Here is a 256,735-nt window from a genome sequence, read left to right on the forward strand (position 1 = left end):
TTTAACACAACAGCACCCACCAATATAAGCAGTGATCTAGAAAGCCGTATGAGGAAATTAGGCCATAACATGGAGAAGAAAATCAGCCTATGGTGGGATATTACTACCTTTGAACAATATCTCAAGGATAGTATTGTCCCAAGGAGACTCAGATGGGATATTATACCCAATGATGGTCTGACAGACCAAGAGTCGATTGATGATTGGTTTACATTTTTCAATGGCAAAAGGTTTGGAATTACTATAATTTTTACTGGAAAGAAAGAAGAAAAAAACAAAAAAATGTAGATGAGATTATAGCAGGAGTTAAAGAGGATTTGGATGCATATAAAGATACTACAGAGTATGCTGCTCTGACTACACAGCTTAATAAAGACCTGATAAAAAAACACAAGGAGGTACAACAGAGGAAGAGCAAGAAATATAACCGAGATATGAATGATTTTAAAAGGGATAGAGCTTTTAAATGGAAAAGCCAATTGGGCCACATGGATCCGATTTCTACATACTCTACCACTGAGAAAACAGTCAGACTTTAACGAGAATATAGGAATGTGGAACCTGATTACAATACACAATATAGACCACAAGAGGCATATGACAGAAATGCACAAGAGGCACCGAGGCATGAAGATAGACAAGGGAATTACACTCAACACACTCCCTACAGGAATGATAGGAGACCCAGCCCTCACCGAAATGACAGAAGAACCCAGCATCAAGAGCGGACACCACAAAACGGGTGGAAGAAACCATTTTGTAAGAATAATAAGAAAAACTACAGTCAAAATAATTGGCAGAAACCATATTATGATCAAAGGCATAATAAAACATATCAAAACCATCAAAGGGACAACAGAGGCACAACAAATGAAAATAGGGGCCGTCCATACGAAGCATATGGCTCAAGAGGAAGGAGCCCTGATAGGCAATATGAAAGAAGAGAGGGAGGCAATTATGGCTATCCCTCACAAGGCCCGAATAGACCTTATGAGAGGAGTCCCATCCCCACTTATAATTACTATGCACCCCTAGAGCATAGACCTGATGAAGATAGAACGGATAGACACCGTCAATCAGACATGGATTATGAGAGATCTTTTTTAGAGAGGGGCACAGAGAACAACCCACCCCAATGCAGAGGGGGTAAGAGATCACAAAAGAAAGAGTAAAAGGTGAAGGAATTTTTAATCTTAGTGAACAGCCACTGGTCTCATGAAAAAGTGGGGGTTCTTGATAAAGGATTGAAGTATGCACGAACTAGAACGCTTGATAAATTTCAAACTTATATAGGGATTCAAAAATATGTGAGGAAATTGAACATAAAGAAATATATCATCAGTATCCCTATAAACCAAAAATAACAAATTTGAATGATTCCATTATGCAAAGTAATCTAAGGAATAAATCCATCTTTAATCCCATGGTGAAGGACAACAAACACATTGAGGTATTCAAGACAGTTGTCTTAGACTAATTGAAAGAATTAAAAATTAAGAAATGTGAGGAACTCAGATACATTAAAGTGGAATTCGTAAGCTAACCAAGAGAAAAGATCTAGTTATATGTCCAGCAGATAAGGGAGGGGGCATAGTGGTCCTCTCCAAGGAGCAATATAACACAAGCACAAATTTGATGTTACAAGATACCGATACATACAATCGACTCCTAGGCAACCCTATGTTCAAAAAAGCACTTGAACAGATTGTTCATTTGGGTTTGAAAAAATACATTCTGAATAAGAAAGAAGCCAAATATTTGGTACCGGAATCATGCAGGACAGCTATCTTATATTCACTTCCTAAAATCCATAAAGACAAGGAAAATCCACCACCAAGACTGATCGTCAATGGACTAGACTCATTAACAGCACGTATAGGACAATTTATTGATTATTATTTACAATCGGCCATACAGAAGACACAAGCTTATCTGTGTGATACAAAACAAATCTTACAAATATTAGAAGATGTCCCAGTTAATGATAGGCCTTGGTGGTTAGCTACAGCTACAGCTACATTACATCACCAAGCATGTGAAGCTGTTAAGTGGGGCCTGAGGAAACATACTGACCTGTCATTTGCCCAAAGGAAAAATCTTATTAAAAGTCTTGACTTCTGCCAAAAAAACAGCTATTTTTGGTTCAACTGCAATTATCATCAAAAAACAGGAGTAGCTATGGGAGCAAAATTTGCTCCCAGTGTCGCAGGGCTCTTTATGGCACAATGTGAGGACGAGAGAGATTTCTCTAATACTCCAGAAGAGCTATACATCTACAGTATAAAAGATATATTGACGACATCGTCATCATATGGAAAGGGAAACAAACTAAGCTGGTAGCCTGTCTGGAGAACTTGAACATCAATGACAGGAATATTAAGATGTCATGGGAGCTTAGCCATAAGAAAATCGCTGTCCTAGACCTTGAAATTTTACAAGAAGATGGTAAACTCTCCTCTAGTTCACACTTTAAGAATGTGGATCACAATAGTTATCTGCCATTAGAGAGTTGCCACCACAAAAATTGGTTATACAACATATCAAAAGGTCAGCTAATGCGCCTTAGACGTAACTGCACACATATGAACTTGTTCTGCATTCAAGCCAATAATATGAAACGTAGATTTGTAGAGAAAGGCTACAATAAGGATTATATTGATGAAAAAATTGCTGAAGTAGCAGAAATGGACAGAGACTCTGATTAAAGACAAGCCTAAAGATGAAACCCCACAAGACCTGTCACCAATCATTTTAGATTACAACATACAATATAAACAGATTGAAAGAAATCATCAAACAGCATTGGAATATATTACTGGCAGATAAACATCTACAAGACATCCTTTCTTCCCGCCCTAAATTTGTATATAGAAGAGTCCCTACCATTAGAGACAAAGTTGTGGAAAAATATTCCGGACACTCCCAGTAGAGGATTGACGTTTTTTACCGGCAAAGGCTTCTATCCAGGTAAACGGTGCTATGCTTGCACTAAAACCAAACGCCTGAATGAAAGAAGTTCACTTCCACCAGTACTGGAAATACTTATGAAATCAAATAATTTTTTGCTGTAATACAGTAGGAGCAGTTTTTGCGTTGGAGTGCAGTTGTGGGCTCCAATATGTAGGCCGCACAAAGAGACCTCTAAGGACCCGTATTAAAGAACATGTTCAGAACATACTTAAAGGTTTCGACAAACATAATGTATCAAGACATTTTGCCAGCCACCATAATAAAGATCCAACACAACTGAAATTTTGGGGAATAGAACCCTACATAAAGCACTGGCGAGGGGGGCACAAAGTGAGAACCCCGAGTCGGCTTGAGTCCAAGTGGATTTTCACTTTGGATACTTTTTCGCCACGGGGCCTGAATATAGAATTGGATGTTAATTGCTTCATTATCGATTTCTAGTGTTGCATGACCCCTCTCTACCAATAGTCTCTGTCTGGAATCAAACTTCTGTATAGTGACCATTTCCTTGCCCCTTGGGTCACATTTGCCTCTTCCTTTCATACTGTCTCCATACTCACCTTGATCAGCCCTCTGAATAGCGACCCCCTTTTTTCTATTAAATTTTTCCGGCTGAGACTCTTCTCCTTTTTTCCTATATTTGTTCCCCTATTTTATTTTTCTGTAACCTATAGAGGTTTTCAGCTCGGTTATTTTTGAGAACATTGATAAGATGCAATACACATCTTTAAAATATCTTGAATTAATTTTTTTATTTTTTATTCTACTTTTTAAATTACTACATCAATGGATTCTCGATGCCAGTCTATTTATCATTATGGATACTGTATGTTATGTGCCTTACATTATGACCTCATTTCCGGTCTGTGGATTTATTTTGCAGGATTTTTATACATTCCTCCATGCTGATAAGATATAAGGGTGTCCCCTTACCTTACTGCTGTAAGCTAACAGCATATAAGTGTGACTTTTAGGGGTCCTTGGTGACCGTCTTAATGTAGGATGGTGGCCCCAGGCTCTTGTTGTTATGGATATCTTGCCTATAATCGGTGTGAGCGTTCCCCTTTAAATGGTGGTCTTTGGGAACTCCAGGATGGAAGGGTCTCACCAATAGGTCATATGCAGAGATTTAAGGACAAGAAGGATGCTCCATAGTGTAGAATATTAAACCAATGTTTATTCAGTAAAAAGTAACAAAAGACAGGTACTCACATAGGAATGTATAAGCAACAAGTATTGTAAAAACGAGCAGCGAGCTCGATGGTGTCACCTTTGGTATCAGTGCCCGACGCGTGTTCGTCACGGTCACGTGACTTCATCAGGGGTAAACTAATGGTATCGGAAGTGTCCTTTTATATCCAAATAGATTAGAGCGATTGGCGGCCATTTTCTTGAAGTCCCGATCGTTGGAAGTCAGCCGGCAGCCATTTTGGAATCCGAAAGGTCGCCGGAAGTAGCTCGGCGGCCATCTTATTGGTTATAAATTTGTGTAAACATCCGGTTTATGGCTGTCAGACTCTAGCTTGCAAAACAGAAGCTAAGCACCAGCATGTAATATAGAGACAAGCTGTAGAAGTACTGGGACTAACAGAAAAATTTGCAAAAAATGTGAAAATTAAGAAAAACACAAAAAGAAAAACCAGGGGGACCAATTCAAGGGAGAAATTTTATTATATGAAATATATATATATATATATATAAAAAAAATTAAAATATAAAAATGTATATATTTTTATATATATTTAATTTTTTTATATTTTTTTATATATATATTTCATATAATAAAATTTCCCTCTTGAATTGGTCCCCCTGGTTTTTCATTTAGTTTTTTAAATTTTTCTTAATTTTCGTATTTTTTGCACATTTTTATGTTAGTCCCAGCACTATTACAGCTTGTCTCTATATTACATGCCAGTGTTTAGCTTCCGTTTTGCAAGCTAGAGTCTGACAGCCATCAACCAGATGTTTACACTAGAGATGGCCTTGCGGTTCGGCCGGCGGCCGGTTCGCGGCAAATCTTTGCGTAGTCGCGATTCGCCAAACCAGCGGGCTTCTGGCGCTGTTCGCCCTGCGGACATATGCGTTTACATTGTGAAAGAACTTTGACCCATGATGACACATCCATCATGGGGTACAGGACAGCCAATTGAGACATTTCAGCACATGGACAATTGGACATTCCCCCTACCTTATAAATAGACCTGATCTGGCGGCCATTTTACATTCTGTCTTTTGTCAGTGTAGGGAAAGGTTGCTGTGTGGAGCAGGGACAGACTATAGTGACACAGATCACTAGCTATTGGTCCACAAAATTCCTTTTAAGGACTGGTATAGGTGTACAGTATATAGGGTTCTGGTGCACTGCTGTGCTGGTGATTGCTGAGTGCACTGCTGACTGATTCTGCAGCTGTCTTTTGTCAGTGTAGGGACAGGATGCTGTGTGGAGCAGGGAGAGTCAGTTTAATCACTAGCTATTACTATTAGGTCCACAAAGGTCCTTTTAAGGACTGGTATAGGTGTACAGTATATAGGGTGCTGGTGATTGCTGAGTGCACTGCTGCCCGATTCTGCAGCTGTCTTTTTTGAGTAGGGACTGAGGGACAGTCTGCAAATCACTAGCTACTAGGTCCACAAAGGTCCTTTTAAGGACTGGTATTGCTGTACAGAATATAGGGTTGTACACGTATAATCTACTTTCTTTCAAATATAGAAAGAATATTATACTTGACTGCTGCCCGATTCTGCAGCTGTCTTTTATCAGTGTAGGGACTGAGGGACAGTCTGCAAATCACTAGGTCCACAAAGGTCCGTTTAAGGACTGGTATAGGTGTACAATATATAGGGTTGTGGTGCACTGCTGCTGACTGCTGTGCTACTGATTGCTGCCCGATTCTGCAGCTGTCTTTTATCAGTGTAGGGACTGAGGGACAGTCTGAAAAATCACTAGCTACTAGGTCCACGAAGGTCCTTTTAAGGACTGGTATAGGTATACTATTTGGTGTGCAGTATATAGGTGTGTAATACACGTATAAAATACTTGAACATATAGAAAGCATAGTATAATGCATTTCCACTGTGCAGCATTGTGACTGCTGAGTGGTCCTGCAGCGATACTACAAAGAGTGACAAACGCAATAAAAAAAAAGTATTATAACTGGTGTGATAGACCAGTGGCCCCCAAAAACGACAGATTGAAGCGGGGTGTTATATACCTTCTTCCACATACATACTGCACTTCGAGAGACTTTTGTCACATGGTCATTTAAAAAATGACAGGCAGAGGAAGAGGCAGGCCCTTCCGCAGGTAGGGGTAGGGCAGGAGCAACAGACTTGAGCCAAAGTGGGAAGTTGCAGAAGGTGCGTGCGATTACTTTAAAGGACGCACCAGACTTGGTTGAGTGGCTCACTCAGCCTTACTCTTCTGCACCCTCCTCATCCTCTTGATCTGCACCCTCTTCACTCTCTGCTGTGTGCACACACAAAGACACTACCACCAACACCACCACCACCAGATACCTTCCACTTGAGTCACAGGAATTATTTTCCGATCCATCACAAGACATTGCCAATGCGCAGCCATTCTTGGCATTGGATCAGGAAGAGGAGGTAGCAACAACTGCCACTCAGCAGTCTGACAACAGTACCCAGATCATCCCAAGGAGGAGGTTGGTCCCTGCTGTTGCTGCCTACTCCGGGATCTCTAATTATAGCAGTGGGGAAGGTGACATCGATGATGACGTGTCTAGTGATGTCACGTGGGTGCCCACAAGAGAGGAAGAGGAGGGGAGTTCAGAGGGAGATATGGACCAGCAGATAGGGAGGAGAAGCAAGCGGAACTTAGATTGTACAGGAAGGACAAAGCAGACTGCTAATGTATCAGGAGCGAGGCATCAACCATGTACGGTCACATCTGGCGCTCCCAGGACGCCGGCACATGGCTCCGCAGTGTGGGCTTTTTTTAACGTTTCCGCTGCTGACATTAGTGTTGCCATCTGCAATCTTTGCAGTCAATGCATAAGTCGCGGTAAGCCCAACACTCACATAGGGACGACCACCTTAAGAAGGCACATGAGCAGCCATCACCGAGACCAGTGGGAGCAACGGAACCCACAAAGCTACAATCCAGGCTCTCACCGTCCAGCCTCATCTTCTACTTCTCCTTCTCCTCTCTCCTCACAATTGTCCTCCACTCCACCATCCATCATGCCATCCTCACGTTTTTCTGGAAAAAGGCAGGCTTCCGTGGGCCAAATGTTTGAGCGTAAAAAATGATGCCGGATAACCCTCTTGCCCAACGATTGACGGCTGGCTTGTCAGAACTGATAGCCTGCCAACTACTGCCACATAAACTGGTGGACTCGGAGGCCTTTCGAAAATTTGTGGCCATTGGAACACCACAATGGAAGGTCCCAGGAAGGAAGTATTTCTCACAGAAGGGCATCCCAGAGCTATATGGTCATGTTCAGCGGCAAGTGAATGTATCTCTGGCACATGGTGTCGGTGCCAAAATACATCTGACCACAGACACGTGGTCTAGCAAACACGGGCAGGGGAGGTATATCACTTTTACTGCCCACTGAGTGAACCTTCTAACGCCGTCAAGCATGTAACCCGTGGCACCCATGTAGATTTGGTTTTACCGCCACGGATTGCATGCAGGCCTGGCTCTTCTTCTCCTCCTCCTACTCCATCCTCCTCCCTCTCCTCCTTGGCTGACTCCTCCTTTTCCGCTGCTAGCATCTCTTCCGCTGCACCGCCCAAGCTCCCCAGAACCTAGTCGACATGTCAGGTTAGACATTGCCATGTTGTGCTGTGTCTGTTGTGCCTGGAAGCCAAGAGCCACACTGGCCCTGCACTCCTTTCAGCTTTGCGTTCACAGGCAGATCAGTGGCTAACACTGCTCAATTTGACAGTTGGTAAAGTGGTGTGTGACAATGGTGCCAATCTGCTTAGCGCATTGAAACAGGGCAAAATTACGCATGTGCCATGCATGGCACACGTCTTAAACTTGGTCGTGCAGCGATTTGTTGTCAAATACCCTGGGGTCCAGGACATCTTGCGGCAGGCAAGGGAAATCTTGGCCCATTTCAGAAGATCTTACACGGCCATGGCTCGCCTTGCTGACATTCAGTGGTGACACAATCTGCCAGTCAAACGTCTTATTTGCGATTGCCCGACGCAATGGAACTCAACCTTCTATATGCTTGATAGGCTGCTCCAGCAGAAACATGCAGTTAACGACTACCTGTAAGAACTCTGCGGCAGAACAGGTTCTGGGGAGCTTGGTTTTTTTCACCATGCCAGTGGCTGCTCATGCGCGAGGCATGCAGACTTCTGCGCTCATTTGATGAGATCACCAATCTGGTCAGTCGCAGCCATGGCACCATCAGTGACATGGTACCTTATGCCTTCTTTATGGAGCGTGCATTGCGTCGTGTCATTGATCAAGCCATGGAGGAGCAGGAGCAGGAGCAGGAAGTCGCAATGCTGGATGAATTTCCAGGGGGGGCTACTCTATCTGAGACAAGTCAACAACAGGTGTCTGAAGAGGAGTCAGAGGAGGATGGTGCCGGGGCGGATGAGGAGGAGCAAGAATGGCATGCTTTAAACCTTTCTGGGATCCCTGTTGTTGTGCTGGGGAGAGGAGAACGAGGAGGATGACATTATCCTGGATGATGAGCAGGAGCCAGGCCACCACATCGCTTCCAGTTTAGTGCAAATGGGGGCCTTCATGCTCCAGTGTTTTAACAGGGACCCCCGTATAAAAAGCATAGGGGTCAAGGACCAGTACTGGGTGGCAACTTACTTAGACCCCCGGTACAAACACGAAATGGCAGAAATGTTACCACCGTCACAGAGGGCTGTCAGAATGGAGCACTTACAGACCTTGCTGCGACAACTACTGCATTCTGCTTTTGCATGCGCTGGCAGAGGAGGAATTCCCACTCCCAGAGAAAGAGTTGCGGGTACCAATCCAACAGCGCCTGCAAGAAGAGGGCGGTTTGAAGATGTGTTGGTGACTTCTGATATGAGGTCATTCTTTCAGCCGACCCATCGACAGGTGTCATCTGGATCCAGCATCAGGGAACGCCTAGACCGACAGGTGTCCGACTACATCGGGTTAACAACCGATGTGGACGCTCTGAGGAGTGATGAACCCCTGGATTACTGGGTGGGCAGAGCTTGCCCAATTTGCAATGGAACTGTTGGCTTCCCCCTCGTCCAGTGTCCTGTCCGAAAGGACGTTCAACGCAGCAGGGGGGATCGTGACCGATAAGCGCACTCGCCTAGCTCACGACAGTGTTGACTACCTGACATTTATAAAAATGAATGAGGCATGGATCTCAGAGGAATTCCAAAATGGCCGCTGGCTGACTTACGGCGATCAGGACTTCAAGAAAATGGCCGCCAATCGCTCTAATCTATTTAGATATAAAAGGACACTTCCGATATCATTAGTTTACCCCTGATGAAGTCACGTGACCGTGACAAACACGCATCGGGCACTGTGATACCGGAACTGACGCGCATGTTTTTACAATGCCTGTTGCTTATACATCCCTATGCGAGTAGCTGTCTTTTTGTTACTTTTTACTGAATAAACATTGGTTTAATATACTACACTATGGGGCATCCTTCCTGTGCTTAAATCTTTGCATATGACCTATTGGTGAGACCCTTCCTTCCTTGAAGTTTGATTGCCAGCACTTTGCACTTTTCCTAAGAGTCACTATATGTTTACACTCCACATACGGTTTACAGGAAGATTTTATGGACATTGCTATTTACGTTTTTATGGAGTAATTTACCTATCATGCATTATTTTTAGTTTTTCGCTATCTGATATCTATTTTTTATTTATACGCACTTTAGTCCACTATTGTGTGTATTATATATATTGCAATATTTTATATATATTCATACTTTTTTGCATATTGCTTTTTGAATCACTAAGGCTGCTTTCACACTGGGGCGGTATTCAGGCGTTACAGCGCTAAAAATAGCGCCTGTGTAACGCCTGAAAAAAACCGGCCCCTTTAACTCCAGTGTAAAAGCCGGAGGGCTTTCACACTGGAGCGATGCGCTGGCAGGACGGTGAAAAAAGTCCTGCTAGCCGCATCTTTGCAGCGGTGAAGGAGCGGTGTATTCACCGCTCCTATACCGCTCGTACCCATTGAAATCAATGGGACACCGCGGCAATACCGCCGGCAAAGCGCCGCTGCAGCGGCGCTTTGCGGCGCTTTGCGGGCGGGTTTAACCCCTTTTCGGCCGCTAGCGGGGGTTAAAACCACCCCGCTAGCGCCCGCACACCGCCGCTAAAACGACGGTAAAGCGCCGCTAAAAATAGCGGCGCTTTACCGCCGACGCTGCTCCCGTCCCAGTGTGAAAGCAGCCTTAGTGCTGTTCTTTTTCCTTATGATTGTGAGTTTATTCACCGCCAACACCTGGTTTTGAGATACAGTTATTTAATTTTTTATATTTTTTTCACTATTATGATATTTGTCCACTGGAAGATAGAGTGACGGTGCTATTTGTTGGTTATCTTGTTGGTTATCTTAACCACTACTTTTTTATCTTTATTTTTTTTGTAAATTGCTGCTCTTTTTTTGTTTATAGTGCAAATACCGCAGGGGTGAACAAATACCACCAAAAGAAAGCTCTGTTTATTTGGAAAAAAGAACGTCAATTTTGTTTGGGAACCACGTCGCACGACTGCGCAATTGTCAGTTAAAGCGACACAGTGCCAAATCGCAAAAAGTGCTCTGGTCTTTGGTCAGCAAAATAATCTGGGGGGCTTAAGTGGTTACACATGACTAGGACAACTCTTACGTAAACCAATCTATATTCCACCAGTGTAGTCAGACCTGCAGACTGATTTCTATGAATCATCTGGCTTCCCGGAAAATTAAAGCGAAAGAAAGCAAAGGTCACGTCTCTTCTTGTCAGTCTGTTCATGTCATTTGCAAGCTAAATCTGTGCCTGCAAGCAACACAATCCAGTCTGCTAACATTCCCTTTATCAGCTAAAATGCCCACGGCATGTGGAGAATGAAGGCGTTTGAAAACGAAGCTCCTCGCAGAAACACAGAAAAAACTGTTTAATACAGTTGCATAGCTCCCAACTGTCCCTGATTTCGAGGGACTGTCCCTGATTTGGAGCAATGTCTCTCTGTCCCTCATCCTCATTTGTCCCTCATTTTGGTCTGATCCATATAGTTGTATGTAAAATTCACTTTTTAGCTTTCAAAAAAAGTGTTTTCCAGTGCTAAACCTTTCATCCCAATTCTAAATTTTAAAAAGGTAGCAGTAAATAATATTAATATATATATATATATATATATATATATATATATATATATATATATATATATATATATATTAGTAAAAAAAGTCCTTGTGGATTTAGTTAATCTTTATTTTGGGTTAACTCTTCTTTAAGGGGGTGTGGCAGGGGGCATGTCCTATGCTTACATATGTAGCATTGACCCCCGAAGGACCTGCTGGTTTAATTGGGCTTACCGTTACCTTCTTGACAGGGGTTCCTGTGGTAGATGGCCCAAAGAAATGTGGAAACTGACACTGAGTCTTTAGATAAAGGTAGAGGGTTAGGATTAAGCTCAGGTACTTTAGACTGCAAAAATGGAAAATCTGTTATAGGAAAAATCCAGAGAATAGCAACCGTTTCACAACTGGATTTCACAACCCCCATATAGACTTCACTAGGCCTAGCAGCCGTTGGGGTGTTAAGCAAAGTCTCTGCCACAGACTTGAGTGTAGGATATTTGAGAAAAGTCTCTGCCACAGACTTGAATGTAACTGAGGGACATAGACAAACTTAAAGAGCTATCATACGGTACCAGTATCTCTCAGCCGATCCGGCGATACCGTATGAGTGTAGATCCATGTAGCGTCCTTCAACTGAGCCTCCAGGCTCCTTCAGAGAAGCTAGCCTTGCGCACGGCCTTCTCCTGAAGAGTCCTCCCCTGGGGTTTCTCCAGCTGCTGGGCCTCTCCCTTGGACCACCTTTGGATCAATTGGCCTGAAATCCATTCAGGCCTATCCCTGCAATTGCGTTGCTTCGGGCTAGCCAGCCCCGAGACTTGAAATGCATGGTTCCGCACCCCAGGCCAGGAGGGCCATGGGGCTGGTCAGGAGGACCAGAACCAAACAGATAGAAAATATTCTCTCCAACAGAGCAGAACCGCAAAGCACATGATCTCCGTACCTTAAATACCACCTCCCAGCATGCACAGCAGGAGAACACTCCCATTGGGCTGCCTCCGAGAGAACAGTGGCATTCAACACACCTAGCCAGACTGCGTTCTTACTCTTGCCGGTGATGACAGCAACATCTGCGGTCAAGGAGAACCCAGTGCAACCCAGCTAGACTGGCACTGAAACCAGAAATTTAGAAAATTAGCCCCAAAACCCAACTGTGGTTTCAGGAAAGATAACTTTGAAAAAACCATAGCGCCTGCTCGTCAGGAGCCAGCGCTACACATACGTTTGTTAGTAGGTGTCCCTCATTCCCATCTCAAAATGTTGGGAGGGATGTAGTTGTATATAACTTCAGAAATAATTAAGTGTTATTTTACATACAACTAACATATGTACCTGAACCCGTCTTGATATCAGCTTCCTTTTATCTTGTGCTAAGCAGGACTCAGACTGATAGGGGGGAGGGCAGCAATGGGATCCAATCAGCCTCTGCTGCTTGCACATGTGGAGGGAGCTAAGCAATCTGAGTTGTTGACTTAAGTGATTGTAAGTGTCAATTTTTTTTTTTAACCACTTCAATACCGGGCGCTTAAACACCTTCCTGCCCAGACCAATTTTGAGCTTTCAGCGCTGTCGCACTTTGAATGACAATTGCACGGTCATGCTACACTGTACCCAAATGAAATTTTTATCATTGTTTTCCCCACAAATAGAGCTTTCTTTTGGTGGTATTTGATCACCTCTGCGGTTTTTATTTTTTGCTAAACAAATAAAAAAATACCGAAAATTTTGAAAAAAAAATGTTTTTTTTTTGTTTCAGTTTCAAAACTTTGCAAATAAGTAAGTTTTCTCCTTCACTGATGGGCACTGATGGGGTTACACTGATGGGCAATGATAAGGCGGCACTGATGGGCACCGATGAGGTTGCACCAATGAAGTGGCACTGATGAGGTGGCATTGATGGACACCGATATGTGGCACTGATAGGCGGCACTGATGGGCGACACGGATGGGCACTGATAGGTGGCACAAATTGACACAGATTGGCATGGATGGGCATGGATAGGTGGCACAGGTGGGCATGGATAGGTGGCACAGGTGGGCATGGGTTAGGCGGCACAGGTGGGCATGGGTTAGGCGGCACAGGTGGGCATGGGTAGGTGGCACAGGTGGGCATGGGTAGGCACTGATAGGCGGCACAGATGGGAACTGATAGGCGGCATTGTATTATAATATATTGTACTAATGGATGCCAATCAGTGCCAATCAATAATGCATGCCAATCAGTGATGCCCATTGTGGGCACTGATTGGCATCCATTATGGGCACTGATTGGCATTCATTGTGGCCCTGACTGGAATCCCTGGTGGTCTAGGGTGGCATACCTTGTGCTTGGCATCCCTGGTGGTCTGGTGGTGTCCCTGGTGGTCCAGTGTGGGCATCCTCGGGGGGGCTGTGCTGATAATCGATCAGCACAGACCCCCCCTGTCAGAGGAGCAGCCGATCGGCTCTCCTCTACTCGTGTCTGACAGACGCGAGTGAGGAAAAGCCGATCACTGGCTTTTCCTATTTACACTGTGATCAGCCGTGATTGGACACGGCTGATCACGTGGTAAAGAGTCTCCGTCGGAGACTCTTTACCGAGATCGTAGTTGCCGGGTGTCAGACTGACACCCCGCAAAAACAAACGCCGTGATGCGCGCCCCCGGGGGCGCGCAGCGGCTCATAATCCTGATCACGTCATATGACGTCCGGTCAGGATTATGAAACCACTTTGCCGCCGTCTATTTGCTATAGGGCGGGCGGCAAGTGGTTAAATAACAAACATATCATACTTACCTCCACTGTACAGCTCGCTTTGCCCAGAGTGGCCCCAAATCTCGTCTTCTGGGGTCCCCTGGCGGTTATCACGGCTCCTCCCCACATCTGATAACCCCCTCGGGGAAGAGCTTACCTTGCGGGCGCGCTCCCAAGTCCAACATTTGCGTCTATAGACACGAATGACGGACTCGGCCTTGCTCCCCGGCGCCCACGTCATTGGATTTGATTGACAGCAGCGGGAGCCAATGGCTGCGCTGCTATCAATCTATCCAATCAAGAGCTGAGACCCCGTGGAGAGGATGGTGCATTCGCGACGACGGAAATGTGGGGCTCAGGTAAATAAAATGGGGGGGGGGGGTCTGGGGGGCCGGTGACTGGCAGAAGTTTTTGCATTAAGGTGAAAAAACCTGGGGGGGTTACAACCCCTTTAAAGGTTCAAATCGAAAAAAATTGGTGAATTCGAAGAAAATTCAAAAATTCAACCAAATTTATCTAAACAAAATATCTAGATTAACGAATCAAAAGAAACAAAACTATTTTTTTGTCATTCACAGGTCTATTAGCAAATATATAACCAATGGTTAATTACTTGGTGATCAGTTTGAAAGAGAATAGTGGCCATGCATTTTTCAGTTTGTCTTCCAATTGTTTCCGCCCTATAGGAATAATCGATCTATAGTCAACAACCGAATTGATCAATACGCCACATGTGGGTAAGTGGATTTCGATCAATAGTTAAAAGTATTTTCAAACCCTCAAATTATAAAAACAACCCATTCAGTTTGAAATAGAAATGCAAGCAAATGCATGAAAATCTTTGTATAAAGTATATGCAAAAAAATTTGAAATACTTTATTTTTATATAATAGAGCACATGGCCTCTGTTCTCAGCTGCATAAGGGGTTTGGAGAGCTGGGGGTGGAGACTGTAAGGGGGGGGGGGGGGGTAGTATCAGCTGAAGGCAGAGAAACAGCAGTACACTGATCTTCCCAGTGAATGGCTATGTAGGAGGGGGACATGTCAGCTCAAGTCTTGGCTATTAGAGGACTAGCAGACTGTGCTCCCAACTCATCTAGAAAACTGACCAGCCTGGGATGGATGTTCTCTCACACCTAGTGTGGTTAGTTTTAAATAGGAAAGCAGGGGAACTGGCAGGATCAACAGGTATTTTACACAAAGGAAGCAATGCATATATAACAAGCTTCTTTTTATCACAACCACACGGTACAACATACACATATCAGGAATATGAAATGTTGTGGTAACACTTGAGGCCTGGTTCTAGGGTGCCCACGTGTCCCGGATTGCCCGGGACTGTCCCGCAATTGGCATGTGTGTCCTGGGTCCTGGGTATATATATATATATATATATATATATATATATATATATAAAAAACACAAGTATGGTAGGTGAGATGCACAAACGGTCAATCAGACAAATGTGCCAGCAATCAAGTTTGTCCTTCCCGGGGACTCAATATAAAAAAAAACAAAAAGGGATTGCTGCACAAACAAATGAAAATTTATTGATAAAAATTACATTACATCAGGTATAATTCTGAATTTTACCTGATGTAATGTAATTTTTATCAATAAATTTTCATTTATGGTATATATGTATATATATATATATATATATATATATATATATATATATATATATATATATATATATATATTTATCTATTTATTTTTTAATAACCCTTTTCCGCAAAACTCGTCTTTGGTACACCAACCTGTGCCAAAAAATCACTGCCTTTAGGAATATTTTTAACCAGAAAGGGTGATGATAACAAATTCATGGTAAATAACTGGTGCCCAAATTAGTCTCCATCTCTAAAGATAGTGACATCTAAAAAAGTATAATTCCCGGACCATATTGTTATAAAAGGGAAATATTTTTTTCATTCTTTTTCAGATCGCTTAAAAACACAGATCAATCTTCCTCTGTTCCTTTCCAGATCATAAGATATCATCAATAAACTTTTGTGAAGTAATAGCTCTGGCTTTTGTCCCTAAAAAAAAAAAAAAAATTCCTCCCACTCACGCACAGGCTTGGTGGAAATTTATCTCCCATTGCCACGCCTGTCAATTGAATATAAGAATTCCCTTCATGCCAAAAATAGTTCCTATCAGTTCCAAGGATTAGGAATGATCTAAGAAGAGAGTGTTCACCTGAGTCACAAGTGCTTTTTGCCTATCTTGGAAAAGAAAGGCATAAATGATGAAGACGTGATGGACTTTACCCACTTGCCACCAGCCATATAGTAAAATGACGGTGGAGCGGTGCGGATCTATTTCTGGGAAGCCATCATATAATGGCGCCTGGTTTAGCCGCGGTCGCGGGCACACCGTGTTCCTGTGACCTCGGTCTCAACAAAGAGCAGCAGCTGTGGGTCTTTGCCCATGTGATCGGCTGTGTCCAATCACAGCTGATCACATGTAAACAAGGAAGTGCCCTTTATCAGCTCCCCTCGCCTCACATTGACAGAGTGTGAGGTGAGGAGAGCCGATCAGTGGCATCTCCTCACAGGGAAGACATGTGAATGTAATCAGGGCACTGATCATCAGTGTCCTTGTAATGGATGTGATTAATAAATGTGATCATGGTGAAATGTCTCTTCCAATACATGCTTTATATATCTAAAATATATCAACCTTAACCAGTTGCCGACCGCCGCACGACGATGTACGTCGACAGAATGGCACGGGCAGGCATATGGGCGTACCTGTACGTCCCTGCCTTCCCGCGAGTGGGGGGACCATGGCGGTCGGAATCCGTTCAGGAGCGATCCGGGATGAGGGGGCGGCCATTCATTCATGGCCACCCCCTCGCGATCGCTCCTGACGAATGGAAGTGCAGCACTCCTGTAATGTAAACACAGGCAGAGGAAGTGATGTAATCTCTCCTCCGTGTCGGTATTTTTCGTTCCGGCACCGAGGAGAGAGGATCGGTGAGTTGCACCAACACTACACTACACAGTAGAACATGCCAGGCACACTCTCACCCCCCTTCACCCCCTGATCACCCCCCCAATCACCCCTGCACCCCCAGTCACAGTGACACCAATTGCATTTTTTTTTTTATTGCATTGGTGTCATTTGTGACTGTAATAACTGTTAGGGCAGTTAGGGTTAGCCCCCTTTAGTTCTAGGGTACCCCCCTAACCCCCCCAATAAAGGTTTAACCCCGTGATCACCCCCCGTCGCCAGTGTCACTAAGGCTGGGTTCACATTGCAGCGGTTTATGAGATCGGATGTGATTCGCACCGCACTGCAGTGCAAATCACATCCGATCTCTGTGCGATGCGAGTTCAGCCATACAGATAGTATGGCTGAATTCGCATCGCACCCGCCGCACCCGCCGCAAACTCGCACGGGACCCTTTTTTTGGTCCACAGCAGAATCGGATCGCATGGGTGTTCACACCATGCGATCCGATTCCTGTCCGAGTTTGCAGATCGCACTGCGATATGCAAACTGATCTGGGGGTGTCATTAACATTTCACTGACACTCCCAGCAGTTCGCATAGGGCAGTGTGATGCGGGAACCCGCCGCGGATTTGTGGCGTTCCCGCATCGCTCCAGTGTGAACCCAGCCTAATAAGCGATCGTTTTTCTGATTGCTGTATTAGTGTCACAGGTGACGCTAGTTAGGCAGGTAGGTATTTAGGTTCGCCGCAGCTTTTTATAGCGCCAGGGACCCCCATATACTACTGCATAAAGCCCCCTGATTGCCCCCTAGTTAACCCTTTCACCAGTGATCACCATATAACTGTTACAGGTGACGCTGGTTGGTTAGTTATTTTTTTATAGTTTCAGGGCACCCGCCATTTATTACCTAATAAAGGTTTAACCCCCTGATCACCCGGCGGGTGATATAAGTTTGAGGGTCAGATAGGGTCTGCGTCGCCCCAGGCAGCGTCAGGTTAGTGCCAGTACCGCTAACACCCACGCGCAAAGCATACACCTCCCTTAGTAATATAGTATCTGATCAGATCTATATTAGCGTCGCCAGCAGTTTAGGTTTCCCAAAACGCATTGTTAGCGGGATCAGCCCAGATACCTGCTAGCACCTGCATTTAGCACCTCCGCCAAGCCCAGCCCAGCCCACCCAAGTGCAGTATCGATCGATCACTGTCACTTACAAAACACAACACACATAACTGCAGCGTTCGCAGAGTCAGGCCTGATCCCTGCGATCGCTAACAGTTTTTTTGTAGCGTTTTGATACAGTCGCTGACAGCCTAGGTGCTTTTTTACCTGTGAGTCTCACTAGTGTACCCCTAAATTTAGGGGTGTCTACTTTCCAAAATGGGGTCATTTGGGGGGGGGGGGGTTCGTGCCATCTTGGCATTTTATGGCCTTCAAAACTGAGATAGGTAGTGAGGAGTGAATTCAAAAATTTACACCCTTAGAAACCCTGAAGGCGGTGCTTGGTTTTCGGGGCCCCGTACACGGCTAGGCTCCCAAAAATTCCCACACATGTGGTATCCCCATACTCAGGAGAAGCAGCAGAATTTATTTTGGGGTGTCATTTCACATATGCCCATGGCATGTGTGAGCAATATATCATTTAGTGACAACTTTGTGAAAAAAAAAAAAAGTTTGTAATATTCCCGCAACTTGTGGCAAAATATAAAATATTCCATGGACTCAACATGCCTCTCAGCAAATAGCTTGGGGTGTCTACTTTCTAAAATGGGGTCATTTGTGGGTGTTTTGTGCCATCTTGGCATTTTATGGCCTTCAAAACTGTGATAGGTAGTGAGGAGTGAAATTACAAATGTATGCCCTTAGAAATCCTGAAGGCGGTGCTTGGTTTTCGGGGCCCCGTATGCGGCTAGGCTTCCAAAAAGTCGACCACATGTGGTATCCCTGTACTCAGGAGAAGCAGCAGAATGTATTTTGGGGTACAATTCCACATATAACCATGGCATTATTTAGTGACAACTTTGTGTAAAAAAAAAAAAAAACTATTTTTTTTGTCATTATTCAATCGCTTGAGGCAAAAAAATAAAATATTCAATGGGCTCAACATGCCTCTTATCAATTTCCTTAGGGTGTCTACTTTCCAAAATGGGGTCATTTGGGGGGGTTTTCTACTGCCCTGCCATTTTAGCACCTCAAGAAATGAGATAGGCAGTCATAAACTAAAAGCTGCGTAAATTCCAGAAAACTTACCTTAGTTTGTAGATGTGACAACTTTTGCGCAAACCAATAAATATACAGTTATTGACTTTTTTTTTACCAAAGACATGTGGCTGAATACATTTTGGCCTAAATGTATGACTAAAATTGAGTTTATTGGATTTTTCTAATAACAAAAAGTAGAAAATATCATTTTTTTTCAAAATTTGCGGTCTTTTTACGTTTAGATCGCAAAAAATAAAAATCGCAGAGTCAGTCAAATACCTTTAAAAGAAAGCTCTATTTGTGGGAAAAAAAGGACGTAAATTTTGTTTGGGTACAACATTGCATGACCGCGCAATTACCAGTTAAAGCAGCGCAGTGCCAAATTGTAAAAAGACCTCTGGTCATTGACCAGCAAAATGGTCCGGTCTGAAAGTGGTTAAAAAAACATTTTTAGATATTTGCAAAGCTTAGCTTATCCCTTCCTTGCTGCTGTGGAACTGAAGCGTTAACAGAAGGACAGTTAACAGAAGAATCGCACCTCTTCTAAGAATACACTCAAAGTTAACACCATTTCAGAAGATGCAAGATCGCCACTGCAAGAACAAAGCTACTTACTCAAATGAGCACCAAGCTAAAACCAATGTTTTAGCACCATATGTATTTTTATATTCGTGCTTTGTATGCGCCAGTCTTGTTGACATATCTCTTAATCTTTAATGGAATTGTATAAAATCTTGAGAAGCGGAATTATTAAACACAAAGTATTTTACTCTGAACTGGTGTCAGCATATTATTTCACAGAGTGCATGCTTTATATTCAATCTCTTCAGGGGTAGATATAATAATATCAGACTTTTGTTCTGATCCAAAACATCCTGCCTACAATGCAGCCCCCACAGTGACAACAGTCTGTGCCCATCAGTGACACCAGTCTGTGCCTATCAGTGAGGCCAATCAGTGCTGCCTTTCAATGCCCATCAATGCCGCCCATCAGTTTCGTCCATCAGTGCCACATATCACTACCCATAAGTGCTGCCCATCAGTGCCCATCAGTGCACCCTAGGGATGAGCTTGCTGTTCGCACGTTTGGCGGATACCGAACGTTATGGGCCGTTCGCGCCAAATTCGCGTGGCACTCACGGCCCACAATGCACTGCACCATCGCAGTGCATTGCTGGCTCATGATTGGTCAAGCATGTACTGTGACCCCGTATGCTTGGCCAATCACAGCACCGGCAGCGAGGAGAGCCATAATTGGCCACAGGCAGGATGGGGGTTTAGTACAGGGGGTTTAGTACACGCCCCACACTATATGTGTAGTGTGTTCTGGCGTGCAGGGAAAGAGCAAGATAGGCAGGAACAGTGTGTTCTTTTCTGGTGAGCAGTGACAGTGCATGCATCAGTGACACCGTACCTCTTGTACACCTGTTGGAGCATACGCTGCGTGGAATGATTGGACAGGGCACTTGAGGCAGAACAGAGGTAGGAAGAACAGGACTTCCTTGCCTATGAAGGCCCCCTTTATCCAGACAGTGTTCCTGCTGTCCCACCCATCACACAGGAAGAGGATGAGGAGGAGGAGGAGGAGGCTTGTGTCTGCATGAAGGTGGAGTCTGGAACTCAGCATCAAAAGCAGCAGTCTTTTAGGGATGATTTACAGTCCCAAGAAACATGGGGACTTGTACATGGCTGGGAGGAAGTGGCTGCGGATCATGTTGTCCTTCGTGACCCAGAGGACTCCAGACTGAATGCCTCAGCTAACCTACGCTGCATGGCCTCCCTGATCCTGCAAAGCCTGCGAAGGATCCTCGCATTCTTCGGATCAAGGAGAGGGACCATTACTGGCTGGCCACTCTCCTTGATCCACGGTACAAGGGTAAGGTTGCGGACCTTATCTTGCCATTGCAGAGGGAGCAGAGGATGAGACATCTCCGGGAGGCCTTGCAGAAAGGTCTGTGCAACGCGTTCCCAGAGACTGGGAGGTTACAAACTCTTGGTCCTGGACAACGTGTTGCTGAGGCTTCGGTCAGTCACAGAAGGAGCGGTGAAGAAGGTGGCCTTCTGACCGATGCGTTCAGACAATTTTTTAGTCCGCAGCCCCAAGGTATGATCGGTTCCAGCAACAATCGCCAGCGTCTGATTTACATGGTGCAGGAATACCTAGGGACAAGGTCAGACTTGGACACCTTTCCCAACCGAAAATCCTCTGGCTTTCTGGGTCTTGAGGATGGATCACTGGCCAGAGTTTACACAGTATGCAATTGAGCTACTGGCCTGTCCTGCATCCAGCGTTCTTTCATAACGCACCTTCAGTGCTGCTGGAGGCTTTGTAACCGATCACAGGATGCGCCTCTCCACCGACTCGGTTGATCGACTGACCTTCATAAAGATGAATCAGTCTTGGATCACCACCAGCTACCAAGCCCCTGAAGCTGATGTAACCGAATAAATTTTTTTTTTTTAATGTCACATCCCTTCAAGACATGCTGATGCTGAGTGACTGTCCTGTTATGTTGACTGACTATCCTCTTCCTCCTCAATGATCCTGCTGATAGTTTGGAAGAACATTTTTGGTTCTGGGTGACGCCACCAGCCCAATTTTTCAGCCCCTGTTTAACAGGGGCATGTAATAAAATTTTTGATGCAATGCTTTGCAGCAAGACTCATTCCTGCACTCCAACTACAGTAAATGGGAGAGGTTGCAGTTTCGTGGCACCAGCACCAGTGCCTAAGGCCTAATTTTTCAGACCCTGTTTAACAGGGGCATGTAATTACAATTTTTGATGCAATGCTTTGTAGCAGGGCTCATTCCTGCACTCCAACTAGAGTGTCTGGAAGAGGTTGCAGTGTCATGGCACCAGCAAGCAGTGCCTAAGGCCCAATTTTTCAGCCCCTGTTTAACAATGGCATGTAATTACAATTCTTGATATAATCGTTCACAGCAGGGCGCTCCAGCGCCCACCAAGAGTCACTTTGAGGGCTTACAGTGTTGTGGCAACACCAACACCTTAGGCCCCCATTTCTGCAGAACATATAAGGCAGGCTTGCAAACAAAAGGAGACAACAGGAAGTAAGATGAAAAAAGACGGACGGACAAAAAAATTATACAGGGGTGATAACCCTTCCCCGTGTTTTCCAAAAAGCTTAAAAATAGATTTTTGGATTGAAGCTACACTTTAAAAATGTACCAGTTCAAAATTACGAGCAGATTCTACTTAAAGTGGAAGTAAACCCTTTTATCATTTTCAGTCAAAGAAGCTGCCATCTTGGCCTCTAATGATTCTTCAACTGCCATAATGCTGCACATGTGATCAGTTATGAAACCAGCCATTGGATGGTTTGAAAGTTTGGTTGAGAGCACAACCAATGTGAAAGTTAGCATTTCCGGCATGCCGGGAATGTGTTTTTTGAAACTGGGTTTACTACTGCTTATATCTCTTTAATTGTAATCTTATACATCCTTTAGAGACCACATTATGACAGTAAGGATTGGTGCTCAGTCTATATCGGTAGGGCGGGTCTCTGAGTGCCGAGATGACGGCCTCCTGCACGAGTGACTTTACCCTCCACTGATTTAATGAAGAGGTCCGAAGACCTTAGAAAAAGTCCTGCAAGCAGCATCTTTGGGGCGGTTTGCAAGCGGTGTTTACACAGCTCTTCCACCACCCCTGCCCACTGGAATGCATAGGCAGAGGAACTGGCTCGGTGAAAGCTAATTTAAGCAACTGGCCCTGATGGTATTCATCCTAGAAGCCCTTGTACACGCGGTCGGACATTCCGATGGACAATATCCGATAGGACCGTGTTGTCGGATAATCCGACAGTGTGTGGGCTCCATCGGACTGTTTCCGTCGGAGTATCCGACGGACCAAGTTTTCCAGCTGGGCTATAAAATTTTCCGACAACATGATCCGATCGGACTTTGTCCGATCATGTGTAGAGCATTCCGATTGGACAAAGTGCCACGCATGCTCAGATCAAATTCCTAGACCAAAGCTATTGGCTACTAGCCTGAACATAGTCCCGTCCTAACGAAATAACGTCATCACTTTACGAACGATCGGATTTTCTGACAACTTTGTCTGACTGTGTGTATGCAACAGTTTCGGACAAAATCCAACGGATTTGGTTGTCGGAATGTCCAACCGTGTGTACAAGGGCTAAGAGGAGAAGTTCCCCCATGACTGGTGGGCAGTTAATATTACACCTATCCACAAGAAGGGCAGCAAGGCAATTACGGGCCAGTGAGTTTAACATCGGTTGTAGTCAAGTTAATGCAATCACTACTGAAAAGAAGGATCATTGATCACTTAAAAATACACAACTTGCTGGACCCAAAGCAGCATGGCTTTACTGGGGGAAGATCATGTCAGACTAATCTGACTATATTACCAATGTTTTGAACCAGGGTGATGCTGGTATATCTTGATTTGCCTCAAGGCATTTGATACCGTTCCATATAATGATCTAATACAAAAGTTGTACAAGCTGGGACTTAACCCTTGGATGGTTCAGTGGATATGCAGTTGGCTAAAGGATAGATACCAGAGTGTGGTTGTAAATGGGGTTCATGTTCACTAAGAACAGAGAGCAGTCACCAGTGTGGTACCAGGTCCTGTTCTATTTAACCTCTATGTAAATGATATAACTAAAAGTTTTTTGGACAAGGTATGTCTTTTTGCTGATGATACAAAGGTGTGCAATAGGATTGATATCCCTGGAGGTGTCTGTAATATGGAACATGATTTGACATTGCTGGAAGATTGATCAAAGCAATGGAGACTGCAGTTCAATGTTTCTAAATGTAAAATAATGCACCTAGGGGAAAATAATCCCCTGAGAGAGTACAACATTGGGGGTACAGTGTTAACAAGCACTGCAGAAGAAAAAGATTTTGGGGTACATATTTCAGATGATTGTAACATGAGAAAACAGTGTGACCAGGCAAAGGGAAAAGCAAATAGAACTCTAGGATGCATCACTAGAGGGATCACCAGCAGGAGGAAGACGGTCCTGATTTCCTCTATATGGATATTTAGCGAGACCTCATTTAGGATACCATGTCCAGTTCTGGGGACCTCACTCACAGAAAGATATTGACAAGATAGAATAAGTCCAGAGATGGGTAACACAAATGGTGAAAGGTTTGGGGGATAAAACATATCGAGAACGAATTCATGAACTTAACTGATTCCCGACCACCGCACGCAGATATACTGCGGCAGAAGGGCACGTACAGGCAGATTAACGTACCTGTACGTTGCCCTTTGAGAGGTGGCTTGCACCCGCTTTGAGCTCCGTGACCACGATCACGGGTCCCACGGACATCACAAACATCTCACGGTGAAGAAGAACGGGGAGATGTTAATGTAAACAAGCATCTCCCCATTCTGCATAATGACACTGTCACTGATCACAGCACCCTGTAATCAGGAGCTATGATCAGTGATGTGTCACACACAGCCCCCACCCCCCTACCCCCACAGTTAGAATCACTCTCTAGGATACACTTAACCCCTACAGCGCCACCTAGTGGTTAACCGTGTCATTGTCAGTGACTTTTTTACAGTAATCAATGCCATTTTTTAGCATTGATCGCTGTACAGGCATACCCCACTTTTAAGTACACAATGGGATTTATTTACTAAAGCTGGAAAGTGCAAAATCAGGCTCCCTTCTGCATAGAAACTAATGAGCTTCTAACCCCAGCTTGTTCAGTTAAGTTTTGGTAATACAACATGGAAGCTCATTGGTTTCTATGCAGAAGTGAGCCTGATTTTGCACTTTCCAGCTTTTAGTAAATAAACCCCATTGTGTACTTAAAAGAGGGGTATGCCTGTATAAATGACAATGGTCCCAAAAATGTGTCAAAATGGTCCGATGTGTCCGCCATAATGTCGCAGTCACAATAAAAATCACTGATTGCCGCCACTACTAGTAAAAAAAAAAAATGATTAATAAAAATGCCATAGAACTATCCCCTATTTTGTAGACACTATAACTGTTGCGCAAACCAATCAATAATCGCTTATTGTGATTTTTTTTTACCAAAAATATGTAGAAGAATACATATCAACCTAAACTGAGGAAAAAAAAATGTTTTATATATTTTTTGGGGATATTTATTCTAGCAAAAAGTAAAAAATATAGCTTTTTTTTCCAAAATTGTCGCTCTTTTTTTGTTTATAGCTCAAAACATAAAAACCGCAGAGGTCATCAAATACCAACAAAAGAAAGCTCTATTTGTGGGAAAAAAAGGACGTCAATTTTGTTTGGGAGCCACGTAGCACGACCGCGCAATTGTCAGTTAAAGCTACGCAGTGCCGAATCGCAAAAAGTGCTCTGGTCTTTGGCCAGCCAAATGGCCCAGGGCTTAAGTGGTTAATATTTACAGTCTGCAGAAAAAAGGAAAAAAGGAGAGATGATTGAGACCTATAAATACATCAAGGGGGTGAATGAGATTAGGGAGGGCAGTATTTTCAATATGAAACCAAAATCCAGAACATAGGGACCCTGAAACAACATGGAGGGAAGTTCAAAACTGATCTTAGAAAGTATTATTTTACTGAAAGGGTAGTTGATGATTGGAATAAACTTCCAGCAGAGGTAGTGAGACAGTCAACAGTAAATGGCTTCAAACACAGATCTATACACATAAAAGTTAAAAGGAAAAAAAAATTAAGAGCAAAATGTGCTAGTATTGCATACTAGCATATTACGAAAGACTAAAATGAAGCCCTAACTGCTGACAGAGCTTTCATCTCCACCCGATCTTCCTTCTGGGTTTGTGGGCTCCGAGCTGTGATGACGTCACTCCTGTGTAGGCGAGTCATGGCCATGGCACAGTTCTCTCAATAGATGGCATGCTGCCAGTGACGTCACCGGCTGCCACTAAAGTAAATATGTACTGTACCTATAAGTATGACTTATTATAGGCTTACCTGTAGTTATAAATAAAAAAGGGGACTTTACTACCACTTTAAGCTGGCCATACACTACTGAAATCTGCTTAATAGATGGTCCTGTCATCGCCCTCCTGCCCAACATCCTTAGTTTGACAAATCAAACAGAAAATGTTTGGCTGAACAACAGCAGCATTTAATCACATGCAGCCATTGTTAGGGTATTCTGACCGAGCTATCCTGCTGATAGATGCCAGAATACAGTAGCCCAGCGGGGGGGGGTGGAATTACCCTTTGCACTGTATTGCATAGACAATGGAATCTATTAGATTGGATATTAGCCTAGTAGCCAATAGCTTCCATCTCGGGGGGGGGGGGGGGGTTGGGTTCTACCCTCTGCACTGTATTGCATAGACAATGGAATCTGTTAGATTGGATATTAGCCTAGTAGCCAATAGCTTCCATCTCGGGGGGGGGGGGGGTTGGGTTCTACCCTCTGCACTGTATTGCATAGACAATGGAATCTATTAGATTGGATATTAGCCTAGTAGCCAATAGCTTCCATCTCGGGGGGGGGGGGGGGGGGGGGGGGTTGGGTTCTACCCTCTGCACTGTATTTCATAGACAATGGAATCTATTAGATTGGATATTAGCCTAGTAGCCAATAGCTTCCATCTCGGGGGGTTGGGTTCTACCCTCTGCACTGTATTGCATAGACAATGGAATCTATTAGATTGGATATAAAAGTGTATGACCAGCTGATGGTCTATCTCCTGGTATGGAGCACATAGGGGTGGCTCCATAGAACCCCGCAGGGCAATGGAGCCACCCCAAAAGAGGACCTTTGAACCGGTTTAAAAAAGAAGAAAGGCAAGCTTTTAAAAAAGAAGACAAGATAAGTGTTCAGGTAAGCTGCTATAATGGCTATTAACATTTTAGGGTTTAATAACGATTTCATTGATTGTCTTCCTTCCAAACTGTAATCATTGGTAATAGAAAACGCACTGGCAGGTGCAAAATAAAAAAACAGTCAGACGCACACAGATGGCCCTCGTGGTGAATGTAGAAGTTTTCTGATATTTGTCATTACACAGCGGTGTACACATCCTCTAATTGGGACTAGTTGTTCTCATTCTACATATTCAAAGTGGACTAATGTGATCGGAATTCTCGTCGGAAAAAGCTCTGCTGGTTTTCCCGACGGAATTCCGCTCAAACTGTCTTTCCTACACACGGTCACACTCCGACCGCTAAGAATGCGGTGACCTACAACGCGTATGACGGGACTAGAAAAAGGAAGTTCAATACCTAGTAGCCGATAGCTTCCATCTCGTAGTTGAATCTGAACATGCATGAGTTTTTGCACGCCGGAATTGCATACACATGATCGGAATTTCCGATAGAAAGGTTTTCCGTCTGGAAAATTGAGAACATGCTATCAATTTTTTGCTGGCGGACATTCGGATAGCTAAATTCCGATGGAGCATACACACAGTCGCATTTTCCGATGAAAATCGGTCTTTTTCTGAATTCCGATCGTGTGTACCTGGCATTACACTATTTTTGTCACTTAATATTTTTTTTTGCACTTTATTAGTGTGTTTGCATCATGTTATGATTAGCGCTGCCAACTTTTGTTTATTCCTTTCAAACTGGCCCTGTTTTTTGGGACCGTGCCATGGTAAGTCAACTTTTCCTGTGTATCGTTCCGCACTGTTAGAACCCTTAGTATACTTACAACAGCTAGTCGAGGATGAAGGTTTTTTGGGAAATTCCAATTATTCTGACCTAGCAATGATAGGACTGTGCCAGGTTCCTCATTGATTCGGAAATCCCCCCCCCCCCCCCCCTTCCCCCTGCTACTTCTCATAATAGAAAGAGAAAGGAGCAGAGAGGGAGAAGTAGAAGAGTGGGCTGCAACAGCTGCTGACATAGAAAAGGAGGAGAGAGCAGCAGAGACCTGCAGACAGCTGTAATCTATTACATAGAACAGACCGGAGAGAGAAGCCATTAGGAACCAGAGAGAGGAGGGGGCACCTTTCACATGAGTTTAAATAAAAACCTCCTTTAAAACTCAAGCAGAACCTGAGAAGGGGAGGTCCAGCCTACAGGAAACAGAGTGGAAGTGCTCAGACTTTAAGATTTCAGAGTTTTGAAACAGAAGGGATTGGAGGGAAAACGATTGACTCTACTGGATCCTCTGCATTACGGTGTGGAGCAAAACATCTGGATCATACCTCACCATGGGACTCTATTGGATCCTGCTGGCTGTCCTCCACGTGACTATCCTTATACATTCAGGTAGGCTCTGATATAGTGTGTCTTTAAGATATGGATACCACCTTTCTTAGTACAAAATACCAACCTTATCTATTTCCAAGTGCCAACTTGCACTTTTACCATGCTGGTAGATGATAGGTACGTAGATACATTGTTTTTTTTTTTTAATTGGTTTGGACGTTAAGGTTTCATCGGAGTTTACAGAACATGTAGAACCCCCAACAGTGGACAGAACTCGTCGTATGGTAGATTTTCACATGAATGTTCGCCCAAAAAATCTCATTAGTACATTTGTTAATGCCAGCAGAGACTTGACGAATGTTGTTCGAAAGTACTTAAAAAATTTGAGTGCTTTTTACATTTGGAACGAATGGAATTTCCCAAATGTAAACACTCTTAGAAATTTGTTCATGCAAGAAAAATGTTTCTATCCTGCTCCTTTAGTGTTAAAAAAAGGTCGTGGTTTAGACCAGTGATTCTCAACCAGGGTTCCTCCAGAGGTTGCTAGGGGTTACTTCAGCATTGGGCAGTTTCTGCCTCTCGGATAAGTTCCCACTCCCATCATTGATCTTTTTAGCTATCTGTAAGGAGGTAATTCTTCCCAATGACCACAAGTGTAAGGATCATTCTTCCCACTGACCATCACACTAATGTATCATGAGTTGTTGATTTCTAATTTTTAGCAGGGGTTCCCCAAGACCGGAGAACTATTTCAAGGGTTCCTCCATGTTGAAAGGGTTGAGAAAGGCTGGTTTAGATCTTCACTAATGATTAGAAAATCAAAAGAACGTTCTGAAAATTAGAAATATTGAGCAATATTCTTCTAGCGTATGGCCAGATTGTTCTCGGTTTTGGGTAACTTTTCAGGCTGTGAAAGGAAATCGAAGCAAGTCCCAAACAAACACAAAGAGAACAGACACTTCCGTAAGGATTAGGTTAGATTTTAGAGGCAACTCTAGACGTAGCATTGCCACTATGTTATGCCACCCAGAGTTAGCATGCTGCCCAGCAGATTGTAACCTGAGGGTCCTAATGGACAAAGAAGATGTTGGTGGTGGGTAGGGGATTTCAACTATTTCACTAACTCTAGGTTCACACTTGAGGAGCATTTTGTGTGTTTGTTCACATGTATTCAGGCTTAAACCTTTATTTAACCAATGTACTAGTTACTAGGAGAAGGAGAGGCAATAAACCACATGAACAATATATTATGCAGTTCAGTTTTGGGCACCAGTTCTCAAAAAGGATATCGGAACTGGAGAAAGTGCAGAGAAGAACAACCAAACTGATAAGAGGCATGGAGGAGATCAGCTATAAGGAAAGATTAGAGGAACTGAATGTATTCCCTCTTGACAAGAGGAGATTAATGGGGAATATGATCAACGTGTACAAATATATAAGTGGTCCATATAGTGAACTTGGTGCTGAGTTATTCACTTTAAAGTCATCACAGAGGACAAGGGGGCACTCTTAAGTCTAGTCGAAAAAAGATTTCATCTCCAAATACGGAAAGGTTTCTTCACAGTAAGAGCTGTGAAAATGTGGAATAGACTCCCTCAAGAGCTGGTTATGGCCAGCTCAGCAGATTGTTTTATGAAAGGCCTGGGTTTTTTCCTAAATGTACATAGTATAACTGGGCACTGACATATATAGTTAAAGTGGTGTTGCCACCAAAAAATAAAAAAGTGTTTAAAATTCTTTAAAAAAAAAATAAGTAATTGGAAAAAAAATTTTTTTACTCACCTCTAAATACCTGTTGCTAGGGGGTCCCTCGTAGTCTGCCTTCTTCCTTGCCCGGGCTGGTGACATGACTTCCCCTCGTGCCGCACAGTTATCTGGGACTTGTCACGTGTCCCAGATGACTGTGCGGCGTATCATGGCGCCCTGCGCAACTAGCTCAAGCGCAGTGGGTGCCCGGCTGTGAAGCCACAGCCGGGTGCCCACAGTATGAATGACGGCGCTGCAAGCGGAGCGGGGAACGAGGGGGGGGCTTCGTTCTTCCGCATCGCTGGACCCTGGGACAGGTAAGTGTCCGATTATTAAAAGTCAGCAGCTGCAGCAATTGTAGCTGCTGACTTTTAATTTTTTTTTTTTTAGGGGTACCCCACTTTAAAGTTCATCCACGGACTATCCAATTGCTTCTCGGGGGATCAGGAAGGAATTTTTGCCCCTGCTGTAGCAAATTGGATCATGCTTTGCTGGGGTTATTCGCCTTCCTCTGGATGAACTGTGGGTGAAGGATTGTGTATATGTTATTGTTTTATTTTCTTTTTTTGGTTGAACTAGATGGACTTGTAACTATGTATCTATGTAAACCTTTCCATTCTCAAGCAGGTAAACAGTTAACCCATGAAAGCTGATCAGACTATGTTACTGATTTGCAAATGTTGACTTTTTGTAAGTAAATGACCAAATGACCTGTGGGGGGGGGGGGCCCGAGGGGCGGGGGATGAAATATCTTTGATGTGCGGGCTGTGATTGACCCTCCCCCTCCCCTATGCTGTGTGAAAGGCAAAATGGTGGCCCCCGGGGGGGGGGAGGAATAGTACGGTCTCTGGAGACACAATGGAGCAGAGTTTTTGTTTTTGCGGATTATGCATTAGTGAGTTGTTCATACACTACATAGGAAGCACTCGCAAATAAAAGGCTTGCTTTAACGAAAAATTAACAATGTATATGTAAAGCGCTGCGTAAATTGACGGCGCTATATAAGTACCTGCAATATATAAAATACATAGATAAACAAAAAGATGATGTAACGAATGCAGCTTTTAAAGTCTTAGATTGCTGTTCTGCTTTATAGTATTAAATCAGTTACAAAAGCTAAACACAATAATGGCCCTACCCAAAATGAACAAATCTAACCATAAGGTGCTTCTACTTTTACCTCTTCGCCATCCCAATCTGCTACTGAAGTCATGCTAAAATCCTCTCCATGCTAATTCATCCCATAGATGTTCTATTGGGTTGAGGTCAGGACTCTGTGCAGGCCAGTCAAGTTCCGCCTTCCCAGATGAAGCCGTCATTGCTGCAAAGGATGGGCCAACTTAATATTGAACCCTACGGACTAAGACTGGGATGCCATTAACCGCTTCAGCCCCAGAAGAATTTACCCCCTTCCTGACCAGAGCCCTTTTTGTGATTCGGCACTGCATCGCTTTAACTGACAATTGCACGGTTGTGCAACATTTTACCCAAACCAAATCGATGTCCTTTTTTCCCCACAAATAGAGCTTTCTTTTGGTGGTATTTGATCACCTCTGTGGTTTTTAATTTTGGCGCTATAAACAAAAAAGTGCGACAATTAAAAAAAAACGCAATATTTTTTACTTTTTGCTATAATAAATATCCCCCAAAAATATATAAAATAAAATATTTTTTTCTTCAGTTTAGGCCAATATGTATTCTTCTACATATTTTTGCGACATTATGGCGGATAGACCGGACACTTTTGACACTATTTTGGGACCATTGTCATTCATACAGCGATCAGTGCTATAAAAATGCATTGATTACTGTGTAAATGACACTGGCAGTGAAGGGGTTAACCACTAGGGGGCGGTGAAGGGATTAGGTGTGTCCTAGGGAGTGATTCTAACTGGGGGGGTGGGCTTCAACTCACATGACAGCGATCACTGCTCTCAATGACAGGGATTGGTGATCTCTGTCCTGTCACTAGGCAGAATGGAAAAATGCTTTGTATACAAAAGCATCGCCCTGTTCTACCTCTCCGTGACACGATTGCGGGCACCTGGCGGACATCGAGTCTGCGGGACTCATGGTCACGGAGACCGCGGTGGGCATGCTCGCCGCCAGCGGCCCGCATGCACCCGCACCATCGCTTCTTAAAGGGGACATACCTGTACGCCCTTTTGCCCACCAACGTCATTCTGCTGACATAAATCGGCGTGCGCTGGTCGGCAAGCGGTTAAAGTTCATGTGCGTGTAAAGGCAGGTGTCCCAATACTTTTGGCAATATAGTGTGTATATATACAATATCTCACAAAAGTGAGTACACCTCTTGTAAATATTTTATTATATCTTTTCATGTGACAACACTGAAGAGATGACACTTTGCTACAATGTAAAGTAGTGAGTGTACAGCTTGTATAACAGTGTACATTTGCTGTCCCATCAAAATAACTCAACACACAGCCATTAATGTCTAAACTGCTGGCAACAAAGTTGCTTGCATGTGCTCAGCGTCATATCCAGAGGTTGTCTTTGGGAAATAGACAAATGAGTGCTGCCAGCATTGCTACAGAGGTTGAAGAGGTGGGGGTCAGCCGGTCAGTGCTCAGACCATACGCTGCACACCGCATCAAATTGGTCTGCATGGCTGTCATCCCAGAAGGAAGCCTCTTCTAAAGATAATGCACAAGAAAGCCCACAAGAAGACAAGCCCCCTGAAGACAAGCAGACTAAGGACATGGATTACCGGAACCATGTCCTGTGGTCTGATGAGTCCAAGATAGACTTATTTGGTTCAGATGGTGTCAAGTGTGTGTGTCGGCAACCAGATGAGGAGTACAAAGACAAGCATGTCTTGCCTACAGTCAAGCATGGTGGTGGGAGTGTCATGGTCTGGGGCTGCATGGGTGCTGCCGGCACTGGGAAACTATAGTTCATTGATGGAACCATGAATGCCAGCCAACATGTACTGTGACATACTGAAGCAGAGCATGATCCCCTCCCTTGGCCGCAGAGCAGTATTCCATCATAACGACCCCAAACACACCTCCAAGATGACCACTGCCTTCCTAAAGAAGCTGAGGGTAAAGGTGATGGACTGGCCAAGCATGTCTCCAGACCTAAACCCTATTGATCCTCGGCGGGGCATCCTCAAGCAGAAGGTGGAGGAGCACAAGGTCTCTAACATCCACCAGCTCCGTGATGTCGTCATGGAGGAGTGGAAGAGGACTCCAGTAGCAACCTGTAAAGCTCTGGTGAACTCCGTGCCCAAGAGGGTTAAGACAGTGCTGGAAAATAATGGTGGCCACACAAAATCTTGACACGTTGGGCCCAATTTTCACTTAAGGGTGTACTCACTTTTGTTGCCAGCAGTTTAGACATTAATGGCTGTGTGTTGAGTTATTATCCGGGGACATAAAAACATATTTACAAAAATGTGAGGGGTGTACTCACTTTTGTGAGATACTTTGTGTATGTGTGTGCATATGTGTATATATATATATATATATATATATAATAAAAATAAACCATAAATACCTTTTTTCCCCCTTTTTTTATAAGGCTCTCTTCACACCTGAACCCAGCAATTTACTTGCGTTTTTTCGGGTGTTTTTGCAGCTTTTTACAATGGTTTTTAAAGCATTTCAGAAGCATATTACAAGCTTTACAGCTTCAAGCATGTTTATTTTTTAGCCAAAAGAAAGCACTAGGGAGAGAGGGAAAGGAAATTAAGATGATGAAAAGCTGCTGTTTGAGCAGAAAACAAGCGACAAGACATTGGTTAAAAGCTCAAGCCAGGCATTTCTATTGAAGTCTATGGGGCCAAAAACACTTATGATCTGCCAAAAAGAAGCTCATGTACTTTTTTGAGCGACAGGAGTTTTGCTTCAGACGACAGAACCCTCAGATGTGAACAGGGGCCATTGAAATGAAAAGGATTTGGTTTTGTTGAGCGTTTTAGAGCTACAAGCTTCAAGTAGAAAATCGCTCAGGTGTGAACGGAGCCTAAGTGATCACATCAGTTCTATTCTCAGCTGCATAAGAGCTAGGGTAGAAGAAACAGCAGCACACTGAGCTGAGTGAAAGGCTGTACAGGTAGGGGTGGTGGGCGTGTCAGCACAAGTCTGATCACTGGAGGAGAGAACACTGAGTTCCTAGAAAACACTGTGGCCTCATGCCTAGAGTGGTCAGTTTTTAACAGGAAAGCATAAGGACTGGCAGGAACACCAGGGATTTCGCACGAAGGAAGCAAGGATATATTTCATACAAGTACATGGTACAGCAGACACATATGAGGAGTATAAAATGTTGGGCTTACATATTCTTTAACCATTAAATGTTTGAAAAAGACCTTCAAGTGAAACAAATGTTTGTGCGTGCCTCCAAACACATCCTAAAATAGTATGTGTGCCTTCATTATCAAACAATAGGAGTGTTGTATGGCAGTTTTAATTCCATTTGTTGACTGGTAGTATAGGACAGGACCCCAGCGGTTAATGGTGTATACAGCACTGAACATAATGATCTGTTTATACATGGCACTGTGCATGAGAAAACAGGAACAATGTCAGTCTGTGTATAAGCCAGCCGCCTTCCAGATAATCTCTGCTGCTGGCACATGTACATGATTCAGACCTCGGGATATAAGCACTCTGCATTCTCTACATGCTTAGTAATGAGAGAGGCTGGACGCTTTCTACTTGTCCTCTGCACCATGGACATTGCGACTGAAGCTGCCCATATACCGGAGGAGCTTAAAAAAATAAGTAAATATTGTTTTTGGAAAGTTCGTTCGATTTTCAAATGATTATTGGGGTCAAAACAACATTTGTTTTTTTTTTTAACCACATTGACAAGAAAATGTGAAAATAGTAGTATCGAAAATATTTCTCGAGCGAATGAAATTTTATTTGCTATGTGGTTTTTGTTGGGGACAAAATGATTCATATTGAAACAAAAAAAGGATCAAACACACCTGGTATTCCATTCAAATAGCAAGTCTGGTGGAAGTTTTAGGGGCTTTCAAACAAAATGTGTTGACTCGATGATGACAAAAAAGTGAGGCCCGGAGCGAAAAAAAAAATAGCCTAGGGTAGATATGACGGTGTGAAGAAAGGAGACAAGTCAGGAAGGGGTTAACAGTCGGGTGTTTATTGCTCTGTAAAAGGGCTTATCTGATTGGGGGGTATCCTGTGGTTGGGTGGGGTCTAGTTCAGGTCAAGGAGAGGAGGATCAGTCCTGGCGTCCAGTGGCGTTTGATGGACCTGTTCTGTGGGCCTGAACCCTTCCATATCCTAACAAAAGTGAGAACACCCCTAAGAGTTTTGTAAATATTTTATTATATCTTTTCACGTGACAACACTGAAGAAATTACACTTTGCTACAATGTAAAGTAGTGAGTGTACAGTTTGTATAACAGTGTAAATTTGTTGCCCCCTCAAAATAACTCAACACACAGCCATTAATGTCTAAACCGAGGGCAACAAAAGTGAGTACACCCCTAAGTGAAAATGTCCAAATTGGCCATTTTTCCTCCCATGTGACTGGTTAGTGTTACAAGGTCTCAGGTGTGAATGGGGAGCAGGTGTGTTCAATTTCATGTTATCTCTCTTACACTGGTCACTGGAAGTCCAACATGGCACCTCATGGCAAAGAACTCTCTGAGGATCTGAAAAAAAGAATTGTTACTCTACATAAAGTTGGCCTAGGCCAGGGGTAGGGAGAGCCGAGGTTCCCTACCCCTGGCCTAGGCTATAAGAAGATTGCCAAGACCCTGAAACTGAGCTGTAGCACGGTGGCCAAGATCACACAGTGGTTTAACAGGACAGGTTCCACTCAGAACAGTCCTCACATTAGTCGAAAAAGTAGTTGGGTGCATGCACTCAGCATCATATCCAGGGGGTGTCAGCCTGTCAGTGCTCAGACCATGCGCCGCAAACTGTATCAAATTGGTCTGCATAGCTGTCATCTCTGAAGGAAGACTCTTCTAAAGATGATGCACAAGAAAGCCTGAAAACAGTTTGCTGAAGACAAGCAGACTAAGGCCGCGTACACACGGGCGGACTGTTCGCCCAACTTTGTCCGCTGAACAGTGTTTCAGCGGACAGTCCGCTCGTGTGTGGGCTTCAGTGGACAGTTTCAGCGGACAGTCTGACGAACAAAGTTTTTCGGAATTCCCGTTAGACATTCCGCTGAAACTTGGTTTGAGCGGACAGTCCGCTCGTGTGTAGGCTTGTTCGTCAAACTAAGTCTTGCGCATGCTCAGAAAGAATTTACACGCCGAAGGTTGCATTGCAGTGTATAGGACGTCGTTTTTCTAGTCCCGTCGTACGTGCCGTTCACGTCATCGCGCACGGTTTCAGCGGACTGTTCGTTCATCGTGTGTGGTCAAGTCCGCTCATGCAAATTTTGAGCGGACTGTTGGTCGTACTGTTTGACGAACAAGGTTGGGCGAATAGTCCGCGCGTGTGTACGCGGCCTAAGGATATGGATTACTGGAACCATGTCCTGTGGTCTGATGAGGCCAAGATAAACTTATTTGGTTCCGATTGTGTCAAGCGTATGTGGCAGCAACCAGGTGAGGAGTACAAAGACAAGTGTGTCTTTTCTACAGTCAAGCATGGTGGTGTGAGTGTCATTGTCTGGGGCTGCATGAGTGCTGCCGACACTGGGGAGCTACAGTTCATTGAGGGAAACCATGAATGCCAACATGTACTGTGACATGCTGAAGCAGAGCATGATCCCCTCCCTTTGGAGACAGGGCCACAGGGCAGTATTCCAACATGATAATGACCCCAAACACACCTCCAAGATGACCACTGCCTTGCTAAAGAAGCTGAAGGTAAAGGTGATGGACTGGCCAAGCATGTCTCCAGACCTAAACCCTATTGAGCATCTGTGGGGCATCCTCAAATGGAAGGTGGAGGAGTGCAAGGTCTCTAATGCCACATACACACGACCGGTTTTTCCATCAGAATAAACTGACAGTTTTTCCGACGGCGTTCCGACTGAGTTCCACTGAAACGGACTTGCCTACACATGATCACACTAAAGTCTGATCGTTTAGATGCAGTGATGTACAATACATACAACGGAACTAGAAAAAGGTAGTTCAATAGCCAGTAGCCAATAGCTGCCCTTGCGTTGTTTTTGGTCCGTCGGAACAGCATACAGACGAACGGTTTTCCTGATAGAAATTGATTCTGTTGGAAAGATTTAGAACATGTTCTATTTCTAGGTCCGTCAGAATTTTCAAAAAAAAAGTCAGCTGAAACCCACACATGATCGGAATATCCAATGAAATGATTCCGTCTGACTTTTTCTGCCAGAAAGCCCAACCGTGTGTACACGGCATAATATCCACCAGCCCTGTGATGTCGTCATGGAGGAGTGGAAGAGGACTCCAGTGGCAACCTGTGAAGCTCTGGTGAACTCCATGCCCAAGAGGGTTAAGGCAGTGCTGGAAAATAATGGTGGCCATACAAAATATTGATACTTTGACATAATAAAATATTTACAAAAATGTGAGGGGTGTACTCACTTCTGTGAGATACTGTATATACAGTATATATGTTTTAATTTTTTTTATTATTTAAGCATTTTACCTTAATTGTACAGCTATCACAAGGGGTCTGAGAACTCCCCATATGATGGCATATGTAGAGTGACAGGTATTCATAATGGAGATGTCAGGGCTCTCTAGGACCCTATTGCCTCCTTTGCGCCCCCAGTCAGATTGAGTATAGACTGTACTTGAGTTAAAAAAAGAAATTAGTTTGAATTTTTAAGTATTTTTTTTACCTTAATTGTAATGCTATTACATGGGGTACTCATTATGGAGATATCAAGGGTCTCCAGGACCCTAATGCCGCCTCTGCACCCCCAGCCAGATCAGATGCTGCATGGTTAGCAATCTGACAGTCCTGAACGTGGAAGTGCTCAGAGCTGATCGCTCCCAGGTTCACTGATCACAGGGAAGATTTAGAAATGGATGTTTTTTGTAGAATATGAGTTATATTTAAGAAAGGGACTAATGTGGATGTGTAAGCTCTACAGTAAATATATGTTAATAAACTGTATAAGCACAAAACACATATACAACATTTCCTATGCAGAAACAATGTCATGTTATCAGAACTTTCTCTGACCTGATATTTGAAAACTGAAACCTGATTTCTTATCTGTATATTACTGTTGCTCTGTTTGTACTGACCAGGCTTGATAATTCATCCTCACATGTCTCTCATGAGGCTGTGTGTATATAATTATCTAAATTGACAATCTCGACTCTTTTTCCTTCCTCTATCTCTCAGTGCAATGATTCACACCATTGCTCTCAATCACAGATCTAACAATCTAACAGTTAGTACTTTGAATCCGATAGTTTCCAATAGTGCAGTGACTTCAATATGATAATTTCCCAACATCACATCAAATCCAACATTGAGCTAAATTAGTCTAGTAATGAGTCCAGGGAGTGAAGTTCCTTGGTGTTCTTCACTCCCATTGTTAAATACCAGGCAATGTTACACCTTCTGCCCAGGCAAATTATCAGCTTTCAGCTTTGTCGCATTTTGAATGACAATTGCGCAGTCATGCAACACTGTACCCAACAAAATTGTTATCATTTCTTTTGGTGGTATTTAATCACCACAATTTTTTTGTTTTTTTTCTAAATAAACAAAACAAATTTTTGTTTTGAAAAAAAAAAACATGTTTTCCTTGTTTCTGTTATAACATTTTGCAAATTAATAATCTTTCTTCATGAATTTAGCCCAAAATTTATTCTGCTACATTTCTTTAGTGAAAATAACCAAAATCCATGTATTTTATTTAGTCTGTAGTGTAGTATTTTTTAGTCTGTCCTGACAAAATGTCAGGACAAAACAAATATCCCCCAAATGACCCCCTTTTTGGAAAGTAGACAGTCCAAGGTATTTAGTAATAGGCATGCCAAGTTTTATGAAGTTGTAATTTTTTGTAATAATTATTGGAAATAATGTTACTATAGTAACATTGTACTACTCTGGAGATGTGATCAGTATTTGTTTTTATTTTACACATTATGTTTGCTTATAGCAATGAATTACATTGCTATATGCAAGCACTTAAAGCTGCTTTCACACCAGTGTGAATTGGATGTGTATTTCCATACATCCAATTCGAATAGCAAGAGATTGTGACTCTCTATGGAGTCAGCTCACACATCTCCGCAGTGGCTCCGGCGTGGTCTTTTGATCCGCATTCAGCCCAAAATTCAGGCTGAAATCGGACCTGAAACTTTGAATGGAGACGCAATGAACTCCTGCTGTAAGCCCAGCCCTACTGAATGAAATCGATTCATTCAGTTTGTTTTGTTGTGATTAGCTGTCATTGGTCACAGCTGATCACATGGCACAGATAGATTGTGATTTGCCCATGTGATCACTGTAACAAATCACAGCTAGCAACCCAATTGTACACAATGGATGACTTGAAAGGAAGCCATCCATTGTTTACAACTGTCATGTGACCTGCAGTGATTGGTTCTGGCAGCGGGCTGGTACAGTGATTAGCCATCGCCTGTGCAGATCAGGCCAATGTGCGGCGCGATCCTTGGAGGACGTCATATTTATACTATGACAACATTGAACTACTCTAATGAAAGTATTTTAAAAAGTATTTAAAGAGGAGTTTCCCTTAAGATTAAAAACATTAAAAGTCAGCAGTTACAAATACTGCAGCTGCTGGCTTTTAGTAATCGGACACTTACCTGTCCCAGGGTCCAGCGATACGGGGGAATGAAGCCCCGCTCGTCACCCCCTCCGCTCGGAGGCACCGGTGTTCTGACACAAAGTGTCCGCCTATCGGATAGTGTACGGGCCATACTGTGCAGGCACATCGCTTGCGCACTACGGGGGGACAAGGAGAAGCTGGACATCTCTGAAGAAGAACGGCGCCTGCGCACTGAGTCCAGGTTGAAGCCGCACCATCCAGGTGGACATGGGGTTGCTCATAGTAACAGGGCCCCTCGCGGGCTCGCTACGCTTCAGGCATGGCCTTGCTTCGCTCGACTCTTTTATATTGTAGCTCTATGTCCATTTGGATGGTGGGGCTTGAACCTGGACACAGTGCTCAGGCGCCATTCTTCTTTGGAAATGTTCAGCTTCTCAGCGGACACTATGTGACGGGGGACAGTATCTGATAGGACACCGGCATTGCAACTGTGGGAACCCGGCTGTGGCTTCACAGCCGGGCACCCACTGCTCATGCGTGAGCGGCGCCGCATGCCATTATTGGCCGTGCAGTCATCTTGGACCTGTCACGTGTCCCCGATGACTGACAGGAGGGAGGGGGCAGAGCTGAGCCCTTCCTGTGCTGAGGGGAAGTGATGTCACCAGCCCAGGCACTGAAGGAGGCAGACTACGAGGGACCCCCTAGCAACAGGCATTTAGAGATGAGTTAAAAAAAATCATTTCCAAATTTATTTATTTATTTATTTTTTAGGAATTTTAATATATTTTTTCTTTTGTGTGTGGAACACCACTTTAAGTGTGTTCTCATTTTTATTTTTTTATTTTTTTTTAAATGTGTATTTTAGCACATGCAGAAAAAAGAAAACCCGAAAGGGTTAAAATGTGTATTCTTCAATTTGACAGAATGTTTTGCAATGATGGTATAGCTGTGCGTGGGGCAGTACTTACATCATTATAGGAGGCTCTATATAGTTACAGTATATACGAATGAAACTAGGGCACCAAATTTCTATAAATGTACATATTGCTAGATGAGTGCGCATGACCTACGCGCTTCCTCTTTATACCACAAATACGAATTACCACGCGACAATTTTGCTCATATGGTTTCCTCTTTGACTTTATTTGAAATGCTAACAGAGCAGAAATGCATCACATGGTTTATGTCAAGACTATGAATCACAACAGTCTGTATCATTATCTACAGATACGGTCCTAGTTATGGTGGTAACTGACCTGGGACTTGTATGAGGTATATGGGGCTGGAATCGGATGATCCCATCGGAGACTAAAGTGTTTTTTTAAAGAGCTTGTCATTTTGTATTAAGTCAGTTGGGGGCATTTCCTTTGTCTGCAAACTTTGGATGAAACTTGTCCCTCTTTCACATATTAGAAAGTTGGGAGGTGTGGCTAATGCTGCGTATGCACAACTGGACTTTCTGGCAGAAAAGGTCCGGCGGTCTTCCCGACGGAGATCTGATGGAGTTCCGATCGAACGGACTTGCCCACACACGATCACACCAAAGTCCGTTCGTTTTGAACGTGATGACGTACGACGGGACTAGAAAAGGAAGTTCAATAGCCAGTAGCTAATAGCTGCCCTTGCGTTATATTTGGTCCATCAGACTAGCATACAGACGAACGGTTTTCCCGATAGAAATTGAGTCCGTCGCACAGATTTGAAACATGTTCTATTTCTAGGTCCGTCTGAATTTTTGAAGAAAAAAGTCAGATGAAGCCCAAACATGATCGTAATATCCGACGGAATGATTCTGTCTGACCTTTTCTGCCGGAAAGTCCTGTCGTGTGTGTGCGCGGCATAAGAGAACTGAAATGGTTAAACTGAAAGTTGAGTTCATAGTATGAATTGTTGTAAAGTCACAGCACAAGCTTTATTCGACGTCCTGTGTCTCCCTCTGCTGAGCTGTATTAGCTTATGTTATAGAATAGGTGTGTGCAGCCTATTGCATTACAGTGTGCACCCCAAAGCTAAAACATGTGTGTGTGTGTGTGTATGTATGTGTGTGTATGTATATATGTATATATATATATATATATATATATATATATATATATATATATATATATATATATATATATATATATAGATATATATATAGATAATGTGTGTGTATGTGTGTGTGTGTATATATATATATATATATATATATATATATATATATATACACACAGTGTATATGCATACACACACACGCACACACACACACACGAGCCCTTCATTTATTTAAAAAAATGTAACATTTTGAATTACTTTTTTTTATTTGTTGCAATTTTTTTTACACGTTTTTTCCCATTTTTTTTTTTGGGGGGGGGGGGGTCTTTGGAGAAATATCAGGGGTCTCATTTTTAAGACAGTGTTATGGACCGAAGGAACAAATTCCCTAGTTCCTTTCTGCAGCCACAGCTGCACAGAAAGAATGAACAGGAACAGCACTGCACAGCCACCCAGATCATTTATAAACAGAAGCATAGTAAACCCAGCTTACTAGGCTTCAGCTATGAATGAACACAGTGAGTGATCAGTACTAATCGAGCACTGTGTTCATTCAAAAAAGGAAGGGGCTGGTAAATTACATATTTACTGCCCCCTTCCCCACTCTCCATCCTGAATATCTCCCTGTGTGTCTGCAGCAGCCAGTGGGAGGGGAGAGGATAGTGCAGAGGCAGGGGTGATTAGTGCAGCGGGGGGTGGGGCAATTACAAGAACCTATCTCCTGCATGGCTCTCCATGCAGCGCCTGAATGCTGTGATAGGAGAAACACAGGCAGGGGGGGAAAAAAGCAGAGGGTGACCCCCCCAGCGCTGCCAGGTTTCCACATCCCATCTCCTGCCGGCTGCTGCGGTGAATCTGTCAGGATGGAGAGCGGGGAAGGAGCCAGTAAATTTATCGGCTCCTTCCTTGTCCTAATGAATATAGTCAGTACCAATCACTGACTCGGTTTTTTTTTTCATTCGTAGCTGGGGCATAGTAAACTGCATTTACTATGTCTCAGTTTATGAATGAACAGAAAGCTCTGTGCAGAGCTATTCCTGTTCATTCATTCTGTGAAGCTAAGGCTGCAGAGAAAGGCATTGAGGAATCAGTCCTCAGTCCCTTTCTCTGTCTCAAAAATGAGACATCAGGGGTATGTTTAGACTCCTAATATTTCACCCTTTTTCATCCTAAAAATATGTACAAAAATTTTTTTTTCCTTTTCTTTTTTTTAATAAAATGGTAAAAAAACAACAAACACCAGTGGCGTAACTACCAGTTACACAAAGGTCCCACTTGAGACTGGGCTCAGGCGTTCCACTACTGTGGGGGGACCCCAAGATGGCAATAAGGTTGTACACTCCAGGACCCTAATAAAGGGTCACACGATGGGAGTAAAGGGCCCCGATCGGGAGCCAGGGGGGCCCTTCATGGTTTCTTGTACAAGGGTCCTGTAGATTCTAGTTACGCCTCTGGGTGCAGGTATGGAGGAGGAAGAAGAGGGGACAAATATAGAGGACAAAGAAGAGAGGGCAGATGTGGAGGAGGAAGAAGAGGGTGCAGGTGCGGAGGAGGAAGAAGAGGGTGCAGGTGTAAAGCAAGAAGAAGAGGGTGCAGGTGTAAAGCAGGAAGAAGAGGGTGCAGGTGTGGAGGAAGTAGGAAGAAGAGGGTGCAGGTGCAGAGGAGGAAGAAGAGGGTGCAGGTATGGAGGAAGTAGGAGGAAGAGGGTGCAGGTGCAGAGGAGGAAGAAGAGGGTGCAGGTGCGGAGGAGGAAGAAGAGGGTGTAGGTGTGGAGGAAGTAGGAGGAAGAGGGTGCAGGTGCAGAGGAGGAAGAAGAGGGTGCAGGTGTGGAGGAAGTAGGAGGAAGAAGGTACAGGTGCAGAGGAGGAAGAAGAGGGTGCAGGTGCGGAGGAGGAAGAAGAGGGTGCAGGTGTGGAGGAAGTAGGAGGAAGAGGGTGCAGGTGCAGAGGAGGAAGAAGAGGGTGCAGGTGCAGAGGAGGAAGAAGAGGGTGCAGGTGTGGAGGAAGTAGCAGGAAGAGGGTGCAGGTGCAGAGGAGGAAGAAGAGGGTGCAGGTGCAGAGGAGGAAGAAGAGGGTGCAGGTGCAGAGGAGGAAGAAGAGGGTGCAGGTGTGGAGGAAGTAGGAGGAAGAGGGTGCAGGTGCAGGGGAGGAAGAAGAGGGTGCAGGTGTGGAGGTGGAAGAAGAGGGTGCAGGTGCGGAGGTGGAAGAAGAGGGTGCAGGTGTGGAGGAAGTAGGAGGAAGAGGGTGCAGGTGCAGAGGAGGAAGAAGAGGGTGCAGGTGCAGAGGAGGAAGAAGAGGGTGCAGGTGCAGGGGAGGAAGAAGAGGGTGCAGGTGTGGAGGAAGTAGGGGGAAGAGGGTGCAGGTGCAGGGGAGGAAGAAGAGGGTGCAGGTGTGGAGGTGGAAGAAGAGGGTGCAGGTGCGGAGGTTGAAGAAGAGGGTGCAGGTGTGGAGGAAGTAGGAGGAAGAGGGTGCAGGTGCAGGGGAGGAAGAAGAGGGTGCAGGTGTGGAGGAAGTAGGAGGAAGAGGGTGCAGGTGCAGAGGAGGAAGAAGAGGGTGCAGGTGTGGAGGAAGTAGGAGGAAGAGGGTGCAGGTGCAGAGGAGGAAGAAGAGGGTGCAGGTGTGGAGGAGCAGGAGGAAGAGACAGGTGTGGAGAAGCAAGTTTTGTGTCTCACTTGTCGGGTGCCTCACTGAATTCCTTGAAGCTGAAATTTTGTTCTAGGTAGGTCTGGATGAAGAACAAGATGATTTTTGTTTACATCCTGATGAATGCTGTGTCTCACCCTGACATATAGCTGCATTAGCGGTCAAGGGACTAATGCAAGCCACACAGGCAGACATTTCGGGCTGTCTGGCCCAACACCTGGAACACTATCCTCCGCATCCTGTGAACTGCACCATGTAATCCATGTACAGAACACACTCTTCATGATTCAAAGATCGGCCAGCCTGTTATGCCTTACTGGTTGTGAACTACAGTATGGGTGGGCCAATGAAGAGGAAGTGTAGTTATGAAGAAATGTTGTGGAAGGTATACCTGGATCTTACACAAGGAAGGATGCTGGGCACTGATTAGGGAACTGTTTGTTATCGGTCTGCGAACTGCAGGGGCAGCAAGCAGCTCAGATCTGCGGGATGCTGGGATTTTGTTAAAACCCCGAGACAGTCCCGCAGAATCAAAGACTGTTGGGAAGCGTGCTTTCTGGTGCTATAGACAGCCTATTTCAATGGGTTGCCTTAATGCACTGCCTTAACGCACCGCATTGTAGTAAATGGCACTAAATATTTAATAATGGCATGGATTTCCCTCAAATAAAAATACTCCCCTTTTCTACATTCAGTAGACTTTCATGGCGTTGATGGGCCGGTGCCTGGGGCAGCTGGTTATAATGGAGGGCATCAAGCCACAAAGTTTGAAAATTGTTACAAGGTCATTTCTGCAGCTACCTCTCCATATACCATCAATTTATAAAACAAATTCTCTAGCTCAACTTCTAAAACAAATTCTCTTTTGGTTTTCATGTTGCATTAGTAAATTTCATTATCATGATCAGCCAGATGTTTAGATTTCCTGTGAAGTGGTGAGGTCAGCCCTGTAGCGTGTATGAACCTGGTATGTGGGATGACTTTTATGAGAAAGATAAAATGGCTTTTGTTGTAACTGGCATCTACCTGACTGTAGAATCTGTGAGAACCATGAAGGATGGGCACTTTGAAGTTTAACTCCAGGCAAATACCCATATATACCGTAAAAAAATTATTTAAATGCTGTTTTGCCTGTCAAATGATTTGTCTATCTGTCCAGCCCAAGATTTTCAAAGCCCTGCCAGACAGCACAGCCCACTTTCCACTACATTTAAGCAATATAGCCTGGTCACCTCCCTGCCCCTAGCCTGCGATCAAATGATGCGTAAGTTGACTGAAGAGCTCATCTGTCTGTTTTCTCCTCTTGTCAGCATGTTTCCTGTAGACAAAACTACATAGCAACAGTGCCTGATTGGCTCCTAAGGCTGTTCCTCCCTCTCTCCAAAATAGCATTTATCAATATCTTTGTATTCCACTCACTTCCCTGCAAGGTACACTCCTGATTTTGATGTGACCTGGTATGGTTCGCTGGGGAAAGAGGGTTGCAAGTTGACAATGACAGCTGCCATTGGCATACCTCCCAACTTTTTGAGATGGGAATGAGGGACACCTATCAGCAAAAGTACGCAGGCATAGGACACACCCTCAATTTTTTAATTGAGCCCCACCAAAAAACATGGTACTGCGGTACCAATGCGTTTAAGTGGTCACAAGCAAACATGCAATTGGTGGATGCGTTGGGGCGACGTTAAGAATTAATGGCACCTGTGCGCAGCTGCAAAAGGCAATGCATTTTTGTGTGGTGCGGGACAATACTTACCGCATTCCACCTGGTGTGAAAAAGCCCTAAAATGTAGTTTGTAAGGCAGTGTTAAGTGGTCAGTAGGTTCTAAATCCCCCCACCCCCTGCTAGCACAACAACACCCCCCTCCGCAAAAAAAAATCCCTGTCTAGCACAAATCACCCCCTCCAAAATGCCCCTTCCTGACACAAACACCCCCTCCTGCCATAAATCCCCTGCTAGCCGCATACCCCCATCCTAAATCCCCTCTCTTTATCCTTGCTGCGACAAAATGACACACAGCCCCGTACAGTCCAACCATGAGAGTGTTACCGTGTTAAGTTCTGTGTACAGAGAGGAGGGAGAACACATCCCACACCTCCTTGGCTCTCTCCTCCTCTATGCTGTTATCTGTACTTTTGCTGGCAAAACTGAAAACTGTGCCCAACCTGTCCTTAGCAACCAATGATGATGTCATTGGTTGGTAGGATGCAGGTGGGTAACGTCATAGAGGAGTGGAGAGCCTGGAGGAGGAACGGGATGTGTTCTCCCTCTTCTCTGTACACAGAACTTAAAGCGGGATTCCACCCTAAAGTGGAACCTCCGCTGATCGGATCCCTCCCCCCCTCCGGTTTCACAATTGACACCTTTCAGGGGGGAGGGGGGTGGAGATACCTGTCAAAGACAGATATTTACACCCACTTCCGGGCATAGACTCCCGTGGGAGTCTACGCCATTTCCTGCCCTGCCGCGCTGTCTGCTGGGACACACACGGGTCCCAGTGACAGCGCGGAGATTTCCTATTGCGCGGCGCGACTCGCGCATGCGCAGGAGGGAACCGGGAAGTGAAGCCGATTCGCTTCACTTCCTGATTCCCTCACCTAGAATGGTGGCGGCAGCAGCCGAGAGCCGAGTGATCGATCGGCCTCGGCTGCCGGCATTGCTGGAACCCGGGACAGGTGAGTGTCTATTTATTAAAAGTCAGCAGCTGTAGTATTTATAGCTGCTGGCTTTTAATATTTTTTTTTTTGGTGGAATCCCTCTTTAACACAGTGTCCCATTCAAAGTTGGACTGTACTGAACTTTGTGTCATTTTGCCGCGGAACCCCTATGGACTCCTTATGGCACCCCGGTTTAAAATCCCAGATCTAAATGGTAAATCTAGATCAAGGGTCTCCAAACTTTCTAAACAAAGGGCCAGTTCACTGTCCTTCAGATGTTAGGGAGGTGGATTATAGCCAGTAGAGTAAAAAATGCACCAACATGAGTGGGAGTAAACAATGCCTCAGGCTTGGTTGTCACTAGGAGATAAAAAAAAAAATCCCACAGCACTTATGGTTAGTAGGAGGAATAGTGTCCCATCACTGATGTTGGTTGTAGCAATAGTGTCCCATCATTGATGTTGGTTGCAGCAATAGTGTCCCATCATTGATGTTGGTTGTAGCAATAGTTCCCAATCATTGATGTTGCTTGTAGGAATACTGCCCCATCATTGACGTTGGTTGAAAGAAAAAGTGTCCCATCATTGAAGCTGGTTGTAGGATAAGTGCCCCATCATTAATGTTGGTTGTAGGAATAGTGTATCATCATTGGTGTCAGCTGTAGGAATTGTGCCCCATTATTGATGTTGGTTGTAGGAAAATTACCCCATCAATGATGTTGATTGTAGGAATAGTGCCCCATCATTAGTGTCAGTGGGTGTAATAGTGCCTAGTCATTGGTGTCAGTGGAAGGAGTGGGGCCCCAAAAGGGCCAGATGAATGCTAGCAAAGGGCCACATCACTGTGGACAGTAGTTTGGAGATGACTGATCTAGATGATATGTGGAAAGTGATACATGAAGAAGTGTTTATTTCTATGCAGTGCCTCCCCCACAGGAGTCACTGGTGAATGAAGCCAGGCACACAGAATTTTCCACCACATGCTGGAGACAAGAATCAGTCCTTGCAGCTTTTGTTTTTGTATTTTATTAGGGGTATTGAACATGGATAGGGTTGAGGGTATCTTCTAGATTGTAAGCTCTAATGAGTAGGGCCCTCTGATCCCTCCTGTATTGAATTGCATTGTACCTGTACTGTCTGCCCCAAACTGTTGGTGCTCTATAGATCCTGTAATAATAATAATAATAATAATAGTAATAATAATTATAGGATACCCACTTGATCAGCAAAATAATTCTTCACAGACAAAACTATATACAGTCCATTTATACACTTCTCCTTCTACCTCCAGCACAATCCTGCTTGTAGAACAACAACTCATTGTATGGATGGTCTGACAATAGGTGTCACAAAAGGTGAACTGCGAGCGCCATGCTGAGCGCTCATAGGTCACTCAGCTGTGTTAGAAAAGCGAATTAATATTCGCTTTCCTAACACTAAACTGCCTCTCCCCCAATCAGGTTCTCGGATCTGTTACCCTTCACCTGTTTGTCTGAAACAACAGGCACTGTGATTGGACGCCTATCAGGTGTCCAATCATAGCAGAGGACAGGAAGAGAGGACGGGAGAAGACATCGAGGAGCATCTAGGAGCTGTCTCACCGAGACAGGGTAAGTGCATTCGGTGGAGCGGGGGGCACACTGGCAGCATTTGATGGGGCTTTCTGGCAGCAATTGATGGGGCTTACTGGCAGCGTTTGATGGGGCTTACTGGCAGCGTTTGATGGGGGCATGGTGGCTGCATTTGATGGCCACAGTGGCTGCGTTTGATGGCCACAGTGGCTGCGTTTGATGGCCACAGTGGCTGCGTTTGATGGCCACAGTGGCTGCGTTTGATGGCCACAGTGGCTGCGTTTGATGGTACAGTGGTGACAATTGATGGTACAGTGGCGGCAATTGATGGGCACAGTGGCTGCATTTGATGGGCACAGTGGCAGCAATTGATGGATACAGTGGCTGCGTTTGATGACACAGTGGCTGCGTTTGATGGCACAGTAGTTGCGTTTGATGGCACAGTGGCTGCGTTTAATGGCACAGGGCTGCGTTTGATGGCACAGTGGCTGTGTTTGATGGCACAGGGCTGCGTTTGATGGCACAGTGGCTGTGTTTGATGGTACAGTGAGGCTGCAATTGATGTTTTTTTTCTGAATTGTTTTTGCGCCCCCCAAAAAATTTGGAGCACCAGCCGCCACCGCATTGTAGGATGATTTTACATGAAAAATGTTAAGGGTTACATACAATTTAATTCTATGTTAACAAGTCAGACCCCCCGGCAGTGATTACACTAAGGGCAGTGAGGGGTAGATGTATGTGGAAAGGAATTATGATAACTGAGGATGAGAAGTAGTAGTAAAGAGTTGGGTAGTCAGGTTATAATAACATTGTAGGATATTAAATTGTTCTGTTCTATTTCATCGTTTTCCATGTTTCTTTTCTTTTTCAGGGAACTCCTGTACAGTGCATATCGAAAAGGAGAATGATTTTGTACTATTTGGAGAAATAGCTGTTCTCAATTGCACCAGCAACTGTACAAACCTGTCTTGGGAAACCAGACTGGCTAAAGTAAGAGTCTCTAACGACAAGACAAGCAACTTCTCATGGGTTGAAGTCAGAGTTAGTGAGTGGGATGACTCACCTATACAATGTCTGGTAACCGATGACGAATATGACGTGGCTAGAGTGATACCTTATGGTATGTTTTTCTTACACTGTAGATGCTATCATGTAGTTTAACATGCTTCATTTCATATATAGGAAAAAAGTTCCACCGAACACACCAAAATTCAGATATCAATCTGCAAAAAAAAAATACATAAAGATAAAACCTTTATATATTCACAAAATAAAAAAAAATCTATTTTGTAAATATAAAAGAGGTGGGTAAGGTGGGCGAGGGTTAGAGCCTGATAGAAATGTAAACTCCATTCGTTCTGGTGCCAAAAAATATCTTCACTGGGTTAAAGTGGAAGTCCAGTCAAAAATGATTTCTATTAATAGTATATTAAATCTTGTTATCTTTAATATTATACATTTTCTGGCGAGTAAGCATGAGCTCCGGCGTGCTCGCACACCCCACGTGCCGAGCCTGCCAGGAAGTTGGCACTGCTCTGCGTTAATCACAATCAGTGAAACATTGCCCCGATGCGCGGCTGCAAAGATCAGGAAATGTCTCACTGCCTGTGATTAGCGCAGCGCAGTGCCGACTTCCTGGCGGGCTCTACACGTGGGGTGTGCGAACATGCCTAAGCTCATCCTTACTCATGCAAACTCCAGGCAGGTAGTGTCATGGTTGGGATAAGAACCATTTTTACTGCTAGGTAAGAGTGCTAACCACTACACCATTGTGCCACCCATACACGCACATAGAGGTGGCAAATATGCCCTGCACTGCTACAGGGACAGATGCTCTTCCTGTGTCTGTTCACCAACTTAGCCATGAAAAGGTGAAAAAACACCTTGCACTCTCCAGCCCCCCGAGCCCCCGTTTTACTTACCCGAGCCCCAAATCTCCATGGGCACGGTCCTGCATTGCTTTCCCCCAGCTCCTGTGGGCTCTTCATTGGATGATTGATAGCAGTGCAGCCATTGGTTCCCGCTACTGTCAATCAAATCAATGACACGGCGAGCTGGGGGGTGGGGCCGAGTGATATAATCGGCGGTCTGCGGCTATGGCCGCAGACTGTATCACACGGGAGCAAGCCCGCAAGCTAACCACCTTGGGATAGAGCTTTCCAGAGGGGGGTTTAGCTCTTGCGTGGAGGAGCCGAGACAGCCGCCGAGGGACCTCAGAAGAAGAGGATCGGGGGCCACTCTGTGCACAGTGGAGGTAAGTATGACATGTTTGTTATTTAAAAAAAAAAAACTATACAACCCCTAATGATGCAAGCTTTGATCCCTTTTCAGGCTTTATACAATTCCATACTACATATTAGCATATTACGCTTTCAATAATAATATCTTGCTGGATGGACACAGTGGAGTGACTTGAATTTTGTGTAATTACAGTTCTACCATCTAAATTGGACATAGACCTGAAGGAGGAACTGGAGGAGGACAAAGAACATGAAGTCACGTGCTTAGTGTATGAGGTGGCTCCTGTCAAATATGTCGTTTTATCAGTGACCAGAGGAGAAGAAACATTTTTCAGGAGAACATATGAAGAGGACACCAGAATAGGCCTGCAAAATCTGACAGAAACATTTAAGTTTAAAGCAACACGTAATGACAATCTGCAGGACTTTGCCTGCCAAGTCACATTAAATCTTACCAACGTCCCCAATACCACTGTGCATACATCTCCTGTCACTGTCAGGACATATGGTAAGTCAGATCATCTATATACTGTATTCTATAATAGTTTTCTGAAATCTCTTTGCTCTGCCTATAAATGGCTGCTTATTCAATCATGACATGTTTTTAAAAGCAACTCCTTAGACATTTTAAAAAGTACCTGTAAAAATGTATGCTGCAAATATGAATGGACAGATTCAAGGATGATGTCCAGTGGTATTTCCACTTTCCATACCAATTCACATTTTTGGCATTATCTTCCAACTTTTTTTTGTATACGGCCATTATCCACTTGACCCCCAGACCTTTTCCGGCACTTTTTTGTTTACTTTTTTGGAAAGAAAATTTGTTATAACCACCCCCCAACAGCAGAGGCTCTAGAGATATAAATTGGTGGGTTTTGCATTTTTTTATGTCACAGGGTATTTGTGCAGCGGTTTTTCAAATGCAGTTAAATAAATAAATAAATAAACTTTTTGGAATTTTAATGCAAAAAAACACAATGCAAAACCCAATTCTTTTGGTAAAATATAAAAGATGATGTTACGCAGAGTAAATAGATACCAAACATGTTACGCTTAACCTCCCTGGTGGTATTCCTGAAATGGATAAGAACTACAAACTAGTTCAAGGTTATCTGCTGCTATTTCTAATTAAAAAGTATAAATGTGCATGCACATTAGAAGTAAACACTCTCTGAGACATGTTCAGTTCGGTTACTTCTAACTTCTGATTTATTCGTGGGCGGTGTTGATATTTTATACAGAAAGATACGTCATTGCTATGTCAGTCTAATAGGTACATTTTATTGGTTAAAATACAAGAGAAATGGAGAAACTTGATGCTTGAAGTTTGGTTGAAGCTGGTTCTGTTATCTCAAATGCATTCTTCTAATGCGTGGGATGTAGGGGGTACCCGCCACCTTTAAGGCCGCGTACACACGGGCGGACTGTCTGCCGAAACTAAGTTCGTCAAACAGTCCGCTCAAACTTTTGAATGAACGAACTTGCCCACACACGGCACTTTTTGAGCGGACAAATATGGCAAACTAAGTTCGTCGTACTAAGTCCGCGCAACTTTACAAATGAACGGACTCGCCCACACACGAGGGAACAGTCCGCTCATTTCGAGCGCGTGTCAAGGTAGGCGGGGCCCGCGACGGAGACATCGCGGGCTCCGCCGCCTGGAATGGACTTAAAGGGGAATCCCAACGCCGAAAAAAATCGGCGTGGGGCTCCCCCCCAAGTCCACAACAGACCCTTGTCCGAGCACGCTACCCGGCCGGCCAGGAAAGGGGGGCGAGCGAGCGCGCCCCCCCCCCTTCTGAGCCGTACCAGGCCACGTGCCCTCAACATGGGGGGTGCCTTGGGGAAGGGGGGGCCGCGCGACCCCCCCACCCCAAAGCACCTTGTCCCCATGTTGATGAGGACAAGGGCCTCTTCCCGACAACCCTGGCCGTTGGTTGTCGGGGTCTGCGGGCGGGGGGCTTATCGGAATCCAGGAGCCCCCTTTAATAAGGGGGCCCCCGGATACCGGCCCCCCACCCTATGTGAATGAGTATGGGGTACAATGTACCCCTACCCATTCACCTGTAAAATAAAAGTACCCCAAAAAAAACACAACACACGAGATAAAATATTTTATTGCACAGCTCCGGGGGTCTTCCGTCTTCGGGGGTCTTCTCGCCGGACTCCTCCGCTATCTTCTTGTAGCTCTTTTGCTAGCGGAGGAGTCCGGCTTTCTTCCTCCCCGCCGCCGGCCTCTTCTCCCGACTTCGGGGGTCTTGTCCCCCTCTTCGGTTCTTCTGCCGGGCCACCGCGCCTTCTTATAGCTCTTTTAGAGGCGGTGGCCCGGTCTTCTGTCGCCGCTGTCGCCGCCGCCTTCCGTTCTTCTTCTTCTTCTTCTTCTTCTCCAGGAGATGTTGACACGTCGCTCTCTCCGGTGGAATGCCAGAGCCGCGCTGCGCGGCCACTTATATAGTGACAATGGGGCGGTGTCACATGGTATATGTCACATGGGTTGGTCATATGGTGACCCCGCACCCTTACGATGTCATAGTCCCCATGTGACATCAACCCATGTGACCAACCCATGTGACATATACCATGTGACACCGCCCCATTGTCACTATATAAGTGGCCGTGCAGCACGGCTCTGGCATTCCGGCTGGAGAGAGCGACGTGTCAACATCTCCTGGAGAAGAAGAAGAAGAAGAAGAAGAAGAAGAACGGAAGGCGGCGGCGACAGCGGCGACAGAAGACCGGGCCACCGCCTCTAAAAGAGCTATAAGAAGGCGCGGTGGCCCGGCAGAAGAACCGAAGAGGGGGACAAGACCCCCGAAGTCGGGAGAAGAGGCCGGTGGTGGGGAGGAAGAAAGCCGGACTCCTCCGCTAGCAAAAGAGCTACAAGAAGATAGCGGAGGAGTCCGGCGAGAAGACCCCCGAAGACGGAAGACCCCCGGAGCTGTGCAATAAAATATTTTATCTCGTTTGTTGTGTTTTTTTTGGGGTACTTTTATTTTACAGGTGAATGGGTAGGGGTACATTGTACCCCATACTCATTCACATAGGGTGGGGGGCCGGTATCCGGGGGCCCCCTTATTAAAGGGGGCTCCTGGATTCCGATAAGCCCCCCGCCCGCAGACCCCGACAACCAACGGCCAGGGTTGTCGGGAAGAGGCCCTTGTCCTCATCAACATGGGGACAAGGTGCTTTGGGGTGGGGGGGTCGCGCGGCCCCCCCTTCCCCAAGGCACCCCCCATGTTGAGGGCACGTGGCCTGGTACGGCTCAGAAGGGGGGGGGGCGCGCTCGCTCGCCCCCCTTTCCTGGCCGGCCGGGTAGCGTGCTCGGACAAGGGTCTGTTGTGGACTTGGGGGGACCCCACGCCGTTTTTTTGGGGTTCCCCTTTAAGTTCATTCCAGGCGGCGGAGCCCGCGACGTCTCCGTCGCGGGCCCCACCTACCTGGAGACGCGCTCGAAATGAGCAGACTTTTCTCCGGGTGGGAACAGTCCGCTCATTTCGAAAGTACAGCGGACTGGCCCACACACGGGCGGACTGTCCGCTCAAACCAAGTTTCAGCGGACAGTTTTTCGGGATTTCCGAAAAACTTTGTTCGTCAAACTGTCCGCTGAAACTGTCCGCTGAAGCCCACACACGAGCGGACTGTCCGCTGAAACACTGTTCAGCGGACAAAGTTGAGCGAACAGTCCCCGCGTGTGTACGCGGCCTAAGAGTCAATTTGTATACTACATAATAAGTAAGGAGTTACATAGAAACATGTATACACATAAGCAAATAGACATTTTCTGATTATCATTATGTACATTAGATTCCTACACACATTCCCGAGTCTGGCTCGGGGTGAGATTTCAGTACCAAAAGTGTTAACCCCGAGTCAGACTCCGGGTCACATCACAGGATCCTTGTAGAGGTTACTTACCTTGTCCCCTGGATCCTGCGATGTCTCCTCGCTGTAATCTGTGAGCCACCGTGTCTCGCTCGATCTGTCACAGTGCCGGACTCCGTTCCCTGCGAACGTTGTGCAGTGCACTTGTAGTGCAAAGTGAATTTGCCTTAAAGCGGGGTTCCACCCTAAAGTGGAATAAAAACTTGTATTTCTGTTCAATAAACAGTCATTCTTTGGAGTTTACCTCAATATTTTGTCAGTGTACGATGCTTGGTGTAACAGGGCTGGTATTAGCTCTCGGTCTTCTGGAACGGTTTAGAGGGCAGGAGGCACTGTTTGGAGGAAGAACCTAAGCGAGGTGCCAAGCGGTTCCGTCCCAGGCTCCTACTTTTACTCCTTCCTTTCCCAGCCTGAGATCCTCTGTACAGATGATAGTTAAAGCAAAAGGCTCACACCAGTCAAATTTAGATACTTAAAGCGGGGTTCCACCCTAAAGTGGAATTTCCGCTCATCTGAACCCTCCGGTGTCACAGTTGGCACCTTTCTGGGGGGGGTGCAGATACCTGTCTAAGACAGGTATTTGCACCCACTTCCGGGCATAGACTCCCACGGGAGTCTATGCTCTTTCCTGTCCCGCCGCGCTGTCTGCTGGGACACAGACAGCGCGGACCATTCCCATTGCGCTGCGTGACTCGAGCATGCGCAGTAGGGAACCGTGAAGCCGCAACGCTTAACTTCCTGATTCCCTCACTGGCAATGGCGACGGCAGCAGCCGAGAGCCAAGCAATCGATCGGCCTCGGCTGCCGACATCGCTGGACTCTGGGACAGGTGAGTGTCCATTTATTAAAAGTCAGCAGCTGCAATATTTATAGCTGCTGGCTTTTAATATTTTTGTTTCCAGTGGAATCCCTCTTTAAGTAAGTCAACCCCATGGTCTTCTACTTCAAAAGACAAAGGAAACAAATCCTTTGTACTGCAATTAGCTGAAGTAAAGTTGTATTGGATTCAGCTTCAGCGTCTTATTGAAGAGTTAAGAGAAGTATGGCTTTTTTTTTTTTATCATTTTTATCTACGTGGATGTAGCATCGATCTGAGGCTGGATTCACACCTATGCATTGTTAGTGCTTTTTGCATTTTGCAGATTTACACTACAGTCCATTTAGCATAGTTTCGCATGGAACACGTTCTGTAGTGCAAATCTGCAAAATGCAAAAAGCACTAAAAATGCATAGGTGTGAATCCAGCCAGATGCTGTATCTGTCCACCTCCAGATCTAAGACTGAGAACTGAGCGATCAAACACCACTGATCACTCAGTTTCCGCTAGTGGCTGAAAAGCACAGCTAAAATTACGGTAAAGAGCCTAGCGGCGCTTTAACGCTGACACATCCCTGCCCCAGTGTGAAATTAGCCTTAAAGAGGAAGTAAACCCTGATGGGTTTACTTCCTCTTTGATTCCCTGCAAAGGTAAAGCATAATGGACTACTATGCATCGCATAGTAGTCCATTATGTGTCACTTACCTGATACAGGAGCCAGCGAAGTCACCGCTGTCCCCTTGTGTATGGAGCCTCCATCTTCTCGGTGGGTCTCGCTGCTCCGGCGCTGTCATTCGACGAAGCCTCGATGACGTCACTCCCATGCATGCGCACGGGAGCCGCCACTCACAGCATATTGACAGCGGCGCGCTCAGTGCGCCTGCTCGCCGCTGTCTACGGCGCATGCGCCGTAGACAGCGGTGCCTGTGTTTTGGCAAATAACTCCTAAACCATGTAGGTTTAGGAGATATTTCTTGGACCTACAGGTAAGCCTTAATCTAGGCTTTCTTGTAGGTCAAAGTGGTTTGTAAAGGTTTATAACCACTTTAACTAACTAGAGCTAAAGAAGAGGGAATGACAGGGGGAGATACCAAACAAGTTGCAGTGTCTCTAAATCCCCACTAGATGTCAGCAAACTATAGAACAATTATAACCTGATCCAGTCCAACACAACACAAAAAAATACATATAAGTGGGACAGAACAGTATGAGAGATTGTCCTGCTATGCCCTGCTTATAGGTATTGTCATTCATAATGATGTTATGAGCTGGTGGATACAGGTGGGTAGTTTGTGAGGCTTTAAGTATTGAGTTTGAACTGTTAGCTGCTGTTGGATTGTGTACAAAGGAGCTTATTATAATCATTAATATGAATGATATGAATGAGTGTTGATTGGTTACTGTGGATTGCTGCTCTTTGCACACTCTCATTCATCTTTTCTTTACATTACTCAATAAGCCCTTTTATGTTGCAATTCATAGTGGCTTTTATAAACATGCATTTGTTTTTAGTGATGTATGACGGTTATTGGTCACCACCGACATACACCAAACACTACGGCAATAGCACTACATTTCATTTGAGAATATAGGATAGCGCTGCATTTTTTTTTAGTTTGGTTAAACGCATTCATGTGACAGGCATCAGTAATATATTTCTGTGTTATTTCTGATGACAGCTCTGCCGGAGGATCCCCGCATTACAGCCGAGACGTGGGTGGAAAAAGGGACAAAGACTACAATCAGCTGTGAGGTGCCCCGGGCATTTCCTCCAGATAATACCATTACAGTCTTGTCTGTTGAGGGTTATCCTAATATCAGTGTCACTGGGAACGTGTTCGTTTCAATCAATCTGGATACCAATGAACTACCGGCGGCTCAGCATAATTTGGCTTGTGGATCACAAGTCTTCAGTGCCTCCAAGCAGAGCAATAAGCACATATATATTTATAGTAAGTACATGTTCCTCACTATAGTATACACATCGTCCACTCTTTTTTTTTTTTTTTTTTTTTAAACTAAATTATTTTTTTTTTTTTATTGTGAACGTGTTCTACTTCCATCATGTTACTCGAAGCCTTACTCTGGGTAGCAGAAAAAAAATGATACCCCCCCCCCCCCCTACACACATACCCACCCATACCAACCCACTCCCACCCACACACCACAAGCAATGAATCCTTGTTTAGTCTTTCGGGGCGGTGACATTTTTTTCTGCATCAGAAATGCATGGGCCATAGATCATATGGGTTCCAGTGGCATAGTTCACACCAGTGCAGCCAGTTCCAGTGCAGAAAAAAAAAAAGTTGAACAGTATGCATTTTTTCCTGCACAGAACTGTACTGGAATGTGGCAAAACGCACTGGAGCGCATTCTTTTAAAAAATTAACCCAGGAAACCTTGGAAAGAAAAGAAAAAAAAACAAGGGGAAAATGTGCATGCAGAAACGCATCTGGAGTGAGTTTTTGTCATGTGACCTATAAGCAAAAAGGCATCCGGAATGCGTTTTTGTGATGTCAACTGTCCCTTAGTCTACGGCAGGAGGTCTCAAACTGTCAGCCCTCCAGCTGTTGCAGAACTACAAGTCCCATGAGGCATTGCAAGGCTGACAGTTACAAGTTTGACTCCCACAGGGGCATGATGGGACTTGTAGTTCCGCAACAGCTGAAGGGCTGCCAGTTTGAGACTCCTGGTCTAGGGGATAGGAGTAAGTATTACTTCATTCCAATGTTTTGCAGGCTTCTCTATAGCTACAAATCCACCCCCTCCTTCTCCCCAATAGCTGGTTGCCTATGCCACTCCTCGGGTCACAGGCTTTCCCAGCATCATTACATACAACTTAGCTCCCAACACAATCCCATTGACAAAACAAACGTTTAACCCTTACAAAGGGGGGGGGGGTGGCAAAGGTAATTTTTACACTATCCCGGAGTTTCGTTTTAATCCCCCTCTATGTCCATCATGGCACCCTACCTTCCAGCCCCTCAGTGTGCTTACAAAGCATTGTATAGGACTGAGACCTGGCCCCCTGATAAGTATTACAGGTACAGAGGAAAGTGCAGGACAACCTACCCTTCTAGTCTTCTATCCGCACCCATTACACAATCATGGGGCCATTTTGTATTTTTTTGGGCTACTGTGAAATATTTTATATGAATATGATGTATTTTAATTTTTGGTCAGCAGATGGAGCTCTTGACCCTTTTTACATATGTTTTCCTTACCTCTAATCTGGGTTCTCTGTAAAAAATCTGTTGCTTATGAATACCAATAGTTTTACAAATAAATATGTCAGAGCAGGACAGCTGCTTGACACCTCCATCAGCCTTTTCAATCTGGCAAAGACAGCCTGAAAGCAGGGAGCTTTTGCTATGCTACTTCTGTATACAGTGGAACCTCGGATTGCGAGTAACGCGGTTTACGAGCATTTCGCAATACAAGCTATTTTTTTTTTTTAAACCTGACTTGGTTTGCGAGCATTGTGTCGCAAGACAAGCAGGATTCAGGGCTATGGGGTGTGCAGTACCTCATGTGACCAGAGGTGCGGGGGCACCAGTGATGCTCAGAGACACTCGGAATCACTCCATTTCCAAGCATCTCCGGCACCCCTGCACCTCTAGCCACATGCAGTACTGCATACACCAGCAGTGACTAGGGAACGCATTATCTGAGTTTCCATTGATTCTAATGGGGAAACTTACTTTGATATAGGAGTGCTTTGGATTACAAGCATTCCTCTGGAACTAATTATGCTCTTTATCCACGGTACTACTGAACTTAAAGCGGTAGTAAACCCACAGATTTTATTATTATTTTTTTTAAAACCTGTAAGGCAAAAGGCATAATGAACTAGTATGCACCGCATACTAGCTCATTATGAAATACTTACCTTAGAATGAGGTGTGGGCAGGTGATCTCAGTCCATGCATGCAGGAGACCTCTTTCCGGCAAGGTCCGGCGTCTGCCTGGCCTTTCAGCCGGGAAATTCAGAACGCATGCAGCACTGAAATCAGCAGCTGCATGCAAGGGGAATTTCTCCTAAACAGTACAAGTTTAGGAGATATTCTTTTTACCTACAGGTGAGCCTTATTATAGGCTTACCTGTAGGTCAAAGTAAAAAAAAACGGGTATACAACTGCTTTAAAATTTTAAGTGGAGCCCAGCTGTAGCCACTCTTATATTTGTGCTTCAGCCTAGCATGTGCTGCATTATTATGGCACTAGGGATGAGTCCATTATGTGATGTCTACAGAGCGTGCTCTGCAGTCTCGGACAGGGCGCGCATGCGCTGTTTTTTATCCTATGTACTCCTGATGTGCATGGGCCTGGGAGAGATGTGCTGTGCATTCACTAAGGACGAGTGACCATGTACTGGTCATGTGACCATTATGTGATGCCTGCAGTGCTTGCTCTCCGCTTTTCCCAACTAGAAGTTTGGCCAATAGAAGTGAGTAGCTGATATGACAACAAAGTGTAAGGGCGTGTTCACACTGTGTCATTGGGTAAAGCACAGCAATGCACATTAAGTGCATTGGTGAAATGTGGTGCTATTCACTCATGCTGAATGGCACCCCAATGTACCTTAGGATAGATAGATGTATATTGCACTGTATTGTGCATGTGCATTGTGGTGCTCTGCCAAAACAAAATGCACAACACATCTACATGAATGGGCCCTTAAAGGAACACACTGCAACAACTCAATATCAATGACCGCACTTTCCCTTTAAGTAAAAACACATTCATAATATTATCTATACCAAGTTAATCTGTTTTACATGTAGAACTTTTTTATTCCTTTTTCGTTTTTTTTTTTAACCAAAAAATGTGGCCATGGTTTAGCCTAAATGTTTGTAATCTGGGTGGAATTAGCAAAGATAAAAAAAAAATGAGACTTAAAATGTTAACATCTTAAAAGTGATATTTTAGCTCCTATGTACCCAGTACTGCCCTCGCCCACCCCTTCATTGATTGTGTTTTTTTTTTTTTTTTTTTGCAGAACCTCCTATGGTGAACCTCACAGTGTCCAGTAAGGTTGCAAACCTGGGTGACACGGTGACCGCTGACTGTAATTTAATTAAGGGTAATGCAGAGTACTTTGATCTGTCCATAAGTGTGGATGGAGAAGAAGTGAAGAGGGAGCAATCCCCGGACCTGGCTGAAAATATCCCCATAACAAGAAGAAAACCAAATCTTACTGTTACCTGTAAAATTTTCATTCGGGACAATAATAAAGAGCTACTTACAAAAGAAGAGACCCTCACCGTGCAATGTAAGTGTCTTGTGACATAATCAGGTTTTGCAAACTACCGATATTCATCAATGTTTCTTAAGATTAATTCCTGAAAAAGTAAAGTCCTAAAAGGACATCCGCTCTATAGGATTTTATGTTGTTTTAATAATATTATTTATTATTATTGCAATTATTATTTTCTATTATTTTCATTTTTCATACCTATTGGAAACCCAAGAAAAAAAAATATATTTATAGAGACTCCCATTTCTGACCTCCCTCAGATATTCCTAGTTGCCTGGCTGTCTCACACTTTAAAGTGGATCTTCAACCCGAATTACATGTTCTCTCGCATCCGCCTCTCCTCCTCTCCGTTGTACAAATCAGGCTTTTTTTTTTTTTTTCAATGAAAGGTCCCCCTCCCCATGCACATCATTCACCTAGGCGAGTGACTTGAACTTTGCCCATTCTGCCTTCTGGGATGTGTATGTCACCACATATTCCAGGAGGCTTAGATTTTAGTTGAGAAAAGAGGAGGGGGCGGGGCCTAGCGGCATGTCATCAGAGAGGTGCTGGCTGAACCCAGAAGAGCCAGCCTTCCTGTTGACTTCACCAAAGAAGATGGCAGCGTGGGACTGATCGAGAGCAGAAGAGAAGTCGATCCATTCATGTCTAAACCGCTGGTAAAAAAAAGTGAGTACAAATCCTAAGTGAAAATGTCCAAATTGTGTCAAAAGTGTCAATATTTGTGTGGCCACCATTCTTTTCACTCTTGGCCATGGAGTTCACCAGAGCTTCACAGGTTGCCACTGGAGTCCTCTTCCACTCCTTCATGACAACATCATGGAGCTGGTGGATGTAAGAGACCTCCAACCTCCAACTGGCCAAAAGAAGCTGAGGGTAAAGGTTATGGACTTGCCAAGCATGTCTCCAGACCTAAACCCTATTGAGCATCTGTGGGGCATCCTCCACCTTACATTTGAGGATGCCTCACAGATGCTCAATAGGGTTTAGGTCTGGAGACATGCTTGGCAAGTCCATAACCTTTACCCTCAGCTTCTTTTGCCCAGTCCAACACCTTTACCCTCAACTTCTTTAGCAAGGCAGTGGTCGTCTTGGAGGTGTGTTTGGGGTCATTATTATGTTGGAATCCCACCCTGCGGCCCAGTCTCCGAAGGGAGGGGATTATGCTCGGCTTCAGTATGTCACAGTACATTGGCATTCATGGTTCCTTATTGAACTGTAGTTCCCCAGTGCCCGCAGCACTCAAGCAGCTCCAGACCATGACACTCCTACCACCATGCTTGACTGTAGGCAAGACACACTTGTCTTTGTACTCCTCACCTGGTTGCCGCGACACATGCTTGACACCATCTGAACCAAATACTGTAAGTTTATCTTGGTCTCATCAGACCACAGGGCATGGTTCCAGTAATCCATGTCCTTAGTCTGCTTGTCTTCAGCAAACTGTTTGTGGGCTTTCTTGTGCATCATCTTTAGATGAGGTTTCCTTCTGGGAGGACAGCCAAGCAGACCAGTTTGATGCAGTGTGCGACGTATATGGTCTGAGCATTGACAGGCTGACCCCCCCCCCCACCCCTTCCACCTCTGCAGCAATGCTGGCAGCACTAATGTGAAACCTGGACTGTTAAACCACTGTATGGTATTGGCCACCATGCTGCAGCACAGTTTCAGGATCTTGGCAATCTTCTTAAAACCTAAGCCATCTTTATGTAGAGCAACAATTATTTTTTTTTCCCATCCTCAGAGAGTTCTTTGCCATGAGGTGCCATGTTGAACTTCCAGTGACCAGTATGAGAGAGAGAGAGAGACAAAACCAAATTTAACACACCTGCTCCCCATTCACACCTGAGACCTTGTAACACTAACGAGTCACATGACCCCGGGTGGCTAATGGCTAATTGGGCCCAATTTGGACATTTTCACTTAGGGGTGTACTCACTTTTTTTGCCAGCAGTTTAGACATTAGTGGCTGTGTGTTGAGTTATTTTGAGGGGACAGCAAATTTACACTGTTATACAAGATGTACACTCAATATTTACAACATGTGAGGGGTGTAAGTAATCCACTATTGGAGTTCTCTATTTGTATGGTCTACCTTCTGGTTCCAGTTGGTTTGGATATCCCACTGTGAGTTTGACCAGACTGGAGGACCTATTCTACCACCAGAGCATCCCAGAGGCTTCCTGGTTTACTATACCTTGCAGAGGTTGTTCTGCCGGCCTGTCTGGCCATTCTAGCAATAGGTGGTCCCTATCATCTGGAAGTGTCCCTGATCACAGGGTGTGGGGTGCCACAGAAAGCTCTGCAAGATTTTTTGGTGGTGGAATCCCTATCTAATAAGTTTTGCTTTGGATTTCTACATATTTACCACGAGGATTCCTTTCTTGCACAATTTTTGAATGGTCTTCTTTTTTCTCATCACTTGAAAAATACAAAGACATTATTTATGCACAGAGCATGACACATTAAGGAGTTTAAGTTTATTTCTTTTTTTCATTTTTGAGATTAGCACGACTTTTTGTTTAATGTAAGTTTTGCTATGTTTATATTATATTATCTGGTTAGTCGCTGCAGTCCCTCGTATGTACATATTCACTAAGCTACTTTAGCGTGGTATACCATTTTATATTTATATATATATATATATATATATATATATATATATATATATATATATATATATATATATATATATATATATATATATATAATATATATAAATAATTTTTTTTTTTTTTTTTTACATGAATCCAACCTGGACCAGTCCCATCATTCAGCGTATCTGACCCTAGTGACAGGGCACTCCTCTAGACTAGGGGTTTCCAAACTTTCTAAACAAAGGTCAAGTTTCCTGTCCTTTAGACTTTAGGGGGGCCGGACTGTGGCTATTGGGGGTCATAATTGATCTGGTGTCAGTGGGAGTAAATAATGCATCATTGGTGTTCGTGGGGAGATATACTGCCCCATGACTGGTATTAGTGAAAAAGAATAGTGCCCCATATTTGGTATCAGTGAGAGGAATAGTGCCCATCATTGGTATCAGTGAGAGAAATAAAGCCCCATCATTGGTGCAAGTGAGAGGAATAGTGATCCATCAATGGTATCAGTGAAAAGAATAGTGATCCATCAATGGTATCAGTGAGAGGAATAGTGATCCATCATTGGTATTAGTGAGAGGAATAGTGATCCATCAATGGTATCACTGAAAATAATAGTGATCCATCAATGGTATCACTGAAAATAATAGTGATCCATCAATGGTATCAGTGAGAGGAATAGTGATCCATCAATGGTATTAATGAGAGGAATAGTGATCCATCATTGGTATCAGTAAGAGGAATAGTGATCCATCAATGGTAACAGTGCAAGGAATAATGCCCCATCATTGGTGACAATGGGAGCAATAGTGCCCCATCATTGGTGTCAGTGAGAGAAATAGTGATCCATCAATGGTATTAGTGCTAGGAATAATGCCCCATCATTGGTGTCAGTGGGAGGAAATAGTGACCCATCATAGGTATCAGAGGGAAGAATAGTATCCCATCATTGGTGTCAGTGGAAGGAATAGTGCTTCATCATTGGTGTCAGTGGAAGGAATAGTGCTTCATCATTGGTGTCAGAGGGTGGAGTAGTGCCCCATAGTTGGTGTCAATAGGAGAGATAATGCCCCGTTGTTGTCAGTAACAGGAATTATGCCCCATTGTTGGTGTCAGGGGGAGGAATAGCGTCTTGTATCATTGGGAAGAAAAATACTCAGAGGGCCAGATAAACGGGAGCAAAGGGCTGCATACGGGCAGTTTAAAGAGCACTGCACTCATTGAAGTGCATAATCTCAAGCATTTCTATGCTCCATTCATTCTGCTGGCAGAAGCTTCTGCACAGAACAAGGGACCTTGAGCAAGCAGACTCCTGAGTAAGTATTGCAAATTCATGAAAGCTTCCTATCACAGCCACCTTGCACCACACCACAAAGCGCATGTTTTAGTGCATAGAGGCATCCTGCTGCAACGCTGCGTTGGGGAGCCCATGTAAGTTGAATGGACTAAAATACATCTCAATACATGAAAAAATTCAAAGCATCGCAATGCAGATCACATGTTGTGGTGGACTGTGGTGCCTTGCAACGTAGGTGTAATGTGGAGGTGTATTGAGGGGCCATTCAAAATGAACAGGGGGTCTTGTCCTTGTCATGTTGTCTCAGAGTCTGTAATGTCATAAGTATAAATCATGGCTGAGTATAAAATTAAAACATGATATTGTATGGAATTATGCAATAGAAACTATTGGATCTTGAGATTAAACTTTATCATATGCTATATGGCCAAAAGTTTGTGGACACCTAACCATCACACCAACTTCATGGCCCAAACCATGTGGACAAATTTATGGGTTCGGGTGTTTCCAGCGAGAGGTACTGTTAACACCATTTTAGACACGTAGGCACTTTTCTGCTGCTGCATGATTGTGCCCTGTGCACAAAGCCAGTTCCATAAAAACATGGTTTAATGGGTTTAGTGTGGAAAAACTTGAATGGCCTTCACAGAGCCTTGACTTCAACTGTGTTGAACACCTATAAAATGAATCAGAAAGCTTGTGAGCCAGGTCTTTTTGTCCAACGTCAATACCTAATCTCACAGTTTATGTCCATTCTGGCAAAAATTCCCAGCGGAACACTCCAAAATCTTATAGAAAGTCTCCCAGAAGAGTGTTGGCTGTTGTAGTTGGAAAGAAAATAAAGGAGTGGAGGTCAGGTGTGCACATTCTTTTGGCCATACTGTGTAGTGTTCTACGTATATGGACATGCTGAAATATAATGGGTCTTCTTTGTTTTCTCTTGTCACAGATCCACCAGAGTTCAGTGAGAGTTCCTGTCCGGACTCTATCATTTGGGTAGAGGGAAAGGAAAGGATGTTTGGCTGTAGGTCTGAAGGGAACCCAACTCCTGAAGAAGCGTGCACCTTGTATCTTACAAACTTGTCTCTGCCAACCACAACAACCTTCTCTGCAGAAAGAAATATGTCTGGAATCTATACATGCCAAGCATCAAATTTTATAGGAACCGTGAATAAATCTGTGGAAGTTACAGTGCAATGTATGTATATACTATGAAACAATTCATTTAAGATTATATTCTTTAAGTTACTGTGGTCATACCTGAAGTTACATTATAAGTATAATGATTTAATTACTGATTTCAAATTGGCAGCCATTTGAATGTTTTCCTTATTTATTAATTTTTTTTAAGGCCAATTGCTGCCATAGTCTCCAAGACACCCAGGGCTAGCAATGGCGGCCAAGTCTGCACTCGGGATGAGCTCAGGCTTGTTCACACCCTAGACCAAATCTAACTAAGCTATGCCGCTAAGAAGCTGTCAATGTACTTAGCCAAACATAGGTGGGCAGGTATTTCCCGCCCTGCAGCCGCATGTATACACACTCATTTTGATTATTTATGATTATGATTGGCCAAGTACATTTACAGCTTTCTGGTGGGATAGCTCAGGCTGGGTATACGGGTGACATGAGTATGAACCAGTGGCAAATCATCCATGGGTACAGGCTGTTTACTGCACACAGACCCAGAGGTGAGGAGGGCCCACTTTGACCCACACTGCGCTCATGGATAATCCTTCCCTGGTTGACAGTGGGGTATGATCGGTGTGGCGGTGGGGGCAGTTACAAGCACCAATCTTCCTGTATGGCTTCCAATGAAGCAGCTGACAGCTGCTTCTCCTCCCCTCCTTCCAGTGTCTTTCAGCTGCTTCATTGAAAGCTAAACAGGGAGATCAGTGCTTGTAACTGCCCCCACCGCAACACCGATCATCTTCCACTGTCCCCTGTGTGCTCCTCAGGCCCTCCTGTGTCCACCTCATGCCCTCCTGTGTCCTCCTCCAGCCCCCCCTGTGTCCTCCTTTGACCCTCCCGTGTCCTCCTCCACCCCCCCCTTTGTTCTCCTTTGGCCCTCCTGTGTCCTCCTCTCCTGCTGCTGTGGGGAATCTGTCAGGATGTCATTTACTGGCCCCTTCCTTTTCTGAATGAGCAGAGTCACTGATCACTGGCTCTGTCTATTCGTGTCCATTCATAACTGAGCATCGTAAACTGTGTTTAATCTGCATCAGTTTATGAATGGAGAGGAGCCTCTGTCCTGTTCATTCATCTTCAGTGCAGCTGTGGCTACGGGAAAGGGATTGGGGAATCCCTGTCCTCAGTTCATTTCTTTGTCTCAAACGGGAGATGTCATCTCACCAAAGCCCCCTAAACGGGGCTGATAAAAAAGAATTGCAATAAATATTACAAAATTAAATTGTAAAAAAAAAAAAAAAATTCAATTGCAAGAAAAATTATATAAGTAAAAAAAAAAAGACCCTAATCAAAAAAAAAAAGCGTGTGCAAAAAAATGATTACTTTTTTTTTTAAATAAATAAACCACTGATACTGTGCACTGCCCTACCAACAAAACCCATTGCCCCAACCCCTCCCCCCCCAAAGAAGCATTGTGAAAAAAAAGAAAAGAAATGTAATTGTACATTTTTTTTTTTTTTTTTTTATGAATTTGTAAAATAAATAAATAAATTTTTTGCACTCTCCAGTTTTAGTAAATCAAGTGTCACTTTTGTCGGCTGCCTAGTGTCATTTCAGCTCTCCACCCCCTTTTTTCTGAACTCTCAGACAAGCTTTATATTTCAGCACTTTGAATGGATGTAGAGAAGAGAAGACCGCAGATAAACAGATACAACTTATTATGTAGGAGAATTTGTTTCAGCTATGTGTATCCCGAGATTAGTTCCTCCACTGGGTATATGTAAGGGTTTACAACCACTTTAAAATAATTTAAAGTCTCAGGGTACCCTTGCTAAAACCAGTATGTTGGTTCAGTGGGAATAATTACCATTACATTGGTGGGAAGAATGTGCCCCTTACAGTGGTTGTCGGAACGTTACTCTTATGCCACGTACACACGATCGGAATTCTAGTTGGAAAAGGCTATGATGGTTTTCCCGTCGAAATTCCGACGGAATTTCACTCAAACTGTCTTGCCTACACGTGGTCATACCAAATTCCGACGGTCAATAACACCGCGACATACAACACGCTCGACGGCACTATAAAAGGGAAGTTTAATGTTTCTGAGCATGTGTCGGATTGTTTCCAAGCATGTGTCGGAATTTTGTGTGTTGGAATTGCATACACAATCGAAAAATCCAATAGGAAGGTTTTCCGTCTGAAAAATTAAGAACAGGCTTTCAATCTAAAGACTGTCGGAAATGCTGAAAGAAAAAGACCGATGGGCATACACACGTTCGGAAAATCTGATAAAAAGCTCCCATTGGACTGTTTCCATGGGAAATTCTGGTCGTGTGTATGCCCATCGGTCTTTTTCTGTTGGCATTTACGACGGTCTTTAGATTCAGAGCCTGTTCTTAATTTTGTGCATTACAGATAGCTAAAAAGATCATTGGTGTGTCATGCTGCTGCCTCTGCCAATTTGTGTTGGCCTGGAACTATATGGGCACCATCAGATGGATGGTCAATCGGAACCCTGGTTGAGAATGGCTGTAATATGGTGTCATGTACTGTTGATATAAAATACTGTACAGCACTTTTCCTTATGTAAGGACCTCTAAAATGTTACATTGTATAACTTTGTACATAACGTGAAAACCCAATAAACATAGATTATACATAAATATCTTTTGTTTTTCAGACCCACCAGAGCTCCCAACAGTGAACATCTCAACACAATCAGCAATTAGTGTAGGAGGGTCTGTCAATTTGACTTGTCATTCAGATGCTCTGCCTCCTCCTACATACAGCTGGAAAATCCCACCTCAGGCTCAGGTGGACTACCCCCAAAAAGACAGATCCACCATCACCATCAAAGAAGCATCATCTTACCATAACGGAGCCTACACCTGTATAGCCAAGAACGAACATGGTGATACATCCATACAACGGGATTTAAAAGTTGAAAGCAGTAAGTAATGCCAGGAGACATTAAAAGGAATTTCATTTAAAAAAAGGAAATCTACTATTTGCTTGTGTAGTAACCCAAGATCCTTCCTAACCAACCCCCGTGATTTTCAAAAAACGACGTCCTGTGGTTACATGTTTGACACGCAGGACCTTCCTTTGGTGAACTGTATTGCAGACACACTGATGCCATAATTCTTTATGGGGATTATGGTACCTATCATATCCATCTGTATCAAATACTGGGGCCGTTTTTACAAATACGTTTTACAGTAGAAATAACACAATATACAGTAAGTGAGGCTACTGCAGCTCTTTTCACATTTCCAGAGCCAACGGTAGCCCTTTTAATTTCTAGACAGAAATGTTAAATATTCCTTCTGGTACAGGCATACCACACCTGTACTTCCCCTTCAATTGGCGGGCGGGGCTAGCGGGCGCGCTCGCCCGCTGCATACAACGTGACCGTGCCCGTGGGACTCCATGTCCGCTGGTCTACTAGTGATCATGTCACAGAGCGGCAGAACGGGGAGACAAGGCATTTCTCCATTTTGCCTAGTGACATGACAGAGATCACTGCTCCCGATGACAGGGAGTAGTACCCCCCCCCCCCACGGTAAACACACAAATCCCGGTTTGGACAGGGGAGGAGAGACAGATCGTAGGAACAACAATCTGGTTCCTCTTCTAGTCAGTCCTGTCCTCTCACAGTTAGAAACACCTCACTGGGACCCCTTGATCGCCCCCTATTGTTTAACCCCTTCCCTGCCAGTGTCATTTACACAGTAATCAGTGTATTTTTATAGCACTGATCGCTGTATAAATGACAATAGTCCCAAAATAGTGTCAAAAGTGTCCGATATGTCCGCAGTTACAATAAAAATCTAAGATCGCCGACATTACTAATAAAAATAATTGATAATAAAAATGCCATAAAACTATCCCATATTTTGTAGACGCTATAACTTTTGTGCAAAACAATCAATCAATATATACACTTATAGCATTTTTTTTTTACCAAAAATATGTAGAAGAATATCTCGGTCTAAACTGAGGGAAACATTTATTTTTATAGATTTTTTGGGGATATTTATTATAGCAAAAAGTAGAGCTGCACGATTCTGGCTAAAATGAGAACCACATTTTTTTTGCTTATAAGATAGATCACGATTCTCACGGCGTAACATCATCTTTCACATAAAAAAAAATAATTGAGCTAACTTTACTGGTTTGTTTTTTTGTTTTTTGTTTTTTTTATTCATTGAACTGTATTTTTCCCAAAAAATTGCGTTTGAAAGACCACTGTGCAAATACAGTGTGACATAAAAAATATTGCAACAACCGCCATTTTATTCCCTAGGGCCTCTGCTAAAAATATATATATAATGTTTGGTGTTTGGGGGTTCCAAGTAATTTTCTAGCAAAAAAAATCAGATTTTAACCATACAGTAAGAAACAAGTGTCATAAAAGGGTTTAGACTTTAACCACTTGCCTACTGGGCACTTAAATCCTCCTCCTGCCCAAACCAATTTTCAGCTTTCGGTGCTCTCACACTTTCAATGACAATTACTCATTTTACTAATTTTTTTGTCCTTTTTTTCATACAAATAGAGCTTTCTTTTGGTGGTATTTGATCACCTCTGGGTTTTTCATTTTTTGCGCTATAAATGAAAAAAGACCGAAATGTAAAAAAAAAAAAAAAATTTTTTCTTTGTTTCTGTGATAAAATTTTGCAAATTATAAATTTTTCTTCATGAATTTTGCCCACGATTTATACTGCTACATATCTTTGGTAAAAAATAACCCAAATTAGTGGATATTATTTGGTCTTTGTGAAAGTTAGAGAGTCTACAAGGTGTGGTGCAAATCATAAAAAAAATTGATCACACCTGATATAAACATTCCAATGTATTTAGTAAGAGGCATGGTGAGGTTTTTGATGTTGTCATTTTTTCCCACAATTCTTTGCAAAGTGAAGATTTTTTTTTCCCCCACAAAATTGTCATTGCAATAGGTTATTTCTCTCACGTGGCATGTGTATACCACAAATAACGCCCCAAAATACATTCTGCTACTCCTCCTGAGTATTACGATACCACATGTGTGGGACTTTTCCACAGCCTGGCCACTAAGAGAGGCCCAACATGCAGGGAGCACCATCAGGTGTTCTAGGAGCATAAATTACACATCTAACTTGTTGACTACCTATTACACTTTTGAAGACCCTGGAGCACCAAGACAATGACACATGACAGTGACGTGGCACTGATGACAGATGGCACTGATACGTGGCACTGATGGCACATGACACTGATGTGACACTGATGACAGATGGCACTAATACGTGGCACTGATGACACGTGACACTGATGACAGATGGCACTAATATGTGGCACTGATGACACGTGACACTGATGTGGCACTGATGACATGTAACACTGATGTGACAGATGGCACTAATACGTGGCACTGACAGATGGAACTAATACATGGGACTGATGACAGATGGCACTAATACGTGGCACTGATGACACGTGACACTGAAAACAGATGGCACGTGACACTGACAGGTAGCACTGGGGACAGGTAGCACTGGAGACAGGTGGCACTGGGAACAGATGGCGGAGACGGGTGGCACTTGGGACAGATGGCGGAGATGGGTGGCACTGGGGACAGATGGCGGAGACGGGTGGCACTGGGGACAGATGTCACTGACAGGTGGCACTGGGGACAGATGGCACTGACAGGTGGCACTAAGGACAGATGGCACTGAGGTCAGATGGCACAGATAGGTGGCACTGGGGACAGGTGGGCATGTGTGTTGTGTGTCTCACTGTTTTAGTGTTCACTCACGTTTCACTGACGCTGCAGCGGCAGCATGGAAGCTCTCTCTCCTCACACGCTGTCTCTGTGTGAGGAGGGGAGCCGAAGATGAGAGATGATCTCATATGTTTACATATGAGATCAACTCTCATTGGACACGCCGATCAAGTGCTAAATGGCCGCTGTGATTGGTCATTTAGCATGATCTGTGATTGGCTGTGTCCAAGATCGCAGTCTTTTAACGATTAATTGTGCAGCTATAGCAAAAAGTAAAACATTGCTTTTTTTTCAAAATTGTCGCTCTTTTTTTGTTTATAGCGCAAAAAATAAAAACTGCGGAGGTGATCAAATACCAACAAAAGAAAGCTCTATTTGTGGGAAAAAAAGGACAGCAATTTTGTTTGGGTGTAACGTCGCAATTGTTAGTTAAAGCAACGCAGTGCCGAATCGCAAAAAGTGCTCTGGTCAGGAAGGGGGTAAAATCTTCCGGGGCTGAAGCGGTTAAAGAATAATAACTTTATTGAGCACCTATAACCTACAACATACAATATCTACAACATAATCTTCCGGGGCTGAAGCGGTTAAAGAATAATAACTTTATTGAGCACCTATAACCTACAACATACCACTATCTAATAAAATCATAATTGGCCAATTATTAAAAATTAAGAATGTCACAGCCTTGTGGGCGGGACGCATGTTTTTCAAATAGTGACAGCTGGTGCAGGGAGAAGATCTCTGGCCTGCTGTCACTGGGGTGGGGGGAGGGGGGTGACATTACGGACTCCTTCAGACTGTCAGTGTAAGCGGTCTGCTCGTAGCTCATTCCGGCAGGCAGTTAGGTCCCATTCACACCTGAGCATTTTGTAGCTTGAAGCCTGAAGCTACAAAACGCTGGAGGAGAAAAAATCTATTATTCTCAATGGAGATGGTTCACATCTCCACTCCAAGTCGCCTGAAGCCGAACGCCTGAAGCTCAGACAAGTTCTGGACCCTTTTTTGTTGCTCGAATCGAGCAGATTTGGGCATTTTCCTTCTTTTTACATTGGTGACCTTTTGCCCTGGACAAAATTGCGGCAAAACACGCCACAAAATCGTGGTAAAAAATGCCACAAAGTCACTGTAAAAACGCACGATTTTCTGCCTGAAAACGCTATGCCCAGGTGTGAATGGGGCCTTACACAATGACAGGAAGAAACCATGAACTACGTAGAGAACTCAACAGCACCCTGGCAGTTCACTTAGAATTACAAGCTGTCAGCCACAAAGGCTGTAAGTACTTGTAGTTCTCCCATTCACAGAACTCTGGGGGTGGGGGGAACGGGGAGAGCCCCGCCTGCCAGTGATTTTTTCTTAATCTGTGACGGCAAGTTTGGGGAGAAGATCCCTGGCTCACTGTCACTAGAGGTGGGAGGTCCGGTAGAGGCTGCAGTTGTGGGAACATGTTGCATGTTCTACCCTAAAAACAGGTGAAACATGTAACAGGTTCCCAAAGGTAAGCTTTTTCTTTAATTCCTATCATCCTCAGCGTTCTGCATTAGAATCTATAGACTTTTCTGGCTATAGTCCCCCCTAGTCCAACAACATTCAGCATAACAGCAGAAAGTGAGCGCAAACTGAGTGTAAAGAGGAAACATCTCCTTCTGTAGTCCAGCACCTGGCTTCACATGTAATTCCCTTAAAAATTATAATGAGATTATGGTAACAAACTTTCATTAGAAACTTAACAATGAAAATGAAAAAAATACGTTCAGGTGAGTTTATACATTTATGTAAGAAGTGTGAAACTAATTAGCTTTTTCTTTTTTTTTCTACAGGTAACATTATACTTGTGGCAGCTCTTGCCACTGTAGGAGTGGTTGCACTAGTAGCCGTAGTAAGCCTCCTGAGCTACTATTTTCTTCAAAATGGAAAGAAAGGATTTTATGACCTTATGAAACGAACACCAAAAAAGCCTAACGCCTCAGAAGTTCCACTGCAGGACAAAAGTGCGGTCTAGGCTTGTTAGTTACCCATTTTAAGTTGTACTGTCAGCATAGACATTTTGAATGTATAGCCTGGCCAAAAACCGATGTCCGACGCAGATCCTTCTGCATACTTACGAACACAGTTATCATTTCTAAAAAAAAGGACCAGGCCTAGTCAAAAACACATGCATGGAACACGACCATGTAGGAACAATCTGGGTGTGAAGCTCGTATATATGAGGGGCTCCCGCGTCCTCTTCATTTCAATTGAATGTTGCCATATGGATATTATTATACCTGGACGATACATTTTATCAGATCGTATTCTTTATATTTTGTACAGATTTCTGTGTGTTTGTTTGGTTTGGTGTTACACTTATAGCTACAGTACTTTACTGTCCTGAGGATTTAATATTGTTAAATTGCCAATGCTACTATGGTTTGGGAATAATGCATTATTTTTATTAGAGCTAGAAACTATGGAAAAAACACTAAAATGCGCAATATTGCGGGGCAGATTGGCAAAGTAGGTATAGATCTACAGCACATAGTAAATATGATCAATGCGAAAAAAAATGTGTAAACTTTAGGATAAAACCAGAGATAGGCATTAATGATAAAGATGTTGTATACAAGACAGAAACACTGATACACGGGACAGGTGGACAGTTGGCCAGAATGGATAGATTGTCCCCAAAAGTGTTTTGCTCTTTTAAAACATTTTGTTGCACATCTAAAAATAATAAGGAATGAACTGGAAAGGAGTCAGAAAGATTAAGAAAGGAGACAGAGCAGGTAATGAGGGAATTAGTAAAAGTAGGTAGTGAATTAGGAGAGATGGGATAGAATAAAAACGCAAAGTATGGGATGGCTAGAAAGGGACAACATAAATGAACATCTATGGGAAAGGGTGGCAATGACCCTTAACAAGGTAGAATCAACAAGACTGGATGGATATGAGAACCAAACGGTTACCATGGGCATAGTGGCATACATTATCACTGAAAATTAGGATGGAATGGAAATAGAAATTTTAATATAATGGAATGATAATGGACCCAATAAGCTATATAGAGGCCACAATAGACCAGAAACTCGGAGAAGCAAATTAGGATCGCATAGGAATAGAAGAGGGATGGTTTTGGAGTAGAATAGGGTGGGCAAAATGAAAAAGGGAAGGGAGAAACCGGAAAGGACAGAATTGGGAGGTACAAAGAAGAATGGAAATGGGAATAGATGGTACAGAACTGGAAAGGAGATGCAACATATGGCAAGGAATTGGGAGAGAGACAGAAAAGAAAAGGAATGAGGGATTGATGGAATAGGAAAGAAATGGGGTTAGACAGAACAGGACAGTAAAAGGGATAGAATACAGATCCAAAATATAATGTGGTAAGAAATTACATTTTTGACAGTGATAGCTACAAATAAACTCCCCACAGTGTCCCCCTGTGTCCTCCACCACCCACGCTGTCCCTCTGTGTCTTCCACCCCACTCCCCAACAGTATATATATATATATATATATATATATATATATATATATATATATACTGTTTTTGTGCTTGTTTGCAAAATTAAAGTGGCCCGGTCTGGATGAAGTCCAGGGCCAAATTTTTGTCCCAGTCCAGCCCTGAACGCTGATGGAGACTCTAATGGGGACCCTGATATAAGTGGGGAACTAATGGAGATTTTTTTCAAGCCCAGGAATATATGTAAAATATGTAATATTATATGTATATGTAAAATATAAAATGTAATCCTCAAACTGAAAAGTTTGGAGACCCTTGCTATACACCAAAGCCTAACATCCAGCAGCAAACAATGCCAGTACCAGGATTCTGGTATCAGAATATTTCATTTTGTCTTAGGCTCGGTTCACATATGAGCCACATGCGGCTCCCAGCAGGGGTCCGGTACACTGTTTCAGGTCCGATTTGAGCCCGAATTTTTCTGCAAAATGCACCAGACCCGTTGAGGAGATATGTGAACCGGCTCCATAGAGAGCCGTCAAAATCTCCTGCTAGTGCAAATTGGATGCAGGGATCTCGCATCCCATTCACAATAGTGTGAACCTAGCCTTAATTGTATCCTTTTGGCAATATAATTGAAGTTCAAAAAATGTGCATATCTCAGAACATTATTTGATTTTATATCTAGTAAAAATGTTTGTTGTGCATAGATGTATTTTTTTTTTTACATTAAATTGTAATGTTTATATGTTTAATAAGCTAGATTATATTTTTTAGTTTGATTATGTATTATATCTTTCGGAGCTGTGCAAATCTCAGGAACCAGATAACCAAAGTGGTTGAAAGAATGCAGCCTCTTTCTACTTTTTATCTTTATATGTCTAGAGAAGCTCACATGCCAAGGCTTCTTAAAGCAGAACTCAAGACAAAGATCAAAAGGACACTCAGTCCAGTTATGTGGGCATTAAAAAAATGATTTGAATTACTGTTCGTATAATAATAAGCGGGTCTAACTGTAAATAATAGTGTTGCCCTCTGTGCAGGGTGGCAGCGGTGTGGGGATCACATGACTGAAAATAATTACAAAGTATTTGTGAACTTATCGCTTGCCTGTAGTTCTGCTTTAAAAATAAGCGTTGGCTTTTAGATGAAATGAACTGCCCCCATGAGGGGTTAGTCCATATCCCTCATTCGAGATGCTTTATTGCAAAACTACCTAATAGTCCTTTTATTCATCTTGGGGAATCCTGATATCTACACTTGAGTTTCCTGCTACCTACTGTGAACGCCAATGGTTCTCACTCCCCCTTTTACATGTTCTATTTATTTTGTGTTGTATTTTATTTAAAAGGATGAGTAGAAGCATATAGGGTGGGCAGGACAACTCATAAGTCCAAGGTTGGTGGGATCAGATCAAAAACTCCTTCAAGACTATCATTTTTAGGTGAGGTGACACTTTACTTGCTTCAAGACCAGCTAAAGATGACCCAACCCTATATCTGTAGTATATTTTCACACCAGAACGTAGACATTTGTGGGCTGTTTTGCACTGCACTTTAATCTGCGGGATTGTGTTCTGCATGTTCATGTCTACTGTATACTAAGATGGCCTCAGTTAAATTCTTCTCCAAAAACTGCCTCTGGTCTTGAAGGGACTAAAATGCCCCAGTCATGAAGGGGTTGTACCCTAATGGCTTTGTCCACCATTTTTATAAAAGTGAATATTGCCAACCATTCAAGTGTTGGCTTGAACTGGTAAAAGAAGAATGGTAGTGTGATGGTCCCAGGTAACTCGATCCCCATAGTTGTGTCTTGTTCCTCATAGCTCTTGTCTCTTAGTGGTCTTCGCGTTCCAAGAATACTTTAGAATTTATGTCACAATAAAAGGGGCTTAAAGGGACTTTTCGTCCTCAGTAAGAAAGTGGGTGAGCATCGTTGATCTTGTTGTTCAACAGTTATGCCAGCTTTCTGGGTAATGGGAGTGTTCAGTTGCATTCAGGTTCAAGAGATAAACAAAATAGCTCTTGAGCATTGGCCCAATGAGCCTTACAGACTTATAAGGCTAGCCATATGTATATAGGTCAGTGATGGCGAACCTTGGCACCCCAGCTGTTTTGGAACTACATTTCCCATGATGCTCATGCACTCTGCAGTGTAGTTGAGCATCATGGGAAATGTTGTTCCAAAACATCTGGGGTGCCAAGGTTCACCGTCACTGATATAGGTTTCTGTTGGTCAGCCCAGGAGCTGAACAAGAAAAATTAAACAAGTGCCTCCATACACACTAAACAGCATGGATGCAGGCATCTGCCCTGCTGGCTATTCTGACAGCCAACATGCATGGCTGTCCAAATGCCTGAACAGTGACTGCATCTGATTGGATGCAGACGCTGCTCAGCCAACAACTTTGGCCACCCATCTCCTTAAAAAATTGACTTTTTTTTAGAGCTAGATGGTGGCCAAAGAGCCACCAATGGCTCAAATTTTGGCAATTTGTACGTTATACAGAACTCCATGATCAAATTGTCTTGGGTAGCAAGGGGAAGGTTTGTGGAGATTTAAGCCTTTTCAAAATGTCTTTTAAAAGCAAAAAAAATAAATAAATGATCCAGTCTGTCAGTAACATTAGCACAGCAGTTACTCCTGTACCATGTTTTGTTACCTGTTGATCCTGCCAGTAATCATGTTATATTTACAGTTCCTTGAACAGGGTGACGCTGCTGTTTGTTCAGCTAAGATATCACACAGCAGTGTTGTCACTCTGTGGACAGGATTGTTTTAGATGCATTTAGTTTAAAATGGACTTTAAAAGAGAAGTATGGGTATTTTTTTTTTTTTAACCATATCTACCAAGGTGGATACAGCACCGGTCTAATGCTGTACCTGTCCCTCGTTGGCTCTAAGGCTGAGAACCGAGTGCTCAAACACTACTGATCGCTCGGTTCTCAGTGGTCCCTGAGCAGAGAGCTGATGACTGCAGCCCCACCCCCTCCCCCATGCTCCCCGGAGCACTGGGCTGTGAAGGGGGCGGGAGCAGCTGGCTCAGCCTCTCAGTGGTTTGCTGAGAGGCTGAGCCATGTGCCAGGATCCCAGCCATATGGTTGCTATCTTTCCCCAGAATTTCCGTCAATTTTGTTTCGGAGCCACATGGCACGACGCGCAATTGTTAGTTAAACCGATGCAGTGCCGAATCGCAAAACGTGCTCTGGTCTTTGGCCAGCCAAATGCTCCGGGGCTGAAGTGGTTAAGCAAGAGAAAAAACATATTATAGCCTTACATTAGCTGACAGTTACAGCAACTGTTTTCCTTTTTCTTTTGAAAAAATTTAAAAATATATATAAATTAAAGCTGCTGAGCATCTTGGCCAATGGAAAATGCCAAAATAACTGCTCTATTGCCAGGATCAATCAGTAATACATCTATGTTTAATAGGGGCTTAAAAAAAAAAACTGCTGCATTAATGCTAGTGATAGATTGCATCATATGTATTTTTTATTTTGACCATAGTTCCACTTCAGGATATTTGTAATACATGTGTGTAAATTTTGTTTTAACGTGTTTTATTTAAAAGCTTTTGCAATAAAAATGTTTCCTAAGAAAAAAGTGTCTTTGTGATAATGAATGTACAGTGGCCTATAGATTGCACTAAAATGTCTTAAAGTGATTGAAAAGGTTATTTTTTTAACAAAAAACAAACATGTTCGTGCTTACCTGTCCTGTGTAATGTTTTTTCTCTGAGCAGCCCTGATCCCCCTCTTCTGGGTCCCCTGCCAGCCAAATAGAATTGCACTCCTGTGATCCATCATGGGAGAAGTCCAGCCAAACGAGCTTTGGCTGGACTTTTACTTTAAATGTTATTAAAAATTGCCTTTCCTTTTCAATCTGCAGTGCTTTCACTTTCTGTAGTATGCAATGCAATATGGCTACCTGGAGGCATTCTGTACACAGATGGTGTAAAGAACACCCCCAAAAATGTATTTTCCTGCTTGTGTGATTGGCTTATTGAGTTTCCCAGAAGTCTGCACTAAGATACATGTGAGATTTTGGGCATACCCTTTAACGAAAATGTCATTTTTGGTGAGATACTCCCTAAAGGAAATCACATCTAAAGGGATGATGACCCTGCCACTTTCCCTCATTAGAGTCCTGCAAGTGCAGCAGCTGATTCTTAATTATAAAGTTACTCCTATTCACATTCATTTTGCACATGGACACATGTGAGTAGGTGCGGTGGCAGTAAACACTCAAGAATCTGGTTGCAGAAAATAACCCAAAATAAACAACCACTGACACCAATGGAGTAGAGCAGGCTAAAATAACTAAAAGACCCTGAGAAACTGGTAGTTGTCATTATTTAAAATTTGGTTTAACCACTTCAGCCCAGGCCATTTTTTGTGTTAAGGCACTGTGCCGCTTTAACTGACAATTGCGTGGTCGTGCGACGTTGTACCCAAACAAAATTGACGTCCTTTCTTTTGGTGGTATTTGCTTACCTCTGCGGTTTAAATTTTTTGCGCTATAAACAGCAAAAGAGCGCCAAATTTTGAAAAAAAAAAAACTATATTTTTTACTTTTTTTCTATAATAAATATCCCCAAAAAATGTTCTTCATCAGTTTAGGCCAATATGTATTCTTCTACATATTTTGTTAAAAAAAAAATCACAATAAGAGTATATTTCCTGGTTTGCACAAAAGTTAGAGTCTACAAAATAGGGGATATATTTATGGACTTTTTATTATTATTTTTTACTACTAATGGCGGCGATCAGCGATTTTTGGCGCGACTGCGGACAGATCGGACACTTCTGACACTTTTTTTGGACCAATGACATTTATACAGCGATCAGAGCTAAAAAATAGCTACTAATTACTGTATAAATGTCACTGGCAGGGAAGGGGTTAACACTAGGGGGGTGATCAAAGTGTTATGTGTTCCCTAGGAAGTGTTTCTAACTGTAGGGGGGATGGAACAGCAGATCTCTCTCTACTTCCCTGACAGTAGGGGGATCCATCTGTTTACATTGACAAATCCTCCATCTGTCTCTGTAAGGAGCGATCGCGGGTCGCCGGCGGGAACATTGCGGCCACCGGCCACGTGCATCCACTCTGGCATTGCACTGTGGGCATACGCACCCCCCCTATTCCTCTTAAAGTGGCCGACATACACCTACGGCGGTTTGCGCAGCCGTGCCAACCTGCCACGGCTGGTCGTTAAGAGGTTAATAAAAAAATGGGCTGCTCAGTCTAAAATGCCCAGGCTTATTTTTTGTCCCAGTCCGGGCTTGCTTTCCACTGCCGCTGATGTTCCACACACACTGTGCCAACGTTTCGCATACTGCTGCACACTTGGATGATGTTAGCTGGAGAAATTTAGCAGTTTCATGTTTTGTTGTTTTATTATTTTTTACTGTTTTTAAAAATGTTGATGTTTTATTTTTTTTGTGGGGGGGGGGGGGGGGGGGAAGAAGCGATGGTGCAAGTAGCTAGTCTTGCCTAGGGTGCAAAATCGTCTTGCATAAGCCCTGGTGGAAGCTATCAATACAGCTTTGTACATTTACCAAGTTACAAAGTATTACAAAGTACATTCTGGGGAAGGTCATTGGCATTTTGAAGGTGAGGAAGTGCCATCCTACGCTCCCACTGATTACACCCATTCTCCATAGGAAATGTTACTTTCTGTATTGTGTTTCTTTTTCCTATTTTAATTAATTGTATTTTTTACCAGCTCTTATCTGTATTGAAATGAAAAGACAATAAGAATGTGAACGGAGAGGAGGGGGCCCTTCAAATGTGCTTACGAATACACTTCCGTTAGGCAAAACCCCGTTGAAGGGGAGGTCCAGAATTACAGGAAACAGAGTGAGGTTCATATATTTCATTTCATATACCACAAGATATCAGCATCCTGAGCCACACGGGATTAGAGAGAGAAAGCAACTGACTTGCATCTTTGGGGTCTTCAACATTAAAGCTCATTGCTTATTCTCTGCATCAAAGCTCACCATGGAAATCTATTGGGTCCTTCTGGTTGTGTTCCATGTGGCTGTCCTCGTTTATACAGGTATGCTCTAAGTGTGTGGTGTATGGATGTTAAATGTTACTTGAATAGTTAAACATTAATATGTCATTGGGTTTTGTGTAGCATATAGAACCCTTTATGTCAGGTTACTGCACCAGTAGAGCTTACAGTCTAATTTCCATAGTGCAGTCATACAGCAGGCTCATAATTTTGGTTAGTATTTTGGCTGTGAGAGGGAAGTAAAGAATATGAACAAAAGTTGCATATGAACACGTGGAAAACGGACAACTCCACGCAGATAAGGTCCTTTTCATAGACGACTTAATATGTCCAGAGTAGCATGACCAAGCAGGCCATACACCAAGCCAATTTTATCTGGTTCTCAATGAACTGGGCGAAATTTGATCAGCGAGTGGCCACTTTTAGCAAAGCAAAGAAGCCAGGCAGAAAATTATCAGTCAAACCTCTCATGCATCCAATCCAATGGCGGCTGGTGCTCAAAATTTGGAGGACGCAAACAAACTGAAAAATTCGGAAAATCTCCATCAATTTGTGGCCTCACTGTGCCCATCAATTTCCGGCACTGTGCCATCAAACGCAGCCACTGAGCAAATGCTGCCAGTGTGCCCCCCCCCCCCGCCAGCCCGCCATCTGCACTTACCCTGTCTCGATGGGACAGCCCCTCGATGTCTTCTCCCGTCCTCAGCATTTGAATATTTTACAAGCCTGTATATACCTGATAAAACAAATCAAGAAATAAATAGTTTATTATTTTAATAGTATCCGTTTAAAAGTCATTCAATTACTGGTACCAACACAAGAGTATTATAAAGTGCATGGTCCGACATCACTACCCGTCACCGCAATCCCCCAAATTCTATGCATGTACTATGTTTTGTAATTAGCCTATCACTGGACATGACCTCTAAGCTCCCCTCCACACACAGCAAAACTCTTATGCCGCGTACACACGATCGGAATTCCGGCCAGAAAAAGACAGATGAGAGCTTTTCATCGGAAAATGTGACCGTGTGTATGCTCCATCGGAATTTAGCTGTCCGAATTTCCGCCAGCCAAAAATTGAGAGCATGTTCTCAATTTTCCCGACGGAAAAACGTTCTATCGGTAATTCCGATCGTGTGTGTGCAATTCCGACATGCCAAAAATCACGCATGCTCAGATTCAACTGCGAGACAGAAGCTATTGGCTATTGAACTTCCTTTTTCTAGTCCTGTTGTATGTCACCGTGTTATAAATGATCGGAATTTGATGTGACCGTGTGCAGGCAAGACAGCTTGAGCCAAATTCTGTCGGAATTCCGTCGGGAAAACCATCAGAGCTTTTTCCGACGAGAATTCCGATTATGACCATAAGGCTTAAAGTATAACTAAAGGCAAAACCTTTTTTTTTTGTATTGGATAGAATGGAGAGGGACTAGAACCCCTGTCAGTTTTCATTGCTGTCTGTGCTCCCATTAAAGAGGAAGTAAACCCTGATGGGTTTTACTTCCTATTTGTTCCTCTGCAAAGTAAAAGCATAATGGGCTAGTGGCACTTACCTGCAAGCGAAGCCTGCGCTGTTCCTGCTGGTGGCCGCATCCATCTTCGCCCCTCTCCCTTCCTGGGCCGCGAACTCCAGCTCTGTGACTGGCTGGAGCCGCGTGACATCACTGACGGGAGCCAGAAGTCGCGGCAATTGCGAGTGAAAAAACATCACGGAGGGCTTCGGGTGACCCGATCCTGCCATTAACAATGTGTTGCCAGACAATGGCTTTCTATAGAGGCTGGTGTGAATAATTGAACCATCGCCACAAAGATGAACATCCAATATTCATTCGCTTTTCTAACACAGTGACCTGCGAGCGCCCAGCATGGCACTTGCAAGACCTTTTTTTGGCACCTATTATAGAGCCTATGGCTCTAATCAGGTGCTCTTCAAAAACACCCCCCTGCCACCGTAATTCAGGCGCCCTGTGCCCGAAAAGGGGCCTGGTGCCTGAATAGGGAGTGGCAGCGGCGGCCATAGATAGATTCATGCAATGCATGAATCTATCTATTGGTACTAGAGGGGGTGGCAGGAGATAGGGGGCGGCTGATCCAATGACATATCTCCCAACATTTTGAGATAGGAATGAGGGACACCTACTAGCAAATGTATGTAGGCATAGGACATGCCCCCTGCCACACCCCCTTAAAGGAGAATTAACCCCCAAAAAAGGTTAATTAAATCCACAAGTGCTTTTTTTACCACTACTATCCCTTTTTATTGTCTTTTAAAATGTACAAATGCAGCAATTTAGAAATTGGATGAAAGGTTTAGCACTGGTAAACACTTTTTAAAAGATAAAAAGTGCATACAGGCATACCCCACTTTTAAGTATGCAATGAGGTTTATTTACTAAAGCTGGAAAGTGCAAACTCAGGCTCATTTCTGCATAGAAACCAATGAGCTTCCAGGTTTTATTACCAAAGTTTTATTGAACAAGCTGGGGTTAGAAGCTCATTGGTTTCTATGCAGAAGTGAGCCTGATTTTGCACTTTCAGGCTTTAGTAAATAAACCCCATTGTGTACTTAAAAGTGGGGTATGCCTGTATTATATACAACTATACAGATCAGACCAAAATGAGGGACAAAGGAGGAGGAAATAGGGACAGAGGGACTTTGCTCCAACTCAGGGACAGTTGGGAGCTATGCAGTGGCACCGGCTATCAGGATACAATGGTGACAACAGAAGATTTATCCATCCACCTTTTTTAGTGTGAATGGAGGAATCTATTAGGCTGGGTTCACATATGTGCCGCCACGGGTTCCAGCCTGGGGTCCGGTGCATTTCTATTGACCGGTTCAGGTGCAATTCAGGTCGGAATTTTTCGTTTGAATTCACACCTGAACCGGACCCAAAAATGCACAGGAATTCGGAATTGGAATTTGCACTACAGCCGCCCCAGACCTGTATGAACCAACTCCTTTGAAAGCCAGTCACACTTGTATGTCATGCGAATTGGAAGAAGAGAAAACCGCATAAAATTTGCATATATGTGAACCCAACCTTACATTTTTTCATTAAGACCGTAAACTGAATAAAAGAAATGTATGGGTATATGGTCAGCTCTAGTATGCTGCCCGGGAAACATGAATAATTGTTACAAGAATCCCAAAATTGAAAATAAATTTACTGGGGGGTTTAACTTTGTATTCCACTAAGTATACAGTATATATACTATAGGCAATGTATATCCAGTTCTCACATTGCCCTGGTCAGAAGAATACTCTGCTCATTTTTGTAATTAGTTCCCTGACACGTTTTCCTGCTGAGCTGATCTGTCTATATGGTTACATCATCAATACCTTTTTACACTTTTTTTGGGCTAAGCTGAAAGTCTGGGGTGGGGTAGGATAATGATCAAATTTGTAAATAGCTTCCATTAGCTGTTCTGTACCATGATGCTCATAGAAGTTCATGAAGGTTTTCTGCCACGTGGGAACTGTAGAAACAAAGTAATGACTCATCTGTAAGAGGTGTGGCCCTGCGCCAAAAATATACTAACGGAATAAACTAGAAGTGACAAAAAAAGAAACAAAGCAAAAAGAAAAAAAAAGAAATAAATAAATAAAATTTGCATTCTTTCTGAGCTGCTGCGGATATCCTAATGTGCTATACCAAAACACAGTGAACAAATATACTAATACTCTTTTATCTTATACTATTACTCTTTTTTTTACAATAAAAAAGGACATATTAACTAAAGCAAAATGTGATAAATACATAATCCTTGGAAAAAAAAAAATAGATCTAAAGTCCCATAACTCTGTGTGATAATTTGATTTTTTGGTGTACTTGTGCTTTAGGCTGGGTTCACACTGGAGCGGCTACGAGAACCGGATGTGATTTCGCACCACACTGCAGTGCAAATCACATCCGATCTCTGTGCGATGCGAGTTCAACCATACAGATAGTATGGCTGAATTCGCATCGCACCCGCCCCAAACTCGCACAGGACCCTTTTTTTGGTCCGCAGCAGAATCGGATCGCATGGGTGTTCACACCATGCGATCCGATTCCTGTCCGAGTTTGCAGATCGCACTGCGATATGCGAACTGATATGGGGGTGTCATTAACGTTTCACTGACACTCCCAGCAGTCCGCATAGGGCAGTGTGAACTGCCGGAGGGAGGCATGCGAAGCGGGAAAACTCCGCGGATTTGCGGCGTTCCTGCATCGCTCCAGTGTGAACCCAGCCTTAACCACTTGACCACTGGGCACTTAAACACCCTTAACCACTTCAATACCGGGCACTTAAACACCTTCCTGCCCAGACCAATTTTGAGCTTTCAGCACTGTCGCATTTTGAATGACAATTGCGCGGTCATGCTACACTGGACCCAAATTCAATTTCTATCATTTTTTTCCCCACAAATAGAGCTTTCTTTTGGTGGTATTTGATCACCTCTATGGTTTTTATTTTTTGTTAAACAAATAAAAAAATACCGAAAATTTTGAAGAAAAATATGTTTTTTTTTGTTTCAGTTTCAAAAAATGTGTAAATAAGTACGTTTTCTCCTTCACTGATGGGGCTACACTGATGGGCACTGATGGGCAACGATGAGGTGGCACCAATGAAGTGGCACTGATGAGGTGGCATTGATGGACACTGATATGTGGCGCTGATAGGTGGCACTTATGGGCACTGATAGGCAGCACTGATGGGCGACACGGATGGGCACTGATAGGTGGCACAAATTGGCACTAATAGCTGGCACGGATTGGCATGGATGGGCATGGATAGGCGGTACAGATGGGCATGGATAGGCAGCACAGATGGGCATGGATAGGTGGCACAGATGGGCATGGATGGTCACTGATAGGTGGCACGGATGGGCACTGATAAGCGGCACAGATGGGCACTGATAGGTGGCATTGTATTATACTGTACTGATCGATGCCAATCAGTGCCAAACAATAATGCATGCCAATCAGTGATGCCCATTGGGGGTGTGCGTCCCTGGTGGGCCAGTGTGGGCATCCTCGGGTGTGTGCATCCCTGGTGGTCCAGTGTGGGCATCCTCTGTCAGAGGAGCAGCCGATCGGCTCTCCTCTACTCGCATCTGACAGACACGAGTGAGGAAAAGCCGATCACTGGCTCTTCCTATTTACACTGTGATCAGCCGTGATTGGACACGACTGGTCATGTGGTAAAGAGCCTCAGACGGAGACTCTTTACCGAGATCGTAGTTGTGGGGTGTCAGACTGACATCCCGCAACAACGATCACCGCGATGCATGCCCCCCGGTCATATGATGTCTGGTCAGGATTTTGAAACTACTTTGCCGCTGTGTTTCTGTTATAGGGTGGGCGGCAAGTGGTTAATAACCAGACCAATTTTCAGCTTTCAGTGCTCTCACAGTTTGAATGACAATTACTCAGTCATGCAACACTTTACCCGTATAAAATTTTTGTCCCTTTTTTCACACAAATAGAGCTTTCTTTTGGTGGTATTTAATCACCGCTCGGTTTTTTATTTTTTGTGCTATAAAAGAAAAAAGACCGAAAATTCTGTAAAAAAATTAATTTTTCTTCGTTTCTGTTATAAAATTTTGCAGATTAGTAATTTTTCTTCATAAATTTTGTCCAAAATTTATACTACTACATATCTTTGATAAAAATATTGGTGTATATTATTTGGTCTTTGTGAAAGTTATAGAGTCCACAAGCTATGGTGCCAATATCTGAAAATTGATCACACCTGAAGTACTGACGGCCTATCTCATTTCGTGAGACCCTAACATGCCAGAAAAGTACAAATACCCCCCAAATGACCCCTTTTTGGAAAGAAGACATTCCAAGGTATTTAGTAAGAGGCATGATGAGTTTTTTGAAGTTGTCATTTTTTCCCACAATTCTTTGCAAAATCAAGATTTTTTTTCCGTTTTTTTTTCCATAAAATTGCCATATTATCAGGTAATTTCTCACACACAGCATATGCATACCACAAATTACACCCCAAAACACATTTTGCTATTACTCCTGAGTATGACGATACCACATGTGTGGGAGTTTTACACAGCGTGGCCACATACAGAGGCCCAACATGCAGGGAGCGCCATCAGGTGTTCTGGAGCATACAGGCCAATTCTGACATTTCTCTCCTACATGTAAAAATCATCATTTATTTGCTAGAAAATTACATAGAACCCCAAAACATTATATATATTTTTTTAGTAAAGACCCTAGAGAATACAATGGTGGTTGTTGCAACTTTTTATCTCGCACGGTATTTGCGCATCAATTTTTTAAACGTGTTTTTTTTTTAAAAAAACTGTTTTGTGCTTTAAAAAAAAACAGTAAAGTTAGCCCAATGTTTTTGCATAATGTGAAAGATGAAGTTACACCAGGTAAATAAATACCTAACATGTCACCCTTCAAAATTGCACACGCTCGTGGAATGGCGCCAAACGTCGCTACTTAAAAATCCCCATAGGCGACGCTTTAATTTTTTTTACTGGTTACATGTTTTGAGTTACCTCGCTCTAACGTTTGCAGCGATAACTCACATGTGTGGTTTGAACACCGTTTTCATATGTGGGCGGGACTCACATCTGCATTTTTTATTCATTTTACTTTATTTATTTTAGTTTGAAATTTTTTTCCCCAAAAATAAATTTTTTGATCACTTTTATTCCTATTACAAGGAATGTAAACATCCCTTGTAATAGGAATCTGGCATGCCAGGTCCTCTTTACAGTGAGATATGGGGTCAATAAGACCCCACATCTCACCTCTAGGCTGGGAAGCCTGAAATAAAAAACAAAACAAAAAAAACGATTCTGGCTTTGATCGTATTGGCGAGTCGGTAGAAGCACCGGAGGGTGGCGGGAGGGGGGGGGGCATCATCTCTCGCCTCCTGTAAGAACGATCAAGCAGTAGAACAGCTGCTATGATCATTCTTATGGTATAGGGAATCGCTGGCTGAAAAAGCTGATATCTGAATGATGCTTGTAGCTACAGGCATCATTCAGATATCCCCGCACAACGTCAAGGACGTCATATGACGGCCGGCGGCGGGAAGTGGTTAAAATGCTTTTTTTTTTTCTAACACAAAGTTGTCCATTTATACAGTATGTCTAACACATAGCATGTACATACCAAAAATGACACCCCAAAATAGATTTTCCTACTCCTCCTGACTACGGCGATACCACATGTGTGAGACTTCCACAGTCTGGTAACATACAGAAGCTGAGTACAGCCGAGCATGGCCGAGCATGGCTGGGTATCACTGAGTATTGCAGGGTATCATCGAGTATGGCTGAGCATGGCCGAGCATGGCTGGGTATCACTGAGTATTGCAAGGTATCACCGAGTATCACTGAGTATGGCTGGGTATTGCAGGGTATCAGAGTATGGCTGAGCATGGCCGAGTATGGCTGGGTATTGCAGGGTATCACAGAGTATGGCTGAACATGGCAGAATATGGCTGGGTATTGCAAAGTATCACTGGGTATGGCTGGGTATTGAAGAATATCACCGGGTATGGCTGGGTATTGCAGAATATCACAGACTATGGCTGGTTATTGCTGGGTATCACCGAGTATTAGACATGTGCATTCGTTTTCGTCCGAATGCATTTTCCTCCGAATTTCAGCTATTTTCGTTTTCGTTTTGACAAACGATAACGAAAGCACAAAATCCGAAAAACGAAAGATCCGACATAAATAAATGCTTTATTTTCGTTTTCATTGTTACAACAGTTCGATATAGAATAGGAGATTCGACATGACTCTGACAACAATCTGTGTCTATAGAACCTGTGGTCGAATGTGCTTAACCTTACCTCTATTAGTCCAAGATTATATAGAGAAAATATTCGACAGAGAAAAAAGATTTGACAGAGAGAAAAGATTCTGCAAGTTACTGTCCTAAAAAGTGTTTGGGGACCTGGGTCCTGCCCCAGGGGACATGTATCAATGCAAAAAAAAGTTTTAAAAACGGCAGTTTTTTCGGGAGCAGTGATTTTAATAATGATTAAAGTGAAACAATAAAAGTGTAATATTCCTTTAAATTTCGTAGGGGGGGGGGGGTTGTCTATAGTATGCCTGTGAAGGGGTGCATGTTTCCCGTGCTTAGAATTGTCCCTGCACAAAGTGTCATTTATGCAGGAAAAAAAGTCCTAAAATCACTCGCAGCTATTATGAATTGTCGGCTCCGTAATACAGAGAACACTCATTGAAAGTCATTGATAAAAAAATAAATAAATAAATAAATAAAAAAGCGTGGGGGTCCCCCAAATTCAATTACCAGGCCCTTCAGGTCTGGTATGGATATTAAGGGGAACCCTGCCTCAAATTTAAGAAAAAATTTGACGTGGGGTTCCCCCTAAATATCCATAACCAAACCCTTCAGGTCTGGTATGGATATTAAGGGGAACCCCGCGTCAAATTTAAAAAAATAGACATGGGGTTCCCCCTAAAAATCCATACCAGACCCTTTATCCGAGCACGCAACCTGGCAGGCCGCAGGAAAAGAGGGGGGGACGAGAGAGAGGCCGCCCCTCCCTCCTGAACCGTACCAGGACACATACCCTCAACATTGGGAGGATGCTTTGGGGGTCTGTGACCCCTCAAAGCACCCTGTCCCCATGTTGATGAGGACAAGGGCCTCATCCCCACAACCCTGGCCGGTGGTTGTGGAGGTCTGCGGGTGGGGGGCTTATCAGAATCTGGAAGCCCCCTTTAACAAGGGGACCCCCAGATCCTGGCCCCCCCCTGTTTGAAATGGTAAGGGGGTACAAAAGTACCCCTACCATTTCACAAAGAAAGTGTAAAAAATGGTTAAATAAAACAAACACACTTTTGAAAAATTCCTTTATTAAAAATAAAAAAATTAAAAAAAGATTCCAGCGGCGGTAATCCACTCTTGCTATCCAGCGACGGACGGTCATCTCTCCAGCGATGTCTCATGTCATCCAGCGCAGCGAATACATCCTTCTTCTGTCTCCTCCACGGAGACACTGCAGGCATTCCGGCGGCTGACGTTTCTTATATACGGAGGGCGGGGCCACCCGTCACCTGACCCCGCCCCCCTCTGACGCAAGGGGAAACCCGGGGTTCCCTGTGACGTAGGGTTGACCCGCACCCCTCTGATGTAACACAGGCAGGTTTCCGTTACATCAGAGGGGGGCGGGGTCACCCATACGTCACGGGGAACCCCGGGTTTCCCCTTGCGTCAGAGGGGGGCGGGGTCAGGTGATGGGTGGCCCCGCCCTCCGTATATAAGAAACGTCAGCCGCCGGAATGCCTGCAGTGTCTCCGTGGAGGAGACAGAAGAAGGATGTATTCGCTGCGCTGGATGACATGAGACATCGCTGGAGAGATGACCGTCCGTCGCTGGATAGCAAGAGTGGATTACCGCCGCTGGAATCTTTTTTTAATTTTTTTATTTTTAATAAAGGAATTTTTCAAAAGTGTGTTTGTTTTATTTAACAATTTTTTACACTTTCTTTGTGAAATGGTAGGGGTACTTTTGTACCCCCTTACCATTTCAAACAGGGGGGGGCCAGGATCTGGGGGTCCCCTTGTTAAAGGGGGCTTCCAGATTCTGATAAGCCCCCCGCCCGCAGACCTCCACAACCACCGGCCAGGGTTGTGGGGATGAGGCCCTTGTCCTCATCAACATGGGGACAAGGTGCTTTGAGGGGTCACGGACCCCCAAAGCATCCTCCCAATGTTGAGGGCATGTGGCCTGGTACGGTTCAGGAGGGAGGGGGGGCCGCTCTCTCGTCCCCCCCCTCTTTTCCTGCGGCCTGCCAGGTTGCGTGCTCGGATAAAGGGTCTGGTATGGATTTTTAGGGGGAACCCCACGTCAATTTTTTTTTAAATTTGACGCGGGGTTCCCCTTAATATCCATACCAGACCTGAAGGGTCTGGTTATGGATATTTAGGGGGAACCCCACGTCAAATTTTTTCTTAAATTTGAGGCAGGGTTCCCCTTAATATCCATACCAGACCTGAAGGGCCTGGTAATTGAATTTGGGGGACCCCCACGCTTTTTTATTTATTTATTTATTTATTTTTTTATCAATGACTTTCAATGAGTGTTCTCTGTATTACGGAGCCGACAATTCATAATAGCTGCGAGTGATTTTAAAGGACTTTTTTTCCTGCATAAATGACACTTTGTGCTGGGACAGTTCTAAGCACGGGAAACATGCGCCCCTTCACAGGCACACTATAGACAACCCCCCCCCCCCTTAAAGGAATATTACACTTTTATTGTTTCACTTTAATCATTATTAAAATAACTGCTCCCGAAAAAATGGCCGTTTTTAAAACTTTTTTTTGCATTGATACATGTCCCCTGGGGCAGGACCCAGGTCCCCAAACACTTTTTAGGACAGTAACTTGCAAATTAGCCTTTAAAATTAGCACTTTCGATTTTGAACGTTGGAGTCCCATAGACTTTAATAGGGTTCTAAAGTATGCTATATAGTTAGCTCCGTCGAATCTTCTTTATACATTCGACAGACACCATAAGCCTTCCAAGACAGATTCGACCGTAATTCATGTGGATTTTCGGACGAATGCAATTTTTGAACGAAAAACGAAATAAATAAAAACGAATTTCGGGAGTAACTAAATAAATTAAGTTTTCGGACGAAAACGAAATTCCGAAACGAAATATTTAACTCTGCACATGTCTACCGAGTATGGCTGGGTATTGGGATTTTATGTGATAGACCAACACAAAGTGGAACATAATTGTGAAGTGAAAGGAAAATCATAAATTTCAAAATTCTTACAAATAAATATTTGAAAACTGTGGCGTGCATTTGTATTCAGCCCGCCTGAGTCAATACTTTGTAGAACCTCCTTTCACTGCAATTACAGCTGCAGGTCTTTTTGGGGATGTCTCTACCATCTTTGCACATCTAGAGAGTGACATTGTTGTCCATTCTTCTTTGAAAAATAGCTCAAGCTCTGTCAGATTGGATGGAGAGCGTCTGTAAATAGCAATTTACAGGTCTCGCTATAAATTCTCAATTGGATTTAGGTCTGGACTTTGATTGGACCATTCTAACACATGCATATTCTTTGATCTAAACCATTCCATTGTACCTCTATTTAATAATTAAGTTAGGTGACCTCTGAAGGCAATTGGTTCCACTAGATTTTATTTAGGGGTATCAGAGTAAAGGGAGCTGATATCTATTTGTAGAAAATTTTGAAAACCATTTATAAATTTTCCTTCCACTTCACAAATATGTGCCACTGTCTATTACATAAAATCCCAATAAAATACATTTAAGTTTTTGGTTGTAACACGACAAAATGTGGAAAATGTCAAGGGGTATGAATACTTTTTCAAGGCACTATATGCACAAGCACTTTATATTATCACACAGAGATATGGGACTTCGGATCTATTTTTTTTTTCAGGGATTATGTATATATCACATTTTGCATAGTTGATGTGTCCTTTTTTTTATTGTAAAAAAGAGCAGCACAGTTTCTGTATTAGTATAAATATAATATCTCAAGCTGTAGACTGAGCCTCATAGCATCAAACAGCATTTGAATATTTTACAAGCCTGTACATACCTGATAAAACAAATCAAGAAATAAATAGTTTATTATTTTAATAGTATCAGTTTAAAAGTGATTCAAGTACTGGCACCAACACAAGGGTATTATAACGTGCATGGTCTGACATCACTACCACGTCCCCGCAATCCCCCAAATTCTATGCATGTACTATGTTTTGTTATTTGCTTATGACTGGACATGACCTCTAAGCTCCCCTCCACACACAACAAAACTCTGAGGCTTAAAGTATAACTAATGGCAAAACTTTTTTTTTGCATTGGATAGAGTAGAGAGGGATTCAAACCCCTGTCAGTTTTCATTGCTGTCTGTGCTCCTGTTAAAGAGGAAGTAAACCGTGATGATCCTGCAAAGTAAAAGCATAATGGGCTAGTATGCACTGCATACTAGCCTATTATGTGGCACTTACCTGCAAACGAAGCCTGCGCTGTTCCTGCTGGTGGCCGCATCTATCTTCATCCCTTCATGCAGGGCCGCGGGTAACCTGATCCTGCCATCAACAGAATGTTGCCAGACAATGGCTTTCTATAGAGGCTGGTGTGAATAATCAAACCATTGCCACAAAGATGAACATCCAAGAAACTTATCCTGCTTCTATCACACTGTCCTGTAAAATGTACATTTTTTATCATTATTATTGAGGTGAAAATGTTCAAGAGCACCTTAGCAAATATCAGCAATGAATATCAGGTCATCTATATAGCAGCAGTACATTCTAATGTGGGATCTAAAGGGGTTGCCCACTCCAGATATGTGATGGAGCGCCCACCATCCCATATAAAAATTTTGCAAGCGAGGGAGAAAATTTTGCCCCCATCGCTGCTCCACATTTTTGCAGGAACCGCTCTCCATTAAAAACAAAAAAGTTATGTGTCAGTAAATGTTGGAGATAATCCAGGACAAACAATTGCTGCTCCAGAATTAAATTGGCATTGTGTTCCAAATAGAAACTAATTGTCTCGATAGCGAAATCATGGGGATACTCGAGTAAAGTCTTAAAACATCGCAGGTGATCCACATGGAATCTCTGTCCCATCTTGTGTCATTGTCATTGTTTCAACTTGACCCTCCCTTCTAGATTGTAAGCTCTAATGAGCAGGGCCCTCTGATCCCTCCTGTATTGATTTGTATTGTAAGTGTACTGTCTGCCCTCATTTTGTAAAGCGCTGCGCAAACTGTTGGCGCTATATAAATCCTGAATAATAATAATAATAATAATTGGCAATGTTAAGGAGGTGATTGGTGTCATTGAGAAAACTGGGAAGTTTACCAATCAAGGGCTGTAAAACATTGTCCAGCCATTGGCCCAGACTCGCATTCAAAGAATTGATACCTGGTCTCCCATATAAAGGATCTAATCATTTATAGGTCTTGGGGAGATAGTGGAAAATGCGGGCTATGGGGTATTCTGGATCTAAGCTTGTAGCAAATTTATTATCAAAAACATCCAGGCTAACCCCTTTATTTACCAGACAAGTTAACAACATTTTGTATTTTTTTACTAATGTCATCCGACATTTTAATCAATACCATGATGGGGACACTTCTGTGGTGGAGGTACAAGTTATTGAAAAGATTGTTATACCCAAGAGAGGGGGAGATGTCTTTAGGCTTCTTTGTAAAAGGGAAGTTTTTTTGATTTTTCAATTCAAAACACGTATACCTTATGGGTTAAATTTTTAACACACTTTTATGAGTAGATGCTTTCCAATTTTATTAGCATTATGTATTCATCTACTTTGGTCCCCTTTGTAATATGAACTGCTTCTCTCATCACGAGATACAATGACAGCTCTATATATTTTGTAATTTGCCCTTTGCCACTAGGTGGCCTCTTTACCCTTTTTTGATCAATTTGATTGAATTTTTTTTTAATCTCATTTGAAGATTTTTTGATTTTGACTTTAAAGAGCGACTTGTGGGGCTATACTCTTCCCAAGATACGAGTTCTGTCTGCCAGTGTTTGGACACAACACTTACCATTTACATCTAATGTTCCCTCTCTCTAGTTGTGTTCTTGCATCCTCTCTGTTACACTAACAATTTAGTTGGCAACATCGTATTTCTTGCCATCATTGTGCAGGCTTTTGCTACTTTTTTTTATTTTTATCTTATGATGAGGTCATTTATATTTATGTAGCAAAATACATGTATTTGCACAATGCCATATATACTAAGTTGCAATGTGATGTGATGAGAGAGATATTTTTTGCCTCTCTCTTAAACATAGGTTCTTTTTACAATATTATTATTATTATTATTATACAGGATTTATATAGCGCCAACAGTATACGCAGAGCTTTACAACATTAGGGCAGACATTACAATACAATACAATTCAAGACAGGGGGTAATCAGAGAGCCCTGCTCGTTAGAGCTTACAATCTAGGAGGAAGGGTCAAATTATACAGAAGGGTAATAGCAGTGCAGTTGTTAGATGGAGGCAGGATAGGCTTCTCTGAAGAGGAAAGTTTTCAGGGAGTGCCTAAAAGTGGATAAATTTGGAGACAGTCTGACAGATTGGGGTATTGAATTCCAGAGGATGAGCGAGGCTCGGGAGAAATCCTGGAGGCGGGTATGGGAAGAGGTGATGAGGGAGCCAGAGAGCAGGAGGTCTTGGGAGGAACGAAGAGGGCGATTAGGTTGGCATTTTGAGACTAAGCTAGTGATGTAGTTGGGGGCAAAATTGTGGATGGCTTTGTAAGTAAGTGTTAGTATTTTGAATTTAATTTTTTGGGCAAGTGGCAGCCAATGGAGGGATTGGCAGAGAGGGGTAGCAGACACTGTGCAGTTTGTAAGGTGGATGAGTCTGGCAGCAGCATTCATGATGGACTGAAGGGGGGATAGTGTATTTAAAGGTAAGCCAATGAGGAGGGAGTTGCAGTAGTCAAGGCGAGAGATAACCAGGGAGTGAATCAGGAGCTTTGTGGTTTAATTGGTTAGAAAGGGATGTAATTTAGAGATGTTTCGGAGGTTGAGGTGGCAAGCTTTGGAAAGTGATTGGTTGTGGGGCCGAAAGGAGAGTTCAGAGTCCAGGATAAAACCTAGCACCCTGACATGTGGGGATGGGTGTATGGTTGTGCCATTGCTCTTGACAGAGAAGTCAGGGGAAGAGGCACCTGGCGAAGGAAATATTATAAATTTGGTTTTGGACAAGTTGAGTGGAAGTGGTGTGACATCCATACAGATATGTCTGTTAGTAAGTTAGTGATGCGTGAGGAGACTGATGGAGTGAGTTGAGGGGTGGGGAGATTTGTGTATCGTCAGCGTAGAAATAATATTGAAAGCCTTGAGTGGCTATCAGCTGACCCAGGGAAGAGGTGTAGACTGAAAATAAAAGAGGTCCAAGAAAAGAACCTCGGGGTACTCTGACAGAGAAGGGAAGAGGAGTGGAGGAAGTAGAATTTTAAGTGACACTGAAGGTGCGTTGGGATAGGTAGGATGAGAGCCACTGAAGAGCACAGTCACGGAGACCAAGGAAGTAAAGTTTTTCGAGGAGGAGAGGATGGTCAACCGTGTCAAAGGCACCTGAAAGGTCCAGAAGTAGGAGTACAGAATAGTGTCCGTTGGTTTTTGCAGTTAGTAGGTCATTTGCGTGTAGGTTGTTAAGATCGGTAGGGTCCAAGGACAGCTTTTTAAGTATGGGGGTGACCAGTGCATGTTTTAGAGCATTGGGGAAAATGCCAGAGGTGAGGGAGAGATTGAAGATGTGAGTTAGAGAGTGTAGGATAGAGTCAGATGGCGACCATAGTGTTTGAGAGGGAATAGGATCCAGGGGGCAGGTGGTGAGGTGGGTGTTAGAAAGGAGTTTTGCAACTTCGTCTGTAGTAGCAGTTTTGAATAAGGGGAGTGTTAAGAGTACCTGTTGTAATGGGGTCTTAACTGGGGGAGATACCTGTAGAGTGGAGATTTCATCACGGATTGTATCAATCTTGTTTTTGAAGTGATTAGCAATCTCCTGGGTAATAAGTGAGTCAGTGGGTGGAGGCGGTGGAGGATGAAGTAGAGAGTTGAAGGTAGAGAAAAGTTTACGGGGACTGGATGAGAAGGTGTTAATAAGAGTTGTAAAATAGGTCTGCTTGGCAGTGTGGAGGAAAGAGTAGTATTTTTGGAGGGCAGGTTTGTATTGGTTGAAGGCTTTGAAAAAACTTGGTCTTGTGCCACAGACGCTCAAGAGCACGACTACATTTTTTGAGAATTCTAGTGTCATCTGTTTGCCAGGGCTGTAGGGGTCGAGGCCTGATTCTGCGTGTAGTGAGGAGAGCGAGCTTGTCCAGGGTAGAGGACAGGGATTTATTGTAGATGGAAGTGGCTTGGTTGGGGCAGGACAGGGGAGAGATTTTGTCATGGAGGTGGTCAGCAGCAGAATAGAGGAGAGAAGAGTTTAAGTTGCGAAAGTTTCTACGGGTGATGGTTAGGCGATTGGAGGGAAAGGTGTTGGAAGACAGGGAGAGAGAGAAATTAATAAGGTGATGGTCAGAGAGAGGAAAAGGATTATTTGAGAAGTTGCATGGAGTGCAAAGGTAGGAGAATACAAGGTCAAGGGTGTTGCCATCAGAATGAGTAGAAGTCTGTACCCATTGCTTCAGGTCAAATGAAGAGGTTAGACTAAGAACTTTAGAAGTAACAGGAGTGTTTGCATTAGCAGGGATGTTGAAGCCACCAAGAAGGATTGTGGGAATTTCTGAAGAGAGAAAGTAGGGTAGCCAGGCAGAAAACGCATCAAGGAAAGTCAATAATGGTCCAGGGGGGCGGTAGATCACAGCAATTCTTAGGGAAGTAGGAGAGAATAGACATATACAGTGAGCTCCAAATGATGAGAGGGAAAGAGAGGGAGGAGAGTGAATAACATGGAAGGTGCTTTGGGGGGATAAGAGGAATCCCACTCCACCTCCCTTGCTTCCATTAGGCCTAGGGGAGTGAGTCCAGTGAAGGCCACCCTGGGAGAGGGAAGCAGGAGAAGGGGTATCAGATTCGTGGAGCCAGGTTTCGGTGAGAGCAAGTAGATTAAATGAATTAGTGACAAAGAGGTCATGAACAGCCGTGAGTTTGTTGCAGACAGAGCGAGGGTTCCAGAGGGCACAGGAGAGGGGGAAGCTGGTGTTGGGAAGAAGAGGAATGGAGACTAAATTGCGTATATTGCGACTACTGCCAGAGGGTGTAGGGCGATGGTGATGGGTGTGTTGGGTACAGTTAAATAAAGGAGGCCCAGGGTTTGGGGAAATATCTCCAGCGGTTAGGAGAAGCAGAAAAGTAAGGGAGGTAATATGAGAATACGATTTGTATGTGGGGACATGCTTCAGTACCCTGGGGGGTTTGTTAGCAAGTGGGCTTAGCGTTAGGAAGAGGTGATGAGTGCAGAAGTAGGGAGAGGGAAGAAGTGAGGGTGATGTACAGATTGTGGGGTGGAGCAGGGGGGTGAAGAAAAGTGAGTTTGAGGAGAGAGGGTGCAATTGTGAAAAGGAGGAGGTAAAGAGTGCATGTTTCAGAGAGGAAGGTGGGATAATTTGGAAATGAGGTCACCTGCAGTCTGCTGTGGTTAGCTTTGTGCTAATTGCTGAAGTGCAAGAGCAGAAGTGCCACTTATTTAACCACTTCAGCCCCGGACCAATTGTCAGCCTAAGGACCAGAGGTCTTTTTACAATTTCGCACTGCACTGTTTTAACTGGTAATTGCGCGGTCATGCAATGTTGTACCCAAACTAAATTTGCGTCCTTTTCTTCCCACAAATAGAGCTTTCTTTTGATGGTATTTGATTGCCTCTGCTATTTTTATTTTTTGCGATATAAATGGAAAAAGACCGAAAATTTTGAGAAAAAAATATATTTTCTACTTTTTGTTATAAGAATAAACTACATTTTAGTCATACATTTAGGGCAAAATTTATTCAGCCACATGTCTTTAGTAAAAAAAAATGTCAATAAGCGTATATTTATTGGTTTGCGCAAAAGTTATAGCATCTACAAACTAGAGTAAATTTTCTGGAATTTACACAGCTTTTAATTTATGACTGCCTATCTCATTTCTTGAGGTGCTAAAATGGCAGGGCAGTACAAACCCCCCCCCCCCCCCAAATGACCCCATTTTGGAAAGTAGACACCCCAAGGAAATTGCTGAGGGGCATATTGAGCCCATTGAATATTTTATTTTTGTCCCAAGTGATTGAATAATGACACAAAAAAAAAAGTTTACAAAAAGTTGTCACTAAATGATATATTGCTCACACATGCCATAGTTATATGTGGAATTGCACCCCAAAATATATTCTGCTACTTCTCCTGAGTATGGGGATACCACATATGTGGGACTTTTTGGGAGTCTAGCCGCGTACGGCACGCCGAAAATCAATCACTGCCTTCAGGATTTCTAAGGGTGCAAATTTTTGATTTCACTCCTCACTACCTATCACAGTTTCGAAGGCCATAAAATGCCAAAATAACACAAAACCCCCCCCAAATGACCCCATTTTGGAAAGTAGACACCCCAAGCTATTTACTGAGAGGCATGTTGAGTCCATGAAATTTTTTATATTTTGCCACAAGTTGCAGGAATATAAATTTTTTTTTTTTTTTTGCACAAAGTTGTCACTAAATGATATATTGCTCACACATGCTATGGGCATAAGTGAAATTACACCCCAAAATAAATTTTGCTGCTTCTCCCGAGTACAGGGATACCACATGTGAGGGACTTTTTGGAGCCTAGCCACGTACAGGACCCCGAAAACCAAGCACTGCCTTCCGGGTTTTAAATATAAAACGCTACCAAAAAAAACTGTTAGCGATCGCAGGGATCAGGCCTGACTCTGCGAACGCTGCAGTTATGTGTTTAGTGCTTTGTAAGTGACAGTGATCGATCGATACTGCACTTGGGTGGGCTGGGCGGAGGGGCAAAACGCCGGTGCCAGCAGGTATCTGGGCTGATCCCGCTAACAATAAGTTTTTTTTGGAACCCTTAACTGCTGGGGACGCTACTATAGATCTGATCAGATCAGATATTGATCTGTTCAGATTCTATACCACTACGGGAGGTTTATGCTTTGCACGTGGGTGTTAGCGGTACTGGCACTAACCTAGCGCTGCCTGGGGCGACGCAGACCCTGACCCTAAAACCTAATGGATATCACCCGCCGGGTGATCAGGGGGTTAAACCTTTATTGGGTAATAAATGGTGGGTGCCCTGATGCTATAAAAAGCAAACTAACTAACCAGAGTCACCCATAACACTTATACGGTGATCACTGGGGAAAGGGTTAACTAGGGGCAATCAGGGGGTTAAAATCTTTATTAGGTAGTATATGGCGGTCCCTGGCGCTATATAAAAACCTGACGGGGAACCTAAATAACTAACTGGCTAACCAGCGTCACCTATACTGTGATCGCTGGTGAAAGGGTTAACTAGGGGCAATCAGGGGGTTAAAACCATTATTGGGTAGTATATGGGGGTACCTAGCGCTATAAAAACCTGGCGGTGAACCTAAAAAAATAACTAGCTACCTAGCGGCACCAGTGACACTAATGCAGCGATCAGAAAAACGATTGCTTAGTGACACTGGCAAAAGGGGGTGAAAGGGTTAACTAGGGGCAATCAGGGGGTTAAAACCATTATTGGGTAGTATATTGGGGTACCTAGCGCTATAAAAACCTGGCGGTTAACCTAAAAAAATAACTAGCTATTTAGCGGCACCAGTGACACTAATGCAGCGATTAGAAAAACAATCGCTTAGTGACACTGGCAAATGGGGGTGAAAGGGTTAACTCTAGGGGCAATCAGGGGGTTAAACCTTTATTGGGGGGGTAGGGGGCTACCCTGGACCTAACACTAACTGCCCTGACAGTTTTTACAGTCACAACTGACACTAAATGCAGTGATCAGTAAATAAATTCTCACTGCAATCAGTGACACTGTGACTGGGAGGGGGGCGAAGAAACCAACGGCCATCCCCTCATCCCGGATCGCTCCTGCAGCGAAATGGACTGGCGCATCCAGCGGGAGGGGGTTCGATCGGACCCCCCACCCGCTGGAAGGCGAGCACGTACATGTACGTGCTTGTGCCTGTCGGTGCCATTGCGCCGACGTACATCGCCATGCGGCAGTCCTTAAGTGGTTAAAGAACCCCACTTCTTTGGAAGAACCCCTGTATCTGCAGCCCTGTATGTGTTCCCCCGTAACGAAGGCCTTGTTTTTATACTGTGTTGGGTGTGGGTTGAATCTGGCAATTAATCAATCAGGAGGTAATATTAGTCACACAGCTAGCAGAGCAAATCTTTTCACATCACATTCAAATTGCAAGAGGACCAAAAGGCCAAAATTGTAAAGATAAGGGAACCCATAATTTAGGTAAGACTTAATAGCTAAATAAACATCGAAATAATGTGAGCATGGCTACAGATTGAGTTGAAACAGCAGTGGCAAACAGATGTACCAAATATGCATGTGAGCAGTCAGTCAATGTTCATTTTGAAGTAGATGGGGGTATAAACGCAGATTTATATGAAAATAGATATGAAAATATGTCAATTTTCATATATATTTTTGTTTATTTGGATATATGTATTTATACTGTATATGTATATATGTCATGTCCATATAGCTTCCATATTCCATTGGTCTCTGTCATCATTGTTTTTATCCGTTTATCTGTGTTTTTCACTGATAATTTTTTTTTTATCTCATAGATATAGGTGACACAGCTGATGTTTCTTCCTTTTTTCAAATTTTTTTCTTTTTCCTTTTACTTTTATCATTTATTTTTTCTGTCTCTTTTTCTAATGGGGTTCTTTTAAGTTTATTTTCCTAGTTACTAGACTATGGAATGCTTTTTGCATGTGATTGTTCATGTATGTATTAGTTGTATGTACCGTATTTATCTGCATATAATACGCGCCTGCGTATAACACGCACCCCAAGTTTAGGAGGGAATTTTAAGGAACATAAACTTTTAGGAGGGAAGTTTAAGGAAAAAAAACTTACATTTAAATGCCCATCAATGCAGCCTTGTCAGTGTCATTTGCAACCTTGCATTGCAGCCTTGTCAGTCAGTTGCAGCCTTGTCAGTCAGTTGCAGCCTTGTCAGTCATTTGCAGCCTTGTCAGTCATTTGCAGCCTTGCATTGCAGCCTTGTATTGCAGCCTTGTCAATGTCGTTGCAGTCTTGCTGTTTAAAAATTCCGCCGCCGAGATACAGAGCAGATGTCCTGTGTATCTCAGCGGCACTCGGTAGCTCTCGGCCGTTCTCTGCGACTTTCGGCTATTTTTGGTGGCTTTCGGCCATTCTCGTCGACTTTTGGCTATTTTTGGTGCCTTTCAGCTGCTCTCGGTGGCTTTTGGAAAGCCACAGAGAATGGCCGAAAGCCACAGAGAATAGGCAAAAGCCGCCGAGAGCCACCGAGAATGGCTGAAAAGCTCACAATCGGGGGATTGGCGCACCCACGATTTTCCCCTGATTTTAAGAGGAAAAAGGTGCGTGTTATATGCCGATAAATATTGTAATTGTTTGTGTATATCTGCTGCCTCTTCTACATGGGTTGTTTTGGGTGTGCTTTGATTTGGGTGCACACTATAAGTAACTGAAGTTGAAGCTATACCAATGTTGTGAACAAGTATGGTATATCCATGTAAAATGTTAACCTTGGTCCTGTATTTGTCTGGCATGATTTCTGTCGAGCAAACTTCTTGTTTGTCCAGTATGCGGCCACTTTCTTTCTTCTACAGGCCTCTTCATCAGTGCCCAGTAGTGCAGCTTATCAGTGCTCATCAGTGCCGCCTCATCAGTGCCGCCTCATCAGTGCACATCAGTACCACCTCATCAGTGCCCATCATTGCAGCCTCATCAGTGCCCATAGGTGCAGCCTCATTAGTGCCCACCAGTGCCCATCAGTGCAGCCTCATTAGTGCCCATCAGTACCCATCATTGCAGCCTCATTAGTGCCCATCAGTACCCATCATTGCAGCCTCATTAGTGCCCATCAGTACCCATCATTGCAGCCTCATCAGTGCCCATCAGTGCATCCTATCAGTGCCCATGAGTGCCACCTCATCAGTGCACATCAGTGAAGAAGAAAACTACTTATTTGCAAAATTTTATAACAGAAACTAAGAAAAACTTTTGGGGGTTTTTTCAAAAAAAAATTTGATTGTGTAGCAAAAAATAGAGAACCCAGTGGTGAATAAATACCACCAATAAAAGCTCCATCTGTCTCAAAAAATGATACATTTTTCATTTGAGTACAGTGTTGCATGACCACGCAATTGTGATTCAAAGTGTGACAGCTGTAAATTGGCCCGGGCTCTTCCAGCTTTATTTTGCACGGTACCATCTATTGCAGTTAGTACAAGCACCCACTTACTACCAGGGGCGGACTGACAACTCATGGGGCCCCCGGGCAATAAGAGATTATGGGGCCCCCGGGCAATAAGAGATTATGGGGCCCCCGGGCAATAAGAGATTATGGGGCCCCCAGGCAATCAGAGATTATGGGGCCACACAGTATACACACTCATAATATACACAGACATGTTTCTATTGGCTAAGAAGGTACTGGAGAGGTGGGGCAGCTATAATCTCTGGATTTTTAGACCAAAAGGATGTTGGTAAGGGACATTTCATAGACAGATGTAAAAAAAAAAAAAGAAAAAGATTTTTACATACTGTCCCTGGTTTTACTGAGGCTGGCAACCCTGATGGGGCCCCCTAGTGGCCCGGGACCCTCGGGCAGTGCCCGAGTTGGCGAATGGTCAGTCCGCCCCTGCTTACTACACAGGTCAAACATTGTTTCATTATCCACCTACAGACCTATGAACATTACACCTACCACAAGGTACCTGACAGTAACGATTGCTGGGAATACTGTACTCCTGAAACATGGATGTGCGCTTTCAGGAGTGCTTGAGTTTGCTGTAATTTCAGGTCTAGCTTGTTTCTCTTCCCTATCATCCCTGAACTTATTGTGGTTCTTTATCAGCCAAAGGACATTACACCTGAGTCCCATTCAGTTTCAGGAGCACCTGCAGTGACTGCTGTGGGAATGAATACTGAAAAGTTTTTGTCAGGCTTTATTCATTAAAACATTGTAACATTTTTGGTATAATGTATTTTTATTATATTTAATGTATGGCTCAAAATAGTTTTCTTAACATAAAGACCCTTTCTAATTTTCAGCAGCTGTGAAAGGATTTAACCCTTTTGCTGCCATTAATACTGTATATGTATACCCTCCACTACAGTCAGCTGCAGCACTCTGTCTTTCCCTTCGGTGCTCCTTCAGCGCAGAGTTGTAACTAGAACCTTCAGGGCCCCAGTGCAAGAAACCATGAAGAGCCCTCTTACCCCTAGCCGGGGCCCTTGGCAGAACACCAGAGCCTGGTCACAAGTGCGACCTTTGCGACCCTGGTAGTTCTGCCACTGGTGTCAGTAGTTTCTTTTTTACTTTATTTTTTATTTTTTTACCATTTTTTTTATTTTTTATTTTTTAAACAATTTTATTCTTTATCATCCTTTACAGTTTTTTAGGAGCCCCACTGGGGGGCTTTGGTGAAATATCAGGGCTTTAAGCAGACCTCTGACATTTCACCTGTGCAGCCTCAGCTGCACAGAATGAATAGACAAGAACTCTGTACAGAGCTTCCTGTTCATTCATCAACTAAAGCATAGTAAACAGTTTACTATGCCTCGGTTATGAATGAACAGAGTCAGTGATCAGTACAAATCATGGATTCTGTACATTAAGACTAGGAAAGGGACAGTAAATTACACATTTAGCAGCCCCTTCCCTGCTCTCCATCCTGACACATCCCTAACAGCAGTTGGCGGTAGAGGGGAGGAGGAAGCTAGCAGAGCTGCAGGGAGGAAGAGAGGGGCCAGAAGAGCACACAACGGGACAGGAGAGCAGGACAGCAGGGCAAGAAAGCATAGGGGAGCACACAGAGAGGCAGGACAGAACAGGAGAGCACACAGAGGGGCAGGAGGAGAGAACAGGAGAGCACACAGGGAGCAGGAAAGCACAGGAGCACACAGCGGGGCAGAAAAGAATAGGAGAGCACACAGAGGGGCAGGAAAGAACAGGAGAGCATACCGAGGGGCAGGAAAGAATAGGAGAGTGCATAGTGGGGCAGGAAAGCACACAGAAGGGCAGGGGAGCACAGGAGAGCACACAGTGGGGCAGGAAAGCACATGAGAGCACACATCAGGGCAGAAAAGCACAGGAGAGCATACAGAGGGGCAGGAGAGCATACAGAGGGGCAGGAGAGCACACATAGGGGCAGGAAAGCACAGGAGAGCACACAGAGGGGCAGGAAAGCACAGGAGAGCACACATAGGGGCAGGAAAGCACAGGAGAGCACACAGAGGGGCAGGAAAGCACAGGAGAGCACACAGAGGGGCAGGAAAGCACAGGAGAGCACACAGAGGGGCAGAAAAGCACATGAGTGCACACAGAGGGGCAGAAAAGCACATGAGTGCACACAGAGGGGCAGAAAAGCACATGAGTGCACACAGAGGGGCAGAAAAGCACAGGAGTGCACACAGAGGGGCAGAAAAGCACAGGAGTGCACACAGAGGGGCAGAAAAGCACAGGAGTGCACACAGAGGGGCAGAAAAGCACAGGAGTGCACACAGAGGGGCAGAAAAGCACAGGAGTGCACACAGAGGGGCAGAAAAGCACAGGAGTGCACATAGAGGGGCAGCAGGACCTGGATAGGAGGGAGTCAGGGGTGGCATGTAGAGCATGCTTTCAGCAATTGCAGGAGGAGATTGGTTTCTCTACATGCTGCCCTCGCCACTCATCCTATCCAGGTGTATAGGAGTGCTGCACAGGGTTGCAACCTCTGCGACCCCTCTGGTTACCCTCCCAGTTCAGCATTATTACAAATAATGCATGTTGCAATGCAATGTTAATCCTGCATTGTACATACTGGAGGCCCGGCCCTGCTCAGAGGAGGCTGTGAACTGGAAAGACTCAAGGAATATGGTAGTCCAGCATCCCTAGTCTGAAGGAGCAGTTAACACTTGCAATGTGGGGGGGCCTCATCTAAATCTAATTCCTAGAGGAGGTTTTTTGTAGTTGACCGGGAGCAGCACAGTGGTGCAGTGGATAGCACCATCACCTAGCAGTAAGAAGGGTCGCTGGTTCAAATCCCAACCACGACACTACATGCCTGGAGTTTGCATGTTATCCCTGTGCCTGCCTGTGTGGGTTTCCTCCCACACTTCAAAGACATGCAGGTGGTTAATTGGCTTCTGTCCAAAATTGACCCTAGTATATGAATGGGGACCTTGGATTGTGAGCACCTTGAGGGTAGGGACCTATGTGAGTGTGCAATGTACAGGGATAGGGACGATTGTAGACACTCACTCAGGTTGAACTGGATGGACTGGTGTCTTTATTCAACCTTGCTAACTATGTAATAAGAAGGGGCGACAGCACAGCCTGGGATTTCAGCAGAGGCAGAGTTATCTGTCAATTGTTCCTGCCTTTGGTTCCATTTGTATGAGTAATCACACACTGCACCTTCCAGTGATTGGAAGCATCTGGAATTGACAGATGCGGGTGAATAGTTGTGGCTGCTGAACCCATATACTGTATCCAGCCACAGCTGGCTGTGCAAACAGTCATAAATAGCTGTGGCCAGCCTGTCATTGCATCGGTGGCTGCAGCTATCTGCAAACATCTAATGCCACGTACACACGATCGGATTATCCGGTGGACTTGTGTGGACCCACCCCTTATGATGTCACAGTCCCAGCCTCCTCCAGGACTGTGACATCATAAGTGTGTGGGCAAGTCTGGTGCCTTGTCCACTGGACCTAGTCCGCAAAAAAAGTACGGTCGTGGGTGGGCAGGTCCGCTCATTCTGAAAATATGGCGGACCGCCGCTGCAAAGTCCGGAGGGTTGTCTGCCGGATAGTCTGAACGTGTGTATGAACAGTTTCAGCTGCATTAATTCAGATTCCTGCTGCTAGAAGGTTCATCTTGTTTAATTTCATGCAATTGGAACCTTAAAGCAGTGTAAACCCAAAAGCAAACATTTATTATATTTCAGATTACCAATCCTTAGATGTGATGTCTGCATTAGTTCTCCTTTTTTTTAGGCTTTCTTTCTTCTATTTTCATCTAGTGATAAAGCCAGTAGTTTGAAACTTTTTCACAAGGTCAAACTCTCCAGCAGAATGTATCAGTTTACATGGATGAGACAAACCATTTAACAATGGCATGGTTAATTAAAATGATCAGCTTTTATTTATACATGCAAAAGCTTTATCCCAACAGGAAAAAAAAGACTGTTTGCTGCAACTGATTAAAAAGTGTGAGCTGGAGTTTGGCTTTAATTTGTTAGTCCATCTAAATCTGCTAATACATTTAACACTCCCCTCCCCACCAGGTTGACAATTCTGCTGCCTGCTGTGCCTCCTCTTGTCATTCCTCCAGGGCTGTGTCTCACTAATACTGGAGGTGGGTTACTGGCCAGATTACTAGGTGAAAACAGAGGGGTAAAGCCAAAGAAAAGGAAACAAATGCAGCCACCACATCTAATGATTGGTAAGCGGTTTTGGGTTGAATGCCGCTTTAATAGGCTTACTCTAGAGTGGTTTTGAATGAGTTCAGGAATAGACAGAGTGGGAAGGTAATTGATAAAGTCATAAATTTAGCCACATAGAGGATGTGACTGTCCCTCCCTCACACCCACACACCCAACTTAACTGCTTTCATTAGTATGAGAAACTTGCTGCATGATTTTACTGACTGTGCATTATGTTTCCGGGCAATCGGGCAATACGCTGCATGTTTTTCTGTGCCCGCTCACATATTCAGAGTCATTTTATGTATATGTAAACCTAATCGCTATGTAGCCATGGGGTTGCAGCTAGTAACAAACAATCCGCCAAATCACCCCACTGCCAGACTTCATACATCACATCCAGAGACAATGAGCAGTCTTTTGCAAGCTTTGTTATTGTTGTTTTATTGGGGGGTACAACTTGGATAGGGATAGGAATATGAGCTGCCCATAGGATAAGTCTTTGCCATCATATTTAAAGCGGAGTTCCACACAAAAATGGAACTTCCACTTTTTGGAACCCATCCCCCCCCCCCCCCCCGTGTCACATTTGGCAACTTTCAGGGCAGAGGGGGGTGCACCCACTTCCGTGCATAGACTTCCACGGGGAGGTCTACGCCACTTCCTGTCACCCCCCCCCCCCCCCCCCCCCCGCTGTCTGTTGGGAGACATACAGGTCCCAGAGACAGCAGGGACCATTCGGATTGCGCAGCCCGATTCGAGCATGCGCAGTAGGGAACCAGGAAGTGAAGCCGCAAGGCTTTGTATAAAAAGTGAAGTAGCGCTACTTAAACCAATCTAGTAAACAGGTGGATAAATATCTGCCCATTTATCAACAAGGGATATAGGTATCCATAAACAGTGATAAGTAAGTGCAAAGAAATATTACAGTGGAGTTCCACCCTAAAGTGGGACTTCCGCTCTTCGGAACCCCCCCCCCCCCCCTCCGGTGTCACAGTTGGTACCTTTCAGGGGGGAGGGGGTGCAGATACCTGTCTAAGACAGGTATTTGCACCCACTTCCGGGCATAGATTTCCATGGGAGTCTATGCCTCTTCCTGTCCCGCCGCGCTGTCTGTTGGGACACACACAGTAGGGAACCGGGAAGTGAAGCCGCAACGCTTCACTTTCTGATTCCCTCACCGAGAATGGCGACGGCAGCAGCCAAGAGCCGAAACGATCGATGGGCCTCGGCTGCCGACATCGCTGGACCCCGGGAAATGTAAGTGTCCATTTATTAAAAGTCAGCAGCTGTAGTATTTGTAGCTGCTGGCTTTTAATAATTTTTTTTCGGATGGACTCCCTCTTTAATAATAATCCCACAACACGTGATCTAATTCAAATTAAAAATGCAAATAAAGCTGATGTGAGAGAGAAAAAAAAGGGAATCGTATAGTTCAAGAAAAAAAGGGCTCAAGAGCTGCGCCACAGACACTATTGACTAACCAAATTAATAATATATAATCATAAATAAATTATATATATAAAATTAATTTAAATAATATATAAATGACTGTGAATCATCAACTTATTCACATTAATAAATAAATTACTTAGGAATGACTTTAAAGCAACAGTTCATCAACACAGAAGAGAAAAAACAAGGCTTGTAGAATTAAATCCTTTGTAAGGGCTCTTATCAGGACACTATGGTGAATCTACACAAAACAGCAAGCAAGTGGATGCACTTACCAGATAGCAACACAAATAGATCCTTATTAGTAGACCATCTGTGTCATTATTCATACACCAAAAGCTCATGGATCAGCCTTCCCCGTATGCAGCGGCGTCACTTGAAACTCCCAAGATCAGCAATCCCAAATCGATAATAGCACTTCATATTTTTTGCACATTTGGAACAGCTCACTGAGATACAGCATGTATCCTGGCTAGGCAAAAAATATTAAGTGCTATTATCGATTTGGGATTGCTGATCTTGGGAGTTTCAAGTGGCGCCGCTGTATACGGGGAAGGCTGATCCATGAGCTTTTGGTGTATGAATAATGACACAGATGGTCTACTAATAAGGCTCTATTTGTGTTGCAATCTGGTAAGTGCATCCACTTCTCGGTGATGGGCACTTGCTTGCTGTTTTCTGTGGACTCACCGTAGTGTCCTGATAAGATCGCAGGGACTGGGCAGAGCAGAGATACACATAACATAGAGTGTACTCAGCTCTTCTCAGCTCCGCTCACAGTCCCAATGGCAGGACTGGGCATGACTGTGAGCGGAGCCGAGAAGAGCCGAGTATACTTGGCTATGTGTATCTTGGCCGCGATCGCTCCACTCCGCTCACAGTCAGCGGAGATCGGCAGGTAATCGGTGGGGATCGGCGTATAACACGCACCCACGATTTTCCCCTGATTTTAAGGGGAAAATGTGTGGGTTATACGCCGATAAATACGGTATATGATTCCCTTTGTTGGACTTCCACACCAGCTCTTTTCCCCCTCACTCCCATTTGTCTTTATAGAAAAAGAGTGATATTGTTGCAAGACTATTTGGAGTCAGTACTCTGGTTTCTATTTATTTTTTCTATTTGACTTTTATGATCCTCGTTTTTGGATGATATGCCAATATTTGCACAAGGCACTGCACTTGTGAATTTTTAGAGCGTTGGTTCACTATTTGTTGCTCCTTTATTGGACTATTCATATCATATATATATATATTATTATTATTTTTTTTTCCTTGGATTGCTCATGTTCTGTGGACTATATTTTTTCCAATATTGCACTTTATATTTCATCAATATTGCACTTTATTCAAATTGAAAATTATTATTTTTTTTCTCTGACAACAGGATTTTTTGCATTTTTATTTTGATTTAGATCACGTGTTTTGGGAATATTATTAATATTTCTTTGAACTTATCACTGTTTATCGATATGTATATCCCTTGTTGATAATTGGTCAGTTATTTATTCACCTGTTTACTAGATTGGTTTAACTATATATAGTTTTTATGGGTGTTGGTAACACTTTAGAAGTTCAGCTGCTTTTTAATTCCATTTAGCTCTTTATCTATTTATTTGTATATATATCTCATAGTCAGCACAGATTGCTTTGTTAGTGCATTAGTACACACCTTTTGATAAGCCGCAAGGCTTCACTTCCTGATTCCCTTATCAAAGATGGCGGTGGCAGCACTGAGGGGCGGTTTGGCCTCGGGTGCCGACATTGCGGGCGCCCTGGACAGGTAAGGGTCCTTATTTTAAAAGTGCAGTATTTGTAGCTGCTGACTTTTAAAAAATAATAATTTCGGCTGACCTCTTTAAGGATTTAGTACACTTTGGTAGAATTAGAGCCAGAAGCTAAAATGTGCATAGTAAATTAGATATGAATCTCCTCCTGCGTCTCCATGCAGACTGTTGCTCCTTCTGCAGCTTAACCCCGGCAGACTATTCCATCTAAGAGTTCTTTAACCATCCGACCGTGTGGTGTCAGAGACATCACTAATGACCGTGTAAATGTTCTTAGATCTCTTTCACCTCCTGCCCATAACGTGTTTCCTCCTGTAACTTGGTTCCTCCAGTACAAACTGGAACATCCTCTTATATGGAATAGTAGGGGCGCACTCTGAATAAGCTTCCCTACTGTGGCTCTGGTTACTCGCTGCCAGTAGGCTTGAGGCCTGCAGAACCTCTCCCTGGAGGCCTGGGTAAAAAGCATATCTTCTAGGAAATATGGACTACTTTTCCCAGCCAGCCCAACTTGCAAATCATGAGCCCGCATGCAGCTTCATCTTGACACAAGATCCCCACAGTCTCTTTTCTGATTCAGGACTTCCCATCATCCACCGTGTGTTTGATGAAGACTCCACTAGTGACCGTGTACTAGCAGAGTTTCCTTCACAGATTCCTTGGCACCTCCAGCCCCACTGTGGTAACACTCACCGACCTTCCAACAGCTCTTCCATGAGTCCTTGATGAGGAAGTTTAACTGGACCATGCATACCGACAGTTTCTCCTGCCCCTATGCTCCAGAATTTCCCTGCCATCCGACCGTGTGGTGGCAGAGACATTGCCAATGACTGGGTAGAGGCAATGTTCCCTCACAGCTCTCATGTTCTCATCCTTCTCCTGTGATTGGCGCACCCACCCTCAGATGGGGATGGCCTCCTGCTACTGTCTAACATGCCATTCCTTACTTCACCCAGCCGACTCTGTCCCCAGTGGCATATCACCTCAGCTTATATATGAGGCCTGCCCCCGGCCAATCTCGATTGGGGATTGGTCAGGGCTCACACACAAGCTGCCTGCCACTCCAGTTCCAGGCCCAGCCCCTTATCTAGAACATTCTCCTCAGAACTGAAGTGCAGGTGGTCACACCCACTGCTACTCTGACCACTCCCAGCCCCCAGATCAAAACAGACAGGCCTAGCGCCCAGCATAAGCCTGCATAAATGTACCTGTGCTGGATAACCTAGTAAAAATACCTTACTAGCACCTACCTACTGGTAGAGGGTGCTTCAGCTAAAATCTCCTTTGAAGCTTTAACCTGCTAATGTGAGTTCAAAAGTCAGCTCAAAGCACACACCAGAAAAAAGAACACCACATTTCCCTATAGCTCCCTCCCTCCCCTCTAGCACATGTAAGGGATTTCTTTTTGGGCTTAAGTCCACTGTCTGGATCCCTCACTGCTTCTGCGTCCTACTACGGGGACTGCTACTTATCCCTCACCATCCAAACCCCTAACTTCCCCTCACAATGATGTCATTCCTCTTCTGGATTCTGAGAGGACCCCATCACTAGCCAATAGGAAGTGTCCACGTGTGGACACCCAAGGAAGGACCCTGCCAGAAAAAAACTAAAGAGAAGTGAAGGATCAGGACCTAAAAATCATATAATTGCGGGTAAGTAGAAAGGATATTTAGAATTTTTTTTTGGATGGTCATTGGGGTTGATGTATTAAAACTGGAGAGTGCAAAATCTGGTGCAGTTCTGCATAGAAACCAATCAGCTTCCAGGTTTTATTGTCAAACCCTAATTGAATGAACTGAAATTTGAAGCTGATTGGCTAGCAATAACATGCAGAACTGCACAAGATTTTGCACTCTTCAATTTTTGTAATTAGTAAGTAAACATTGCTCAACATTTATTCAACGGTTATCCTGGTTCACACTTTTCTGGTATGATAACACACATCAACAAGCACTGTGTTAAAGCGGAGGTCCACCCTAAAGTGGACCTCCGCTCATCGGAACCCTCCCCCCCTCCGGCGCCACAATTGGCACCTTTCAGGGGGGAGGGGGGTGCAGATACCTGTACAGTACAGGTATTCTGCACCCACTTCCGGGATAGCTCTCTCCGATTACGCCCCCTGAGATAGCTCTCTCAGATTACGCCCCTTTCCGCAAGTGCCCGCCCCTTTCCGCAAGTGCCCCGCTGCCTGCTGGGAAACACACAGATCCCAGAGGCAGCGGGGACCGTCCTTATTGCGCAGCGCGATTCGCGCATGCGCAGTAGGGAACCGGGAAATGAAGCCGAAAGGCTCCATTTCCTGATTCCCATACCCAAGATGGCGGCGGCAGCACCCAACAGACGATCTAGAGATCGGCTTCGGGTGCCGACATCGCGGGCGCGCTGGACAGGTGAGTGTCACTATTTTAAAAGTCAGCAGCTGCAGTATTTGTAGCTGCTGGCTTTTAAAAAAAAAAAAAAAAAAACGCGGAGTCCCGGCGGACTCCCGCTTTAAGGCAGCCTGTTTAGTTTTTAATTGGCTGCCAATGCATCCCATTACAGAACAAACTGTACATAATGTGCTGCCATGTGCACCAGTGTTTTACCTTATGCCCTGTACACGCGGTCGGACTTTCCGATGACAAAATCCGTTGGATTTTTTCTGATGACAAAATCCGTCAGATTTTTTCTGATGGATTTTGGACGAAACTTGTCTTGTATACACACGGTCGCACAAAGTTGATGGAAAATCTGATTGTTCAGAACACGGTGACGTAGAACACATACAACCGGACTATAAAGAGGCCAGTAGCCAATAGCTTTTGTCTCGTAATTTATTCTGAGCATGTGTGGCACTTTGTCCGTCAGAATTGTCTACACACTATCGGAATTTAAATGTTTGCATTCTGTTGTCGGAAAATTTGAGATCCAGCTCTCAAACTTTGTGTGTTGGAACTTTGTGTGATGGAAAAAGTCTGATGGAGCCCACACACGATCGGATTTTCTGACAACACGATCCGATCGCACATTTCCATCGGAAAGTCCAACCGTGTGTACAGGGCATTAGTGTGTTGGGGTGCAATCATGACATTATCAGCCCTTCTCTACACCTCATCCAATTGGAGAATACATTGTATTCATTAAAAAAAACATATTTGAATAGCGGTGGTGGTGAGAGAGTGAATCCCTTTGATTAGTGTGCAGCGGGGTAGCCGATCGGCATAGGACATGGAAGACAGCGGTCACTCCAGTATCTCCGACTACTACAGTCATTATCAACTTCCACAGTGGTCCTTCAGGTATGAAATGATAAAGAATAATGTGCTCCAAGGCACCAAAAGTATTGACCTCCATCCCAAATTTTAGACAAAGAGAAAGAAAAGTGCCCAGCGGGACTTTAAATGAGGTCAATCACTGTATAAAGTAAACACGTAGGATATAAAACAGTGTTGCTTTTATGGGTTCCAACAAAAAAAGGGGGAATTTGAGTGAGAGATGTATACCAAGAAGCAGTCTTGACAAAACATTTTATTATACCATGTAAAATCGTGTATAACATATTGAATACGGCAAAAAAGCATTTACAGAATCGCATACACGCAGAGTATGCTGAAAATTGCATATAAATATTGACAGCATGGTAATAAGCATAATAAAGTAAAAACAAGTCCTGCACAACGTGGGCCACTGGAAGGGCTGAATGATGTTAAAAAGTCTAGAGTAAAACAAAGCAAGAGGCTTAAAATCATCTGTATGTACATCATGCATCTGTGTAAGCCCGACGCGTTTTGTTGGGGTATATCAATTCTTCAGGGGCGGATGCAATGATGATCTATAAAGAAACATAACTATATGGTATAATATTGTAACTGAGTAATAGGAATAGATCATGTGTAAGGGACAGGATTCACAACAAAGTGCACTTTGTTCTTCTTTCTTCAGTTCCTTCACTATTTCACTCAGCATATCATTTTCTTCTTCTTTTCTACATCTTTCTTTCCCTTTTTTTTTTTCTCTTTCTTTTTCTTGTGCAATAAATAATCTTCACAGATCCACATCCAACTTGAAGAAATATGAAGCAATCCCATCATTAATGAAAAAACACATAGCATTCTCCACCTTCAGTGTTAGAAACCACCATCGGGACTCACTAAATCACTCACCAGAGATAATGGCTGATGTTATATCAGCAAATGCGCCTTTGTATAAATATTTAGCTGTCACAATGGCACAGGAGATCTTTTCTCGAATACTCCTCCAACCCAGAAACCACCATCATATTCTGAAATGGGTTATTAAAAAGGAAGATGGGAACTCATAGTGTGAAACCATTAAAAGCATGTTCATTTAGTACAGCAACTTCACCCACTTACACATTTCCGACTTGTAAAACGCTACAGTAAACCTTTTTCCAGCCCGACCCAGGCCACATGCACTGAACACGAGCTCAGACACGGTTTGCATGGTAACGTCACATCAAACCTCGCCCTACGCATTTCATCGGCTTATGTCCTCCAGGGATGGATTCCCCCCCCCCCCCCCGAGGAAGTCAGTCCTTTGTTAAAAAAACAAAACTGCATTTTTGCCTGCACATGATTAGATGAAGGAAATCAGCAGAGCTTAACCACATTTACTAAGCTCTGGAGAAAATGAATGCAACTAGACTTGCAGAGTAGACAGGGGTTTATTTACTAAAGGTACATCCACTTTGCAATCCAAGTTCACTTGGAAGTGCAGTCACTGTAGATCTGAGGAGAAGATGTGAAATGAGGGGAAGCTCTGCTGATTTTATCATCCAATCATGTACAAGGAAAAATGCAGTTTTTTTTCCTTGCATGTCCCCCTCAGATCCACAGCGATGACACTTCCAAGTGCGTTTCCAAGTGCACTTGCATTGAAAAGTGGATTTGCCTTTAGTAAATAACCTCTATGTTGTTACAATGTATTCAGACTATTTTTTTATGTGCAATATATTCAATTGTCTTTGCTCTGCAGGTAAAGTTTAGAATTTTTACGAATGAGGATAAAAGGTTTCTGTTTCAATAAAAATTGTTTCTATTTAGTCCTATATTTACTCTAATTTAACCACAATCAGCCATATTTAGAATGTATGTTAATCTTGAAAATTCTAAAATGTTATAATTATAAAATTATAAAAACATGTTATATCTGTTCAATTAGTGCAAAAAAAAAATGTGTGCCTTGTCCCCCCCCCCCCCCCCCGTTATGTCATCTAGGGACAGGAAAGCTGCAACCTATAAACCCTTCTACACACGGTCGGACATTCCGGCAGGTGCAGTCTGTTTTCTCCCCAGTGGGTGGTGCTTACCTCTGTTGGAGAGGAAGTCAGGAGCAACAAGGTTCCTCTGTTTTTTTGGGTCACTGGGGGAGCTATCCTATTGGATGCTGCCCCCTCATGTCACTCAAGCAGCCATCTTTGGTCAGGCAGAGGCTACATAAGGCCCTGACTCCTGGGCTTGGCATATTTGATGGGACACTTTCTGGACCTGGAAAAGGGGTCCTTCTGCTAATTCTAAGGGCTAAAAAATGGCTGCAGGGACAGAAGCCAGCCAGCACAATAGAGATAGTGCTGCAGTTGCAAATTTGAAAATGTGGTAGACTGCGCCCTTAAAGAGGAAGTAAACCCTGATGGGTTTACTTCCTCTTTCATTCCCTGCAAAGGTAAAGCATAATGGACTACTATGCATCGCATCCATCTTCTATGGCGCATCCATCTTCTCGGTGGGTCATACTGCTCCGCCACTGTCATTTGGAGAAGCCACGATGACGTCACTCGCGCGCATGCACACGGGAGCCGCCACGCGCGCCATATCGCCGTTGACGGGTGCCGCGCTCAGTGCGCCTGCGCACCGCTGTCTACGGCGCATGCGCTGTAGACAGCGGTGCCTGTCTTTCGGCAAATATCTCCTAAACCGTGTAGGTTTAGGAGATATTTCTTGGACCTATAGGTAAGCCTTAATCTAGGCTTACCTGTAGGTCAAAGTGTGTTGTAAGGGTTTACAACCACTTTAAGACCAAGGGCACTCACCAACAAAAAGGGGCCCCAAGTGCCTGGCTTAAGCAGCATCCATGATCTTTGGCTTCAATAATTTGTAAGTTATTGACCTGAAACAAGCATGCTAAAGTCCTTGTCTTTATCCTGCTTGGGTTAGTTGCTCCAGAGGTTTGAACCCAGACAACTAGCATTGGCAGAATGTCAAGGCAGCCTTTTTGTTTCCCTTTTGGGGCCTCTCACCCCAGCGCAGCAATGTACAGTAATGCACATTGTGTTGGTGCACCATGGTACCATTTGTGAATGCAAACCAACACTCCCTAGAAGTGTAAATCCTGTGCATTGTGCTGCAGAAAAATGCAGCCTGCACCATTTTTACATGCTTTGTGTTGCATTTCAGGCTATTCATTATAAATAGACTGTTTATTGCAATGCAACACATGACAAGACAACATGTGTGTTGCAGCATAAAGTATTGTGTTGTTAATTAGTCCTTAAATTAAGCATCTAATAGGCTGCCATTGCTGATCTCCTACTTAAAATGCCTTGTTCATTCTGACCTAAGACCCCTTTCACACTGGGGCATTTTTCAGGCGTTTTTCAAGCGCTTTAGCGTTAAAAAAAGCGCTTGTAAAGTGCTTGAAAGAAGCCTCATCTGCAATCCCAATGTGAAAGCCCAAGTGCTTTAAGAGCCCTTTCACAATGTCAGCGCCCGAAAAACGCTCGTAAGGTGCAGCTTAAACTAGCAGTAATCTACCAGTGTTTTTCGAGCGCTATTGGGGAGCTTTTAACCCCTGCTAGTGGCCAAATAAAGGGTTAAAAGCGCCCACAAAACGCTGCTGCCAAAAGCGTTTTTTAGGTGCTTCCCATTGATTTCAATGGGAAGGGGTGCTTTAGGAGCGCTGTATTCACCGCTCCAAAAGCGCTGCAAAGAAGCTGCTTGCAGGCCTTTTTTTGACGCCCCGCCAGCGCAGTGGCTCCGTGTGAAAGCACTTGGGCTTTTACATTGGGATTGCAGTTGCGCTTTTTTTAACGTAAAGTGTCTGAAAAACGCCCCAGTGTGAAAGGGATCTCAATGTGAAAGCACTTGGGCTTTCACATTGGGATTGCAGTTGCGGCTTCTTTCAAGCGCTTTACAGGTGCTTTTTTTAACGCTAAAGCGCCTGAAAAACGCCTGAAAAACGCCCCAGTGTGAAAGGGGTCTAATGGATTAAATTAAATGAAATTAAATGAATACTGACCTTGAAGGGACAAGTAAATTAAAAAAGTTAAGTCAGAACCCCTGATCTGCATACTTGTTTGTGGTCTGTTCCTCAAAAATCACTAAAATTACTTAAAGGGTAACTCCATGTATACCATTACAACACAAGTCGTACTGTAATTGAATGTTATTAAAAATGACCTTTTCTTTTCAGTCTGCAACTCTGTAGTTTTCTGTAAAATGCAATACAATATGGCTACCTGGAGGTGTTCTGTACACAGATGGTATATAGAACACCCCCTAGAAACATCATTTCCTGCTTGTTTGGTTGGCTTTCTGATTTTCTGCCCTAAGATACAAGTCAAATTTGGAGCATCCCCTGCAACAAAAATGTAATTTTGGGTGTGATACTCTTGAAAGGGAAATCAGACCTTGCAGCTTTCCTCATTAGAGCCCTGCAGGTGCAGCAGCTGATTTACAATATACTGAAAATAGATTTAGGGGGTACATACTCTTTAATGCTAAGTAAACCATTCAGACTTCCCGGCAGTGATTACACTAAGGGCAGTGAGGGGTAGATGTATGTGGAAAGGAATTATGATAACTGAGGATGAGAAGTAGTAGTAAAGAGTTGGGTAGTCAGGTTATGATAACATTGTAGGATATTACATTGTTCTGTTCTATTTCATCCTTTTCCATGTTTCTTTTCTTTTTCAGGGAACTCCTGTACAGTGCAGATCGAAAAGGAGAATGATTTTGTACCATTTGGAGAAATAGCTCTTCTGAATTGCACCAGTAACTGTACAAACCTGTCTTGGGAAACCAGACTGGCTAAAGTAAGATTTTCTAAGGACAAGACAATCAACTTCTCATGGGTTGAAGTCAGAGTTAGTGAGTGGGAAGACTCACCTATACAATGTCTGGCAACCGATGACGACAATGACGTGGCCAGAGTGATACCTTATGGTATGTTCTTCTTATAGATGTTATCATGTAATCAACATGCTACTTCAGTTCAAATATAGGAAAAAAAGTTCCAACGCGTAAGTCAAAATTCAGTTTGCAAAAAAAAAAACAAAAAGGTTTATTCATTCACATGTAAACATTGGTTAAAAAAGAAAATCGAATTCTCTCAATTCCTTTTTGAAAATCATTTTAAACCCCACAGTATTTCAGATAGTCATAACATCCAAAATGTGTTATTTCTTGAAGGGTTAGACCTGGGTCTATCATGTATTCATATAGAAATATATAGTCAATATAGTCATATAGCCAAAAATGTAAGTGCTAACATGAGATATACATATATATATATATACACATACACAGTATCTCACAAAAGTGAATACACCCCTCACATTTTTTGGAAATATTTTATTCTATCTTTTCATGTGACAACACTGAAGAAATTACACTTTGCTACTCAAAATAACTCAACACACACACATTAATGTCTAAACCGCTGACACCAAAAGTGAGTACACCCCTAAGTGAAAATGTCCAAATTGGGCCCAATCAGCCATTTTCCCTCCCTGGTGTCATGTGACTCATTAGTGTTACAAGGTCTCAGGTGTGAATGGGGAGCAGGTGTGTTAAATTTGGTGTTATCGCTCTCACTCTCTCTCATACTGGTCACTGGAAGTTCAACGTGGAGGATCTGAAAAAAATCCTTGTTGCGCTACATGAAGATGGCCTAGACCTTGAAACTGAGTTGCAGCGTGGTAGCCAAGACCATACAGCGGTTTAATAGGACAGGTTCTACTCAGAACAAGCCTCGCCATGGTCGACCAAAGAAGTTACGTGCAAGTGTTCAGCATCATATCCAAAGGTTGTCTTTGGGAAATAGACGTATGAGTGCTGCCAGCATTGCTGCAGAGGTTGAAGGGGTGGGGGGGGGGTCAGCCTGTCAATGCTCAGACCATACGCCACACACTGAATCAAATTGGTCTGCATGGTTGTTGTCCCAGAAGGAAGCCTCTTCTAAAGATAATGCACCAGAAAGCCCGCAAACAGTTTGCTGAAGACAAGCAGACTAAGACATGGATTATTGGAACCATGTCCTGTGGTGTAATGAGACCAAGATAAAATTATTTGGTTCAGATGGTGTCAAGCATGTGTGGCGGCAACCAGGTGAGGAGTACAAAGACAAGTGTGTCTTGCCTAATGTCAAGCATGGTGGTGGGAGTGTCATGGTCTGGGGCTGCATGAGTGCTGCCGGCACTGGGGAGCTACAGTTCATTGAGGGAACCATGAATGACAACATGTACTGTGACATGCCGAAGCAGAGCATAATCCTCTCTGTTGGGCCACAGGGCAGTATTCCTACATTATAAGGACCTCAAACACACCTACAAGGTAACCACTGCCTTGCTTAAGAAGCTGAGGGTAAAGGTGATGGACTGGCCAAGCATGTCTCCAGACCAAAACCCTATTGAGCATCTGTGGGGCATCCTCAAATGGAAGGTGGAGTAACGCAAGATCTCTAACATCCACCAGCTCCATGATGTCGTCATGGAGGAGTGGAAGAGGAATCTAGTGGCAACCTGTGAAGCTCTGGTGAACTCCATGCCCAAGACAGTTAAAGGGGAGGGCCACCCTGAAAAACAAAAAAATGTTAAAAATTACAAAAAATCTAAAAAAAAAAAAATGAAAAAAAAATTTTTTTTTTACTTACCAGAAATGCCTGTTGCTAGGCACTTTCTCCTAATCTTCCTCTTCCTCCTCCGCGGAGATCTTCTGTCTTCTGTCTTCGTCGCGGCGTCTTCTGGGTAATGAGTCGCGCTGTGTTCTGGGAACTGTGTGTTCCAGAACACAGCGCGTCCCATTCAGAAAGCGCTGCGGGACTCGCGCATGCGCAGTAGGAAACGGGCAGTGAAGCCATAAGGCTCCGCTGCCTGTTTCCCTTACAAGGGATGGCGGCGCCGGGACCCGAGAGCCGAGGGACGAGTCGGCCTCGGGCGGCCGACATCGCGGGCGCCCTGGACAGGTGAGTGTGTTTATTAAGTCAGCAGCTGCAGTGTTTGCAGCTGCTGACTTTTTTTTTTTTTTTTTTTTTTTATAACCGGCCCTCCACTTTAAGGCAGTGCTCGAAAATAATGGTTGCCACACAAAATATTGCCATTTTGGGCCCAATTTGGACATTTTCACTTAGGAGTCTACTCACTTTTGTTGCCAGCGGTTTAGACATTAATGGCTGTGTGTTGATTTATTTTGAGGGGACTGAAAATTTGCACGGTTATACAAGCTGTACACTTACCAATTTACACTGTAGCAAAGTGTAATTTCTTCAGTGTTGTCACATGATTGTCCACAAGGTTCAGGAGTCCGTCTATGGGAATGTTGGACCATTCTTCCAGAAGCGCATTTGTGAGGTCAGGAATTGATGTTGGGCAAGAAGGCCTGGCTCGGTTTGAGGTCAGGATTGTACAGGCCAGTCAAGTTCCTCTACCCCAAACTCCCTCATTCGTGTCTTTATGGACCTTGCTTTGTGCACTGGTCCAAATCATTTGGTGGTTTTTCAGGGGTTGGCGTCCCAATACTTTTGTCAATACAGTGTGTATATATATATATATATATATATATATATATATATATATATATATATATATATATATATAGCGATACCCTCACTTAAGAGGGCCGCAAGTTTGGTTTGGGTCCTGAGCACAGCTCCGCCAACCCCCCGGCAATCTGCTCTACCCACTTTGGCACAGTTAGTAACTAGCAATACACATTAAATCACTTATACTCTAAGTATGTGTGTGTGCGTGGGTGGATAACTCAAGCTCATAGACAATCTTTGAAAGTATATAACTGACTTTACTTGGTGTTTTTTATAAAAGGAATAACATGAATCAAACATTTGGATTGCAACACATAAGCAGGTCCCTGCAGTAACCAGTAATCAAAATGAACAGAGTAATCAGCATAATAAAGTATTGCTATGCAACTCTAACGCTGCCCTTTTTCAGCTACTTCCCCGCATGGGTAAACTAACATCCAGCACTATCTACCTATGCAGTCAGGCCTGACTGATCTAAATGGAAGTCCAGTAAAACAATATTCGCTAGCAATCTTTCGGTGGTGCACTTGAAGAACAACTTTGTAATCCAAACGAATAATAAAGATAAAGCATCTGTCTTTAAACAGCTCTCACCACTCGGACAAGTCCAAGTCCGGTTTCTCTGCCTTTTCGTCTAGGAACAGGAATCCACGACCTCCCAGTCTTCAATCCTTCTGGTGTACTGCAGCAAAGATGAGAAAATGTCTCTCAGGTGCAACTAAGCTGGCAGAGAGCTCTTTGGAAAAGAGCACAAGGCCCAGGCTTCAGGCCTTGTGCTTTCAGCAGTTCAGCACAGACCTCCTCTTGCTAGGAGAGAGGGGGGTGTCCAAAAAGAGCGAACTAGGCCTCTCCCCCTCCTTATATTTCCTCCCCCATAAGTCTCTGGGGCATAACTCAAAGCATCCTGGGAACCAGCGGGGTTCTGGGAACAGTAGTTTTATAGTTCTTAAAGAGACCCCGCTACACACTCCCCCCACTTAAACTCTTTGGTCCCCAAAGATAAACTTTTAACACATATCCTGTACCAATTTTGAAAGTGCTGAGTATGATGTTGGTACAGGGAATTTCCACCAGAACTCAGAGGTGGGATTCCCTGTCCCACAGGTCACACTGACATGAGTGGCCTGCCTAACTGTGCCAGAGAGTGAGCTGGGGTTGCCCTCCACCAAATGGTCAGTGGAAGGATTAGAGCGTTCAGCACTTCTTCTAGCAGTCACAACAGAGTCCTCAGAGCTCTCTCCCATTTGAGAGTAGGTTAGCTTCTTGGGGGGTCTCACAACTCGGCGAGCTCTCTGTTCTCTTGGGACTTCAGGCTCTGGTGCCACAGGCTCTACTTCAGGAACACATTCTGACAGCATCACTGGTTCTGGAACATCAGTTCCTTTCTCTTCTGAGTAAATGCTAGGGATATCTTCCCAGCCTTCAGGCACACCACTAGATGGAATGAACTCTGTAGCTTCTGGGTTCAGTGTCCCATCCTGTGTATCCTCAGTAGGTGGGAGATCTATGGCAGAATTTCCTGGAGTTGATGAAGGCCACAGCCACTCAAGCTCTCCTCTTCCACCTTCACCTTGTTGGGAATCTTGTCCATCTCTAACCCGGGAGGTCTGAGACCGAGTGCTAGGTCCTGGGGTATCCAGAATGGAAACAGATTCAGGTGGATCTCTCACTGGAGGTATTCTGACTGCTTCAGTAAGCGGGAGCAAATGATTCCTGTGCCAAGTTTTCAAGGGCCCCACTTTCCCCTCTGGTTTTAGCTTATACACAGGCAATCCAGGTAGCTTTCTGCAAATGACATAGGGCTCCGATCTCCATCTATCAGCAAGCTTGTGCTTCCCAGGGATCCCCAGATTGCGTAGCAGTACATGGTCCCCAGGCTGCAGGTCTTGCACTCGAACCTTCAGATCGAAGTTCCTCTTGTTGCGGGCTCCCCTTTGGTCCGAGGCCGCCTGAGCTCGTTCATGGGCCACTTTCAAATTGTGTCTAAGTCGGTCCACATATCCCTTGTGGGAGGTAGCAGAGGCATGGTCTAGGGAAATGCCAAAGGCCAGATCCACCGGCAATCTTCCTTCTCTCCCAAACATGAGCCGGTAGGGGGAGTAACCCGTCACATCACTTGTGGTGCAGTTGTAAGCGTGCACCAGAGCTGATATGTGTTGGCTCCAGTGTTGCTTCTTCTCTGTCTCTAGAGTTCCAAGCATGTTTAGTAAGGTCCAATTAAACCTCTCAGGTTGGGCATCTCCTTGTGAATGATAAGGTGTAGTCCTGGTCTTCTCTACTCCCAATGAGTCCAGTAGGTTCCGGATCAGACGACTCTCAAAGTCCCTTCCTTGGTCTGAGTGGATTCTCTGTGGTAATCCATAGTGGACAAAGTATTTTTCCATGAGCACCTTGGCCACAGTGGAGGCCTTTTGGTCTTTGGTGGGGAAAGCCTGGGCATAACGGGTGAAATGATCGGTTACCACCAGAACATTTCCCAATCCACTCAAATCGGGTTCGAGGCAGAGAAAGTCAATGCACACCAGATCCATTGGACCCTGACTCTGTAGGTGGCCCATTGGGGCAGCTTGATGGGGTAGAGTCTTCCTCTGGATGCATCGTGCACAAGAACGGCAATATTCCTCCACTTCTGCCCTCATACAGGGCCAATAGAACCGGCTTCTGACAAGCTGGAAAGTTCTCTCCGCCCCTAGATGGCCATGCTGGTCATGTAAGGCAATTAGTACCGTCTCTCGGTGCTTCTCTGGGAGAAACAACTGCCACTTATCTTCTGAGTTATCAGAGGGGCCCCTTCGGTAGACCACTCCCTCATGTACTTGTAGCTTATCCAACTCTTTCCTCAGCAGGCGAGCCTCCTTGGAAGGGTGATGTCGAAAGTCCCTCTGGATTCTCGTTCTCCAAAGCTTCAAGGACCAATCTCCCCATGGGGTCTTCCAATTGGTCATAGCTCAGCTCCTTTCTGGACAGCTTTGGCAGGAGTTCCTCTGCTAGTTGAATTACCCCACAGTAGGGTTGAGAGACTCCCACTGCGGTGACTCCTATCTCCTCTGCTCTGGAGCCCCCTCTTGCTTGAAACTCAGCACCCTGACAGAGTGCTCGCACTCCTTCCGGTGCTACCTGAGTCCAGTCTTCCCAGTCATCGACCATGACATGAGATCTTCGGGACAGGGCATCTGCATCCCTATTTCCAGCCCCTGGTCTGTATTTTAGACTGAAGTTGAATCCGGATAATGCAGCCAACCATCTGTGTCCGGTTGCATCTAACTTTGCAGTAGTGAAGAGGTAGGTCAGAGGATTGTTATCTGTCTTTACGGTAAACTCCGCCCCATAGAGATAGTCCTTCAGTTTGTCTACTACTGCCCATTTGAGGGCCAAGAACTCCAATTTATGAGTGGGGTAGTTCTTCTCCGAGGGAGTCAGGCTCCGGCTCACATAGGCCACTGGTCGCAGCTGCTCTTCATACTCTTGATAGAGCACTCCGCCTAGGTCCTCATGACTGGCATCGACATGTAGCTCATATGGTCTGGTGGGGTCGGCATAGGCCAGGACTGGGGCCGTGGTAAGGCTCCTCTTCAAGGTTCGGAAAGCCTCTTCACACCTTGGGTTCCACTGATCTTGAACCGACTCACCGGCCCTCCTAGGTCCCAAGCCATCCTCTTCCCCTTCAGTCTTGAGCAATTCGTTCAGTGGCTTGGCAATCCGGGCAAACCCATTCACAAATCTTCTATAATAGGAGCAGAACCCCAGGAAAGATCTGAGCCCTGTGACTGTTGTCGGTCTTGGCCAAGAGGTAACTGCCTCCAACTTCTCAGGGTCTGTAGCCACTCCCTTTTCAGACACTATGTGTCCCAGATAGTTCACAGAGGATTGGTAAAACCGGCACTTCTCGGGAGAAAGCTTGAGTCCCTCTTCGCTGAGTCTTCTCAACACCTTCTCCAACCTGGCCTCATGTTCTTCCAAAGTCTTCCCGAAGACAATGACATCGTCCAAGTACACAAGGACTTCTATGAGGTTCATGTCTCCAACGGTCTTCTCCATGAGGCGTTGAAAGGTAGCAGGGGCTCCAGACAGGCCCTGAGGCATTCTGTTGAATTCAAAGAATCCCACTGGGGTTATGAAAGCTGTCTTCTCTCGGTCTTCCTGGTGCATGGGGATTTGGTAGTACCCACTCTTTAGGTCCATTACACTGAACCACTTGGCACCAGCCAAACTCTGTAGGGCATCCTCTATTCTCGGTGTGGTATACTGGTCAGGGATGGTCCTCCTGTTGAGAGTCCTGTAGTCGATACAAAGCCTCAACGACCCATTCTTCTTTCTGACCACCACTATGGGGGAGGCATAGGGACTTCTAGACTCCCGAATCACACCAGTCTTCTTCAACTCCGCAAGCTGCTCCCTCAGATCCTCCAGGTCAGCTAGAGGGACCCGCCTAACCCTTTCCCTGAAGGGTTTGTCTTCTTGGAGGCGGATTCGGTGGGTGGCACTCCTGGCACATCCCACATCAAACTCATCCTTTGAGAAAATCCTCTCCCATCTAGTCAGCTGGGCCTTGGCTCTCTCCTTCCAGGCTCCAGGTAGGTCCGGGTTCTCCATGGAAAGTTTTTCCCAAACATCTCCTCCTGCACCCGTTCCTTTTACTTCTGACCAGCTGACTGGGGCCGCAGGACTCACCTGCCCCAACAGCATTCTGGCAGGGATCTCTATGGGTCTCTCCGTAGGGTTTCTCACACTCACTGGGACTCTTCCTCGAGCCTTCTTCAGGGCCTTGATTGAAATCACTTCCGGTATCACTTCCAGGCCGGAGTGATCCTCCCTTGGATCGGATTCCAGCATGACAAAGGGGCCAGGCTGCTCCCAGGTAAGCTTCACCGTGGCCCTGAGGCAGGCTACCTCTCCGGGCTGCAGCACCACTCCCTCTCTCCCAAGTCTCCACACCTTCCCTATCCCCTCTCCTGGGGTCTTCTGCTCTAGGACCAACCGTTGGTAGGCTGTCTTCAGCATGGGATGGATATTGGGATCTTGATGGTTACTCGTCTCCACTAGAGGGGTCAGAAGTCTTCGCACCAGATCCGTATTGGTCCCTATGATGAGGGACATCTTGCTGGCCCCGGGCGGTCTAGGACACACAACTGCCAGGGTGTCAAACACCTCTGTTTTCCCCGCCACAGATGGATCGAAGGTCAGCTTTATGGGCAGGTAACCATCGTAGGGGAAACTCTGAGTTCCCAGGCCCCATATCTCCAGCTCTTCTATCTTCTGTATAGGCAAATGGCTCAAGTGCCTATCATAGAAGTCTCTGTACAACAAAGTCACTTGAGCTCCAGTGTCCAGGAGGGCCTTCGTGTAGACTCCTTCCACCTGGATGGAGACAGTGGGGGACGGGCCGACCAATTCTTCTGGGAAGGGCCAGGTTGAGGCCACACTCTTCTGGGGACCCGTCTTCATCCAGTTGGTTTTTGACTTTACTCTTTTTCGAGCCTGGTATGCATTGACCCTCCCCACAGTAATGGGAGTACGAACCCGCTGAGGGATGTTATTGTCTCTTATTTGTAGACATTCCTTCTGAGGGGTCTGGTTTCCTCTCTCTCTCTTCCTTCTATTAAGTTTGGAGTTCACTGAAAGGCATGGGCACCCGGTTGACTCCCTCACCGGGGCCCTCTGAAGTTTCCCGCCGGCTGGCGGTTATCTATCTTCTTCTTCTTGGGACTGGAACATCTACTGGCGAAGTGGCCACTGCCCCCGGAGTTGTAGCATAGCATCTCTTCTCGGTCTCGAGTGGGGCTTGGTGTTGGTGTATCTGGAAACAACTCCCTCCTAGGACTTGGTTTCTCGGCTCCCCCTTGACCTTTCGCCATCATAGCAGTCAACATCTCCATCACCTGGGACATCTGTAACTTCAAAGTGTCCAGCTCCTTATCTCTAGCGGGAGTCATGGCCGGTGTAACTATTGCTACCGGTTGGTTGACGGGCTCGGTGAGATCTTCTTCCCTTTTCTCTTTCAGTAGGGCCTCTTCCTCTCTGATCATTCGGATGAGGTCAGTGTACTCCAGACTCTTCCCATCCTGTCGGGCACGTAGTGTCCATGCAATAGGATCCATGGGTTGAGCTCCCCTCAGTACCTGTTGGGCACGGGCTTCATCTATTTCCCCTGGGCTGATCCCCTTCTTTAGGATCATCCTATGCTGGATTTTATCTAAACGTCCCATGTAGTCTGATAGTTTTTCACCTTTCTTCTGGTAGCAATGCTCTAACTGATAAGCAAGCTCAGAGATTTTCTCTGTCCCACCAAACACAGTCTGTAGTACATCTAGGTACTCCTGCGCATTACAGTCTGTCCTGCTCATCTTCAGGTTGCGTACGGCCTCTAGAGCAGGCCCCTTTAGACTTTCCACAATCCTCTGCTTCTTTCTGCGCTCTGGAACTTCCCATTCCTCTAGTGCCTGAGTTGCGCTATCTAACCACTCTTCAAATCCCTCTTCATCCGAAGGTACAGGTTTCCTCCCTGAAAACATCCAGAGTTTTCTGTACCCTGACATCGGGTAATCTGTGGGATCCTTCTTGCACTGGGCCACAATCTCCCCCAGGACAGCACACAGTTCTGCGCTAAGGGTGGCCGGTGCTGATCTGAGACTCTCGGGTGAGGTACGGGCCCCAGCCTGCGGTGATCCCGTTGGCGATGGCTCCTCCCCTGGGAGGCTAATGACCACTGACTGACTTGGGTCGGCCTTAGCCGCTTCACACCACGCTCTGACTCCCTGTGGGTCCATGCCGGTACCTCTGGAGTGTTCACCGCTGTCTCAGAAATCCCGGATTTACGAGCCCCCACGTATAGCGATACCCTCACTTAAGAGGGCCGCAAGTTTGGTTTGGGTCCTGAGCACAGCTCCGCCAACCCCCCGGCAATCTGCTCTACCCACTTTGGCACAGTTAGTAACTAGCAATACTCATTAAATATACTCTAAGTATGTGTGTGTGCGTGGATAACTCAAGCTCATAGACAATCTTTGAAAGTATATAACTGACTTTACTTGGTGTTTTTTATAAAAGGAATAACATGAATCAAACATTTGGATTGCAACACATAAGCAGGTCCCTGCAGTAACCAGTAATCAAAATGAACAGAGTAATCAGCATAATAAAGTATTGCTATGCAACTCTAACGCTGCCCTTTTTCAGCTACTTCCCCGCATGGGTAAACTAACATCCAGCACTATCTACCTATGCAGTCAGGCCTGACTGATCTAAATGGAAGTCCAGTAAAACAATATTCGCTAGCAATCTTTCGGTGGTGCACTTGAAGAACAACTTTGTAATCCAAACGAATAATAAAGATAAAGCATCTGTCTTTAAACAGCTCTCACCACTCGGACAAGTCCAAGTCCGGTTTCTCTGCCTTTTCGTCTAGGAACAGGAATCCACGACCTCCCAGTCTTCAATCCTTCTGGTGTACTGCAGCAAAGATGAGAAAATGTCTCTCAGGTGCAACTAAGCTGGCAGAGAGCTCTTTGGAAAAGAGCACAAGGCCCAGGCTTCAGGCCTTGTGCTTTCAGCAGTTCAGCACAGACCTCCTCTTGCTAGGAGAGAGGGGGGTGTCCAAAAAGAGCGAACTAGGCCTCTCCCCCTCCTTATATTTCCTCCCCCATAAGTCTCTGGGGCATAACTCAAAGCATCCTGGGAACCAGCGGGGTTCTGGGAACAGTAGTTTTATAGTTCTTAAAGAGACCCGCTACACATATATATATATATACAGTGGTGTGAAAAAGTGTTTGCCCTCTTCCTCATTTCCTGTTCCTTTGCATGTTTGTCACACTTAAGTGTTTCAGAACATCAAACCAATTTTAACAATAGTCAAGGACAACACAAGTAAACACAAAATGCAATTTGTAAATGAAGGTGTTTATTATTAAAGGTGAAAAAAAATCCAAACCATCATGGCCCTGTGTGAAAAAGTGATTGCCCCCTAAACCTAATAATTGGTTGGGCCACCCTTAGCAGCAACAACTGCAACCAAGCGTTTGCGATAACGTGCAATGAGGCTTTTACAGCGTCCTGGAGGAATTTTGGCCCACTCATCTTTGCAGAATTGTCCTAATTCAGTTACATTAGAGGGTTTTCGAGCATGAACGGCCTTTTTAAGGTCATACCACAACATCTCAATAGGATTCAGGTCAGGACTTTGGCTAGGCCACTCCAAAGTCTTCATTTTGTTTTTCTTCAGCCATTCGGTGGTGGACTTGCTGGTGTGTTTAGGATCATTGTCCTGCTGCAGAACCCAAGTTCGTTTCAACTTGAGTACACGAACAGATGGTCGGACATTCTCCTTCAGGATCTCTTGGTAGACAGCAGAATTCATAGTTCCTTTTATCACGGCAAGTCTTCCAGGTCCTGAAGCAGCAAAACAGCCCCAGACCATCACACTACCACCACCATATTTTACTGTTGGTATAATGTTCTTTTTATGAAATGCAGTGTTCCTTCTACGCCAGATATACTTGGACACACACCTTCCAAAGAGTTCCACTTTTGTCTCATCGGTCCACAGAATGTTGTCCCAAAAGTCTTGGGGATCATCAAGATGTGTTGTGGAGAAATTGAGACGAGCTTTGATGTTCTTTTTGCTCAGCAGTGGTTTTCTCCTTGGAACTCTGCCATGCAGGCCATTTTTGCCCAGTCTTTTCCTGATGGTGGAGGCATGAACGCTGACCTTAACTGAGGCAAGTGAGGCCTGCAGTTCCTTGGACGTTGTTGTGGGGTCTTTTGTGACCTCTTGGATGAGTCGTCGCTGCGCTCTTGGGGTAATTTTGGGCGGCCGGCCACTCCTGGGAAGGTTCACCACTGTTCCATGTCTTCGCCATTTGTGGATAATGGCTCTCACTGTGGTTCGCTGGATTCCCAAAGCTTTGGAAATGGCTTTATAACCCTTTCCAGACTGATAGATCTCAATTACTTTCTTTCTCAATTGTTCCTGAATTTCTTTGGGTCTCGGCATGATGTGTAGCTTTTAAGGATCTTCTGGTGGACCTTACTGTGTCAAGCAGCTCCTATTTAAGTGATGCCTTGATTGTGAACAGGTGTGGCAATAATCAGGCCTGGGTGTGGCTAGAGAAATTGAACTCAGGTGTGGACAACCACAGTTATAGTATGTTTTAACAAGGGGGGCAATCACTTTTTCACACAGGGCCATGATGGTTTGGATTTTTTTTCACCTTTAATAATAAACACCTTCATTTACAAATTGCATTTTGTGTTTACTTGTGTTGTCCTTGACTATTGTTTAAATTGGTTTGATGTTCCGAAACACTTAAGTGTGACAAACATGCAAAGGAACAGGAAATGAGGAAGGGGGCAAACACTTTTTCACACCACTGTATATATATATATTGTAAGGGATCTTCCCGGGGTAGGGTGAGTTTGGACACAGTTCACAGCAGACTTGGAATTTATAAAGCAGACCTTGGCGTTTATTCGTGGTACAAACAGTCCAACAAACAAAATATACAGCAACACCGTGCTTCTTGTGTATAACAGGAACAAAATAATAACAAAAAAAAACAACCTAGCCCGGCTGGGCGCTTACTAACAGGTTCTTCTCACCTATCTGACACTTATAAACACAGCGTCTTTCGCCTGGATATCGCAGGGTGGGTTTTAGCTCCAGCAGTGGCTGTGCTTGCAGCTTCCTCCAACACACAGACTGTTCATTTCCCTGGCTGAGAGCAAACACCTGCAGGCCCGCAGAGCCTTTACCTTCCCAGGCTAATTAGGATCAAAGCTCACCTGATCCAAAACCCAGAACTGGATCGAGGGATGGGGGGTTTGGAATGACAGGTCCCTCTACCAAACCTACCTGCCATTCCATATAAACCCAGGCCCGGCAAGATTAAATAACAAATGCTGCTGAGAAACTGATCCATCCTGGACTTACCATCTCACACTGTGTAGCAACCTAGGTGAGATGTACACCCCCTCAACCACTTCTCCAGTGACATGTCTACATATCCCCCCCCTCTTTTTCAGACCGGAGGGCTGAGCCTTTTGTCCCCACAGACAACTCACCCTCGACAATGCGTCAGCATTTGCCTGTAATTTCCCTGGCCTGTGTTCCACAGTGAAATTAAAGTTTTGTAAGGACAGAAACCATCTAGTCACTCTTGCATTTCTCTCCTTGTTTAACTTCATCCATGTTAGGGGGGCATGGTCTGTCACCAACTTGAATTTCCTGCCTAGCAAGTAATACTTTAAAGATTCTAGGGCCCACTTCACTGCCAAACATTCTCGCTACACAATGGCATAATTTTTCTCGGCCGGGGTTAGTTTTCTACTCAAGTACGTCACCGGATGCTCCTCACCATTCACTACTTGTGAGAGTACTGCACCTAAGCCTGTGTTAGAGGCATCTGTCTGGACCAGAAATTCTCGCCTGAAATTGGGGGTAACTAACACAGGTGATTGGCACAAGGCAGACTTAAGGCTTTGGAAAGCCTTCTCGGCCTCTGGGGTCCACGTGACCATTGCTGTCTTTCCGCCCTTTGTCAAGTCAGTTAGTGGAGCAGCAACTGAGGCAAAGTTCGGCACAAATCTACGGTAATAACCCGTAATACCCAGGAAAGCTCTAACCTGTTTCCTTGTCAGGGGTCTAGGCCAATTCTGTATTGCCTCAATTTTATTTAGCTGTGGCTTAATCAATCCTCTCCCAACAATGTAGCCCAGATATTTGGCCTCTTCTAGGGCTAGAGCACACTTCTCGGCATTTATGGTCAACCCTGCATCACTTATGGTATCCAACACGGCCTGTACCTTACAGAGGTGACTTTCCCAATCAGGGCTAAAAATGACCACATCATCGAGGTAGGCGGCTGAGTAATCCCGATGTGGTCGCAGAATCAAGTCCATCAACCTCTGGAAAGTTGCAGGCGCTCCATGTAACCCGAATGGCATCACTACATACTGGAATAGCCCATCAGGGGTGGAGAATGCAGTTTTCTCTTTAGCCTCGCCAGAAAGTGGAATCTGCCAGTAGCCCTTTGTGAGATCGAGGGTGGTTATGTACCTGGCGTTACCTAACTTCTCAATCAACTCATCTACCCTGGGCATAGGATAAGCATCGAACTTGGAGATCTCATTCAACTTTCTGAAATCGTTACAGAACCTCCAAGTTCCATTGGGCTTTGGGATTAGCACAATCGGGCTGGACCATTCACTCTGTGACACCTCAATTACCCCCAGATCAAGCATACGTTTTACCTCGGCAGATACGGCTTTCCTACGTGCCTCCGGTATCCTATAGGGCTTTAGGTTTACTCTGCTTCTAGGCTCAGTTTCAATGTGATGATGGATGAGGTGGGTACGCCCTGGGAGGTCAGAGAACTTGTTTTTGTTTTTCTGTAAAAATTCCAGAGCCTCCTGTTTCTGTGACACTGATAGAGCATCACCTACCTTGACTGGAGGGATTGGTGGTGACAAATTATTAACAGTATTTGTCGCCACCAAGGATTCCCTGTCTTTCCAGGGCTTGATCAAGTTTATGTGATAAACTTGGAAAGGCTTCCTTCTACCTGGTTGGTGCACCTTGTAGTTCACCTCACTGATCTTTTCAACAATTTCATAAGGACCTTGCCACTTCGCTAAGAATTTACTCTCAACAGTGGGGACTAGTATAAGGACCCTATCGCCTGGGTTGAATGTCCTGATTCTTGCGGACCGGTTGTAAATTCTACTTTGGGCCTCTTGAGCTCTCTGGAGGTGTTCCCTTACCAGGGGCATTACAGTGGCTATACGGTCCTGCATTTGTGCTACATGCTCAATAACACTCTTGTATGGGGTGGACTCACTCTCCCATGTCTCTTTTGCAATGTCCAGTAGACCCCTAGGGTGACGACCATAGACCAACTCGAATGGTGAGAACCCTGTGGACGCTTGGGGCACTTCCCTAATAGCAAACATGAGGTAGGGTAATAAATGATCCCAGTCACGACCATCTTTTCCCACCACTTTCTTCAACATATGTTTCAAAGTTTTATTAAATCTCTCCACCAATCCGTCCGTCTGGGGGTGGTATACAGAGGTACGGATGTGTGAGACTTTAAATAGTTTGCATAATTCCTTCATCAGTTTTGACATAAATGGCGTACCTTGGTCAGTTAGGATTTCTTTGGGGATCCCAGTCCTAGAGAACATATAAAACAACTCGCGTGCAATTGTTTTAGATGCAGTGTTTCTTAAGGGTACAGCCTCAGGATAGCGGGTCGCATAATCTATGACTACCAAAATATACTGGTGTCCTCTAGCTGACTTTACAACGGGACCCACTAAATCCATGGCAATACGCTCAAAAGGCACCTCTATAATAGGGAGCGAAACCAAAGGACTGCGAAAATGTGACACTGGGGCACTAACCTGACATGTGGGGCACGACTCGCAGTATTTTTTAATGTCATCATATATCGCCGGCCAAAAAAACCTCTGGAGAACCCTCTCTCGCGTTTTGTCAGTCCCCAAGTGTCCCCCAAGAACATGGTTATGTGCCATGTCAAGCACCTGACGCCGGTACAGCTTAGGTACCAGAAGCTGTTCCACAATCTCATCCTTAATCTTATTGACTCTATAGAAAAGATCATTAGTCACCGAAAAATGTGGAAATCTTTTTTCAGCCTCTGGTTCCTGAGGTACCCCATTCATAACAGCAACCTGCTCTCTCGCATTTTTGAGAGTGGGGTCCTGTAATTGTGCAGCGCCAAAATTATCCCTAGACACCTCTAAGTCTAGTATATTTTGCTCAGTGGGAGGAGCCTCCTCCTCCCCAGCCAGGACCTGCAAAGGAGAACAATCATTTTCATCCTGCACACTTCTATCATTCACAGGGGACAAAGCAACCCCCTTAGAGGTATCCCCACTCCTTTTGGGGATTTTCCTTTTTTCCCAGAGAGCCCAGAATAATGGAAAATCGCGCCCCAATATTACATTATGCATGAGGTTTTTCACCACACCCACTTCATATTGTACGGTGCCTTGTTCAGTCCCGACTTTAGCCAGCACTATAGGGTACACTTTTGTATCACCATGTATGCACACAACACTCATATGCTTTTTAGACTCTAAGTCCCCAGCCACCAGGCTAGCATGCACCAAGGTTACGAGGCTTCCCGAGTCCATTAACGCCTCAACGGGAAGGTCATTGATGGTAATATTGCAGATTTGCGGTTCAGTCTCTAGTCCAGGAACTGCAGCACAAGATGGTTCCGCAAACAGCGACTGACGCCGGCTAGCGTCACACTCCATGGGTTCAGTGGTAAGAGGGCAATGGGCAGACACGTGTCCCGCCTCATGGCATCTCCAACACTGGATAGGGCCTGGTCTCTTTGGCAAGGAGTCCTTTTCAGAGCCCCTTAGCCACCCGGGACCATCACCAGTCTTTTGTCCCTGAGACACCACTTGAGCCCTTTTCCCTCCATCAGCACCCCTCCACACTCCCCCAATAGATGGAAGTCTCTTACCAGCTGACGGCACAGATCTGGCGCTCCGGGGAGGTGAAGATGCTGCAGGAACATCACGGAGGTAGTCCTCAGTCGCCTGGAACCTCTCCACAAGGTTGACAAGTTCGTTTGCATTCTTAGGATCACCTTGTCCCACCCAGCGTTGCAGGTCAGTAGGAAGCGCTCGGAGGTAGCGATCCATCACGACCTTCTCTAGGATTTGTGCAGGAGTAGAAGTGTCTGGCTCCAACCACTTTCTTGCCAAATGGATTAGGTCATACATCTGGGACCTCGCTGATTTGTCCAGACTGTAGCTCCAGTTGCGTACCCTCCGGGCACGGACTGCAGTAGTAACTCCTAGTCGGGCAAGTACCTCCTCTTTTAGCCGAGTATAGTCCTTAACCTCTTGCTCACTGAGGTCATAGTAGGCCTTTTGAGGTTCACCTGTTAAATAGGGCGCAATTACCTCTGCCCACTCAGCGGCTGGTAACTTCTCTCGCTCAGCCACGCGCTCAAATACTGTTAGATAGGCCTCAACATCGTCCTCAGCAGTCATCTTTTGCAGCGCTTTCTGCACAGTCCTTCTCCCAAAAAAAATCTCTGGAGCGGCTCCCATCACTGTGGGTGGATTAGCAACCACAGGCGCCTCTCGATTTACTATCAGGTGCTCGATAAGTTGTTGTTGGCTTTGGCGCAAAGCTTGCAACTCTTCCTTATGCATCTGCTGTTGTGCAGCCATGGACTGTTCATGTCGTCTATTGGCCTCTGTCTGAGCCTGCTGTTGTTGCAAACTCACTTGCATAAACTGCTTCAGCATCTCCTCCATGTTGCTGGACTGTTCTTGGAGTGTAGTTGCAGCTTTCACCCAGGACATAAGCAGCTGTAGCCAAGTCTGTCCACACCGTTGCCCCTAGCAACCGTGTTGCCCGCATTCTCCACCAATTGTAAGGGATCTTCCCGGGGTAGGGTGAGTTTGGACACAGTTCACAGCAGACTTGGAATTTATAAAGCAGACCTTGGCGTTTATTCGTGGTACAAACAGTCCAACAAACAAAATATACAGCAACACCGTGCTTCTTGTGTATAACAGGAACAAAATAATAACAAAAAAAAACAACCTAGCCCGGCTGGGCGCTTACTAACAGGTTCTTCTCACCTATCTGACACTTATAAACACAGCGTCTTTCGCCTGGATATCGCAGGGTGGGTTTTAGCTCCAGCAGTGGCTGTGCTTGCAGCTTCCTCCAACACACAGACTGTTCATTTCCCTGGCTGAGAGCGAACACCTGCAGGCCCCGCAGAGCCTTTACCTTCCCAGGCTAATTAGGATCAAAGCTCACCTGATCCAAACCCAGAACTGGATCGAGGGATGGGGGGTGTGGAATGACAGGTCCCTCTACCAAACCTACCTGCCATTCCATATAAACCCAGGCCCGGCAAGATTAAATAACAACTCAGCAGCATATTGCTGCTGAGAAACTGATCCATCCTGGACTTACCATCTCACACTGTGTAGCAACCTAGGTGAGATGTACACCCCCTCAACCACTTCTCCAGTGACATGTCTACAATATATATATATATATACACATACACACATACAGTATATATACACTGAGCAAAATTATAAATGCAACACTTTTATGTTTGACCCTATTTAGCGTGATCTGAACTTAAACATCTATGACTTTTTCTATGTACACAAAAGGCCTACACATAAACTGAGTTACTTAACGCAGTTACTTTAGAGGGTAACAAGTAATCTAACTGATTACTCTTCCCCTCGTGGTAACGCCGTTAACATTACTTGGGTGGCGTTACCGCAATTACATCTACAGCCCAGGACCAGGTAGATGGGACTAGCTAATGAAGTGAATACCACTGCCTCCATCAGTGAGATTGACACCTCGCGAGCCCCATCGCCTGGTATGGATTTAAAGGGGAACCCCTACGCCGAAATAACGGTCAGAAAAGGAGGTGGGGACGAGCGAGCACCCCCCCCTCCTGAACTGTACCAGGCTGCGTGCCCTCAACATGGGGGGTGCTTTGGGGAAGGGGGGCCCTGCGCTCCCCCACCCCAAAGCACCTTGTCCCCATGTTGATGAGGACAAGGGCCCCTTCCCAACAACCCTGGCCATTGGTTGTCGGGGTCTGCAGGCGGGGGGCTTATCAGAATCCGGGAGCCCCCTTTAATAAGGGGGCCCCCAGATTCAGGCCCCCTACCCTATGTGAATGAGTATGGGGTACATCATACCCCTACCCATTCACCTGGGGAAAAAAGTGCTAGTAAAAAAACACAACACAGGTTTTTAAAGTACTTTATTAGACAGCTCCGGGGGTCCTCTTCCGACTTTGGGGGTCTTTTCGCCAGGTTCCTTTGCTATCATCTGCTCTTTTACCGCTAGCTCTTTTACTAGCGGAGGAGCCCGGCTTTCTCCTTTGTCGCCACCAGGGTCTTCTTCCGACTTCGGGGGTCGTCTTCTGACTTCGGGGGTCTTGTCCCGCTCTTCGCTTCTTCTGCCGGGCCTCCGCTATCTTCTTACAGCTCTTTTACTAGCGTTAGCCCGGTCTTGTTGCTTGTCGCTGCCTTCTTCTTGTTCTTCTTGTTCTCCTTCCTTCCGATGTTGACACAACGCTCCCTCCAGCCGTAATGGCAGAGACGCGTTGTGCAGTGACTTATATAGGCATAAGAGGCAGGGTCATCGGGTGATGTCACATGGTGACCCCCGTCCCTTATGATGTCACAGTCCCGGGGGAAAGAACCCCCCCCCCATTTTGAGGGCACGCGGCCTGGTACGGTTCAGGAGGGGGGGTGCTCGCTCGTCCCCACCCCCTTTCCTGAGCGGCTGCGTGCTCGGATAAGGGTCTGCTAAGAACTTTGGGGGGAACCCCACGCCGTTTTTTCGACGTAGGGGTTCCCCTTTAAATCCATACCAGGCGATCTCAATCTCACCGATGGAGGTGGCGACATTCACTTCCTTCGCTAGTCCCGTCTATAGAATATTAAAAAAAAGTCAGTTACTTTGCTGAGTAACTAATTACTTTTCCAATGTAGTAACCGAGTTACTACTGCAATTACTTTTTGGGGGAAGTAATTTGTAACTTAACGAATTACTTTTTTAAAGTAAGATGACCAACACTGCCTATCAGTGCCCACCATTGCCCACTTGTGCCCCCATGAGTGCCCACCAGTGCGGTTTATCAATGCCCATCAGTGCTGCATATCAGTGCCACCCATCAGTGCTGCCTACCAGTGCCCATCAGTGCCCATCGTCGGTGCCCGTCGCGCCCACTCATTGGTGTCACCTCATCAGTGCCGCCGTATCAGTGCCCATCAGTGAAAGAGAAAACGTACTTATTTACAAAATTTTATAACAGAAACAAAAGCTAAATTTTCGGTCTTTTTTATTTATTTAGAAAAAAATAAACACAGAGGTGATCAAATACCACCAAAAGAAAGCTTGGGTACAGTGTAGCATGACCGCGCAATTGTCATTCAAAGCACGACAGCACTGAAAGCTCACAATTGTCCTGGATAGGAAGGTGTATAAGTGCCCTGTACTGAAAGGGTTAAATTTTGTGTAATTACAGTTCTACCATCTAAATTGGACATAGACCTGAAGGAGGAACTGGAGGAGGACAAAGAACATGAAGTCACGTGCTCAGTGTATGATGTGGCTCCTGTCCAATATGTCGTTTTATCAGTGACCAGGGGAGAAGAAACAATTTTCAGGAGAACATATGAAGAGGACTCCGGAAGAGGCCCAAAAAACCTGACGGAAACATTTAAGTTTAACGCAACACGTAGTAACAACCTGCAGGACTTTGCCTGCCAAGTCACGTTAAATCTTCCAAACGTCACCAATACCACTGTGCATACATCTCCTGTCACTGTCAGGACATATGGTAAGTCAGATCCTCTATATACTCTACACATTCTATAATAGTTTTCTGAAATCTCTTTGCTCTGCCTATAAATGCCTGCTTATTTAATCATGACAATGTTATTAAAGCACAATTATAAAAAAAAACTAAAAAAGTACCCGTATTTTTGGAGAAAAATACATTCTATGTAATGGATACAGGCAACGTGGACAGGTTTTTGAGTATTTTTGTGGAGTGATGTTAAACTAATCATATCCCCACTTATCACACCAATTTACCTTTTCAGCATTATCTTTCAACCAGGGGCGGACTGACCATTTGGCCACTCGGGCACTGCCCGAGGGCCCCAGGCCACTAGGAGGCACCATCAGGGTTACCAGCCTCAGTAAAACCAGGGACAGTATGTAAAAATCTGGGTTTTATTTACTTCTATCTCTGAAATGTCCCGACATCCTTTTGGTCTAAAAATCCAGAGATTATAGCTGCCCCACCTCTCCAGTACCTTCTCAGCCAATAGAAACATGTCTGTGTATACATGTATGTGTATACTGTGTGATAGTACACTGTGTGTGTGTTTGTGTATACTGTGTGGCCCCATAATCTCTGATTGCCTGGGGTCCCCATAATCTCCTATTGCCCGGGGGCTCCATGAGTTGTCAGTCTGCCCCTGCTTTCAACTTTTTTGTATGTTTCCAATGTGCATCATTTAGCCTGCAAATAGGCTGTGGCTGAGATGATAAAGAACACGTGGATCAGTGATACCAAAGATAGGGAAGTCCATGTCTAAAAAAGTTGGTAAAAATTTGCTTGCTCATTGATATGCCTTCCCAAGCCAGGCTATGGTTAGCTAGGTGCTGAATGAGGGAAATGTAATAGATTCCTTCATCTACGCTAGCGCCATCCTGACATCTATTGTATTATGATAACTGGCACCCACGGCTGTCTGAATATCTGAACAGTGACTGCATCTGATTAGATGCAGTCACTGTTCATCCAACACAATACAGAGAACTGGGGTCGAGTTCAGAGTACTGGGGTACTGTACTGATAAGCACTGTCCTGTCCTGTTTTGTCACACGGTATTTGCGCAGCAAATCCCCGATCACACCGATGAGCCCGGAGGAGCTCTTGAGGAGCGTCGGAGGGTGCTGGGGGGGATTTCCTCTCCCACTGCCTCTAAAAGCAACCTAGCGATTAAACAGCCACTATGATGACTTTTACATTGCAGGGAAATCACCTGCTGAAAATAAAGATATCTGGATGATCCTTGAAGCTGCAGGCATCATTCAGACATTGTAATGGAAAGATTTCTGCGCTGGACTGAGAATTCACCTACTATGGAAGCAACACCACGTGAGATATACACCATTAACCATAAAATTCCAAAAAGGTTGCGCTTATACGAAATAATAAAAATAATTCAAATTAACCCAAATAAATAAATCTTAAATCCCATGAAAGAAATTATAAATAACAGTACATAAAGATATAAATAATAAGTGAATCTCCTAAAAAATTTATTTACGTGAATAATCGTGAACTTCATATAGATATGTTAGATATAAATGTCTCAAAAAACTCCAAAAGCAAAAAATTCCTATGAGAAAATTCTTATAGAAAACACGAATTCAGATACGGAAAAGAAAACGTATATGGAAATCTGTCCACAGTCCATAAAAAGTTTTGAATGACGACTGGGATATTTTCCTCAATAAAGTGACTTGTGCTGAAGAAATTTTCACAATAAGGTGATTTGTATTGAAAAAATCCCACCACCAGATGCAATGCACGCTTACCAGCTGTGAGAATTTCAAGCGCATGTGGCCTTAACACGGCCGGGGCCTTTCTCCTTGAAGGGGTCTCCACACACAGTCCAATCGTCTGGACGATCCGATCGGTGAGATCCTCTGGCAAGGTCACCTGGCTCCGCTTAATCAGCTCTCAACTGATACCATGTGGTATGGCGAGGGGTAAATCGTCGTTTGCTCAAAAGAAGGGAAGGTGGAGCAAACATAGGTAAAACCCGTAGGGCACTTTTATTAAAAAAACGTAACAACAAAATAACAATCGTATAAATATAAAAAGAACAGAATTGTGGCCGGCTACAGAACACGCGCCCGTGCTTAGATACGAAGATGTAGCGCGCAGTGACGTCAGCACGTCGCTCTGCCCGGCGAATTTTGTCACAGATTTGACGTCGTCATGGGGCTCCGATATTATGTTAACCCGGGGAAGTGGTTAAATAGCTCACTGGATCAGGTTAGGCTGCTCGCAACAGACAAGGCTACTCTCCAATGGATACTCCAGCATGTTGCCAGAAAAAACATGCATACATGGAAAGCAGGGGCGTTGCTAGGTCTACAAAAGATCTGGGGCTAGAGCCTATAGCAGCGTAGAAAAGAAAGTCATACGCTTGGGCGGGCATACACATGTATAGGCCCTTGCACTACATGGTTTTGGTAAATCTGAAGACAAAAATCCACAGAAAATCTGATAGTGTGCATGGGGCTTGCCAACCGCCTCCTGTACATATACGTCGGCACTTTGAAGAGGGATATCTCGGTAACGGCAGCAGCTGCTGCCACATCCGAGATATCCGTCTTTTTAGAAGCTGGTCGTGTTTACGATAATGGTGATCTCTGCGGCAGATTCGCTGCAAGATCACCGTTATCGGAGGCGGGAGAGGTGCCACCACCCTCCCGCCTCTCACCCACGCCCTCCGCCACTTACCGGAGCCGTCAGCAGTGGCAGAGGCGATCGGGTCCTCTTGGTGTCTGGGTATGGAGACGAGTGAGGCTAAGATGGCCCCCACCCGTCTCCATACCATAGCAGGGTAGAAGCAATGTCAAAACGTCACTTCCACCCATACCTCTTAAAGGCACATTTTTTCAATGTCATTTTTTTCAAATAACAATTATTTTTTTTATTGCATTTTAGTCCAAATATGAGATCTGAGGACTTTTGACCCCCACATCTCATATTTAAGAGGACCTGCCAGGCTTTTTTCTATTAAAAGGGATGTTTAGATTCCTTGTAATAGGAATAAAAGTGATCCAGATTTTTTTTTTTTTTTCTAAACAGTGAAAAAATTAATAAAATTAAGTAAAATAAATAAGAATTTTTTTAAAGCGATCTGTCCCGATGAGCTCACGCGCAGAAGTGAACGCATACGTGAGTAGAGCCCGCATATGAAAACGGTGGTCAAACCACACATGTGAGGTATCGCTGCGATCGGTAGAAACGAGCACAATAATTTTAGCCCTAGACCTCCTCTGGAACGCAAAACATGCAACCTGTAGAATTTTTAAAACGTCGCCTATAAATATTTTTGAAGGTAAAAGTTTGACGCCATTCCACGAGTGGGCACAATTTTGAAGTGTGACATGTTGGGTATCAATTTACTTAGCGTAACATTATCTTTCACAATATAAAAAAATTGAGCTAACTTTACTGTTGTCTTATTTTTTTATTCAAAAAAGTAATTTTTTTCCAAAAAAAAGGGCGCTTGTAAGACCGCTGCGCAAATACGGTGTGAAAAAAAGTATTTCAATGACCGCCATTTTATTCTCTATGGTGTTAGAAAAAAAATGTTTTTGGGGTCTAAGTAATTTTCTAGCAAAAGAACCTGTTTTAAAAATGTAAACCCCTAAATTCCAAAACGAGGCTAGTCCTTAAGTGGTTAAAGATGAGTCAATGTTGAAATGTTATTTTTTTATTGAACCAATAAAGAACATGACACAATAAAATGATAAATGCAGCAATAAATGAACTTGTCAATCACATATTACAGACCATGTGTATATAAGAACATTAACCATGTGCTATGGGACAATAATCCTAGATGGAATAAAAACACTTAAAAATACACAATAAAGTGGTGATTGATGGTCACCTACTGACTTGGCACCATCCACAGGCAGTTTGACTCTTCAACAAGTCACAGAGGTTGAATTCAACATAATTTTGCTTCAGTTAATTGCAGTATGGAGGATGTTTTTCCGGTCTTTTGAAGTGTAGTTTGGGGGGGGGGGGGGGGTTAGGCTCTTTGCACGCTTTCTTTCCTCTTTTCTGTTCATTATTGAATAAGCCCATTCATGTGACAATATATTTCTGTGTTATTTCTGATGACAGCTCTGCCGGAGGATCCCCGCATTACAGCCGAGACATGGGTGGAAAAAGGGACAAAGACTACAATCAGCTGTGAGGTGCCCCGGGCATTCCCTCCAGATGATATCATTACAGTGTTGTCTGTTGAGGGTTATCCTAATATCAGTGTCACTGGGAACGTGTTCGGTTCAATCGATCTGGATAGCAATGAACTACCAGCAGCTCAGCATAATTTGGTCTGTGTATCTCAAGTGTTCAATGCCTCCAAGCAGAGCAATAAGCACATATATATTTATGGTAAGTACATGTTCCTCACTATAGTATACACATTGTCATCCTTTTCCACTTCCTTAAAAAAAACAAAAACACAATTTTAAATTTGTATTAATTCCGCCATGGGGGAAAAAAATTAATACTGTAGCTGCTGTCTTTTAATAAATGGACACTTACCTGTCCAGGGAGCCCACAATGTCGCCACCCCAGACAATTTTCGGATTGGCATTCGACATTCATCATAAGGGAAATCGGCAGTGAAGCCTTTTGGCTTCACAGCTGGTTCTTTACTGCTCATGCATGAAGCGTGCTGCACTTTCTAACTGGAACGGCGGCAGAGGAAGGAGGAGGGGGGCCGAACTTCAGAGGGACAGCATAGTCTCCCGGAAGTGGGGAAGGGTACCTCTCAAAAACAGGTGCCAATTCCCCCTCCCCCCTGAAAAGTACCAAATGTGGCACTGGAGGGGGGGAGGAAGCAGATAAGTGGAAGTTCCACTTTTAGGTGGAACGCTGCTTTAACCACTTACCAACCGCCCGCCGGCAGAATGGCTCCTCGGCGCAAATCGCTGTAGCTTTAAAGGCAGCCGGTTTAAGGGGTATAAAGGGCACACAAACATGCCGACTGTGTCACTGAGGACTCAATGCCTCTACCCGGCGGCCGCAATATCTGCCGGGCATCCATGATCACTCCTGACAGGGCCAGAACGCGGATGTATGTATAGTCCTGAGCGGTGCTCAGGGATTTGTTGTGAGACACAAAAGATATATATATATATCCAAATTACCAGTGGTGCCGTATTAAAATGGAACCCGGGCCGCAATTGACCCATGGCTGGACTTTGAACATGCCTGCCCTAGAGAATAAAATAGTGGTAGTTCCAATTTTATGTCACACATATTATTACTGTAAAGGTCTAGGAAACACAAAATGTAAGTAAAAAACATGCTAAAGTGCATTTTAGGAAAACCAAATGCAACAAACTTCCTAAATTTTGGGGAAAATACTGTATCTATTGGTGTATAACATGGACTGGCATATAACACACACCTTTTAAGAAGGAAGTTTCAGGGGAAAAACATACATTTTAAATAAAGAACTTTGAAGCAAAATAAGGGTCAGTGCCCATCAATGCAGCCTCACCATTGCCCATCAATGCAGCCTCACCATTGCCCATCAATGCAGCCTCACCATTGCCCATCAATGCAGCCTCACCATTGCCCATCAATGCAGCCTGATCAGTGCCCATCAATGCAGCCTCGCCATTGCCCATCAATGCAGCCTGATTAGTGCCCATGGTGCCCACTGATCAGGCTGCAATGATGGGTAATGGCGAGGCTTCAGATGGGCACTGATCAGGCTGCATTAATGGGCTTTGCCCATTAATGCAGCCTGATCAGTACCCATCTGCAGCCTCAGCAGTGCCCATTAATGCAGCCTGATCAGTGGTCATCTGCAGCCGCAGCAATGCCCATTAATGCAACCTGATCAGTGCCCATCTGCACCCTTGCCATTGCCCAACATTGCAGCCTGATCAGTGCCAGATTACATAGAGGGATCTCCTGTGTACTCTGTGCTCGCACTCACACACAGTCCTGGATTGGCTCCTATGATAGACAGAACACTGGTCCAATTCCAGGACGTGTGACTTCTATCCTATAAGCCAGTCCAGGATGCGGGACTGTGTGTGACTGTGAGCGTTGAGTAAATAGAATATCCCAGCTTTGTGTAATCTGGTGGCACAGTTAAGTTTTTGGTTTTTTTTTTCAGGGCAGTAGGAGGAATCTGTGCTGCACAGGGTGATTAGGGAACACCTAGCACACCTTGTACGCACGCCTATGGAGACATCCAGGGTCTAAAAAAACCCTGAATGCCTCCTCTGAGCTCCACTGAATGTTTTGTAATGCAGATCACATTGTGAAACATTACTTCCTGTTTTAGCTAGCCAGGACAGACAGACCCAGAAGTGACGTCATAGGCGTCACTTTCCAGGTCACAACAGAGCAAACTGTCCTGCAGATATTGCAATTCAAATGATTGGAACAAGCCATTTACCATTGACAGGGGTGTGAATGAATGAATGAATAAAATACTTGTATAGCGCACAATGCGAACTGAATCGCCTCTGGTGTATGCAATGATCAGCTTTTATTTATGTGAAACCCCTCAAAAAAGCTGTTGCTGTAACTGTTTAACCACTTCCCACCCGGCCAATGCACATATATACGGCCGGGTGGGAGCCATCTACTTCTGATAGGACGTTCAGGAACGTCCATCAGAAGGAGCGGGATTGCGCGCGCGCGTGCCCGCGCAGCGGCGCGATCCCGATGTGCCTGTGTCACCCGGACACGGCGCATCTCAGATTGGCAGGAGGGCTCTGTGATTGGCCCTCCTGATCACATGACGGCCGTGTCCAATCACGGCCGTCATGTGATGTAAACAAACAGCCGGTTGCTAGGCAATCGGCTCCTCCTCTCCTCACACAGAAGTCATCGCTGAGGAGAGGAGAGCAGATCGCTGCAGCCGGCTGATGATCAGTGAGTATGAGCTGTTTTTACAGCTTTTTACTCACTGATCATCAGTCTAATGTAAACACACAACACACTACACAGTGTAAACACACCACACAGTATAAACACAATGTCCCCACACATGTCCCCAAAACATACATGTCCCCAAATAATAAAAACACATGTCCCTAATAATAAAAACATGTCCCCCACATATGTCCCACTAAAATCACATGTCCCAATGATTATCTGCACACATATGTACATGATCATTTGCGTACATATGTCCGTGATCACACAAACCAATTATTATACACTTAACGGATTTTTTTTTACCAAAAACATGTAGCAGAATACATTTTGGCTTAAATTTATGACAAAATTAGATTTTATTGGATTTCTTTTAAAATAGAAAAAAGAAAATATAGTTTTTTTTCCAAATTTCCACTTTTTTTGCGCTTATATCGCAAAAATTAAAAAACTGAGTCGTGAATAAATACCACCAAAATAAAGCTCTATTTGTGCGAACAAAATGATAAAAATGTAATTTGGGTACAGTGTAGCATGACTGCACAATTGTCACTGAAAGCGCTAGAGTGATGAAAGCTGAAAATTGGGCTGGGAAGGAAGGGGGCGAAAGTGCCCTGTATTGAAGTGGTTAAAATATGCGAACAGGCTAAGGGCCCGTTCACACTGTGTATTCGGTTGAAGCATAGCAAAGCACATTAACCACTTCAATACCGCCACTTTTACCCCATTCCTGCCCAGGCCAATTTCCAGCTTTCAGCACTGTTGCATTTTGAATGAAAATTGCGCATGCAATGCTGTACCCAAACAAAATTTGTATCATTGTTTTGAGGCTGATAGCGCTTTCTTTTGGTGGTATTTAAAGAGGAGGGCCGTTTAAAAAAAAAAAAAGTCAGCAGCTTCAAACACTGCAGCTGCTGACTTAATAAACACACTTACCTGTCCAGGGTGCCCGCGATGTCGGCCGCCCGAGGCCGACCCGTCCCTCGGCTCTCGGGTCCCGGCGCCGCCATTCCCTCTAAGGGAAACAGGCAGTGGAGCCTTATGGCTTCACTGCCCGTTTCCTACTGCGCATGCGCGAGTCCCGCAGCACTTTCTGAATGGGACGCGCTGTGTTCTGGAACACACAGTTCCCAGAACACAGCGCGACCCATTGCCCAGAAGACGCCGCGACGAGGAGAGAAGACAGAAGAACTCCGCAGAGGAGGAAGAGGAAGATTAGGATTATGTGCCTAGCAACAGGCATTTCTGGTAAGTAAAAAAAAAAAAAAATTTCATTTTTTTTTTTTAGACTTTTTTGTAATTTTTAATATTTTTTTGTTTTCAGGGTGGCCCTCCACTTTAATCACCACTGGGGTTTTATTTTTATTTTTTGCTAAACAATTGAAAAAAGACCAAATAAAAAAAAAATTATGTTTTTTTCATTGTTTCTGTTATAAAATTTTGTAAATAAGTAGTTTTTCTCCTTCACTGATGTGCGCTGATGAGGAGGCACTAATATGCAGCACTAATGTCCACTGATAGGTGGCACTGATACGCAGCGCTAATGGCAACTGATAGGCAGCACTAATGGGCTCTGATAGGTGGCACTGATGGGCAGCCTTTATGAGCACTGAGAAGCATCAATGATGGGCACTGATAGGCAGCACTGATATGCAGCACTAATGGGCACTGATAGGCAGCATTGATGGACACTGATAGGCAGAATGTGGTTAAGTGTGTTGGTATGATTTTATGTTATTCATTCATTTTAAACGGAACCCCAATGTACCTTAGGATGGATGTGCACTGCACTGTAATGCGTTACTGTGTGCTGCCAAAAAATATTGCAAGCACAACTCTGGTCCCTTATGGGAACACACTGAATAAATAATTTCATAAATGACCTTACTTTCACTTTAACAACTTGACCGCTGGAAGATTTTACCCCCTACTTTAACTGGCAATTGCACGGTCATGCAACATTGTACACAAATTACATTTATATAATTCCTTTCACACAAATAGAGATTTCTTTTGGTTGTATTTGATCACCACTGGGGTTTTTTATTTTTGCGATATAAATTTAAAAAAAAAAGAAAATTTTGAAAGAAACAATATTTTATATTTTCTGCTATAAAACATATTCAATAAAAAAAAATCAAATTTCTTAATGAATTTAGACCAAGATATATTCTGCTACATGTCTGGTTAAAAAAAAAAAAAAACCCAATTAGTGTGTATTAATTGGTCTGCATGAATGTTATAGGGTCTAGTATAAATACTTTATTTTTTATTTTTTTATATACTAGTGATGGCGATGATCAGCGACTTATAGTGGGACTGTGATAGTGTGGCCGTCCATCTAACACTAACTGACACTGGCTGGGGGATACACTGACTGACATCAATAGTGGCAGTAATAGTGATCACTGGCAATACTATACACTGTCATTGTACTAATGACACTGGCTGGGAAGGTGTTAACATCTAGGGGCAATCAAGGGGTTAAATATGTGCCTAACTATGTGTAATGTGTGTTAGGTGGTGCTTTTACTAAGCGATCTTGCTGTTTTTTTGCCTGCTTTGTAGGGAATAAAGAAAACAGCAAGATCGCCTGTCACTATTTGGAGCTTTGTGTTGTTTACAACACAGAGCTCCCTTTCCATAAATAACAGAGCCAAAACAGCGGGTGCCAGCGATCAATCCTTGGCAGGCACTCCGACTGACTTGTGCTGTGACTAATCACAGCACAGTCGGGGTGGTAGGCACGCCCCCTAGCCAGAAGTGCTTGATCATGAATGCAATACTTGATCACTTTGCCTCAATACTTCTAAGTGAGGCAGTTGGCAAGCGGTTAATAGATTAGGATAAGAATAATCTAAAAATAATAATATTATCTACATCAAGTTGATCTGTTTTACATGCATTACTTAAAAGATTTAACATTCCTTTTAGGTTTTTGAAAATAAATGTGGACATGGTTTTGTAAAATTGTGTGTAATCTGGGTGGAATTTGCAAAGATAAAAAAAATAAGACTTTTTTTTTTTTTTTTTTTTTTTTTTTTGCAGAACCTCCTATGGTGAACCTCACAGTGTCCAGTAAGGTTGCAAACCTGGGTGACATGGTGACCGCTGACTGTAATTTAATTCAGGGTAATTCAGATAACTTTGATCTGTCCATAAGTGTGGATGGAAAAGTAGTCAAGAGGGAGGAATCCCCGGACCTGGCTGAAAATATCACCATAACAAGAAGAAAACCAAATCTTACTGTTACCTGTAAAATATTCATTCGGGACAATAATAAAGAGCTACTTACAAAAGAAGAGACCCTCACCGTGCAATGTAAGTGTCTTGTGACATAATCAGGTTTTTTAATGCAGAAAACACTACCGATATTCATCAATGTTTCTTAAAGAATTTGTTACTTCAACATTTCGTTTTTTTTTTGCTATGTGTATGCTGTACCATGTATTTTGTGTTCTGTTCCTTTTGTACACCTTTCTTGATCCTGCCATTCTCCTTTAATCAAAGGAGCACAAAGGAACCCTTTCTTCTCATATGGCCCTTCAGCAGCAGCCATAAGTGCAGATCTACTACTGGGCTTTCTTATTAGCTTGCCCAGCATGCAGACATATAGGAGCACCCTATTTTATTTGTAAAGCGTGGGTTTCCTCCGGGTACTCCGGTTTCCTTCCACACTCCAAAGACATGCTGGTAGGTTAATTGGCTTCTGTTCAAAATTGGCCCTAGTATATGAATAGGGACCTTGGATTGTGGTAGGGCTGAAACGATTAATCGATATTATCGATAATAATCGATAATGAAAATCGTTGTCAACGATTTTCATTATCGATTAGTTGGTCCGCACCTTCTTCCCTGCCGGTCCATAAGAATCCTGTGTATCCTCCTGTGTCCTACGCATGTCCTACGCATGCGCCACGTCCGCGAGCATGCAGCTATGCCTGCTTGTATTCTGCACCCAGCTGACGTCCCGCCAGCAATGCGCCTGCACTGCTTTCAGCTCCTCCTCCCCCCTCTACCCAGCAGCCTTCCGATAGACCCGCCGCAGAGCGCAGGCACGGCAAGCCCTCGCCAGACCGCTTTCCAGCGCTGCCGTGACTGGAGGGTGTGCTCTGCACATGCATCCATCTCCCGGCTTTGTGTATCCTCCTGTGTCCTACGCATGCGCCACGTCCGCGAGCATGCAGCTATGTCTGCTTGTATTCTGCACCCAGCTGACGTCCCGCCAGCAATGCGTCTGCACTGCTTTCAGCTCCTCCTCCCCCCTCTACCCAGCAGCCTTCCGATAGACCCGCCGCAGAGCGCAGGCACGGCAAGCCCTCGCCAGACCGCTTTCCAGCGCTGCCGTGACTGGAGGGTGTGCTCTGCACATGCATCCATCTCCCGGCTTTGGGGTGCCCTTCGCGCCATTCAGAGGAGTCGGACGAGTCACGTGTGGCGGGTCTGGACTGAGACTCTGCCCCACACCAGGGGTGAGAGAACTCCAGACACCGGAGGGGCGGGAGGGAAGCACTGAGAGGAGGTGGGCCAGTGACACCATGTGAGACGGGAAGAATGTGTCATCTATACTGGGGGGGGGACCTGTGTGTGTGTATATTGTCCCCCTTTTTCATTTTTTTTTTTTTTTACCTTTACACATATATTCTATATATAAACAATATTTATAATTCTTCTTTTTTTATATATATATATTGTCCTCAATGTATACTTTCTATGGAATAAAGGAGGGGGGGGGGGGTATTTTATATGTCTATTATTATTCTCTTTATATATACACATACTTGTATGAATAAAGCAGGGAATCTGACATTCGCCATACTTTCTTTGCGGGTAATTCTCCCTGCCCCATGTGTGTCGCATGGAGGAATAGTACCGCATCATTGGTGTTTTATTCTGCAGTTTGAGTGTAACACTCAGTTTTTTCATTATTACTTTTAAATAAATGGAAAAATGGCATATTACATTTTTTTTTTTTATGATTTTATCCTATTAATCGATTAATTGAAAAAATAATCGGCCGATTAATCGATTATGAAAATAATCGTTAGTTGCAGCCCAAGACTGTGGGCTCCTTGAGGGTAGGGACGGATGTGAGTGTGCAATGTACAGGGACAGGGACAATTGTAGACACTCACTCAGGTTGAACCGGATGGACTGGTGTCTTCAACCTTACTTAAGCCTCATACACACGATCGGACTTTGTACAAACTTTCCCATGGATTTTTGTACAAAGGGGCATCAGCCATGAACTTGTATTGCATACACACAGCAGGACTTTTTCAGCCAACTTTCACCAAATCATGTGGTTGTTCTGCTCTTTACCGCCACCTTTGGTCAACTTCTGTATTGTCTGATCTTTTGCATTGGTTCTGAGCATGCGTGTTTGTACTTTGTACAAAGGTCCTATGGTTTTCTGTACACACGATCGGACTTTGCTCCATCGCATTTTTGTTGCTGGAAAGTTTATCCGTTCGCACAGCCAACAAAAGTCCGACGAAAACCAAAAAAGTTTGTCTGATGGAGCGTACACACGGTCGGATGTTGCCTTAAAACAGCTCATTTGCATGTTTGTTGTCAAAAAGTCAGATTGTGTATATGGGCCTTAACTATGTAACTGATTTAAGCAAATGTAAAATTGGCCAAAAAACTACTAAAGTTTATATTTAAGTCACTATCTTTGGAGCTGTTGATCACCAACCAGATTAATGCTACTTGTGTAGTATATCCTCTTTGTCCACATGATGTGGGTGGTGACAATTGCACTTTAAGAGAAATAATGGTTCCAAATAAACATTTGATGTCTCTCCAGTATGCTACATTTAGAATTGGGAAATTTTACTTTATCATACAGGATTTATATAGCACCGACAGTTTACACAGCACCTTACAACTTGACGGTAGACCGTACAAATACAATACACTTTAATACAGTAGGAATCAAAGGGCTCTGCTCCTTAGAGCTTACAATCTAAGAGGGAAGGTCAAGATATGCAAGAGGTAATAACTGTTGGGGATGTGCTGATGGAGAAAGTAAATGTACAGTTGTTAGGTTTGGGCCGGATAGTCTTCTCTGAAGAGATGAGATTTCAGGGAATGTCTGAAAGTGGACAAAGTAGTAGAAAGTTAGACAGATTGGGGTAGAGCATTCCAGAGGATAGGAGAGGCTCTGGAGAAGTACTGAAGGCAAGCATGGGAATAGGTGACAAGGAAGTTAGAGAGCAGGAGGTCTTGGGAGGAGTGAAGAGAACGATTAGGTTGGTATTTTGAGAGTAGGTTAGTGATGTAGCTGGGAGCCAGGTTGTGGATGGCTTTGTAAGTTATTGTTAGTATCTTCAATTTAATTCATTGGCTGAGTGGCAGCCAATGGATGGATTGGCAGAGGGGTATAGCAGACACTGAGCATTTTGTGAGGTGAATGAGCCTAGCAGCAGCATTCATAATGGACTGAAATGGGGTTTGCCTATTTAGTGGTAAGCCAATAAGGAGGGAATTGCAGTAGTCGAGGCGAGAGATGACCAGGGAGTGGATTAGAAGCTTTGTGGTGAAATTGGTTAGGAAGGGGCGTATCTTTGAGATGTTGTGGAGGTTGAGGCGGTAATTTTAAGTAGTGTAAAGGTGTAAAGGTTAGTTCGGAGTCCAGGATTACACCTAGGACCTTGGCGTGGGGGGACAAGTTGATAGATGGGGGAGGAAATATCATGAGCTTGGTTTTGGATAGGTTGAGTTTGATGAAGTGATGTGACATCCAGGCTGATATGTCTGCTAGTAAGTTGGTAATGTGTGAGGAGACAGATGGAGAGAGCTGGGGGGTGGAAAGATAGATTTGGGTGTCATCAGCGTAGAGATGATATTGAAAGCCATGGGAGGCAATCAACTGACCTAGGGAGTTGGTGTAGATTGAGAAAAGGAGAGGTCCAAGAACAGAACCTTGTGGGACCCCGACGGAGAAAGGAAGAGGAGAGGAGGAAGTAGAGTTGTAAGTTACACTGAAGGAGCGGTGGGATAGGTAGGATGAGAACCAGCGAAGAGTACAGTCACGGAGACCAAAGGAGTGGAGTTTTTTGAGGAGGGGGGGGGGGTGGTCCACTGTGTCAAAGGCAGCAGAGAGGTCCAGGAGAAGCAGTACAGAATAGTGTCCGTTGGTTTTAGCCATTAGTAGGTCATTTGTGAGTTTAAGGAGAGCAGTTGCCCTGGAGTGTTGAGGGGGCGAAATCCAGAGTGAAGGGGATCAAGAAGTTTGTTCATGGTCAGATGGTTGTAGACCAGAAATATGTAAAGATACCTGATCTCCAGCTCATCTTGCCCCAGTGCTAGGGCACTGCTCTGGACCCTTGAAGTGCGCAATTCTAAAGTTTAATTATTCAGCTTACAGGAGCTTCTGCACAGAACATGAAACTTTGGGCAGACGTCTGTGCACTGCAGATCACTGAAAGCATTCTTTCACAGCCACATTGCACTACACCAGTGGTTCTCATTCTCTGTCCTCGGGTACCCCCAACAGGCCATGTTTGCAGGTTTTCCTTTATCTTGCACAGGTGCTTTAAATCAGAGTCAATGGTGTGGTATTTTGGACAGCTATTTTAGAGAAATTCCCAAAATATGGCCTGTTGGGGGTACACCACAATGCACATTTGATACATTGAGGTGTACTGCAGCAACACTGTGTTAGCCAGTCCATTTAAAATGAATGGTCTACAACCTTATTATCTTATTGCATGAAAAATATGCAAAGTGCCCCAATGCACACAATGCGCTGTGGTGCCACCATCACAGGTGCTTTGTAGCGGTGCATTGGTACCAATCAAAATGAACCGAGAGATGGGTCCTGGCCCAGCAATCTCAGAGTCTGTAATGCCATAAATTTTAATCAGACAAGTATAGCTCAGTATAGAACTATAACATGATATTGCATGTAACTATGTAGCATAAACTAATTTGGACCTTTAGAAATTAAAGTTTATCATATATATCGTCAATAGTTTGTAAATACCTGACCATCACACCAACTTCATGGCCAAAAGTTTGTGGACACCTGACCATTACACCAACTTCATTACCAAAAGCATGTTCGCGAATTATTGGGTTCGGGTGTTTCCAGTAAATGATACTGTTAACGTTACAGCACATTTTGGACAATTTTACACTTCAAACCTTATGGCAGATGGTTTGATAAGTTTAGTGTGGAAGAATATAAATGACCTGCACAAATCCTTGCCCTCAACTGTGTTGAACATCTATAGGATTTATCAGGGCCCTCTTTAATATTGATTGGACCGCCCCCCCCCCCCCCCCCCCCCCATGCAATTTCGCTCTCCACCTTCTCTGAGACATACAATAAATAGCAGCAAGACTTAAAATCAGTTTACTGTATCAGATCAGGCAGCGATTGCTTGCCAGAGGTTACAGCATATCATTACTGCTTACTGACTGGTTGCTAGAGGTTACAGCACTCCTTAAGGCTCACTGATTAGTTGCTAGAGGTTACAGCACATTTCTGCTTGTTGATTGGCTGCTAAAGATTGCTGTACAGTAATACTGCTCACTGGTTGCAATAGGTTACAGCACATCTTCTCCTCACTGCAGGGGGGCATGATATACCAATGAATGCTGCCTTTATTTACATATCAATGCCGCTGGCCTCATCTATTTACATATGAATGTGACTGCTATTTACATATGAATGCCAGTATTTATATGTAAACACAGGTCTGCAGGTGAGTCATCTGTACACAACAATAGGGCAGAGATGGGCAGCATTAGTAGCAGCACAGGACTAAAACGTCAAGGGAATGTAAACTGGGATAGTTGGCAAATATGAGGCAGCTGATTTGGGCCCCACAACAATGACAGGGCCCAGGGCAGCTGCCCCTTTTACCCTGCCTTAAAGACGGCCCTGGGATTTATTGGAAAGCTTGTGAGCCAAGTCATTTTGTCTGAAATCAATACCTATTCTCACAGTCTTTTGACTGAATGGGCATAAGTTCCTACAAAGCCTTTTCTGAAAAGGGGGGGGGGGGGGGGTGATATTAATGACTTTAATATTAATCATATATCAATGACTATGTTTTTTTTGGAATGAGATGTTTAATACAATAGTTGTGATGGTCAGGTGTCAATATAGTGTAAATTCTGCGTAATCCAACATGGGTCTTGCTAAATTTAATGAGAATGTTAAAATATAATGGGTCTTCTTTGTTTTCTTATGTCACAGATCCACCAGAGTTCAGTGAGAGTTCCTGTCCGGACTCTATCGTTTGGGTAGAGGGAAAGGAAAGGATGTTTGGCTGTAGGTCTGAAGGGAACCCAACTCCTGAAGAAGCGTGCACCTTGTATCTTACAAACTTGTCTCTGCCAACCACAACAACCTTCTCTGCAGAAAGAAATATGTCTGGAATCTATACATGCCAAGCATCAAATCTTAAAGGAACCGTGAATAAATCTGTGGGAGTTACAGTGCAATGTATGTATATACTATCAAACAATGCATTTAGGATTGTATTCTTTAAGTAACTGTGGTCATACCTGAAGTTTCCTTATAAGTATAATGATTTAATGACAGGTTTCAAATTGGCATTCGTTTGACTGTTTTCCTTATTTTTAATTTATCTTTAAGGCCGATTGCTGCCATAGTCTCCAAGACACCCAGGGCTAGCAATGGCTGCCAAGCCTGCACTCGGGATGAGCTCAGGCTTGTTCACACCCTAGTCCAAACCTAACTAAGCTATGCCGCTAAGTAGCTGTCAATGTACTTAGCCAAACATAGGTGGGCAGGCACTGTATTCCCCACCCTGCAGCCGCATGTATACACACTACTTTTGATTATTTATGATTATGATTGGTCAAGTACATTGCCCCCTTTCTTAAACAGCCAGATGATTGGCTGGTGTTTGATAGCTGCTCAGTCCTGCACCCACCCCCGACATCACCGCAAAATTGTGACAGCTAATCTCTCTCCCCAATGCAGTTACAATAGCTGACAGTTTCATACACTGAGGGGCTCTGGCAAGCCTTATGATCTACTCAATGTGAAATTCTGCCTCTCCTCTGTCAGTGTCCATCAGTGCTGATGCCTATCAGTGCCAATCAGTGCCACCAATCAGTACTGCCTATCAATGCCAATCAGTCCCACCTATCAGTGCTTCCTATCAAAGCCAATCAGTGCCACCTGTCAGTGCCAACTATCAGTGCAAATCAGTGTTGCCAATCAGTGCTGCATAAGGGTGCCCAACAGTGCTGCCTATTAGTGCCAATCAGCGCCATCTATCAGTGCTGCCTATCAGTGCCCATCACCATTGCCCATTAATGCCAATCAGTGCCACCTATTAGTGCCCATCAGTGCCAATCAGTGCTGCCTATCAATGCCCATCAGTGCTGCCTATCAATGCCAATCAGTGCTGCCAATCAGTATCAGTGCTACCTATCAATGCCATTCATTGCCCATAAGTGCTACCAATCAGTGCCTATCAGTGCTGCCAATCAGTGCCCATCAGTGCTCCCTATCAGTGCCAATCGATGCTGCCAGTCAGTGGCACCTATCAGTGCCAACCAGTGTTACCTATTAGTGCCACCTATCAGTGCCCAACAATGCTGCCAATCAGTGTAGCCTATCAATGCCAACCAGTGCCCATTAGTGCCGCCTATCAGTGCTGCCAATCAGTGCCACCTGTCAGTGCCAATCAGGGCCCATCAGTGCTGCCCATCAGTGCCAATTAATGCTGCCAAATAGTGCCAACCATTGCTGCCTAACTGTGCCACCAATCAGTGCCTATCAGTGTCCATCAGTGCTGCTGATCAGTGCCCATCAGTGCTGCCAATCAGTGCCAATCAATGCTAACCACCTGTGCTACCTATCAGTGCCCATCAGTGCTAGCAATCAGCGCCAATCAATGCTAACAATCTGTGCTATGCCGATTAGTGCTGCAAATCAGTGCCCATCGGTGCTGCCAATCGGTGCCACCTAGCAGTGTCAACACCTATTAGTGCTGCCAATCAGTGTCCATCAATGCCCATCAGTGCTGCAAATCAGTGCCGCCAATCAGTGTCCATCAGTGCAGTGAGTAAAGGGATGGGATGATGAACTCTGCAGCCAGGCACATCGTCCATGGTGGGGCACAACTAAAATCCATTGATGTTTAATAATGCCACATGCTGATCTTTAGTATAATAGGTAATAATCACACTATTATTTACAATAAAATAAAATAAAATAAAGTGTCAGTAAAATGCCTGCCACTAAGCACTTACATGTTCCCACACCACATAAAAAATAAAAAAATAAAAGAAAAGTGTCGCCCTAACTTACTAATCAATAACTTAACAATAATGGTGAAACCTTCTAATGTATGGAAATCTCAATAAACTTCAATATTACCACAATACCGGTCTCTGTGATATGCAACTTCACATCCAACTCAAACTGAGAACAAGACATAACAAACTTAGCAGGGATGGTGGAAACCCCTCTACAGATAATTGCAATACAAATTAACTTCACATGCAACAATATTTTAGTTGGGAGGTTTACACCATTATAGCACTTTGGAATTTCATATTTTTTAGATTTTTACACTTAATTGTATATGTTTTAGTCACTATTATAATGTGAATTATTGCACTTGAAGTTAATTTTCCACCACCCCTGCTAAGTCCATGTCTTTATGGACCTTGCTTTGTGCACTGGTGCACAGTCATGTTGGAACAGGAAGGGGCCATCTGCAAACTGTAACCTCAAAGTTGGGAGCATGAAATTGTCCAAAATGTCTTGATATGCTGACGCCTTAAGAGTTCCCTTCACTGGAACTTATGCCGCGTACACACGACCGGACTTTTTGACAGGAAAGGTCCGACGGAATGAATCCATTAGAAAATTTGATCGTGTGTGGGCTCCATCGGACCTTTCCTGTCCAAAAATCTGATGGACTTTAGAAATAGAGCATGTTTCAAATTTTTTCGCCGGAACTCCACCGGACCCAGTTCCTATCGAGAAATCCGCTCGTGTGCATGCTAGTCCGATGGACAAAAACTGACGCTAGGGCAGCTATTGGCTACTGGCTATGAACTTCCTTATTCTAGTCCGGTCGTACGTCATCACGTTCGAATCCATAGGACTTTGGTGTGATTGTGTGTGGCCAAGTCCGTTCATTTAGAAAGTCCGTTGGGAAGACCATCGGACCTAGTCCATCAAAAAGTCCGGTCGTGTGTACGTGGCATAAGAGGCCAAGCCCGACCCAGAAGTGTTGAAGCTGTTGTAGCGGCAAAGAGTGAGCCAGCTCAATATTGAACCCTACGGACTAAGACTGGGATGCCATTAAAGTTCATGTGTGTGTAAACGAAGGTGTCCCAATACCTTTGACAATATAATGTGTGTGTGTGTGTGTATATATATATATATATATATATATGTATATGTATATATATATATATATATATATATATATATATATATATACACATGCATGTGTGTTTTAGCTTTGAGGTGCACACCCTAATGCAATAGGCTGCGCACGCCAATGACCCTGTCCATTTTGCCACCAGTGAGTTCCCCATAGCAGCATTGTCTGCAGGAGTCTGAATCAAAACTGTAAGTACAAACACACATCACAAGTTGTATGAGACATGAGAGCCTGATAGGAACTTGCCTTGCCCAGCCCTGATTAACCGCTTCAGCCCCAAGAGGATTTTCCCCCTAATGACCAGGCCATTTTTTTTTTTGCGATATGGCACTGCGTCGCTTTAACTGACAATTGCGCGGTCACTGTTGATGTTGTTTTGTGCTATAAACAAAAAAAGGCTTGGATTTGAACATATTGGTTTGTGATATAATTTTGCCTATTGACAAGGTCCTGTTGCATGTAAAGCAGATTTTCTGATATACTTAATTTTAGTTTTAATTATCATGATATAAAATAATGAATGTGGGGGCTTTTTGGTGGGCGTGATTTTTTTTGGGGGGGCAGCATTTCATTCTTGGGCCCAGGCAGCACAATGTCTTGGGCCAGCACTGGTCTCTAGGTTAACTTCATAGCCATAGTTATCTTAGGCCGCGTACACACGGGCGGATTGTCTGGCCAACTAAGTTCGTCAGACAATCCGACAGACAGTCCGTCCTACTTTTGAATGAACGGACTTGACCACACACGACGAACAGACAGTCCGCTGAAAGCTTGCGCGATGACGTGTACGGCACGTACGACGGGACTAGAAATTCGACGTCCAATACACTGCAATGCAACCTTCGGCCGTGTAAATCCTTTCTGAGCATGCGCCATACTTAGTCGGAAATTTTACGGAAATTCCGAAAGACTTAGTCCGCCAGACTGTCCGCTGAAAAAGTCCGCTGAAGCCCACACACGAGCGGATTGTCCGCTGAAACACGTTTCAGCGGACTAAGTTGGACGGACAATCCTCTCGTGTGTACGCGGCCTTATGGATACTTCACATATACAGAAAAGGTTGCATCCATTAAGACCGGGAGGTAAGTTGTTCATGTGTCCAGGTTCCCCATGATCTGGCCAATTCTATAAATATTTGCAAACTTTTTTAAAATCTAAATTTGTTCTTAAATATTTTTTGAATCATCTTTTGTTTTTCAGACCCACCGGAAATACCAACAGTGGACATTTCGACAACATCAGCAATTAGTGTAGGAGGGTTTGTCAATTTAAGTTGTCATTCAGATGCTCTGCCTCCTCCTACATACAGCTGGGAAATTCCACCTCAGGCTCAGGTGGACTTCTTCCAAGACAACAGATCCATCACCATTAGAGAAGCATCATTGTACCACAACGGAACGTACACCTGTCATGTCAAGAACAAACATGGCCATTCATCCACACCACAGGAGTTAGAAGTTAAACGTGGTGACAATGGTAGGCATTAAAAGGGATCTCATTAATAGCCTACAAAGTTTACATGCAGCACCACCTCATGGTAAAATTGGATACTGCATTGTAACTAACCTAACTAACCTCATTGTGTCTGACTGGTCAGACTTCTGTAGGTGGGGGTCACTAAACCCAAGGGTTCCATGGAGGAAAAGTTCTATTTAACCCCTTCTCAATGTGTAATGAGTGAGGGAGACTCTACAAACCTATTTAAAATATAACTCCCCCTACCAGACCATGTTTCACGTTACGCCCATATTTAGTGTAGAATGAAAATGGTCAGTCCGCACAGCCCCCAAAATTCCTTTCCGTATTGCAGGATCACAGGGTTCTTCTTCCCACTGCATCCTATCAATTTTTAAATTGTCTCTCTGTCTATGCAATAGTGTTTTTCATTTAAAGGAAGTTGTGAATGAAAATGTGACAAGTCCCATCTGCCACCACAGCGGAGGCACTGTAGTTTTCAATGGAGAATAAGTGCGGAGATGTCACCGCATTTGTAGCTCATTGATACTTCCTCCAACTCTGTAACTGAAGGTTGCTGGAGGAAGCTGAAAGAAGAGTTGCAGGAGCCAGAGTATCACACTGACGATCCACTCATCATGGGTACAGTGCTTTGTAGGCTCAAGTACAAAAAATAATGTACTAATAATAATATAATAGTAGTGCACATTTTTGTTTTTAACATTGTATTAATGACATTGGCTGGGAAGGGGTTAATAACTGGGGCAATCAATGGGTGACTAACATGTGTAATATGCGCTGCTTTTACTTACTGATCTGGCTGTTTTTTTCTCTCTGCTTTTCAGGGAGAAGAAACAGCTAGACTGCTGTTCACTGTACACAGAGTTCTTTGTTTATGTAAACACAGAACTCTGTGTGTGATTGGACACAGCTGATCAGCAGGTTTCAGCCAAAATCATTGCCTAAAATCTGCTTCAAAACAAGTGCTGTGTACACTCTCACCACGGGTTAGCAGGGGGAGCACATTTGCGTGCCCCAAACCCAGAAGAAGGCTGGAAACTTGCATGTACATTGCCCTGTACTTGCCACTGGCTCACAGTATATTTACTGTGAGTGGTTGGTAGTTGGTTAAAGTAATACTCCAAGCAAACAGTTAAAGTATATATGAACCCTAAACATGTTTGTTTCCTTTGTTCTGTTAAAGCCCCCAAAACTGCCCCCTTGTATCAATTCCCATATCGCCTGTATGCAGGCAGCCATGGCTGTCACATGCTGGACATCAAATATGTACACTTGCCAACAGTCCCGATTTTCCCGGGACAATCCCTATTTTTGGACCCTCGTCCCAATTGGAGCCCGTCGATGAAAATCCTGGGATTTCGCTTTTGTCCCAGAAATCGACACTCTTTTTGGAAAAAAACGCAGCAGGCTACAAAAAGATGGTTGCCGCAGCGAGATCTCTTTCCAGCTTTCCCGGTGTGTTCAGTGGAGAGGGGTGGGGCCTCTGTGCAGCCAATTGGCTTCTCTCTTCAGTGTACAAGTAGACAATTCTCTTGTACACTCAAGCCGACTGGTGCAGAGTGAAGAGTCCCTCCTTACATCAGGTGCCCCCAGCAGAGTCCCTCCTTACATCAGGTGCCCCCAGCAGAGTCCCTCCTTACATCAGGTGCCCCCAGCAGAGTCCCTCCTTACATCAGGTGCCCCCAGCAGAGTCCCTCCTTACATCAGGTGCCCCCAGCAGAGTCCCTCCTTACATCAGGTGCCCCCAGCAGAGTCCCTCCTTACATCAGGTGCCCCCAGCAGAGTCCCTCCTTACATCAGGTGCCCCCAGCAGAGTCCCTCCTTACATCAGGTGCCCCCAGCAGAGTCCCTCCTTACATCAGGTGCCCCCAGCAGAGTCCCTCCTTACATCAGGTGCCCCCAGCAGAGTCCCTCCTTACATCAGGTGCCCCCAGCAGAGTCCCTCCTTACATCAGGTGCCCCCAGCAGAGTCCCTCCTTACATCAGGTGCCCCCAGCAGAGTCCCTCCTTACATCAGGTGCCCCCAGCAGAGTCCCTCCTTACATCAGGTGCCCCCAGCAGAGTCCCTCCTTACATCAGGTGCCCCCAGCAGAGTCCCTCCTTACATCAGGTGCCCCCAGCAGAGTCCCTCCTTACATCAGGTGCCCCCAGCAGAGTCCCTCCTTACATCAGGTGCCCCCAGCAGAGTCCCTCCTTACATCAGGTGCCCCCAGCAGAGTCCCTCCTTACATCAGGTGCCCCCAGCAGAGTCCCTCCTTACATCAGGTGCCCCCAGCAGAGTCCCTCCTTACATCAGGTGCCCCCAGCAGAGCCCCTCCTTACATCAGGTGCACCCCGCAGAGCCCCTCCTTACATCAGGTGCACCCCGCAGAGCTCCTCCTTATACAAGGTGCCCCCCGCAGAGTCCCTCTTTACATCAGGTGCCCCAGCTAATTCTCGCCTTACTTCAGGTGCCCCCAGGGATGCCCCTCCTTACATCTGGTGTCCCCAGCAGAGCCCTTCCTTACAGCAGAGCCCCTCCTTACATCTGGTGTCCCCAGTCTACTTGTACACTGAAGAGAGAAGCCGATTGGCTGCACGGATCAGAGGCCACCCCCTCCACTGAACACACCAGGAAAGATAGAAAATGGAGCTGCCGCCAACCCTCACCCCGTGTGTCCCAAGAGAGGGGACAGTGATGTAAGGAGGGGCTCCACTGGGGACACAAATGTAAGGAGGGGCTCCGTTGGGGACACCAAATGTAAGGAGGCACTCCGCTGAGGACACTGATGTAAGGATGGACTTCGCTGGGGACACTGATGTAAGGAGGGGCTCTGCTGGGAACACTCATGTAAGGAGGGTCTCAGCTGGGGAACCAGATGTAAGGAGGGGCTCCACTAGAGACACCCGATGTAAGGAGGGGCTCTGCTGGTGACACCAGATGTAAGGAGGGGCTCTGCTGGGGACACCAAATGTAAGGAGGGGCTCCACTAGAAACACCAGTTGTAAGGAGGGGCTCTGCTGGGGACACCAGATGTAAGGAGGGGGTCCGCTGGGGGCAACTGTTGTAAGGAGAGAATTCACTGGGGGCAACTGATGTAAGGAGGGACTCTGCTGGGGGGCACCTTGTGTAAGGAGGGACTCTGCTGGGGGCACCTGATGTAAGGAGGGACTATGCTGGGTGCACCTGATGTAAGGAGGGACTCTGCTGGGGGCACCTGATGTAAGGAGGGACTCTGCTGGGGCACCTGATGTAAGGAAGGACTCTGCTGGGGGCACCTGATGTAAGGAGGGACTCTGCTGGGGGCACCTGATGTAAGGAGGGACTCTGCTGGGGGCACCTGATGTAAGGAAGGACTCTACGAGAAATGCCTGGTGTAAGGAGGGACTCTGCTGGGAATGCCTGGTGTAAGGAGGGACTCTGCTGGGAATGCCTGGTGTAAGGAGGGACTCTTCTGGGAATGCCTGGTGTAAAGAGGGATTCTACTGGGGACACCTGGTGGTATTTGGTGGCAGGTGATGTGGCAAGTGACACGCTCAGGGCTCACACTGATTCTGCATTATGGTGAGTTGAACTATTTAATTTCATATTACAATGTAATAATAGAAATAATGCACTTCAATCATCCTGACACCAAAACAACCATGGTGCCATGATGACTGAAGCATCAACACCAAGCGTTTGGGGTATCTTTATCTGCTGATTGTTAAACTTTCTGGAATACACATATTTCTATTGTGGTGTAGGGTTTGGGCCTGCTGTCCCTCCATCCCTCTTTCTTTTCTTCTTTCTCTCTATTTCCCTCCCTATTTTTTGCCTTCTTTCTTTCGTTCTTTCTCTTTCCCTTACTTTCTCGTCCATCCCTCGTTCATCTCAAACTATAACCACAAACACTTTTAGTCACTCCCCTTTAAGCCACATTCAATTTCCAATTTAAACCATGCCCATTTTTCGTTGCCAACTATGAACATGTCTGAATGTGTTTATCTCCATTGCGTGGGGGTGGGAAGATTTGTGCATTACATTTATGGCAAGACCAACAAATGTTTTCTGTACTTGCTGAAAATGTTCTGACCCTGAAAAATAAGTTGCAATATATTAATATTTTTGTTCTCAGGTTTAGGTACACTCTAAATACACTGTTAAAATACATATAGTACCGTATATACTCGAGTATAGGCCGACCCGAATATAAGCCGAGGCCCCCAATTTACCCCCAAAAAAACTGGCAAACTTATTGACTCGTGTATAAGCCGAGGGTGAGACATGCCTGTCCATCCCTGTGTGTGTGTCCGTCCATCCCTGTGTGTCCGTCCATCCCTGTGTGTCCGTCCATCCCTGTGTGTCCGTCCATCCCTGTGTGTCCGTCCATCCATCCCTGTGTGTGTGTGTGTCCATCCATCCATCCATCCCTGTGTGTGTGTGTCTCCATCCATCCATCCATCCATCCCTGTGTGTGTGTGTCTCCATCCATCCATCCATCCCTGTGTGTGTGTGTCTCCATCCATCCATCCATCCATCCCTGTGTGTGTCTCCATGTGTGTGTGTGTGTGTGTGTGTGTGTGTGTGTGTGTGTGTGTGTGTGTGTGTGTGTGTCCAGCCTACCTTTGTCCCGAGCCTCCGTCCCGTGCCTTGCCTCCTTGCCTCCGTCCCGTGCCGTGCCTTGCCTCCTTGCATCCGTCCCGTGTCGTGCCTTGCCTTGCCCCCGTCCCGTCCCGTCCCGTGCCGTGCCGTCCCGTGCCCTCTTCGTCGGCGGCCATTGTAAAGTTCAAAAGCTGCGCCGCCGCCTTCGCCTGTGATAGGCGGAACACTGAATTTCCCAGCAGCCTGTGTTCCGCCTATCACAGACGTCGTATCATCCTCGTCCGTAGTACGAGGATGATACGATGTCCGTGATAGGCGGAACACAGGCTGCTGGGAAATTCAGTGTTCCGCCTATCACAGGCGAAGGCGGAGCCGGAGGCGCGGCTTTTGAATAGAATGGCCGCTGTCTGTCTGCTCGACACGCTGATCGAGCGGGCAGACAGCGATGACTCGAGTATAAGCCGAGGGGGGCACTTTCAGCCTCAAAAAAGAGGCTGAAAATCTCGGCTTATACTCGAGTATATACGGTATATGTATTTGCTGTTTTTCCTACCTAAAGATTTATAATTCTTTGCAGCCTATACAGGCATTAACTTGAGGACAAAGTGCTTGGCCAAGTGGGCATGTGGGCAGTATGGATTAGGTGAGGGGGTCCAATGCTTGTCTGTCTCCTCTTTCCTGGGCTGCCAGCCTGCATGCTCAGATAAGGGTCTGGTATAGAATTTGGGGGTGTCTCGTACCATTGTTTTTGTGTGGGCTCTCTCCATTAACATCTACATAAGATCCCCATCTAGGATTAGGGTCTGGTATGGATGAATGGAATTCTCGGCCGCTTTGTTACAAACAGGAGGTGTCATTTTGTCAGCAATTTAACCACTTCCTAGCCATTACCTGTATGTCCTTGGGTTGAAGTGGTTATAACAGGACCATGGCTATAGCTGCAGTCATAAACTCGGTATTAACCACTTCAGCCCTGGAAGGTTTTATCACCTTAATGACCAGGCCATTTTTTGCGATACGGCACTTTGCCACTTTAACTGACAATTGCACGGTCACGCGACGCTGTACCAAAATAAAATTGATCTCCTTTTTTTCCCTAGAGACAAAAAAAAGCGACAATTTTGAAAAAAAAAAAAAAAATATATATATATATATATATATATATATATATATATATATATATATATTCTTTTTTTACTTTCTGCTATAAAACATATCCAATAAAAAAATGTAAAAGATCAAATTTCTTCCTCAGTTTAGGCCAATAAGTAATCTGCTACATATTTTTGGTAACAAAATTCCAACAAGTATATATTTATTGGTTTGCACAAAAGTTATATTACAAACTAAAGGATAGATATATGGCATTTTTCTTTTCTTTTTTTACTAGTAATGGCGGTGATCAGGGATTTTTAGCAGGACTGCGACATTGCGGCGGACAGATCGGACACCAGAAACTTTTGACACTTTTTTTGGGAATCAGGGACATTACTACAGTAATCAGTGCTAAAAATATGCACTGTTATGCACACACACGATCAAAATTCTTGTCAGAAAAGCCTTGGGTGGTTTTTCTGATGGAATTCCACTCAAGCATGTGTTGCCTACGCATGGTCACACCAAATTCTGACCCTCAAGAATGCGGCGACATACAACACTACGTCGAGCCGTGAAAATTAAGTTCAATGCTTCCAAGCATGCGTTGAATTGTTTCCGAGCATGTGTCAGAATTTTGTGCATCGGAATTGCCACAGACGATCAGAATTTCCGATAGAAACCTTTTCTATCTGAAAAAATTGAGAACATGCCCTCAATCTTTTGCTGGCCGAAATTCCACCAGCAAAAGTCCGATGGAGAATACACATGGTCGAATTTTCTGATGAAAAGCTCTCATCGGTCTTTTGCTGGCTGAATTTCCGATCGTGTGTATGCGGCATTACTGTACTAATGACACTGGTGGGGTACAGGTTAACTCCAGGTGCGATCAAAGGGTTAAGTGTGTGTCTAGTTGGTGCTTGCTTACTGTGTGGAGGGTGGACTCCATGTTCCTGCTTAGCAGGAGCACAAGATTACAATGTTCAGTCCTGTCAGAACATCAGTCTGCCTTGTTTACATCGGCAGACTGTTGTTCTATTTCTGTGGGTCGCCAGACCTGCTGATTGGCTCCCCCTGTGGCCAATTGGCACTCGTGCCTCTGGCAGCTATTGCACGAAATGATGTACAGGTACGTCACTTTGCGCAATAGAGCCGTCTGGCAAAACAGTATATTTACTGCGGCTGGTCGGCAAGTGGTTAATGTTTTCAACTGGTGATGTTATATAATGTAAAAGCAATCCCAGCAGCTGTAGAGCTTTTAGATGGAGCAGAGGGATCTCTATTTCCGCCTGTTTTTCGCTCCACCAAGGAGCCTGGGACTACCATAGAGATGAAGAAGGAACAGAAGTTCTCCAATCAACTCTATGGTCTATGAAACCAGAAGCAATGAGTATTTTGTCACTTCTGGTTGCAGTTTGCTGTTTACAAGCCATTGCTGACTTGTAACAGCATCCGATAAAACTGATCTCTGTTTGATCGGATTCTCTCAAGGTCAGAGGAGACGAGCTCTGGGATCTAATGGACCCCAAATGACCCACTAAAGAGTACCTGTTTCGTCTCATGCTATCACAAGGAATGTAATTCATCCCTTGTGATAGCTATAAAAATTATCAAAAAAATGTAAAGAGACAGCCTTTAATTTTTTTTTCAAAATAAAATAAATTATAAAATAAATAAAATTAAAGTGCCCCTGCCTTCTCTGCTCTCACATTGAAATACGAATGCATACGTAGTTTGCGCATGCATATGTAAGCGCTGTTAATAAAAACTGCAGAGATGATCAAATACCATCAAAAGAAAGCTCTATTTATAGGAAAAAAAAGGACATCAATTTTGTTTGAGTGCAACGTCGCATGACCGCGCAATTGTCAGTTAAAGCGACGCAGTGCCGAATCGCCAAAAATGGCCTGGTCATTGAGCAGCCAAATCTTCCGGGGCTGAAGTGGTTAAACACACTTTTTATTTGTAAATGTCAATGTTGCTGTAGTAGATTATACAGTATACTTTGAACAGATGTGTCATTTCACAGCAGGTCAAGACATCCCCCAAGTTGATATTTAATGTTTTACTTTAATACTCAATACTAAAATCCCTTCTTTCTGTCAAACTGAATTATTATTATTATTATTATTATTATTATTTTGGTGTATGTTCCCCAGGCCAGCAACCTGGCCATTGTTTGACAATCTCGTGCATATTAGCATAGAAAATGTAAATTACCGGTACTGTTTTTTTTTTTACATTCAGTTTCCATTAACTTCAATGGAGTTTCACTTAGCACCTAGTAATGTGCGCCAAACCAGGTATATTCGGCTCATCACTACGGACTACGAAAGTTGTGTCATAAGAAAGTTTAGTAAACCGTACATTTGTATTTCAAGCGTGTACTTAGCTGTTTGCCTAGACCTTAGCTTTAATCATTAGCCAAGTATGGCAATATATAAAACATTACATATCAATCATTCAAAATTTTAAATATACTATGGTTTTCCATTCGGAATTTGGGTGCATTTTATACTTTTATGTAAATATATGAAACTTATTTTTATTACATATTTGTTACTGTTCTCTTTACAGATAACACTACACTTAGGATCGGTCTTGGGTGCGTTGGAGCAATTTTGGTACTTATCATAATAGGAGTCATCTGCTACTTTTATCATCAAAGAGACAAAAAAGGGTTTTATCCTGTGGAACAAAATTGTAACAGTGGGGATATTCCTATGCCAGAAATAAACACAGACTAGGTGTTGCGGGCCTTTATTTTACTTTGACTTTAGGAATGTGTAGTCAGGCTGAACTCTGATGCCCAACATAGAACCTTATACATACCATCAAAGAAAAATTGTCATGTATGAAAAGCTTCAGGCCTTGTCAAAAAAGCTTGTGACATGTCCATGTTTGAACACTCTGGGTGTCTATTGAGGGTCCTGTATCCTATACCTTTCAGTTGTATGCTGTCGTCTTCTTCCTTTTAGGACATCATATGGACTTTAAAAATTTTGATCCTTGAAAATGATTTTGTACAGATTTTTAACAGCGTCTGTTTTGCGTAACCCTTCCCTGTACCCATTCTAATGCACAAGGTCACATTTCAAAAAAGTCTCCCTTTGAGGGCTCCCAAAATCTGGATGTGTAACTTGTGTATAGGGGGTCCTGCATCCTATACCTTTCAGTTGTATGCTGCCATCTTCTTCCTATTAGGACATCACATGGACTTTAAAAATCCTAGAAGGCGTCAACAGTTCTTTTTGTACAGTTTTTGTTTTGATAGTGTTTGTTTTGTATAAACCATTGCTGCACCCATTGTATAGAGTCACATTTCGAATAAGCTGCCCCCCTCTTTAAGGGCTCCTAAAATCTGGGAATGGATCGTGTGTATAGAGGATCATGTATCCAATAGTTTTCAGTTGTATGCTGTGATTGTCTTCCTAGTAGGACATGTTATGGATTTTAACAAATTCGGATAGCTACAAAAATAACTTTTTGATAGGTTTTGATTACTTTTAAATAGTCAAATAAGGCACATGCCTATATGCGCCCCTCCTGGGGGACTCCCCAAATTTTCCATCTACTAGTGAGGGCTGCATTAAAGAGGTACCAGTGGTGGCTGGTGCTCACTATTTTTGGGGGGCGGCGGTCAAACATTACCCCCCCCACGCGAGAGATACGGACGACTATTGGCCAGGGTGTCCTGAGACTTTCGGCTTCCAGACTGGCCGGGGGGGGGGGGTTTGAGGAAGAATAGCAAGTTCTTTTGCTATAAGCACACAACTGGGTGGGATCAGGGCGCAGTCCTCTGTACCCCAAGCCCACCCTTTTTTGAAGCCTATTAGAGCCTCTGGCTCTAATCACGTGCTTAAACCCCTCCCCATTGGAATCCATACATCTGGCACCCTGCATGTAGATGAGGAGGCCGGATGCATTGATGGGGTTGCGGCACCCCTGCGCTCCTTATAGAGCAGCCGCCACTGTTGTATACCCTTTGTACCTATAGGTAAGCCTAGAATAAGGCTTGCCTATAGGTACTATAAATATCTTCTAAACGTGCGCCGTTTAGGAGATATGCACTCTGAAGGAGCGTGTTGTTTCTTCAGGAGCATGTGCCATGACCTGTGGTTCCTGCATGTATGCATGTGAGTGACATCACGCGGCTCCAGCCAGTCACACAGCTGGAGTCTGCGGCCCTGGAAGGAAGATGGGCGAAGAGCGATGCGGCCTGCACCGGGTGCAAAGCGGGCTTTCTTTGAAGGTAAGTATCACATAATATGCTAGTATGCATTTTTACCCTTCTCTGCATAATTTGCAGAGAAGGGTAAAAAAATAAAAATAAAAAATAAAAGTTTACTTCTTCTTTAACCACTACAGATCCGCGCTATTGCCAAATGACGGCATTAGCGCGGACCTACATTTCCGGGACTACGTCTATTGACGTGGTCCCGGTTACGAGCGGCCTGCGCGCCCCCTGAGGGGCGCGCGCGGCGCGCTCTGTGATCGGCGAGTCCGTGAGACTCGCCTGATCACCGATCCGTGTAAGGGGTCGATCCCGACCCCTTATCACGTGATCAGCTGTCAGCCAATGACAGCTGATCATGTGATAGAACGGAGTCGGTAATCGGCTATTATTCCTCCTCGCGCTGACAGCGCGAGGAGAGAAAAAAAAAGCCGATCGCCGGCGGCCGTGATCGGGACATCAGTCCCGATCACGGCCATCAATACAAGGGACCACCTGCCACCTGCCTGTGCCCACCTGCCTCCCGCAGTGCCATCCTGAAATAAAATAAAAGCAAAAGTAAGTGCCCCCCGTCAGTGCCCCCCGTCAGTGCCCATAGTGCCCACAGTGCCGCCCACAGTGCCACCCACAGTGCCACCCACAGTGCCACCCCACAGTGCCACCCACAGTGCCACCCACAGTGCCACCCAATCTGCCTCAAAGGTGCTGCACCCCAGTGCCGCCCATCAGTGCCCAGCAGTGCCGCCCATCTGTGCCCAGCAGTGCCGCCCATCAGTGCCCAGCAGTGCCACCTATCAGAGCCACCTATCAGTGCCACCTATCAGTGCCCATCAGTCCCATCTATCTGTGGTACCTATCAGTGCCCATCCGTGCCACCCATCCGTGCCACTTATCCGTGCCACCCATCCGTGCCATCTTATCTGTGCCCATCTTTGCCCATCAGTGCCGCCTTATCTGTGCCCATCGGTGCCGCCTTATCTGTGCCTATTAGTGCCGCCTTAACTATGCCTATCAGTGCCCACCGGTGCAGCCTATCAGTGCCCACCAATGCAGCCCATCAGTGCCCACCAATGCAGCCCATCAGTGCCCACCAATGCAGCCAACAGTGCCGCCTAATCAGCGCACTTCAATGAAGGAGAAAAATGACCCGTTTGCAAAATTTTATAACAAACTATTAAAACATGATTTTTTTTTTTTTTTTTTGCATCTTTTTTTGTTTGTTTAGCAAAAAATAAAACTCCGAGCTGTAACTAAATACCACCAAAAGAAAGCTCTATTTGTGGGAAAAAAATGATAAAAATTTCATTTGGGTACAGTGTTGTATGACCGCGTAATTGTCACTCAAAGTGCATCAGCGCTGAAAGCTGAAAATTGGTCTGGGACTGAGGGGGGTTTAAGTGCCCAGTAAGCAAGTGGTTAACTGACATCATATACAGATCAAAGGTCATCCCTTTGATCTGCACAAGAATTAAATATAGTAAATGCAATGTAACAATAATGTTGTTACATTGTACTTCTTGCTGAAGCTTGCGAACTATGTTGAGACACTTCTCAGCTTGCACAGGAATGGCTGCAACTGCTTCTGAACTATGGAGTAAGATTTGCCATACATTTCAGCTGAGGAGCAGTGGCTGGTATTAGAAGCACCTTGGATAATATTCTTCCCTCAGGCGGATTATATACTGTAGATTTCTGGACACAGGAAATACCACTATCTCTCATTTTGTATGGGAATAAACATTATCCACTAGGATTGGGTAGGATTTTTGACAACGTCTACCTATGATATTCCAACAATCAGTATCATTATGCGCTTCTTTAGAGGTCCTTATGGTCTCATCATTTAACTTGTGGATTTCCCCCGGATGCTAAGGCAACAATTGACATGATTTTAATATGGCTAAGATTATGGTCCGGTAATCTTTTCTAAAAAAAAAACAAGAAAAAAAAAACCCATCCTCTCCAGCTCCTGAAGAAGTATTTACGAAATGCATCAATGTCAACCCCACTATTAAGCAACAACACTAATCTTATAGATGATGTAACAATTTAAGCCATGGTGCTTGAAGGATGGAGGGTTGCTGTCAATAGAATGTCTTTGTAGAATTTTGTCAGCCTTCTATAATGCTTTTTATGATATAAAGGTTTCAATTGGTCTTTAATAAAAAAATAAAAAAATAAAAAAGATAGTGATTTGATGGATAATAAGTCTACTATCTATTAGTAGCTGTTTTCTAGGTAAGTAGCTCTACACAATTATCTCAGCGACTCCTGTGGAGAACTTTCTATGCTTGAATTTTCTGCCTCCCTAAATTACCACAGCTGTTGTGACAGGACTCCATTTTAACTTTAGATTTAGATTTTTGTTTCAATTCTGAATTCAACACAAATGAAAAATATGACTGGACTATTTCTGATCTAAAAACCACCAAGTATAATGCCATCACTTATCTCTACTGCATTTTTGCATAGATGGTGTACATCCTGCAGTGCCCGTGTGGCTTGCAATATGTTGGTAGAAGCCTGTGAGCACTGCTGGTTAGGGTTAAAAAACATATATGGGATATTAAAGGGGTTGTAAACTCAGAAGGTCTTTTTCTCATAATGCATTCTATACATTAAGATAAAAAGCCTTCTGTGTGCGGCAGCCCCCCTCAACCCCCCTAATACTTACTGGAGCCCCATCGCTGTCCAGTGATGTCCACGAGTTACTGTTATCTGGGACTCTCCCTACAGATTGGCTGAGACACAGTAGCAGCACAGTAGCAGCGCCATTGGCTCCCACTGCTGTCAAAGTCAGTTAGCCAATCAGGAGAGAGTGGGGGCAGGGTCAAACTGCAGCTCTGTGTATGAATGGACACAAGGAGCTGCCACTTGGCTTGAGTGCCCCCACAGCAAGCTGCTTGCTGTGGGGGCACTCAACAGGAAGGAGGGGCCAGGAGCATTGAAGAGGGACCCAAGAAAAGGAGTATCTGGGCTGCTCTGTGCAAAACCACTGCACAGAGCAGGTAAGTATTACATGTTTGTTATTTTTATATATAAAAAAAAAAGAATTTACAATCACTTTAACCCCTTCCCGACCAGCCGCCACAGTTGTGCTGTGGCAGGTTGGCTCCCCTGGGCAAAACGACGTTAGCTTACGTTGCTTCGCCTTTTGGCCACTAGGGGGTGCATGTGCGCGCCCGCAGGTCGCTGCCAGAGCCCATGCGAGTGCCCAGTTCTCTCAAGAGAGAGGAGACAGATCGTGTGTTCATATTATGTATGAACACAGATCTCTTTATCCTCCTAGTCAGTCCCATTAAGGTAAGGGTTAGATATTTTTGTGTTTTTTTCCTCTTTAGGTTGATGCTGTCATGGGAGGACAGGCATCTGTCTATGGACTGATTATATTCAAATATTGTAATTTATTTCTAAATAATGTTTCGAACATCACATAGCTAGCTCCTGATGAACACTTATTAGCAAAAAATATTTAGTTTGGAGCAAGCACTGGTGACATTAGATGCTATTAGCGCATTGTGTATGAGCTGGACTTTTGGATGTTCTTTGTGACTTTTACATTGTTTATAAAGCCTATCGCTGGCCATTCATGGATCATGGGGGACCAAATGAATTCCTCCATGCAATCAAGCGAGGTGGATGGAGGAATCCTTCCCCCCCTGCAGGGACTCCTCCACTGCCAGAATACACTGATCACTGCGACATCAGAACAGTCATCTTACAACAGTCCAGTTCGAGAGAAGTCGATCATTAGATCACTATGCCTAATGCATTCACACAGGCATCACAAATAATAATTGTGTCTAATAGATTTATTTCCTATGATTGTCCATCTAGTGATCATAATGTGATATTTTCATGCAATACCTCAATCAGGAAAATGCTGCATTATGACCACTAGGTGGAGCTGGCAATCATAGGAATAAATCAGATATTGCAGTGAATATTTATGATGGCTGTGAGAATGCATGCGGCGCTACAGTATATGTACAGCATTTTATTTTTTTTATTAATTAGACCCCTTAATGTTGTCCAACATGATTGAACATCTGATTTGGTGTGCCTTGGGGGATTGCAGGGGACTCTGATGTCAGAGCAACAGCAGATTGAGCCTCACAGGCTTATAAAAAGAAATGCAAATTTTATTGTACACTTTAGAGGAATTTATCACACTGATCAAATCACACTGTCTTAGGCAATCGTGGGAGAATTTTATGATAATTGGCATATGTACAGTAGTAATTGGTACAACGATCCCTGGGAGAAAATCGTATAACCATGGAAGGAATGTTAGACAACTTTTATCTACTGATTTATGCCTGTTTAACAATTGTTTTGTTATTAATATAGATGAAATACATGTTTGTAAATGGTAATATGTTTCTATTTAGCAGCTTTTGCTAGTAAAGATTTTTTTCTTAAATTCGTTTTTTTGCAGATTAATGCACATTTGCCCTTTTAAAAATCCAGCAGACAGCCATTTTATTCAGAAAACATTTTTTCTTTTTGCACTTAAACTAATATCAAAATTGTAAATGTTAGCAATGAATTCCTTGGGTTTGCTAACGTACTGCTGAGTGACATGGAACGCACAGCACAGCGTTGCGCCCGCTTCTCACTTTTTTGGACGCATATAAGCCCCCATACATACGGTCGGACATTCCGACCACAAAATCCGGATTTTGTCCTAAACCGGTGTTGCATACACACGGTCGGACAAAGTTGTCGGAAAATCCAATCGTTCGGAACGTGATGACGTTTGTTCGTTATGACGCGACTACGTTGAGGCTAATAGCCAATAGCTTTGGTCTCGTAATTTGATCTGAGCATGCGTGGCCCTTTGTCCAATTGGAATTCTCTACAAATGATAGGAAAAAGTCTAATCGGATTTTTTTGTCGGATAATTTGAGATCCTGCTCTCAAATTTTTTCCGTTGGAATTTCCGACGGAAAAAGTCCGATTTTCTGGGCAATATAATCCGATCTGACCTTTTCCGTCAGAATTTCTGACTGTGTGTACGGGGGCTTAGAACCTACAGATCTAATCAGGTGCTTCCAAAAAACACCCCCACCACTGTAATTCAGGTGCCCAGTGACCGTAAAGGGGCCAGGCACCTGAATAGGGAGTGTCAGCAGCGACCATAGATAGAGTCATGCAATGCATGACTCTATGTATGGTGATTAGAGAGTGACAGGAGAGAGGGGGTGGCGCTCCTGCGCCCTTTATGGACGCACCGCCACTGCTGTGGACTCTGATGTAAAGGGGGACTCTTGTAATTAACTTCATATGATTAGAAATGTTATTTAGTAGAAATATATATATATATATATATATATTTATATTAGTAGACACCCTAGAGAATAAAATGGTGGTTGTTGCAATATTTTATGACACACTGTATTTGCGCAGTGGTCTTTCAAATGTAATTTTTTTGGAAAAATGTACTTTAATGAATTTAAAAAAAAGGCAGTAAAGTTAGCCCTTTTTTTTTTGTTTAATGTGAAAGATTTTGTGTTGTGAGAATCGTGAGAGAATCGTGATCTTTTTATTCTAAGCAAAAAAATTGTGGTTCTCATTTTGACCAGAGTCGTGCAGCTCTAGGGGGTGCTAAGAACTTGTGGCTTAACTATGTATTTTTTTAGGCCTGATTCACACCTATGCATTTTTTGTGCATTTTCAGTTTTGTAGAAACACACTACAATCCATTTAACATGGTTTCCTATGGATGAAGTTCACATCTGTGCATGACATTTGTATTGTCTGACACTTCCATCCCCCCCCCACCTTTTGCCATATACCCCCCATCACCCCCCCTTTCCTCCAAACCCCCTCACCCCATTAAACCAGACCAGACTGCGTTTGGAGTAAAGGGCCAAAGGCCTTGATTTATTAACCAAAATATATAAATATAAAATATAAACTTTTAATAAATAACTTGTAAACTTTTCTTTTAACACTGGAACATGGGTCATTAGCATATCCAAGACCCTACTGGTCACTGCACCATCTATTTGACCTCTTGACCTCCAGACGGCATCCCCTGTCTCGGAGGCTAAACCCAAACCAATGCAGTGACCTACCCCTTTTCTCCTCCGGTTACCCCCTTGTAATCAGGAAGTACATCAACAACCATCCCCATCCCCATGGATGGGTACAACCTAATTACCACCTGCACCACTTACCCTTCTAAACTGACCCCCCAAACAACCAGCACACCCTGCCAACACCCCCTCACAACAAAATCCTACCAACCCCAGGGGAGGGTGGGTGGGAATCTCTTCCTCCTCCGCTCTCCAAGTGGCCTGGCTTCCGCTCGGCTTCCCGGCCGAACGTGTTAGCTCCGCCCCCTGGCTCCGCCTACCCGGCTTCTTAAAGCGGCCCACATGTAATGTTATTAAAGCGGCGACAGTGCATGCAAACAATTGTCATGCTGTCCCTGCGCTTAGTAGCCTTTGGCTGCTGCTCCGTGGCCTCTCTTTTTATGGAGAGGGCCATGAACTTTTTTCTGGTTTTTGGTTCCATAGACTTCAATGGATCAAAACCATGTATTGAAAAACGCAAAATGCACCTGCAATATGCAAACTGCAACCTGCATAGGAGTGAATTAGGCCTAAGGCTGGATTCACACTGATGCATTTTTATTGCTTTTTGCATTTTGCAGATTTGCACTACAGCCCATTTACCATGGTTTCCTATGGAACATGTTCTGTAGTGCAAATCTGCAAAATGCAAAAAGCACTAAAAATGCATCAGTGTGAATCCAGCCTAAGGGCCGGTCCACACTGCTGCCTGGTGCGAGATTGCCTGTAAATCACACCACACTGCAGTGCAAATCACATGTGATGTCCGTGCAATGCAAATTCAGCCATACAGATAGTATAGCTGAATCCAGATCACATTCGGACCAAACTTGCACAGGACCCTTTTTTTGGTCCGTAGCAAAATCGGATTGCATGGGTGTTCACCCTCATTCGATCCGATTTCTGTGCAGATCTGGGAACATTTCGTCTTTCCTGACACTGTGTTTAACGGAAACATTGTGTCTGGTGTCCGAAAGAGATCAGTCTGTTTAATTCTTAGTGAAAGGACTTTGCTCGGATTAATCTTCTCACTTTGCTACTTCAAAGTCCAATCCATCATTTACTTGTGCAAGGACTTGGCTCATGGTTCTAAAGGAGAGAGTTCAGTGTCCTCAATTTGTTACTAAAGCCGTGTACACATGATCAGATCAGAAATGTTCGATGTAAGGCTGTTGGCGGAAAATCTGACCGTGTGTACGCTCCATCAGACAATTGTTGTCGGACTTTCCGCCAACAAATGTTGGCTAGCATGTTTTCAAATTGTGTTGTCGTAGTTTCCGAGCGTGTGTACACAAGTCCATCAGACAAACGTCCAAAGTAAAAAACATGATGCTCGGAAGCAAGGACGAGCCAGAAGCGGTCGCTCTTGTAAACTAGCGCTCGTAATGGAGAATTAACATTCGTGATGCGGCAAATTATGAAATCTCCAAATGCAGCGCACAATTCTTTTCTTCTTTATTGGGATAATAATGAAGCTGCTTTGCTGGTGATACTGATGGAGTTTTTGCAAACTAATTATCAAAGGCTTTTTTTCTCTAGTGAGATCAAAAATAATATTATTATGTTTTTATTTTTTTTTGTGCAAGTTGCCACAACACCATTATCCCGTAGTTTATAAGATCAAAGATACAACTATGTTGGTGTCCCTTGATTATTTTACATTGTATTTTTTTTAAATGTAACTGCCTACTCCCAAACTGTCATTTGAACACATAGCCAAGTATTATTCTACACTATTTTTTTTATTGTGCATTAAAAAAAATCTGCCAATAAAACTTAACCAAAAAGTGCATTCTATGCATCCAAAAATATAGAAGATATAATAAATCAAATCATTATTATTCAACCAAAAAATAATGTCAAAGCAATTACTCCAAGGCCAATAATAAATAACATGTTATCTCCTCCGATTCCACAACTTGTCTGGTTGACGAACAGCCTTTAAAAACGAACTGAAAAGTGCCAAATGAAAAATGCAAGAAGAAAAACGTAAATCAGCACTCACCAAACTTCTACTAACATTAAGTTAGCAAAAGGAGCCCAAAGGGTGGTGGTAAAGAGTTGGAAAACCACGTAGTATGTCACTACGTTTGGAATTGTTGGCCAACATTTGTGTGACTGTGTGTATGGAAGACAAGTTTGAGCAAACAACCTTCTGACAAAATTTGACGGTTTTGTTGGCGGAAAGTCCGATCGTGTGTATGAGGCATAAGGGTTATTAGAGTATCCAACAATTACCCACTACCTATCCAAGTTCAAATATTCATCAAAGGATCCAGAAAAAGGATTCCCCTAGATTGGGTAATGAGTCTGAAGAGTGACCGAAATTGTGTGCTTGGCTGCAGGGCAATTACTGGGAACAAGAATTCTGGGCATTTATTTAGCAGCTAGTATGGGGGAAGCACTACATCAGTTTTGGATAGAGTGGAGAGGGATTAGAACACCTGTCAGGTGTTTATTGCTGGCTGTGCCCCCTTTAGGCCCCTTTCACACGGGATGGATCCGTGATGATCCGCCCCATGAACATCCGCTTGCTCGGTGGGGATCTCTCCGTTGATCCCCGCTGAGCCGGCGGATGAGAGGGTGGTCCCGGCACACTGTGCAAGGACTGCCCTGTCAGATCTCCGTTCTCCTCTATGGGGGATTGGATGAACACGGACCGTTTGTCCGTGTTCATCCGATCCGCTCTGCAGACGGAGAGAAAAATAGGATTTTCCTCCATCTGCAGAATCGGACCATAGCGGGGACAGATGATATCGGGTGTCAGCAGATCTTCATCTGCTGACACCCGATATCCCATAGGAATGCATGTATGTCCGTATTTCATCCAAAAATAGATGGATGAAATACGGACATACGGTCCACACGTGTGAAAGGGGCCTTAGGGAGAAATCCTCTCTAACTGTCCTGTTTACTGTTACCGCTGAAAATGAAAGAAAACTCTTACATTTTGGGTTGTCACCAGAACAGGATTAAAGAAATCGTCCAATGGGGACACTAGTTCTGGTGACCCAGATGAAAACCAGGGATTTCTTCACTTTGAAGGGATTTTCTTTTACTTTCTTTTTGAGCATGGGACAGGAAGCAAAGGAAAATATCCCCACTGGGACACAGGTGATTCTAATCTGACATGTAAATAGTGGGTGGGCATCAACTCTTTCATGTTATAAATGAGAACATGGGTTTCAATACTTAGGGGTCTATTTATAGAGAAAATTTGCTATATGCGTGTCTCAAGCAACACACAATTAATCACAGTATTATTTGTTAAAGCTGTTTATTTCCTATGATCATCAGCTCTTATTTTAGTGGCTATAATGTCATTTTCTTCTGTAATACCTCAATCAGTTAAACTTAGCATTATGGCCACTAGGTGGAGCTGATGATCATAGGAATAAATCCATTCCATTACAGCAATTATTCTTGATAGCTGTGAGAATGCATTAGGTATTCAATCAGCATTTTTTATTATTATATATAGAGCCCTTAGAGTTGTCCAACATGACTGATTGTCTGATTTGGTGTGTCTTGGAGGATTGTGGGACACTCAGGTGTCATGGTAATGGCAGAAATAAAAAATGTTTTTTTTTATTGTACTTACAGGAACCTACTATGATCAAATTGTACTGTCTTAGGTAACTACGGGAGGATTTTACAATAATTTGCATATGTATTGATTGGTACTGTAAAAATCCCTGGGAGAAAAAAAATATATAACCATGGGAAGGTTTAAAGACAACTTTTGTCTTCTGATTCATGCCCATTCAGCTACTGTTTTATTGTCTATAAGATGGTTGAATTACATGTCTGTATGTTAATGTGTGTTTATGGGATGGCTTTTGCTATTAAAGATTTAGTGTTTTTCTTAAAAGTGTCTGACTTTTTTTTCCTAATTAATGCACACGTGCCCTTTAAAAACCCAGCAGACAGCCATTTATTGAAATTATTATTTTATTTTTTTCTACTGACAGTGATATTAAAATTTCAGGATGTACTATTTATATTCACCAGTAGGTGGAGCCATTGCTTTGGTTATATGGGAAGACTTTCCAGGCATTGCCTGTGGTAGAAAAGGGAAAAAAACGATACAAGTGCTGATAATAACAAATACAGGGGGAACCTCATAACACTGAGGGCTGGTTTACACCACAAAAACGCTCTCCAGATTCGTTCTGGACGCTTTCCTGCATGCACGTTTTTGGTGCATTCCAGTGCATTTTATATGCATTTATAAATGCTTTTTTACTTCTTTTTTCCTGTTTTTTTTTTTTTCCGTCGGACAATTCGATCGTGTGGGGGCTCCATCGGACCTTTGCTTGCCAAAAATCCGGCGGACTTTAGAAATAGAACATGTTTTAAATTTTTCCACCGGAACTCCGCCGGACCGAGAAATCTGTTTGTGTGTATGCTAGTCCAACGGACAAAAACCGACGCTAGGGCAGCTATTGACTACTGGCTATGAACTTCCTTATTCTAGTCCGGTCGTACGTCATCACATTCAAATCCGTTGGACTTTGGTGTGATTGTGTGTGGCCAAGTCCACTCATTCGGAAAGTCCGTTGGAACTCCGCCGAAAGTCCGTCGGAAAGACCGTCGGACCTAGTCCCTTGAAAAGTCAGTTCGTGTGTACGCGGCGTTAGAGAGATTCCCAAAACATGGCCTGTTTTGGGTACTTAATGACAGGGTTGAGAACCACTGCTCTAGGTCCTCTTGCCCTCATCTCTCACTCTCGTCTTTCCTCCTTTTTTTCTAGATAGCTATTGAAATCCTAATAAGCTCTTTGGGACGTTTTGATTTTATTTTCCAGCACTAGGTTACAGAACTGGCCTAAAGTGTGACAGGGACTGCCTGAGCTACCCACAACATTTGTGTTTTATATTTCAGTAGCCAGAGAATGCTTATTGAGGATCTCAATGGTTAATGTGGGAAACACACATGACATCACCTGCTAAGGTCTGCAGGGATTTTGGGCGTTTTATAGACTTAACAAAGTTCATCCAACATGGCTTCCTGATGTCAGTGTGACCTTTGTACATGAATTGACTGAGGATGTGTTTATTATGTAGTACACACTTTTCTACCCTTTCCAGAAAAGAAGGTGAAACAAAACTTCCTTTGACTGATTTTTAATTCCCAATTCATGCAAAGAAGGTTGTGATAAAAACAACAATCTCTAACTTTCTCTCTGGGCCTAAATGATCAAGGTGACATAGTGAGCAAACCAATATCATCATATATGGAGGGATAAAGCTATAAAGGGGGTACATTTCTGGAGTTATTTAAGCTCAACTATGGTAAAAAGATTCTTTCAGATTGGGGAATCATGCATATTATTTTTTTTCATTGCTTTCTGTAAACACATTGCAGGGTTTCCCTCTTACTGCCTGTCCCGGTGACACCAGGACCAGAAACGAGAGGAACAGATTTAATTGGGAAATTATAATAAAGACAACAATATTAACCTAATATGGTATATAAAAGCATGAGGGTACCACAGGCTTATTGTATATCAAGTTCAGAAAAAGTTAAATTATCTTGATTCTTGACGGATCTGAGGATGAGGACAATACATTTCAGTGTCTCACAACTTCCCCTCCACCAGCGCTTGTGTGCTGCCAGTTATTTGAGTATACTAGACCATAGCGCCCAACTGTCCCTGATTTGGAGCAATGTCCCTCTGTCCCTCTTTCCTCCTCATTTGTCCCTCATTTCGGTCTGATCTATATAGTTGTATGTAAAATGCACTTTGTATCTTTTAAAAAGTTTTTCCCAGAGCTAAACCTTTCATCCAATTTCTAAATTGCTGCATTTATACATTTTAAAAGCCAATATAAAGGAATAGTAGTGGTAAATAAAAGTCCTTGTGGATTTAATTCATCTTTTTTTTTTGGTTAATGCTCCTTTAAGGGGGTGTGGCAGGGGGCGTGTCCTATGTCTACATACGTTTTGTTAGTAGGTGTCCCTCATTCTTATCTCAAAATGTTGGGAGGTGTGCTAGACATCAAGAATATAAAATGAAGATTAGAGAGAACACAGACTGGCAACCTTTTATACTTATTTTATACTTCTTGTTCTCCAATATACCGAAATAACTGGAAGCCCTGACGAAGGAGGAGTTGTGAGATCCTGAAATGCATTGGCTATATCCTAAGACCTGTTCTCACCCTACTTTTCCTCATCTGAGTTTTACAAGAGGCTGATGCTGAGTTAAATTCAGGCACTTGCATATTGATATTAAAAGAAAAAACATTTAATTTATATCTAATAATACATACCCGCATACAGTATATTGTTTTTGCAGGAGATCAGATCACCCAATCCAACAGTGCCAACCTAGATCTGGTGCCAGGTGTTAGGAAGAGTGTTCTCTTCAGAGCACCTGACACCAGGATATAGTTTGCACCCATGATCCCCCAGATTACCGTATGTTTAAATCTGATGGCAATCCTGCAAGACCTGGGGTATCTGGAGGTTATACAGGAGGGACATATGACAAGTGGAGAATAGATTACTTCCTACCATGATCCAAGTCTGCTAGACCATCCCCCCTGACCCAACTATACAAAAAAAAAACTCAACAAGGTGTGGAGTCAAAATGGTCATCACAGCCTTTTAGTAACAAATAAATTAATTCAAGTGAAATAACAACATTTCTTTAAACAGAAACAGAGAAATTAAGCTTGGTGGTCTTTGTGGGCAACAAAACACAACCTATATTCACTGCTGAAACCCTTTTCTTAAACGTAGGTCCCCAGCCGCAACACACCAGCTCGGAGACAATCCTCATTATCCGCAGTGACCTCCGTTTACATATTCCGAGTTAACCCCATCATCACAGGAATCTAATCGAGAACCCCATACCAATGATGGGTTCTGAACCATTTTATAATCTATCATTTTTTCCTCCTCCAAAGACCAATCACCGCCATTACAACCACATAGCAACACAGCATAGATGGGGAGGTTGGTTGGGAAGTTTCCTCTCTTCTCCAATGTCTCTGACTGGACTCTTGTGACTCACCACTATCACCTTAACTTCCTGGGACCCTACAGACCCTTACTAATCCAATGAGACCTAATCTCTTATTTAAACACTACTAACTTTTTTAACACCTTCCTGTGTTGTGCCTCACTATTCACCCTGTCACATCTGTCCCTACGTTTATTTTTTTTAATGACATTTTTTTGCTTCAGGGCGACCTGGAGATTTGTTATTGCTCATCAGCACACAGGGTTTATACTTCAGTTAATGCAAGAGGGTAAGCAGCCTTTAAATCATTTGCAGGAAACAACCCTATGAAGAATTCCAGCAGTGAAACCAGATGAGACAAATGTACCAAGTCAGCATTTATCAAGATGAAGATATGTTACTATGCTCTGCTGCTTTGCTTCACAGTGTTTTGATGAGTGCATCCAACTGTTAGCCCATTGCTGCCTTCCTGAACTTCATGTGATCTAGAACAGGGGTTGGGAGGCATGTTCAAGTAGTCCTGCTGCACCAATATCTGGCAGTGGGACAAACGGTTGGCATTGTGGGATCATCCTGGGCTCCATGGAACCCAAGAACTACTGTATAGCAAATCAGTGAGGCAGCCCAATGGAATGAGGATCTCTACTGGGCCACCAATATGAAGAGGTAAGAATATGTTTTTCCACAATGGGGATGAGGGAAAAACTACAATAAAGGGATTTTAAATGTGCCATTACAAGGAATGTAACAACATTATCAAATAAAGAAGAATACTTTATTATAAATGTAAAACCATGTAAAAACAGTATCAAGGCACATAAATGCCAACTTTTTTCAAATATAGCGGCACATATATTATAAGATGATATGACAGAGTAATGCCCCGTACACACAATTGGATTTTACGACAACAAATGTTGGATGTAAGCTTGTTGGCGGAAAGTCCGACCGTGTGTATGCCCCATTGAACATTTGTTGGCTAGCAGGTTCTCAAATATTGCGCCAATAAATGTTTGTTGTCGGACTTTCCGTTTCCTGTGTACACAAGTCCGTCAGAAAAAAGCATGCTCGGAATCAAGTATGAGCCAGAGATATAACTAGCTTTCGTAATGGAGATATCACATACGTCTTGTATGTTGCTCCGTAATTGTTGGCCAACATTTGTGTGACCGTGTGTATGCAAGACAAGTTGGAGCCAACAACCTTCGAACAAAAATCCATGGTTTTGTTGTTGGAAAGTCCGATTGTGTGTACAGGGCATTAGTATTGCATGATTGAAAAGAACTGGCATGATGAATCTACATATTTTGCCAAAATTATACCTCCTCAGGATCCACGCCATTCAATGATGAATGATGTAATCTCACTTAGGTGAAGTGGATGACCAGTGTCACCATATGCACACGCTGTTACCAGTCCTAATGGTCAATATTGTGAATGATTTCCCAAGAGATAACTCTCCATTGACAGCTGTCCCAAAGTTGAAGTGATATTAAAGGCTTGATTTTTAGAAAAAAAAAACAAAACAATAAACATGTCATATGGTGGTTTTGCACAGAGCAGCCCAGATCCTCCTCTTCTCAGGTCCCCTGCTGATACCCCTGGCCCCTCCCTCCTGCTGAGTGCCCCCAGAGAAGGTCCAATCACACACACACAGAGCAGTGGCTCTGCCCCTCTCTCTCCTTATTGGCTCACTGGCTGTGATTGAGAGCAGCGGGTGCCAATTGGCTGCCTCAGCCAATGAGGAGTTAGAGTCCTTGAGGAACTGAGGCTGTTATGTACATCACTGGATCGAGAGGGAGTCAGGTACATATTAGAGGGGGGCTGAGAAGCTGCTCAGAGAAGGTTTTTATCTTCATGCATAAAATGCATGAAGGTAAAAACCCTTGAGCCTTTACAACCACTTTAACTTCCAGCCAAACTTGACAGGTAACCAATCCCTCTTCGAGGATCACTGTCTCATAAAACTACATTCACATTCAAACATCATAAGCAGTATTGAGGATAGACCATAATGCACTATAACACGACTTTAGTGTCTCTGCTGTGAATTTTAAGAATGAATTGCTCCACAGTGCCTGCAGTTACTAAGGTAAGTCATTTCTTATAAATTTTGAAAACGACATGTTAAGACTGCTCAAGTATTTATGTCAATAGACAACTATAAGTTGATTTTAAATCCCAAACACAAATATTGTTGGTCAATCTTGGTGTTGTATACTGGGCTATGAAGGTGATAAATCCTATCATGATGATACTAGTGGCTAAAATACTACAATGTTGAACATTTCATGGTTTCAAATTTTTGGTGTCTTTTTACCATGTGCAATATCTGTTTGAATCCATTCATTGGAAACTAGTGTCAGTTAACAAACTGGAAACTATAAAAAGGTTGTTCAGTGAACAGTTTAAAATCAGAATTTCTGTTTTTGGATCAATAGAGTAGTGACAGACATGACAGATGAGGGAGTAAACCAGACCATGCAGGAAATGAGAGGGGAGGGACAAAGCCTTGGAAAATGGCAGTAGAGGTTAGGTCAATATCACCATATAATTCAGGTTCACTTTATAACTTCCCCCGTCATCCACTCCCTTCATCCAACATCCATGAGACTGGCAATATTACTCTCCAGAGAGTTGCCTGCAAAGTCTCCTCCTAATCACCCATTGTCAGGCTGGGATCGAAGAGTTCTGCAGGAGGGCTGTGTAAGCAGGAAGCAGGTTGGGCCTTTCCTTCGTTACAAGATGGGAGTAGCTGATTAAATGTCCGGTGGATCTTCTTGTTTCACATACAGTTCTGGCTGAGATAAGGCAGTCATAATGGTTTATACAATAAAACTGAGAAAACAGCAAAGATCTGCAAAGTGCATCTTATTAGGTGTCACTTGTGGACTTGTATACACTCATATACAGTAGAGGACATTTGCGGTCTATGGTACTGCCTTCATTTTTGTTTCATATGTCTGTTTATAGGTTACACCCCAGTCACACCGATCGCGACATTGAAATTTTAAAGTAGCATTTCAGTGCTACTTGAGGTGTGGCTTGGAAGACATCTGTGCTACTTCATGCACAGATGTCTATGCAAATCGCACTTAAACTTGGAAAAAGTAGTGCGGAGTCGGAGTTGCACCGATTTGAGCTCTTCCAATGCAGAGAATAGAGAGCGACTTGTCATGCGATTTGAAACTGTCAAATCGCATGACAACTTGCTCCGGTGTGACTGGGGGTTAAAAAACATTTCAAATGTATTTGATACTTTAGTGAAAACAGCAACATTAACATTTTCAAAGAAACCTATACTTATGAAGTTTGAACGTTACCATTGCTGACCTTTACATCTAAAACGAGTTACCTAGCTAATATTCGAATGCACTGGTTTTAGTACTTGCTATTAGGGATGGGCCGAACACCCCCCGGTTCAGTTCACACCAGAACATCTCGAACAGGCAAAAAGTTCTGAAAAAATCAAATCTTAATTTTAAAGTCTTAAATGCAAGTTATTGCCATAAAAAGTATATGGAGACCTGGGTATTGCCCCAAAGGACAAATAGCAATATATAAATAGCAAAGGAGAAGTGATTTTAATGATGCTAAACCACTTAAGCCCCGGACCAATTTGCAGCCAAAGGAGCAAGCCCATTTTTGCGATTCGGCACTGCGTCGATTTAACTGACAATTGCGCGGTCATGCGACATGGCTCCCAAACAAAATTGGCGTCCTTTTTTCCCCACAAATAGAGCTTTCTTTTGGTGGTATTTGATCACCTCTGCGGTTTTTATTTTTTGCGCTATAAACAAAAATAGAGCGACAATTTTGAAAAAATTCTATATTTTTTACTTTTTGCTATAATAAATATCCCCAAAAAATATATAAAAAAAATGTTTTTTTCCTCAGTTTAGGCTGATGCGTATTCTTCTACATATTTTTGGTAAAAAAAACGCAATTAGCGATTATTGATTGGTTTGCGCAAAAGTTATAGCGTTTACAAAATAGGGGATAGTTTTATAGCATTTTTGTTAATTTTTTTTTTTTTTACTAGTAATGGCGGGGATCAGCGATTTTTATTGTGACTGCGACATTATGGCGGACACATCGGACATTTTTGACACATTTTTGGGACCATTATCATTTATACAGTAATCAATGCTATTTAAATGCATTGATTCCTGTGTAAATGACACTGGCAGTGAAGGAGTTAACCATTAGGGGGCAGTGTAGTGTTATGTATGACGTTATATGTTTTTTTCTATTGTAGGGGGTGTGGCCTGGCATGTGACATCACTGATTGGCCTTCCCTATAAAAGGGAAGAGACGATCGTGACAGCCACACAGGGAAGCACGGGGAGAGGTTTGTTTACACAGACCTCTCCTCGTTCTTAAGCTCTGTGACCCGATCGCGGGACACCAGCGGCGATCGGGTCCACTGGTCCCATGGCCACGGTCACGGAGCACAGGACCGGGTCGGGAGTGGCGGCGCGCTCCCGACCCACGGATGGGCACTTAAAGAATCACGTACAGCTACGTGATTGTGCCCAGCCATGCCATTCTGCCGACGTACATCGGCGTGAGGCGGTCCTTAACCACTTTCAGACCGGACCAATTTGCTGGTCAAAGACCAGACCACTTTTTGCGATTCGGCACTGCGTCGCTTTAACTGACAATTGCGCGATCGTGCGACGTGGCTCCCAAACAAAATTGACGTCCTTTTTTTCCCACAAATAGAGCTTTCTTTTGGTGGTATTTGATCACCCCTACGGTTTTTATTTTTTGTGCTATAAACAAAAATAGAGCGACAATTTTGAAAAAAACGCATTATTTTTTACTTTTTGTTATAATAAATATCCCCCAAAAATTTATAAAAAAACATTTTTTTCCCTCAGTTTAGGCCGATACGTATTCTTCTACATATTTTTGGTAAAAAAAATCGCAATAAGCGATTATTGATTGGTTTGCGCAAAAGTTATAGCGTTTACAAAATAGGGATAGTTTTATAGCATTTTTATTAATAATTTTTTATTATTATTTTTTTTACTAGTAATGGCGGCGATCAGCGATTTTTATTGTGACTGCGACATTGTCGGGGACCCATCGGACATTTTTGACACATTTTTGGGACCATTGTCATTTATACAGTAATCACTGCTATATAAATGCAGTGATTCCTGTGTAAATGACACTGGCAGTGAAAGGGTTAACCAGTGGGTGGCAGTGTAGGGGTTAAGTGTTCCTAGGGGTGTGTTACTAACTGTGGGGGGGTTGGGCTTTCATTTAGTGTACACAGATCTCTGCTCCAATCACATGGAGCAGAGATCAGCGTCACTAGTTGCTAGGCAGAATAAACAAATGTTGTTTACACAGCATTTGCTCTATTCGGCCGCTCCGTGAGACGATCGCGGGTTGCCCGCGGCGATCGAGTCCGCGGGTCCCGCGACCGGACTCACGGGGGTCCCGACCAGCGCGGGAGCGCGCCGCCGGCGGCGCGCTCCCGATGGCAGGGCGGCATCGAATATTGGACGTACCTGTACGCCAATATGCCTGCCCGTGCCATTCTGTCGACGTACATCGTCGTGCGCTGGTCGGGAAGTGGTTAAGTGGTTAAAGTGATTTTAAAGTCTTGTTTTTTTTTTAAATAACAAACATGTTATACTTACCTGCTCTGTGAAGTGGTTTTGAACGGAGCAGCCTGCATCCTCCTCTTCTCGGGTGCCTCTTTGCTGCTCTTGGCCCCTCCCTCCTATTGAGTGCCCCCATAGCCAGCAGCTTCCTATGGGGTCACCCAAGCTGAGTCACAGCTCTGTGTGTCCATTCAAACACAGAGCCCGAGTCCGGCCCCACCCCTTCTCTCCCCCGATTGGCTGACTGACTTTGATGGACAGCCAATGGCACTGCTGCTGTGTTTCAGCCAATCAGGAGGAGTGTCCTAGTCTGCCTGTAAAGTGGTGTGGCATCTGTGCGATGAGTAGAAAAAGCCGCAGCAATAATGAAATTTCTAAAGGAAAAAATGTAATTTCAAATTGCTCACGACTGTAATGTATTGCTGGCTGCCGGCAACACAAATAAAAATAAAAAAATTAAGAAAAACCTGCCTAGGACCCCCCCCCCCCCGATGGACAAATAGCAAATATGGAAAATGCTCCGCCTCCATGGGAAGCCTCCCGCCGACTGCGCTGTCTTTGATTTGACAGCTCTCATATAGGATAGGGTGGGGCCACCCGGTGGCATATCCGGGTGACCCCACCCCCTTCTGACGTCATTACTATTTTTCGGGTTCATAGGGTGGCGTGATTAGAATTGGATTTACATAGTGGGACACTTTTTCAAATATTTTCTCTTTTAATAAAGGATTTGTCAAAAACTGTCTCTTGTGGTTTTTACTTTTTGACACTTTTTTGGTGAATGGGTACCTGATTCTCATTCACATGGAGGGGGGGAATCTGGGGGCTCCCTTGTTAAAGGGGGCTTCTAGATTCCGATAAGCCCCCCCACCCACAGACCCAGGAAACTACAGCCCAGGGTTGTCGGGAAGAGGCCCTTGTCCCCATTAACATGGGGATAAGGTGCTTTGAGGCACTCTACATTGCACTGTATTATATATACTCTTTACTACACAGTATTATATATTCTCTACACTATACTATATTATATATACTCTTTACTACACTGTATTATATATTCTACATTATACTGTATGATATATGCCACACTGACTGCACGCACAATACACGAAATACCCTGCCTAATCTCCATTCATATACACTATATACGGCCACTGTGTAAGCAGCCTTATATAGTGTGTGGCGTGGACTTAGCCCCTGAGCCATGATTGGCCAAAGGCACCCTACCACAGGTTGGAAAGAAAATAGCTTGATTCCCCCATCAGCACAGTCAGTGTTGATGGAAGAATCGCTCCTGCAGCGCCATACAATGATCGGTGTTGCCAGCTATAGCTTCCGGCAATAACCCAACAGAAGGATCAAAATGTGTCAGGTCCCCCCTGAAGCAGCCAAATTTCAATCCGTCTATGGCCAGGATTAGGAAAGTAATGAAACCAAAGACAACCAGACAGCTAATATTTTCCGAAGGGGGTCAGCCAAAGGAGCTCACATCACCCATTACAGACACATTTTCTTTGAATTATCTGTATTAAAATAATCTTTGATTGCCTGTTATGGACTGCTACACATTGTACAGCCTTGCTTTTATTTCTGTTGGCTTACTGAATAGTCCAATCTTTTTGACTTAATCTGTCACAAACAAATTTTGATTTACAAACCCCAGAGGTGAAGCTTAGGGTGTTGCTACCATAGTATATCTATCCTTTCTATAGATCTGCTTTTGGTTGGATGACACTGAAGTGTCCTTTTGGGGGCCTTCAAAGCATGATCAAAAGTCTCTCTGCATCTTAGGTAACACACAGTAACTAATAGTGATCAGAAAAACACCTGAACCTGGAACCTCATTCAGGGGCAAGGTTCCAGAACTCTCCTCGTCTTCTGCGTCCTGGAACCTCTTCCATTAAAAAACAGCGCCCTATATGCTGGTACAACTTGGTGCAGTGTTCAGCCCTATCCAGCTATAATCTACATAGGCTTTAATAGGCTGCCTGCAAGACTGGACGCTGCACCTGTCCCTGCCAGCTGCACTAAAACACCAGGAGGCATGCAAGGGGCCACAAAGAGTACATAACTCCCAACTTTTTGAGATCGGAACAAGGGACACCTATTAGCAAAAGTATGTAGGCATAGGACACACCCTGCATTGCCCCCTTAAAGGAGAGTTGTACATTAAAAAAAAAAAGATTAGTTAACCCACAAGTGCTTTTTTTTTTTTACGACTTTTATGCCTTTATACTGGTTTTTAAATTTACAAATGTAGCAATTAACAAATTGGAGGAAAGGTTTAGCACAGGAGAAACACTTTTTGAAAGATAAAAAGTGCATTTTATATACAATTATATAGATCAGACCAAAATTAGGCACAAATAAGGAGGAAAGAGGGACAGGGGGACACTGTTGAAAATCAGAGACAGTCCCTTCAAATCAGGGACAATTGGGAACTATGAGAGTGTGTTAGTGGTCCCCCCACTAAATGCACTCTTCTATTGGCCCATGCTTAGATGAATGGAGGTCACTTAGGAGGAACCTGCACAATTCTAAAGAATTGGAGATGTTGACCTGTGCTCCAAAACAGAATATGGAACATGCAACTGGTATGAACTTCAGAATATTAATTCTGAAAAAGTTAATAATTACTGGCAAAAAAATAACCTGTGAAGTGGACACTGGTTTGGTTTCTCCCAATCACCAACTGCTGAAATCCAAGGGGATTCCCTCAAGTTAGGACTTCCCAAAGAATGGACTTTAATGGTAAAGAAAGTTAGGAATTCCTGTTATATATACACAATATTTTGTTTGCCGTGCTAATAGTTATTACAATCAAACAGTGACAAACTGGAAATAATCTGATATATTGAGTCCAGAAAACAAGTCCAATGTGATGAAGCAGTGAAAAAAAGTCTAAAAGTTCTAACTTCATTCAAGCAAAATATGCGTATTCGATGTGAAGGTGAGAATTCCAATCCAAAATGTGAATCACCCAAGTGTACCTCCACCTTAAGGTAAAAATGGATTCTTACCAGAACACGTGTAAAAAAAGAGTCAAATGCCCTGTGTCAGTAAATGTATAATCTGTAATGGAAACCTATTGCTCCTCTCCTTCATCAGTGGTTACTGACAAATATGTCATTTACTGGCCCCTTTCTTGAATGAATGAACACAGTGAGCGGTCGGTACCAATCACTCCGTGTCCACTTCATACATCACTGAAGCACAGTAAACTGTGTTTACTGTGCTTCAGTTTGTGAATGAGCAGGAAGCCTCAACGCATTTCTTATTCATTCATCTGTGCTGCTGAGGCTGCAGAGAAAGGGACTGATAAATCTATGTCCTCAGTCACTCTCAGCTGAGGAGTTCCTGTCAGGTAGGCTGTATGGGGCCCCGTGATTGCTAACAGCAGCCCTGGTTACTGTAGTCTCCCAAGCAACAGTATGGATTGCTCCATCATTTTGTTAAAAAAACATTTTTACCTTAACGTGGTGGTACACTGGGGTGATTCACATTATGGATATGAACTCTCCAGATTGGATACACTTATTTTGCTTGAATGAGATAGGAACTTTTACACGTTTTTCACTCTGTTTGATCACATTGGATTGGTTTTCTGGACTCAATATACACTATATTACCAAAAGTATTGGGACGCCTGCCTTTATACGCACATGAACTTTAATGCCATCCCAATCTTAGTCCATAGGGTTCAATATTGAGTTGGCCCACCCTTTGCAGCTATAACAGCTTCAACTCTTCTGGGAAGGCTGTCCACAATGTTTAGGAGTGTGTCTATTAGAATGTTTGACCATTTTTCCAGAAGCGCATTTGTGAGGTCAGGCACTGATGTAGACGAGAATGCCTGACTCGCAGTCTGCTAATTCATCCCAAAGGTGTTCTATCGGGTTGACTTACCTTGAGACAAAGCCCTCCAGCGGCATACTGTCACTGCTGCAAAGGCTTCCATCTTCACCTTGGATCATGGGTTGCCGCTGCTTGATGGCTGAGCCATGATGACGTCACTCCAGTGCATGCACGTGGGAGTCACGGCTGTGTCACAGAGCTCTGAAGAAACAGCACGGGTATGTCGTTTCTTCAGATCGCATGCGGCGGTGATGTCACTAGCTGCTGCTCACTAGAATATTTCCTGCACGATGCATGTTTAGGAGATATTAATTTTACCTGCAGGTAAGCTTTATTATAAGCTTACCTGTAGGTAAAAACAAACTTTGACAGTTTACTACCAGTTTAAGACATTTAATTTTTTGCAGTATTGGTGAAGGAACTTGAAAATGTAGTCTTTTCCGAAAGGACGTCATCGCTCACATCTGTCTGCAAGAGAATGAACTCTAAACACATCTCTGCTTGTATTTTTGCCATACTAATGATACATTAGGCTTGATGTAGAGAGAGAAATACAGCGAGAATATTTATATCCCACTATGATGAGTCATTGTGAAAGCCAGTTTCCTAGTGACGCTCAGCATCTGGTGAGATTCCAAGCTAAATACTGGGAAACAGAGCACAATGTCCTGAAAAAGACACATTTTGGCTTGATCGGGTTTGTATGAAATGCAATGGACGAGGTCCAAAACTTCATATTTTAACCTCCAACATTCCAGCATCAGTCATCAGATCCATGAACCAGCATCAAACGACCGACGTTCCCTAAAGACCCCAATGTCTGGCTCACTTCAGTGATAGTATGTAATGTGCTTGCTTTAAATATCGCTAGGCAATATTTGTCATCTGAAAATAAGTGTTTCTGTTTCCCATAGCAAGTAGAAATCTGCAGTCATTACTATGTTTGGTAGAGTTAAGAGAACTCCAGTAGTATGGTTGACAGTCCAGCTCAAATAATAGCCAATGCATTTCATGGATTTTACTGATCCCCTTCATCAGGGCTGAAAATATCATGTAAAATCTTTATCAGAACTGAGAATAATGTAAAGTAAATACATTATATACATGTAGCGACCTCCTGGACCTTTAGAGGCCTGATGGTGTCCTCCAGAGTCATGGAGAGCTGACATCCATCTTCGTAGAGTGGGTTACCAAGCATGGTGGGTGTAATGCAAGATGAAATGATGGGCGCCAGCAGGGGCGGACTGACAACTCATGGGGACCCCGGGCAATAGGAGATTATAGGGCCCCCAGGCAATTGAATATTATGGGGCCTGCGGGCAATAGGAGATTATGGGGCCACACAGTACACACACACACACACACACACACACACACACACACACACACACACACTTCTGTATTGGCAGAACCGCTGTCTCCTATGTCAACTAAGCTTTTAACAGTTTCCAAAGATTTTAACACCCGGGTGCAAGTATGAAAGATGAAATAGCCCTAACTAGACACTGTAATAAGATGAAAGCGATAGACAGGAAAACCATTTTGATATCGTGTGCAAATGAGGTCTTATTAAAATTGAGAGACAGGAAGGCTTTTGTTTTAGTACGCAATTCCTGTTGTAACAGTGTCAAACATAAACATAGATTAAAATTTTGTAATATAAAAAGTACATACAAGGCTGGCTGGGAAAGACTTTATGTAAGAGAATATCCCGTGAACATCAGAACAGAATCATGGTATACGATTAAACCTGTGCTGGTGTAGCTGTCTAGCCAATAATCATCAATAGCCATCAACCTTTTCCATCAATCATTTTTAATTCCAGGGGTATCACGTGGACTAGAAGAAACAAGCATCAATAAAAACCCGACAGCAGATTTGGCTCTTCCTCAACTTGGTTAAAAATACCGTTTTTTTTTTTGTTTTTTTTTGCAGTTGGTTTCCTTGCTGAGGAGATTTCTGCTCACTTTCTGTATTGATGACAGCTGTCACTGAAGCAGGAACTGGAGAATAATCTTCATATGGGGGCTGTGACAACTTGGGGGTTTTGTAGCTCATTTGTAGTGCAAAAGAGTGAGTAGACTCCATCCTAGAAGTGTCTTTTCAGGGCTTTTCTGACCACTTTTATTTAAAACAGCAAAGAAAAGTTCACAAACAGAATTCCAGATGCCCACACAGGGGTTTCCACCATCAAACAAGCAAAAGAGTATTCAGCCTCCTGGCCCTCTTTGCATTTTTGCTGCTCAGACTTAGTACCTTTGCCTCTTGGCCTTCAAACACATCCCAGTGCTCGTGCGCCAACCACTATACCTCTTGCATCTGGTCACCGTTATGGGCCGCACACACGATAGGATTTTCTGACAACAAATGTTGGATGTGAGCTTGTTGTCGGAAAGTCTGATCATGTGTATGCTCCATAGAACGTTTGTTGTCGTAATTTCCAGCAACGAATGCTCGAGATCAGGTTCTCAAATTTTCCAGACGACACAACTTTTTGTCTGAAATTCCGATCGTGTGTACACAATTCCGATGCACAAAACTCCATGCATGCTTGGAATCAAGCAGAAGAGCTGCACTGGCCATTGAACTTAATTTTTCTCGGCTCGTCGTACGTGTTGTACGTCACCACGTTCTTGACATTCGGAATTTCCGACAACATTTGTGTGATCGTGTGTATGCAAGACAAGTTTGAGCCAATATCCTTCGGAAAAAAATCCACTGTTTTGTTGTCAGAAAATCCTATCGTGTGTACATACCTTTAGACAGGATAATTTGGTTGTAGGTTGGTTGGTGAGTTGAGCTAGGAAATTTCTTTGGTTTTGTTTGACATGCGTCACCCTTCTATGTGCTCCTTGCTGCGAAGGCCAGTTATAGGTGAGGGCAGTGGGCATTTATGTGTACTGTTGGAATAGTGGTGAGAGGACGCACTGGACACCTTTGCTCCCATTGTGTTATGTGCAGGGTGTCTAGTGCGCCCCTGTGTCTTTAAGGAGGGGTAGGCTCCCTCCAGGCATACCTGCCCTCTATCTTTCCATTATTATGCATGCATTTTCACTATGCAGGCTCTCAAAAATGTATAGAGCCAGGACTGCAGATAATACTGCATGCAAGAGAAGCACCGCTCCTACTGTGAAGCCTGTGGTGAGATAATAGAAGACCAACACACCTACTCCAGGTGCTCAGGCTTGGGATGTCCTCATCCATCCAATAAGATACTTGAGAATAGAAAACAAAATGCCGGCAACTTTGGAAATTCTTCTCTAATCTTTTCTTATAACATGACCATTAAAATGTGATAGCTGACACGTTTCGGCACTTAGCCTTGTTCACAGGGCTGTGAACAAGGCTAAGTGCCAAAATGTGTCAGCTGTCACATTTTAATGGTCATTTTATAATAAAAGATTAGAGAAGAATTTCCAGAGTTGCCGGAATTTCATTTTCTATTCTTGCAGATAATACTGGTGTGTCGTGAAGTGGCTCTGCAGCTTATGTATGCATTTGCAAATGTGTGTAAACTAAACCCCTGTTTTTAGCGCAAACTGTTAGACAGGATAATTTGGTTGTTTGCAGGCTGGTTGGTGAGTTGAGCTGGGATTTTCTTTGTTTTTCATTGACTCTTATCTTGTAGCTCCTTGCTGCTATGTCCTTCACAGGCTAAGGCATTTGTCTGTCCTGTCCTGGGCAGCACGGTGCAGAAGTGTACTTCTTTCTGCTCCCAAAACACACCGACCCCCTCAGGCAGATGGGGCACTGACCTCTAATCCTGTCTCTCCTAAGAAGCCAGAACAAGCCTGCACCATTAGTGCCACAGAGCATATGCAGTACTCCAATAATACCTAACCATGTTTCCAGTCCCTTCCCCCCAAACTTTTGGCTGAGTTTTATTTGTTTAAAGCCAAGTTGAAATATCAAATTTAATCAGATTAATACATTGATTTCAGGCACATCAAAACAAAACGTGTTCAAAGTCCAACAGTTTGTTTTCTTTAGAAAGAAGCTGCAGTCTGAATAGAAAAGCTTTTTCCCCTGCTAGCATGGTGCAGAGATGGACCCTTGTTCTTGGCGGTTAAACAGTAGTCTTTATGCAGAGGTCCAGCACACTCCTTGCCGAGTTAAACCTATAGCTCATGATTCCTATTGACTGGACAGCTAGGAGTCTGACCCAGCATGGGGCATCTCAAAAATCTGCCGGGAAAATTGTATGCAGGTTGTGGCTGTTCTTTAAAGAAAAAGGTCTGTAAGGCTTTGCATACCTTTGTTTTAATGCACCTTGAATATAATTAGCTGATGATGTAAGAGTCCTCTTCTATACTATTTTAACTAGCTTAAATAGCAAAATTATGGGTACAACTTACAGAAATTCCAAAGTCAAAACATGAACTTGACTAGGCAGCCTAATGTGTGGCTAATAGGTAAAGTGAGAAGGGTGTAGGCCGATGCAGTCCACTTTTTCCTCTGCAGGTGGCTCTCAACTGCAGCAGCATTGCAGAGGTAGAGGAAGTCAAGAGGAACATGGTTCCTCTATGGTTTTCTGGGTCACTTGGGAAACAATCTTAGGTGAGTCTATTTAGGACCCTGGCTCTTGGGTTTGCATTCTAGCATGTGGCTATTGTAAGGAAAGGTCACCAGTCTGTCAGGGACAGTGATAGTGGCAAGAAAAAGTAAGATAAGTTTACACAGCATAGGGATTCGCCACTCTCCCTGGAAACCTCCCTGCTCGGCTGGCCACGCTGCATTCCACTCCTCAAGACAGATCAGGCGGATCCTGGAGGGGCAACGGGGCAATTGCCTCCCCCCCGAGAATGCGGGTAAGTGAGTGGGTGAGCGGCTCCGTGGGCGGTGTACGGTTGGGAGGCTCAGTGGGCGGGTAAGAGAGCAGGCTAGCAGCTAGGCAGCTCAGTGGGTGAGCGGGCGGCTAGCCAATCAGGTTGCTGGCGGGTGGGGGAGCAGAGAGATGACATCATCTCTCACTGCCCGGCGCCCACCCTGTATCCCTACAGTTCCGCCCTCACTGTGCAGGCAGCAGAGAGATTATATCATCTCTTTGCTGCCTGACTGGTAATCTGCTGCCTGACTCTGGGACACAGCAAGAGACCATCTTAGCAGGAAAGTGACAATCCGCAACGACAGGCAACATGGCAAGTAACAATCCGCAATGTGTGACAGGGGATGTGGCAAGTGACAATCCGCAACGTGTGGCAGGCGAGGTGGCAAGTGACACTCTCAGGGCTCCCACTGATTCTGCATTATGGTGAGTTGAACAATTACACAATGTAATAATAGAAATAATGCGCTTCAATCATCCTGACACCATAACAACCATGGTTCCGGGATGATTGAAGCGCCAACACCAGCCATTTGCCCGATAAATTGCCCCCAAAAAAACGTATTTTCTGCCAGTGCCCCTCCCGAGACTAGACTCTGAATCCACCCCTGAGAACTGCTCTGCTACAAGCTGCTGTTCACCCGTGAGTGTTCCTGGTTGGGCTGACTTTCTCTGGGCTTGTTGTGAACTGTTTTACTTTGACTTCAATTCATGTTCTTTTAATTGCATCTGGACTGAGTGTGTGTTACTGGTGCCACACCATGCTGCACCCATCCACAAGGGCAGCAAACAGAGGGAGGCAGATTGCCGATGGTAACAGCTTGGAAAGTTGAGGGAGGATCCAGAGGAATGTGGATGGGTGGTGGGAGGTGAGATGGGAGATGAGAGCGGTACAGGGGGAACAAGAGATCAGGGTCTTCAGAGAGTGCAAAGACTACCAGGAAAAGTCACCCTAATTATAAGTCTTAAAGCGGGAGTCCACCGTTTTTTTTTTTTTTAAGCGAGCAGCTACAAATACACTTACCCGCCCAGCGCGCCCGCGATGTCAGCACCCGAAGCCGATCTCTCGGTCGTCTCTCGAGTGCTGCCGCCGCCATCTTGGCTATGGGAATCAGGAAGTGGAGCCTTGCGGCTTCATTTCCCGGTTCCCTACTGCGCATGTGCGAGTCGCGCTGTGCAATAAGGATGGTCCCCGCTGTCTCTGGGATCCGTGTGTTTCCCAGCAGGCAGCAGGGGACCTTCGGAAAGGGGCGTAGATATCTGCGGAAAGTGGCGTATATTCTGCAGATATCTATGTCGGAAGTGGGTGCAGATACCTGTACTGTACAGGTACCTGCACCCCCCTCCCCCCTGAAAGGTGCCAATTGTGGTGCCGGAGGGGGGGAGGGTTCCAATGAGCGGAAGCTCCACTTTAGGGTGGACCTCCGCTTTAAGAGGATCACTGGGTGACCCTAGGACAGACCCAAGTAGGTGTTCCCAGAACATCTAATGAATGGAATCAAGGCTTTTTTGAATCCAGGGTGTCCCAGTGCACTACATCTATGCCTGTATGAGAAAATTACCAGTGTTAGCTGTATGCATTTCTAGCACTGGCTAAAAGCTGTATAAGCTCATTTTGGATATCTTTTCCAAGGTAGTGAACCATTTCTTTAACCCTTCGCAAATGTTCATTAATATTTGTAAGAAATATAGCTTCAGCTTCCCATCAGCTTCCCCAGTTGATGGATTTTCCTTTACTTATCTATTTTACATGACAGGAAATGAAAGAAAATCTTCCCACTTCCTGTCTATCTGACAAGTGTCAAGCAGAATAGGAAGTGAAACACCCCAACAGGGGTACTGGCTAGGGTTGTCCCCTCATCCCTTTAAACCTGAACACCTTTGAATGACAATGGTTCTGAGCCAAATTAAATGCAGATAAGGCACCACCTTAATCAGCTACAGAACCTGTGTAATTAATGTGTTCGGGTTTAAAGGGATGAGATGGCAACCATAGTACTGGCAGCTACAAAGGGTTAGAACCTCTGTCAGGATTCTATTACTGCCTGTGACCATGTAGCTTCCTCTTTATTTCCTTTTCTGGAGGCAGATGATAGACAGGAAGAACAGGAAGTGAAGACAAATCTCGTGTATGGAACACAGACGGCATTTAAAACTTGACAGAAAAGTATTTTCAACAGAGAGACAGGGAATGTCACCTGACAGAAGTCCTAACCCCTTTCTGTGCTAAAAAAAAAGGCTATATTAATCTCAGTTGAAAATCCTAGGTGTGGCTGGAATGAATTTGGCCTCTTAGTTGTCATGGCTGATGGAACACTGGAAAGTGTGACTGGTGAGTATTGTATAAGCAGGAAGCAGATTGTAAGATGTCTACCAACACTCAGGAAAAAAGAATGGAAAGTTTGAGGGAATTTTTTTCCCAAGTCTTAAAAAGCTGAATCATAAAAAGAAATACAGTACATAACAGACTAATCCATTTTTTATGAAAACGAAACTTATGTCAAAACATTTCTTTTAATGTTGATTAGATCCTACAAAGGATCACAGTTGACTTTGCTTTTGGAACACTGCATTACAACCTAGGGGGAGCCCTTGAGTATAGGATACATGTATGTATATATATATATATATATATATATATATATATATATATATATATATATATATATATATATATATATATATATATATATATATATATATATATATATATTGTAAGGTACCATTGCATGTTCATAACCTTTGCTGTGGTTTTGGTGTGTGCATTGAGATTTCAGGGGAAAGGTGTTCAGTAACAGTTTCTAGTAATATTGAGCACTTGTCCCATTGCGCACCTGTCTGCATATACTCCTTTATATCTGAATTGTCACAGTGTGTGTGTGTGTCTCACATTGATAACCTGAGGTGTCAGAGGACCTGCAGAGTGGGGGTAACCAGTGGGGTTTAGAGTCAATCAGCAGCCCCTACAGGGGTACTGCTACACATATATTTATATATAAATATATATATATATATTTAAATAACAAGTGTCAGAAAAAGGCCGGGTCAGCAAGTAGAATTATAGAAGCCCATCAAGCAGTGTTGCTTTCACTATGTGTGGAAGGTGTCAAACTGGTGGCCTCCAGCTGTTTCAGAACTACAAGTACCACAAGGCATTGCAAGACTGACAGTTACAATCATGACTCCCACAGGCAGAGGCATGATGGGACTTGTAGTTCTGCAACAGCTGGAGGGCCGCCAATTCGACACCCTGGGAACTGGTGAACAGAACAGCCACAGGTCAGGTCAGGGTTTAGAAACAGTCCACTGGCAGGTCTATACGGGTAGAAGGAATAACCATTAAACCATCAATAATCTGGTGTTATGTTCTGTAAAATTAGATTAATATTTCAGGACTCCAAAAGACCAAGTAATTGTTCATAGCGACTCAGGGTATAACAACCTAGAGAGATGGGTAGAAGTCATAGCCAAAATATATCCAAAGGCTTTTGAGAATTGGGACTTACTGCACTTGGCTTATGCCGTGTACACACGACCGGACTTTCCGGCAGAAAAGGTCAGACGGAATCATTTCATCGGATATTCCGATCGTGTGTGGGCTTCATCTGACTTTTGTTTTTGTTTTTTTAAAATTTCTGATGGACCTAGAAATAGAACATGTTTTAAATCTTTCCGAAGGAATCAATATCTATCGGGAAAACCGTTCGTCTGTATGCTGTTCTGATGGACCAAAAACGACACAAGGGCAGCTATTGGCTACTGGCTATTGAACTTCCTTTTCTAGTCCCGTCGTACGTCATCACGTTCCAAACGAACGGACTTTGGTGTGATCGTGTGTAGGCAAGTCTGTTTCAGCGGAACTCCGGAAAGACCATCAGAGTTTATTCTGAAGGGAAAACCGGTCGTGTGTACGCGGCATTAGTGTTTCAATTCTCCCATGAGATTGTCCTCCATAAAAAAATAATTACATTGTATTAAATTAAAGCTGCCTTGGAGATGTATAAGAACAAGACGTTTTTATTGGTAACAGCCGGAAGGCCAGAAATTTGGCTTTCAGTGCATGCAGACAAAATCCACTTGCTGGTCACAAGGCCAATGGTAAGCAATGTACTTGTTGATCATAATATGCCTAATATAGTGCATGGAGCCTTGAATTGACATATTCCCCAGTGACAGGGGGTCTGCATGTACTGAAAGCCAAATTTCTGGCCTTATGGCTGTTATCAATAAAAACGTTTTGTTCTTATACATTTCCAAGCAGGTTTAATTTAATGCAATGTAATTATTTTTTTAGGGAGGTTGGATAATCTCATGTGATAAACACTAAGCCAAGTGCAGTAAGTCCCAATTGCTTTTGGATATAATTTGGCGCTATGAAGAGGCTTGCCACCTACCTGCTCCTAGACTCCTGGCCACCTGGGCTCACCATCCTCGGCTCTCGATGCCCACCAGCTGCCGCTCCCACTCAGATTTCAGCTCCTACCCCACGGCCTCCCTAGTCCCAAGCACGCAAGCTGCAAGGGGTGGGGTCAGAGCATCAGTGGAGCTCCCGGCCCCGCCTGCCTCCTGGAGAATATGGGTACAGCAAAGCACCGCTGTTTGCCTTCCGTGTACCCGGTTCCGGTCGCCGATGCTCCATGATGGGGCCCCCAATTGGTGGGCAGCGTGGGCTCAAGGGGCAGCTACTTTGGGCCCTACTACAATGATTGGGCCCTGGGCATCTGCCTCCTGCGTTAAAGATGGCCCTGACTCAACCATCCATCTTTGTCTCCATTCTTTATTTTCGGTGTGGATTTGAATTAAATCAAGTTGATATAAATCATGATTTAAATCACTAGTAAAAAAGACTTGATTTAAATCAACTCGATTTAAATCATAATTTTTAAAGGGCAACTGTCATCTCTGTTCCGCAGTGGCTTCTCCTCTGACGCGCTGTTGACTCACCAACAGTCCCAGTCACTTTAATGGGAAGGCTGGGGATGCGGCAGTGACACAACAAGGTGAGGGATGTGGCGGCAGCAGGTGAGTGTGCAGCAGAATCTCTGACCTTTTCCAGCCTAGTGAGAACCTTCAAGGCCAAAGATAGCTGACATCCTTCAATATGTGGTGGGTTGTGAGGCCTAGTGGGTGCAAAGGTGGTAAAAGTCATTGGGCGCCAGACACTTCTTGGATATAAAAGAGATTTTATTTCTTTGACAGTCCTTTTTATCTTTTGCAAGGGAAAGAATGTTGAGGCCAGGACACCCTTAAGTAGTTGCAATTTCAAATGGCAGATTTAGAGACTTCAACAAGAGGCCAGCCGTACAGGGAAAGGCCCCAGCAAAGTGCCACTTCTGCCCGTGCAGGATTGCTTTCTCTTATGGTAACAGTTCTCTCAGCTGTACTACAACTTCTCCTTGTAGTTCTTCAGCCCCTTGAGCTCCCGGTCTCTCACTAGACCCTCTGATTCACTGACTCTGAATCCTGTGAGCTTCTCAAGGCCTTTGCGGTGGCATCTCCCTCAAGCGTCAGCCACGCTTCCCTGCTGGCTTGGCACATTGGATAACTTCAAGCTTCACCCCTGCTGACCGGCTCGGTCCCTGGCTTGACACACAAGGCTGCTCTGCAAGTGTCACCTCTGCTGGTTGGATCCCTGTCTTGACCACCGCCTGAAGCTTCCTGATTCTCCACCGTGCCCATTCAGTGAGAATACTGCCCGGTACTTGCTTCAGTTACTCACTGTGGTCCCTGGTAATAAGGCGATTGGTCCCTTAGTGGTGAGAGCTTCCCTTCTACCTCCGATCACTGACAGGTTCTCCAGCCAGCAGAACCCTCACTTTTGGTGCGACTGCCAACCCTGCACTGCCCTCTTACTCCGGATAGGCCCTCACACAGCCTGGCATACTGATGACCCCTGGATAGGCCCAATCTCTGGCCTAACAACCCAGGGCAGATGACACTCATCCACTCGGTCGGTGGTCTGGGTGGCACACAAGAATCTGGATCACCTGACCTTTACCGAAATATATAGGCTCTCCCAGCAGGCCAAGGGATTCAACAAAATCCCTGCCCATTGGCTTAGATACCCTATATACCCATAACCTGACCTTGAAGTGTCCTTCTCAATCTAAGTGCCCAGCTACAGTGGTGTGAAAAAGTGTTTGCCCCCTTCCTCATTTCCTGTTCCTTTGCATGTTTGTCACACTTAAGTGTTTCGGAACATCAAACCAATTTAAACAATAGTCAAGGACAACACAAGTAAACACAAAATGCAATTTGTAAATGAAGGTGTTTATTATTAAAGGTGAAAAAAAATCCAAACCATCATGGCCCTGTGTGAAAAAGTGATTGCCCCCCTTGTTAAAACATACTATAACTGTGGTTGTCCACACCTGAGTTTCAATTTCTCTAGCCACACCCAGGCCTGATTATTGCCACACCTGTTCACAATCAAGGCATCACTTAAATAGGAGCTGCTTGACACAGTAAGGTCCACCAGAAGATCCTTAAAAGCTACACATCATGCCGAGACCCAAAGAAATTCAGGAACAATTGAGAAAGAAAGTAATTGAGATCTATCAGTCTGGAAAGGGTTATAAAGCCATTTCCAAAGCTTTGGGAATCCAGCGAACCACAGTGAGAGCCATTATCCACAAATGGCGAAGACATGGAACAGTGGTGAACCTTCCCAGGAGTGGCCGGCCGCCCAAAATTACCCCAAGAGCGCAGCGACGACTCATCCAAGAGGTCACAAAAGACCCCACAACAACGTCCAAGGAACTGCAGGCCTCACTTGCCTCAGTTAAGGTCAGCGTTCATGCCTCCACCATCAGGAAAAGACTGGGCAAAAATGGCCTGCATGGCAGAGTTCCAAGGAGAAAACCACTGCTGAGCAAAAAGAACATCAAAGCTCGTCTCAATTTCTCCACAACACATCTTGATGATCCCCAAGACTTTTGGGACAACATTCTGTGGACCGATGAGACAAAAGTGGAACTCTTTGGAAGGTGTGTGTCCAAGTATATCTGGCGTAGAAGGAACACTGCATTTCATAAAAAGAACATTATACCAACAGTAAAATATGGTGGTGGTAGTGTGATGGTCTGGGGCTGTTTTGCTGCTTCAGGACCTGGAAGACTTGCCGTGATAAAAGGAACTATGAATTCTGCTGTCTACCAAGAGATCCTGAAGGAGAATGTCCGACCATCTGTTCGTGTACTCAAGCTGAAACGAACTTGGGTTCTGCAGCAGGACAATGATCCTAAACACACCAGCAAGTCCACCACCGAATGGCTGAAGAAAAACAAAATGAAGACTTTGGAGTGGCCTAGCCAAAGTCCTGACCTGAATCCTATTGAGATGTTGTGGTATGACCTTAAAAAGGCCGTTCATGCTCGAAAACCCTCTAATGTAACTGAATTAGGACAATTCTGCAAAGATGAGTGGGCCAAAATTCCTCCAGGACGCTGTAAAAGCCTCATTGCACGTTATCACAAACGCTTGGTTGCAGTTGTTGCTGCTAAGGGTGGCCCAACCAGTTATTAGGTTTAGGGGGCAATCACTTTTTCACACAGGGCCATGATGGTTTGGATTTTTTTCACCTTTAATAATAAACACCTTCATTTACAAATTGCATTTTGTGTTTACTTGTGTTGTCCTTGACTATTGTTTAAATTGGTTTGATGTTCCGAAACACTTAAGTGTGACAAACATGCAAAGGAACAGGAAATGAGGAAGGGGCAAACACTTTTTCACACCACTGTACCTGGTGGTAGAACAGGAAAGTACAACCAGGCCAAAATTAGGGAGAAGTCAATGGATCCATAATAATTATCTACAGTAGCTACTCCTGACAAGGAATTTGTCGAGGAGCTTGGATGCCCACTAACAGGCACTGCCATGATGGATCTGAAATGACAGGTGCTCTTTAAATGTAAGGACTTCTTCTTGCTGGTAGTTAGAATCTTTAATATTTGCAAACAAAATAAAGGTTTCCTATTTAGAATAATAAGCTGTCAGGTTAGCAAAACAGCGATATCAGAACCGATTCAATCATACAGTTTGTAGTGTACATAGATTTGCAAAACAATGGGATAAAGAAATATTCCTGAACTTTGTTTTATCTAATGGGTACTATGAAGTTGTGCGAAAGTATCAATGCAGTGCATGTTATCTCTACTTGCAGAGCTTGGATTCATTGAATGAGTTTACCAAAAATGTAAATATCGCAGAATATACAGCCTCATAACTAAGCTCCATTTCATGCTGAATAAACTAAATTAATAATGTACAGTATCTTAAATAGAAAACTACCTTTAGATAGATTTGTACTCCAAAAGTATTTTATAAAAATAAATTTGATAAAAATAAAAAAAAATCTGATTTAAATTAAAAAAAATGATTTAAATAAAAAAAAATCAGATTTTAGTTTTTTTTTTATTTGATTTTTATCCACCCTGCATATTTTGTTGAGAAATCACTTTAAACCCCCTGCAGCATTTATATTTATGGCCATCTTAAAATAAAGGCAGATGATTCATATAGCCCTTACTTCCTGGAATTCATCCCTTTGCGGATAGGAGGGTGTGCTTATCTGAGAAAACCCCTCTTCCTCTAGTCTATCTGAGATTAAAAAAAATGCCCATGAAGACTCCTGGGACATGTGACATAATTTTGGCCAGAAACCAGGAGGCAACTAAAGAAATGCAAAAAAAATTAAAAAAATTAAAATAAAAAAAGGCACATTTTTCCATATATCTAAATCTATCCATAGTCATGGGAAATACTACAAAGTTCAATTTCAATCTCCAGTGTTGCAGAAAATAAATACAAATTACAATGCGCTGCCTTTTATTATTTGTTTTACAAAACAAAGCTAAATGTTCCTGCCTGTGCCTGTTTCCCTTTTATTACCATTTTTTAGGACCCTTCTTCCCGATCAGAACATCAGCCTTGTTCCTCTCTTCTCAGATACCAGGATCATAACAGCCAAGCCACCTTCTGCTTACAGGGTACGAAAGGGTTAACATCAGCTACTTAAAGCCAATCAAGCTATTTTAATTCTGCGAGATTCAGCATTAGTGGAGGACTGAATCCTGACCTTTCTAAGAACGTCGGTTTATTTTTATTTTTTTTCATTTTGGCATACTGCTTCCTGTAATTAGCACTTTATAAAAAAGACTTTTTTTTTTTTTTAAATAGCAGAAAAGTATTTCTTAGATCTGCTGATCTCCCACAGCCTCTTAGCAGCCACTTCCTGTCTAAATGTAGTCCAGAAATGGCTGCATGGTTAGCTAACCGTTTGTGATTTAGTGACAGAGATGTAACCTTGTAGAAAATCTGTCTCAAAATCTACGTTTCACTGCTTAGCCTTGCCTTCCATCACTGTTCTGTTTCAGTATGTGCAATGACATATCTATTAGACTGAGTGTGTGCTGACAGTATGGCCACTTGCTGATTGGTACAATCCATGGGCAGCTTAACTCTTTTGATAAGACACAGAAGTTGAATGCAATGCATTTTTCTTTCAGATAGGTGCAGTGCAGGAGGGGTTTTCCAGTCTTTTTAGGTGCACAAAGACAGTGACTGTCCTAAGCCATGTCTCTGCTTGGAAAGTGAAACTAAACTGAACATTAAAGTAAGAGGCAGAGGTTGTCTAGCTAAGGACTGTACTAACTAGCACCAAAGAGGAGGGTGAAAATGGGAACATACCCAGGGTACGACAATAAATAAATGGATGACCAAATGACTAGCTTTAGAAAAGGGCAGTCTTATTGCCCTGAAACAAGTAGCCACACCCCCTTAATGTCTTGAGGTCATGGCCAGCTGAGGGAAGCCATTGGAGCCATTGGAGCCATTGGAGCCAGAATTTTAACTGCCTCTACAGCCTTCACCATCTACAACCACCCTGAAGCTGCCTAGTTGTTTGCTGTTCACTAGGGATGAGCCGAACACCCCCCAGTTCCGTTCGCACCAGAACTTTCGAACGGACCCCAAATTCGAACGAAGAATTTAGAACCCCATTGAAGTCTATGGGACTCGAACGTTCGAAAGTAACCACTTGAGATCCGCGCTATAGTCAATTGACGGCTACAGCGCGGATCTCCTTTTTTCCGGGACTACGTCGTCCCGTGCACGAGCGGCCTGCACGCCCCCTGAGGGCGCGGCGCGCTCTGTGATCGGCGAGTCTACGAGACTCGCCTGATCACCGATCCGTGCAAGGGGTCGATCCCAATGACAGCTGATCATGTGATATAACGAAGCCGGTAATCGGCTATTATTCCTCCTCGCGCTGTCAGCGCGAGGAGAAAAAAAAAAGGCGATCACCGGCGGCCGTGATCGGGACATCAGTCCCGATCATGGCCAGCACTGCTAGTGCCCACCTGCAACCCTGTCAGTGCCCACCTGCCCCCTGCCAGTGCAACAATAAAAAAAGTAAGTGCCCCCCCGTCAGTGCCACCCAGCAGTGCCCATAGTGCCACCCAGCAGTGCCCACAGTGCCACCCAGCAGTGCCACCCAGCAGTGCCCACAGTGCCACCCAGCAGTGCCCACAATCTGCCTTAACAAAGGTGCTGCACCCGTGCCACATATCCGTGCCCATCAGTGTCATCTCACCAGTGCCCAGCAGTGCCGCCCATCAGTACCCAGCAGTGCCACCTATCAGAGCCACCTATCAGTGCCCATCAGTCTCATCTATCAGTGGTACCTATCAGTGCCCATCCGTGCCACCCATCCGTGCCACCCATCTGTGCCACCCATCCGTGCCATCTTATGTGCCCATCTTTGCCCATCAGTGCTGCCTTATCTGTGCCCATCGGTGCTGCCTTATCTGTGCCTATTTGTACCGCCTTAACTATGCCTATCAGTGCAGCCTATCAGTGCCCACCAATGCAGCTTATCAGTGCCCACCAATGCAGCCCATCAGTGCCCACCAGTGCAGCCTATCAGTGCCGCCTCATCAGCGCACTTCAATGAAGGAGAAAAATGACCCGTTTGCAAAATTTTATAACAAACTTTTAAACATGATTTTTTTTGCATCTTTTTTTGTTTGTTTAGCAAAAAATAAAACTCCGAGCTGTAATTAAATACCACCAAAAGAAAGCTCTATTTGTGGGAAAAAAATGATAAAAATTTTATTTGGGTACAGTGTTGTATGACCGCGCAATTGTCATTCAAAGTGCATCAGCGCTGAAAGCTGAAAATTGCTCTGGGACTGAGGGGGGTTTAAGTGCCCAGTAAGCAAGTGGTTAAAAGTGCTAATTTTAACGGCTAATATGCAAGATACTGTCCTAAAAAGGGTTTGGGGACCTGGCTCCTGCCCCAGGGGACATGGGTCAATGCCTAAAATGTTTTTAAAAATGGCCGTTTTGGCGGGAGCACTGATTTTAATGACGATTAAAGTGAAAAAAAATGTGAAATATTCCTTTAAATATGGTGCCTGGGGGGTGTCTGTAGTATGCCTGTGAAGTGCCACGTGTTTCCCGTGTTTAGAACAGTCCCTGCACAAAATGACATTAAACGGAAATAACACCATTTAAAACTGCTTGCGGTTTTAAAGCGGAGGTCCACCCTAAAATGGACCTCCGCTCATCGGAATCCCCCCCCCTCCGGCGCCACAATCGGCACCTTTCAGGGGGGAGGGGGGTGCAGTTACCTGGATAATCCAGGTAACTGCACCCACTAGCTCTCTGCGGAAAGGGGCGTACGTTACGCCCCTTTCCGCAAGCGCCCGCCCCCTTCAGCAAGTGCCCCGCTGCCTGCTGGGAAACACACAGCTCCCAGAGGCAGCGGGGACCGTCCGGATTGCGCCGCGCGGCTCGCGCATGCGCAGTAGGGAACCGGGAAATGAAGCCGAAAGGCTCCATTTCCTGATTCCCATACCCAAGATGGCGGCGGCACGAGCGAGCGATCGGCTTCGGGTGCCGACATCGCGGGCGCGCTGGACAGGTAAGTGTCACTATTTAAAAGTCAGCAGCTGCAGTATTTGTAGCTGCTGGCTTTTAAAAAAAAAAAACGCGGAGTCCCGGTGGACTCCCGCTTTAATGTTATATCTGGTTCCTGCAATATGGTTGAAAATCATTGAGAAAAATGGCATGGGTAGCCCTCCCTGCCCATTACCAGCCTATTTGGGTCTTGTACGCATATTATGGGGAACCCCGTACCCATATTAAAAAAAGGAAATGCGTGTGGCCCCCAGGCCCTATATACTCAGAACAGCAGTATACAGGCAGTGCACACAAGACAGGGACTGTGTAGGTTTGTTGTGTTAAGTTGAATCTGTTTGTCATTTTCAACTGGTACATTTTTAAAGTGTAGCTCCAGTCAAAAAACTATTTTTAAGCTTTTTGGAAAACATAGGGAAGGGTTATCACCCCTGTATAATTTGTTTTGTCGTCCATCTTTTTTCATCTCACTTGCTGTTGTCTCCTTCCGTTTGCAAGTAGGAGATGTTTGTAAATTGGATGTTTGAAAGTAGGGGCCTGCCCTATATGCTCTGCAGAAATGGCGGAACAAGGTGTTGGTTTTGCCACAACATTGTAAGCCCTCAAAGTGACTCTTGGTGGGCGCTGGAGCGCCCTGCTGTGAACGATTATATCAAGAATTGTAATTACATGCCATTGTTGAACAGTGGTAGAAAAATTTACCTTTGGTGGTTGTGGTGATGGTGCCACAACACTATAAGTCCTCACCGTTACTCTGGGTGGGCACAGGAAGGGGCCCTCCTGTGAAATATTATATCAAGAATTGTAATTACATGTCCCTGTTAAACAGGGGCAGAAAAATTTGGCCTTAGGCACTGGTGCTGGTGCCACCACACTGCAACCTCTGCCATATACTCTAGTTTTATTGCAGGAATTAGCCCTGCTGCAAAGCATTGCATCAAAAATTGTAATTAAACGCCCCTGTTAAACAGGGGCAGAAAAATTGGGCCTTAGGCACTGGTGCTGGTGCCACCACACTGCAACCTCTCCCATATACTCTTGTTTGATTGCAGGAATTAGCCCTGCTGCAAAGCATTGCATCAAAAATTGTACTTAAACGCCCCTGTTAAACAGGGGCAGAAAAATTGGGCTGATGGCATCAACCAGAACCAGAAATGTTCTTCCAACATATCAGCGGAGGAGGAAGAGGATAGACAATCAACATAACAGGACAGTCACTCAGCATCAGCATAGGCAGTCTTGAAGGGATGTGATATTTCAAAAAAAATTATTCTGTTACATCAGCTTCAGGTGCTTGGTAGCTGTGGGTGATCCAAGACTGATTCATCTTAATGAAGGTCAGTCGATCAACTGATTCGGTGGACAGGCGCACCCTGTGATCGGTAACAAAGCCACCAGCAGCACTGAAGGTGCGTTCCGAAAGAACGCTGGATGCAGGACAGGCCAGTAGCTCAATTGCATACTGTGCAAGCTCTGGCCAGTGATGCATCCTCAAGACCCAGTAAGCCAGAGGATTTTCGGTGGGAAAGGTGTCCAAGTCTGACCTTGCCCCTAGGTATTCCTGCACCATGTAAATCAGACGCTGGCGATGGGTGCTGGAACCGATCATACCTTGGGGCTGCGGACTAAAAAATTGTCTGAAAGCATCAGTCAGACGGCCACCTTCTCCACCGCTCCTTCTGACCGATGCCTCAGCAACACGTTGTCCAGGACCAGGAATTTGTAACCTCCCAGTCTCTGGGAACGCGTTGCACAGACCTTTCTGTAAGGCCTCCCAGAGATGTCTCATCCTCTGCTCCCTCTGCGATGGCAAGATAAGGTCGCCAACCTTACCCTTGTACCGTGGATCAAGGAGAGTGGCCAGCCAGTAATGGTCCCTCTCCTTGATCCGAAGAATACGAGGATCCTTCCGCAGGCTTTGCAGGATCAGGGAGGCCATGCAGCGTAGGTTAGCTGAGGCATTCGGTCCGGAGTCCTCTGGGTCACTAAGGACAACATGATCCGCAGCTACCTCCTCCCAGCCACGTACAAGTCCACGTGTTTCTTGGGACTGTAAATCATCCCTATAAGACTGCTGCTGCTGCTGCTCAGTGCCAGCCTCCACCTCCATGCTGACACAATCATCCTCCTCCTCCTCTTCCTCCTCCTCATCCTCTTCCTGTGTGATGGGTGGCACAGCAGGGACACTGTCTGGATAAAGGGGGCCTTGAGATGCAAGGAAGTCCTCCTCTTCCTGCCTCTGTTCTGCCTCAAGTGCCCTGTCCATTATTCCACGCAGCGTATGCTCCAAGAGGTACAGTGTCACTGATGCATGCACTGTCACTGCTCACCATCCTTGTGGCCTCCTCAAACGGTGACAGGACAGTGCATGCATCCCTGATCATGCCCCACTGGCGTGGTGAGAAAAAACCGAGCTCCCCTGACCCTGTCCTGGTGCCGTAGTCGCACAGGTACTCATTGATGGCCCTCTGCTGCATGTGCAGCCGCTGCAGCATGGCCAACGTTGAGTTCCATCTGGTGGGCATGTCACATATAAGGCGGTTCTTGGGCAGGTTCAACTCCTTTTGGAGCTCAGCCAGCCGAGCACAGGCATTAAATGATCGGCAGAAATGCACACAGACTTTCCTGGCCTGCCTCAGGACATCCTGTGAGCCCGGGTACCTGCCCAAGAACCGCTGCACCACCAGGTTAAGGACGTGAGCTACACAGGGCACATGGGTCAGTTGTCCCTGTCGGAGGGCGGAGAGGAGGTTGGTGCCATTGTCGCAAACCACCATTCCTGGCTTAAGCTGGCGTGGCGTCAACCACCTCTCGGCCTGCCCCTGCAGAGCTGACAAAACATCCGCCCCAGTGTGGCTCCTGTCCCCCAAACAAACCAGCGCAAGCACGGCATGGCATAGTTTTGCCTGCGTACTTGCGTAGCCCCTGGAACGCCTACGAAGCACCGCTGGTTCTGAGGACAGAGCACTGGAAGAGGCCATGGAGGAAGAAGAAGAGGAGGGGGTGGAGGAGAGAGGTGTGTCACAACCAATAGTAGCATTTTGGAGGCGTGGTGGCGGAACAACCTCCAACACTACTGCACCTTGTCCTGCATCCTTCCCAGCTGCCAGAAGAGTGACCCAAAGAAAGACAGGTAACGTCCCTGTCCATGCCTGCTGGACCATGAGTCAGCGGTAATATGCACCTTACCGCTGACCGCCCTGTCCAGTGAGGCAAGGACATTGCCTTCCACATGCCGGTAGAGAGCCGGAATCGCCTTCCGTGAGAAAAAGTGGCGTTTGGGGACCTGCCACTGAGGAACCGCACATTGTACAAACTCACGGAAGGGGGCCGAGTCTACCAACTGAAAAGGCAGCAGTTGAAGTGCTAGCAATTTAGCCAAGCTAGCATTCAACCGCTGGGCATGTGGATGGCTGGGAGTGAACTTCTTTCGCCGGTCCAGCAGCTGGGGCAGGGACATTTGCCTGCTATAATCGGACGTGGGTGTACCGCTAGCAGAGTTCCCGGAAGCACTTGGCTGTGACACACCTAATTCTACACCTTCATTCCTCTCAGAGCAGGTTTCAGAGAGGACTGAAGGTCTAGTGGGGTTGGAGATGCCAGCTGATGAGGAGCAAGGAGAGGTCCGCTTTGTTCTTTGGTGTGGGTCTTTGAGGTACGCTTGCCAACGATCTGCATGGCAGGTCAACATATGTCTGGTCAAGCATGTGGTGCCCAAGCGGCTGATGTTTTGGCCACGCGAGATACGCTTGAGACATATGTTGCAAATAGCAGCGGTGCGATCTGATGCACTCGTCTCAAAAAAGGCCCACACCAAAGAACTTTTAGAATAACGCGCAGAGGCAGCGCCCTGCACAGGCGGAGCTCTGCGGTGTGACTCAGTCGGTGTGCTGCCCCTAAGCTGGCCCCCGGAGGGCATCCTGCCTCGTTGGACATGTGCCTCCTCCTCCTTCTCCTCCTCTCTCCTTCCAGGCACCCACGTGGAGTCAGTGCCCTCATCATCCCCTCCCTCTTCATCGCTGTAGCAAACCTGGCAGTATGCTGCAGCTTGTGGAACATGACTGCCAGATTGCTGTCCTTCTTGAGCATCCCCTCTCTCTGCACTCACGCTACTGCCTTCCTCTAGCTGAGTGTCATCATCAGAGCCCACAAAACACCGGCATCCTCCTGGAGCATGTACCCAACACTGTGCTCAAAGAGTTCAGGAGACTCCTCAGGAGGACATGGTGGGTCTAGGGAAGGAGTCACTGATGATGACATTGAGAGGAGGGAAGACGATGCGTTGGCAGCTGCTTTGCTAGTACCCTGAGACTGGGTGAGAGAGGATGAGGAGGATGAAGAGGGCTTGGTCATCCACTCTACCAAGTCGTTGGCATGTTGCGGCTCAACATGTTCAGCTGCCGAAAAGAGGGACAAGCGTGTCCCATGGCCACGTGCTGATGACAATGCACCGCGTCCACAACCAGTACTGTTGTCTCTAGACACAGAGCCTGCTTGCCCTCTTTTATCGGCTCGCGCCTGTCTGCCTCTCCTTGCTGGCCTTCCAGACATGGTAATGGCCTGAAGGGAGTTGGATAAAAAAGCAGTTGGGTAGTGTATATTGTGCTAGAGGCACACAACACCCACTAACTCCTGCAGATGCCTTTATTATAGAACACCAGAGATAAAGGGGTATATACAGATGTATACTGTGCTGTGCTGGAGGCACACACAACTTCCAATAACTCCTGCAGATGGCAAGTGGTCTCAAATAGAGAAGAGCTATGTAGGTGGATATAGCGGTATGTACTGGGTACAGAGCACACAGACAGCACGCACAAGCTCCTAACACTACTGACTGCAAGCTCTATTATAAAAGATAGATCACTAGCTATATAGGTGAGGTGAATATAGCGGTGTATACTGCGGTCAGGGCACACAGACAACAACCACTACACAACAGCAAGATCGAAAATCGTCCGAAAACGATCGGTGTGTACTGTGTTGAAGGTACACAGAACACCCACTGCTTCAGACGCCAACACACTACACAAGGCCGCCGCGCTGGCGGCCTTATATAGTGTGGGGCGTGCACTACATAGCCTGAGCTATGATTGGCCACAGGCATCCTGCCTGTGGCCAATCATGGCTCTCATCGCTGCTGGCGCTGCGATTGGCAAAGCATGCGGGGTCACAGTGCATGCTTGGCCAATCATGAGCCAGCAATGCACTGCGCCATCGCAGTGCATTGTGGGCCGTGAGCGCCACACTATTTGGCGCGAACGGACCAAAATGTTCGGACTTCGCCGAACGGACGAACAGCCGATGTTCGAGTCGAACGTATGTTCGACTTGAACACGAAGCTCATCCCTACTGTTCACAATGAAAGCTCTGTAATGGCTTTCCCCACACTGCCAGCTTCCCTGCCTAACTGCAATGCCCAGCCTCTTCCCTGCCTAACTCTGCAATGTCCAGCCGCTTCCCTTTCTAACTCTGCAATGTCCAGCTGTTTCCCTGTCTGACTCTGCAATGTCCAGCCACTTCCCTGCCTGAATCTGCAATGTCCAGCCTCTTCCCTGCCTAACACTGCAATTTCCAGCCTCTTCCCTGCCTAACACTGTTCTCTTTGTATTGCTTCCTTTGTGTAAAGTCCCTGGTGTTCCTACCAGTCCCTCTGATTTCCTATTAAAACTAACCACACTAAGCATGAGAGCACACTGTGGTCAGTTCTCTAGCTATGCTAGGAAGTCAGCCTGCTCTCCTCCAATGACCAGACTTGTCCGGACACACCCCCGCTGCACAGCCATTTACTGGGAAGCGCGGTGTTCTGCTGCTTCTCCTCCCCCCAGCTCTTATACAGCTGAGAACAGAGGGAATGTGATCACTTATAAAAAAGGGAAAAAGGGTATTTATAATTTTTTTTGTAAAGCAATACAAAAATGTTTTGCCTTTCATTTCTATTTTAAACTGAACGGTTGTTTTACATGGTGATTGTTTACAACCACTTTAAGCTGTCATGGTTTGCATTCACAAATAGGCGGCAGTGGCAGTGCAATCAAAGAGCCTTGTAGATTATTATATTCTTGTTAGCTACAGGGCTCTTTTATGCATTCTAGTGCGCACAAGCGTGTACACATTTGTGATCATTTAAGACTAAATATTCAAATTCTTGCAAAAGCCAAGTTCCCTTTAAGACAACACTGGGTCACAAAGAATTCACTCAGTAGTTGTTCTAGCAGAGATCAGAAGTTTTGAGCCAAGGTTACAGTATGTTCCCACTGGGTATAAAGCTGAAGATTTAACCTTCAGGGTACATGCACACTGTGGCGCTTGTAAACCCTTTTCTCCTTGGCAGGAGCAAAGTAGCTTCTAAAACTTGTCAAACAAGCCCTGCACAGGAACTCTCTGAAAGGAAGAGGAGAAGAGGATGAAAAGTCACTGCCCGATTTTTCCAGTAGAATGTGTAAACCAGGGTTGCGCAACTCGTGGCCCTCAGAGAGCTCTGATGTGGCCCTCGGCCTGAAACTAAATGTAGGAGTTTTGGTGCGCTTTCAGAAAGTCTATTGCAAAGTGCAGCTAACTCACAGGAAAACCGCAGGTGCAGTGCAGGTAAACCGCAGGGTATCAGTGTAAAAGCAGCTTTATAGGGAACTCAGGACAGTAAGGGCTCATTTACATTTGCAGTTTAGGGAGGAGGTAAAGCTCCATAGTTGGGACAGGTTTTTACTACACCTTCCAACCACTAGCGTGGTGTTAGTGGTCGCAATGGCAACCCATGCTCCAGGGGGTCTGTGTGGCCTCCATGTCACATTCTGTTTTACACTTGGACAGGCGGGGCAGCGGGGGTGGAATATATTGAGGGGAAAAGGTATTTGATCCCCTGCTGGTTTCGTACATTTGTCCACTGTCCAATGATCAGTCTATAATTTTAATGGTAGGTTTATTTTAACAGGGAGAGATTCTTCAGCTCCCTCCACATATTTTCTATGGGATTAGGGTCTGTAGACTTGCTAGGCCACTCCAGGATCTTAATGTGCCTGTTCTTGAGCCACTCCTTTGTTGCCTTGGTTGTGTATTTTAGGTCACTGTCATGCTGGAATACCCATCCACAACCAATTTTCAATACCCTGGCTTAGGGAAAGAGGTGCTCAGTGCGGGACAAGGGGTGGGCCCCTGGCGCAATGGTTTATTGCAGGGGTAGGGGCCCCCTGACCCTAACCCTAAGGGAAAGGGGGGCGCAGTTTGGCATCTTTGCCCTGGGCGCTGGATGACCTTGTCCCAGCACTGGAGGTGCTCACACAGGATTTGATAGTACATGACCCCGTCCATCGTCCCTTTGATGCAGTTCAGTTGTCCTGTCCCCTTATCAGAAAAACACCCCAAAGCAAAATGTTTCCTCCTCCATATTTGATTGTGGGGTTCTTGGGGTCATAGGGAGCACATTCCTCCTCCTCCAAACATGGTGAATTGAGTTGGTGCCAAAGAGCTTGATTTTGGTCTCATCTGACCACAACACTTTCACCCAGTTCTCCTCAGAATCATTCAGATGTTCATTAAAAAAATTCAGACCGGCCTGTACATGTGCTTTCTTGAGCAGGGGGATCTTGCGGGCGCTGGAAGATTTCAGTCCTTCACGGCGTAATGTGTTACCAATTGTTTTCTTGGTGACTATGGTCCCAGCTGCATTGAGATCATTGACAAGATTGTCCTGTGCAGTTCTGGGCTGATTCCTCACCGTTCTCATAATCATTGAAACTCCACAAGGTGAGATCTTACATGGAGCCCCACAACAAGGGAGAATGACAGTTATTTTGTGTTTCTTCCATTTGCAAATAATCATACCAACTGTTGTCACCCTCTCACCAAGCTGCTTGGCGATGGTGTTGTAGCCCATTTCAGCCTTGTGTAGATCTACAATCTTGTCCCTGACATCCTTGGCAGCTCTTTGGTCTTGGCCATGGTGGTGAGATTTGAATCTGATTTATTGCTTCTGTGGACAGGTGTCTTTTATACAGGTAACAAGCTGAGATTAGGAGCACTCCTGTTAAGAGAGTGCTCCTAATCTCAGCTAATTACCTGTATAGAAGATACCAGGGAGACAGAAATCTTGCTGGTTGATAGGGGATCAAATAATTATTTCACTCATTAAAATGCAAATCAGTTTATAACTTTTTTTGCATTTTTCTGGATATTTCTGTTACTCTGTCTCACACTGTTAAAATAAACATACTATTAACATTATAGACTGATCAAGTCTTTGTCAGTGAGCAAACGTACAGAAATCGATTTTCTCATTTCTAAAAAAAAAAAAAAAATTAAATTATGAACCTTTTCATTGCAGCCCTTGACCGGTTACCAAATGACTTAAGTGTCCGTCGCACTTCAAAAGGTTCAGGACCCCTGGCCTGGAAATCATAAATGTGACAATAAAAAATCTCATTTTAAATACTCCATATTTCATTTAAAGCAGAACTTCACTCAAGAGTTGAAGTTCCGCTCTTCCTCTTCCACCCCCTTCTCCTAATTCACATTTGGTCATTTATTTTATTTTGGGGGGGGGGGGGGGGGGGTAGCGGGTACCTGGTTTTGACAGGTAACTGCTATCCTACTTCCAGTCGGATCAACACGGTGATCCAAACGTATGTTCGGCACCCTCCTCTTTCCCCTGCAGCCTTCTGAGACACATCACAGGTAAAACCACAGCTCAACCGCCTATTTTTACTGTTTCTCAACCACAAGTATAAACTAGGCCTTAGAAATTAAACATCAGCTTGATACTGGGGCCTTTTAAGGTATGTATGTTATGTAGTTGTGCCAGGCTCATGGTGTACAGATATTACATTACAGCCTTTCAGATCAGTAAAAACCAAATACCATTTTCCTCTCGTTACAAATTCCTTAGTAGTGATGTCTGAAATATTCTGACGTGTACTGTAAGTATTAAATTATGTTCTTTCTTATCTCACCACACCTTCCTTACTACAGACAATCCCACATGGCAAGCTTGGAATTCCATATTATTTAAACTCTCTCTTTTTTTTCATTATTTTCTTTTTATTCAACTGTTTCAGCCCCGGAAGATTTGGCTGCTGAATGACCAGGCCATTTTTTGTGAGTTGGCACTGTGTCGCTTTAACTGACAATTGCGCACCCAAACAAAAGTGACGTCCTTTTTTTCCCACAAATAGAGCTTTCTTTTGGTGGTATTTGATCATCACTGTGATTTTTATTTTTTTGTGCTATACACAAAAATAGCAACAATTTTGAAAAAAAACACAATATTTTGTACTTTTTGCTATAATAAATATCCCCATTTAAAAAAAAAATAAAGCACATTTTTTTCTCAGTTTAGGCCGATATGTATTCTTATACATATTTTTGGTAATAAAAATCGCAATAAGCATATATTGATTGGTTTTCACAAAAGGTATATTATCTACAATATAGTGGAGAGATTTATAGCATTTTTATTATTATTATTTTTTTTTTTACTAGTAGTGGCGGTGATCTGTGATTTTTATCTGGACTGCATCATTATATCGGACACTTTTGACTTCTCCCCTCAGTTTACACTCACAGATCCCGGTTCTCAGTGTGTCAGGAGCCTTTGCGGGAGCCCGGCGGTCATCATGCCCGCCGAGCACTCGCATCAGCTCCGGGAGCGAGTAGCGGGCGGGCCCTTAGTGGCCACAGGGCGAAGTGATGTAACATAACGATACGTAGGTCCCTCTCCTGTTCATACAGCATCCTGCTGGAACATACATCTCAGGTGGACCCCCCGTTCCTGAGAAAATGGGAGCGAGTCCTCAATGTTCAGTTTTCCGAAGACCAAAAGAATCACGTACTCCTTTTTGCACACAAATCGTCCTTGTGCAGCAAATATCAAAAAATCACGTACAAAATTCTGACTCACTGGTACAGAACACCTACAGTCTTGGCTGCCATCTTCCCAGGGCACAGCCCGATGTGCTGGAGGTGTGGCACGCAAAACGGCACATTGCTGCACATCTTTTGGGAATGCCCAAACCTGACCCAAATCTGGAGACAAGTTCTCCGGATCATCTATAACCTTACTAAGGTTGACCCCCAAGATAACCCAGCAGCAATATTTCTCAACTTGACCCCCATTTCTAGTAGAAAATATCATAAATCACTGCTGAAACACCTTCTGAATGTGGCCAGGGCATGCGTTCCTAGTGCATGGAGGCAGCAGTCCCCGCTGGTGGTTACGCAATGGTTTGCAAGGGTCTGCGATATTCATCATATGGAGAAGCTTACGTCGACCATGGGGGACAGGGAGGAGGAACACAATGCCCGATGGATGCCTTGGAATCTTTTAAGGTTTTCAGATGAATATAAGACATATTTGTGAGCCCCCTCTATGGAGGGGAGTAGAGGGCCCGGATCGCCGGACCCACTGGAGTTTCTCCTCTTTGCTTTACTTATCTTTGACCACTCTGGTTTACCTTTCCCATTCTCTTCACCCTTCTGTTTCCTCTACTCTTGACCTACCCTTCCCCTTTCCCGATTCCCCTCCTGCCCTTACCCCTTAGAAGCTTAGTAAAAAATCTTGTGGTTGTCAGGGTTTTGCCCTGCTGTCACCTCGCCTTCCTATCTGATGAGGGGAACCTATTAGTACAGTACTGAATAGGCCTTACCTCCCATTGGAAAATGCTCGCCCTAGATGCGATCGCCCATGGTCCGCCCGAGAAGGGAACACTTAAGAGATCTATACAACAGTGTGGGTCTCGCTAGTATGAGGGCCAGTAAAGAGGCTTAGCGTAAACAACCTAGGGTCTCAACAGTTAGTAACGCTGAAGTATTCTATTTCTATAGTTAAACTGTATAATGTGCACAATGTATTGATCGGTACCAAGGAAATCTGAGTAACATGTTATAGTTCAGTTTGTTTTTGTACACCCTGCAATCCTTAAATTAAAAAAAAAAAAAAAGTAGAACTCACCTGTCAATTTGGAAGATCTCTCAGAAGAAGAACAGGAGATAGCGAGACAAATGTTATATTAGGGCGGCACAGTGGTGTAGTGGTTAGCACTCTCACCTAGCAGTAAGAAGGGTCACTGGTTCAAATCCCAACCACGACACTACCTGCCTGGAGTTTGCATGTTCTCCCTGTGCCTGCGTGGGTTTCCTCCGGGTACTCTGGTTTCCTCCCACTATCCAAAGACATGCAGGTAGGTAAATTGGCTTCTGTTCAAAAATTGGCCCTAGGATATGAATGGGGACCTTGGATTGTGGGCTCCTTGAGGGTAGGGACCAACATGAGTGTACAATGTACAGGGATAGGGACAATTGTAGACACTCACTCAGGTTGAACTGGATGGACTGGTGTCTTTATTCAACCTAACTAACTATGAAACTATGAAACTATATGATGAATCAGATGTCTTTGCTCGAGATGAGGGAGACATAGGATGCATTCCTAACCTGAAACTGAGGATAAATCTGAAAGATGAAACCCCTGTCCAGAAACGCTACAATTCGATACCGAAACCCCTATACAAGTTAGTGAAAGAATATATCCGAAACCTTCTTGACTGAGGTTGGGTAACAAAATCTTCTTCCGCATACTCATCACCAGTTGTTTGTGTTCGAAAGAAGGACAGTAGCCTACGACTATGTGTTGACTTTAGGGAGTTAAACCAAAAGACTATCCCAGATAGACATCCACTACCCAGAATACAAGATCTGCTGGATATCTTAGGAGGATTTACATGGTTCTCAATCCTGGACCAGGGTAGTGCGTATCATCAAGGCTTTGTGCATGAAGACTCCAGACATCTGACGGCTTTCAGCACCCCCTGGGGACTCCTGTAGTGGAACCGTATTCCATTTGGATTAACTAATGCCCCAGCAGCTTTTCAGAGATGCATGGAGAATGCTACTTCAAAACTTTTCAGGAGCATGTCAATGATATTAGACAAGTGCTTAGTCGAATGCATGAGCATGGTATCAAATTTAGACCAAAGAAGTGTGAACTCTTTAAACTACAGATTCGATACCTTGGACGAATAGTGTCAGAAGAAGGCATGAAAATTGACCCAAAGGAACTTGAAGCAGTATTACATTTGAAAAGGAAAGAACCAAAAACAATGGAAGGAGTCAGATCTTTGTTAGGATTCCTGAGCTACTACAGGTCCTTCATTCAAGATTTCTCTCGACTTGCTAAACCACTGTATGAACTTTTGCAGAACACTGAGAAAGAATCTGCTACATCCATCCCCAAAAACAATCCAGGGGAACCTACAAAGAAAAATGGGAACAAAGCACAAGTGCCATCTAAAACATCGCTTCAATGGACACCCAAACATCAAGCTGTAGTATCCAGACTGGTGGACATGCTAACCAATCCACCAATACTAGCATACCCTGATTTTGACTTAAACTTCGTCTTACACACTGATGCTTCCAATGAAGGCCTAGGTGCTGTACTGTACCAACGACAAGGAGAAAAACGTTGTGTTATTGGGTTTGGCTCCAGAACATTGACTCCAGCAGAGCGCAATTATCATCTTCACTCTGGTAAACTTGAGTTTTTTGCTCTCAAGTGGGCAGTCTGTGACAAATTCAGAGATTACTTGTACTACGCTCCAGCATTCACAGTTTACACTAACAACAACCCATTGACATATGTATTGAGTACTGCCAGACTTAATGCTGTGGGTCATCGCTGGGTTGGCGAGTTGGCCGATTTCCACTTTGATATCAAGTACAGGCCAGGTAAACAGAATGCAGACACGGATACACTGTCCCGATTTCCGGTGGAACTCACGAAGAATCTGAGTGAGTACACAGAGCTTGTACCATCTGAGGTTGTGTCAGCTGTGTGGCAAGGGAGCAAAGCTGTTGACGAAGAAGAGGCATTATGGGTGACTTCATTGACTCTTCACTCAGAAAGTGATGTGGCTGAAGAATTTCTGAAAGGACAGACAAACTGCCCAATGACTCAGAAGAATATCAGAGCATTACAACAAGATGATACCAACATTAGAGAAGTGGTCTGGCTTAAGGAGAATGACAGGATTCCAAACCACAAAGAAAAGGAGAGTATGACCAGCAAAACAAGACGTTTGATACATGAATGGAACAAACTTAGTTTATGAAGGAATCCTCTATCAACACTCTGGAACCCGAAAACAGCTAGTTCTACCAGGAAAGTTAAAACCATTGGTCTTAAGAAATCTTCATGATGACATGGGTCACATTGGTACTGACAAGGTAACCCACCTAGCACGTGAACGATTTTACTGGCCATTTATGCAAAGAGACATTGATGAATATGTGCTGAAGAAGTGCAGCTGCATCAAACAAAAGCATCCAAATATCACCGAAAGAGCACCTATGGGTTCGATTACTACCAGTTCACCCTTGGAGTTAGTATCCATTGATCTATCTTCACTTGGAGAAAAGCAAAGGAGGATATGAGCATATACTTGTAATAGTTGAACAAATCTGGAAAAACAGCGGCAGAAAAGATCTTTCAAGATTTCATACCACGTTTTGGCTATCCAGAGAAGCTCCACCATGACCAAGGAAGAGAATTTGAAAACAACTTATTTTAGACATTGCAATGATTGGCAGGGATTTCTCATTCAAGAACTACATCATACCATCCACAGGGTAACTCAGTGGAGAGACTGAGCCGTACTTTGTTACAGATGCTTCTCACCTTAGAGGAAGAGAAAAAGTCAGATTGGAAGGAACATCTTCCACATATGGTTCATGCATACAATTGAACCTGGCATGAAGCCACAGGATACTCACCATTCTTTCAATTGTATGGAAGATCTCCTCGTTTTCCAATTGACCTAATGCTCAACCTAAATTTGGAAAAGGAATCAGAAAGTCAACCAACATTTACTCAGAAATGGGCATCCAGAATGCAAGAAGCTTACAAAATCGCACCCGAGAATAGCCAAAAATCATTTGCTAAAGGGAAGAAGTACTATGACAAAAAGATAAAAGGAGCACCTCTTCAACCGGGTGATTGGGTCTTAGTACCAAATCTCTCTGAAAGAGGAAGACCTAGTAAACTTTGTTCATACTGGGAAGAATCAGTAGACAAAGTGGTAGAAAGAATCAAAGATGGGCCTGTGTACAAAATTCAGCCTGAAAGTGGTAAAAAGACTATTCGAGTACTGCACAGAAATTTTTTACTACCAGTAAATGACCTACCAATTGAAGGACACATTCCAAGAGTACCGATGAAACAAAGACAATCAAGTAACAGAAAGGAGACCAGAATGGATCTGGACTAGGAGGAGGAATGTTCAGATGAAGAAAGATGGTATTATCCTTATATACCAGAGACTACAGAAAGTCATGATAGTGTTGTGTCTCAACCAAACTCTCAAATCCTACAGGAAATCCCATTAAGAGTTTCTGCTGAAGAGTTCTATCCTACAACTACCACACCCAATCTTGAACAAGAACAAAATGATGGAACAATAGTTGGCGACCAAATCTGGGCTACATGCATGGTGGGACTAGACACTGCAGTATTACCCTCATTAAGTCAAGACTTACCTGTGAACCAAGATATGCAAATGGAGAATGATGTTGATGGAGAAGACTCAACTCCTGTCAGAAGATCTACCAGACAAGCTAAGCCTAAAGAGATCTTTACATATGACACACTAGGTCAGCCAAGATACATACAAAGTCAGATTCACACCATACAAACTCCTACAATGCTAGCTACTCCCATGACATGCCAGGTAGTTAATATAGCTCCTTGGTGGTAACAAGTACCTATTTGGGTTACTTAAATCACTAAATAGTGTTCAGATACCAATTGAGTTTAATGTCGGGAGCCATTGACTGAAGGAGGGGAGAGTGTGACGGACTGGGTTTATATGGTCACAAAACAGACACCCCAAAGCAAAGTACATATACATTTTTTTTATTTCTAAGCAAAGAAATACCTTTCTGCTATTCTATCAATAACCAATAGATGGCAGAGAAGGTACACAAACAGAGTCTATATAAGGCCACTCACCATGTGACTGGAAATTAAACTACTTCAGGCCATAAAGTCAGTGGTCATTTTTCATGCTGTTTGTGTGATTCTTTGCAGGTATGTACTCTAAATCGTTCTTAATCTGTATTAACCTGTGATAGAAAGATTCCTAAACATCTTGAGCAGATGCAGGAAAAGTCTCAGCAGATTTTTTGCTATAGTTTTGCTTAGAAGTTTAGAACAACATGTGTGAGAAACAAGTAAAAAGGGCATAAAAACATGAAATACTGTATTAGTCAGAACAAATGTCTATTATAAGCTCTAAACCGTTCTAAATAGGTATATTTAAACCTGATTTATGAAAAATGACATAGATTTAGAAAGCACATGTTGAAAACTGTTATTAAAATGGGTAAAAAAAAACTATTGTATGTAAAGCTTATGCATTGCTTCATACAGACAGGCAATGTGCACCATCTAGTGGTTAAAAAAGAGTACTACTGAAATAATGTCTGTATTAAAGCAATGCATTGCCAGTATGATTATTGCACAGTTAAAGTGTACCAGAGAGATAAAGATAATTATCTATAACACTGAATAACAGGAATACATATGTTATTAAAATATAGTAATGTTCATTGTTGTAACTACGTTTTAAAATACTTTAGTTAAAATCTGTATTATACATTGTTAATGGTTATAAACATGTGACTATAAAAATGTAAAAGATGTATTGTTATGTAAAAATGAAACTACTTCCAGCCATAAAGTCAGTGGTCATATCTCATGCTGTTTGAGTGATTCTTTGCAGTCCACGCCAAGCAGATCACCTTATCTCATCGCGTATACAATCATCGGCTCTCTTAATTCACATTTTGAGGCCGGTAACACGATGTGACCCCCTTTTTACAAACAAAGCACTTGAGAGCTGATCAACCTCCATAGGCCCTTCTCTGAGCATATGACAATGGAGATTCACATTGCTGCATAACATTACTATGATCCGAATCAATAGACTTTTACATTTTCATCGTCCGAGGAGTCACTAGCAATGGACTTATCAGAAGTCTCTACTGTTTCAACTCCTGAATCAATTTCAAGTGCCGTTACCATAATTTTAAGTACCCCACATTTAAATCTACAACATTGGTTCCCACCATAGCAACATCACTTGCAGCAACAATAGCATTTGGCTTTCCTACATGTTGTTCTAGAGCTTTTATCTCTGCTAAGCACTGAGTATGTGCGGAGGATAACTCCATTATGGCAGAGTGGGCCTCATGTAATTCCCCCCTAAACAGTATTATAATACTCATTCTCAGCCTCTTTGATTCAAAGAGGCAATACAACTTTCTCTTCGTTTTACACGTTTCCTCTAATTCATTCATTTTCTGTTCCAATACACATTTCTCAGTCACCAACTGATCAATGTGATCAGCAACATTTGCATCTGCTTTTTTCAACCATTTTTTATATATTCTTAGTTACACCTTGTGCCTGCTCCAATAATTGCTATCTCTCAGTATACCATTGCCTTTCTTTTCCTATAACAATGTCTCTCATTTTCAATAACATGCATACAACAATGGCCATTCTCGCTTTCTTGACTTTCTTTGACGATGGTTTGTTTCATCTCATCATTATGAATATTACATTGTCTCAATAAATCATTAAATTGTTGGGTTAAAGTGTTTTCTGCCATAGTGTTAAATTTAACACAGGCATGTTTCCTAAGAAAATCTTCAATGGCTTCCATTGATGTGCTAATTAAGTTCACACTAAAGGTTGTTTAACGAGTCTATACAACAGTTGCTTACGCAATGCTCACACACAGACAAACACACAGATAAAGCTGTTTAAAATCTAACATTTACTTTTAGTTTCACACAAGAAGACATGCACTATTAATCAATGCCTTACTATCTCCTTACTACCACTGATTTTAAAGCGGGATTCCACCCTAAAGTGGAACCTCCGCTGATCGGAACCCCCCCCCCCTCCGGTGTCACAATTGACACCTTTCAGGGGGGAGGGGGGTGGAGATACCTGTCAAAGACAGGTATTTTCACCCACTTCCGGGCATAGACTCCCACGGGAGTCTACGCTATTTCCTGCCCTGCCGCGCTGTCTGCTGGGACACACACGGGTCCCAGTGACAGCGCGGAGATCTCCTATTGCGCGGCGCGGCTCGCGCATGCGCAGTAGGGAACCGGGAAGTGAAGCCGATTCGCTTTACTTCCTGATTCCCTCACCTCGAATGGCGGCGGCAGCAGCCGAGGCCCGAGCGGTCGATCGGCCTCGGCTGCCGGCATCGCTGGAACCCGGGACAGGTGAGTGTCCATTTATTAAAAGTCAGCAGCTGTAGTATTTATAGCTGCTGGCTTTTAATATTTTTTTTTTGGGCGGAATCCCTCTTTAACTCTCGTATCTCAGATCGAAGGCCACCTTGAACTTCTATTGGAACAAAGAGCTATTTCACTCTCACGTGTGAAAATAAAAAAATAAAAAAATAATAAATCAATATTTCTCCCACTGTCTCCTCAAAGATGTCTGGTTTATCCTGTCAATCTGCAGCCTATATCAGTTACCCAAGGGTGATCAGCCCCTCACTCGCCGGCACACTTGACCAGCTACACAGGCCTAAAACAGTTTGAATTAGCAATACAATAAACATTAAAGTGGGGTACCCCCTAAAAAAAAAAAAATAAAAGTCAGCAGCTACAAATACTGCAGCTGCTGGCTTTTAATAATCGGACACTTACCTGTCCCGGGTTCCAGCGATGCGGGGGAACGAAGCCCCCCCCTCGCTCCCCGCTCCGCTCGCGGCGCCGTCATGCATACTGTGGGCACCCGGCTGTGGCTTCACAGCCGGGCACCCACTGCGCATGCGCGAGCGGCGCAGGGCGCCGTGATACGCCGTACAGTCACCTGGGACACGTGACAGGTCCCAGGTGAATGTGCGGCGCGAGGGGAAGTGATGTCACCAGCCCGGGCAATGAAGAAGGCAGACTACGAGGGACCCCCTAGCAACCGGTATTTAGAGGTGAGTAAAAATTTTTTTTTTTGCCAATTATTTTTTTTTGATTTTTTTTAAGATTTTTAAGTAGTTTTATTTTTTGGGGGGCAACTCCACTTTAACATATACACATATACCAGCCAAAAATCTCATCAGATGTGCGTCCGCTCACTGATGAAATATTTCATAGCACTTTCACAAACCAGCACAAATCTTGTCCATAGTAGAGAAGGCTTTCATTTCTGGGTGTAGTTGAGGACTCATTAGCTTATAGGGACTCAAGACAAAAATACATTAAGGTTTGGTTTCTGCAGAAATAAATTCCACACGCCTTCTGGGGTGCCAATTAAAATAACTATTGAAATAAATATTAACTGGGTGGTTGTGGATGTGGATTCCCTCTATTTATTCCATATACCTATTAACTTGTCTAGTCCTATAGTTAGCTAGTCTATTAAAACTCTGATAATGTGTCCGGGCTGAGCTCAGCCCTTCCTTCTCTGAGCTGGCTGCTCAGCTGTTGGCTATTGCCAGCTCTTATCTCTCCACAGTTATTCAGCTGTTGATTATATCCTGCTCGTCAGTCCTGCCTACGTAAGCCGTCCAGCCCAGAGGATCTCGGCCTTCACCTTAGTCAACATCACAGAGACGCTCTCCTGCATTCCTTTTAAAAGACTTGCTCCCTGACATTTGAGTTATCTGGCTATCCATTTTGGTTCCTAAACACTGGCTATGTTTTGACTACGTTTGTTCTATTTACATTTATTATTAAACAAGTGTGATTTAATTGTACTTCTGTCTCGGTCTGATTTCATGGTTTCTGACATAATGTTACTGTTGATAGTACAATGATAATGGTTAGCTATGAAAACAAACACACTGCTTAGTAAAAAGAACGTCTTATTTATTTCCCAAGAAAATAGGAAATGCTAACATAAAAAAACATAAAAAAGGAAAATATTACAGAGCATATAACAAAAGAACATCAATGATACTTAACGCAAGGCAGTCCTCTAGATATTGTCTCGTCAGCTGGGCTCAATATGGCAAGAAAGGACTATAAGGCATGAGAGCCATCAGGTAAGAGAGCCAGGAGGGTGAAAGGGGCGATTTCCCTTCTGTGTGCACTTTTAAACTCCATACATACACCATCCAGACCCAACCCCATTGTCAGCCCATCTAGGTTTTTGACAAATCAAAGTAGTTCATAGGCAGTCCTTCTTAATATATTATGTTTCTTTACGTCCTGTGGTATTTGCCTCTAGGGGCAGCATTTGTCCATGTATCATCGCTATATGACCTGGGTCATCTTTAGTGACTGTTGGCCCTTTGATCTTATGCAGTCCAACTTGTCAATCATTCTGGCAGCCGTTGCTCTCTTGTTATCAAACATTCCAATCTTTACTCCTCCTGCCCGGGGCATGAATCAACACCCTTCTGGGTCAACTTTCAACTTCCAACTTAAGTCACCTGGTTGTATCAACCAGGAAAGAAAACTCCAGAAATATGATATTAAACCATGTTGCCTTCCAACACCCCAACTGACACCAAGGAAGGGGCACTATTCCTCCCACTGATACCAATGATAGGGCACTATTCCTCCCACTAATAGGAATTAGACATGTGCAGAGTAAAATATTTCGTTTCGGAATTTCGTTTTCGTCCGAAAACTTAATTTATTTAGTTACTCCCGAAATTCGTTTTTATTTATTTCGTTTTTCGTTCAAAAATTGCATTCGTCCGAAAATCCACATGAATTACGGTCGAATCTGTCTTTGAAGGTTTATAGTGTCTGTCGAATGTATAAAGAAGATTCGACGGAGCTAGTATATATAGCATACTTTAGAATCCTATTATAGTCTATGGGACTCCAACGTTCAAAATCTAAAGTGCTAATTTTAAAGGCTAATATGCAAGTTACTGTCCTAAAAAGTGTTTGGGGACCCGGGTCCTGCCCCAGGGGACATGTATCAATGCAAAAAAAAGTTTTAAAAACGGCCGTTTTTTCGGGAGCAGTGATTTTAATAATGATTAAAGTGAAACAATAAAAGTGTAATATTCCTTTAAATTTCGTAGGGGGGGGTTGTCTATAGTATGCCTGTGAAGGGGCGCATGTTTCCCGTGCTTAGAACAGTCCCTGCACAAAGTGTCATTTATGCAGGAAAAAAAGTCCTTTAAAATCACTCGCAGCTATTATGAATTGTCGGCTCCGTAATACAGAGAACACTCGTTGAAAGTCATTGATAAAAAAAATAAATAAATAAATAAATAAAAAAGCGTGGGGGTCCCCCAAATTCAATTACCAGGCCCTTCAGGTCTGGTATGGATATTAAGGGGAACCCTGCCTTAAATTTAAGAAAAAATTTGACGTGGGGTTCCCCCTAAATATCCATAACCAGACCCTTCAGGTCTGGTATGGATATTAAGGGGAACCCCGCGTCAAATTTAAAAAAAAATTGACGTGGGGTTCCCCCTAAAAATCCATACCAGACCCTTTATCCGAGCACGCAACCTGGCAGGCCGCAGGAAAAGAGGGGGGGACGAGAGAGCGGCCCCCCTCCCTCCTGAACCGTACCAGGCCACATGCCCTCAACATTGGGAGGATGCTTTGGGGGTCTGTGACCCCTCAAAGCACCTTGTCCCCATGTTAATGAGGACAAGGGCCTCATCTCCACAACCCTGGCCGGTGGTTGTGGAGGTCTGCGGGCGGGGGGCTTATCAGAATCTGGAAGCCCCCTTTAACAAGGGGACCCCCCAGATCCCGGCCCCCCCCTGTTTGAAATGGTAAGGGGGTACAAAAGTACCCCTACCATTTCACAAAGAAAGTGTAAAAAATGGTTAAATAAAACAAACACACTTTTGAAAAATTCCTTTATTAAAAATAAAAAAATAAAAAAAAGATTCCAGCGGCGGTAATCCACTCTTGCTATCCAGCGACGGACGGTCATCTCTCCAGCGATGTCTCATGTCATCCAGCGCAGCGAATCCTCCGTCCTTCTTCTGTCTCCGTGGAGGAGACACTACAGACATTCCGGCGGCTTGACGTTTCTTATATACGGTGGGCGGGGCCACCCGTCACCTGACCCCGCCCCCCTCTGACGTAAGGGGAAACCCGGGGTTCCCCGTGACGTATGGGTGACCCCGCCCCCCTCTGATGTAACACAGGCAGGTTTCCGTTACATCAGAGGGGGGCGGGGTCACCCATACGTCACAGGGAACCCCGGGTTTCCCCTTGCGTCAGAGGGGGGCGGGGTCAGGTGACGGGTGGCCCCGCCCACCGTATATAAGAAACGTCAAGCCGCCGGAATGTCTGTAGTGTCTCCTCCACGGAGACAGAAGAAGGAAGGAGGATTCGCTGCGCTGGATGACATGAGACATCGCTGGAGAGATGACCGTCCGTCGCTGGATAGCAAGAGTGGATTACCGCCGCTGGAATCTTTTTTTTTATTTTTTTATTTTTAATAAAGGAATTTTTCAAATGTGTGTTTGTTTTATTTAACCATTTTTTACACTTTCTTTGTGAAATGGTAGGGGTACTTTTGTACCCCCTTACCATTTCAAACAGGGGGGGGGGCCGGGATCTGGGGGTCCCCTTGTTAAAGGGGGCTTCCAGATTCTGATAAGCCCCCCGCCCGCAGACCTCCACAACCACCGGCCAGGGTTGTGGAGATGAGGCCCTTGTCCTCATCAACATGGGGACAAGGTGCTTTGAGGGGTCACAGACCCCCAAAGCATCCTCCCAATGTTGAGGGCATGTGGCCTGGTACGGTTCAGGAGGGAGGGGGGCCGCTCTCTCGTCCCCCCCTCTTTTCCTGCGGCCTGCCAGGTTGCGTGCTCGGATAAAGGGTCTGGTATGGATTTTTAGGGGGAACCCCACGTCAATTTTTTTTTAAATTTGACGCGGGGTTCCCCTTAATATCCATACCAGACCTGAAGGGTCTGGTTATGGATATTTAGGGGGAACCCCACGTCAAATTTTTTCTTAAATTTGAGGCAGGGTTCCCCTTAATATCCATACCAGACCTGAAGGGCCTGGTAATTGAATTTGGGGGACCCCCACGCTTTTTTATTTATTTATTTATTTATTTTTTTATCAATGACTTTCAATGAGTGTTCTCTGTATTACGGGAGCCGACAATTCATAATAGCTGCGAGTGATTTTAAAGGACTTTTTTTCCGGCATAAATGACACTTTGTGCAGGGACAGTTCTAAGCACGGGAAACATGCGCCCCTTCACAGGCATACTATAGACAACCCCCCCACTACGAAATTTAAAGGAATATTACACTTTTATTGTTTCACTTTAATCATTATTAAAATCACTGCTCCCGAAAAAACTGCCGTTTTTAAAACTTTTTTTTGCATTGATACATGTCCCCTGGGGCAGGACCCGGGTCCCCAAACACTTTTTAGGACAGTAACTTGCAGAATCTTTTCTCTCTGTCAAATCTTTTTTCTCTGTCGAATATTTTCTCTATATAATCTTGGACTAATAGAGGTAAGGTTAGGCACATTCGACCACAGGTTCTATAGACACAGATTGTTGTCAGAGTCATGTCGAATCTCCTATTCTATATCGAACTGTTGTAACAATGAAAACGAAAATAAAGCATTTATTTATGTCGGATCTTTCGTTTTTCGGATTTTGTGCTTTCGTTATCGTTTGTCAAAACGAAAACGAAAATAGCTGAAATTCGGACGAAAATGCATTCGGACGAAAACGAATGCAAATGTCTAATAGGAATGATGGGGCACAATTCCTCCCACTGATACCAATGATCGGGCACTATTCTTCCCACTAACAGAAATGATCGGGCACAATTCCTCCCACTGACACCAATCATTGGACACTATTCCTTCCACTGATAACAATGTTGGGGCACTATTCCTGCCACTGACACAAACAACATGGCACTATTTCTTCCACTGATAACAATGATAGAGGAATATTCCTCCCAATGACACAAACAACATGGCACTATTCCTCTCATAATACCAAAGATGAGGCATTTTCTATTCCCACTAGCCACAATCCAGGCTTCCTAATGTCTGCAGCACAGTAAGCCTTAGTTTAGTAAGTTTGCAGACTCCTGTTATATGTAGTCAGACATTTCCCTGTATTTGCCTCCCTTTCTAAAACCATGGTGTATATATATATATATATATATATATATATATATATATATATATATATATATGTGTGTTTGGAGGAGGAGGAAAGGGGACAGGACAACTTCACCACATCAAAGGGACGATGAACAGAGCCATGTACCATCAAATCTTGAGTCCCTCAGCCAGGGCATTAAAAATGGGTGGTGGATGGGTATTCCAGCATGACAGTGACCCAAAACTCACGGCCAAGGCAAAGGAGTAGCTCAAGAAGACCCACACTAAGGTCCTGGAGTGGCCTAGCCAATCTCCAGACCTTAATCCTATAAAAGATATGTGGAAGGAGCTGAAGGTTCGAGTTACCAAACATCAGCTTCAAAACTTTTATGACTTGGAGAGGATCTGCAAAGAGGAGTGGGACAAAATCTCTCCTGAGATGTGTGCAAACCTGGTGACCAACTACAAGAAACGTCTGACCTCTGTGATTGCCAATAAGGGTTTTGCCACTGTAGCACCCTCTACCATAGGTAGGTGCTAAAGGTATAGTGTTGTAGGTTCTGTCAATGCAGGTAAATTTAAGCAGGCCCATGCTGCGAGCTAGGCCTGTTTGTTTTTGATCTAGGGGCAGGGAATGGTTAGTGTAGCAGTGGGTGTAACCACCTTTGCTTTAGTTCTGAAGCACCTCCCCTGCTTCCTGGGAGAATGTTCTGGAAGAGGGGCAGGGCCTAGAACTGGAGCGGCAGGCAGCTCATGTGAGGAGCTATGACCAATCCTCAACTGGAATTGGCAGGGGGCCTCCCATATAAGCTGAGGTAACAGGCCAATGGGAGTAGTTGTCGCCTGGGTGAACTGAAGGGTGGACTGCATGCAGGAGGACCACCCCTATCTGGGAGGGGGCGCTTGGGAGCTGGGAGGGAGCCTCTTATTACACGGTCATGGAGAGGTGTCCTGGAACAGAAGTTGGAGAAGGAGTCGGTGAGTGAGGCACAGTGGAGATCTGGAAGAGGCATGCCAGGGGAGCTGGGTGCAGAGCCCAGAGGAGAGACTGTGGGGTTTTGTGTGAAATCGTTGCAGCCTGAGGGCACAAGATTTGCAAGAAAGGCTTGATGGGATCAGTAGTCCCTCATAAAATGTATTTTCCTATTAAATGTTCAAGGCTGCCAAGAAGGGGTACTGCAGGCCCCTGGCCTATTAAAAATCATCAAGTGAAACTACTCCTAGGTCTTATTCAGAGTGAGGCCTAGTCTGCTTAAGATGGTGGGACAGGATGTCTAATACTGTGACAGGAAAGTGTTGTGCAGGAGGAGAAGTGTCCTGGAGGTAAAGTCTGCAGGGAGAGTGCAGAGGAGAAGAATGGTCTGAGGTAACGCTGTCAAGATTAGAGTGCACCATTTTTTGCCTTATTCAAGGAAAGATAAAGCGTAACCACTCGTGACATTTGTCAATGTAAGCTGGATCCGCTATAACATTGCAAATATTTGTTCTATGGGCATCTCATACCTCTTTTCCCCCAACCAAGTTCAATCTCCCAAATAAAACAACAAAACAAAGCAAAAGACTTTTCATTGTCTACCATTGTGACGTATGGATGTTTGGCAGCAGGGTGAATATGCATGGATGTTAGTAACTAGTGGCAACACACCGCTACACCACCAAGTTCTAAGTCATGTTTTGCGAAGGGGTCAAATACTTATTTCACTCATTAAAATGCAAATCATTTTTTTACTTTTTTTAAATGCATTTTTCAAAATAAACCTACCATTAAAATTATAGACTGATAATTTCTTTGTCAATGGGCAAGTGTACAAAACCAGCAGGGGATCAAATACTTTTTTCTCTCGCTATATATGGCAATAAAGTGAGTATAGCCTCAGATAAAATGTAATCATAAGATAGATAAAAGTACCATCATCCAGATCAATAGTTTTTAGAGACAAGAGGTTATAGGAATACTGGGACAGTTGCTAGGGGACTATCTCTGTATTAGGTAGTAAATATCAATCAAACGTAGTAAAGAAAAATATACAAAAGTTTAATAACAACCAAGAAATATACATACACATATACATTCAAATAATTAAAAACATATCCACTGCAACTAAACAATTTCTATCGGGTTTCCCCGTAGGATTTATGTTGAGAAGTGGTGTGACAAAATTCCTCTACCGGTTTCGCGGTAAACCGCTTCTTCGGGAGCGGGAATCTACGAAGTAGATAGTATAATAGTATACAGTAACATAATAACAAAAAACAAAGCAAAGTATATAATATGTTAACAATGTAAATTTACACTCAATTATAAATAAGGAGACCGGCTCACCAACACAACCAGAAGCAACAGATCACAGGACCCAGAAAATTCCCCCAGCGGCGGATGCAGGGGATTGTACAGGACCAACTCTGGTATTTAAAATGATAATAGGTTGAGATATACTGTATTTATTAGCGTATAACACTCACTTTTTCACCATGAAAATCGTGTGTGTGTTATACGCCAATACTTCAATTTTAGCTGCCTCAGAGGGGACAGGGAGGAGGACGGGACGAGCGCCATCACATTACATACAGTGAGAATCTCATGTTTACTTGTTGGCCTCTGTAATAGGAAGTCCCATCTCCTGGGCTGCCATTCGACCACTGTTCTGTCTATCATAGGAGATTCTCACTGTATGTAATCTGTCGGAGCTCATCCCGCCCCCCTCCCTGTCCCCTCTAGGCTGCAGATGGGAATTGATAAGGCTGCACTGATGGCAATGGCGAGGCTGCATTGATGTGGACTGATGAGACTGCAGATGGGCATTGATCAGGCTGCATTGATGGCAATGTTGAGGCCGCAGATGGGCGCTGACCCTAATTTTGCTTCAAAGTTCCTTATTTAAAAAAACATTTTTCCTGAAACTTCCCTCTTAAAATTAAGGTGGATGTTATACGCCTGTGCATGTTATACTCCAATAAATATGGTAATAAATAACAATTAAGTACACACAAAAGTGTGACATAATGGTGGAGATCCCGAAAAGATGGCCAGAATATAGAAACCAAACAACCGGAATGAACAGTGAATCTCGCTATATATACAGTATATATATATATATATATATATATATATATATATATATATAGATATAGATAGATATATATATATATATATAATGTTTGGGGGTTCTGAGTACATTTTTAGCAAAAAAAATGATGATTTTTAAGGAGAAAGGTCAGAATTGGCCTGGATGCAAAGTGATTAACCAGTGGCTCCTCCGGAGGTAGCGCTGCAAAAAAAAGAGGTAAGATGACCATGCGCAGTTGGGGAATACCTGGAAATTAGGAGACAGGCTGGAGCAAAGTTTTTTCTCAGTCAACTGTTCCTCAGTGGTTCCTAACTAGTTTTCTTTAAATGTTGGTAAAGGAAATTGTTGCTTTAATGGTCAATTCATATGTAAACCATACTGACAAGCTCTCGAGCAGAGGAAATATGTACTTTATACGGATTTCCTGGCTTGTGTCCAGAGAATTTCACTTTGTATACAGCTACATTCACATTAAGTACTTTGTGTCTTATAACTGCCTAGCAGGAATACGTGTTTACTTCGGGAGCTAAGATTTATTGTTTGTATATTACTGTGACCGTGGGCAAGTCTTTATGCACACAGCCATATTAAAATACTCCTATCTATGCTGGACCTATATGCCAGGAGCATAAAAAAATATTATTATTTTGGTGTGTAACTCTGCATGTTCATGTACATTTTCACATGCAAGCGTATACATGTAAACTCTACTGGCCAGAATATTCACTTGCTCTATCCAGAGGAATAACTTTACATGTACACGTTTATGTGTGTATATGTTTAATTAAGCGGTAAGTTCCTCTAGGGAACGTGCGGTGAGGTCAGTGGCTGGTGAGGCACTGGCTAGAATCAGAGCCAGATATACACAGGTTATATACGCCGTGAACGTTAGAGCGAGAACAATAATTCTAGCACTAGTTCTCCTCTTTAACTCTAAACATGTAATCTGTAAAAAAAAAATTAAAGCGTGCCTGTGGAGATTTTTAAGTACTGAAGTTTGGCGCCAATCCACCAGTGTGCGCAATTTTAAAGCGTGACATGTTAGGTATCTATTTACTCGGCGTAACATCATATTTCACATTATCCAAAAAAATCTGGTTATCTTTAGTGTTTTTTTTTTTTTTTATATATTCATGAACGTTTTTTTTTCCCAAAAAACACATTTGAAAAATTGCTGCGCCAATACCGTGTAACATAAATAGTTTCAACGACCACTATTTTATTTCCTAGGGTGTCTACTAAAACAATATATATAATGTTTGGGGGTTCTGAGTAATTTTCTAGCAAAAAAAAATGATGATTTTTACATGTAGGAGAGAAGTGTCAGAATTGGCCTTGGTGGCAAGGGTTTAATTACTATAAATAATATACAAATAATTATTATATATTGTTTTTAAGGTAATTTACTATATTTTCAAAAACTGGACTCAAGCAGGTGACTTGACGGACAAATTACTGAAGTTTGAAGTTATAACTTCCAACCAGTAATTTCACAGTAAATAGATAAATAATACATTATTATCTTGTAACATATAGCATAATAATATATGATTTAGCTTGAATATAACAGTACCTTTTCAACAGCATCAGATTCTCATTCCCCCTCTTAACTGTGTGAGAAAAACATGGGATTGTGGGTAAATCTTATACACATAAACCCATGTATTTCCTTCTAATTAAGAGGGCTGGGCTGGAAGGGAGAGGCAGCTTGCAGATGCACGCGCGCCTGCCGGGAGCATCGTGAGCATGATCGCGGGTCCCGTGGACTCGATGTCCGCGGGGTACCTGCAATTGTCTCACAGAGAGGAAGAATGGGGAGATGCTAATGTAAACAAGCATCTCCCCCCGTTCTGCCTAGTGACACTGTCACTGATCTCTGCTCCCTGTAATTGGGAGCGGTGATCAGTGTTGTGTCACACACAGCCCCCCCCCCCCCCACAGTCAGAATCACTCCCTAGGACACACTTAACCCCTACAGTGCCACCTAGTGGTAAACCCCTTCACTGCCAGTCACATTTACACAGTAATCAATGCATTTTTAATTGCACTGATCGCTGTATAAATGTGAATGGTCCCAAAATCACGCCAAAAGTGTCCGATCTGTCCGCCATTATGTCGCAGTTACGATAAAAATTGCTGATCGCCGCCATTACTACAAAAAAAAATATTAATAAAAATGCCATAAAACTATCCCCTATTTTGTAAAGGCTATAGCTTTTGCGCAAACCAATCAATAAACGCTTATTGGGATTTTTTTTTTACCAAAAATATGTAGAAGAATACGTATCGGCCTAAACTGAGGAAAAAAAATGCTTTTTTATATTTTTTGGGGGATATTTATTATAGTAAAAAGTAAAAAAGAATATGTTTTTTTCAAAATATTCGCTATTTTTTTGTTTATAGCGCAAATAATAAAAAACGCAAAGGTGATCAAATACCACCAAAACAAAGCTCTATTTGTGGGAAAAAAAGGACAAAAAATGTATTTGGGTACAGTGTTACATGACTGAGTAATTGTCGTTCAAAGTGTGAGAGCACCGAAAGCTGAAAATTGGTCTGGGCAGGAGGGGTGTTTAAGTGCCCTGTAGGCAAGTGGTTAATACTTGGTGGTGTTGCCACTAGTTACTAACATCCATGCATATTCACCCTGCTGCCAGACATCCATATGTCACAATGGTAGACAATGAAAAGTCTTTTGCTTTGTTTTGTTGTTTTATTTTGGCGATTGAACTTGGTTGGGGTAAAATAGGTATGAGATGCCCATAGAACAAATATTTGCAATGTTATAGCGGATCCAGCTTACGTTGACAAATGTCACCAGTGGTTACGCTTTATCTTTCCTTGAATAAGGCACGACCGCGCAATTGTCAGTTAAAGTGACCTAGTGCCAAATTGCAAAAAGTGCTTTGGTCTTTGGCCAGCTAAATGGTCCGGGCTTAAGTGGATAAACCGGCTGCTCTGTATGTATCCTCTGACAGGCTGTGCAAGGAGCCCTGTATCTCCGAAAGCATAGCTTGCAGGAGCCCCAAATTTTTACCAGTGGTGGGGTAGGACTACATACCTCCCAATTGGGATCTCTGTGATGTTATGTTCATGGCTCTGCCTCACCTGCCTCCCCTGACTACACGTCCCTGGTTCCTCTCTTAGCAAAGGTTTGGGGTATTTTTTTTTTCATGCCCCAGAACACTGATTTAAAATACACTATATTACTAAAATTATTGGACACCTGCCTTTACATGAACTTTAATGGCATCCCAGTCTTAGTCCATAAGTTCAATATTGAGTTGGCATAACCTTTGTAGTTATTACAGCTTCAACTCTTCAGGGAAGGCTGTCCACAGAGTTTAGAAGTGTGTCTATGGAGATATTTGACCATTCTTCCAGAAGCGCATTTGTGAAGTCAGGCACTGATGTTGGACAAGAAGGCCTGGATTGCAGTTTCTGCTTTGATTCATCCCAAATGTGTTCTATTGAGTTGAGGTCATGACTCTGTGCAGGCCAGTCAAGTTCCTCCATCGCAAACTCGCTCACCCATGTTATGCTGATGCCTTAAGAGTTTCCTTTACTGGAACTAAGGGGCCAAGAACAACCCCACTCCACCAAAATGATTTGGACCAGTGCACAAAGCAAGTTCCATAAAGACATAGATGAGCGAGTTTGGGATGGAGGAACTTGACTGGCCTGCACAGAGTCCTGACCTCAACCCGATAGAAAACCTTTGGGATGAATTAGAGCAGAGACTGCGAACCAGGCCTTCTTGTCCAACATCAAGTTCCTGACCTCACTAATGCAGTTCTGGAAGACTGGTCAAACATTCCCATAGACACACTCCTAAACCTTGTGGACAGCCTTCCCAGAAGAGTTGAAGCTGTTATAGCTGCAAAGGGTGGGCCAACTCAATATTGAACCCTATAGACTAATGCCCCATACACACTATCAGATTTTCCGACAACAAATGTTGGATGTGAGCTTGTTGGCTGAAATTCTGACCGTGTGTATGCTCCATCGAACATTTGTTGTCGGACTTTCTGCCAACAAATGTTGGCTAGCAGATTCTCAAATTTTCCGGCAACAAAACTTTGTTGTCAGAATTTCCGATCGTGTGTACACAAGTCCAATGCACAAAAGTTTGTGCATGCTCGGAATCAAGCAGACGGGGCCAAACTGGCTATTGAACTTCCCTTTTCTTGGCTCGTCGTACGTCTTGTACATCACCACGTTCTCACGTTCGTAATTGTTGGCCAACATTTGTATGACCATGTGTATGCAAGACAAGTTAGAGCCAACATCCTTCGAACAAAAATTCATGGTTTTGTTGTCGGAAAGTCCGATCGTGTGTACGGGGCATAATACCCTGTACACACGGTCGGACATTCCGACTACAAAATCCGTCAGATTTTGGCCCAAACTTGTCTTGCATACACACGGTCGCACAAAGTTGTCGGAAAATCCGATCGTTCAGAACGCAGTGACGTATAACACGTACATCGAGAAACAATTGTTTCTTATGTGTCCTCTTTACACTGCAACGCAGTCTAGCACTGCAATAAGATGCTGCATTTTATCACAGAGCACCGTGCCAAATCTCACCACAATTTATGACAACGCAGCACATTGCACTGCTGTATATTGATTTGAATGAAGTGTATGTTTGGTATACTTCACGTAAAGTTTGTACAAAACAAGAAAAAAGGAGCCGTGTGATGCGCTGAATCACACACCACTAATAAGGCAGTATGGCCAGCCCTCCTGTACTGGGCACTTGGTTCAAAAGGGGGGCACCTACCAAGTAGGAGGGCCAGCAGTATTGCTTTATTACTGACACTTGTGACTTACTGCAGAAGCATTGGTTATAGTATCTGCACCCCTGTTGTCTGGGACCCCTGTGTGCCCCTTTCCCCTGTAGTGCTACATCTTCCCTTCCTCTTCTCCCGCTGGCAGCTGCTGAGGGCACACAGGCGGGTTGTTTCAGGATGGTGAGCAGTGGGCTCACCATCCTGAATGAACACATCACCCTGAATGAACACAGTGAGTGATCACAGCTGCTTACTGTGGGGGTGCAGATATTGCCCTGTGCCACTATTCACTTGAATTTGTTTGATGGGGGTATAAGTTCTGCCATGGCTGCAAAACATATTACCGCGGGCGTTGCATTTTAGCAAAAATATTACTAAATATTTTCGGAGGAGGGGGGCCCTGTCAGGTAGGCTGTGGAGGGGGCCTGTGATTTCTATCAGTAGCCCTGTACACTGCACCCTATCAAAGCTGGCAAGGGAGACCTGCCACAGTGGTGAATCGCTTCGGCAAGTAGTGTAAATTCAGCATAAAAACTAAGAAAATTACCAGGAGAGGAGGGGGTGTAAACACGCTGGTCCCAAATAGTTAAATTTGGTGGCTGCATTCATTAGCTTCGTTTTTTTCAGGCTTCTTTCTCCTTTATTTTCATATGGCGATCTTGTTAGTAAAGCTTTTCCTGTCCTAAACAAACACTCTCTCACTGAACTATTGAGAAGCAGCATTGTTACCCTAGGCTGCTTGCTCCTAATTTGGACTACAGAACACTAGGGATGAGCTTTCTGTTCGGGTCGAACATTGGCTGTTCGCCTGTTCGCTGAAGAACAAACATTATGGGCCGATCACGCCAAATTCAAGCGGCGCGTAACGGCCCATAATGCACTGCGGGGATGCAGTGCATTGCTGTCTGATGATTGGCCAAGCATGCACTATGACCCACATGCTTTGGCCAATCACAGTGCCGTCAGCAAAGAGAGCCATAATTGGCCAAAGGCAGGGTGGCCAATTATGGTTTGGGAGGTTAAGTCCACGCCCCACACTATATAAGGCCGCCTTCACATTGGCCCTGTGTAGTGTGTTGCTGGTGTTAGCCGAGAGAGTGTAATTTCATTTAGATTGAGCAGGCAGGCCATTGAGGTAGCTGCAGTGTATTTATTATACATATACATCCAGGCTTATATATATATATATATATATATATTATATATGATTCAGGTGATTCAGTGAGCTGCAGTGCATAATATATATATATATATATATATATATATATATATATATATATATATATATACAGTCTCCTACGTATATATCCACTGCATTCTAGTATAGCCAAGCCTATATCTGACTGCAGGCCATTCCTGGTGTTCGTTTTCAAATACACTTTCAGGCAGGCAGGTGATTCAGTGATCTGCAGTGCATAAAATATATATAAAGTCTCCTACATATAGAAATCCACTGAATTCCAGTCTAGCCAAGCCTATATCTGACTTCATGCCATTCCTGGTGTACTTTTTCTAGTAAACTTCAGGTGGTGTTTTGCTGGACATGGTGCATCCTCAGCATGTGGCAGTGGGGCACACTTGTCCTTTTTTTGGCAGCTGGCCGTGTTGAGCCACAACATGCAGAAGAGTTTGTAGAGTGGATAACTAAACTGTCCTCATCCTCTGTCACGCAGGCTCAGAGTAGTTTGCCTGCCAATGCAGCTTCCAAAGCGGCCTATTCCATCGGCTCAATGTCATCAGTCACTCCTTCCCTAGCCCCACCATCATGCACGGGAGTCCCCCAAACTGTTGGACCACAGTGTCGGGTAAATGCTGCAGGGGGATGCACAGTGTTTTTAAGGCTCCAATGATGGTACCCAGGTTGAGGAAGAAAGTAACGTGAGCCCAGAGAGAGGGGGTGCCAAAGAAGGACAAGAAACTGGCAGTCATGTAATTCCCCCAGCTGCAGCATACTGCCAGGTTTTCTCCAGGGATGATGAGGTCACTGACTCTATGTGGGTGCCTGATAGAAGAGAGGAGGAGGAGGCTCATCTCCAATGAGGCAGGATGCCTCCAAGGGGCAGCTTAAGTTAAGCCACCCGACTGCATCACACCGCAGAGCTCTGCATGTGCAGGGCGCTGCTGACTCCCCGCGTATTTTGAAAAGTTCTTTGGTGTGGGCCTTTTTTGATACATGTGCAGAAGATCGCACCGTTGCTGTTTGCAACATATGTCTGAAGCGTATCAAGCATGGACAAAACAGCAGCCACATGGGTTCCACATGCTTGACCAGACATATGTCGACCTCCCATGCAGTCCGTTGGCAAGCGTACCTCAAAGACCCACACCAAAGAACAAAGCAGACCTCTCCTTGCTCCTCATCAGCTGGCATCTCCAACCCCACTAGACCTTCAGTCCTCTCTGAAACCTGCTCTGAGAGGAATAAAGGTGTAGAATTAGGTGTGTCACAGCCAAGTGCTTCCGGGCACTCTGCTAGCAGTACACCCACGTCCGATTATAGCAGGCAAATGTCCCTGCCCCAGCTGCTGGACCGGCGAAAGAAGTTCACTCCCAGCCATCCACATGCCCAGCGGTTGAATGCTAGCATGGCTAAATTGCTAGCACTTCAACTGCTGCCTTTTCAGTTGGTAGACTCGGCCCCCTTCCATGAGTTTGTACAATGTGCGGTTCCTCAGTGGCAGGTCCCCAAACACCACTTGTTCTCACGGAAGGCGATTCCGGCTCTCTACCGGCATGTGGAAGACAATGTCCTTGCCTTGCTGGACAGGGCGGTCAGCGGTAAGGTGCATATTACCGCTGACTCATGGTCCAGCAGGCATGGACAGGGATGTTACCTGTCTTTCACGGCCCATTGGGTCACTCTTCTGGCAGCTGGGAAGGATGCAGGACAAGGTGCAGTAGTGTTGGAGGTTGTTCCGCCACCACGCCTCCAAAATGCTACTATTGGTTGTGACACACCTCTCTCCTCCACCCCCTCCTCTTCTTCTTTCTCCATGGCCTCTTCCAGTGCTCTGTCCTCAGAACCAGCGGTGCTCCATAGGCGTTCCAGGGGCTACGCAAGTACGCAGGCTAAACGATGCCATGCTGTGCTTGCGCTGGTTTGTTTGGGGGACAGGAGCCACACTGGGGTGGATGTTTTGTCAGCTCTGCAGGGGCAGGCCGAGAGGTGGTTGATGCCACGCCAGCTTAAGCCAGGAATGGTGGTTTGCGACAATGGCACCAACCTCCTCTCCGCCCTCCGACAGGGACAACTGACCCATGTGCCCTGTGTAGCTCACGTCCTTAACCTGGTGGTGCAGCGGTTCTTGGGCAGGTACCCAGGCTTACAGGATGTCCTGAAGCAGGCCAGGAAAGTCTGTGTGCATTTCCACCGATCATTTAATGCCTATGCTCGGCTGGCTGAGCTCCAAAAGGAGTTGAACCTGCCCAAGAACCGCCTTATATGTGACATGCCCACCAGGTGGAACTCAACGTTGGCCATGCTGCAGCGGCTGCACACGCAGCAGAGGGCCATCAATGAGTACCTGTGCGACTACGGCACCAGGACAGGGTCAGGGGAGCTTGGTTTTTTCTCACCACACCAGTGGGGCATGATCAGGGATGCATGCACTGTCCTGTCACCGTTTTAGGAGGCCACAAGGATGGTGAGCAGTGACAGTGCATGCATCAGTGACACTGTACCTCTTGTCCACCTTTTGGAGCATACTCTGCGTGGAATAATGGACAGGGCACTTGAGGCAGAACAGAGGCAGGAAGAGGAGGACTTCCTTGCCTCTCAAGGCCCCCTTTATCCAGACAGTGTTCCTGCTGTGCCACCCATCACACAGGAAGAGCATGAGGAGGAGGAAGAGGAGGGGGAGGATGATTGTGTCAGCATGGAGGTGGAGGCTGGCACTCAGCATCAGCAGCAGCAGCAGCAGTCTTGTAGGGATGATTTACAGTCCCAAGAAACCCGTGGACTTGTACGTGGCTGGGAGGAGGTAGCTGCGGATCATGTTGTCCTTAGTGACCCAGAGGACTCCGGACCAAATGCCTCAGCTAAACTACGCTGCATGGCGTCCCTGATCCTGCAAAGCCTGCTGAAGGATCCTCGTATTCTTCGGATCAGGGAGAGGGACCATTACTGGCTGGCCACTCTCCTTGATCCACGGTACAAGGGTAAGGTTGCCGACCTTATCTTGCCATCGCAGAGGGAGCAGAGGATGAGACATCTCCGGGAGGCCTTGCAGAAAGGTCTGTGCAACGCATTCCCAGAGACTGGGAGGTTACAAACTCCTGGTCCTGGACAACGTGTTGCTGAGGCATCGGTCAGAAGGAGCGGTGGAGAAGGTGGCCATCTGACTGATGCTTTCAGACAATTTTTTAGTCCGCAGTCCCAAGGTATGATCGGTTCCAGCAACCATCGCCAGGGTCTGATTTACATGGTGCAGGAATACCTAGGGGCAAGGTCAGACTTGGACACCTTTCCTCTGGTTTACTGGGTCTTGAGGATGGATCACTGGCCAGAGCTTGCACAGTATGCAATTGGCCTGTCCTGCATCCAGCGTTCTTTCGGAACGCACCTTCAGTGCTGCTGGTGGCTTTGTTACCGATCACAGGGTGCGCCTGTCCACCGAATCAGTTGATCGACTGACCTTCATCAAGATGAATCAGTCTTGGATCACCCACAGCTACCAAGCACCTGAAGCTGATGTAACCGAATATTCTTTTTTTAAATATCACATCCCTTCAAGACTGCCTATGCTGATGCTGAGTGACTGTCCTGTTATGATGATTGTCTATCCTCTTCCTCCTCCGCTGATATGTTGGAAGAACATTTCTGGTTCTGGGTGATGTCATCAGCCCAATTTTTCTGCCCGTTTAACAGGGGCGTTTAATTACAATTTTTGATGCAATGCTTTGCAGCAGGGCTAATTCCTGCAAAAAAACTAGAGTATATGGGAGAGGTTGCAGTGTCGTGGCACCAGCACCAGTGCCTAAGGCCCAATTTTTCTGCCCCTGTTTAACAGGGGCATTTAATTAAAATTTTTGATGCAATGCTTTGCAGCAGGGCTAATTCCTGCAATAAAACTAGAGTATATGGGAGAGGTTGCAGTGTCGTGGCACCAGCACCAGTGCCTAAGGCCCAATTTTTCTGCCCCTGTTTAACAGGGGCGTTTAATTACAATTTTTGATGCAATGCTTTGCAGCAGGGCTAATTCCTGCAATAAAACTAGAGTATATGGGAGAGGTTGCAGTGTTGTGGCACCAGCACCAGTGCCTAAGGCCCAATTTTTTTGCCCCTGTTTAACAGGGGCGTTTAATTACAATTTTTGATGCAATGCTTTGCAGCAGGGCTAATTTCTGCAATAAAACTAGAGTATATGGGAGAGGTTGCAGTGTCGTGGCACCAGCACCAGTGCCTAAGGCCCAATTTTTCTGCCCCTGTTTAACAGGGGTATTTAATTACAACTTTTGATATAATATTTCACAGGAGGGCCCATTCCTGTGCCCACCCAGAGTAACTGTGAGGACTTATAGTGTTGTGGCACCAGCACCACAACCACCAAAGGTCAATTTTTCTACCACTGTTCAACAATGGCATGTAATTACAATTCTTAAATTAATCGTTCACAGCAGGGCGCTCCAGCGCCCACCAAGAGTCACTTTGAGGGCTTACAATGTTGTGGCAAAACCAACACCTTGTTCCGCCATTTCTGTAGAGCATATAGGGCAGGCCCCTACTTTCAAACATCCAACTTACAAACATCTCCTACTTGCAAATGGAAGGAGACAACAGCAAGTGAGATGAAAAAAGATGTACGACAAAACAAATTATACAGGGGTGATAACCCTTCCCTATGTTTTGCAAAAAGCTTAAAAATAGTTTTTTTGACTGGAGCTACACTTTAAAAATGTACCAGTTGAAAAGTACAAACAGATTCAACTTAACTAAACAAACCTACACAGTCCCTGTCTTGTTTGCACCGCCTGTATACTGCTGTTCTGAGTATATAGGGCCTGGGGGCCACACGCATTTCCTTTTTTTAATATGGGTACGGGGTTCCCCTTATTGTGTGTACAAGACCCAAAGGGGCTGGTAAAGGGCAGGGAGGGCTACCCATGCCATTTTTCTCAATGATTTTCAACCATATTGCAGGAACCAGATATAACATTAAAACCGCAATCAGTTTTAAATGATGTTATTTCCGTTTAATGTCATTTTGTGCAGAGACTGTTCTAAACACGGGAAACACGTGGCACTTCACAGGCATACTACAGACACCCCCCAGGCATGATATTTAAAGGAATATTTCACTTTTTTTTTCACTTTAATCGTCATTAAAATCAGTGCTCCCGCCAAAACGGCCATTTTTAAAAACATTTTAGGCATTGACCCATGTCCCCTGGGGCAGGAGCCAGGTCCCCAAACCCTTTTTAGGACAGTATCTTGCATATTAGCCGTTAAAATTAGCACTTTTAATTTTGAACGTTCGAGTCGCATAGACTTCAATGGGGTTCTAAAGTTCGTACGAATTTGGGGTCCGTTCGAAAGTTCTGGTGCGAACCAAACCGGGGGGTGTTCGGCTCATCCCTAGCCTCCAGCACTGAATGCATGTAAAGGAAAGGAGTGCTGGGGTGTACTGCAGGGTCTATTGATGCTGGCTGCTAGGGAATCTATTGTTGGTGAAGGGGATCTATTTTAGCTGGGAAGGTTTATTATTGCTAGGGAGTCTATTGTTGCTGAGGGTCTACTGTTGCTGGGAGGAATGGGGAGGCAAACAACCCCCCCCCCCCCGCCGCTGGTGGAGCGGAACTACCCTCCCTAAGTGGCACTAACACAGCCCCCCCACCACCACCACCACCCGCTTTCCTTACTGTGGATGTGGGCGGTGAGAGAGCGACAGGCTCAGGGAAAGCTGCTCTGGTGACCAGTGTCCTCTCCTGGAGCAGCTTTCACTGTGTTTCCTCTCTCCTCCTACCGGCTTTAGGTGTCCAATAGAATCGCCTGACGTTTTGGCCAATCGTGAAACAGGTTTATACTCATATTCCATTCAAATTACTTAGCACCACAAAATAATACTTGGCTCGGAGGCAGTACTGAGATGTGGGTGGGGGTTGGAACCAAGAGACGGTGCTCGGAGGTAGGTTAGGGGAGTTCCTGTACCTATTCCCTGAAAAAAAAAGTAACTATAAATAAAAATTGTAAAAATTTACTTAATTTATTTAATTAAAAAAAAGTAAATTTTACAGACTTATATGTCTTATGACTTGTGGGGGTTAGTGTCTCTGGAAGACAGCATCGAGTCTTGTGGCTTTGGCAAGCATAGGCAGGTGCAGCCTCGTTTCACTGGAAATCTTAATAATAACTGCGGTGAGAAAGAACAGTAAAGTCATTTGAAAATTATTTCCTGTTATTCTGTATTTCTTTGTGCTAATTGTTCTTCATAACAATGCACAGGGCTCCTGGAGAATTCCTACTCCTCTGTAGACACATACTATAGGGCTGAAATCTAGGCTAGCATACAAGTAACACCAGTTAAAGTAGATCTAAACTCCAACTGGATGGCATTTCGTTTATAAAACCATGAAACAGGGCTTTCACTATTTTTTCTTTTGTTTTTGTGTTTCAGTGTTGACGATCATCTCCAGACTTTTTTTTGGCAACTTCATATCTATATTCAACTCCCACCAGCTGACTTACTTGTAAGCAGGAGCAATTAACTAGTCTGCCACTAGGTGGCTCTTCCCCAGAATAATGTAGTGATAGGTAATTGAGCAAATATGTGGGGAGGTGCAGCGTGGTGTGGGGGCAGTAAACACACAGAGTCTGATTGTAGAGAACAGAACTTGTATTATTGCAGAATCCAGTAATTTACAACAAACCTGGCAGGAAGGCACTCGACCGGGAACACTCACGGCAATATCAGCGATGTGTAGCAGAGCAGATCTGAGATGTGCCAACAGCGTCTGTCTTGAGGGGCGGAATGCGGCCTGGTCGGTTCGAGACAACATGGGAAAGGTCTCCAGAAGGATGGTTATGACCCTATCCTACTATTCCCTACTCATCTGGAACCTTTCCCTGCAGCTAATCACTGTCCCTGTCAGATGGGTGGTATGTCCCGACACTACCCACACGGGAAATGCACGCCAAGCCTGAGAGCCAGGACCTTAAATAGGCTCTGCTTCTTCAAGATGGCTGCTAGAGTCCCATGGGGTGGCAGAATCCAATCGGGTAGCTTCCCCAGGGACCATGGAAACCATAGAGGAACCATGTAAGTTTGTGTGGATAGATAATCCTTTAGCTATAGCACCACATCATCCCTAATAATATCAAGAAGAAATCCATTTGAATGGGACTTTTCAGATGCAGCTTATTTAAGGGACACACATTTCCTTAAAAACTTCAATATTTATTTCACAATTTATTCAAATAGTATATCCATATAAAAACATATACACATGACCCGATTTCTTATGGTCCTTATATTATAGGGGTAGGGTATTGATTAATCCTGACATGTTTCAAGTCTTGTTTTTTTTTTGTTTGTTTTTTTAAAGAATTTCATAGTTACATAGTAGGTGAGGTTGAAAAAAGACACAAGTACTTAACTTCTCTGTGGAAGGGTTTTGCACAGAGTGGCCCAAATCCTCCTCTTCTGGGGCCCCTCCATGGCGCTCCTGGCTCCTTCTCTTCTCGAGAGCCCCGACGAAGAAGCGCTTTCTCTGGGGAGCACTCATGCAGGCACGATCCCGTGTACTGCTGCTTTGTCCATTGACACAGACAGCAGGACCCGAGCCAATGGCTTCTGCTGCTATTAATCTATCCAATGAGGACCCGAGACATGCAGATCCCCACATAATTGTCCTTTGCCTTTTTTCTTATTATTTTCTTAGGTCTATATCTGACAATGTCTTTATTTTATATATTTATCCTATTGATGACGGCCATTCCCTCCCCCTTTTTCTTTTCAGGGCCCTTGGTGACCATACAGACACCCGGGGCTTTTTTCCCCTGGTGACGCCCTTAGTGTTTGCACCCATGCTTGCTGCCTTCCCTTCAGGTTTCTGGCCTCCTTTCTCGTTCCAGCTGCTCCCTCCAGCCATGAGTGGCACTTTTTGGGCTCCCGCACCATCGTAGTACTAGGATTTTGAAGTCTTGGAGAGTGGACCCAGCCGGTGTATGCGGCGCATGCACAGTGCAATCATAGCGTTCGCTATAGGAGGCATATTAAGCCTGGCAGCCATTTTGCCAGAGACACGAGGGCTTGTACACATTTCAGAGAGATCAGGTATGCAATTTATCCATGAAACTGTAACAAGCTGCTTTGCTGCGTTTTATCTAGGTGTGCAGTATCGGTTCATCTTTTTGCATCTCAGTTATGATTTGCAATAGTGCTTCACATAGTTAAGTACTCTTATTTAAATGTACTATCTTGTAATCCAATTGTCCATAAGTTTTCTATCATCCAGAGTATTTCTGAACCACAGCTAAATATTTTTGCACACTACTACCAGTATCAATTCTTCTTGTCTAGCTCCCCACATACAGTAGCTGCCCTCTGATCATATGCCCCCTGTGTGGTTTTATCTTGTACCTAGGCCCAGTCAGTAAGTCCAATATATTATCGTTTAAGGTTGATCACTTAATAATTACTATAAGGTACATATACTATTATGGTCTTTTTTCTTTCACTCAGTTGTAGTCTTTATGCGCCTCCTGTGGCCACCTATAGCCCTAAGCTTGGCCTTAGTCTTAGCACCAGGCAACATGTGGGTAATCACATCATAAGCTCAGTGGATCTGAATTATTGAACGTGCATTCATATGTTGGACAACTTTGAGTGATTTGGTGCAGTCAGCCAATCAGAAGCTCCTTTATTCACTGATACTGACAGCATGATTGTCATCATGTCCTCTTGTAGTCTCCACCAGGGGTATGTAACAATGCAGGAAATCAATTGGGAAACCTGATCAATGTCCTTCATGGTAGGATCACCAGGTATTATTTTAATGCTGAAAATATTAAATGTTGAAAAACAGTACTTAAATTACATTAAAGCTGAACTCCAAGCGAGCAGCTAAATACATCAATGAAATGCATATAAGGGATATGTTTTACAAACCAAAGGGCTTGAATTTCTGTCCATTCAGTCCTGATATTTACACAGCTCTGCCACAAAATACAGCCCTGTCTTGCTGGGCAGGAGAACTGATTTATCGCAGCTGTAGAAAAAGCTGGTCATAGATGGATCAAAATTTGATCGGTTCAGCAGGGACCAGCCAAACTTTGATCCATGTATGGCCATTCCCAAGAGAAGTCGATCTAATGACTGATGGTAAATTTTCGTTTGATCGGTGCTTCAGCCAATCAGCTGCAACACTGACCAGAGTATTCTTGCAGTGGAAGAGTCCCATTATCAGAATACAATCGCGCCACAGGGAGGATTTTTACATCCACCTAGCTTGCTAGGTGGCTACTGTGTGGCTCTCTAGTTCTGGGAGGACGTCCATGGACATCCACCCAGAAAAACGCCTTGAAAGTCGCGCTCTGTGACCGATGTGTCTTTTGGCCACAGCTTATTACAGATTGAGGCCAATCACAGAGGCCCTTTACCATCTGATCAGCTCTGTCCAAAGTTATTTAAACCTTATTTACCAGGTTAACCCAGTATCCTTTAGATTAAAACTTCCTGCCTCAATGAGCATCCCTAATGTCTTCCATGTTTCTCTTCTAAATCCTGTACGCCAATATGCCTGCCCGTGCAAGTCTGCCGACGTACATCGGCGTGCGCTGGTCGGGAACCGGTTAATGGGATAATAATGAAGCTGCTTTGCTGGTGATACTGATGGAGTTTTTGCAAACTAATTTTCAAAGGCTTTTTTTTTCTAGTGATATCAAGAATAATATTATTATGTTTTTTTTTTATTTGTGCAATTTGCCACAACAACATTATCCTGTAGTTTATAAGATCAAAGATACAACTATGTTGGTGTCCTTTGTTAATTTTACATTGTATTTTTTTTAAATGTAACTGCCTACTCCCAAACTGTCATTTGGCGTAAAAACACATAGCCAAGCTGCTTTGCTGGTGATACTGATGGAGTTATTGCAAACAAATTTTCAAAGGCTTTTTTTTTCTAGTGATATGAAGAATAATATTATTATGCTTTTTTTTTGGGGGGGGGGGGGTAGTTACCACAACACCATTATCCTGTAGTTTTTAAGATCAAAGATACAACTATGTTGGTGTCCTTTTTTAATTTTTTTATTATGCAGTAAAAAAAGAAAACAACTAAAATTAGACATGCTATCTGCCAATAGAACTTAACCTAGAACTGCATTCTATGCATCCAAAAATATAGAAAATATAAAAAATCAAATCATTATTATTATTCAACCAAAAAATAAAATAAAAGCCTCATGCATGTGTCCTGCTTCTGAATATAGGGGGTCAACAATGCCAAGAGCTTGTGAAAGCAGGGGTCCGTCATCCGAAGATAATTCCGAAAATCATCTGGATTATTCTCCCTGAGCTCCCGCAGCAAAGGCATATGACATAATTTGTCCAGATTAAAAAAAGCAACCAATTTTTGGTCTAAGAACTCCTTCACCTGTTCCTGGATTGGACTTGGGTCAAAGTAATAACTCCAAGGCCAATAATAAATAACATGTTATCTCCTCTGATTCCGCAACATGTCTGGTTGCCATTCAGAAACTAACTGAAAAGCACAAAACAAAAAGTGCAAACTGAAAACAGCTAAATGAAAAGTGCGAAATGAAAAGCGCAAATCAACACTCACCAAACTTCTACTAACACAAAATTAGCAGAAGGGGCCCAAAGGTAAAGAGCTGTGTTTGTTGGCTGACAATTCCTTGCCGTTTGTATGCAAGACAAAATCCAGGCACACGCCTTCGGACAAAAGTCTGAGGTTTTGTCTGCGGAAAATCGGATTGTGTGTATGAGGCTTAACACATGAAAATACTTGGATCTAAACCATTCCATTGTAGCACTTATGTTTAGGGTTGTTGTCCTGCTGGAAGGTGAACCTCCACCCCAGTCTCAAGTCTTTTGCAGACTCTAATGCCCTGTACACATGAGCGGAATTTCCGTCGGAAAAAACTTGGGTGGTTTTTCCGACAGAATTCCGCTCAAGCTTGGCTTGCATACACACAGTCACACAAAAGTTGTCTGAACTTTTAACCGTCAAGAACACGGTGGCGTACAACACTACAACCAACCAAGAAAATAAAGTTCAATGCTTCAGAGCATGCTTCGAATTGTTTCCAAGCATGCATAGGAATTTTACGCGTTGGAATTGGTAAAGATGATCGGAATTTCCGATCGGAACTTTTTCAGACTAAAAAATTGAGAACCTGCTCTCAATCTTATGCTGGCGGGAATTCTACCAGCAAAAGTCCAATGGAGCATACACAAGGTCGGATTTTCCGACCAAAAGCTCACATCTGACTTTTGCTGGCGGAATTTCCAATCGTGTGTATGGGGCATAACAAGTTTTATTTTAAAATTCCCCTGTATTTGGCTTCACCCATCTTCCCATCAACTCTGACCAACTTCTCTGTTCCTGCTGAAGAAAAGAATCCCCACTACATGCTGCCAGCACCATGTTTCACAGTGGGGATGGTGTGTTCAAGGTGATGTGCAGTGTTAGTTTTTTGCCACACATAGCGTTTTGCTTTTAGGCCAAAAAGTTAAATTTTGGTCTCATCTGACCAGAGCACCTTCTTTCATGTTTGCTGTGTCCCGCACATGGCTTCTTGCAAACGGCAAATAGGACTTCTTATGGCTTTCTTCTTGACACTCTTCCATAAAGGCCAGATTTGTGGCGTACACGACTAATAGCTGTCATGTGGACAGATTCTCCCACCTGAGCTGTGGATCTCTGCATCTCCTCCAGAGTTACCATGGGCCTCTTAGCTGCTTCTCTGATTAATGTTCTCCTTGCCCGGCCTGCCATTTTCGGATGAGGGTTTGAACAGTGCTCCATGAGATGTTCAAAACTTGGGATATTTTTTTTTTATAACCTAACCCTGCTTTAAACTTTCCACAACTTTTTCCCTGACCTGTCTGGTGTGTTAATTGGCATTTATGATGCTGTTTGCTCTCTAAGATTCTCTAACAAACCTCCGAGAGCTTCACAGAACAGCTGTATGTATACTGCGATTAAATTACACACAGGTGGACTCTATTTACTAATTAGTTGACTTCTAAAAGCAATTGGTTCCACTAGATTTTAGTTAGGGGTATCAGAGTAAAGGGGGCTGAATACTAATGCACGCCACACTTTTCACATATTTATTTGTAAACAAAATTGAAAACTATTTATCATTTTCCTTCCACTTTACATTTATGTGCCACTTTGTGTTGGTCTATCACATAAAATCCCAATAAAATACATTTACTTTTTTGGTTGTAACATGACAAAATGTGGACAATTGCAAGGGATATGAATACTTTTCAAGGCACTGTATACCCATACCTCTCAACTTTCTGAGATGGCAAAGAGAAAGCTTTAGCACACTGTATGCAGGCATGAGAATTGCCCTCTGTCACACCCCCAGAACAGAGCATGCTAAAAAATAAATGATTAAACCAACACATAATTACAAACAACATTGAAATATGAATATGAAGAATATGTACATTCCTTCCATGCAAATGGAGGCAAATTCATTATTGGCACTAGATTAGGCTGATGATTATAGGAAGAAAAATACTTATTTACTATGATCGCCAGCCCCATCTACTGGCCAGATTGTGGTATTTTCCTGATTCACTTAATTCTTGTTGAAACATTAACATTAAACTTGGATAGAAAATAGCTTAGTAACAATCGATGTGGTTCCCTTTCTCACATTATATTCATGTAGTTTTGCAGGATCATTAGCAATTTTTTTTTTTTATTAATACACTCCTAAAGTGTATTTTTTTTTGTAGAGGTCTATACCTCAGACCAGGGAAAGGGACATGGGAGTAATGGGGGACAGAGGGATTTTGTTCCAATATAGGGGCAGTCCCTTCAAATCAGTTACAGTTGGGAGATATGATTATACCAAATCTAATTTTATGTGCACTAGTTGCATATAAAAAAAACAAAAAAACAACAACTTACAGATGTATTAATGAATACAGAGCTGCATTAAATGGTGTATTTTACATCTGTCTAGAGTTTTACCATATAACATTTACATGAGGTTTTAGTTATTGAGCTTGGATCTACTGTAAGTGATCGTGCTTGGAGAAGCTGAAAAACATGACCCTTTAAAAGGGATGAGATCGAAGGTTCGTGAGAGGGAGATGTTAGGCAACAAAAGCAAACCATGCTGGGAACTTAGCAAAGGATGCTGGGAAAAAACAGAAACATCTGCCAAGTGTTACATGCCTGCCCTTTTTGGAATCTCTCCAGATTTATAAAGGGAAACAACGGCATGGTCCTGCTGAAAGGTATAACATTCCTGGCCTATGTACGGCGTGCTTCATCCTCTGTCGTCGTGTCTGAAGTTGCATAATACATCTACCCTCCGTGACCCCATAAATGCTTTTTATAATGTATTCTTAACTGGATAGCAAAAACCATATGCTGTAAAGTACACAACTGCACTCAATCTTTAAGCATATCACTATGACTAAAGTAGGACTAAAGGCAACAGTTTTTTTTCTGTTTTAGGATAGAGTAAAGGAATTATTAGTTTCGCCATCTGTGTCCCATTGGGGAGATTTCCCTTTACTTCCTGTCCCATATCCAAAACGGAAAGTGAGAGGAAATCCCTCAAAAGTGAAGGAGTCACTGGTTGTCACTAGAACTAGTATCCCTGTTGGAAGGATCCCCCTCTATTACTATTCCAGTGTCAACCCATAATTTGGGATTTTCATTTACTTTCTCTTTCAATGATAACAGTAAACAGGACAAATAGAGAGGCTGAATCTTCCTAATGGGGGCACAGACCGCAATAAAAACTGACAGATGTTCTAATCCCTCTCCCTGTGTCAAATCACATGCCAAATCGCATCAATGTTAACCTAGGTTTAATATCACTGTAGCCAAATCCAGGCCTAATGGTGACTTCCGGAGTTAGGGACAGCTGATATCCTTCTGTATAGAGTGGGTTACGAGGCATGGTGGGTGCAATGTAAGGTACATTAATGGGCGCCAGACACTTCTTGAATGCAAAGAGATTTATTTTCTCTTAAACAGAACTGTGAGAAAGAAGGTTAGGGCCAGTGCACCCTTTAGTAGTTGCAATGTTGATTAGCAGACTCCAAGACTTCTAGATAGCATATAAGCCATGCGGAGAAAGGACCCAGCCTTGTAAGACCTGATGGCCACAACCACATCAACTGACTGGGAGACTTACAAAGAATTTCTAACTGGAGAAACCCCCTTACAATATTACCAGCAAGGGGGTAGCATCAGCTCTCCTGTATCAGTCCCGGCCCTGCCAATTCAGCAGGGGGGCCCAGAAGCAGAGAGAAGACTGCCATCCTCTGGAAACCAGTATAGTAATGGTGCACTCTGCAGCAGAGGCCTGGTCACCTGGGGCATCATTTTTTCAGCAGGGTCCCAGAGGTAGAAAGGGGACTATTTAATGATTTTTCAATGCAGATGAAACAATGAGCTGTGCCGCGTATCCTTACAATTGAAGGCCCAGCTTCTTCTATATCAATCTGCCAGGGAAGGCCAGGACTTTAACCACCTCGAAACTGCACCATAGCTGAAAGATGGCTACTGTGTGGCTCTCTAGTTCTGGGAGGACGTCCATGGACATCCACCCAGAACACGCCTCCCAGTCGCGCTCTGTGACCGATGTGTCTTTTGGCCACAGCTTATTACAGATTGAGGCCAATCACAGAGGCCCTTTACCATCTGATCAGCTCTGTCCAAAGTTATTTAAACCTTATTTACCAGGTTAACCCAGTATCCTTTAGATTAAAACTTCCTGCCTCAATGAGCATCCCTAATGTCTTCCATATTTCTCTTCTAAATCCTCTTTAGAAGGATACCATTTTTATATCTCAAACTCCACTCATGATCAATGGAGAGGAAAAATATGAAGAACGCATTCTAGACTCCAGGAAAGTAAGGAATTTTGCCCAGTACCTGTGGCCTGGAAGGGCTTTGGTTCTGAGGAAAATTCTTTGGTCCCACCTGCATTTGTTCCAACAGACTTGTATGTAACGTCCATCGGCAGAATCCTTACAAACCTGCTCCAAAGGGTCCGGGGAGGTAAGGGATCACACATTGAAAACATGTATTTTAATAGAATATGCTCAAAAAACAGCTATTCCAGCATGTCTCCTATCGGTCAATGCTGTGAAAGCATTTGGATCGGGTGGAGTGGGGGTTTCTGAGGGAAGCTCTAAACCCACTTGGGATAGGACCTAGGATGCCACATAGAATTATGGCATTGTATTCCAATCCTAGAGCAAAAATACGAACAATATTCAAGGAATAAAGAGTTAAGGGAAAGGAGTATAAAATGTCAGTATATACGGACGACTTATTAATATATGTTACCAATTCAATAATGACATTACCAAAATCTTGTGAAGGAATTTAAGAGATTTGGTAATTAAAGTAATTTTAAAGTCAACTACGATAAGTCAGAGATGCTAAATATATCGATTTCAATTAAAGATCAGGAGCTTCTGCAGAAAAATGTCCCCTTTAAATGGCAAAAAAGTGGCAATTAAATATCTCAGGTTATATATTCCAACAGATATGACTAAATTACAGGAATTAAATTATTCTTCAATGATACGTAAGATTCTAAAATTACTCCCAAAATACGATAAAATGGTCCACTCATGAATGAGGAAAATTAATACAGTGAAAACTGATATTTTATCAAAAGTATACACTGGGGATCACCATGCGGGTCAGCCTATGTGAATATGCGAATCCTGTGCTCGTATTTTCTCATCCGTGATTGCTTGTGACTACTCACCACTCCAGTGACAACACCGCCACCACACGGATTGGACACTCACCAGAAAATGTTATAAATGCGCCTTTGGTTCATTAGAAAGGGATAACCACTCCACGTTTGTTATTTTATCCTTGCTGTCTACAATGAGCTGAGCATATATAATTCGTCCTCATAAAAAAACTAACAGCGATCATTGCACAATAACCTTACATTTTGTATTTAAAATTAGGTTTAAAAGAGACTATACACTCACATTTTTAAGTGCCCAAAACCTGGCACTAAGCTTATCCAGCAGTTTGGATGGGTGTATAGATGTCGCCGTGTGCTTCCTATGCCGGCGTGTGGTCCAAGCCGAG

General features: G+C 44.1%; 2 protein-coding genes across 2 annotated transcripts; both read left to right on the plus strand.

The window, feature by feature from the left end:
* The first annotated feature begins 27,922 nt into the window (after nucleotides 1–27,922).
* On the plus strand, nucleotides 27,923–78,674 carry LOC143961062 (intercellular adhesion molecule 5-like). Its single transcript, XM_077470203.1, has 8 exons — nucleotides 27,923–28,348; nucleotides 49,512–49,760; nucleotides 51,074–51,388; nucleotides 57,262–57,534; nucleotides 60,581–60,853; nucleotides 65,682–65,930; nucleotides 68,544–68,813; nucleotides 73,451–78,674. The coding sequence occupies exons 1-8, from the start codon at nucleotides 28,291–28,293 to the stop codon at nucleotides 73,630–73,632; spliced, it is 1,869 nt and encodes a 622-aa protein (XP_077326329.1). The 5' UTR covers nucleotides 27,923–28,290; the 3' UTR covers nucleotides 73,633–78,674.
* A 2,243-nt stretch (nucleotides 78,675–80,917) lies between these two features.
* On the plus strand, nucleotides 80,918–169,359 carry LOC143961063 (intercellular adhesion molecule 1-like). Its single transcript, XM_077470204.1, has 8 exons — nucleotides 80,918–81,132; nucleotides 118,356–118,604; nucleotides 138,264–138,578; nucleotides 142,689–142,961; nucleotides 148,524–148,796; nucleotides 154,687–154,935; nucleotides 159,068–159,343; nucleotides 167,580–169,359. The coding sequence occupies exons 1-8, from the start codon at nucleotides 81,075–81,077 to the stop codon at nucleotides 167,747–167,749; spliced, it is 1,863 nt and encodes a 620-aa protein (XP_077326330.1). The 5' UTR covers nucleotides 80,918–81,074; the 3' UTR covers nucleotides 167,750–169,359.
* Nucleotides 169,360–256,735: the final 87,376 nt, after the last annotated feature.

This window comes from Lithobates pipiens, unplaced genomic scaffold, assembly GCF_037356315.1.
Source record: "Lithobates pipiens isolate NorthernLeopardFrog02 unplaced genomic scaffold, aLitPip1_a1.2 Scaffold_8, whole genome shotgun sequence".
In the NCBI taxonomy this organism is placed as follows: domain Eukaryota; kingdom Metazoa; phylum Chordata; class Amphibia; order Anura; family Ranidae; genus Lithobates; species Lithobates pipiens.

What these genes read in the sequence shown, in the direction of transcription:
- LOC143961062 (XM_077470203.1), top strand. Translation starts at nt 28,291, where the DNA reads ATGGGACTCTATTGGATCCTGCTGGCTGTCCTCCACGTGACTATCCTT. An exon ending in GACTATCCTTATACATTCAG is followed by an intron (nt 28,349 to 49,511) that starts GTAGGCTCTGAT and finishes TTTCTTTTTCAG; the next exon opens with GGAACTCCTGTACAGTGCAT. An exon ending in GGCTAGAGTGATACCTTATG is followed by an intron (nt 49,761 to 51,073) that starts GTATGTTTTTCT and finishes GTGTAATTACAG; the next exon opens with TTCTACCATCTAAATTGGAC.
- LOC143961063 (XM_077470204.1), top strand. Translation starts at nt 81,075, where the DNA reads ATGGAAATCTATTGGGTCCTTCTGGTTGTGTTCCATGTGGCTGTCCTC. An exon ending in GGCTGTCCTCGTTTATACAG is followed by an intron (nt 81,133 to 118,355) that starts GTATGCTCTAAG and finishes TTTCTTTTTCAG; the next exon opens with GGAACTCCTGTACAGTGCAG. An exon ending in TGTGGGAGTTACAGTGCAAT is followed by an intron (nt 154,936 to 159,067) that starts GTATGTATATAC and finishes TTTGTTTTTCAG; the next exon opens with ACCCACCGGAAATACCAACA.